Raw genomic sequence first — 217,127 nt, forward strand, 5'->3', positions numbered from 1 at the left:
GTCAAAATACATATCTAAGTGGTAAAGGGTTAAACATTATTTGAGTCGTATCAAGGCAGTCAGTAACACCATGTTTTTTTTTCCCACTTTTTGGGAAGATAGCCCATGGCTTTGGAATTGGGAATTTTATCGGCATTTTCATGAAATTGTGAAAATAAATTCATAAGCCTTTTTTATTCCAAACGAAAAGTCCACTGATTAGGGAAATACTAAATTTGATATAACTCTTTATAATCATTCAAATTAAAAGAACAAAATCATATAATACTTTGTTAGATGTAATTGAATTAAAATTAAGATAAAATATCATAGACACTCCTTTGTTAAAAAAAAAAATTGTTTTTTTTTTGTTTTGTGACATTGGGAATTTTTTTGCCACATTTTGGGAAAAAAAGTATACTTTTTGGGATTGGGAACATAGCCGAATTTCGGCTATAAAATCAGGCCAAAAAAAAACCTGAACTCTACTTGCACTTCTCAAGGGTAAGCTGGTTCACCAGTACTAGAACTGACCACCGCCAGACTTGAAACACACATAGGGGTAGAATGGCACTTAAAATAATATCTTATAATAATCGTAACACTGAACTAGTTATGTGTCCAGGCTGGGAATGGAGTCGACAATCCACAGGAATGTAGCCCAGTATTCTACGAATTGAGCCATATTACCCAGTTAATGATATTGACCTTTATATTAATTGAGCTGTGTTTTATGAAAATTTGCCTAATGCCAAAGGCAGCCAGCTTAGCTCCACAAAATTTTATAGCAAGACTATATAGCGGACAGGGTAGCATCTGACAAGACTGCTTGTTGTGGATTTGGCATGAAGTCGCCGCAAAAAGTCTTGTGCAGTGTACATCAATACTATATTTGTAGTTTGGTTGTTATAGTAAATAGAAGAGCATTCCAGGTTTGACCTTTTACTTAGGTTTAAAATGTAATTATGTTTAAATGACAATAATAAACAACATTAATAATAATGACATCAACTGCACGCAACTTTTTGCAGGGATGTCACATGAATCCAGGCAAAATTCTTAATACTGCTCTATTTTTGTGGATCTATGGTAGCCGCATATGGCATAATACCCATTTTTGCATGACGTGGATCACATTAAATGTTCCCTGTTAAATAAGTGGAAATGTACGATTTCTGGTCTGCACTTATTTAGCTCCAGAGTGCTGATAATTTGCTAGGAATGTGTAAATGATTTTCAAATGTCTCATTATAACAACACACAAATATACTTTTAAAATACATATACATTCATGACCATAAATGATTTTTAAGTAATAATCTCATATGCAAATCTACTCTCAAAAGCTGTTGTGATTTTGATTGTATTTTCAAAACCTGCTGTGTAATGTATTGTTAGAAAACGTATAAAAAATTTGCATGCATCGAGTCATACTTCATTATTGCTTTATCACATACCTTTCAATTTCTGCTGTATTCATCATTCAAACACAAGAGACCTTAATTGCGAATAGCACTGTCTGTTTCCATGCCATTACTGTAACCTGGCTACTTGTTTATGTCAATACAAACACTCCAGCTTTGGAACTTGATTCGATAAAAAAAGTTAATATGACAGAAACCAGTTTGTGATTAGTGATATGAAAAAAAGAATAATGTGTTAGAAAAGTAAATAATATATGGGGAAAAAACATGTGTTAATGAAAAAATGAATCAGCTTAATTGGCTTTGTAAATAAGTATTGCACAAGAGGTGCCTAGGACTAAACACAACAAACTCTACAGATACCAGTTCTTAGAACACTATACTATCATATTTAAGATGTGAACAACATTATGCCAAAATGGGCCTTATGCCATATGCATGGCAAGATGTGGCTCTTTTAATCTCATGGATAATGTGACATCAAATTGCTTAATTTGGAGAAAAGAAAAAACAACAACAAATCCATGCTATAACAACAAGGTATGGTCAAATTTTATTAAATTTCTCTATAAACTATCAATGAGCAATGCAATGATAACATACTACCATGCAATAAATTACAGATAGTAAAATTCCCATTAAACATGTCCGCCTACTGGTATTGTGTATTTTAGTATACCAAAGCATATACAGTTCATGAAAATGGTTTTCAACTCTTTCAGAATATTCTTGAACCCTGCTGCAAACAAGGAAGTAAAAAATACCTCGACAACAAACATGATCAATAACTGTTGCAAGGGATAACATAGAATATATAAATAAATACAGTTAATGAAAAATCTTAGCTTCTTCTGTCAAAATAATATGTATCACTCAGGGCTTTTCACTCTTATATAACAAGGGCCGAAATTCGGCCCCTTAATTTTGGCCCCTTCCCAATCGAAAATTAGGTCATTTTTTCCCAAAATTAATGAGGAATTTCCCCCCCCCCCCCCCAAAAAAAAAGGAAGACATTTTGGGCATCTCCAAAATTGAAAGCAATGAGCTCTAATATGATTAAGAAAGCACCACAATGTGTCTTTTAATACTTCTGCACAATGAAAAAGACCCTGTTTCAAAAACTTTTAAAAACACGGTCTTCCCAAAATGAGCAGTTATCGCGCATGAAATTCCCAATTTGAAAGGCCTCTTCCCAATTTCCTGATGAAAAGCCCTGATATTCACTTTTATCTTTTCAAAGCAAATACTCTATTTAGCTTGTGAAGCCATATTGTAGCATATTGAGACAGTTCATGATGGGAGAATGGATTTAACTTTTTTGGCAAGAAAAGAAAAGGATTTATCATTTTTACCTATTAAAGTAAATACATGTACTCTATGTCGCTTGTAAAGTGAAGCAAAATGGCAGTTGGTAGTTTTAAGTAGGGGTACTTTATCTTAAAAAAACCATCTACCCATCTGACATAAACTTAAATACATTAAATGAATGACAGTCACAACATCATCTAATTGAAATATGAACACATTAATCCCATGGACCAGCCATATTGCAAGACAATAACTTGTGTTCAAATTTTAACAAAAATCTGAAATTTTACCATATTCATTAAATTTTAAATTACTAGTGACCATTACAACCATTTTTCTGCAAAATCTTTCCCAATTCTAAATAAGTATCAGACAATGAATAATTTTGAATATTATGTGTTGTACATGTTATACATGTTTATTTATTGTGTAGTTATTTTTGTGTGTAGTAATTTGTGTGCGAAGTTAAAAATCTCTTCACAAAGTGTCACAACTTTTCACAAACTCATAAAGTACATTTTTGTATTAAAGCACATTTCTTGATCAAACAGATAAAGAGAGAAAAATAACATACATGTGGCAAATTTACACTTGCAAAAATGCTACTCCATTTTAGCTTATAAAGAAAAACAGTAATAGATAAATTGTTAAAAAACTATATGAAATCATCAGTAATTTACATTGAACTTTAAAGGGGCCTTTTCACAGATTTTGGCATTTTTTAACTTATTCATTAAATGCTTTATATTGATAAATGTAAACATTGGATCGTAAAAGCTCCAGTAAAAAATCAAGAATAAAATTAAAAAAAGGAAAAGAACATTGCCCGGAGCAGGTTTCGAACCAGTAACCCCTGGAGTCCTGCCAGAGTCCTGAAGTAAAAACGCTTTAGCCTACTGAGCTATTCCGCCGAGTACACATATGCCACGTATTTTATACCTTATATAAGCAATCTTCGTAGTTATACAAAATTTAACGACAAAAACAGAACTCTCCAAATTATTCAATCGTTTCGCGTTGCAACGCTTTATAATTTTTAGGTTTTATAATCGTCAAAAGATGCATATAATGGCTATATTAAAGCATGGTAAATGTTCAGTATTACTGTTTCCTCACAAATATCATAACTAACACGAAAATTTGCGAATCTGAAACAACTTTTTTCAATTTTGTCAATTTACCAAAGCGTGAAAAGATCCCTTTAAAATGTACATAAATGTTATCTGAAAAGAATACAATGTGACCATGTAATCTGCAACTGTTCACGTTGAATCACAATGTATATATTTATGCACCTTACAAGTAAAGAAAATTACCAACAGTTAAGAAGAACACAATCACGCGCATGAAAAAATAACAACTTGTCAAGACATTTGTTAACAGTTTATCACAGGAACGAACAAGATATGTGTTCGTCAGAAAAACAACGGCCCCTATTGCGCCACTTTGAAATAATTAATTTTTTTGGACCTTTGACCTTGAAGGATGACCTTGACCTTGAACTTCCACCACTCAAAATGTGCAGCTTCATGAGAATGCCGCTTTGATTTTTTTTTTGACCTATGACATTGAAGGATGACCTTGACCTTGAACTTCTACCACTCAAAATGTGCAGCTTCATGAGATACACATGCATGCCAAATATCAAGTTGCTATCTTCAATATTGCAAAAGTTATGGCCAATGCTAAAGTTTTCGGACGGACAGACGCCATATATTTGACATTTGACCTTGAAGGATTACCTTGACCTTCACCTTTCACCACTCAAAATGTTCAGCTCCTAAGATGCACATGCATGCCAAATATCAAGTTGCTATTTTCAATAGTGAAAAAGTTATGGCCGATGTTAAAGTTTTTGGACAGATACAGGAATATGACCTTGAAGGATGACCTTGACCTTCACCTTTCACCACTCAAAATGTGCAGCTCCGTGAGATGCACATGCATGCCAAATATCAAGTTTCTATCTTCAATAATGCAAAAGTTATGGTCAACGTTAAAGTTTTTTTCCGGACAGACGGACAGACTGACATACACACATACTGACGGACAGTTCAACTGCTATATGCCACCCTACCGGGGGCATAAAAATTAGCTTGAAGTATCTTGAAACTTAGCAGTAAGGACCATGTTATTTTCTTTGAGTTTAGCCGTCAATTTTTTCCGATATTTCTCTCGAACTGGTCCGAATTCCATGACATCTTTTGGTTTCTCTGACAACCAGAATGCGTCAAACTCACTGAATGCATAACCTGTTGAAGGAACACATCAATTTGTTTGTCATCCATGTAATGGGTACGTTTGTTTCTTTGGTTTTGAATTTACACAGTGTTTATCAGTAAGCCAGTCATACAATGGAGGTCGTAAGACCTAATTTACCAGGGTAAGATAAGCAGATTTAAGCCAAAGAGCAGTGTGAAGTTCACATACCAGTAACAGATAACGGACCTACTTTAATAAATGAAAGGGAGGAAAGGCCATGAAAATATTTGAAGCCCTGGCTGCACAGAAGTTTTATTTATGAATGAATTGTTAAAAATGACCCTTTTTAATGAGGTCTACCAACAGAGGTAGCCGGACAGACTCAAGCTTAAAATATCCAGATGAAAAGAAACAAGAGGGCCATGGGCCCTAAGGGCGCTCGCTTGAGACCCAAAAGAAACTAGACTTCTCTGAAAAATGCGAGCTGATGTATGAAGATTGGACCAAAAAAGTAACTTCTAGAGTATTTTTATTATTTTTATTTGACCAAGTGATCAAGTTTTTGAGCTCACATGACCCAGTTTCAATCTAAGCAGAGATTTCATTGGGACAAACGTTCTGACTAAAGTTTCACAAAGATTGGCAAATAAATGTGACTTAAATAGCGTCATCAAGTTTTCACTATAGACATATAAGCAAAACTGCCCCCTCCCCAGCAGCCATGTTTTTCAACAAACCAGAAGAATTTTCTAACATTTGAACAAATGTTCAGACAAAGTTTAATTTAGATTGCACAAACAATGTGACTTCTAGAGTGTTAAAAAGATTTAACTATAGCCATATTGGGAAAAAGGTCCCGCCACCTTGCGGCCATGTGTTTCGACGAACCATAACCATTTTCAAACTCAGACAAGCTATCATTACAATATATACTATGAAAATTCATGAAGATTGGAATAGAAATGGGACTTCTAGAGTGTTCACAAGGTTTTACTATAACCATAAAAGGAAAACTGCCTAGACCCCAAGGGGCCATGGTTTTCAACAAACTGGAACCATTTTCAAACTCAGCCCAGATATCATTAGAAAGAATGTTCTGACCAAGTTTCATGAGGGTTTGACTTAACATGTGAACTCATTCAAGATATCATTGGGGCACATGTTCTGATCAAGTTTCATAAAGATTGGACTAAAATGTGACTTCTCAAGTGTTAACAAGGTTTTACTATAGCCATTGAAGTAAAAATGCCCCTCCCCCTGGCGGCTATGTTTTTTATTAGACCAGAACCGTTTTCAAACTCATCCAAGATATCATTAAAACTAATGTTCTGTCTAAGTTTCATGAAGATTGGACAATAAATATGAGTTCTAGACTGTTGACAAGGTTTTACTATAGCCATATAAGGAAAAATGCCAGGCCCCCTGGCAGCCATGTTTTTCAACCAACCAGAACCCTTTTAAAACTCCTCCAAGATATCATTTGGACACCTGTTCTGACCAAGTTTCATGAAGATTGGACAATAAATGTGGCCTTTTGTATGTTTACAATGTAAATGTTGACGACGTAAGACAGACGTAAGGGGATCACAAAAGCTCACAATGAGCATGTTGTGCTTAGGTGAGCTAAAACAACTACCATTCAATCATTTGAGCCGTTTTCTGAGAAAACTGGGCATAATGCAGGTGAGTAAAGTGCCGTCCCAGATTAGCCTGTGCAGTCCGCACAGGCTAATCAGGGATGACACTTTCCGCCTAAACTTGATTTTTGGTAAGGAGGGACTTCCTTGAAACTAAAAATACCATAAAAGCGGAAAGTGTCGTCCCTGATTAGCCTGTGCGGACTGCACAGGCTAATCTGGGACGACACTTTACGCACATGCATTAAGCCCAGTTTTCTCAGAACGCAACACATTTGTATCACTCTTACAATAGACTTCATGATAGTCCTGCAGGCTGGGTGGTGACTGAGTGCCATTGTAGAAGTGGGTTCTTAGATGGCCCTTTTTCAGTAGTGTGTACACCAGCTCAGTCATGTTGATGCCCACTATGGCAAAGGAACACCTGGCACATAGATAACCAATGGATTACCTTTAGATCATCATTTACTCTTTCAGTGCTGGAACCGAATTTTGAAGAACTTTGCAAACAGTTAAGATCCAGATGTGACGCCACAGAACGTGGTGTCTTATCAGGTCTCCAAACTGTTTGCTATTCTGATAGTATTCTTTGAAAAAAATCGAAAAAATTGCTAATTTTAGAAATTCAGCAGACAACATTTTAGCAGACAACAAATTTCCCAGCATGCAAAGGGTTAATTAGGCATATCTTATAATACGAGACCTTTAATTTTGTAGTGTTGTAACCTATAGCATGCATATTTTTGAAGTATAAGACATTTGCAAGCCTTTGTTTATTGCATAAAGATTAATTTGTTTGAGAAACACATTGAGTGTAACAATAGAGTATAAATAGTCATTGAATATAACTTTTTCACAAAAGATTAACATCAAACTTTGGAGAGATTTCAGTGGATTTGAAAAGTCCATTGATACCTGGCTTGCAAATTTTAGGGGTGTAAAAAACCCAATGTTCAAAACACTTAAGTACACAGAATTTTGTTTCTAAGTTGCCTTTTTGGAAAATACACATCAATTTGTGTGTAGGCAAATTTTTTAAGTTAAAAAAAAATTCAACAGAGCACACAAAAACAAGCAAATTCTTTGAATTGATAATACTTCTGGACACAAAAGTTTTCTGGACTGATCGACAAAGCCAACGTGCATCATCCTCTTATCCATATATATAGTCATACCAAGTTTCAATGAACTCCGTCAAAGCACTTCAAAGATATGGCTCCGGGCACACAAAAAAGCATTTTTTCAAGATACAAAGGGCCATAACTCCGTTATTATCCGATGGTGTACAATGCCATTTAGCGTGCATCATCCTCTTATCCATATATATACTCATACCAAGTTTCAATGAAATCTGCCAGAGCACTTTCAAGATATGGCTCCGGACACAAAAGTGCCGGACGGACGGACAGACGGAAGGACGGAAAGACGGATGGACAACGCCAAAACAATATCCCTCCGCCAATGGCGGGGGATAATAATGTGTCCTTTTTATTAATACACAGAAAGTTGTTCCTTTTTACCCTGTGGTTGGATGATGAGATCTTGACAATATAGATTTAGCCTCCTTTGGGTAATGGCTACTAAAATAGCTGAAATGCACAAGTAAAATGTACAGGTCATGTTTGTCAAAGAAACATTTTTCATGACTTATTGAGCCACTTTATTGTCATTATCGTAAAAAAACTATTGCGCACCAGTAAGCTAAAACTGTGTGACCCCCGATTTGTTAAAATCAATGTTTTACAATAAAGATTTTGTCAGTATTAGTTTAAGTCTGCTACATTCACAATAGACAGCCCATGTAATATACCAAAGTAATAAAATGCTTTTTCTAACAAAATAACTAACAACAATACAAAATATTTTGCTATTATTACAAATAAAAACAAGATATGTGTTTGTCAGAAACACTATGTCCCCTTTTGCGCCGCTTTGAAGCTATATATTTGACCTTTGACCTTGAAGGATGACCTTGACCTTTCACCACTCAAAATGTGCAGCTCCATGAATTACACATGCATGCCAAATATCAAGTTGCTATCTTCAATATTGCAAAAGTTATTGCAAATGTTAAAGTTGGCGCAAACAAACACACAAACAAACCAACAGACAGGGCAAAAACAATATGTCCCCCACACTGAAAATTCGAAGCAATAATCCACAGGGGCCAGTCAAAAAAAATAAAATCAGTATATGTACATATATTGATTTATTTTTAATTTTTTTGGACTGGCCCCTGTGATTATCAATGAAACAAATGAGCTAATGTCAACAAAATTGGTGCCTGAGACTTACATCAACTGCTCCAGCCCCAGGATACCCATACCCCGGAAGTCTGTCATAGGGTCATCCCCTTGGAAGCCAAGTGTCTTCCACTGAGAGCTCACACGGGAGGTCAACTTCTCTTCCTCTAACAAGCCCCATAACTGCAATGAAAGTACGGGGTTAGGACTACAATGGCCTATCTGACAATGTGAACAATAAGCAGGTAGATGCTTGTAATACTAAGGCAGTGATTTATACAAAAGGTAAATTGAGACTATAGCTTCCCCCCTTCTCCACATACCCTAGAACCTGCATTGTAACAAGAGCTTTCTTTACAGATAAAACATTATTCCCCTACCTTATTAATGATTTCAAAGTAAGAACAGGATCTCCAAAGGTATCATATATTAGCTCAAGTACTTTTTAGTTATAAAAGGAAGCAGATATCAGTTTTCCATTAGTTGTTTCTATAGAAACCACAATTTTTGTCTGACAAAAAACTCAGCAATAACATACATATTCCCCATAAAGTCCTCTTTTTACATATCAAGTTTCGTCAACCTCCAAGTAACCATGTATCTTTTGCTTGTTGAATTATCACAGGATCCAGATTATGGTTTTCAATAATTTCTGTAACCATAGCAACCACTATTTTTGAATGACAGAAAACTTGCCCTTTATCCACATACCAGAATTCAGCAACCTAGTTTGATATTTTTTTGACCTATCAAGTGATCCAGATTTTAGTTGTCAATGATTTATGTGATGTTTAGCAACTACAATTTTTTTGGACATACAAACTGAAATAATGTGCATTTACCCCACATAGCCATCAATCCCCATTGAAATTTCGTCAATCTTGCTAAAATACTTTTTTGAGTTATCACACTATCCAGATTTGAATGGCCAAACAAAGCCACATATCACATGGTCAAACCAAGGTCATTCTTTAGTAAAAAAAAATAAGCATCTGTTATTGAAATTCTAATAAACACCATGCTGTAAGAGTGGCATAACTTGAATGATTCTTAACATAGGATAATAAAGATTGCTCCTAAGTTTGAAGGTTTAAAGTTGACAAGTATTTAAGTACTTTGCTGGACAAGTTCATGTAAACTGACATATGGACTGATGTCTATAGTGAATCTGCTATACTCCACTTTACTTTGATGCAGATTGTATAACTCGTAGTTGAATCACAAGTTGATAGGTGCCTATTAGAGCTTACAAAAACTGACCTGGCATTGATCAAGAGTATTAACACAATTACTATTAGATTTTTAAAATACATTTATATTTTATTTGTGAGCAAGTTTATTTATTTTAAAGTCAGGTTATTGAAAATCAAAGCTTTAAACAAGAAAAAAATCTTTTTTACAAAGTGTTATATGTTTAATTTTTTCCCTCTATTTTTGACCTAAAATAAACGCACACATATAAAAAATGTTTTAACAAAATCCTCTCAACACTGAAAGTATTTCTTACTGAAGTTTGAGCAGATTTATACCTTCATAAGTTTTTTTTCATGGTCTGCATTTTCACTTGAATATTTCACCAGTCTCAATTCTTCAACAGTTTGTTGCAGTTTAATATACCCATTTATTTGGACTAAACTTTGTCTGAATATTGACTCAAATCTGAAATTACAAAATCAAAACATCTTACTCAACATCAGGTAAGGTTGAGATGAATTAATCTTGACTCACGCCTCATCCTGTGCCACAGAATTTAATCAAATAACACCAAACATGCAACCCCTCACGAGTTTTTGTAAAGTTGCAGCACAAATGGTAGACACAAGACTCATACAAGGGCTACAAATTAAGGTATTTTAAATATGTCTCTGCATAGTGTTCGAAATCAGTGACTGCAGCCAAACAAAGTCTAGTGGGTTCTCTGCACTCAACAAATCATTCTATCTGAATCAATTAATGAACTACCCATGTTTAAACAATAGTGCCAATGTCAGTAGTAAAAATTGAGCGTAAATCATTAAGCCCTGCTTAAAGGTAAATTTGTAAACTTCCTTTTAAATACACAGTTTTATACTAGTGAGCTTGTTACATTTTTCATGTTCTCAAATATACAGGTGTGTCAATCGTCCCAAATTTGAAATCCTGAAAATTAAGCAGAGAGTCTGAGGCCTTAGGATTAAGGGAATAGAGGGCAGAGCCGCCCCCACTCCACCCATAGGAGCATTTATTGGTGCCTTAATACAGCCAGGGACCCACACACATAGGTGCATTTATACATGTAGGTGCATTAAAACAGCAAGGGACCAACCCACATAGGAGCATTTATACATGTAGGTGCATTAAAACAGCCAAGGACCCACCCACATAGGAGCACTTATAGGTGCATTAAAACAGCCAGGGAAAGACCCACATAGGAGCATTAATAGGTGCATTAAAACAGCCAGGGACCAACCCACATAGGAGCATTTATAGGTGCATTAAAACAGCCAGGGACCCACCCACATAGGAGCATTTATAGGTGCATTCAAACAGCCAGGGACCCACCCACATAGTAAGATTTAGAGATGCCTTAAAACAGCCAAGGACCCACCCATATAGGGGCATTTATAGGTGCCTTAAAACAGCCAGGGACCCACCCACATAGGAACATTTCTAGGTTCATTAAAACATCCAGGGACCCAAACACATAGGAGCATTTATAGGTGCATGAAAAGTGCATTAAAACAGCCAGGGACCAACCACATAGGAGCATTTATAGGTTCATTTAAACAGCCAGGTACCCACCCATATAGGAGCATTTAAAGGTGCATTAAAACAGCCAGGGACACACCCACATAGGAAGATTTAGAGATGCCTTAAAACAGCCAGGGACCCACCCATATAGGGGCATTTATAGGTGCCTTAAAACAGCCAGGGACCCACCCACATAGGAACATTTCTAGGTTCATTAAAACATCCAGGGACCCAAACACATAGGAGCATTTATAGGTGCATGAAAACACCCAGGGACCCACCCACATGTGGGCATGTATAGGTTCATTAAAATAGCATGGGACCCACCCACATAGGGCATTTATAGGTGCATTAAAAAGTGTCTTATTAATTTCATTAACCTGGAATGAACCTCTGGGTAAATATATTTGGTCTTCATAACTATAACCACTGCTGCATCAATGTTTGTGTCTGCTTCTTTCACTAAACGGTTAAGCTGGCCATTTTTGGAATGCTTCAAACTATATTCTGAAATTGAAACGTTTAATTTATTACTGCATGCACTATTAAATAACTATTTTCAATTAACTTGTGGCAAATAATATTGTTTAACACTTGAAAATTGACAACAGTTGTACATAATTAAAGATCCATAAACGCTAAAAATCAAAGAATGCTCAATAAAAAAGTTATACCATAACAAAATCAGTGTAAGTAAAACAAATAGCCAAGATTTGAACTCTCAATGTGGTCTGGTAACATTGATATAACGAGATACAAAATGCTTGTTTTTTATTTTTTGTGGGAAAATATTTTTTAACATTTACAAGCAAACACTAGATTGGCTTCGGAAAGCGTCGAAAGCATTACATAGTTCTAAAGAATAATCATTATTATTTATCAGCATAGCTCAAGGGAGTATGTGCTTGTTATAGCCATTCATCAAGAAAAAAAGACAAAGTGAGCATGCAAAAAGTGTATGTGGGGAAATACATAACTGAATTGAACTGTGTCAAGGAAAGAATGGGGTTTTCCCATGATTGTGAAGTTGCCTGTCATATATAATAATAGTACAATAGCATTGGGAAGGGTTTATGGATCTTTAAGTGAATTAATACTTGGTAACATTTAGAACCTGACCAATCAAATAACACAAACATGATGATCAACAGTTCACAGCAGATGTGCACAATTAAAAAAACTGTTCAAGGAAGTCAAATGTAATTTTGAGCTAAAGTGAAATCAATTCACTTGGTTTAAATAAATATACAGAGCTTGCATAAGGAGGGTTTGTGAGAAATTTCATCCACAATTTTTGCCAAAATTGCTTCTATCGAAGTTGATGAAATGGCAATTTAGAATTAATAATGAATTAAACTAGTACATATATATGATTTCAATATCAACATTTTATTCTCAAAATCTCTAATAAAGATATGAATTTGAACAAGCAAGCCCTATACAAAAAATACCAATGCTCTTGGTCCTTAATGCCCCTGGTGAATGTTGGTATGACAGGCGTAGCAACTCGCACTTCCCAGTGGCCCATCTCAATGCCCATTTAAACATTGGTCTCAGATTGGAGTATAAACAGGCTAAAAGCCCCGTCCATAGTTCACCTAACATTTGACGTCTTGAGCGGAAACTGAAAGCAGTTATCATAACATTAAGATCAGTTTGAGTTTTAACAACAAGAGTATAGAAGGGATACAATTAGCTAAAAGCAGATAACAACATAATTTAAAGACAAGACTATTGTCAAGCAATATGGTCCCCTACTGATGAAACTCCACCAGCAATATTTATAGTATATTTGTTGCCATAGCAACCAGAATTATTGATGAAGGAACAAAATGAAATGACGTGCATAATCTCCATATTGCCATCTATCCATGTTTCAAGTTTCATGAAAAAATATGAAGAACTTTTAATTAATAGTTATCGCAGGATCCACCATTTTCAGCAATATTTCTAGTCTATTTTTTGCCAAAGCAACTAGAATTCTTGATTTCTGCTAAGAAGGGACATTCTTTAAACAAAATATATCACAAAAGCGGAAAGTTTTTTCCCTGATTAGCACCATTTCCAAATGAAAATAGTACATATTTTCCCGAATGGGACCTCAAAATTCCCAATAGAAGATTGCCAAGATTTTTTTATTTTTTTTTTAAGATTTCAACATATGTTAATCTCCCATCCAGCCATATCAATTCAACCTTATTAAAAATAATACCAAAAAATGATTATATTCTCAATTAACACATTTTTTAGTAAAACAGCGACAACATTAATTAGTCAAAACACCGAGAATTTTCCCAATTTAAAGGGAAATGGCCACATTCCCAAAATGGTGAAAAAAACAGTGCATGATACTGATAACTACAGGCAGGGGTGGCGAAATCTCAAAAAACTATACTTGTCCACGGACAACCATTTAGGAAATTTAACTTGCCCGTTGCTGAACTACACTTGTCCGTTAATGTTTATATAAATTATAAACGCATTTATTGATTGATTTTAAATAATGTGGAATATATCAAAAAGAGTATGATTTGCTTGTTTTGTTTATAATTGTATTTCAATGGTACATTCATTATAGCAGTTTATGATAAACAATATAAAGACTTTCTCAAACTTTAAAACTTGCGAAGCTAGTATTATTAAAACATGTGCTAAACATAAGTACATTGTAATCTTAACAAATTAAACTAGTCCAATATGTGGACCTCATCAGACTGAGGCTCCGCTACTGGTAGTAATTTGATTATATAAACTGGTAACCATTGAAAATCTGTTAGCCAAGTTTCTTGAAAAGTTCTGGTGCGTTTACTTAGATCATATTTTTAATCATAATCTTTCTTAGTTTTTTGGGAGTTGGGCTGCTCAAAGCTTCGGGTTTCTGCTCCGTTGTTGAAGATTGAAAAAAAAGTTTCATCTTTACCATTAAAGTCGTCTTAAATAACAAGGTAGACCGTGTTTTGATTATCTTAGATTGATACTTTTTATTTCCGTCTGATTGAAAAAATAAAGAAACCAGTCTGTACACTGTCTAACAGTCGGGCCGAATGTTGAAAATGCGGCATGCTCCCGGTCTCTTATAGAATAAGGGAGATCACTGCGCAGGAAAGTGCACGTATTTTAGCTTGATTGCTCAGCAAATAGCACTGACAATGTAATCGCGTGTCAACATCCGGTTTTGTAAAACTTAATTACGGCTTTAATACAATGTTTTTTTGTATACCTGGACGAGACTTTTAAAAAATTTGTTGTCCACGGACAACTAAATTGAAGAAAGTCAGTTGCCCAGACAAGCAAATGTACGACTCGGGCAACTCGGACATTTGATTTCGCCACCCCTGACAGGGAGCTTAGTCTAGCCAATATTTTGTCAAAACATTGCTGATATTAATGCAGTTTTTTTGTTATGTCCAAGTGTATACATTTAACAATAGGTGTTTCAGTGTTTCGTCTACACATGTACACCATTTTAATTTTATAACGTGTCATCTGGTTGGTTGTTTTAATAGCCAGCATTGTATTGGCCAATGATACAACCGAGCATTTGGTCGACAAAAAATGGCATCAAAACACAGAATGTAGCGAAAAAGTCGAAGTTAATTGAATATTAAAGTTATTAGCCAAACAGGAGATCGATAAGTTGAGTAATCACTCTGCTTTTAACGAATCCAGTTGCATTAGTTCGACAACTGCATGGAGACATGTGTGTTCTCAATTAAAACAGTCATGTCCCGTGTTCCACAATCTTTCAGCAATAGGCATATAGTGCGCTTCATACCATGTGTATATGGGGGGTGGGGGGTAGGGTCCAGGGGGGTAGGGTCCGTGGGGGGGGGCAATTTATGATACTGCTGCCTGTGTGTCTAAATTGGTAAAGGGCGGCTTTGTTATCTTGTAAAAGCCGAGCCCGATATATATAATTTATGTTTGATATCTTTTACACTAAGCAAGCTCATTATCTTTCATAGATGTTACTTACATTGAGTTAAAAAAGATCGTAAATCAAAACAAAAGTAGACAGCTTTGAGCTCACATCGCATCATCTGCTATAATTACAACATATAAATATTTCATGACTTACCTGTTTCAGTAACCCATACATGGCGATTTCTGATTGGTTAGATTTCCCAAACTCCTCACTGCAGTTACTTCCCTTGGGCATTCGCCCGGTCATTAACTAGTATAAGGGAGACCACTGCGTAGGAGATTGTAGATTTCCTTGACAACGACTTATTTAGACGTGTAATCGAAAGTTATAAATTGTGTGTATGTTTGAAAAATTCTAGTAGTGATAGAAATAATAGGCATACAATTTTAATACATTAAACAGTAAAGTGTGCAACATTACCAAAAATATTTAAAATAATACGTTCTTAGGTAAAATAAAATAAAAGCTTACAAACATAAGCCAATCAAAATTGTCGTTATAGCTTAGCTTTCATCAAGCGTTAGTTTCGCATATATATTTTTAATAACTACCTGTCAACATAATTATTAAAACGTGCTTGAATGTTAACAATTTAGTATGTGGCTTACCTTTAAATATTTTTAATTTATAATTAAATGTATATTTTCTATTATTGTAGAAATTTTGTTTTAGTGTTTGTGTAAATACAATACAACACAGCATGGCGCGGATTAGAAAAGAAATGTCAAAATATTTTACTGTTTTATTCATACTGTTTCAAACTGTGTGCCAAATATGTCACACTTTAGAAACAGTTGAGAGTTACAACCAAGGTGAGAATATATTTTTGTATATTATTTTATAAGGCTATCTTAGCTTTTTTCATTCTAGGTGATGGTGTTTTGATACGCAAAGTAGGTCAACATTTAATTTTATTTCGTTGCATGACTACACCAGAATCAGCTAATGAGCTACGGATTTCTTTAATGCTAGTGACAGATTGATGTGTGAATTTATGTTTTGTTTGAAAATGTGTTAAATTGTCGACTTTATTAAATGCATACACACAATCTAGGTTAATTTGTATGCTATTATTAACACTTCTTATTTAAATTGATTTCATCATCAGGTCATGATAATATCATACTTCCATGTAAACAATCCAAGTTGATTGTGACTTATATCATTATTCACTTAAACAGTTTATATGTTGTTCAGTTTGGTATGATTCCAAGAAAAGAATTTTGTTAGAGACAACTTTTGGCAGAATCTTGGCGCTTTGTGTGTTTTCCACTATAGACGAGTTAATTGTTATTGTTTACATTCGGTATTTTCCGCGCATGCGCACTGACTGGTTGGCAAAAACACTGGTTACAGTCACGTAAAACATGTATAAAGGGCTTTTGTTAAGTCAATTAAACGATAAAAAATCCGAAATAAACATTACAACTCTTAAACAATAGTGCAAATATATCATATTTAGAACCAATAAATGTATATTCATATATATAATTTCCTCTTTATAAAAATACAAATTAGTTATTAGCCTCAGAGTAAACATGGTCGGAAGACTAAATACTGACAATACCACACAACAAAACAATAAATTAGCCGTATTCTTTTTTTATAGTAAGACTTTAAAAAATGATATTTCAAAACTTATAAAACTTACATTTATTTTATTATAACTATAACGGTGTTGATATTGTTAATGTTCATCTGCGATCGAAAGTGTATTATAAGAGGCGCATTAAATCAATTATAAAACAAAGCCATAAAAAACGGAATACATAACAATCGTTAAATGTTGTGGTAATTTTCTTTTCCATATAATGAATTTTCGTTTCGTTTCCATTGAATTACAATATTTAAAAAATATTATACAAATGGAAATAAAACCTGCATATTGTGCAAATTGAACTGTCTTTGCATACATGTATATTGAAATCTCTTAACAAGTAGTAAGGAGTGATAAATGTAACAATCTAGCATTTTATGATAAATATATATATTTATTTGATTTATTTTACGCAAATATTGTTTATCCATTGTGATTGCTTGGTTTCATGATGGAGTTACGTGCACTGCGAGAACGTACAATCTTCACACTAAATTGCCGAGTTTACATTTGCCGGTACCCGCGTTAAATACATCAATTGTTAGCAGTAATATTGCACAAATTTTAATTTAAAGTTATAAAGCACTCTATTATTATGATTAAACTGGCTAACATATAAATACACATGTTCCTGTTAATCCGTTTCGGACAAATATCTTCTTTTTTTAATATGTTTAATTATTCATTAAAGCAAATGTTACGTATTTTGGCTTTAATTTTTGGCTTGCTCAATATTACCGGTATATATGACTGCTCAATATGCCAAGAGATGATTTGGGGTATCATAAAGTCTGCCACATGTGGTCTATGCAGGGACCCTATTAAAGTATAGGTCCCTATGTTTATGACACTGGCATGTTTTCTGTGTAATTGTCTGGGCATTCTCCGATCATAACGAGATAATATGCTTGTGACGAACAACGGTGCAATTAAACTCCAGGTTAGAAATGCTGAAACAAAAGTGTCAAAATTGGTGTGCACAATTAAATAAAACAATTAGATTTATGAATTTATTTGTTGTGTAACAAGGTAAGTTTGTACAGATATATTAAGGTTAAAATCAGTTACTATATGTTGCGAACAAAAAGCGATCTATTTGTTGTTTGTTTTCATCGATATTTGTGTTCTTTCATTAAATTTAATTTATTCTAAAATAATTTCCATCTCTGACATTTTGTATCTAAAATGGACGTGAAGATGCGTTTAGTAGAGATGTTTGTGGTTACCACACACAGAGCTCGTAGATAGTGTTCCACTCCAGAGCTCGTTTTTAGTAAAAACAAATAATAACAACAATATAATCGTTTCAAAAATGAATTTCCACGCATGCTTATGTTTTATTCAGACATAAATAGTAAAATTATATTTGATACAGTTCATGATTATCAATAAAAACGATGATTACGTCAACCTTCTCTATATGCGCTTATATGAATTCCTACTCTTTTTGCCAACCAGTGGGCGGAGTCTAAACTTTGCAGGTGCGTGTGACGTCACGCGTTAACTCGTCTATATTATCTTTTTCTGACAAAAATTCCTGTTTCATGTCAGTTGGAATCATACCAAACTTTACGACATATTAACTGTGTTAGTGAATGATGATAAAGTGGGAATATTCCCATTTTTTAACACCTTAAAATGCTGACCAAGTCTTGTGCAAACTTTTCACAGTTTTATGACCTTAATATGTAGGTGATCATAAAGAAAAGGAATTAAGACTGCAACAAATGTTTCCTAAATAATGGCTCTTTGTTTTTTAGTATATTGCAGAAAGTATAGCGGATTTTATTTGTTTAAACATGCCTTTTGGTAGCAAATAGCACTTTGTTGTTTAGTATATTGTAGAATGTTTAGTGATTTGTCCAAACATGCATTGCGGTTGTTGTTTAGTATATTTTAGAATGTTTAGTGATTTGTCCAAACATGCATTGCTGTAGCATCAGTTGACATAATAGATTTTAATGCCACTATTATTGTTTATTATGTGTGTGACTGTTTCGGTCAGCAAATAATTATATTCGCATTGGATTCCCATGCATTGAAACAAATGAAATAAAAATATTTTTTTACACTTTTCATCAATACTTTGCTTAGACCTGTAATACTTTTAACTAACATAGGGTTTACAATAATTAATATATGTTATGAAGTTCTAAAGCAGGGTGGAGCAATTGATTTTGTTTGCAAAAGTCAATTAAGGCAAACAGTTTGTTTTTTCTTGATATTATTTGTTTAGACATTAGACATTTAGACACATTCTAACCACAAATTACAACTGCAAACTTTACTTACAGCAAAAATGGAGCAAATTTTACAAATAGCTAAAATCGCTGCAAATACATGTATATGTTTATGTATTGCCATGTTGTCAATTTAGGTTCAAGCCACATAGCTGCATGGGGAAATTAATAATGCATTTTGTTTACCAAAAAAAATAATTTGGAAACCTTCAAATGGGATTTGTTAGGATGGCTTTAATTGTGAAATTTGTAGTTTTTCCCTCAGTGATTTTTGTTTGCTTGATATTTTACAGCCTGTGCCTTTTTTATTGTGAAATAAGCGCGCTAGACCATGACATTGGGAAAAAATAAACATTATCAATATGATTATAAATAGGAATATACCAATTGTTTGTAAATTGCATGTTAAACTGCTTTCTAAAATTTATATTATTGAGTGCTAGGGAATTTAATTGCTGTACAGAATAGTAAACTCAATAAACCAATTTTTGAGTTTATTGGAAAAGTTTGACATATTTTTGGAATTGTTGGTCAGATTTTTTGGAAAAGTGTTATTTTTTGCCATTAGGAAAATAATAAAAGTAATTATTAAACGATTCAGGTAATACAGTACAGGGTTCTCAATAACTTTTGAGCCAACAGGCCAAAATGTCAAACCAACAGGCCTTCTAGGGGGGTCTGGAGGCATGCTCCCCCTTAAAATTTTGAAATTGAGCACTTGGTTTTCTGCATTTTGGGCCATTTTATGGCTATTTTAATGGTCAACCAGGCACTTAAATTTGAGCATTTTTTGTGCATATTATAAATTTTAGCTTTTTAAACTAACAAAAGTTAGTTTCCAACAAAGGTTTGCCCCAAGTCATTTAAAATACGATTTTTCACAAATAAAGTGTATCATAATTCGGATAAATACGACTTTCGGATACGTAATTGCACTCGAATTCTAGGTTCAATTTTTACGAGTTTGATGTTTTTTTGTGTGCACAATTAGGTTTTAATTGGGACATTTTATTTTGATTACGAAAAAACTTTGATTTTGGATTTGGGAATGGGGCCTAAATTCGACCCTACAGAAATGGGCGGAAATTGCCTGATCGTCCGTCTACCATGCACATTTTGCGTGACACTTCTAGTTTGAAACGTAACTGAATTAAAACAAACTTTCACAACAACAAAAAATTAACAAAAAAAACGCAAGCAATCAGGAACAAAAACTCATCATGTGATGAAAAGAACGTCAAAATATTTTACTGCTTTTTGACCGATTGCAATTTGCGCTGTTGTTGTTGTTGTAATGCGTTAAGGGAGATAATCAAGCGACATCTTTGCTTAAGCAAAAAGGAGCAAAATGACTGAAAAGACACGCAAATTTCGAAGTCAATTGCTGATTTTCCGAATCTGAGCGCTTTTCAACCGGCCAAAATCTCATTTCAAATGGCTGATTTTGCCGGCAGCCTGCTCTTATTGAGAACCCTGACAGTATGAGTTTTTACACCATACATCTGTCAAGTTCCAGTTTTTCTCATCCAAAACAGTATAGTGAATGAAAAAAATAAAATCTTATTACATCATTTGGAGTAAATATGAATAACTGCTAGTGCTTATAAATGTGCTACAGTGATGAGACTTAGGCTAGTATGAAACTGTTTAATGTTTCTCTAAGCTGATGTGAAATTACAGGTCTATACAATTATTGGAATTGTCAATCATGTTTTTTCCACTCGTCTGCCTTTATGCCATGTATCATATTTCTTCCATTTTGTTTCAGCTTTCATACAGACAGACAAACACTTAACCTATATTATTGGTGATGTACTTTCTGGAATTCCAATTGAAGTGAGTATTGCTCATTTATAACCTTAACTCTGCAAATAATATCAGTGGTTTAATGTTGAACACTAATATTTCTCTTCACATGAATAGCCACATTTGATGCATATGATATAATTAAAGCCACACACCTTATTTGGCATAGTAAATTTAAGTATAAATAAGAAACATATTTTATCTATGCCAATTAGAATACATCTAGTGGTTACAATGTAGAAATCCATCTCTTTGCAATTAATGCAGCGCTTCAAAACTTAAAAATAATCACGTTTGTCGAAGTGAATGAACGTATACGTCTAGAAATCCTACATTCAGTTTTAAAAGCGATATCGTTTGAAAAATAATAAATTACTAACTAGGCTATAGATTTAATGACAATTTTGCACACTTTCATTGAATTTCATTTCAAAGTCAGCAGCAAGTTGTGTGGCTTTAAGTATTTATAATAAAATATTAAATAAAAAATGCTTCTTTGATAATGTTATATGTATTGGAATACAACCGAACAACTACTGTTTATTGAAACTTGTTATGTTAAGTCAATAACTTTAACAATAATTATATAATTTTTATATATTTTTCTAATGGTTGGTATGCTTAAATCTACCAATTAAATAAAAAAAAATTTTTTAATTTGTCCGAATTAGTGATGGAAAGATACCAGTAGTTATGTTTACTGGTCTTCTAATGAATCTGTTTTTGTTATAAAAGGTATATCCTCAAATATATTTATAATATATGGAAGGCTATGAAAAATATTAGCGACTTAAAGGGATCTTTTCATGGTTTGGTAAATTGACAAAATTGAAAAAAGTTGTTTCAGATTCGCAAATTTTCGTTTTAGTTATGATATTTGTGAGGAACCAGTATTACTTAACATTTACCATAGTCCAATATAGCCATTATATGTAACTTTTGACGAGTTGAAAATCTTAAAACTATAAAGCGTTGCAACGCGAAACGATTGAATAATTTGGAGAGTTCTGTTGTCGTTTAAATTTACGAAACTACGAAGATTGCTTATATAAGGTATAAAATACTTAATCTGTGAATACCCGGCGGAATAGCCGAGAGGGCTAATGCGTTTTTACTTCAGACTAACTCCAGGACTCAGGGGGTAACTGGTTCGAGCCCTGGTACTGGCTACTTTTTTTTTCCTTTTTTTAATTTTATTCTTGATTTTTTACTGGAGTTTTTAAGATCCAATGTTTACATTTATCAATATAAAGCATTTAATGACAAACTTCAAAATATGCCAAAATCTGTGAAAAGGCCCCTTTAAGTGTAAAGACAATATTCTAGAAAAAGCAAAATCTAATATTGTCATATGGTTTGATTAAGATTAATTATTAAGTTAAAGTATCATTATCAAGTATCGGTTAGTCTAAATTTTATTATATCACTTTGACATGTGGGCAGTGCTTAAGGCCATTTAAATTGATAATTTTTAGTTTGTGTCGTTAACATATTTGAAGGTCAGTATCTATCATATTGCACTGTCAAGCTGTTAAAATATATTTCTTAGAAACTTATTTGCATGTTAAGTACTCTCTATTATGTGGTGTATTACATACTACATTTTTTAAATTACATTTGCTTATGTAAATTGTTTATTATGAGATTAGCTTTATTGATTTTTAAAGAGATCTTTTTTGCAATGTATAATAAGCAATATAAAATTTTCACAATGTTTAATGTTATTTTTTCTGATATAGTTGCCAAAGTTAAAAATTATTTATTTATTGTTGAACATCAGCATTATCCAGAATACTTATTAAATAAGAAACACAGCAGAAAGTTGTAGTTTACAACTTGCTAACAATCAAGGGAAAAGGATATCCTGTGTATATGATTTATCTGTCATTATTATCTTCAAACAGAAGTGAAGCCTTCAATCAAATATAGCTGATATGTTAAATTCGTATAATTTATCTTTGGTTGATAATCAACCTATCAGCCTGCATTGCACATTGTGGTGATAAGTCATGTTGGCTTCTGATGGATAGATTATGCGTTGGCATTAAGTTGCATGGCTGTATTTAATAGAAGTGGAAATAACTCATATTTCTTTTCATTTTTATGTCCCCCAGTATTTACTGGGGGACATATTGTACTGGGGGACATGTTTTGTTTTTGCCCTGTCTGTTGGTTGGTTTGTTTGTTTGTTTCTTTGCGTCAAACTTTAACATTGCCATAACTTTTGCAATATTGAAGATAGCAACTTGATATTTGGCATGCATGTGTATCTCATGGAGCTGCACATTTCAAGTGGTGAAAGGTCAAGGTCATCCTTCAAGGTCAAATTTAAAATATATGGGTCACAATCACTAAACGTAAACATTTGCCATATCTTTTGCAATATTGAACATAGAAACTTCATGTTTGACCTGCATGTGTATCTCATGCAGTGCTCCAGCTAGGATTTGAAAAGGGCAGGGGGGCTTTTTTGTCAAAAGGGCACTTTGGACGCGCAGTATTTTGTGAAAAGGGCACTTTTGATGTGCAGTATTTTGTGAAAAGGGCACATTCGAGCGCGCGGGTGTTTCTGGAATGCTTTCTATTGCATGTTAATTTATATGTTATAAATAATTGTATTATTCCCATTATTAATAAACCATTCAAATATAATGTCTACAATGAGGATTAAACTAATTACAATGTAATAAGAGATTTATGAATTATCATAATGTAAAAAAAAAATTTTTTTTTTTTTTTTAAGGGGGGGGGGCAGGGCGGAGGTTCGGGAGGGCAGGGCGCGGAGCCCTTCGATTTAGGCCTAGCTGGAGCACTGTCATGGAACTGCACATTTTGAGTGGTGAAAGGTCAAGGTCATCCTTCAAGGTCAAAGGTCAAATATATGGGTCAAAACCGCTCATTTACTATACACTATAACTTCGTAACAACTTCTCAAATGCATATGGAGCTACACATTTTAATTTTTACAATGTTAAGCTCAAGGTCATCATTAAAGGTCATTTGCAAAGGTTAATTTTCATTTTAAATATGCCAAAACGTCAGTACCACTTTATACAGATACTTTATATTTTACATGAATGTGTTATTCATACAGCTGAACGTATTAATCGGTGACGTGTCAAGGTCATCCTTCAAGGTCATATACTTAAAAATGCCTATACCTTTTTAACTATTGTGCATAGCATGTCAAACATTTGCCATAACTTTTGCAATATTGAACATATCAACTTCATATTTGGCATGTGTATCTTGAGGAGCTGCACATTTTGAGTGGTGAAAGGTGAAGGTCATCCTTCAAGGTCAAGGTCATCCTTCAAGGTCAAATATATGGAACAAAATCGCTCATTTAATATACACTACATAGCAACTTCATATTTGGCATGCAGGGGGACATAGTGTTTCTCAAACACATCATGTTTTTATTTGTATCAAATTATATATGCAACTTTTTAGAAAAGCATTAATATATATTTTTTAATAAATATATAAATATAATGTCCATTCATACTCGAATCAACACATATGGACACCCTCAACTGTATGTTTTAATGGATGCTAATGGATTGTTTATTTTAGATTAATGATATGACCTGACTTGATATATTTCTCTTTAAGTGCTCTGGCTTTGCATGAAATACTTTATTGAGATAGGGAGTTCTCTTCAAATAAAATGGTTGCATGATTTTAAAAGATGTAAAAAATATTGTTGCTGGTACTAAACATTACTTGAATGATTACTAAACAGTGTTTTTTTTTCATTCAAAATCGACTCCGAAATCGAACCCATTCCCAATGGAAAAAAAAAATTTTTTTCCCAAATGGGAGCTTAAAATTTCCAATGGAAGGTTTCCAAAAAAAAAATATATATATTTTTTTTTTTTTAAGACCTCAATGTTTTTTTTCATCTCTCATTCATATAAGTTCAACCTTAGTAAATATATTCCTGAAAACACTGGTATTCTCAATTTTGGGAATTTAGGAAAAAAACAACAACACTAATTTCCAAATTTTAGTCAAAATGATGCAAATATTCCCAATCCAAATGGACCCATTCCCAAAATGGTGAAAAAACACTGCTATATCATTTTCTGTTCCAAGGACAACAATCGTTAGCTGCTATGAAAATTTGAACACTTCAATAATTGTTCTTTGTTAAGCATAGTTATTTTGAAACTTAAGTTATGAAAAAAAGGTATGTTTTACTTTTAACAACACAAATATTGCTTTAGTTTTCTTGAAATCAATTTCAACAATATTTTCAAGTGATACTGTTTCCTAAGGTAATAGTTCATGCTGTGTTTGTTTTCTGTTTTCAGGTAAAACCTGGTCAAATTTACAATGATATTCAGTAAGTATGCATTCAGCACAACTTTTTATATTCACCTTAATGCATTCATGTAGATATATACATGAATGCAACTCAGGTAATCAATATACCCCACTCATTGGTTTCAAATAAAATACTTAAGTACATAAATTGTTCAAAATCCAATACAGTTATGTTATTATTAGTGTTGCAAAATAATTAATATGAATTCATGGTTTAAATTTATTTGCTTAATTGTTATTTCATCTTTACTACAATTGTCAGATTTTTTAAAAACAATCATGCAATGGTAGAAATCAATTACAACAGTAATGTCAAAGTAATATCTTAATAAAACATGTCCTAGTTCTCTTATAAACAGTATGTGTTGGTTACATTTAAACCAAATGTTCAAAATAGGTACAATGTTTTGGGTCACATGTCACCTAGTTGTGCTTCAATTGCCCGTGTTTAACAATACAATAATGTGGCCATTTGTGAGCGTGGTAACCCAATTCGGAATTCGTTCAAGCTGAAAATTGAATAGAAAATACCAAGGTTAAAATCTTTGTTGTTTGTTAAGTCAGCAAAATGTGTGCAACAAATGGTTGCTTATGTATAGAGCTTGTTACAGAGTTCACTTAGGTACTAACAATACAGTTTGTTCCATACAATATTGCAAATAGTACATGTATGCTCAGGCAATTTTAATTGTCAAGTTTTAATATTGTTTAAATCTATTAAAACTATTGTGCATATTCAGGGATTTGAATGCCGCTTGTCTAGACGGCAAGTTATTTTAAACATCTGCTTGCCCTCAATAAAGCTCAATTGGTCATTGTAGGCCAGGGTACTACTTAAATGTACCCCGGGTACTCTTTTAATATACTTAACTGTACCCCGGTTACAGAATATATCTGCAATAGAAGCAAAGTGAAAATGGCTTTGTGCAAACAGCATAAAACCAGAGCAGCCTGGGAGTAACTCGCAGTCTGTTCAGGTTTTATGATGTTTGCTGCTCAACAGTATCTAAGGTTTGGAAATAAAGCCTCAAAAACTTCAATCTAGTAAGAAAGGTCTTGAATTAAAAATAACTTTCAACATTGATATTATCTCATAGAAGATGATTAATTGTAATTGATACCAGAGAAATATGGCTATGAAAATTGACTTGCCCAAGTGGCTACCTACAATGGAAAATCACTTGCCCACCAGCATTTTAACGACATGTGGCATGGGCAAGTGGGCTTCTGATAATGTAAACCCCTGATATTATTAGTCCCCTACTGGTTTCACCGGAGGGGACTTATGGTTTTAGCTCTGTGTGTCTGTCAGTCTGTCACACTTTTCTGGATCCTGCAATAACTTTAAAAGTTCTTAATATTTTTTTCATGAAACTTGGAACATGGATAGATGTCAATATGGACATTATGCACGTCATATCATTTCGTTCCTACGTCAAAAATTCTGGTTGCTATGGCAACAAATAGACTAGAAATACTTCTGTAAATGGTGGTTTTCTGGATCCTGCGATAACTTTTTAAGTTCTTTATATTTTTTCATGAAACTTGAAACATGGATAGATGGCAATATGGACATTATGCATGTCATTTCATTTTGTTCCTATGTCAAAAATTCTGGTTGCTATGGCAACAAATAAAAAAACAAACAAACTGAAAATGGTGGAATTTCTGACAATGGTGGAGCCGGTAGGGGACTTATATTGCTTGACAATAGTCTTGTTTATATTATGTCAGTTGCTTTCCTCGTAAAAAGGTTGTGTGAATATTGAATGCTTTCATCATCCAAAGTATTGAATTTCTAACACTAGTATGAGGCTTGGCAAGAACTATAAATGACAGACCAACTGTGAAGACAGATTAGTAGACTGATACCATATTTTTTCCCAGGTCTTTCATCACACCACGGCATTATTGATTCAAAGCAATGAGTTGTTAAACATTTAGCATTACCCTTCTGTTCATTGTGAGCGGAAGAGTTTTATTGATTCTGTGGGAATATGGAAACAGAGCAGTGATTTGGTTATGGTCAGGGAATCTGAACTGATGTTAAGACGACTATTATTAGGTGAAATTTCAGCTATAGGATGCCATGCTTGTTAGCGCGCTAACAACTCAAGTATTGGCTTCATTGCATGACTCTCACAGTTCTAAATGGTTTGGCTGTGGCTGTATTATGTGACAGTTGTGACCTTGTTAATTCTCAATGTCGCCCACCATTTTGCATTCTTTGTTTTCATCTTTGCTTTAAAGTCTTTTTGCTGGAGTTTCTACCAAAATGCACAAAGCACTGATATTTTCAGATTATTAAATAACTTATTTTGCAAAGATAGTCCTTCGGAAAATTTGACCAAGACAGCCTGAAAGCTAATTTGACCAGGGGCGCTAAGGTTCCTGAATTTTTCTGAACATAACCTGTCTGTTAAATCAAAGCATACCCACTAAAAATGGTATCCTTGCACTAGGCTTGTGGATTTGTTGTACGTTTTACTTTTAGTTTTCATTTTAAAATCAAGCAAACTTAAGGCCACACCTTCTCTAATAGTGTTTAGATTGTTAAGAAAAACTTGCTTAAAACATTTGATTAAGTCGTACTATTTTAAAATTGATTTTGTTGTTCAGAATTGTACTAACATTGTTTATTTTGCAAAGAATTGCCATTTAAAGCTTATACAATTAATACAGATAAATGTTTGTTCACATTAAATTTGCAAATATGAGACATACTTTTTCACCTGTAACTTTTTTAGCTCACCTGATTGCTCAGGTGAGCTTTTGTGACCGGTCTTTGTCCGTCCTAGGTCCGTCAGTCTGTCCATTTACATTTGCTCGTAAACACTCTAGAGGCCACATTTCTTGTCCCATCTTCATGAAACTTGGTCAGAAGCTTTGTCCCAATGAAATCTCGGCCCAGTTCGAAACTGGGTTGTGCCGGGTCAAAAACTAGGTCACTAGGTAAGAAAAACCTTGTAAACACTGTAGAAGTCTCATTTCATGCCCAATCTTTGTGTAACTTTTTCAAAATGTTTGTCTTAATGATATCTTGGTTGAGTTTAAAAGTGGTTCCGATCCGTTGAAAAACATGGCCGCCAGTGGGCGGGGCAGTTTTCCTAATTTGGCTATAAAGAAACCTTGTAAACACTCTAGAAGTCACAATTTTTGCCCAATCATCATGAAAGTTGGTCAAAACGTTGGTTAATTGATGTCTCAGACGAGTTCGAAAATGGTCGAGATCGGTGAAAAAACATGGCCACTAGTGGGCGGGGCTTTTTTGTCTATATGTATATAGTGGCAGTTTTCCCTTTTTGGCTATAGAGAAACCTTGTAAACACTCTAGAAGTCACAATTTTTGCCCAATCATCATGAAAGTTGGTCAAAACATTGGTTTGAAAATGGTCGGGATCGGTGAAAAAACATGGCCGCCAGTGGGCGGGGCATTTTTCTCTATATGTAAATAGTGAAAACATGTGAACACAGTAGAAAGTACATTTTTGGCCCAATTTTCATGAAATTTGCTCAGAACATTTGTTTCCTTGTTACAAGAGTTGGGTTCAAAAATGGTTCCAGTCAGTTGAATAACATGGCTGCTGGGAGGGGGGCAGTTTTCTCATTATGCCCCCCCCCCCCCCCCTTCGAAGAAGAGGGGGTATATTGTTTTGCTCATGTTTGTCCGTCCGTCCACCAGATGGTTTCCTGATGATAACTCAAGAGCGCTTATGCCAAGGATCATGAAACTTCATAGGTACATTGATCATGTCTCGCAGATGACCCCTATTGATTTTCAGGTCACAAGGTCAAAGGTCAAGGTCACAATGACCCGAAATAGTAAAATGGTTTCCGGATGATAACTCAAGAACACTTATGCCTAGGATCATGAAACTTCATAGATACATTGATCATGACTCGCAGATGACCCCTATTGATTTTCAGGTCACTAGGTCAAAGGTCAAGGTCACAGTGACCCGAAGCAGTAAAATGGTTTCCGGATGATAACTCAAGAACGCTTATGCCTAGGATCATGAAACTTCATAGGTACATTGATCTTGACTCGCAGATAACCCCTACTGATTTTCAGGTCACTAGGTCAAAGGTCAAGGTCACGATGACCCGAAAAAGTAAAATGATTTCCAGATGATAACTCAAGAACCCTTAGGCCTAGGATCATGAAATTTCATAGGTACATTGATCATAACTTGTAGATGACCCCTATTAATTTTGAGGTCACTAGGTCAAAGGTCAAGGTCACGACCCGAAATAGTAAAATGGTTTCCGGATGATAACTGAAGAACGCTTAGGCCTAGGATCATGAAACTTCATAGGTACATTGATCATGACTTGCAGATGACCCCTATTGATTTTCAGGTCACTAGGTCAAAGGTCAAGGTCACGGTGACCCAAAATAGTAAAATGGTTTCCAGATGATAACTCAAGAATGCTTATGCCTAGGATCATGAAACTTCATAGGTACATTGATCATGACTCGAAGATGACCCCTATTGATTTTCAGGTCACCAGGTCAAAGGTCAAGGTCACGGTGACCTGAAATAGTAAAATGGTTTCTGGATGATAACTCAAGAACGCTTATGCCTAGGATCATGAAACTTCATAGGTACAATGATCATGACTCGCAGATGACCCCTATTGGTTTTCAGGTCACTAGGTCAAAGGTCAAGGTCATGGTGACCTGAAATAGTAAAATGGTTTCTGGATGATAACTCAAGAACGCTTATGCCTAGGTTCATGAAACTTCATAGGTATATTGATCATGACTCGCAGATGACCCATATTGATTATCAGGTCACTAGGTCAAAGGTCAAGGTCACAGTGCCAAAAAACGTATTCACACAATGGCTGTCAAGGTCACGGTGACTCAACTTAGAAAAATGGTGTCCGGATGATAACTCAAGAATGCTTACGCATAGGATCATGAAACTTCATAGGTACATTGATCATGACTCGCAGATGAAATAATGATGAAACTTGACCAGAATGTTTGTCTGGACAATATCTAGGTCAAGTTTGACATTTGGTAAAGATTGAATGAACCGAATCCTCTCAGATGAGCGAACTAGGGCCATCTTGGCCCTCTTGTTTATATTTTACACTGTCTTATTCATTGATGTACGCAAAATATCCAGTTTTTTCCATCTTTAAATGTAATAATATTTTGGCACCCATTTTTATTCACACCCATCTACCTACGTGTTTGTAAAAAAAGATGCCGCCCCATCATACCATTTGGGCATTATTATATAATTGTGAACTCAATATATTTTATACTGTTTTACATGTTTGCAACACAAAAACAATGAATTATGTTATTGCAATTTTGTGTTTTGTATGATTTACTTTTTTGATTTTGTTTACCTGGTAATAAAATAAAATATACTTCATAACTATAAAATTAGATCTGGTGTCAAAAAAAAAAGCTGTATGTAGACCACCTTGTTATAATTTTGTCTGCACATTGCTTCATGGTGTTCAAAAAACAACTGGCTTCATTGAATTAAATAGTGACTATAGTTTGTTTAACATTCGTCAACAGCTTATTGGCATTTATTTATTTAATGGTGTTGACTATAAAATTATAAGCCACAATAAGTCTTTAAGGGGTTAAAATTCTATCAGAAAGAATATTTCAAAGTTGTATAAAACATACTTTCACCATAAACAATGCTTAAATGTTAGTGCAGTCTAAACAGGCCTCATAATGCAATTTTCACAACGAATGTTTTTTTATTGTTGGTAAACAAAACACGTGTAATAGACATATTTTTGGGTTGTTTTTATGGAAAACTTTTATTGTTTTTGGATGTCGGTTTGTAGGTGCCTGTTATACACGCTGGTGTCTTATATTCTAGAAATTATGTTATTATTTGAAATCGAACAAACATCTAAAGAAGGTGATCTTAACACTATCCTGTAAAATCAGATTTCAGAATAGTCTTGAAATCAAGCCTGGTTGAATCAAGGCCAGTATTTCCTTAAAAAGAACACAAACAAGAAAACTATAATATGTATTGCTTGAAAAAAGTGGTTTTCATAATCTGGTATAGTTTTTGGTACTTTAATTTCTTGTATTCCTATAAGATAATTCTTTTTTTTTTTCAGAAGAGATGAAATATTATTACCAAATGCCATTCATTTGGACCCAGCCATGTTGGATTTTCACGAACAGTGAGTATTCTTGTATATAACCACAACAACCTTCACGGGTAACATTTGCTAGCACAAAATTACATGTAACATGCTGATCATTATAGCTGTTTTTATTTCTTAATTGACATTCCTGAAGTTATGTCCAATTTCCACTTATGAGACAAACTCATAGAAATATTTTTTTGGTGTTCCCCTGCTTACCATATAAATTGCTTTAGGTCGCAGACTTAAAGTGGCCTTTTCACAGATTTTGGCATATTTTGAAGTTTGTCATTAAATGCTTTATATTGATAAATGTAAACATTGGATCTTAAAAGCTCCAGTAAAAAATCAAGAATAAAATTTAAAAAAGGAAAAAAAAGTGGCCGGTACCAGGGCTCGAACCAGTGACCCCCGGAGTCCTGGAGTTAGTCTGAAGTAAAAACGCATTAGCCCTCTCGGCTATTCAGCCGATTATACACAGCTAAAGTATTTTATAAGCAATCTTTGTAGTTTCGAAAATTTAAAGACAACAACAGAACTCTCCAAATTATTCAATCGTTTCGCGTTGCAACGCTTTATAATTTTTAGGTTTTCAAATCGTCAAAAGATACATATAATGGCTATATTGGACTATGGTAAATGTTCAATAATACTGTTTCCTCATAGAAGTCACAAGTTTTGGTTCAGTTACTCGCATATAATTTGAACATCACTTGGACATGGGTGACATAAAGTCAGTCACAAAATGTTGAGTATAATTGTTGTCATCGATTACTATAGGCTTTGCCAGGAGTCAAAATCATTACTCTAGGATATGGCTATAAACCAGTGTGCGATGAAATGTTCTCACTTGAAAAGTATAGAAAAATATTGAATAATTGATAACATGGTCTCAGTTGAATTTCATAGAAAAAAATGTTGAATAATTGATGTTTTGGAAATATTCTGTTATCTACATTTATTGAACATGTAGATTACCTTTAGCAAAATTGATTTATGTAAATAAAAACAAAATACAATTCTGAGAAAACTTCATATATTATCTATAAAAACAACTATTGACAGAAGATGCTGTGTTCAGTAAACGCAGATGCCCTAGAAGCCTTTAAATATCAATTCATTGGCACATTTGAAAAAGGCTTAGTAAAAAATTAGGACAAATAATGCAGAGGTCAAAATGAGGAATTGAGTAACCCATACAATGTAAATATAAAATTAATGTATGTCTGCGTCGTGCACTAATATATAAAAAATGTATGCCCCCTTTCGAAGAAAAGGGGGTATATAGTTTTCGCACTGTCCGTCAGTCTGTCACTCTTTTCTTGTCCACTCTCTAATTATACCCCCATTACCATTGGTAATGGGGTTATATAGAAGTCACTTTGTCTGTTGGTCTGTCGGTCTGTCCCGAAATTTCATCCGATCCTCACCAAACTTGGTCAAGTTGTATCTTGATGATGCAGTGCTCACGCTGCTGCCAGACATTGTCGCCAATGGCGATATTTTATCCAACTGGCTATTATTTCATAAAATTGTCTAGAGAAAATGGCAATTATTTTATCTGCCTACATCAAACAAAAATTGCCTCTAAAAGTTGTTCTGCGATTGCAAAACGCCTGTAAATCGGGCCATCAAGCAGGAAAAATCGTTAACGAGATGACCTAGCTGTGTACACACTCGACCCTGTGTATTTTCATAAACGCGTCAATAACTTCTGCGACATCGTGGCCTAGGGCGTTTTTCTCAGTGTCCGACAGCAGTGATATATTTCGTAAAAAGCGGCTTTAATCTCCCCGTGCTTGAATAATTATCGGTAGCTGTTAGATCTATTAATTTTTCGCCAATTATAATTTGTCATTATTGAAAGTCGCCGCGAATATTTTCGGCTGATTTTGTTTTTCACGCCATTGAAAATTGCTTGATGAAATAATTATTAAATCGCAATCAATGAATTATCCCCGTAATTACCGCTGTTTGTCGTCTGCTTTAACATTTCTTGATGTGTGATAAATTGATAATGATTTCAATTTTTAGCCAGGTTATCTGGTTAAAAATAATACTGAAAAACACTTCTTTTCTCCATTTGAAGCATTTTTAGCAAAACAGCAACAACACAAATCCCCCAATTTTAGTCAAAACGCTGCGATTTTTTCCCAATTCAAAGGGACCCGGCATATGCCATGGCCAGCTTATTTTAACGAAACACGTGTTAGAAATTACACTGAGGCAGGGACCTATACAAACAAACTTTGTTTAGGTCCCTGACTGAGGTGGTGTATTTTAATTCACGCTCTGTGACGTTATTTAATGTAAACATGATTGGCATTGCGAAAGTGTTATTGTTGGAATAAATCATTTACATTTGATAATGGCCTCTGCCTACCTTATAGCGGCTGATGGCAAACGTCGTAATAAGACATAAAGCAATCGAACGATATGCACCTTTTATTTAATCATTAATGTGAAAAACGTGTACAATTTTTCGGATTGCCGTTTTCGGATACTGTATTTTTGTCGTCGATTATGATTTATTTTGAAGTTCATAATAGAAAAAATAGAATACAAACGAATACACATACCGTGATACGGAAGGTGTTGTTTATAATATTTCGAATTGTATTCACCAGAAATTGCAATTGGAAAAACTGTAATAAAAAGTATAATTAGTAAGGGCTCTGGGTGGGGTGGGGGCTCTGCCCTTTATTCTCATGTGTATGTAACTGTAGCTGATATCTGGTTTGTTCAGTGACACCCACAACCTTGATTGTATTCTTTATTGTAAAGCCATGATAATATTTTATAAAAAAATGACACACTGATATTATGCTTGTTTGTATATTATATATTATAACTTAAATTCAATAGATATACATTTAATGAAACATAGAAAAAATAAGATAGATTGTTTTTTTTTGTTTGCCTTCAGTACCGATTTGCTGAAAAGTCCGCGTCTGTTTTGGCTATTATTTTTTTAAGGAAAAAAATTATGGCTATTATTTTCTGAAGGCCAGTGTGAGCACTGATGATGTATTGGTCAAGTTTGAATATGGCTCATGCTGGGTCAAAAACTAGGTCACGGGGTCACTTAGTGTGTTTTAAACCGAAAGTTTGTCCAGACCATAACTATGTCATTTATCATTAGATTTTAAAATAACTTGGTACATTTGTTCACCATCATGGGACGGTGTGTTGCGTGAAAAAAGTACGTCGATATCTCCAAGGTCAAGGTCACACTTGGAGTTCAAGGGTCAAATGCTTGTCTGGGCCATAACTTAATCATTTATTGTCAGATTTTAAAATCATTTGGCAAATTTATTCACCTTCATGGGACGGTGTGTCGCGCGAAAGAATTACGTCAATATCTCGAAGGTCAAGGTCACACTTTTGAGGTCAAAGATTAAAAATGGCCATAAATGAGCTTGTCTGGGCAATAACTATGTCGTTCATTGTGAGATTTTAAAATCATTTGGCACATTTGTTCACAATCATTGGATGGTGTGTCGCGCAATTGAATTACCTCCTTATCTCCAAGGTCAAGGTCACACTTTGAGTTCAAAGGTCAAAAATGGCCATAAATGAGCTTGTCCGGGCCATAACTATGTTGTTCATTGTGAGATTTTAAAATCATTTGGCTCATTTGTTCACCATTATTGGACGGTGTGTCGCGCGAAAGAATTACGTCAATATCTGCAACGTCAAGGTCACACTGTGAGTTCAAAGGTCAAAAATGGCCATAAATGATATTGTCCGGGCCATAACTATGTCATTTATTGTGAGATTTTTAAAATACCTGGTACATTTTTTCACAATCATTTGACGATGTGTCATGCGAAAAAATTATGTCGATAACTCCAAGGTCTAGGTCACACTTGGAGTTCAAAAGTAAAAAAATGGCCATAAATTTGGATGGCACGTCATGCGAAAGAATTCAAGAGTTCAAAGGTCGAAATGGCCATAAATGATAATGGCATTATAATTCTTAAAAATCGCCATAAATTTGATTCTCTTGTTTTGTGAAGACAGCATGCAAAATAGTCTGTGTCAATGCGGCATGTTGGGGTATACGTCACGTCTGTGACAAAGCTCTAGTTCAAATAGTTTTCATCTGATCTTTACCAAACTTGGTCAGAAGTTGTATCTAGACAATATTTAGGTTAAGTTCGAATATGGGTCATGCCAGGTCAAAAACTAGGTCACGGGGTCACTAAGTGCATTTCAAGGATTTAGCATGGTGTCCGCTCTCTAATTGAAGTAGTTTTCATCTGATCTTTACCAAACTTGGTCAGAAGTTGTATAAAGACGATATCTAGGTAAAGTTTGAATATGGGTCATGCCAGGTCAAAAACTAGGTCATGGGGTCACTTAGTGCATTTCAAGGATTTAGCATGGTGTCCGCTCTCTTATTGAAGTAGTTTTTATCTGATCTTAACCAAACTTTGTCAGAAGTTGTTTCAAGACAATATCTAGGTCAAGTTCGAATATGGGTCATGCTGGGTCAAAAACTAGGTCACGGGGTCACTTAGAGCATTTCAATAACTTCTATCAAAGTGTTTATTGGGGGCATATGTCATCCTATGGAGACATCTCTTGTTTTAATGGGTAGTTGTAGGGGATTAAAATAGCATGAAGTACACTCTCAATATTTTTCATCCTTTTAGCTTCTTCTATCTTTAATAATTTGGTGCCATTTTTTATGGGAAAAGAAAGAGAATTTGCAGTTCCTGGAACTTTTCAGTGGGTTCTTGCCTTGAAATATGTAAATAACCTTATAATAATAAAACACCTGAACATTGTATTCTAAGTAGGGCTTAATTTTATGATGTTGCTAAAAGGATTACACACATTTTGTACGGTCTGCATGGCACTGCTTTCATGTTAAATGTACAAGGCATTACACTAGATTGCCGATCTCATTAATAGATTTCACAGTGGACAAGGAATCGCATTCCATTTACACCACAGTTTTCCTCAATCAATATTTTGAAACACACAATAAAGTACCTTGTCAATATTGTGGGATCAATGGTGCTAAGAGACGTGGCTTATAGTACGACTAATTCTCGGGAATTCATGGTTGGACAGCAAAGGCCACTGACACCTTTGGGAGAGTATTCAAAGGTCTAGCAGGTGCTTTAAGGAAAAGGTGTGGAGAAATTTGACAAGAGCATATTATTAACTATGATTTTTTAATTAAATTACTACACCACGTCAGTATTAACATGTTCTGTTTATAAACTTGTCAAGGCGAGCCTTAAGCATTCAGTTGTGCAATTTATAACTAAGATACTCGATCATGAGCACTTCAATGCATAAAAAAAAGTGGTGTATATATTTTCAGTAATCAAAACCATCCCCAGCCACTTTGCTCTACACGGTAAAATTTAAATTGCATTAGCACCGATAAACAGATTTGTGTGGGCGGGCTTATACACTGTATATCAATGTCAGTTTATTGCTCTCATGTATTGATATGGTAATTTAGGTTTGCTTCGGCGAATTTCTGATTTAGATATTTATTAAAGGGACAAACAAACACTTGATTTATGCCCAGAAAGATCAAAAAAGTGAAGTCACAGAACTTTGTTTTTTTCCTTAGCTAATAATGCTCGTTTTTACAGTAATACAGTACAGCCAACGCGGAACAAACATATTTCGCGATCCGCGGCGCCAAGGCGCAACAAGTCGATGCCGAGTCGGCTGTTGAAGCCGCGTCAGTATGCGGCGGCAAGTCGCATTTCGCCAGAAAGCTTCGCATCTGTCCGATGAGGCAAGCCACGATCCGCGACTTGACACTGAGTCGATGCGCATCTTCAAATCAAAATCTTTTTAAAATGATTAGTTAGTCAAAGAAATTTAAAAGAACAATTATAATAATATTTAAAATCATAATTAATTTTATGTGCGCAGATTCAAAATAGATAAACTAGTTAATAAAAAAGCATGCTGTTGTTTTGTTTTTAGTGATTGCATTCCCGTTTCTAAAGAAATTGCTGTCATCCGGATAGAAATAATTATTTTAAAAGAATACAAATAAAAAAATCCAATTTATAAAAACAAAATACAATTATCACGGGCATGTATTAATAAAATTCCAATAATCATTTGCCATTGTCATTTTTAGAATCGGCTTAAGTACTTTAAGTTACTTTGTGTGCGTTTATTGCGCCGTATGATTATTGTCTTTATATTAAACGATCAACAAACATATTTGTTTTGGGTTTAATTTTTATGACAACATGTTTTAGCATATAAACAATGTCACATAATTATGTTTTGGCACATTCAAGTGGTCAAGACTCCAGCAGGTGGTGGATTTATAATTTGCTTGTTGTTTTTGCTATTATATTTTAGCTGAGACAATTAGCAGTTTGAAGCCACATCAATAACCAACACTTAACCCTTTCCCTCTCAGAAGCAAAGTGAAAATGGCTCTGTGCAAACAGCATAAAACTAGAACAGTTTGCGAGTAACTGGCAGTTTGTTCAGGTTTTATGCTGTTTGCTGCTCATCAGTATCTAAAGGTTGAAATTGAAGCCTTTAAAACTTGAATCTAGTAAGAAAGGTCTTTAATTAAATGTAACTTTCTAAGGGACTACTAATGTGTAAAAATACATATCTAAGTGGTAAAGGGTTAATTGTTGTTTTGTTCATTATCAGCTTATTATAACTATTGCTTGACTATGCGTATATAAAGTAGTTTCATTTCGTTTATATTATACAGTTGATATCGCTAATCATTACCCGATAATCCCATATATTCCAATTTATAGCAAATTCCGGTTAACATTTATGATAAAAGTGCTCAAGACACACACACACATTCGCAATTATTCTTACATGTAAGTCAGGGGTGGCGAAATCAAATGTCCGAGTTGCCCGAGTCGTGCATTTGCTTGTCTGGGCAACTGATTTTTTTCAATTAAGTTGTCCGTGGACAACCAGATTTTTAAAAGTCGGGTCGAGGAATACAAAAAATACATTGTATTTAAGCTGTAATTAAGTTTCACAAAACAAGATGTTGACACACAATTACATTGTCAGTGCTATTTGTGGAGCAATCAAGCTAAAATACGGGCACTCTCCGGCGCAGTGATCTCCCTTATTCTTTAAGAGACCGGCAGCATGCCACATTTTCAGCATTCGGCCTGACTGTTAGACAGTGTACAGACTGGTTTCTTTATTTTTACAATCAGACGGAAATAAAAATATCAAACTAAGATATCCAAAACACTGTCTACCTTGTTTTTTCAGACAATTTTTAATGGTAAAGATGAACGTTTTTAAAAAAAACTTCAACAATGGAGCAGAAACCCGAAGCTTTGAGCAGTACACCCCCTAAAAAAAACAAGAAAGATTATGATATAAAATATGATCTAAATAAACGCACCAGAACTGTTCAAGAAACTTGGCTAAAAGATTTTCCATGGTTACGAGTTGATGATAATCAAATTGCTGCATCTAAAATATGTTAACAGTTCCCCATTTTGCCAGATAAGTGTGGACTTTACACTGGAATGACTGTAAATCGTAAGGACACCTTGTCTGCTCATGAAAAAAGTGCTTAACACACTAAAAAGTGATCGAGTAAAGTTTGATAAAGTCTTAATATTGTTTATAATATACTGCTATAATGAATGTACCATGAAAATACAAGTGTAACTAAAACAAGCAAATTATACTCATTTTGATTTATTCCACATTGTTTTACATTACCAGGTAATCAATAAATCCGTTTATAATTAATAAATATAAACATTAACGGACAAGTGTAGTTCAGCAACAGACAAGTTCAATTTCCTAAATGGTTGTCCGTGGACAAGTATAGTTTTTTTAGCTCATCTATTTTTTGAAAAAAAATTATGAGCTATTGTCATCACCTTGGCGTCGGCGTTGGCGTTGGCGTTGGCGTTGGCGTTGGCGTCGGCGTCCGGTTAAGTTTTGCGTTTAGGTCCACTTTTCTCAGAAAGTATCAATGCTATTGCATTCAAACTTGGTACACTTACTTACTATCATGAGGGGACTAGGCAGGCAAAGTTAGATAACTCTGGCGTGCATTTTGACAGAATTATGTGCCCTTTTTATACTTAAAAAATTGCAAATTTTGGTTAAGTTTTGCGTTTAGTTCCACTTTTCTCAGTAAGTATCAATGCTATTGCATTCAAACTTGGTACACTTACTTACTATCATGAAGGGACTGGGCAGGCAAAGTTAGATAACTCTGGCATGCATTTTGACAGAATTATGTGCCCTTTTTATACTTAGAAAATTGACAATTTTGGTTAAGTTTTGTGTTTAGGTCCATTTTATTCCTTAAGCATCAAAGCTATTGCTTTCATACTTGCAACACTTACTAACTATCATAAGGGGACTGTGCAGGCAAAGTAATGTAACTCTGACTGGCATTTTGACAGAATTATGTGCCCTTTTTATACTTAGAAAATTGAAAATTTGATTAAGTTTTGTGTTTAGGTCCACTTTATTCCTACAGTATCAAAGCTATTGCTTTCATACTTGCAAGATTTATGAACTATCATAAGGGGACGGTGCAGGCAAAGTTATGTAACTCTGACTGGCATTTGGACGGAATTATGGGCCCTTTATACTTAGAAAATTGAAAATTTGGTTAAGATTTATGTTTTGGTCACTTTACCCCTAAAGTATCATAGATATTGCTTTCATACTTGGAACACTCACAAACTATCATAAGGGTACAGTAAAAGGACAAGTTGCATAACTCTGGTTGTCATTGTTACGGAATTATGGCCCTTTTTTGACTTAGTAACTTTTAATATATGGTTAAATTTTGTGTTTCGATCCACTCGAAGTATCAAGGCTATTGCTTTCAAACTTCAAATACTTACATGCTATCATGAGGTTACTGTACCTGGCAACTTGAATTTTACTTTGACCTTTGAATGACCTTGACTCTCAAGGTCAAATTATTAAATTTTGCTAAAATTGCCATAACTTCTTTATTTATGATTAGATTTGATTGATACTTTGATGAAACTACTCTTACCTGACATACCACAATAGACTTCACCCAAACCATCCCCCGTGCCCTCCCCCCCCTCCCCCCCCCTCCCCCCCCCCCCTAATTTTTTTTTTTTTTTTTTTTTTTTTTTATAAGATCATCTCACAAATGACCACCACACCCTCACACTATACCCCCACCCCACCCCCCCCACCCCCCCCCCCCCCAAATTTTTTTTTGATTTTTTTTTTTTTTTTTTTTTTTTTTTTTAAGATCATCTCACAAATTATCACCACACCCTCACACTATACCCCCCCCCCCCGATTTTTTTATTTTTTTATTTTTTTTTCGCTTTTTTGGAAGATAATGTAATAAATGTCCACAACCCCACACTATACACCCCTCTTCACTCCACTCCTCCCTCCTTTGTGATTGAAAATGAGAGTCCCTTCACCTTTAAAAAGAAAATAGATGAGCGGTCTGCACCCGCAAGGCGGTGCTCTTGTTAGATTTCGCCACCCCTGTAAGTATGAAATACATTTTGGCATTTGTTACTATTTAAAAATGTGATGAAATAACGTCCAATCAGGGCGTGTTTTTTTCCACTGAACATGCATAAATCGCCTGACGTGATATACATATTTTTATACAACACAAAATACACCCAAACTTTCCATGCGATGTTGTACATGTCTGCATAATTTTTGCGCGTTTTTTATGCAGACAAAGGATATTTTAGCACTGTTTATTTGACGGTAGAATTTGTTAATGTCGCATTGGCATTAAAATTCGGAAGCGTGTTTCGGATTACAAATTTAATAAAGCTTAATTCAGAATCGATTATTCAGCAGTATATTTACCTTTATCTTGACCTACATGTAATAACAATCTTTCAACCCATTGATTTGTGACAATTTTGTTGAATTTTACAGTTAATAAAATTGTTGCTTATGGCCGTTACCTATCAACTAATTTTACCTTGACTTTGGCCTTCTCTTGCAAACATTTATAAAGAATCTGTCAGATGCAAATGTGTTTGTCAAACACAGATTGTGTTTGTCAAACACAGATTCTTGTTCTGCAGGATTTTATTATTTGGATTTTGTCTAAAAAAAGAAATGTTTAGGTAACAAATGAACTGATTTTGATACACACTTTGTGCATATCCAAAATATTAAGTAAACTTTTTTTTTTGAAAGGTGATTTTGTAAGTAAGATTCTTTTAATGTATTAAATTAGAATCATTAACTGTTTATCTTGCTGGCAAAGTTAATATCATTTAACTTAAAATGAATGCATTTCTTTATATACAATGAGTCATAATATTAAGTACATCTCACAAAGTTAAACGAGGTCATCAACCTCAAAGATGTTTGTCTTTGTCAATATTTTGCTATATGAAAACTTATTCAGTTCATCATGATAGCAAGCCTGAAAGTGTCAAACCTGTTACCAGACCTCTCACTGGTTGAAGCATATGTAGAACAGTCATTACCTTGGCCTTCACATTTGTAGTGTTAACATGGTGATAATGCTATGTTCTAGTAGCAATATCAATTTACTGCATAATTATATTATTTGTTGCATTTTGTTCTTTATATTAAAGGCTCTATAAAGGTCACAAATACAATTATGAAGCATATCAATTGGTCTAATTTTTACCGGATTTCAGTTACTCTTGCATAAAAACTGCTAATAGCACAGCTTAGGTACAACGTTGTCAAGAATTATGGAAGATAAACCCGCTTCATATTTGGAAGATATGTTTACATTTTTGCAACTAACGTGATGTGTAGCCTCAGACCGTTGACATATGCTAAAAATAGCCGAAAGAAAATTCAATTTTAATTCTATTTTAACAACTTTTTACCAGCAGAAAGTAACTTATTAAATCACTACAAACGTTTTAACCATTTAGAAGAGACCTACTTTGTGAGTGATACCGGAAAACGTTAAATGTCATCATTATATTTTTGGTTACCTGAGTCACTTTCACTTTCTCTTTCGCGAGTAAACAGCGATGTAAATAAACTGATTGTTTGTAAACACAATTGACTTGAAGAACACTTTATTTTGAGCTCAAAACAAGTTGTATTGCTAATAATTATTATTATGTCCAATAGCATAATTATTATATATATTGTTTTTTGATTACCTTTATAAATAAAATATGAAAAAAATATTTAAAAATCTGTGAATAATTACGTATCTTCACCTTTATAGAGCCTTTAACTTAAGTACCATACAAAATGGTCATTTTTGCGTATTTCATCCACAAATGATCAAGCATCACTTGTTAGCTACCAATCTGTCTGCAAAAACTGAACATTTTTAGCTCACCTGAGTACAAAGTGATGGGAGTTTTTGTGGTAAATCTCATGATCAGAATGATTATCCAGGCAATATTAAGGCTGAGTTTAAATCTGGGCTACTGCACTTTAAAACATATTATAAGTCAAATGTTAGAAAAACATTTTACCAGGCTAGAGGCCACAGTGGTTTTTTACAGCCATTTTGAGAAAAGGAGTCTGGTCAAATTGGGATTTTTTAATCGCTAAAAGTGGCAAATTCTGAAATTTTTTATCAACAAAAAGGACCAAATTGGGATTTTTTTATCAACACATATTGACACAACAGGTCTTTTCCTGGCCATTTTGGATAAAAATCATATAAATTATGGTTATATAGTTTGTAGGTTGTTTAAACAAAATAATTGAGCTATAGAAACTAATAATCATAAGTCATAAGACACTTCTTTTTTTCTTTTTTTTTTGGAAATTGGGATTTTTTATAATTTCAGTTTGGGATTGGGTCTGTTTGCTTTGGGATGTTCATTTTACGGCCTTTTTTTTACAGTCATAATTTTGACGGGTGTGAGTTTATCAACTCACACTTTTCCTGGGCTAGCTGGTTAACCAGTATCAGGTGCTCATATTTATGCCAGTAACTGACAACTGCAATACTTGAATCAGAGGAAGGAGGTGAATGGCATAAGAAAGGATTTTATGACCAATACCCATATAATATAATGGGGCCAGGGTGGGGGATAGAACCCGCAGTGGTGGGATTTGTAGCCCAGCGCTTTACAGACAGTGCTAGCCAGCCCAACTAATGACACTTGGTTAGATTATTTATCTAGGCCAACCTCAAATCTAGGTCAAGTCTTTTACAATTGGTGTAGCTTGGATTCAGGTGAGCACTTCAGGACTATCATGGCACTCTTGTTATTCATAAACTCTTGCGGTTTCCTCTATTTAGACTATTGATTTTCCCCATTATTATAATTAGTAAAGTTTCAAGTGACAGAAATTAATAATGGCCAATGATTGATAGTTTAAACATAAAAGGACTGTTAAATAATCAATTGTTGATTCTGGTTGCCTAGTTGGCAGCATAGCATACATGCCATGGATTAATACCTAGACAGGTTGCGGTTGCAGCTTCAGATATGCTGATCAGTAGGATATTAAATTTCACTCGCTATCTTTATCCCTTGCAAATCTGCATGTTTAGATGCATCATACAGGGATGAAGTTATATGTGTCTGGGTGATAACTATTATGTTATATGATCAAAATACAAAATGACAATCTCATATCAGATACTTTAAATTTATTCAGTTTAATAAAATGGTATTGAAAACAGTTTAAAATAAATTGTTAAGCTAAATTGAAAATTATGTTTTAGTGAAGTCAATACATATCTTTAATGTTGGTCTCTGTTAAAAATGAAAAAATCTTGAGCTAAGACCTTTTCCATGCCAGCTTATTTTTCCATTATTTTTTAACTTCAACTACATTAGATTTAATTATTTTTTACTGTATAAAGGTAAAAAGTTATCAAATATAATCAGGCAATATGTGCTACCTCCTATTAATAAAGAAGCCTTCAATAATTCATAGAAACAGCTGATGATCAGGGTCACTATTTTATTTGATAGTTGTACAACAATTTTGTTTTCTTGTTGTGGGGAAGAATAGGGATTTTCATGTTAGAATATTTTATTATGTGTGTGTGAATGGTTCTATATGCATTCTTCTAAAACTTTGCATAATGCATGTGAGTAAAGCGTCTTCTCAGATAAGACTGTGCAGTCTTCACATGCTAATAGGGGACAACACTCTCTGTATATATTGGATTTTCGGTTTTGAAGAGACTTTTAAAATGAAGAATTCCATAAATGTTTAACATTTTGTCCCTGATAAGCTTGTGCGGACTGCTCTGTCTAATCTTGGTCGACACTTTACGCACACGCATTAAGCCCAGTTTTCCCACAAAAGGGCTTGTTTTATCATAATTGTTTAAATGTATTTTGTTTATGTATTTTCAGGCCTGTTGGTATGCCACGAATGGAGCAAGTGACAGTGTTGAATACAGATGGAAAAAATAATTTGCATTTACTCTCAATATCTGGGAGTACTGCACATTTTCACTGCTCGTTTTTTCAAGATAAAGTAAGTATTTGGCACGGGTCTAGTTCTTGCAACAACTGTCTCTCTTACTGCAGGGCTTCCTCCTGCTAGGAGTGTTTTTAACTACTCAAATTTACCATAGTCATGTGACATCATAATACTACTTAGTTTTCCTGTTTTGGGGAGAGGGGACAGGGAAAGGATGTTTATTTAATAAACATGTAAGTTGAATTATAAGAAAATAAAGCAAAAACACTCAGATTAAATGATTTCAAATGATCTAACCTGCAGACAAAATTAATGATTTTGATTCCTATTTACTACTGAAATTCTCATTAACACTGATGAAATCAGTTTGCCGGTGGTACACAAAAAACATATGACTTAGGACTACATATTGAACTTTCTAAGCGAAGTTATTATACTTGCAGGTTAATGAAATTTTGCAAGAGATTGAACACATGTTTGGAAAGAGTTTGGACAAGTTGTCTAATGTAGTATTGTACATTAGTGGACATAGTGATAGTTTATGGTAAATGCATCTTCTGCCTTAGACAGGTCAAATTCTTACCAGATTCATGTAGATTTTGGCCATTGTCAAGATTCATGTAGTTGGTTTAAATTTGGAAGACTACTGGTGAAAGTAGTAATATATTTACAGTCCTTGTACATGTAGTTACCAGTAGTGTGGGGTACCTTGGTGATAATCTCTTTCAGACAAGCTTATGATATTCTTTAAAAAACAAACAAACAAAGGGTTCATTTTGTTGTTGCTCTGTGCAACACAAACACATTTGACTATATTTTAAAGGGGCCTTTTCACAGATTTTGGCATATTTTGAAGTTTGTCATTAAATGCTTTATATTGATAAATGTAAACATTGGATCTTAAAAGGTCCAGTAAAAAATCAGAATAAAATTAAAAAAAGGGAAAAAAAGTAGCCGGTACCAGGGCTTGAACCAGTGACCCCCGGAGTCCTGGAGTAAGTCTGAAGTAAAAACGCATTAGCCCTCTTGGCTATATCGCCGGGTATACACTGTTTAAGTATTTTATACCTTATATAAGCAATCTTCGTAGTTTCGTAAATATAAACGACAACAACAGAACTCTCCAAATTATTCAATCGTTTCGCGTTGTAACGCTTTATAATTTTTATACGCCCGTATAAAATACGGGACGTATTATGTGAAACCCCTTGGCGGCGGGCGGCTGGCGGAAGGCATCACTTTGTCCGGACTCTAATTCAAATTGTATTCATCCGATCTTCACCAAACTTGGTCAGCAGTTGCATCTAGTTGATATCTAGGCCAAGTTCGAATATGGGTCATGCCGGGTCAAAAACTAGGTCATAGGGTCAATAAGTGCATTTTCAAAGGGGCCACTTTGTCCGGACTCTATTTCAAATTGTATTCATCCGATCTTCACCAAACTTGGTCAGCAGTTGCATCTAGTTGATATATAGGCCAAGTTCGAATATGGGTCATGCCGGGTCAAAAACTAGGTCATAGGGTCAATAAGTGCATTTTCAACGGCGCCACTTTGTCCGGACTCTAATTCAAATTGTATTCATCCGATCTTCACCAAACTTGGTCAGCAGTTGCATCTAGTTGATATCTAGGCCAAGTTCGAATATGGGTCATGCCGGGTCAAAAACTAGGTCATAGGGTCAATAAGTGCATTTTCAAAGGGGCCACTTTGTCCGGACTCTATTTCAAATTGTATTCATCCGATCTTCACCAAACTTGGTCAGCAGTTGCATCTAGTTGATATCTAGGCCAAGTTCGAATATGGGTCATGCCGGGTCAAAAACTAGGTCATAGGGTCAATTAGTGCATTTTCAACGGCGCCACTTTGTCCGGACTCTAATTCAAATTGTATTCATCCGATCTTCACCAAACTTGGTCAGTAGTTGCATCTAGTTGATATCTAGGTCAAGTCCGAATATGGGTCATGCTGGGTCAAAAACTAGGTCAAAGGGTCAATTAGTGCATTTTACTTTGTCCGGACTCTAATTCAAATTGTATTCATCCGATCTTCACCAAACTTGGTCAGCAGTTGCATCTAGTTGATATCTAGGCCAAGTTCGAATATGGGTTATGCCGGGTCAAAAACTAGGTCACAGGGTCACTTAGTGCATTTCAAGCATTAAGCATGGTGTCCGCTCTCTAATTGAATTAGTTTTTTTCCAATCTTCACCAAACTTGGTCAGAAGTTGTATCTGGACAATGTCTAGGTCAAGTTCGAATATGGGTCATGCCGGGTTAAAAAACTAGGTAACGGGGTCACTTAGTGCATTTCAAGCATTTAGCATGGTGTCGGCTCTCTAATTGAAGTAGTTTTCATCCGATCTTCACCACATTTGGTCAGAAGTTGTGTCTAGACAATATCTAGGTCAAGTTCAAATATGGGTCATGTCGGGTCAAAAACTAGATCACGAGGTCACTTAGTGCATTTCAAGCATTAAGCATGGTGTCCGCTCTCTAATTGAAGTAGTTTTCATCTGATCTTCACCAAATTTGGTCAGAAGTTGTGTCTAGATGATATGTAGGTCAAGTTCAAATATGGGTCATGGTAAAGTTATCAAGTTGTCCAAAACCTTCAAACGGGCGTATCTTGTGACAGTTTGGCACTCTTGTTAGGTTTTCAAATCGTCAAAAGATACATATAATGGCTATATTGGACTATGGTAAATGTTCAGTAATACTGTTTCCGCACAAATATCATAACTAAAACGAAAATTTGCGAATCTGAAACAACTTTTTTCAATATTGTCAATTTACCAAACCGTGAAAAGATCCCTTTAAGCTTTGTGATACCAGTGTTGAATGAAAATAGGTGAACCAATTTAATGCTACTTAATTTAATCTCTGTATGTCTTGAGTTCAATTACCTGAAGAAAAAACTACTTAATTTATGTAGAGGTTTTTTACCACTCAGAAACAGCAAAACTGAGTGGATTAAGTGTTTTATTATTCACATCTTGTTTTTGTGGCGTAAAAGATAAAATAAAAGTGGAATTTTTTGCAAAAGACATCTGAATTTGAAACATACGTTTACGGGTTGATATTCTATTTGAATTTTAGAAAATCAAATTTATAGGAATATGTCTTACATCAACTATAGCATAATGTTAAAAAGCCTTATTATATACCATAGCAATATGTACAGAAACATGTTTCGTGTACATGCATACTTTATTGTATGTAAAACAATCTTGTCAGTTGACATTTTCTTGAAAGACCCTACTATTCAGACCCTACTATTTAAGGTGCCCATAAACCAGAACATAGCAGTTTTTGTTCATTGACAGATTAAAGCTAGTGACCCCTGTTGTATGCATGACAGTGTGTGTTATGTTGTTTTTGTGATGTGCGCTAAGGTTTTTGACAATGAGTCTCCTGCCATGAAAAAAACAACAGTTTTCAGCTTCTATCAAAATTTGAGTTTCATTGTGTTCATATTTTTATTGCAGTTTGTCCTTCACGCCAAGTTACCATGGTATTTTCCTGTTCAGGCCTAACTATTATGAAATTGCAGTTTTTAATAAATAAAGTGATATTATGAATCGGTTAATGGTGCGTACTGATAAATAATTTGGCAATAAAGGGTAGGGCTCATGTGAATGTCTGTATAAGATGCGATCAGTTAAACTTCACATTATCTTCTAAACTTACAAATGTATGCGATAAGTGACACTTTACATGTTCTTCTAAATTTAAACACAATTTTTGGTATTTAAGTGACATTGGGTAAGATTTAAATAAATTGCAGTTAGTTTCATATAGATGCTACTTACGTATCAAGGTCATTTTTGTGCACTTGAAATAAGAATACTGGTAGATGGATCTGCTTGGCTTATTTTGTCCTGGAGACTTAATGTTATATTTTTATACCCCCATTACCATTGGTAATGGGCGCTGTATAGGAGTCACTTTGTCAGTCTGTTGGTCAGTCTGTCCCGAAATTTCATCCGATTTCACCAAACTTAGTCACAAGTTGTATCTTGATGATGTTTAGGTCAAGTTTGAATATGGGTCATGCCGGATCAAAAACTAGGTCACTTGGTCACTTAGTGTGTTTTAAGCATAAAGTTTGTCCGGACCAAGACTATGTCATTTATCGATGATTTTAAAATAACTTGGTACATTTGTTCACCATCATGGGATGGTGTGTCATGTGAAAAAAGTATGTCGATATCTCCAAGGTCAAGGTCACACTTGGAGTTCAAGGGTCAAATGCTTGTCCAGGCCATTACTTTATCATTTATCGTAAGATTTTAAAATCATTTTGCAAATTTGTTCACCATCATGGGACGGTGTGTCGCGCGAAAGAATTACCTCCTTATCTCCAAGGTCACACTTTGAGTTCAAAGATCAAAAATGGCCATAATTAAATGAGCTTGTCTGGGCAATAACTATGTCGTTCATTGTGAGATTTTAAAATCATTTGACACATTTGTTCACCATCATTTGACGGTGTGTCGCGTGAAAGAATTACGTTGAGATCTCCGAGGTGAAGGTCACACTTTAAGTTCAAAGGTCAAAAATGGCCATAAATGAGCTTGTCCGGGCCATAATTATGTTTTTTATTGTGAGATTTTAAAATCATTTTGCACATTTGTTCACCATCATTGGCGGGTGTGTCACATGAAAGAATTACGTCCTTATCTCCAAGGTAAAGGTCACACTTTGAGTTCAAAGGTCAAAAATGGCCATAAATGAGCTTGTCCTGGCCTCCGGGCCATAACTATGTCATTCATTGTGAGATTTTAAAACCATATGTCACATTTGTTCACCATCATTGGATGGTGTATCCAGCAAAAGAATTGCGTCGTTATTGTCAAGGTCACGCTGTGAGTTCAAAGGTCAAAAATGGCCATAAATGATCTTGTCCGGGCCATATCAATGTCATCCATTGTGAGATTACTTGGTACATTTGTTCACAATCATTGGACAATGTGTCATTCGAAAGAATTACGTCGATATCTCCAAGGCCATAAATGAGCTTGTCATGGCAATAATTTATGTCGTTCATTGTGAGATTTTAAAATCATTTGACACATTTGTTCACCATCATTGGACGGTGTGTCACGTGAAAGAATTACGTTGAGATCTCCAAGGTCAAGGTCACACTTGGAGTTCAAAAGTGAAAAATGGCCATAAATGAGCTTGTCCGGGCCATAACTATGTCATTCATTGTGAGATTTTAAAATGTCTGTACACTAATTTTGTTCACAGTAATTGGGCAGCCTGTCATGCGAAAGAAATCAAGAGTTCAAAGGTCAAGATGGCCATAAATAATGATGGCATAATAATTCTTAAAATCGCCATATATTAGATTCTCTTGTTTTGTGAAGACAGCATGCAAAATAGTCTGTGTCAATGCGGCACATGGGGGTATACGTCACGTCTGTGACAAAGCTCTAGTTTATTTCAGTAATAAGTATTACTACCAAAATGTTTATTTTCACAGATAACTTGATCAGTTGTTTACAAATGATATATAAAACTGATAATCAAGTGACTTTATTTTGTTTATTTTCTATTTCAGATAGTCCCGCCTGGGGGGAATACAACTTTTGATGTTGTTTTCCTCGCTAGACAAGAAGGGAACGTAGAAAATACCTTATATATTCACACCTCCTTAGGGTCATTTAAATATCAGGTAAAAAGGGTTTTATATGCAGTTTTGAATAGGATATCAAAAGGAACACAGACATCAAATGAATAGTGCCCTTTGAGTGTGCTATTTAAGAAATAATATTTTTCTATCATGATTTGTTGTCGAATAACCCACAGTAAGGAGTATAGATGCGTAGGAATTAAATCACAAGTGCGAAGCACGAGTGATTTGAAAACACGCATCCATACAACTTACTGTGGGTTATTCAACAACAAACCATAATAGAAAAATATTATTTCGATTCTAACACGATTCTGATTGATTTGGTTCAAGCTTTAGGACATGAACTATATTTTTCAATACTCTGCCCTTCTTAGTACAAAGTTCACTATTAAGTGACATCATTGAATTGTACAAACATATGACGTCGTTTTCAGTCATAAATATTTTGCAAATGACGTCACTTTCATTGAAAACAACAATCGTAGAAACTTAATGACGTCACGTTTATTGATGCTACTGAAAAGCTGACATACTATAAATGTTTTCAGAATTAGGTTTCCTAACAAATGACATTCTTTGAAGGCCTGGTTATGCCACTTCTCACCAAATATACAATTTGTTGTTTCATTACATTTATGCATGCTACATTTATTACATTTCTTTAGAGCGGGTTTTAGCACGTGCATTTTACTGCAATATTTTCTTTGTTTATTCGGAACTATTTTCGAAGCATTAAGCTCCGCCCATAAGTTATTGCAGAATAACCCACACTTGATTTCCTTCTTTGTTTATAGAAAACAAGTTGCGTGCCGTGTTAGAATTAAGGTCAATTTTTCACAAAATTACCAAATCATTTAGAATATGAATCAATTTTTGATTCTGAATCAGTTTATTAGGATTTTTAGGTTTCTTAAAAAAAAACAACACAATCATGCTGTTTATTGTATTATTGTGAGGTGAAAATTGAATTCATTTGACCTTTTATTCTCTGCATTTTGTCATTAAATTTGATCTTCACAAACACTGATCTATTATTTCTTTAAAGTAAAAATTGTATTTTTATCCAAGTAATTGTGGTATTTACTGGATGTGAGTGTTTTTCTTATCTTGTATTGTCTTCATTTTAATGATTGCGGATCTTAGTGCAAGGCACTTAAGATGATAATGTGTGATGATAGAAACCTTTCATTTTTAAGGAAGTAAACACATTTTTCTTCTTTTTTCAATCGAAGTGTTCCATTTGAAATGATGCAAGACAGATCTTGACTTTAAGGTAGTGCACCTCTAATGGGCACATATCCAAATATAATCTAATTAATTATTTTCTTAATCAGCATCATTTCACTGAACTACATGCAAATTTGTAGGTAGGCTTTCCATGCTTTTTAAAAAAATATACCAATTTTTTCAAAACCACCCCCACGCTCGGCTTTTGTCCAGTTTATTTTCACCCCTGGGGTATATAAAAGTTCCATAATTCATTCAAATTTCCAAATATGGGCATGCAGTTGGTGTGTACAGATGCTGTAAAGGTGTTTAAAGTTTAAACAAGATGAAATAAGTATTCTTAACAGACATTTATTTTTTACAAATTTTTATCTATGGAAGAGCACCATGAAATGTAAGTGATTTCAGCCAAGTAAAAATTGGGTCGGTTAAAAACAAAGTGTCATAAAATTCAAAATAGTATCATTTAAGTCATATTTTAAACTTAGTTTTTATATAAACACTATATACAGCAAAAATACCAAGAACTAGACAGATTTACCGTTTACTTTTTGAAATAAAAATTAAAATGCAACATGCATGGTTCGTATTTTCAACAGTAAATCACCCAATTTCGCCATAACGTTGTTTTAATTTTAATAATTGAAAAATGTGCATAAAAATTGCAACATATTTAACAATAAATATAGCTTATATGCCATATTAAATCAAATTACGTTAGAAAATAAATAAAACGCGTCGCAAAAAAGTATACGTCGTCGGCAGGATTCGAACCTGCGCGGGAATATCCCAAAAGATTTCTAGTCTATCGCCTTAACCACTAGGCTACGGCACCTAATAGTAGGCTCTTCAACCTTGGAAGAAATCGCGGGAAATCATTAGAGGTGCACTACCTTAAATGGTTTTTTAGTGTATATGGTATTGTTGGCAAAATGGTCAGGATCTCACGAAGTTGAAAGGGAAACGGATAAGACTGAGGTTATGTAGAGAGCGTTTAGCTTCAAACTGCTGTAACTGATGAATATTTCAATATCAGATGCCATGGATTGGAACTTTTGCTTGATTAGGCAGTTACAATTTCTGATTGTTAAATGTAAGGACGCAATCTGGCCCTGTACAATATAGTCTGCACTGAATAAACATGTGCTTTTAGTTATTGTGTGTTTTTCAATACCTTTGTCAATAATGCATTACAAACAGTGTAATTAATGTTTGTTTGGGTAACAATTCAAAATGAAGCAATAGGCAATAATAGATCAAAAAGAAGCAATAGGCAATAATAGATCAAATTTAAAAATTAAGAGGTTTAAAGGTGTCATCTGGCTTGTTTTGACCAGCTAGTGAAGTGCTTGGATTTTCTAAAAATTGATTTTGTTTGTAACATTTTGTTATGTTTCCCTTGACAATTGATACTTCATTCTGTTTGACATACATGTTGCTTTAGGCAATAGTGTTCTTGGTATTTTTATAAATGACAAATTGATAAATTGATGCTCTTTTGAAAGATAGATATGAAGCTTTAATATTAATAAAATTAAATCCATTAATTGATGAACCTGATATTAGTTAAATGAATTCAGTGGGGAAAACTAGGTGTATTTAAGCTCACCTGTCACGAAGTGACATGGTGAGCTTATGTGACCGTGTGATGTCCGGCGTCCGTATGTGCTTGCGTGCGTGTGTGCATCCATCAACAATTAGCTTGTGTAGACAGTAGAGGTCACAGTTTTCATCCAATCTTTATGAAATTTGGTAAGAATGTTTATCTTGATAAAATCTTGGTTGGGATTGTATTTGGGTCATCTGGGGTCAAAAACTAGGTCAATAGGTAAAAAACTAGGTTAAATAATTGAAAAACCTTGTGTAGACTATAGAGGTTGCAGTTTTCATCCAATCTTTATCAAATTTGGTCAGAATGTTTATCTTGATGAAATCTGGGTTGGGATTGTATTTGGGTCATCTGAGGTCAAACACTAGATCACTAGGTCAAAAACTAGGGCAAATAATAGAAAAACTTTATGTAGACAATAGAGCTCGCAGTTTTCATCCAATCTTTATGAAATTTGGTCAGAATGTTTATCTTGATGGAATCTGGGTTGGGATTGTATTTGGGTCATCTTGGGTCAAAAACAAGGTCACTAGGTCAAAAACTAGGTCAAATAATAGAAAAACATTGTATAGACAATAGAGGTCGCAGTTTTCATCCAATCTTTATGAAATTTGGTCAGAATCTTTATCTTGATGAAATCTGGGTTGGGATTGTATTTGGGTCATCTGGGGTCAAAAACTAGGTCAAATAATAGAAAAAACATTGTGTAGACAATAGAGGTCGCAGTTTTCATCCAATCTTTATGAAATTTGGTCAGAATGTTTATCTTGATGAAATCATGGTTGGGATTGTATTTGGGTCATCTAAGTCAAAAACTAGGTCACTAGGTCAAATAATAGAAAAACCGTAAACAATTTGTTTGTGAAGACAGTAGAGGTCACAGATTTCATCCAATCTTTATGAAATTAGGTCAGAATGTTTATCTTGATAAAAACTGGGTTTGGATTGTATTTGGGTCATCTGGGGTCAAAAACTAGGTCACTAGGTAAAAAACTAGGTCACTAGGTCAAATAATAGAAATCTTTGTAAAGACAATAGAGGTCGCAGTTTTCAACCAATCTTTATGCAATTTGGTCAGAATGTTTATCTTGATGAAATCTGGGTCTGGATTGTATTTGGGTCATCTTGGGTCAAGAACTAGGTCACTAGTTCAAATAATAGAAAAACCTTGTGTAGACAATAGAGGTCATAGTTTTCATCCAATCTTCATGAAATTTGGTCAGAATGTTTGTCTTGATAAAATCTGGAATGGGATTGTATTTGGGTCATCAGGGGTCAAAAACTAGGTCACTAGGGAAAATATTAGAAAAACCTTGTGTAGACAATAGAGGTCACAGAATGTTTATCTTGATGAAATCTGGGTTGGGATTGTATTTTGGTTAGTCAGGTGAGCAATTCAGGGCCATCATGGCCCTCTTGTTTTAGTCCTGGTATGTTAGTTTTTCCAGTTGCCAAAATCATAAATGATTTTAAAGTTGTTGTTTTTTAGCTCATCTATTTTTTGAAAAAAAATTATGAGCTATTGTCATCACCTTGGCGTCGGCGTCGGCGTCCGGTTAAGTTTTGCGTTTAGGTCCACTTTTCTCAGAAAGTATCAATGCTATTGCATTCAAACTTGGTACACTTACTTACTATCATGAGGGGACTGGGCAGGCAAAGTTAGATAACTCTGGCGTGCATTTTGACTGAATTATGTGCCCTTTTTATACTTAGAAAATTGAAAATTTTGGTTAAGTTTTGCGTTTAGGTCCACTTTTTTCAGAAAGTATCAATGCTATTGCATTCAAACTTGGTACACTTACTTACTATCATGAGGGGACTGGACACGCAAAGTTAGATAACTCTGGCGTGCATTTTGACAGAATTATGTGCCCTTTTTATACTTAGAAAATTGAAAATTTTGGTTAAGTTTTGTGTTAAGGTCCATTTTATTCCTTAAGTATCAAAGCTATTGCTTTCATACTTGCAACACTTACTAACTACCGTAAGGGGACTGTGCAGGCCAAGTTATGTAACTCTGACTGGCATTTGGACGGAATTATGGGCCCTTTATACTTAGAAAATTGAAAGTTTGGTTAAGTTTTGTGTTTTGGTCCACATTACCCCTAAAGTATCATAGATATTGCTATCATACTTGGAACACTCGCAAACTATCATAAGGGTACAGTAAAAGGACAAGTTGCATAACTCTGGATGTCATTTTTACGGAATTATGGCCCTTTTTTGACTTAGTAACTTTGAATATATGGTTAAATTTTGTGTTTCGATCCACTTTACTTCTTAAGTATCAAGGCTATTGCTTTCAAACTTCAAATACTTTCATGCTATCATGAGGTTACTGTACCTGGCAAGTTGAATTTTACCTTGACCTTTGAATGACCTTGACTCTCAAGGTCAAATTATTAAATTTCTCTAAAATTGCCATAACTTCTTTATTTATGATTAGATTTGATTGATACTTTGACAAAACTACTCTTACCTGACATACCACAATAAACTCCACCCAAACCATCGCCCGTGCCCCCCCCCCCCAACCCCCCCCCCCTATTTTTTTTTTTTTTTTTTTTTTTTTTTTTTTTTAAGATCATCTCACAAATGACCACCACACCCTCACACTATACCCCCCCCCCCACCCCACCCCCTCCCCAATTTTTTTTAAACGGTTAAAAAACAAAACTTTTTATTTTGATTATTTTATGTTTGAAATACCGTCCAACCATCGCACCCAAGAATCCCCCCCCCACCCCCCCTCCCCCCACCCGAATCCCCCCCCCCCCCCCCCCCCTATTTTTTTTTTTTTTTTTTTTTAAGATCATCTCACAAATTACCACCACACCCTCACACTATACCCCCCCCCCCCCCCACCTCACCCCCCCCCCATTTTTTTTTATGAAACGGTTAAAAAACACAAATATTTATTTTTATTATTTTATGTTTGAAATACCGTCCAACCATCGCACCCAAGAATCCCCCCCCACCCCCCCCCCCCCCCCACCCTCCCCCCCCACCCCCGATTTTTTTTTCCTTTTTTTTCGCATTTTTGGAAGAAAATGTAATAAATGTCCACACCCCCACACAATGCACCGCTCTTCACTCCACCCCTCCCTCCTTTGTGATTGAAAATAAGAGTCCCTTCACCTTTAAAAAGAAAATAGATGAGCGGTCTGCACCCGCAAGGCGGTGCTCTTGTTTTAAATAGGGCGTAACTTATTGCTTTGCATGTATAGCACAATACACTGTGGTTATTTTCAAAACTTACAAAAATCAATTCCTACCATTGTGTCACATTGCATATTGAAGCTGAGTTTCATGTGTCTTTCATTGATTGGACAACAGTGAGCATGAACCGTGTACTCAAACTTCATCCAGTATTTTATTGATGACTTATTAACAGATGATTTCCTTAAATTTAAACTTTTATCCAGGTTTTTGGGGTAGGCACCTCCAATCCATATCGATTGCGCCCCTATCTTGGAGCCAGGGTACCAGTGAACCGAAGTTTTGCCCCTTTAATAAATATGCATAACCCGCATAGCACCACACTGCAGGTAATTAACCCATTCATGCCCAGTGGACCCTCCCATCCTTCTAAATTGGATCAATTTATTTCCAAAATTAGGGATGTCTAGTATATTTATTTCTTACAGAAATTCTTTAAAGCAAACAGCTCAGACCCTGATGAGACGCAGCATCATGCGGCGTCTCATCTGGGTTTACGCTGTTTGCCAAGTCCTTTTTTCTAGACGCTAGGCATTAATGGGTAAAAGTTAGCTTTATTTTGTTGAAACAGCAGCAACTATGGTTGTGTAGGTTAGGGCAATAGAAAGGAGAAAGGCTTTGTTTGCCTTCTTTGCAGAGGCTTAATATTGGCCCTGCTTCAAAGAAAAAGTCCCTTTCCTAAAAGAGATTTTCTTTAAAATGACATCAATCTGCAATTTTCATCTTTCATGAGAAATTGTTTGCCCTTTCTTAGTTTTGTTAATACTTTCCTCCAAAAATGGAAGATGGCCGTTTCCTCAAATCAAGAAAAAAGCCTTTAAAGCAGTTTAAAAAGTCACTTTATTGCATTACCATTTAGTTATTTAAGCTAGTGATAAAAATAATATTTGTTGTTTTTAATGTAACTTCCATGCATGATTTAAAAATTGTAGACAAAATAATGAAATTAAATGTTGTTTGTAAATTACAGTCAATCTGTAATAAAAACATTAATGCAGTTTTATTGTATACATGAATTAATTTCAATATCATAAAAAAGCTTAATAGTTAAATTTCTTAATGACAATATATTGTTAGACAAGAGGTCCAAAATACAAATTAAAAGACAATAGTGTTTGAAAGTTGTTATTTGGACAGTACAATGTATTTAGTTTGAAAAAAGTATCAGGAACATTTTTTTATCATGTCAGACTTGCATAAAAATGTGGCGTTTTTGCAGTATATAGTTGAAATTCTTATATAGATTTTATGAAAAGTAAAGACTGTTATACTATTCCTTGCAGGTGTTAGAAATTTTTTCCAGTGAAGGGGATCTACACTTAGAGCTGCCCACTGGAGAGAAAGAGGCACCGAAGTCTTTATGGGTAAACACTTGTCCAGTGTGACAGGGCATTAATTGAAGCCAACTTATTCTTACCCCTTTGCATGCTGGGAAATTTGTTGTCTGCTAAAATGTTGTCTTCTGAATTTCTAAAATTAGCATTTTCTTCGATTTTTTTCAAAGAATACTATCAGAATAGCAAACAGTTTGGATCCTGATGAGACGCCAGGTTCTGTGACGTCTCATCTGGATACAAACTGTTTGCAAAGGCCTTCGAAATTCGGTTCCAGCACTGAAAGAGTTACACTTACAACATCTATGTCACAGAATGGGAATGGTCAAAAATAAAAAAAATTTGTTTCAGATACATGAAATAAGATATTTTTAAATAGGACAACCTGAAATAACATTGGTGACACATAAACAAAGTTCTGAATTGCCAGGTTTGGTAATTTTAATGTGTTATTTTAAATCAACATCTTGGCGTCTGAAGAGGCTTTTAAGATATTTATAACACTTCGGTTTTGGTTTTGAAAGTACTAAACTCTGGTAAAAGTAACCAATTAAATACACTTTTGCGGTCCACTTGCCTACAACAATAAGTGCGCAATGACGAAGTTTGAGTATAAATGGCTGTAGCATAGTAATTATAGAATCCATCTCTCATGTAGAGGATCTGGGCTCAATCCCCGTATGGGTTCATCTGGTTGTCAAATACCTGTATGTATTTTTAATCTATTTCAAGTTATGGAGAAAAAACAATAAACAAGAACAAGTGAAATCATTAAAAATAATAAACCCTTGTTTTTAAACAATAGGAATTAAATTTGGCATAAGGTGCTTTAAATACTTGCCTATTTTACAAACAGCTCTCCTTAAAAAGTGATTTAGTCCTACATTCTTTGTATAATTATTATAATTGTAAGTGATGCTTGATTGATTGCATTTTATGCGAATTGTGAGCTTTTTGTGATCGCCTTTTGCCCGTTGTCCGTTGTGCGTTGTCTGTTGTGCGACATCAACATTTGCCTTGTTCACTCTCTAGAGGCCACATTTCTTGTCCAATCTTCATGAAATTTGGTCAGAAGATTGGTTTCAATGATATCTTGGATGAGTTCAAAAATGGTTACGTTTGCTTGAAAAACATGGCTGCCTAGGGGAGGGGCATTTTTCCTTTTATGGCTATATATGGCTATCGCAAAATCTTGTTAGCACTCTAGAGGCCACATTTATTGTCCGATCCTAATGAAACTTGGTCAGAAGATTCATCCCAATGATATCTTGGACGAGTTTGAAAATGATGTCGTTTGTTTGAAAAACATTGCCGCCAGGGGGCGGGGCATTTATCCTTATATGGCTATAGTAAAACCTTGTTAACACTCTAGAGGCCACATTTATTTTCCGATCATCATGAAACTTGCTCAGAAGATTTGTCCCAATGATATCTTGGATGAGTTCAGAAATGGTAACCTTTGCTTGAAAAACATGGCTGCCAAGGGGCGGGGCATTTTGCCTTATATGGCTATACATGTATATGGCTATAGTAAAATCTTGTTAACACTCTAGAGGCCACATTTATTTTCCAATCTTGATGAAATGTGGTCAGAAGTTTTGTCTTGATGATATTTTGGATGAGTTAGAAAATGGTTACGTTTGCTTGAATAACATGGCCGCCAAGGGGCGGGGCATTTTTCCTTATATGGCTTTATAAGGCTATAGAAAAATCTTGTTAACACTCTAGAGGCCACATTTATAGTCCGATTTTCATGAAACTCGATCAGAAGATTCATCCCAATAATATCTTGGACGAGTTAAAAAATGATGCCGGTTGGTTGAAAAACATGGCCACCACAGGTATTTTCCTAATATGGCTATAGTAAAACCTTGTTAACACTCTAGAGGTCACATTTATTTTCCAATCATCATGAAACTTGGTCAGAAGATTTGTCCCAATGATATCTTGGATGAGTTTGAAAATGGTTTTGGTTGCTTTAAAAACATGGCCACCAGGGGCGGGGCATTTTTCCTTATATGGCTATAGTAAAACCTTGTTAACACTCTAGAGGCCACATTTATTGTCCAATCTTCATGAAATTTGGTAAGAAGATTGGTCTCAATGATATCTTGGATGAGTTCGAAAATAGTTATGTTTGCTTGAAAAAATGGCTTACAAGGGGCATGGCATTTTTTCTTATATGGCTATAGTAAAATCTTGTTAACACTCTAGAGGCCACATTTACTGTCTGATCTTCATGAAACTTGGTCAGAAGATTCATCCCGATAATATCTTGGATGAGTTCAAAAATGATGCCGGTTGGTTGAAAAACATGGCTGCCAGGGGGCGGGGCATTTTTCCTTATATGGCTATAGTAAAACCTTGTTAACACTCTAGAGGCCACATTTATTTTCCGATCTTCGTGAAACTTGGTCAGAAGATTTGTCCTTATAATATCTTGTTATCTCAGGTGAGCGACTTCGGGCCTTTCAGGGCCTCTTGTAAAGATTGCATAGAGCATATTTGTTGAATCCAGTGGATTTTATTAAAATCGATAATCCACCGAACCCAACAAATTTTATATACATTGTTCAAGAGTTTAACTACAGAATTTTGCTGGGATAATGACGTCATTTCGTCAAAAAAATGACGTCATTTCACAGTAAACAATGAAAATTATCGATAATTCTCACTGATAATTTTCACTGTTTGAAACAGTGAAATTATCAGTTTTAATTCACTGATATTTCTCTATAAACCACCGGAAAGCATTAAATAAAAACAAGTTTTTTGCCTTCATATATATTTGTTTTGCCATCTGTGATGTAGCAGTTTTAAGACTTAAAATCAAAAATATTATTAAGACTGTTACGTTCTACACTTCTTCATTGTTAAACTCGACTAGCCATTCTCTGATAGCATCTGTATATATTTAGGACAATATGTTGGCAATATAAACACCTTTGTTAGCCTTTATACATGCATTTAAAATCTACTGTATGTTTGTTTCCTATAAAATTTAGCCCAAGAGTGGGTTGGTGGACTTGATGTTACATCACCAAATAATATTGTGTTTGTTTGACATACAATTAATCAGGTGTGAACAACATAGAGCCTCCCTTTTCGTCCAAGTTAGTTTGACCAAGGATTGAAGTTAATCAGTCTGATTATTTAATGAGGGCTGTTGTTACCCTCTGAATACACACAGTTCTGTTGGTTTTGTTTGATAATTGATTTTAATTCGAAAATTAATATTTTATTGGTTTATAGAATTTTTCTATTATCTCTTATAAATAAAAATCAATAAACCAACAAAGCCCAACACATTTTCTATGTATTTAATGCCTTTTCCACTGTTAATTGACATTTAATAACGCTTAGTGGAGTCACGATGTAAAATAATGTCATTTCACAGTAAAACTGAAAATCCACTTTTGTAAACAGTGAAATAGTGTTCTTAAATCTGATGTTGCTCTACAAACCACATAAAGCTTTGAATACTATTAAAAGATTATGTTATTGCATTGTTTTCAAATTAAGTCTTACAGTAACCCTATAATGACATACTTTGAAATCTATGCTTTTTTATGTCTGTAAAATCAGTTGTATAGACAGAAGAGACATCTGTATTGTGGAAATATATTTGTTTGTTATGCATTATATTATTGATAATAAATGACAGAAATCCACTGTAAAAATGGATACAGTTTTTCACATTAATTGAAATTGACTGGGACAAAGTCCAATAACAAAATTCTTGTAATTTTAACAGAACAGGCGTTGAACAGAATATACCAGTGAACTTATTTGCAAAAGTGCGTTCAATCATTTTTATTGATTTCAGGAGATTCCTCCCTATGAAACAAAAACAATCATGAAGGCTAATTTTGTGGGGAGGACAGAGAATAACCATACTGCCTTCATACGAATAAAAACCAACAGCAGACTCGATAGACAGCTGCTGGTTTTACCCATGGAAGTTGAAGTGACCTCATGTATGTAACGGGTGTACTTTGTATACAATTATTGAATATGACCTCATACTGACAGTAGGTGCAGTCAAGGTCAATATGTTGTGTTTTATAAATATCAGATGACGTTCAATAGGGATCAAGCCAACAGATGTTTCATTAAGGTCATTCTTTGAATAATTCTCTGCCTTGAAATGGTTCTTTAGGCGCCCATATGAATAAAGCACTTGTTTGAATGACACACGTTCTGTAATTATGTTGTTACTATTGATATCGACACCATTGAATTTGTCCCCGGCTGCAAATGTTATTCATTTGAAGAATGTGATAGGGTTATAAGTTGATTTAGTAGAAGTTTATTTGAATTTTTCCTCATTATGTTATTAATTTGAAGATAATGATAGGGCTATACCTTCATTGCATTAAGTAGGAGATAATTTGTGTTGCCATCCATGCTTTGGATCACCAGGAAGCCGTTTAGTTTTATGTTGAACCTGGTCAGCTCAGTCAGATAAGTGCTGGGCTGTAAACCTGGCAATCATGAGTTTGTATCCTTACCCTGCCACAAAACTGGCGTGGACATTGGTCATGAAATAAACTCTTCCACTCTTGTCTCCTCACCTTAAGCAGGGCAGTGTTCACAGTTTTCAGGCAGGTGCACATAGTACTTGTTAATCACTTAGTCTGCTAAGGAAATGTTAGAGAAAGTAAACCTGGGAGTTTTCAGGTGGCTACGGCATCTATTGACTAGAATGTGCTCAGACCTCTGGCTTGGTTGTTTTGTTACAGGACTATTTGTGCATTTGTGTTATTCAGCTCCTGGGATTTACCTTTCATCCGAGTTGATAGATTTCGGAATAGTTCGGACTTTTGACGAGCCAAAAAACTGTTCCGGTGAATTTAATCAACACAGGAGATTCGGTGGTGCACATATCTGTAAGTTGGCAGTTTGACACAGTCTCCTTTATGTTATTAAATGTAGGAAATTAAAGCTTTAAAGGTTGCTTATGTGATGACATATTCAAATCTGCGTTAAAAAGAACCCAAATAATATATACATTACCTCTTATGTTAGTCTATTTTAAGTGAATATGTAAATTTCGAAGGAACAATTGTTGCATGACAATTATTTAAGCTTTATTGGCTTCAAGCATTTATTCATTATAGTTAGCATCCTTTTAATGTGTTTTACAGAAACACTTGACTCCACACTTATGCATTGTTTTACAAATTGTTTATATCTTCCTTGACGACAAATTGTGGTCTATTTTTAGCAGATTAAATAATAATTCAGCCGTTATTATAAAACAACATCTTATTTGATTCTCAGAGTGTAACAGTCCATCCCCCAAATGAAGCAATAACAGTTGACTTTCGTCCTATAAAATTGCATCCAGAGCTGCTTAGACAGACTACAGTTGCTCATGTCACATTTAGAGGTGAGTTGGAAACATTTTGGCAAGTGATTAAATGAGCCTCGCCCTGGGAAAATGTGGCTTAATGTATGTCCACACAGGCTGTATGTCCACACAGGCTGTATGTCCACACAGGCTGTATGTCCACACAGGCTGTATGTCCACACAGGCTGATTGTCCACACAGGCTGTATGTCCACACAGGTTGTATGTCCACACAGGCTGTATGTCCACACAGGCTGTATGTCCACACAGGCTGTATGTCCACACAGGCTGTATGTCTACACAGGCTGTATGTCCACACAGGCTGTATGTCCACACAGGCTAATCAGGGACGAAACTTTCTACTTTTATTGTACTCTGTTAAATAAAACCCCCGTTTAAGCGGAAAGTGTTGTCTCTGATAAGCCTGTGCAGGATGCAGAGGCAAATCTGGGACAACACTACATGTGCATTAAGCCTAGTTTTCCCAAAATGCGACTCAAATAATAAAACTTGAATGAAATCTTTATTGGGGCTTAATTTATGGCCTGCATTAAATATTTAGTTTTTCTTACAGATCATGTAATTATAATGCTATTATTTTTTTGCAGGGTTTTAAATATTAAAAATAATTATTTAAACACACAAATTGTTCAATCTGCGTTCATTTGGACGCACAAATTGCTAAAACTATCATGCTTAAAAACCTCACAAAGCTATAAAAAAATTATTTGGCAGTTAAAAACGTTGCTTTTTATGCCCCGAGAAGGTTGGCATATAGCAGTTGAACTGTCAGTCCGTCTGTCTGTCAGTCTGTGCGTCCGTCCAAAAACTTTAACATTGACCATAACTTTTGCAAAATTGAAGATAGCAACTTGATATTTTGCATGCATGTGTGTCTCATGGAGCTAAAGATTTTGAGTGATGAAAGGTCAAGGTCATTATTCAAGGTCAAAGGTCGAAAAACAAAATCCAAGGGAAGTAACAAGCTTTAAAGGGAGATAATTTCTATTTTATATCATTTGGCAGGAAGAGATCATTTTCACAAGGGAAGTAATATTTTTTAAAGGGATATAATAGTTATTGTTTTTAATTCAAAGCAGCACAGTAGGGGGCATTGTGTTCTGACAAACACATCTCTTGTTCCCAATCTAATAGTAGATTCACAACAGACCCATGTAATATACAATCCATGCATGCATCTGCAATTAGCCATGCATATTTATTACATGATCGATTATTACAGCTGGCAAAGCTTTCAGTTCAAATATTCAATTTTACATACATTATTGTTGGGTCTGGACAGTATTGCAGACTGTTTTTTATCTGACTCTTACCACTATTTTATAGTTAATAATATGTACATGTAAAATGACCTATACATTTAATAGTAAGATGCTTTGGAGATTTATGAACTGTTAGGTAACCCTGGATGTGTTTTGTGCTGTAGTCATAAAGCTATGCTAAGAAATATTTAAAAAGTCTACAGTTATGAAATGGTCAAAAGAGAAAAAAATCAAAATCTACTGTTTCAAATTAATAGATCATAGGACCTTTTTTCATTTGAGCTTAACAGAAAAATGGACATTGTATAGTTTTAAAAATGAAACAGGGTTTTAATTTGGTTGTTCTTATCATATTTTGATATATAGGTTTTTGCTATAAAAATGATGTGATAGTTTTCTTTGCAAGCAAAGGCTCCAATGTGTAGATTCTTCCATTTCCACATTGTTTTAAATTTAGGTCTCAAAACAACAATGATTATAAATGCCTTAAGTGAAATCAATTGTTTATGTATTGTATTGTATATGTTTGATGTAAATGTTTCAAGAGCTCTGTTGCATTGTTTTCATATTAATAGTGTGAATCCATTTAAATTGTCAAGTGTTCTTCCTTGTTCTCGACAGCTGGCTTGTTTATTTTCATATACTGCATGAGTCACCTTTAACTTGGAGAATTGTTAGCCCTCAAGCAAGTCTTCATTTTGTCATTGAAGTTTTTAATACATCTAATGGCCATCTTTTAATTATTTCATCGCAATGATAGTTTAATAATTATGAATGAAAACAGAAACTGAGGGTATTTAATGCACTTGAAATTACATGACATTATTATTTCCTTGTGTTTTCTTGGAAAGCTTTCTACATAATATGAAGACAAAATGGTTTCTTTCTAGATTCAACTTTCAAAGGCTTCATTTATAACCCTGCGATACTGATGAGCAGCAAATAGCATAAAACCTAAACAGACTGCGAGTTACTCGCAGGCTGTTCTGGTTTTATGCTGGTTGCACATAGCCATTTCTACTTTGCTTCTGAGTGGGAAAGGATTATCTGTTTTATTAATATTGGATGACAAGTGTTTGCAAAAGGGAACGGTGCTGTACAAAAACTTGAGAATTATTTAACAGGCAAAGAAATTGAAAACAAAGAGTAAAATAAATCTTAACAAAATGGTCTTTGTTATATATGAGTTGCGCTCTGAGAAAACTGAGCATAATGCAGTCTGCACAGGCTAACCAGGGAAGACACTTTCCGCTTTTATGGTATTTATCTTTTAAAGGAAGTCCCTTCTTACCGAAAATCTTGTTTTGGCGGAAAGTGTCGTCTCTGATTAGCCTGTGCAGACTGCACAGGCTAATCTGGGACGACACTTTACGCACATGCATTTTGCCAAATTTTCACAGAATAAGACACATATATAAGGATGTTTATTATGTTTTCAGCTTCAAAAGCCATACAGCCGAAGTACTGGTCTGGAAAAATCATCATCCGTTCTAAAAATAATGTCCATAAAATATCCATACCTTATGAGGCAAAGGTGTTACATGGGTATGTATGTTAACTTGGTTGTATGCCTTTTCAGGTCCACGTCTATATATATACTGGGCTGTAGGAAAACCAGGCTTATTGCATGGTATCTACCAAGTTTAGCCAGTGCAGTCCCGAGTGGCTAATAAGGGACGGCACTTTTCGGCATTTGGAAATTTTGTTGAAAGGAATTAGTCTCTTCTAAATGAAATTCCAGTCTAGTGGAAAATGTCCTCCCTGATAAGCCTATTCAAACTGATCCAGGGCAATAATGAAAGCACATGCTTTAAGCCTAATTTTCTCAGAGCAGGTACCTGTATATATTACTTTGCTCTGCTTTCAGAAAACATTAGTACTTCTTGTCATACAAATATTATCAAATAAAAGCATACAAAAAACACGCCTTCGTAATTGCAAATCACTTAAAATATGCATATTAACTGTAGTAATAAAAGTAACTATTGTAGTGAAACATAATTTTAAACAAGAAACTATATCCTTGGTATCATGCCTTGCTCATTTTTTGCCTTTATTGACTTTGTGTATAAACCTTGTTGTGCTGTTTACTTGCTTAAAATGAAATTCTAATATTATTTTTTTATTTTAGAAACAGACCTAGCAAACACATTGTGTATGTGATAACACTGATAACGCATTATTTCATGTTGACCACTAATCTTTCAGTTCTCTCACCTACCACAAGAACAGCACATACTTTTTTGCCCACAACCGTCCGGCCAACCTCAGTCGAGCGATGACGTTCACAAATACCTTCAACTTCTCCCTGGTTCTTTATAACGTCACCCTGCCTAGCGAGCTCAAAAACATCTTCACTGTAAGTGATTCCCTTCCAAATCTTACTTCAGTTTTGACAGGTTTTTGACAATGCTTTTATTAAGTCTTCCTCAGCTTTTGGTTATTATAGTATTAACTTCCTTGAAACTCACAAATATTACTTAATTGTCTTTAAAATATCACAAAAAGTATGTACATGTTCAATTGTATCAACAAACTTTAACACTATGCATGTAGTTGTGTATAAGAGTGATAATTGAGTAATCTTGCAGATGAATTAAAATATTTTCAAACTTTTTGGAAGCATCTTAACAAATAGACCACAGCTGTGAACATGTGGATATGAGGCCTATACAAGTGGACTTCTTTGGCGTTGAAATTAGTCTAAAGCTGCATAAAAATTATCTATAAGGTGTCAATATATGCATATGTAATTAATTTAAATTACCTTTCATTAAATATCTGTAATTTGTACCAAAGCAAAGTTTACTTTTGGTATTTAAATGTAGTGTTATGCCTTCTTTAATGTTTTATATCAAAATGACTAGCAATTCAGACCATACATATTAAAAATGAATGCGTAAGTCTTGCAAAGATTGTTATTTCAGGGATTGATCCCCTCCCCCCCTCCCCCAACCAATGGTGTTACAATAACTTTGAATTCAATCATATATGAAAAATGTGGCTCGTTTGTTCAAACACTGTATATCTGAATAAAATAGTAAGTAATTGAATTGAAGTGAGCAAATAAAGAATACATTATTATATTAATGTGTATGCCCCTCAGCAATCAAGTAAATGGGATGTAGTGATATATCAAAGATGTCTGTTCGTAGACACAAACTTGAATGATACAGTTCTACACTTTTCAACTAATATTAGGACAAATGATATGTTTGATAAGTACTGTATATATCTGCATTATTTAATGATTGTTATTTTGCTCTGTTTCAGATACTCAATTTTTCTAAGCCTGTAATACTTCCACCCCAGAGGCAGATCACCCCATTTCTGCTTAAGTTCCATCCAAATGCAGACTCCATACATTTTACCACAACCCTTCAGCTTCACACCAACGCCTCCGTGTTTGATATTGAGCTTGTAATCTATAATGGACAAATAAAAGTGAGTCCAGCTACTATGGATGGATATGCTTTTATGCCCCCGGATCAAATGATCAGGGGTATATTGTTTTTGGCCTGTCTGTCTGTCATTGTATGTGTCAGTCTGTCATTGTATGTGTCTGTCACAAACTTTAACCTTGGTTAAACTTTCGCATTAACTTTTGCACTATTAAAGATAGCAACTTGATATTTGGCATGCATATGTATCTCGTGGAGCTGCACATTTTGAGTGGTGAAAGATCAATGTCATCCTTCAAGGTCAAAGGTCAAATATATGGCTTCAAAGCGGCACATTAGGGGGCATTGTGTTTCCCAAACACAGCTCTTGTTTGATTTGTACGATTAATAATCACTAGAATGATACTTATTTGACTTCAGAACATGAATCTTGCAATGTTTATTCAATGTTTCTCTTGTATTGTTTATTGTTGAATCATATTTATGTCATCTTATTCCAGATTATACCCCATACTCCGCAAAAGCTAGAAGGCCAATTGGATTTTGGAACATTGGGAGTTAAAGAAAATAAAAGTGTTTTATTCACAATTGTTAATGATAATCCTATTGAAGTGAGTATATTCTTGTAGAATTTTACACCAAAATGAAATGATTCTGGTCAAAGTTGGTTGTTTTACTGTTTGTATTAAATAAGATTTTACAACACAATTTTTTCATTAAAAGGGTACCTATAACATATTGTTTTCTTGCAAAGAATAATACACCGAAGTATTTAGAGTCGAAAAATTATCCAAAAATCGTCCACTAGTGTAATATGTGTCTTTTTCTGAGAAAATTGGGCTTAATTCATGTGCGTAAAATGTCCCAGATTAGCCTGTGCAGTCCGCACAGGCTAATCAGGGACGACACTTTCCGCTTTTATGACATTTTTTTGTTTAAATGAAGTCTCTTTTTAGCAAAAAATCTAGTTAAGGCGGGAAGTGTCGTCCCGGATTAGCCTGTGCGGACTGCACAGGCTAATCTGGGACGACACTTTACGCACATGCATTAAGCCTAGATTTCACAGAACAAGACACATATTTCCAATCATTCCTAAGGTTCATTTGATACATAATTCATAATTAATATTTGCACATGTCAACTGCTAAACTGTATTGCTGAAATGTAGTTCATAATCAATAATAAATTTATGAAATCTTAACGTAACCTTTACTCTTGACCCTCGACTGTCAACTGGTATATTAAGGAATTCTACTAAGTCACATATCCTTGTTGCAGTTATACCTGTATGAGTTTAGTACAGACATGAAAGGTGCGACAGTACAAGTTCTTGGTATAGAGAAGGGCAATGGCACCCTGTTGACGCGGGAGCACAACATGTCAGCCATCAATACCGACCCTACCAGGATAACCTACGTGAGCAGACTTCTTTGTGTACCTTGGTTTCTAAATGAATTATTGTCTTGAATCTAATGTGACAGTTCAATGCAATGATTAAAAGCAGTGTTATAATGTTTTAAATCGCTTTTTAATTGAAAGCTCACAGAGAAATATCTTACCCGCAAAGTAACCATAAAACATTTTTGTCTTGTTTCTTAACATGCTTAAATGCAGCATATCTTTGAGTTTTCATTATGCACTTATCGACCAGATTCTTGTTCATGCTTGGTGGAACACGTGTTTTCATTTGAATAGTATTTAGTTATATAACATTTTTTGTTCGCTCCATTGTATGTTCAACTATATGTACAATATTATATGGTATTGACTTGCAGGTATTAATCCCTGCCTACCATTTTGCGGTGTTGAGTTTAAACCTGGTGGCCCCAGAGGAAGAAGGGCAGTACCAGGCGGAGGTTATATTGTCCACAATGTATCAGGTATCACTGTTTGAATTCTTCAACATAGTGGGTCAAAAATAAACAAAAGAAAATGTCTGAATGACTAAATGAAAATGAACAATATGACATCACTGCTGTTTGTGTGTTTAATGTATGTTGAAATACACGGATCATTTCTCAGATAGTGTGTTATTTACTTAATGAGAGCTTGAAGATGGGATAAAACAAAGTGTACTCCCAAATGAGATGGGAGTGTGTGTGTGTGGGGGGGGGGGGGGGTCATACAGTTAACACATTGCCTGTCCTTTTGAGTTATAATTTTTACCTTGCACTGGTTTGAAACAAGTTTTCTATAAAATAGTTTTTATGCCCCGGTAAGGTGGCATATGGCAGTTGAACTGTCCGTCAGTATGTCAGTCTGTCCGTCTTTCCGAAAAAAAACTAACGTTGGCCATAACTTTTGCAATATTGAAGATAGCAACTTGATATTTGGCATGCATGTGTATCTCATGAAGCTGCACATTTTGAGTGGTGGAAGTTCGGGGTCAAGGTTATCCTTCAAGGTCAAAGGTCCAAAAAAAAAAGATAATAATTTTATTTCAAAGCGTCGTTCTCATGAAGCTGCATGTTTTGAGTGGTGGAAGTTCAAGGTCAAGGTCATCCTTCAAGGTCAAAGGTCAAAAATAAAATAAAAATTATCTTAAAGCGGCGCAATAGGGGGCATTGTGTTTCTGACAAACACATCTCTTGTTTTATACATCAATTTTTTCTGGTACGAGATTCGAACATATACTGTCAAATCTTGTTGAAATTGTGCATGAGGTAAAGTCATTGCAGTGGCTCTGTAAATTTCAAATTGTCTGTTTTTTGCCCAGTTACCTGAGCAGAGCATGTACTTACAAACCTTTTTCGAAATCTGCTACTAAATATGTGCAGAATAGTAGCCTATACTCATTGTCAACAATAAACATATATGCCAATCATTATTTTGCATGGTCATAAAATACAGAAAAGATCATGTATTTAAACTTTCACATTTTTAATTTAAGTACATTATTGATGTGTTATTGATCCGTCTGTCCGTCCGTCCGTCTGTTAATGTCGTACGCTACGTCAAATATCCTTTGACAGATTTTCTTCAAATTTTAACACAATCTTAATATTGATAAACCCTGATCCCCTTTCGTTTTTGACGGAATTCTGAATTGTCGTTCCAGAGTTATGGGACTTTGTTCGTCAAAATTTCGTGATTTCATTGAATGTCCTACTGTAGCTCAAATATCCTTCGATGGATTTTTTTCAAATTTCAACACAATCTTAATATTGATAAACCCTGATCCCCTTTCGTTTTTGACGGAATTCTGAATTGTCGTTCCAGAGTTATGGGACTTTGTTCGTCAAAATTTCGTGATTTCATTGAATGTCCTACCGTAGCTCAAATATCCTTCGATGGATTTTTTTCAAATTTCAACACAATCTTAATATTGATAAACCCTGATCCCCTTTCTTTTTTGACGGAATTCTGAATTGTTGTTCCAGAGTTATGGGACTTTGTTCGTCAAAATTTCGTGATTTCATTGAATGTCCTACCGTAGCTCAAATATCCTTCGATGGATTTTTTTCAAATTTTAACACAATCTTAATATTCATAAACCCTGATCCCCTTTCATTTTTGACGGAATTCTGAATTGTCGTTCCAGAGTTATGCGACTTTGTTCGTCAAAATTTCGTGATTTCATTGACTGTCCTACCGTATCGGATTTACCATGTTACAATGTTAAATTATCAAGTATTCACATATTCAACTGGATGAGATTTGACTGGAACATTGGAATTCCATACACACATACTCAAATGGGTGAGTTGAACATATTTTTTTGACAAATATTCCAGCTGTCTTCTGCCAACTGAAGTAAAAAAATGATTCAAAGGGTTATTTATTACCTTACTACTTCATTGGCGAACGACGGGCGTATCATGCGCTCATGGCGCAGCTCCTCATTGTAAATTTTGATTTTCAATCAACCTGTCTTATTTTTCAGGACACATTTATCCCTGTAACTGTAAGGACATCTGAAGGAAGTTTACACGCTATACCAGAAAGAGTGGTGTTTGATAAAGTATTCCCTGTAAGTTCCTCTTTTAAAATAACTAGTTTAAATTAAATGTACATTGTTTTTTTATTATTTATTTATTTGTAGAGTTTCTTGTGTGTATTATTGTCATTGTATTTTTCTCAAAATATTCAAATGTTTGAAGTCTATTGTTCTAAATGGTTGTTGTTGTTTTTAGCTCACCTGTCACAAAGTGACATGGTGAGCTTATGTGACCGTGTGATGTCCGGCGTCCGTATGTGCGTTCGTGCGTGCGTGCGTGTGTCCGTCAACAATTTGTGTAGACAGTATAGAGGTCACAGTTTTCATCCAATCTTTATGAAATTTGGTCAAAATGTTTATCTTGATAAAATCTGGGTTGGGATTGTATTTGGGTCATCTGGGGTCAAAAACTAGGTCACTAGGTCAAAAACTAGGTCACATAATGGGTCAAATAATAGAAAAACCTTGTGTAGACAATAGAGGTTTCAGTTTTCATCTAATCTTTATGAAATGTGGTCAGAATGTTTATCTTGATGAAATCTGGGTTGGGATTGTATTTGGGTCATCTGGGGTTAAAAACTAGGTCACTAGGTCAAAAACTTGGTCAAATAATAGAAAAACCTTGTGTAGACAGTAGAGGTCACAGTTTTCATCCAATCTTTATGAAATTTGGGTTGGGAATGTATTTGGGTCATCTGGGGTCAAAAACTAGGTCACTAGGTCAAAAACTAGGTCAAATAGTAGAAAAACAATGTGCAGACAGTAGAGGTCACAGTTTTCATCCAATCTTTATGAAATTTGGTCATAATGTTTATCTTGATAAAATCTGGGTTGGGATTGTATTTGGGTCATCTGGGGGTCAAATACTAGGTCACTAGGTCAAAAACTAGGTGAAGTAATAGAAAAACCTTATGTAGACAATAGAGGTCGCAGTTTTCATCCAATCTTTATGTTTATCTTGATGAAATCTGGGTTGGGATTGAATTTGGGTCATCTGGGGTCAAAAACTAGGTCACTAGGTCAAAAACTAGGTCACTAGGTCAAATAATAGAAAAACCTTGTATAGATAATAGAGGTCACAGTTTTCATCCAATCTTTATGAAATTTGGTCGGAATGTTTATCTTGATGAAATCTGGATGGGATTGTATTTGGGTCATCTGGGGTCAAAAACTAGGTCACAAGGTCAAATAATAGAAAAACCTTGTGTAGACAATAGAGGTAACAGTTTTCATCCAATCTTTATAAAATTTGATCAGAATGTTTATCTTGATGAAATCTGGGTTGGGATTGTATTTGGGTCACCTGGGGGCAAAAACTAGGTCACTAGGTTAAATAATAGAAAAACCTTGTGTAGACAATAGAGGTCACAGTTTTCATCCAATCTTTATGAAATTTGGTCAGAATGTTTATCTTGATAAAATCTGGGTTGGGATTGTATTTGGGTCATCTGGGGGTCAAAAACTAGGTCACTAGGTCAAAAACTAGGTGAAATAATAGAAAAACCTTATGTAGACAATAGAGGTCGCAGTTTTCATCCAATCTTTATGTTTATCTTGATGAAATCTGGGTTGGGATTGAATTTGGGTCATCTGGGGTCAAAAACTAGGTCACTAGGTCAAAAACTAGATCACTAGGTCAAATAATAGAAAAACCTTGTATAGATAATAGAGGTCACAGTTTTCATCCAATCTTTATGAAATTTGGTCGGAATGTTTATCTTGATGAAATCTGGATGGGATTGTATTTGGGTCATCTGGGGTCAAAAACTAGGTCACAAGGTCAAATAATAGAAAAACCTTGTGTAGACAATAGAGGTAACAGTTTTCATCCAATCTTTATAAAATTTGATCAGAATGTTTATCTTGATGAAATCTGGGTTGGGATTGTATTTGGGTCACCTGGGGGCAAAAACTAGGTCACTAGGTTAAATAATAGAAAAACCTTGTGTAGACAATAGAGGTCACAGTTTTCATCTAATCTTTATGAAATTTGGTCAGAATGTTTATCTTGATGAAATCTGGGTTGGGATTGTATTTGGTTAGTCAGGTGAGCAATTCAGGGCCATCATGGCCCTCTTGTTACTTTAGAGGGTCCGGGGTCTTTTATAGTGATAACTAATCTAGTAAAATGTAGTGTAAAAACACCACCAATACTGGTTATGCATGAAATAAACATTTTTGTATTTCAAATAGGATTCAGTGCCAAGCTCAAATAAACTGGTTTGAATTGACTTTTTCAGTGCTGGAACCAAATTTTGAACGTGGCGTCTCATCAGGATCCAAACTGTTTGCTATTCTAATAGTATTCTTTGAAAAAAAAATTCGAAGAAAATGCTAATTTTAGAAATTCAGCAGACCACATTTGAGCAGACGACAAATTTCCCAGCATGCAAAGGGTTAAATAGGCTTAATGTACAAAACTTGTGGAGTGCTTCAACACTGGTTCTCTATCTTTTGCAGGGGAAAATACCTATGAAAGTGCTACAGGTCCACAGCACATTTCATGAGTACATGGGTCTGAAATCCGTGATGTTTCAGCCGCCAGACCCCAGGTTCTACTTTGTCAGCTCCAAGGAAAACATGCAGAATATCAATAGTGAACAACTGCTTGTACTGGAGCCGCAGACTAATAATACTGTAAGTTCGAAAATTACTAGATAGGACTACTTGTGTTATTTAACATTTGCAGTAGGGACTACATGCTTTATTTAAGCTTTGAAGTAATGTGTCATTGATCCTGACTGCAAGAAAGAAAACTATCAAATAAGGTAACTTTAGTGGTTTGTAATGATAAGATTGGAAATGCTGTATTTGAGCAGACTTTTAAGAATTGTTAGTCATGAGTCTATATATTCATATGCTGAAATAACATTAATGTTTCTAAAAAATGTATAGAGGCAGCTGTATTCATAAACTCTGATATAAAACTATCACTGGCTATTTATTGTATGGTTTCCAGTGGTTTATGGAGAATTATCAGTGAATTAAACTGATAATTCACCGTTTTAAACATTGAAAATTAATAGTGAAAATTATCAATAATTTTCATTGTTTTCATTGATTTCTCGTGAATAAAAATTGATTTTCCACCAAATACAACAGATATCCTCTATTTAATATATATTGAAATGGTTTTTATGTCCCCCACTATAGTAGTGAGGGACATATTGTTTTTGCCCTGTCTGTTGGTTGGTTGGTCTGTTGGTTGGTTGGTTGGTCTGTTGGTTTGCGCCAACTTAAACATTTTGCAATAACTTTTGCTATATTGAAGATAGCAACTTCATATTTGGCATGCATGTGTATCTCATGAAGCTGCCTATTTTGAGTGGTGAAAGGTCAAGGTCATGGTCATCCTTCAAGGTCAGAGGTCAAATATATGTGGCCAAAATCGCTCATTTTATGAATACTTTTGCAATATTGAAGATAGCAACTTCATATTTAACATGCATGTGTATCTCATGGAGCTGCACATTTTGAGTGGTGAAAGGTCAAGGTCATCCTTCAAGGTCAGAGGTCAAATATATGTGGCCCAAATCACTTATTTTATGCATACTTTTGCAATATTGAAGATAGCAACTTGATATTTGGCATGCATGTGTATCTCATGGAGCTGCACATTTTGAGTGGTGATAGGTCAAGGTCATCCTTCAAGGTCAGAGGTCAAATATATGTGGCCCAAATCGCTTATTATGTCCCCCACTATAGTAGTGGGGGACATATTGTTTTTGCCCTGTCTGTCTGTTGGTCTGTCTGTCTGTTTGCGCCAACTTTAACATTTTGCAATAACTTTTGCTATATTGAAGATAGCAACTTCATATTTGGCATGCATGTGTATCTCATGAAGCTGCACATTTTGAGTGGTGAAAGGTCAAGGTCATCCTTCAAGGTCAGAGGTCAAATATATGTGGCCAAAATCGCTCATTTTATGAATACTTTTGCAATATTGAAGATAGCAACTTGATATTTGGCATGCATGTGTATCTCATGGAGCTGCACATTTTGAGTGGTGAAAGGTCAAGGTCATTCTTCAAGGTCAGAGGTCAATTATATGTGGCCAAAATCGCTCATTTTATGAATACTTTTGCAATATTGAAGATAGCAACTTGATATTTGGCATGCATGTGCATCTCATGTTTTATGAATACTTTTTCAATATTGAAGATAGCAACTTGATATTTGGCATGCATGTGTATCTCATGGAGCTGCACATTTTGAGTGGTTAAAGGTCAAGGTCATCCTTCAAGGTCAAATATATGGGTCAAAATTGCTCATGTAATGTCACTTCTGCAATATTGAAGCTAGCAATTTTATATTTAAAATGCGTGTGTATCTCAAGGAGCTGCACATTTTGAGTGGTGAAGGGTCAAGGTCAAGGCATACTTCAAGGTCAAACGTCATATAGGGGGACATTGTGTTTAACAAACACATCTTGTTTTAACTGATCTTTATTTGATAAACAAATATTTAGAAAATAATGTTTATAATGTACTGTAGTGAAATTATAAATTTTACTGCAAAAAATGTTTCAATCAGTTCTAATTTTTGTGTCCCTGTTTTTAATGCAACAATAGTATTGGTCATCAATATTAAAAATTTTATTGTTAATTGTTTATTTCAGATTGGAAAAATATATTATGACTCGAAGCTTGAGTGTAAAGAAGAATGCTATGTGGGATTGGCAACACATACACCAGCGGGACGAAGGTGGGCTAAGGGTCTGGAATTAGATATAGAGACCCCAGAAACTGATGAATACCTGTACAGGCATATGAGGGAGCGATGGCAAGCCATACAGGAGCAGGGGAAAGACAGGTATTTAGACAGCCAGCAGGTAGCGGATTCTATAATATTCTTTAGTCTCTATATAGGATTAGCTAAAGCACACTTTTTTTAATTGCAAGAAAGAGTCATTCAGAAGATTGAAAATATATTGCAACCTTTACATACAAATTATTGGTTAAAAAATACACAAAACTGTTGTATGCAACTCAATCCACTTTAAAACAGTAAAACAGCTTCATGAAGTAAACTGTAAGCCACTAAAGCCAATTTATCTTTAAAGCTACTAAAAAGAGTATCTGAGAAATTTGGTCCATGAACTTTTAATTTTTAATATTTTAACAGTAAATTAAATTAACCATGATGAACATTTGGTGACAAGTATCTCCTTTAATGGCATAAACTCCACTATGACATGTTAAATTTGTAAAACTAGACAATACTTTGAACTTATTTTTAACAGTGTAATTACATTTACCAAGTATTATCAAATCAATGTGACGTTAAACTAATGTTTAAAGTTCTTAAACAACTAGGCAAAGATTATTAATTATTGTTCAAGAAGATAGTGGGTATAATTATTGAAAAGTGTTCTTTGGCGACCCACTTTCATGTCTGCTCTCATCAAAGTCGCACAGTTTTGATTGGTTCTGCAGCCAATTCCAATAGTGTTTGTGAGCATTACATCTTAACAAAGTATGATTATCAGCCAGATATCCACAGCAATTGTTAAGTTGTAGCCCTTGAATTATTATGCTTTTTTTTAAGCAAAAGGCCAGGGCTCAACTTTAACCTAAAAACCAGTACTTAGAAAATCTACTTGCCCTGAACGTATAGTCTCTTGCCCTAACATGAAATATCATATTAACTGCAAACCTCATATTTTGTTAATGAAGATCAGAATGATACACCACAAAACCTTTTTTATTTTTGCACATTTAACAAAATGATTACAGCAATTATAGTCTAATAAAAGTCTAAATTTAATGCTCTTTGTTCTTTTTTGCACTTGCCTGAGTGGACACCTAGATTATAAAATAACTTGCCCGGACCCAACTTTTACTTGCCAGGGGCAATAGGACAACTGTTAATGTTGAGCCATGCAATAGGCTATCTCAGATAGCTAATCAATCATCAATAAATCCAGAAATAATTTAGTTCCTGTCTACGACCTTCTACTTCTTATAAAGTTTGGCAGTTGGAAGAAACTGGCATAATTTCTTGCACTTAGTTCTGGTAACCATCTTATATATGCTATGATATTACATAAATTGTTAGCTCATCTATTTTTATTTTTTTAAATATGAGCTATTGTCATCATCTTGGCGTCAGCAACCGGTTAAGTTTTGCGTTTAGGTACACTTTTCTCATAAAGTATCAATGCTATTGCATTCAAACTTAGTACACTTAATAACTATCATGGAAGACTGGGCAGGCAAAGTAAGATAATTCTGGCTTGCATTTTGACAGAATTATGTGCCCATTTTATACTTAGAAAATTGAAAATTTTGGTTAAGTTTTGTGTTTAGGTCCAAAATTTTGGTTAAGTTTTGTGTTTAGGTCCATTTTATTCCTGAAGTATCAAAGCTATTGCTTTCATACTTGCAACTCTTACTAACTATCATAAGGGGACTGTGCAGGCAAAGTTATGTAACTCTGACTGGCATTTTGACAGAATTATGTGCCCTTTTTATACTTAGAAAATTGAAAATTTGGTTAAGTTTTGTGTTTAGGTCCACTTTTTATACGCCCGTCTATGACGGGACGTATTATGGTATACCCCGCGTCCGTCTGTCCGTCCGTCCGTCTGTCCGTCCGTATGTCTGTTAATGTCGTACGCTACGTCAAATATCCTTCGATGGATTTTTTTCAAATTTCAACACAATCTTAATATTGATAAACCCTGATCCCCTTTCGTTTTTGACGGAATTCTGAATTGTCGTTCCAGAGTTATGGGACTTTGTTCGTCAAAATTTCGTTATTTCATTGAATGTCCTACTGTAGCTATATAAAAATGTTAAAGTTGTTATAACTTTGGTATGCTTGGACCTAGAGTCTTGAAACTTGACATGAAGGTTGGCCAGAACTAGTAAGTAACCCCTGGACATTTCAAGGTCATTCATTTGAAGGTCAAGGTCACTGTGACCTTGAATGTAAAAATGTTAAAGTTCTTATTTCATGTTATAACTTTGGTATGCTTGTACCTAGAGTCTTCAAACTTGAAATAAAGATTGGCCAGTACTAGAAGATGACCACTGGTCATTTCAATGTCATTCATTTGAAGGTCAAGGTCACTGTGACCTTAAATGTTAAAATTGTTATAACTTTGGTATGCTTGGACATAGAGTCTTCAAACTTGACATGAAGGTTTGCAAGCACACTTAGATGACCACTGGTCATTTCAAGGTCATTCATTCTAAGGTCAAGGTCACACAAGGTCACTGTGACCTTAAATGTTAAAATGTTAAAATTGTTATAACTTTGGTATGCTTGGACATAGAGTCTTAAAACTTGACATGAAGGTTTGCAAGCACACTTAGATGACCACTGGTCATTTCAAGGTCATTCATTCTAAGGTCAAGGTCACTGTGACCTTAAATGTTATTGTTGTTCATGTATCCTACCGTAGCTCAAATATCCCCCGATGGATTTTTTATACGCCCGTCTATGACGGGACGTATTATGGTATACCCCACGTCCGTCTCTCCGTCCGTCCGTCCGTCCGTCTGTTAATGTCGTACGCTACGTCAAATATCCTTTGACAGATTTTCTTCAAATTTTAACACAATCTTAATATTGATAAACCCTGATCCCCTTTCGTTTTTGACGGAATTCTGAATTGTCGTTCCAGAGTTATGGGACTTTGTTCGTCAAAATTTCGTGATTTCATTGAATGTCCTACTGTAGCTCAAATATCCTTCGATGGATTTTTTTCAAATTTCAACACAATCTTAATATTGATAAACCCTGATCCCCTTTCGTTTTTGACGGAATTCTGAATTGTAGTTCCAGAGTTATGGGACCTTGTTCTTCAAAATTTCGTGATTTCCATGCTCATGTACTTATAAAATAAACCATGTATTCAAATACAAATAAACTGAAGTAAAAAAATGATTCAAAGGGTTATTTATTACCTTACTACTTCATTGGCGAACGACGGGCGTATCATGCGCTCATGGCGCAGCTTTTATTTCCTAAAGTATCAAAGCCATTGCTTTCATACTTGCAACACTTACTGACGTAAGGGGACTGTGCTGGCAAAGTAATGTAACTCTGACTGGCATTTTGACGGAATTATGTGCCCTTTTTATACTTAGAAAATTGAAAATTTGGTTAAGTTTTGTGTTTTGGTCCACTTTACCCCTAAAGTATCATAAATATTGCTTTCATACTTGGAACACTCGCAAACTATCATAAGGGTACAATAAAAGGACAAGTTGCATAACTCTGGTTGTCATTTTTACGGAATTATGGCCCTTTTTTGACTTAGTAACTTTGAATATATGGTTAAATTTTGTGTTTCGATCCACTTTACCACTAAAGTATCAAGGCTATTGCTTTCAAACTTCAGATACTTTCATGCTATCATGAGGTTACTGTACCTGGCAAGTTGAATTTTACCTTGACCTTTGAATGACCTTGACTCTCAAGGTCAAATTATTAAATTTTGCTAAAATTGCCATAACTTCTTTATTTAAATTGTCATAACTTCTTTATTTATGATTAGATTTGATTGATACTTTGACAAAACTACTCTTACCTGACATACCACAATAGCCACAATAGACTCCACCCAAACCATCCCCGGTGCGTTTATTTTTATTATTTTATTTTTGAAATACCGTCCAACCATCGCACCCAAGAATTCCCCCCCCACCCCCCCCCCCCCCACCGCACCCCCTATTTTTTTTTTTTTTTTTTTTTTTGCATTGTTTTTCCCCCATTTTTGGAAGACAATGTAATAAATGTCCACACCCCCACACTATACACCCCTCTTCACTCCACCCCTCCCTCCTTTGTGATTGAAATTGAGAGTCCCTTCACCTTTAAAAAGAAGAAAGATGAGCGGTCTGCACCTGCAGGGTGGTGCTCTTGTTTTTGCATTGTTTTTGCATTTTTGGAAGATAATGTAATAAATGACCACACCCCCACACTATACACCCCTCTCCACTCCACCCCTCCCTCCTTTGTGATTGAAATTGAGATAGGTCCCTACACGTTTAAAAAGAAAAATAGATGAGCGGTCTGCACCCGCAAGGCGGTGCTCTTGTTTAATAATATGTTTTGAGCCTTTCAAATGCACATACAGTCCAACCCCTCTTAAGCAGCCAGTCAAGGGAAACAGCCAAATTGGCTGCTTAAGCGGGGTGGCCTCTTAAGAGGGGGTTGGGTCATAATGAGTCTGGAGTTGATGAGTGCATGGCCAACTGTTCAATTTTTGTATTAAAAAAATGGTAAATATGTGAACATGTACTAAACAATGTATAGACTTAAAATAATTTTATTTCTTCCTTTCTAAAACCAGCTATAAGACAACATTTTCATTCAAAAAAATATTCTATTCATCTTTCTTATCATCAATATCATCATCATCAAAATAAAGTCAATAAAAAAGAATCATTCTCATAATTCATTGTTTACACAATGCGCGTTGTATGGCCCCAATGCACTTAAGATGGGAACAGTTGTGAATCAGTTATGCGTGAATAACTCCCGTGTCACTATAAATCCACAGTTTAATCGGTTTATTGCAGTTTTATGGCTTTGAATACCTACCGCACGAATTGGTCCCGACAGTGATCTCCTTCACGATAAAATCATGGCCAGTTACTTAAGAGACTGATAATAGCAACCGGGTGTAATCCTCCTGGTAATCGTGCTTTTCATGCATAATCTTAAAAAAAAATGTTTTTTCGCCGCGTAAAGGGTTTTATCAAAATTAATATTGAAATCATTGTTAATATAAAACAAATATAGATGTTTTGTTTTATTCCCAAATGAGAATAATAATTTGTAATCCGAAACACACTCCCGATTGTTTAATGTTAACGAGACGTTTACAAATTCTAGCATCGTGTATTTCCTTTGTCCCGACAAAAGCGCGCGAAAATTATGCACCAATGTACAATGTCACGCCATACCCATGGTTTGAAAGCATGCGTGTATTGATTTTTAACCAGGTTTTCCGAAGGAAAAAACTGGTTAGTAGATTGGCGAATGCGGGCGGGCTGGCTGGCGGGCGGGCGGGCGGAACAAGCTTGTCCGGGCCATAACTATGTCGTTCATTGTCAGATTTTAAAATCATTTGGCACATTTGTTCACCATCATTGGACGGTGTGTCGCGCGAAATAATTACGTCAATATCTCCAAGGTCAAGGTCACACTTTGAGTTCAAAGGTCAAAAATGGCCATAAATGAGCTTGTCTGGGCCATAACTATGTCATTTATTGTGAGATTTTAAAATCATTTGGCACATTTGTTCACCATCATGGGACGGTGCGTCGCATGAAAGAATCACGTCAATATCTCCAATGTCAAGGTTGCCACGACTAAAAATAGATTAATTTTCAAACAAACTTACAAAGGGGGTTAATTTTGTTTGTTCATTTCAAAAGTTCAGTTTGAGTTGTCTCCCTTTATCAGATTTTTTTTCACAATGAAAACCTGGTTTTGTGACAATTTTGTCCCTTGTTGGATAAAAACTTTGTAGCACAGAGAACATTTAGATCAGTTGATTTCGGTTAAAATTTTGTTGTTCTTTTTAACTTTTAATTAGTCGATAATTGTCATAAATGTGTGCTTGAAATAGTATGAGCTACAAATAATAAATTATAAATTAAGAATCTCATTTCCAGTAATAATAGGTGATATTCGCATGTGCGGAAATAAAAAGATCAAACGGTCGCATATTGCTTTTAACCCGCAAACCCGATAATCCGCCGCTAATTAATTGCAATTTGCAAACTGGCTGTCAAAATGTTTATCACACATCACGCTTCAGTACTACAGAGTCTAAACCGCAGACTGGAAGTACGTATCGATTTTTCCGCCGTTGCGTCTGTGTAATTTTGCTAATGTACATGACTGACTTACTTGCGCATGACCACTCATATAGGGGGAATTTAACATTTGGGATGCAAATTGCTGGCCGCTGGCCGGAGAAACGGGGTTACCGCTTAAGAGGGGTGCATTATATAGTGTTTATCGACGGTCGCGGCACAGACCGGCCGCCTACACGGGTTTGACCGGCGATGAGGGGTGACCGGAAGTAGGGGTTGGACTGTATTTACAATACAAAAATCTTGTAAATTAAAATGTAATCTAGTTCCATTGTATTTGTTTTGCCATTTCAGGGTGAATGTTACTATAGAAATTGATACCAGTACAGTTCAGGGATTTTTATTTTCTGCTCACGTTCAACACCATTGGCCGGACGTCATACGCAAATGCTTCTCCAGATTTAAATTTCCTCTCACTCAGATCGGAAATATGTCTGTACGTATAATTTGTGTCAGTGAATTAATAAACTAATGAGATATTCAAGTTGCTAAAGATATTTATGGAATATTTAGAGAAGCATCGAATTTTGTATTACTAAATTGTAAAAATACTAAATTTTTTTATTGATTTCAAACCTGTTCATCAGTTCAGATCCTTCCTTTTAATTTTGGCTGCAGAATATAAATTGTATGGATCTAAATAAAATTATTTAAATATGGCCCCACCTGCTCAATCGATTGTGCGATGGAGTGTCCTCAATGGATAGTCAGTTTGAATCCCAGGCTGGCAGCATCATTCTGCTGCCACTTCCACTCTCTAACTCTGATTCAAGTAGGTGAGATGTCAGTTACTGGCATAAGTAGTGCACTGCTTAACTGCTCATGTCTTGACCAGGTAAAGCCTGGGTTTGTTTAGTTTAAACCTATTTATTTTAGCTCGATTGCATAGAAATCCTAAGGCTTATTTTAAATGCTCTCGAGTACGTTCCTGGGACTAGAACCAGTATTTGGTGTTTATGGGAGAAATCTTAAGAACGCTCCCATAGTGGTGATTGAACCTTTGACTTCACGATCTCTAGGTGTACAAAATTATCTAAAAAATCAAACAAAGGGTAAAAAACAAACAACTTGATATGTTCATACTGCTAATTGTTTATGGATGAGAACATAAATTGTCCTGTTTTTGTTCACATGTTGTGTCTTCTCATGTAATTTCACTGTTTTCTTGCAGACCCTTGATATCATGATAGAAAATCCTGGTGACACTCCTATTGTGATACAAGTAGTTCCACTTCATCTCTATCCCAGTCCTCAAGTTATTGTTGATCTTATTAGAAATAAGTAAGTAAAATAAGAGTTTGCTATGATTTCTCTAAACAAAAGATTGACCTGTTTGCTGATCATATTTCTTGTGTCCTTCAATACATCATGTGAATTAATTGTTTTAACTTTTTACTAGTTTTATATCTTTCTAAAGAAACTTAAATATTTAATATCCAATTAAGATACATTTCAGACAAAAAATCCGTACTGTAATGATTTGCTAGTAACGTAATGAAAAGTCAACTTTATTTGAACAATAATTATTTTTCATGTTTTTGATGCATCTGTGCTTTGATATTTTTGAAAGGCAATTGTAAAAATAACACCGTTTCAAACTGTTGATTAAATGATCAACCTGGATATGTTTAATTTTATCTGCTAATACCTGCAGCAAAGACAGTTCTTTGAAAGAGGTATAAGAGTAGAATTATTGCTGTTTGGGTGTCCATGAACTTTGCATGCTCATATTTCATTTCAGTTTACCGCCCCATTTTTCTGAGTATGTAGAAACAGATGATCCTGACATATTTACCCTACCAGAGTTATCTGCCCTAAATGTGAGTATTTTTCGATGAAGGCAGTGAATTTTCCATTAAACCAGTGTTCTGTCCATACAATAGCTACGTAAAATGGCAAAAAAATACTTTCATAGTTTAAACAAAGTGATCTCTTTAACTGAATTGTAAAGTTGTATGAAAGTAAAAACATGAACACAAAACAATTAACAAAAGATTTATTTAACCATGTTGCCATAGTTACAATGACAAGCTGAAGACTAGATTTGTTAAACAGTAAAGACATACGTTTAATGGAACACATTTCATGGTAGCAAATAGATGTGTGAGATATTCATAATGTGCATTAACTACGCTTGAAATAAACTTGTGATTGTGTTGTTTATTTATTCCTTACATGAACCAACTGAACTTTTCCACCATTTTCAGAATGGGGCAGAGTCCCTTTGAATTGTGAAATATTGCTTTCTTTTGACTAAATTTGGGAAATTAATGCTGATTTTATGCTTACAAACACTTTAAAATTGATCATAAAAGTGATTGCAATATGATATTTACTAAGGTTGTGATTGCAATATGATATTTACTAAGGTTGTGATTGCAATATGATATTTACTAAGGTTGTGATTTCAATATGATATTCACTAAGGTTGTGATTGCAATATGATATTGACTAAGGTTGTGATTTCAATATGATATTCACTAAGGTTGTGATTGCAATATGATATTGACTAAGGTTCAACTTTTAGAGCTGGACTTGGAGATAATTTACATGTTTAGACTTCTGGAAATCTTCAATTTGGAATTTTTAGGTCCCATTTGGGAATTATATATACTTTTTTCCATTGGGAATTGGTCCCCCCTTTGGGACCCAAATTTGAACGAAAAAAACACTGGCACTCTTGTAAAGTTGCTTGAGCAACGGGTAATAAATTCAATTTTGTTTCCCATACTGTAAGCTATAATTGTTCTGGATATGCTGTTTCAGGCCAGGGCGGACAGCCAATATAACAAATTTCGCAAACACGTAGACGATACACTGAGTGTGCAATCACATCGAGGCACTTTATCGACATTTCTTGCTAAAAATGCGAAAGTCAAAGTCCAGGTCGGGTTTAGACCAAAGGATGATAATATTAAAACATCGCTTATTATCGTAAGGTAAGAATTTGAGTAATTCTTTAAGATGTGTCTGTTGAAAATATTATGTAAGTGACTATGCAATGTTTATCATATTTGTATGATGATGGTCATTGGTGAAGTAGATTGTATATCTTGAATAGCCAGAATGTTTCCAAAGTCTGCATTGCTTTGTTTAGCTCAAACATTAATTTTTTAACACCATTATGAAATAAGTTTTAAAAAAAATGGTTGAATGATAATAGAAAAAACACCAGTATAATACCTAATTTAACGGTCACATCACCAGTATTAGTAAAGCGTTACTTAAAACTCATCTTCATGCAGATATTATTTAAATTCCTTCCCCATCTGATAATCATGGTGTTTTTAATACTGTTTAGATACAACTTACACACACAGTATACATGTAGTGATGCCATATTGTACATGACTATAAGCTTTCTAGGGCATGTTTCAGCCATTTTCTTTCCTTCACTTTTGACATAAAGACAGGAAAATGAAAAGTTGATGGGATAGATATAATAAAATGCAAGTTTTAAATACAGATAAGTTTATTTGCTTGAAATGAAACTCAAACCACTCTCCAAGGCTTATGGTTTATATTTTCTAATCCTTGTTAGATAAACTTTTCTATATTCAACACAAACCCGGTTTTCTCTACAACTTCTGTTATTAATTGTAACAAGATATAATTTCACTACACCAAATAGCCAATATGATGGAAACACACTGAATGCTCAAGACTGATCTCTTTATAGCATGCCTATAAACTAAACTGAAACATGAACACAGATTGAAACAATTTTAGGTAACGTACTGGTACATTATTTACCAATAAATATTTCAATCTGAGGCTGAAACATATCAATTGCATATTTTTCTATTTTTATTGCCCAATAGTTCACACTTATTTTCTCATTCTAACCTGTCATTCAACACCCATTAAGCATAATTGCATTTACCTCAACAGATGTTTTTCACACATCACACTTCTGTGAAAAATCCGCTCTTGCAACAAAGGTTCAGTTCACAGTTGTTCAATATCCCTTTAGAGCACTGATCAGTTTTCTTTTGTTTGCAGAAACAATTTAACAATCATAGATGCCATAGTATTGGAAGGGCAGGGTGGCAGGGGTGAACTTAAACTCAACAACAAGAGACCTGGTCTGGCCTCATTGCAGTTTGATATCGCAGAGAAACATTTGAAACACTGTGATAGTAAGTAAAATTTAGTAACAATAATTCATAAATATTTTTTTCTCAATGAATGTATATGTGCTGGTGCACATTCAAGAAGTTCTTATAAGAACATAATATATAGACGAATTAACATTTTTAGGAAACAATTTATTTAAGAAGATATGTACACACACAAATAGTGTATCTTATTTGAAGTATTTTTTTTACTAATACATGTTATGTTTTGTGGAGTTGCTCATATGACGTATGTAGGCATTCTTGACAATTGAGATCCAGATTTAACTCAAGTAGAGTAAATGTTTACATGCCTTCCTGACTTCACATTGAAACACTCATAACTTGTGAATTGTGTCAATTGAGATAGTAATTTAGACTGAAAATGCATGTGACCTTGTTGTTTTACATGTGTTAGCATCACATTTACTCAAACCTTTTTTGTTTTCAGGAAAAAAGTTTTCTAAGAATACCATCCCTAACTTTACTGTGAAGAGGTCATTCACTTTGCTAAATACTGGAGAGCTCCCATTTTACGTCCATGGTTACAGCATAAACAACTCACCATGCGAAGGCTATGGGTTTAGAATTCTTATGTGCGAGGGATATGAAATGAAACCAAACACAAGCAGAAAAATTGATATTGCGTAAGTGTTATATTTTTCTTGGACATGTATATATGTGATTATGTGTGGACATGTTTTATACAGTTTTAATTATAACAACTCCCAATGTAGCAGTGATTTTTGTTCCCTGCGAGTCCTGCGTCCTGTACTCACAAAAACCTCAGGGGATGCAAAGTTTGAATAAGGTGAGTCCCAAAAATGCATTAAAATTTCTCAAAAATTAATATCATTTAATATTTGGACTCATTCTTTCAATTTGGGGACTCATAGATTTGCAAGTTACAGAGTCCCAGGACTCGGATGAGAAAATTTGTAAAAATATCACTGATGTTGCACGATTTACAACATATAAGAATACATCTCCCCCTACTGACGTATCCTATGACAACAAACATTATTGAGTCCAATTTCAGACGTTTACTCATTTTTTTGCTCAATTTCTTCTTGAGGTGATTCAGGAACTAATAAGATGTTTATGAAAAAAGCAAACCTCTCATTCAAACTTACAATTTAAGATTGAGTCTCAAAATTTTGCGACAGCTTTATAGCTGACTAAGCTAATTTGACGCTTAAAAATGACAGACATTGCTTTGCTATGGATAAATTGCATGGCAACAGTGATAAAAAAGTAACTTTTTACAAAAAAAACACTTAGTACTTGTGACATTAAGAACTGTGTTCTATGAATTAGCCAATTTGAATCAAGCATATTAAATGCTTAAACTTAAGAGATACTTTGTACTACTTGATCCACATTGTTTTTGTGACAATTGATGGATAAGTATTGTTAAACAGATATGTGGACAGTACACATATGTTTAACCCTTTCCCACTCAGAAGCAAAGTGGAAATAGATTTGTGCAAACAGCATAAAACCAGAACAGCCTGCAAGTAACTCGCAGTCTGTTCAGGTTTTATGCTGTTTACTGCTCATCAGTATCTTAGGGTTGGAAATGAAGCCTTAAAAACTTGAATCTAGTAAGAAAGGTCTTTCATTTAATTGAATCTAAGGGACTACACATTGGTAAAAATACGTAACGGTATCTAAGTGGTGAAGGGTTAATTAAAATCTTTAACTGAAAATTCCATACAGCACTGTAGCTTGAACAACAAAGGTTTTTGAACAAATGTCATCACACATGTTAAATGGCGTCATTGATGATGGCCATTTTGTCTTAAGAACTCACACAGGCATTACATGTATTAAGTTTTAATGAATTGCTTTGCCTATGCATTGAATGTTTTACAATAAAGAACACATTAATATTAAACAAAATCTTAAATGGTTTTATTGTAAAAATATCAATAAAATAACTAAAATGAACTGCATGAAGTTCAGTTAGATGACACATTATGGTTGTACATGCATGTCTTAAATTAAAGTTGATTTTAAAGCTATGCTCATTATTGTTATGTAATGAAGAATGTCTCTGCTCATTTCTTGGAAAAGCTATTTGTGTTTGAAATACAAGAGCATGTAAACATAGGTCTCAAACACAAAAGTATATCTGCATGTTTGTGAGTGAATGACCTTAAAGGTGATGTTATTATTGGTAATAACAATTTATAAGATATGGTAATATTAATGTTATTTAGTAGAGACTTAAGTTAAATGTAAGCATTCAATTTTTGTATGGAATAAATCAGTTATGAAGTATCAATATGAATAGCTACATTCATAAAGAATACAAATATACGCAGTGAAAAAAATTAATAATGCTTTTGTCATCTATAATTTTACTATTTGAGTCTCAAAGTTGAAATAACTGATATGAAAATTGTGAAGTTGTGTAGCCTATGTTTAGGACTTAAACTTAGCTGAATGAAAATTGAAGTTTGAGACACAAAAATGAGTTTGATTTTAGGTCTGATATTCTTTATCTGTATTGTCACGGGACTATAACTAATAACTTAGGAAAAAATGTAATTAGTGTGATCTGAAGCAGAAATATCACAATACGAAAGGTAGAGTCTCATAGGTGCAAGTATAGTACTTTCATATTGCAGAACATAAACTTAGCTTTCTATGCAATTTGGTGCTTTAACATGTGAAACTTTAATTCTTATGCAACTCACTATGAATAAAAGATTTCAGAAAATTTATGAAACATTGCAAATTCAAATCTGCACGCCACGTTTTTACAACATATTTTGGGGACAAAAGTTTATGCATTATGCATATTGTTTTATGGTATACACATTTATCTTTGCAGGTTTACTCCAGATTTTACAATGTCCAGAATCCAACGTACACTGACTATCTTCACAAGTCTGGGACAGGCCTTCAACTTTACTCTACAAGCCACGGTTCCACCCCACACACTGGCAAAGTGCGCCATGTCTTTGCCCAGGCCCAACTGGGAGCATGTGCTTTATTACTCTATCGTCTGCTTCATGGGATTTTTACTCTTCTGTATTCTTGTTGCGTCATATTTTGAAGCAGATAGGATTTTTATCGCAGATATACTCAAACGTAAAGTGAAAATGTGTGTTAATGGAATACCAACGTTTCAGAAGGATAAAATATTTGATCTCAAAGCGCTAGCTTCTAATTCTCACACTAATGGGGTAGTTATCACTCAAGCTCCTGCACAAAAGATGTCCCTCCCTGTAAACCTGCTTAACAAAGTGCCCCACGCTAATATGGACATCCCTAATGGCCACACAGAAATCAAGTCTCCACAAGATTCGCTATGGACTATGACATTAAGCATTTTAAAGGGCTTGTTCTCCCGAAAGCCAGCATTGAAGAAAAAGACCTTGAATAACAATACGGATAAGCACCCAGACTCGCAAAAATCTGCCGATACTTTACTGTCGTCATTGCAGAACTCAAGTACACTGTTGAAAGAGAAATCCAAGGTTCAAGAGATGATAATACCTGAAAAATCCTCTGCCACCCACTCCGTACATCATGCCCCACAGAAGTTAACGTTACGAAAAGTAAAGCAAGCAAAGCGTTCATATGCTGCCGATAGTACATCCACAGCGGACACCCAATCTGCTGTGCATTTTAACAGGAAGTTAAATGGCAAGACCAATGCCGCAGTTAAAGAGAAGAAAGTCACAGATACAGTGACCCCCATTGAAGATACAAACACGACTACGACTGTACTGGACTCTAGCAGTTCAGCCTCCATCGAAGATGTCAGATCAGTTGACAGTAGGTTTAACCTAGCATTTATTTTGTACATAATTTATTTAATACCATTAATTTGTTGTTGTTGTTTTTTTTGCCAGAGACCTGTAAAAGAACCCATTCCCAAATATCTGTTGTTTTTTTCCCCAAATTTTAAAGAACAATTAAAATGGAAGAAAATGTTTATTGGCAAATTAAAATTGAGCGATGTTTTAATGTGTAATTTTGTAATTTCAAAATCTGTTGATCATCACTGAATGATTACATTATATTTACTTGTGTAGTGGTTTATAAGAACAGCATAATGCGAAAATGGGTCTTGTGCAATATGGGCCCAGGATAGTCCCAAACCAGCCTGTGTATTGCGCAGTCTGGTCAAAAGTTACCCTTACAGCTAATAAAAACATTAAGCCTTTTGTGGCATTATAATGGACAGGATTGCTGTTGACTAGACTGCGCAGACTGGTCTGGAGCTACGCTGTCTGCATATGGCATAAGACCTATTTTCGCATGATGTGGCCTATATTTACTTGTATAGTGGTATATAAGAGCAGCGTCATGCAAAAATGGGTCTTGTGCCATACACAAGCATCATAGTTCAGGCCAGTCTCATACATGTATTTGCTTGTGTAGTGGAGTATATAATTGTGATGCACAATGTATCTAACGTCCTCCAGACAAGAAAAGAGGCAAAAAGAAGCTGCAGAGCAAACCTGAACATGACACATTAGGGAAGGAGCTATTCACTGCTCAGTTGGTTGATGACAAAGATGAGAGTTCATCAACCACCACAGAATCTTCCTCAGGAGACGTGGAAGACAAGGTGATTTATTGATTGTTTTTTCTTTGGAAAGTTTTAACTTTTCACCAGCATCTTTTATCCACTAAAGAAGTTTTTTCTTAATTACTTTATGATGATTTCCAAAGTTATGTAAATAAGTTTTTATGCCCCCCTTTAAGAAGAGGGGGTATATTGTTTTGCAAATGTCCGTCAGTAGGTAGGTCCGTCCACCAGATGGTTTCCGGATGATAACTCAAGAACGCTTATGCCTAGGATCATGAAACTTCATAGGTACATTGATCATGACTCGCAGATGACCCCTATTGATTTTCAGGTCACTAGGTCAAAGGTCAAGGTCACGGTCACTTGTACCAGTAAAATGGTTTCCGGATGATAACTCAAGAACGCTTACGCCTAGGATCATGAAACTTCATAGGTACATTGATCATGACTTGCAGATGACCCCTATTGATTTTCAGGTCACTAGGTCAAAGGTCAAGGTCACGGTGACTCGAACCAGTTAAATGCTTTCCAGATGATAAAGTTTGATCACTTTTGCAATATTGAAGATAGCAACTTCATATTTTTCATGCATGTGTATCTCATGGAGCTGCACATTTTGAGTATTGAAAAGTCATGATCAAGGTCATCCTTCAAGGTCAAAGGTCAAATATCACTGTATTTTTCTGTCCCAAAACTTAACCCTTTGTTAAAGTTTGGTCATAACTTTTTGAATATTGAAGATAGCAACTTGATATTGGCATGCATGTGTATCTCATGAAGCTGCACATTTTGAGTGGTGAAAGTTCAAAGTCATCCTTCAAGGTCAAAAGTAAAAAAATGCAATCCAAGGGAAGTAATAAGCTTTAAAAGGGAGATAATTTCTAAACCTGCGAAAATTTTATTTGATATATTAAAATTTTATTTCAAAGCGGCGCAATAGGGGGCATTGTGTTTCTGACAAACACATCTCTTGTTTCATTAAAGCAAATGTGTGCTTTCAAATGTTAGAAACACAACAAGGAATAAAATAAATCCCCAATTACAGTGAGCAATAATTCACACCTGTTAATTTATAATTTTCTCTCAATATTAATGCCGACAGACCTCAGCTCCAAGAAATGACAGCCCGGAAACGATTCCGCAGCCCCCAAAGACCCGCAGGAAGAATCGCACCCGCAACCTGGAGCCCCTCATTATACCACCACCTGACGATGACAGTGAGGAGTTTGAGTTGACCTCCAAGTCTCGAGCCTACAAGAAAATCAAGGGTCAATATGGGGGAGAAATACCAGCCAGTGGAAGGTAAGGAAATTGAGTTTAGACTTTTTAGTAAATGTCATAAAAAAGTTTTGTTTGAATTTAGTCTTATGAATATGAGAATGAATAAATGATAAATTTTTTTTGCTTAACCCACGACCAAGAGGAGCAGGAAATTATTGTAATGTTGGAAAAATGGTAGGGTATAAAATTAACAAATTTTGATCAAAATTACTGTCTGGTAATTAGTTGAATAAAAAAATAAACAATGGACGACAACTCAAAATGTAGTTTTGATAAAACTGTTGTGCAATTATGTCTTTCAAAGTGTAACAAAGTGCATGTTAGTTAATCATTTGGCTCAATTTGGTGTGCCAGAACAAATGAAAATCATCTAGAATACAGGTTGCTAGTATTTGTTGATATCTTGACTTGATATATCCTGGTGTTATACCTGCTGACAAATGTGGCTTATTAGTCCTATCAGTGACACTCTAGTTGTTTTTTTGGGTTTAACAGTGCCTCCCTTGACATTGACCTACCCTACAACATTGAGAAGACAATGAAAAAGAAGTTGCCACGTCCAATCAAGGAGGTTGGAAAAACGACCACCACCAAGGGTAAAGGTAGGCTTGAAGAAATTCTTATGACCTAATTTCTGTTGTGGCTAACTTTTATTTATATTTACAAATTGTGATGTGTTGTTTTGTTAAAAATGTGCACCTTGTACTGTCTTTTGTGTGTTTATATTTTGATTTTAAATGTTTTCAAATTCATAGTGGTTTTAGCTCACCTGAGCGCAAAGTGCTTGTGGTGAGATATTGTTGCTGGTGGCTCTCCGATGGCAGTATTTGTCACCTGATCGTCATTAACAATTTATTTTAAAGGACGTCTTGTCTAAAATGTCTGTGCACATCTTCTGTACACAGCAAAGGAGTAATCCTTGGGCGACCATCCTTTTCAGATGCTCAAATCAATCTGGTCTATTGCATGTGTAGATAACTGGAGCTTCAAGTAATTTGTAATTCCAAGGGACAGGAGTTGTTGTTTTTTGCAACATTGTATCATGGTCTCGTATTTAGTTTGTTCAAATAATGCACATGGGATCAAAACTAGCCACTCCCCCTGAGTCACGTGATTTATAAAGACTTATCCTGTAAATTACTTGTTACTTATTTTTCTCATATTTATATAGGGATTTTTATCCTGTAAATTACTTGTTACTTATTTTTCTCATATTTATATAGGGACATTTTAAAAATCATCTGTGATCTGAGGTTTGGTATTTGGCATGTAACACCTCGGTGGTCACATGATTAACATGACAGTTATATACATTTAGTGAATAACATCAAAAATCTTTTTCTATGAAACCTCAAGTCCAAGAGCTTTAATATTTGGTATTTAAACATCAGATAGAGATCCTTAACAAAGTTTGTTGAGACTATGCCCCTTGGTTCATATCTGCTCATCCCTCGAGAATAACATGATTAATATTGACTTATGTAGTAAACAACTTCTGTGAAAGCGCAATGCACAAAGGGTTAATATTTTTTAAAGCATCGTGTTGTGATCCCCAAGAAAGTGTATTCAAAATCAATTCTGTAGATATCAAGTATTTCCCTCCTTTATACAGACTAATATTTCAAATATCTGTATTTTTAGCTCACCTGAGCACAACATGCTCATGGTGAGCTTTTGGGATCGCCTTTTGTCAGTTGTCCGTCCGTCATCAACATTTTGAGGCCACATTTCTTGTCCGATATTCATGAAACTTGGTCAGAATATTTGTCCCAATGATACCTCGACTGAGTTCGAAACTGGGTCATGCTGGGTCAAAAACTAGGTCACTAGGTAAAAAAAAGAAAACCTTGTGAACACTCTAGAAGTCACATTTTATGCCCAATCTTCATGAAACTTTGTCAAAATGTTTGTCTTAATGATATGTTGGTTTAGTTCAAAAATGGTTACGGTCCGTTGAAAAACATGGCCGCCAGGGGGGGGGGGGGAGTCATTTTCCTTATATGGCTATAGAGAAACCATGTGAACACTCTAAAAGTCACAATTTTTTCCCAATCTTCATGAAACTTGGACAAAATATTGGTTTCAATGATATCTCGGAAGAGTTCGAAAATTGTCCAGATCGGTGAAAAAACATGGCCGCCAGGGGGCGGGGCAGTTTTCTCTATATGTATATAGTGAAAACATGTGAACACTAGAAGTCACATTTTTGGTCCAATCTTCATGAAATTTGTTCAGAACATTCTTTTCCTGGATACGACGGTAGAGTTCGAAAATGGTTCGGATCGGTAAAAAAACATGGCCCCCAGAAGGGGTCATTTTCCTTATAGTTATGTAGTAAAAAAGCTTGTGAACACTCTAGAAATCACATTTTTTGCCTAATCATCTTGAGATTTTTACTAAATATCGATTTTATAGATTTTTCGGACAAGTTCGATAATGGTCATGATTGGTGGAAAAACATGGCCGCCAGGGGGTGGGGCAGTTTTCTCTATATGTATATAGTGAAAACATGTGAACAGTCTAGAAGACACCTTTTTTGCCCAATCTTCATGAAATTTAGTCAGAACATTTGTTTCCTGGATACAACGGTTGAGTTTGAAAATGGTTCGGATAGGTAAAAAAACATGGCCACCAGGGGGTGGGGGTCTTTTTCCTTATATTTATATAGTAATAAAGCTTGTGAACACACTAGAAGTCACATTTTTAGCTAGTTCCTTCGATCTCAGGTGAGCGCCTAAGGGCCCATGGCCCTCTTGTTTTACATTACACAGGTAAGCGATCTAGGGCAATCTTGGCCATTTTATTTTTTTGGTCAGGCACGCTTCTCGTATCAACTGCTAAAAAAAGGATTTCATCAAACAAAACTTTTACTTAACCATAATTGTATAACAATTCTAACATGTGTTGTTAGTTTTAGGCTTTGAATGTTTGTATGAACATGTTACTTGTAGAAAACCAATCAGTGTGTGAAGTTTGCACGTTTTTTATTCAATATAACAGTCGCAAAACCCGTTTTTGTTATCTATTTGCAACTAACCAGTAATTTGTAGTAGAGAGCAGTTGGCGGTGCTTAACTGTAATATCTGTCACCTAGGTAACTATCACGACCTTGACATGTTGGATGAAATCTACCTGGATACGCATTTGTCCGAGAGTGATTCCCCAGCGCCGTCCTGGGATGAGCCCAACCTGGCTTCCCCGGCTGGTTAGCCCTTGTTCTGATAACCTCACCACCTCACTACGTATTTACTCTGCTTACCCCCATCAATTTCTCTCCCTTAGTTTTGCTTCTTCCACTAATTTTAAGTTTTTTACCAGCACAAAATATACTAATAAAGAGCCGTAGACAACAATTTTAGGTTTTTCTTTGGATATAATTAGTTTGTTTTTATGATGCCCCCCTTCGAAGAAGAGGGGGTATATTGTTTTGCACATGTCCATCGGTCAGTCCGTCGGTTGGTCTGTCCACGAGATGGTTTCCGGATGATAACTCAAGAACGCTTAGGCCTAGGATCATGAAACTTCATAGGTACATTGATCATGACTGGCAGATGACCCCTATTGAATTTCAGGTCACTAGGTCAAAGGTCACAGTGACTCAAAATAGTAAAATGGTTTCCCGATGATAACTCAAGATTGCTTAGGCCTAGGATCATGAAACTACATAGGAACATTGATCATGACTGACAGATGACCCCTATTGATTTTCAGGTCACTAGGTCAAAGGTGACTCAAAATAGTAAAATGCTTACGGATGATAACTCAAGAATTCTTTTGCCTAGGATCATGAAACTTCATAAGTACATTGATCATGACTGGCAGATGACCCCTATTAATTTTCAGGTCACTAGGACAAAGGTCAAGGTCACAGTGACTTGAAACAGTAAAATGGTTTCTTGATGATAACTCAATAACAATTAGGCCTAGGATCATGAAACTTCATAGGTACATTGATCAGGACTGGCAAATGACCCCTATTGATTTTCAGGTCTCTAGGTCAAAGGTCAAGGTCATAGTGACAAAAAACGTATTCACACAATGGTTGCCACTACAACTGACAGCCCATATGGGGGGCATGCATGTTTTACAAACAGCCCTTGTTCATGATTTATCTTTGTTGTTGTAAAAAATATGGGATTTTTTTATATTAATATTACATGATTGTGTATTTATTTAAGTCTTTTATTTCAAAATGTAATTAATGGAGTATACATGTATATGTTTGTTAATTATTCATGTGTAAGTATCGCTAATTTAGTGAAATATGCACAAAGGCCTTAATGTGTTTTCCTTTTTAAGCATATTAATCCTTCTCAAAAGAAAGATTCATTCGATTATGGCATTTGCTGTGCTAATTGCTTTCTTACTTAAGTAGTCTCACAGATATACTGGAAATAAGTCCTTAACTTTGTTCTGCAATGTTCAAAAGAGGTTACTTTGGGCTAGCGTTCATGGCAATAGTTTACATGTTTATTCTGTGCTTCTTACTTTAACCTCACAGCGAGTCACACCTGCCCAAAACCCCTCTTAATTGGTGCTTTGGATTATCTAGCTAGATAGCCATCACTCCTGCAAGATAGTTTGATTTTTACATAGATTGGGCACTGATGTAGTTCACCCTTCCATATTTCTGTATTCTTAACTTATAGATACCATGTTCAGCACCACCTTGCACTCTTAATGACGATTGATCTTGTGTGTGTTATAATTTACATGCTCTTGCGCACACGCATTACCTTAATGGTCTATGATAACATTGAAACAAGTAATTTTGATGAGTGAACAAAATAAACGTGAAAGGCTCAATGTCTAGGTTCAATAGTGGTGTAAATAAACCATAAAGGCAACTATAAACTCTAAAACTACTGTCTTCAGTTGGAATGAAGCAAAATCATCTCTATGATGAATGAAGCAAAATTGTCTGTAAAATGAATGAAACAAAATCTTCTGTAAAATACAGTACTGAAAATCATCTGTTTACTGGAAAAAAATATCATCTATAAAGTGAAAGAAATCAAAATCATCTGTTACATAAATTTAATAACATCATGTTCACAATTAATGACAGTAAATCCAATGTAAAATATTTTCCCATAAAACATAATTCCCGCCAATTCTATGTTGCAGACGACTTTGCTGAGCTCTCTATCCAGACCGACCAGTTTGCGCAACATCAGACGAAAAGTGCTGACTTGATTACCCGACCCGCTAACATCTCGCCAGACGGGCTGACCAGTTCCAGCCGGTCCTCGAGCTACTCCAGCATCGTGAGCAGCAGCAGTGCCGAGAGCAAGGCCAAGGGAGACAAACGCTTTGGGTCGGTGAGCGAAACGGGGCTCGTCGTCCCCATGACAACCAAGACTCCGCCCCTGGTGACCAGCAAGAGGAGTGCGTGGGGAACAGGGTCTAGCACCACACCATCCACTCCTGAGATACTGTAAGTACATTGGCAGTTATTAGGTTAAGTGTGAAATTATTGCTTCTCATTGCTGAACTCGAGCATTTATGGTTCACATTCAACCCTTCAGATTGTCCTTAAATTCTTTTGTAACCTTGCAGCTCATATTAGTTTCTATTATTTTGAAGTGTGATGCATGCATCAGTTTGAAGCAAAAAAAAAGAAGATTGCACACAAGAAAACAAATTCTCTATTGCCCTTAACAAAGCATTTCACCAATAATTTGATCTTAATGTTGAAAGAATCATATGTAGTAACATTCCCTTTGTATTACAAATTAACCTAACTTCTGAAACGGCATTTTCATTTATCACATTTTGTTTTTCATCTGCAGTGGCAGCGGTCTGTCCACTATTCAGGAGAACAGTCGTGCTGGTAACACACTGACCGACACACAGGCCGGGGCTTTGACAACATCAACCTCTGCTTTCTCCTTCGGACTTAATGGTACCTTAGCTCTTCAGATACAAGTTTGCATAAAAAGAATCGAGTGTAAAAAGAAAAAACAATTCCTTTTAAATGGGATCAAATTGTACTGCATTGATTCATTTAAATGTACTATATCAACCCTCATCTCAGTTGTTTATGTTACAATTTTAAAACTAAATCTTTTTCCAAAAACCTCTAAAATAAAGCTAGCATTTATGTATATTTTCTTCAATAAATGCTACTTAACCCTTTTCCACTCACAAGCAAAATTAAAATGGCTAAATGCAAAACACATAACACCAGAACAGCCTGTGAGTAACTGATATTTATGCTGTTTGCTGTTTATCAGTTTTTTATGTCCCTCACCCACTATAGTGGGGGACATATTGTTTTTGCCCTGTCTGTATGTTGGTCTGTTTGCTCCAACTTTAACATTTGCAATAACTTTTTTAATATTCAAGATAGCAACTAGATATTTGGTATGCATGTGTATCTCATGGAGCTGCACATTTTGAGTGGTGAAAGGAAAAGGTCAAGGTCATCCATCAAGGTCAGAGGTCAAATATATGTGGCCAAAATCGCTCATTTTATGAATACTTTTGCAATATCCAAGACGGCATCTTGATATTTGGCATGCATGTGTATCTCATGAAGCCGCACATTTTGAGTGGTGAAAGGTCAAGGTAAAAAAAAAAATCAAAGCAGCGCAGAAGGGGACAGTGTTTCTGACAAACACATGCCACACATTTTGAGTGGTGAAAGCTCAAGGTCAAGGTCATCCTTCAAGGTCAAAGGTCAACAAAAATATAAAATTTCAAAGCAGCGCAGAAGGGGACATAGTGTTTCTGACAAACACATTTCTGGTAAAGAGCTAGAAATGAAGCCTTTCAAACTTGAATCTTGTTAGAAGGGTCTTTCATTTAATTTGATTTTCTAAAGGACTAAAAAAGGGTCAAATGGGTATCTGAAGGGTAAAGGGTAAATACAAAGAAATTGTCCTTTTATTTCAGTTCCTAGCACGAGCAGCAAACAGGGCTTTGCCTTCAGCACGCTGACCAACAGTGGGGGCGGGGATGCCTACCTGCCAAGCCAAGGCCTGAGCCAAGGACTAGACCCACTTGGGGGCCAGCAAGACCTGACAATGATGCAGAAGCTGCAGCAGGACCGCCGACGGCGCCTCATGGAGTACCAGAACCGGTTGCGCCCGGGCGAGGACTGGCCAGGCTTTGACACCCCGCTCATGAGGAACACACATGAGAGCCTGTGGGACTCTGAGTACAGCACAGAGTACAACCCGATGGAGACAAACAACTCGTGGCCTACTGGAGCTGGCCTCGCAGCCACAACCAGCGTATGTACATCGTAAAGTTGTATTTAACATAATCTTGATCAGAGCCAATATTCACCCTCCTTCTAATGAAAATAATTATTTTTGTTAAAAGTTTAGATTGAGATTTCTCTGTGGATTGTAGTGTATCAAAGGATTACATTTGATCACTTGATTAACATTTACCATTAACAACATTTTAATGTTAAATATTCTCGCAAAAAAAAGCCAGCAATTTCAGGAGTTGGAGGATTTAAAAAAAAAAAAAATTCTTGAAGAACCTAGCGAAAACTGACCCAGTAGAACGATGGGAACAGGTCATTGTCCATACATGTTGAAAGATTTAAAAATAAAAATAAAGTGATGAATACTGACAACTTCCATTTGTTTGGCTCTGCTTATAATGCTATGTGTAATTTGACAGAGCATTGTCCTCATTTTCAATTACCATCTTGTGTTTACGAATGTTGCATTGACTATGTAGTGTTGTTATTTTTAATGATGCACACTTTTGTTATGTTTTTTTTATTTGTAAAAACGTCTTAGAAGAGTCTCAGCCACATTCAATTATATGCTAAAAACAACATTTGGGTTTAGTTTTAGTTAGTTTTAGAGTCTCATATAATCATCAATATTCAAAATTCACCCAAAATTCAATGTAACTGAGCCTCGTTTTTTGAAAACTGGGCTTTATGATTTTGCCCAAAGTGTCATCCCGGATATGCCTGTGCAGTCTGCACGGGCTTACCAGGGACGCCACTTTCTTTTTTTATGGAATTTGTATCCACTACCACATGTACACCTGTTTGCACCTCTTTGTCTCACTTGCAGCAGACGGGCATATGGAGCACGCTGACAAACAGCGCAAACAGCAGCTGGAACTCCCTTATGGGCATCTGGGGCGGGAGCGGCACCCCTGCAGTCTCCTCCATCACCAACTACTCTGGCTACACGGCGCCCAGCAGCACTGCCACCAGCCAGGAGCCGGCCACCGACGGGCTGTTTGACCCGTTCAATTCGCCGATCTGGAGCCCGTCTGCTGGTCTCTCCTCCAGCGGCTGGAGTAACTCCAGCAACATGCCTTCTCCATCCGGGCATAATAACCCCATGGGAAATGGGCTGTAAGGCTTTGGAAACACTGTGGAAATAGGACTGACAAATAATTGTGAAAAATATGAAGAGTTAATTATTAGTTATTATGCTTGTTGACTATGTAAACTGTAAGGAAAATCAGCTGGCCTTGTCTTGCCTGTCAGTCATTTACCATGATGTGTTTAATTTAATCAGGGTTTCTTTCCACAGAGATGCAGTATGTTAAATTCTAAAAATTTAAGAAGTGACAAGAATTCCTTTTGTTTTAGGCCTATCTTTACACGTTCTATATGCCCTTGAAGGAGGACATAATTGTAGTAGTCATCATGAAGTTTTTATTTCCCTGACAAGCATATTGTTTTGAGACTTATTTGACATCCTTTTACAAGCATTGTTTGAAGCAAAGGTTGGTTAAATATATCCGTGTTTGTAATTAATTATACTTTTCTACAGTTATCTTTAATCAAGTTTAGATTTGTTTTCCATTTAAGTTTTTAGTTGCAGGTTCAATTTATTTATATCTCAAATGAAATGAGACAATCTGGTATCTGACTGTTGTGGCAAGACATTTTAATATATAATATATAAAACAGTAGTTTAAACTTGTGTAAATGTTATGTATATTGAATGTTGCTTTTTAATCAAATGGTTTGTTTTAGTGTGTTTCTACTTTTGTATTTAATGACAACTTGTCACTTCTAGAAATACTAACTAAGTATTTCTGTTACGAGTTGCGACAATTGCATAATTTATATCCATTGTTCACTGTCATATTTACAAGTCTAATAAATTAAACTTAGTCTGAATTTGAATTTATGGTTAAACATAAAACTTTGTTTGAATCCTTTTTCTTTTTTGTAACCTTAAAACTTTGGGACAGAATTTGTAATAATAACAAGTGACACAGAATAGAATCCTAATATGGTTGACAGATGGTTATGGTATATAAATGCTTAAAAAATCAAAACAATTGTTCTTTGTGATTCATATTGCCTTATTTATTTTTGTCCTAAACATAGCCTTTACTTTACTTCATTTGTTCTTTTCGAACTTGTATTCTACAAAAACATTCATATCCTTGTATGGTCAGGTAATAAACACTTTTCATTTTATCCCTAAATTATTGTATGGTTGTATTGAATCTGATGGACATATATAATTTGGTGACAATTCATGCTTTTTTGTTTGTACTTATATATGTATGGTTAAAAAGGTCTGTTAAAAAGGCATGGTTTGTTTGTTTCCCCACTTTGTCATGGTTTGAATTGTTTTATAGTTTGTTTCACTTGAGATCCCAAAAGGTATTTCTTGTACACTACAAGCCAAATATTCTTAACAAATATATATACTAAAAAGCTGAGACAAAAGTGTATTTATTTATTGCAGTGATGCATTAATTTGTAAACCTAGAACATTTATATTGGCTTTTGAATAGAGACATGTATTAATGACTATTTAGTGATGGCTAAAATAAAAATACTTGATGTAACATGTGTACACGTTTTCTTGTGTGATATGTATTTCTTACATTTTTATCCTGTAGAAGTGCTTTGTATTTTACTGTTTGTTGATGCATATTTGATCTGTAGTTCTTAATATTATTGGCCAGCTGATTTTCTTGTGTTAACGAGCAAAATACGGCTATTGTATTTGAGAAAACAAATTTGAAGTGGATTTGAAACATTAACACAGCTAGGGTTCATGAACATTTAAAGAGACTTGTTCACAGATTTGTGCATGTTTTGAAGTTTGTAATGAAATGCTTTAAATTGATAAATGTTATCATGAGAACTAAAAGGTTTCAGTTTAAAACAAGATATGAAGAATGACATTAAATAAAGAAACAAAAAAGTTCACTCACCATGTCTCTAACCACTGTATATTAAAAGGCTAGCGCCTTGACCACTCAGCCATCTATGCTGCTAAAGAGCTTTGCATACTTGATACTTTACAAAAGCAATCCAAGTAATTTTACAAAATATAATGAAAATGACAGAATGCTCCAAATTAACGCTTTATAATTTAATCAATTTTTTAAGATGATTATTCATAAAGAAATTGTATTTTCAGTGTGATTGTATGGCATTGGTGTTATTTTGCTCCCTGATGTACATGGTTCCTTTAGTTTTGAATCTGACAAAAAGTTGGAAAATTGTCATTTTGACAAACTGTGAACAAGTCCCTTTAATATTGATTTTTTTTGTATGGCCATGGGTGAGTCTTGTTTTAACAAGCATAATCAAAATCATAAACTGTTTTACTTTCAGATAGTAACGAAAACAAGCTTTTTAAAATCTCATTTATGAAATAAAATGTCAATTTTTATAGATCTCAGCAGGAAGTGTTGATGTGTCTAGTCCCTTTTTATTCCACGATGGTTTCCTGTCATTGACATGTGACAATATTCATGGAGTACTAGTTTCCAAAGAATGATTATTGTATCTTTTAGCCACATGTTCTGTGTATGGGTATCTTTCATCTTTTTGCTGATTATGCCTGATTTGGGGTGGATATTATATTGGGAATAGGGATATAAATGAATAAGGAAATATGTGGTTGGAAATACTTTAACGTTTGCATGGAGATTGAAACCATATGATAATATGATGTAACAATATAAATGGTTTTTATTGATACAGAAAATGTGAAAAAAAGGTTTCTCCCAATGGGGTTATGGTATTTAGAGTTGCGAAATACCATTAAGGGACTAATTATACCCAATTAAGTACAAATAGTGTGGTTAGAGTAGCTTACTGGCAGTCGGAAGATAAGGAGTAAGTTATTCACCACATATAATCCTGGATGTGACAAACAAGCCAAGAATTTGATGATTTCTACAAGCTGCTTTTAATTTCATGTATAATGCTTGAAGATTTATCAGGTTTGATGTGAAGATAAATCAGTCTTGATGTGAAGATTAATCAGTCATGGCACGAAGATTAATCAGTCTTGATGTAGAATCACACAATTTTGATGGTAAAGCATAAAACAGTTACATCTGCACGAGATACAATGGTTTTGTGCGTTATTTTCAATATACTGGCTTTCCTGACTTGTAACCGTTAAACAATGGTTGGTGTTTTGTGCATAGCCATGTTACCAGAGCTCTAATGTAGGACATGTCCTGCTAAACAACTCTGCTGACTGCCTATTGGGTGGACCTAGCCTTTGCTTGCCTTTAGGCAGTTGACACAGTCATTTACTCAGAGTGATATCTTGAGAAATTCCTAAGTGGATACAGTGACGTGAAATAAAGATAAATTGAAGTTACATTCATTAATTAAGAGTGAACTTGACAATAAATTGATTGATTTTATGATTAGCTGTGATTTTTTTATCTTTTTTAATGGAATTTACAGGCAGTTATTTGTTGGTTTAATTTTTGTTTCATTGGTTAATTTTACAAAGACAGTCTTCTAGTCTGATATCAACAAAATATGGTTTTTTTTTGTATTTATTAAAATCTTTTCTTATTTTTGGCAACAACAATTTTCTAATTTTCTGAAAATGTTACTTTGGAGTTTTCTGTTTATTTATTTTGACTTCTTTGTTCTAACAAGTAAGTTTCTTGGCAAAGTTATGCACACTAATGTATCAATTATTATTATGTTTGCGTTCATGTAAAGCAATACATTTTAGTACTATGCCTAGTAATTGGTAATACACCTGTGTTATCTTTGAGTTCTTTTGAATATAAACGTGTTTGTGTTGATTAATATTCATGTATACACCTATATGTGTATATATGTGTGTGTATTGGTCTAAAATTACTTCCTGTTATATGCTGTACTGAGTTATTTTAACACATTTGTATGTATTACACTCTGTAATCATATGTACAATGTTAACAAAGGGCGGATAATCCTGTTGTGGTAAAGCACTGTACAGAGATTACTTTCTGCTGCATACTCAAAACTCACCTAAAGGATTGGCTTAAAACAATGTGTCTTGTAGGACCTACAAGCCATTGAAAGTGAATAAATCAATTTCTGCAATATTTTATGGTTGTTGTGGTTTTTGTCCTTTCTTAGTGAGGCTTCAATCGCAAACCTGGGATTGCCACACCTGCAATCTACAAACAGAGTTAGCTGGCAGAACCGTATACTTTGTGAAAACAAGGAAATAACAGTAATCCAACTGACCAATCTATATGTTTTTAGTAGTCTTAACTTATTATACTAACAAGAAAAATTCGAACTTAGAACCTGGTGAAGCAAAACCTAATGCGCTTCTAACTTCTTCCTTCAGGCTTTTGTATATAACAGCAAAATATAAAAGCTATATGTGTCTTGTTCTGTGAAAATTTGGCAAAATGCATGTGCGTAAAGTGTCGTCCCAAATTAGCCTGTGCAGTCCGCTTTCCGCTTTAATGGTATTTTACGTTTAAAGGAAGTCCCTTTTTACCAAAAATCTAGAAAAAGCGGAAAGTGTCGTCCCTGATTAGCCTGTGCTAACTGCACAGGCTAATCTTCCCTGATTAGCCTGTGATTAGCCTGTGCTGACTGCACAGGCTAATCTGGGACAACACTACGCACATGCACTATGCCCAGTTTTATCAGAACAAGACACATATTAGTGTTCAACTTGTTTTCAAATTATTGTGGAAAATCATTACGAAAGCTTCATTATTTTACAATACAAATGATGATTATCCATTCATGAAAAAATTCTTTGACAGGAGTTTTATTTAATTTGTTAACTGTGAACAAGACGCAATGAATATTAGTGACAGCGAGTATTAGATATTTTTGAAGTGACACGTACATGTATATTCTCAAACAGTTGATGAAAAATGCTATAAAGCAACACCATCTACTTATTGACTTCAGCATTACTTTTCCATTTGCTGTAGCCTTAATCATGAATGCAATGCTGTATAATTATAATATTAGAGCAGAAATCAATTATGACATGTGCAGTACTTGTTGCAGTAAACTACATTTTCAAGCAAACAATAAAGGGTATTCATAAATACTGGTACATTAAGAAATTGATATAGTTCAGTGTAAGTTATTTATTTAATACATGATGACACATTTAGGTAATAAATTAAGCATAAGTGATTTGTGTACAATACACTATTACCATTTGATATTTTTCAGCTTCAGTCCTTATAGTAAATAAATCATAATACATTGGTTGGTGAACTTCAGCAAATGTCATTAATTTAATTAAAAAACAAATAGATGTACTTCAGCATAAGTAAGTAAACATCCCCCCTGCCATTGCCATTCTGCTTAAGCTCAAGTCATATTTATGTAAATCAGAATTAAGTCATGAATGTAATAAAATACATTGTAGATCTACTTGTAACATTTCAATATCAGCATAAGTCATTAATACAAGACGTTATATAACATTTTATAACTATCATAAGGATTTGAAGTATTAGAAATTGTACATCATCACACATTAATGTATTTCAGCATGTCATAAAATTAATGTAATACATTCTAATGCATTGAAATCTTTCAGAATAAGTCATGGATATAATACAAAGCATCATAATACATTGAGGCTATTCAGAGTAAGTAATTAATTTAAAACATTTAATCATAACAGATTTATATATGTGAGTGTAAATCACTAACAAAACGTTATACCACATGATGTATTTCATCATGGGTCAGTAAAGTATTGATCGCCAAATTTGAAGAAGCTAAGACAGTCCTACTGGGCCTACATAGACAACTACATAGTAACTCCAGAAGAATCAGACACCGGAAACCGCTCTACCAGCAAACGACTTTGGACATTTATCAAACATAAGAAAAAAGACAAATCCTCTATCACAGGACTTCGTGAAAAGGGCCAACTCTACTCCGAAGCAAAACAAAAAGCCAACATCCTCAACAAGCAGTTCCAATCAGTATTCACCAACATATCCGCTAAAGAATTCAAGATCAACAAATACATGACCAGCATGAAATCTCCACCTGCTCCTGAAATCACTATATCCACCGTCGGAATAGAAAAAAACTTCTCAACTCACTCAACCCCTTCAAAGCTGTAGGCCCAGACAACATCAACCCACGAGTCTTGAAAGAACTAGCAAAAGAAATATTATCTTTCCTTGCGAGCATATTCCAACTCTATACACACCAGCACCATCCCAGACGATTGGCGAAAGGCAAACGTAACTCCAGTTTACAAAAAAGAAAGCAAAAATGACACAGCTAACTACAGGCCAATATCTCTAACTAGCATCTGCTGCAAACTCCTTGAAAATATCGTTACCAGCAACATCATGAAAAATGCAGAAGCAAACAACTTACTCTACCCACTACAACACGGTTTTCGAAAGGGCAGATCTTGCGAGACCCAGCTCCTTGAGTTCACCGACGGCGTGACCCAAAACATGGAGAATGGCCACCAAACCGATATCCTCGTAATGGACTTGTCGAAAGCCTTCGATAAGGTACACCACGGCCTCCTCCTTCACAAGCTCGAACACTACGGCATACAAGGAAAGACCTTAGCATGGATCCAAGCATTCCTCACAAACAGAACACAGAAAGTCGTGCTAGATGGAGAATGCTCAGACACAGTTTAAGTCGACTCTGGGGTCCCCCAGGGATCTGTCCTCGGCCCCTCCTTGTTCCTCTACTACATAAATGACATCCCAGACGGCCTAAAATATACGGTTCGACTTTTCGCAGATGACACCATTAAATACCTCACCATATCAGGAGACGCAGACTGCATAAATTACAAGAAGACCTAAACAAATTAGCGTCGTGGGAAAATAAAGGGAAAATGAAATTTTACCCTGAAAAATGTCAAGTCATTTCAATAACCCGCAAGCGCAAAACCATCACCCATCAATATAAACTCCATAACCACATTTTAGAACACGTCTAATCAACAAAATACCTTGGATGTACACTGAATTAAAAGCTATATTGGGGCAGCACATTAATAACATCAGCAGTAAAGCCAGCAGAAACCTAAGCTTCAACCGAAGAAACCTGAACATTGCGTCCACAGCCATCAAGGAACAAGCATATATGTCACTCGTCCGCCCATCATTGGAATAGGCCTGCACCATCTGGATCCCATGCGAAAGGGAGACTTGGATAGACTGGAAATGATCAAACGCAGAGGAGCTAGATACTTCAAAAACAGATAACATATCGCTCAAGCGTTGCAGATATGCTAAAAGACCCTCAGTGGAAATCCCTCCAAGATCGACGAAAAGAAGCACGACTAACAATGTTTTATAAAATTGTTAACAACCGAGTACACATACCAACTGAAAATCGACTCCAGCCAAATCTAAACAAGTCGGAACCAACAAATAATATATTTTACTTCCACATCCCATACTGCAGAACCCTATATCGCCAACAATTCCGATAACCATCAGGGAATGGAACAACCTTCCACCGGACATCATGTCAGCTGGCTCAGGTGAAACCTTCAGATTTCAACTAGCCAAACACTTTATCTAACTTCCCCTTCGTCTTTTATCTCACACTGTATATACTTCACACTTTTACTCTCACTTTTTCTTTTAACTCTTATGCGCACCATGGCAATAATCTTCAGTCAGTTGAAGGTGGCCATTACATGGAAGTGGATGGAAGAAGAAGACATATACTTGTGGACTCCTCAATAACACGTTTGGATGGTATCCTACATTCTCAATACCGGTAAGTTATATTTGTGCACGTGTTTAATGAGAATAAATGACAACATACCAGTAAGATAGTGGAATACTCGTGTATCTGTTTCGCCTGATTCTTGAATACAAACTGATATATTAGTCATATCAGTATTTTAAAATATTCATGCCTTAAGGTCAAAGTAAGGTTAATAATAGTGAGCTATATTACACCAAAATGATTTACGTGCAATAATGTGCGATAAGTTGTATCTAATTAATGCTAAAAATGTCGTTGATATCATTCAGTATAAGTCATACATGTAGTTACCCGGTAAGCGTGATTTTTTTTATTGGAGAACACTAACCTCACCGCTACAAAACTTTAAAAGAAATTGGTGCACTGCAGCCTGGTTGAGTGCTGTAGTAGAACTTTTCTTACTGTTGCATTGATGCAAAGACCTATAGATTGTTATCTATAGGTCTTTGATTGGTGCGAACAGTATTAAAGTTATGCTGGCCCTTTTCACTATTGTAATTTGCCAAAAAACTTCAACCAAATTAAATCTGATAAATATATAAATAAATAAGACATTAACCAATTATTTTTTGCGTTTCAAGAACAATTAAGACTTATGCTACGTTCACAGCAAATTATTTTTCTCTATACGCGATTGTGTTGCCGGGCAGTAGCGGTCACGGCCACAAGCTATCCGGCCGATACCGAAGTCCTACAACAACAACTACGCAACTTCCTCTTTTATCCTCCATATTTACTTGCAGGTTTGTTATTAAAACGTATGAACAAAAATCAGCGTTAATCCTGCATTTCGTCGTAAAAAATGCGCAATTTAGTATGTAATTAAACGGAGGAACATCGGTTGTTTGTTTATAAATCATGATTTTGAGCGCGTCATTCACGTCTAATGGTAAAACTGGTCTAAGAAAACCGTATTATTTACAACTTTCATCTTATGAAATGTTTTCATCAGTTATTCAGTAACATTTATTAAAGTATAAAACTTGACAATATAATTTAATAATAGTGTTAAAGAGACGAGCAAAGATTCTTTAAAACTAGACCAAGGAGTTGAGATTATATGATAACAATTTGACATCATTTTTGGGATCCGATCGTCGCAAATATGCACTGGCATGTCGATAGGAACTTCAGCGAACAAGCTTTTGAGTTTTGGCAAGACAGTAGACATGTTCGCTGAAGCTATGGACCTTGTTTTTTGTAGGTCTCTGCTAAAGCTAACACTGTATCAAAAACAGTGGTGTCATGTGATGTATAAATAAAATGTACGTTATTTAGGACATCCATCATACGAAACAGATGCTAATAATATTTCCCATTTTGATGTCATTGTGTGCCGTGATTTGCAAATTGAAATAATTAAATGCATCTAATAATACCGGAATATGTCTAAACAAAAAAATCATGATGTTAAATTAGTCTGCAGGGTTTTCCAAAGGCCATTTAACGATCCCTCGCCGGGGCGCTTGCATTTCGAAATCAGAGTCCCCGGGGCGCTTGAAATTTTCCGATCAGTGTATTTTTCAGTAAAAGAAAGTGGAGATTGTAAAAAAAAATCAAGGTTTATCTATCAGTGTATCAATATTCCCTGTTTTAAAATAGCACTCGGTACCTTCTTTCACAAGTAATCGCCATAATCACCACATGGGGTAATGGATAATCCACTGATTAGACGCACGTATCGATTATTCTAGCCACATTACAGTCATTTAAATGCTGACAAGGATATATCAAGTAACTTTCCAGTTGTCAAACTGTGCTGTTCATCGTCCAATAGGTTACGCGAATGCTTATGATGGCGGGGTTAACTATCGACCATTATTTTTGATAGACTTTGGGCACGAAAGAGTTAATCGCAGCTTGATTACCACTTCCGTTATATAAAACCAATAACTAGTACAGTACTTTAAAGACAGTTTTGGGCATCATCACACCTTTTTACTGTAAACAAGTGTTACCTATGAGTCTGACTCGTAATTAATACGAGAAATTAATTGCATGTATATTCCATCATGTCCATTTATAGAACTGATTCACCTCATTTTTCTGACATTTATTCGACATGTTATGCGCTTTAACAAATTTTCGTTGAATTAATTATGCACACTTTTAAATGTTTCGTCCAATAATCGATACTTAGAAGACTGATGATGGCAACCGGCCGTAATCCTCGTGGACAACGTGAATTTCATGCATAATTCCGTCAAAACATTTATTCGACTCGTAAAGTGTTTAAACAAATTATCGTTTAATTCATAACGCAACTGCTAATATTTGTTGAAATCTAAAATGGTAATAATTGAATGTGTAATCCGAAACCCATTCCCGTAAGTCGATGTTAACGCGTTTTTAATCCGAAACATACTTCCAAATGTAAATGTTACCGCAACGTTAAAATATTCTTGCTTCAAATTAGCAGTGCAAATTTATTTTGTGTCAATTCTTTTGCTCAATTAAAATGAGCGCGAAAATTATGCAGCATGTACAACGGTGCGTCATTTCAGGGACCTACACAAACATATAGGTCCCTGGTCATTTGCATAGAAAGCGTGCGTATATTGAGCGTTTTAACAAGCACATAACACGCCAGGGCATTGACGCATGTTCAGAGGCAATATTTCATCAAATCTATAAATAGCCACTTAAAATTTATTTGATACTGTAGGGAAAATGGCAAGTTTTGTGTTAAAGAAATAATTTAGAGCTTTTATCGTAAATATTTACCAGAAAGTGATTTATATAAATGGGATTATCGGGTAATAAATAGAAACTTGAAAAATGGTAAGTATACAGTAATATAGTTGGGTTGAAACGGATGTATTGGGGAATTGTTCGAGTCGGGATTTTACTATCTGTGCGGGAAAGTTTTAAAACAAACAATATAAAAATTATATATATTTTTAAATGACTGGGGGATTTTCTTGAAGAGTCATAGCGCACCAAATGACGTCTTTTGACGCTGTTTTTCTTTGAGTTATAACGCACCACAGACTGTGAATTGACACGTTAAATAATAAAAAAAATCAACGTCGGGAGGGGACACCCCTCCCCAACCACCCCTATCAGCCCCAGGGCACCTGACAAAAATCATGTGGAAAGCACTGGTCTGCTGTTGTGAAAGTGTGGTAAATACACGTTTGAAAGTGTTAGTGAAAGTTTCAAGCACTGAATATCCATTGTCACAAAATAAACTTTTATTAGCAAGTGGCGCGGCCACATTAATTTTCACGTTAAGGCACAGTTTTTTCTGCGCTAAAACCGTCTATGAAAGGCCAGCTTATTGAACGATCATTATGTATTATGATAAACAATGTAGCTATTAAGTTGTTTTTTCCAGCATACAATGGCTCCTCGTAAGGGAGGCAAGGAAGGTGGGAAGCAGAAACCCAAGAACGCCATCAACGAGGTGATCACCAAGGAATGCACCATTAACCTTCACAAACGTATCTTCGGCAGGTAAGATATGCAACTCTCGCTTTCAATGTGTTGTAGTTAATTATACTTTTATTTAAATTTATTTAAATGAAGTAATAGAACGTTGTTTTTTTATCTTCAATATAGACTTATTTTACAACTTCTTATCAAGGAACAGTGCACTGAAACTGAATTACATGTAGTTATATTTAGCATTATTTAGAGCATTGGAGAAGCAGTTTTGATACTTGCTGAAAAGTTCCTCTTTTAACAAAATTTGCATTTTCACCGCTGATTTATGGTACAGTAAATAGAAATGGAGTTTCTACATAGGTTTTGGCATTTTATCAGAAACGAGTATTAATCTAGACATGAAAGTACCGGTAAAATATTGTGGGCTCCACTATGTGAAAGTCATTAAACAATTGCTTTGATAGTTAGGCTGTCCAAACTACCAGTATCAATTTTAAAATATAGTGGCAGCAACTTTTTGAGCCAGTGAAACCACAAACAGTTGGAAGGTTTGACAAAGTAAGTTTTGTTTTGAAGAGATCACTTATGATAGCGGTCTTGCAGTTATTCAGGTGTTCAGTTTTTCTTTAATTCATTTCAGGAGTTTCAAAAAAAGGGCACCGCGTGCAATCAAGGAAATTCGCCATTTTGCCGAAAAGATGATGGGAACTCCAGATGTGCGTGTGGATTCTCGTCTTAACAAACACATCTGGTCCAAAGGAGTCAGGTAGGGTAGTAGCACTCATGCATGTTTTGTATTAAAATATCTTAAAATATTTGATGTGTGTATGTTAATGGTTTTTATGTGTGTATGTTCAATGTGTATCCCTTTGGCTGAGGGATATATACTTGGCGTTGTGTGTCTGTCACAAAACTTTTATGGTTAGATCTCAGAAACTCTATTAGATATCAACATGAAACTTCATGGGTGTATAGATATAATCAATGAGGAGAAGTGCCATGCACATGAACCATAACCTTCACTTTCTTAAATAAGAGTTGTTGCCCTTTGTTTTTTGTATGCAACTTTTCAGGCTATATGTCAGACACCATACAAGACTTAAACACGAAACTTCATAAGCATATTGATATCAATAAGTAGAAGTGCCATGTACAAGAACCATAACCCTACACTTTCTAAAATAAGAGTTATTGCCCTTTGTAGTTTTTGTATTGTTTAACTTTCTAGGGCTATATCTCAATTTGCTACAAGATTTCAAAATGTACTGCATGGGTGTATAGATATCAATGAGGAGCATTTCAATCAATAACAAAAAAAACTACACTTAAACATTCTTAGGACCACCGTATACCATATATCAAGCAACTTGATAAACAAACTTTATTCGGCAGGGGATATCAATTCAACGAATTTGCTGGTTACTTTATCAATTATGGTCAAAGGCGGACATTTAGACAAAATTTATATTAAATGTAAATAGTATTATAAATAAATTGTTATATACAACAAAAATAAAAACAATTTTACTCTAGATTGCAACCTTTTTTCCCCAGCTCGGTTGCAGAATGAATGATAAATTTTGTCTGTCAATCACATAAGAACATTTGCATAGGATAGTAGGGATTTTTCAACAGACAGTGTGTATGTCTTTGATACAAATGTCTTTGTGTATATTTATACAGAACAAATGGGAAAATGCCATTTCTTCACAAAACTCTTATCAATGTACTAGTACTGTTTCTTCAAAACTGCCATTCTAGTTTATCATTCATATTTTTTGACAAAATTAGAGCCTGTATAGCCATTTAAAGTCTTAAACGGACATCCTTTGAGTAATAATTCAGAAAACTGTTACTTTGTTGGTCAGTTTCTGTTAAAGGATCTGATTGATCCCCTTCCAAAAGGAATAAATAATGCAACTTGGCCTCTGACTCTACGACTGGAAGTGATGATTAAGAAAAAGGACCTAGTTTAGACAATATTTCAATACTACGAATCTTTTGACCTGTTTCAGGAGTGTTCCCTACCGAGTGCGAGTGCGTCTGGCCAGGAAGCGTAACGAAGATGAGGACTCCGTTCACAGGCTGTACACCTTAGTCACATACGTTCCATGTACATCTTTCAAAGGTACATGGGTTCATAGTGTATTAGCAATGTGTCTTACACTGGTCGCATACGTGCCTTGCACATTTTTCTAAGCTTTGTGTTGCCATTGGAAAATCTGCTGCAGAAATCCAATGTTTTCTAGATTAGAACGTCATACATTTCCACTTAGTGTGCCGGTGTATTCAATTATTGGTTGAAAATTGCATAAAGAATCGGCATTTGTTCTCAGTGAGGTAAATTTATTATCAGGCTTATTTCTGGCGCCACACTTGAAATTAGATACTGGTTTGCTGGATAATTTTTAATTATTTTAAATAATATTATTCTTTAGATCTTATATGTATTGACTTTGTTAACTTGCTCTGACTATTAAATTACAGTTTTGTTAGAATGTTTAGTAGGATTTGAGGTCGCATTATAATTGTTGTTTTTTCTCATTTCAGGAACACACACCCTCAATGTGGACAATGAATAATGTGTACAGCTAATTTAATAAAACAAGAAAAACTAAATATTTTGTCATCTTTCTAAAATGATGCAAACTGAAGTAAAATGAGGTCTTTATGAACATGTAAGAAAAAAGTTGCTTGCAGAAAATCACATTTGAAGCAATAAGCAAAGAAGTATTTTTATTATGCCCCCGTAGGGTGGCATATAGCAGTTGAACTGTCTGTCCGTCCAAAAACTTTAATATTGGCCATAACTTTTGCAATATTGAAGATAGCAACTTGATATTTGGCATGAATGTGTATCTGATGGACCTGCACATTTTGAGTGGTGAAAGGTCAAGGTCATCCTTCAAGGCCAAAGGAAAAAAAAAGTCCAAGGGAAGTAACAAGCTTTAAAGGGAGATAATTTATATTTATCATTTGGCACGTACAAATCATTTTTACAAGGGAAGTAATATTTTTTAAAGGGATATTATCAAAAACAATTTTTTTAAATCTAGGCGGCGCAGTAGGGGGCATTGTGTTTCTGACAAACACATCACTTGTTTATTTATCTTTTAATTAAATATGGAACTCTTAAGATAAACTTATAAAGTTAATGTCTTGTAAGTGATATGTATTTCAATACCCAAAAACATAAGAACTACCGAGTTGTTTATTGGGAGATATTTTTATGTCCCCACTGGTAGCCATGAAGCATTGCAAGTGTCCATATGTTGTAAGCTGCAGATTATGCTGAAGTTAATTATGATGGTGAAGATATGGCGATCAGGGTTCCGAATGCCATTCGTAATTGTCGCCAAATGCGAAAGTCTTTGAAAAGTGGCGATACAATCTTTCTATTTGCGAAAACAAATGGCGATTAATCAATTAGGTATGGCTGGTCAATAGAGCTCTGCCATTAGTTTCCCCATTTACAGGTCTTGCAAGGTTGACCAATCAAATGGACAGCCAGGAGCATTTAGACTTCTTGGAATTGTTCTTGATTAGTTGCCATTTAACAATGCTTGTGCAAAATTCGATGGTCCATTAAAACAACTCTTGTTTACTAATATATCTTAATAATTGAAATGCAGCCTATTGAAATCAAACACCCATTTCAGACTCTTATAGAAATTATGTCAACAGTAATGGGGCTTAACAGTTATTATCCCCCGCCAGAGGCGGAGGGATATTGTTTTTGCGTTGTCCGGCCGGCCGTCCGGCACTTTTGTGTCCGGAGCCATATCTTGGAAGTTCTTTGGTGGATTTCATTTAAACTTGGTATGAGTATATATATGCATAAGAGGAGGATGCACGCCAAATGGCATTGTACACCATCTGTTAAAAACAGACTTATGGCCCTTTGTATCTTGAAAAAAATGCTTTTTAGTGTCCGGAGCCATATCTTGGAAGTTCTTTGGCGGATTTCATTGAAACTTGGTATGAGTATATATATGCATAAGAGGATGATGCACGCCAAATGGCATTGTACACCATCTGTTAAAAACAGACCTATGGCCCTTTGTATCTTGAAAAAATTCTTTTTACTATAGGCACTTCTGTGTCCGGAGCCATATCTTGGAAGTGCTTCGGCGGATTTCATTGAAACTTTGTATGAGTATATATATGCATAAGAGGATGATGCACGCCAAATGGCATTGTACACCATCTGTTAAAAACAGACTTATGGCCCTTTGTATCTTGAAAAAATGCTTTTTACTATAGGCATTTTTGTGTCCGGAGCCATATCTTGGAAGCGCTTTGGCGGATTTCTTTAAAGTGAATACATGTGACTAATCATGTTTCCAAAATGACACCTATGATTCCCGTACCCAATGATGAATGATTAACCATCAAAACATTTCCAGGTACGTCATGGCAGATGTTGTTTTCACTCTGCAACACTCTGAAAATTGACCGTATGTAAACGTTGAATGTTTTTGTGGAAAACGCACGACTTATTAATTCACCTAAATAAATTGTGAAGGCTTAAGAACCTTCCTTTGTCTTAGTTTTGTGTTATTGTCCTCCGTCCGTCCATCTATCATGTTCATCCGTCCAATTTGCCCCCATCCTCAAACAAAGCATATGTTGCGGGGGATACCTTGGGCCTTTCAGGCCCTCTTGTTACATGTACATTCATAGCAAGTAAGGGTCAATTGTATGAATTAAACTCGCTTAAATACATCAATAACACAACATTTATTACGCCCCCTTCGAAGAATAGGGGGTATATTGTTTTGCACATGTCGGTCCGTCCGTCCACCAGATGGTTTCCGGATGATAACTGAAGAACGCTTACGCCTAGTTTTAAAGTGTGTTTGTTTCCATGGGTTTACGTTTCCCACTTACATTCAACTATGATTTGTTTCTGATCATGATGAGCATGGGGTAGTGAGGGGTTCTAAAAAGTGAAGAGTTGATCAAACACTGAACCGAAACCACTTCTCTAAGCTGCCTCACTGCACCCTTATTCCATTGGGATTATTTGAGATAATAACACATAAGATACATGCATTCTATTGCATTCAAGACTATGTTTTAGGAAGAGTTACAATATGGCTCATATTTCTTTTTTAAGTGGCGAAAAAATAATTGAAGTGACGAATACAATTTTAACCCAGCGAGAGCCCTTCTGGTGAATTATATGATGATGATTATTTGGAATTATGACAACAGCGATGATGGTGGCAAGGATTATGATGATGATAATGGAACTACATTCACTATGGTGTTGACCAAAAAAAACTCTTTGGTTTTAAAGACTGAATTGTATACATCAAAGTGTGGTACTGCACTGACTTATGTTATGTATGTATATGCTATGCGACTATGGGCATTTCAGGCCCACTTGTTTCTAATAACATCTCAGCAGAGTTAAAAAATATTTTTGGTAAAATGCGAGATCATAAGCCACATTTACTGAACACGAGTCACAAGAGTTGCATATAACAGCTCAGTTCCTTCTAATTTCGGGTGAGAGACTTTGGGACTTCGGTCCGCTTGTATTCTTATTGGTTAATAAATAACCTTACGTGTTGACATTATTAACTTTATCACTACGTTGAGGTATTGGTATATATGAAATCGCTTGTCGAAGCAAAGTTATTTAAAAAAGCATTTGAACCCTTTGTTAATTACAATAATTATGAAAATGATAAAGCGATCGAATCATGTCCCAAGGTTCAACATATCCCTACGTTTAGTCTCAAAAGTAGTTTGTAGAAATGTAGAATGAAGTGATAGATAAAAATCTTGTTTCAAGGAGAAATAAAACAAGTTTGAAGATCGCGTTTATATAAAACCTTTCGTGAATCAAGTATATTATCAAGTATAATTAAGTATATTTTGGTTGCACACAAATAGATTGATTAGTTGGAAATTACCTAACTAAGGTATTGAATTTCATTTTCGCATAAAGTAATCTGTAGCGTTAAACAAATTTAAAGATTTATTTCGATTGCCGGGTAGATGTTTGAAGCGTTGAAGCAAGTGCGTCAATATTTACTTTTGTTACCGAGTAAGTACCGGTATATCTATCTGTCTGTGCCTAGCGACCTTAAGCCGTTTTTTCAACAAAGGACTTTCAAACGTTCTATGATCGGTAAGCTGCACTGTATATAATGTACTTGGATGCTTATTTTCATCATTACCGCCATCATATTGATTATATCTGGTGTAATTATTTGAAAGATACCATTATTACTTTATTTTGCAAATAATAACTAATAAAGTTTTTAAACGACTTTATGGTTATACAATGTATTTACGTCGTCTTGGCCATTTGGTTCAATTTAAACGTTTCATAATCCTACATTTAAAATGTTATTAATTCTACTGAAAGGTGTTAATGATAATCCGCGGATTAATTAAGAACTAGGTAACCATGTCACAATCAAACAGTGCCAATTTATAACGGATACCGTGTTCATAAGCAGGTAAAGTGATTCTTACATTTTGTTCTTGAAGTGCATATAGTTGAAAATTATAAGAATACAACTTGTAAAAGAGATAACTACACACATTTAACTAGAATTTTCGTAAGTATTAATTAAATCTATTCTCTTCATAAGAGTTTTAAATTGTATCTTCCGACTAATTAATTGACATGTTTTGTAGCTAAAAGGATATTTAAGTACAACAAATCGATCAGAATGTACCGGTATTCAATCATAGGGAATATTTATTGGTTATAAGATTTTACGCATCATGCGAAAATGGGTTTTATGTGACAAGTGAAGCTCAAGGCCATACTGCGGAAACGTTAGCGGCCACGTCAGCCCTCAGCCCCGGACTTGTCTGCGCTGATGATCCGACTTGTCTGAAACTATGCTGAGCATAGATGGCACAATGACCATTTTCGCAGGATGCATCCTATGTGTCCGAACATGTAAGGCATTGCGAATCCCGACATATTTTGATCGCTCAATGCTGCCAATGTCCAAGCAGAGTTGTCGTTCCTTGTTTTCACATACAATCTCTGCCATCACAAGAAAATCCCACCAGATTTGGTACACAAGAAAATCCTACCAGATGTGGTAGGATTTTTTCGGTTTAAGTATTATATTAATTAAAGTACTACCATTTCTTTTACATTTTGAAAGCAGTGTATAAGTTAAGCTTCATAATAAAAAAATTAATAACCTTAATTAAAAAAGTAAACATAACCGTAAAATTATTGTACCACGTAGCTAGGCTATCATCACGTGGTTGGTTATGAAGGCAGGGATTTGATCCAGATATGTTGCTTCCAGTAAAATCTCTGCGCGGAGGTTGCAATACCGACTGTACGGCTGATCTCTGCGCGGAGGTTGCAATACCGCCTGTACGGCTGATCTCTGCGCGGAGGTTGCAATACCGCCTGTACGGCTGATCTCCAGATGAATGATACATATTCTCTAATTTCGTCGAATCGAATTAATCAAATATCAAGAAACATTCAAAGCACAATTTTATTTCTCCTATGTTCCTTTAGAGCGGCATTCTATAGTTACCGGTATCTATACTTAGTTTTATTAAATTATTTGTGTGAAGCAATTAATTGGGTGTTTTTAATTAAAATGCATGGGTATTTTTAAGTAAAATGCATAAAATCTTGAAGATGCACAACAGCCGAGCTGTTTAAAACATAAATTATTTTAAGTGAGCCATATACATTATTGTTACAATTAATATAAAACAAATAACTAATGCCACCATTCGCACGTTTATAATTCTGTTACAGATAAGAAATTGAATCCGGACACAGATAATACTCTATGCCAAACTGTGTCTTTTCTGTACTTTAGACTCGGTTGTGAATAAAGGAAAACACATTTCAACTTAATTAAAGATGCTCTTTTGATATTTGCATTTGTATTTTTCATCAAAATGCATCAAACTTTGAAGAATTTGGCAGACTTATTCCACCATTTGTACATTTAAATTATCATCCTTTTTTGAGTAACACAAATATCTATTTAACATTTTGGTGATATATTATACAATTTTAAAACATATAAGATCAATATATATCACATTAACAGTAAAATAGTTGAGAATATCACCGACGCCGTATATATGAATACTCCGGACAATTGATTTGTGTTCTTGACAAATTGCTGAAATAGGCTATTCAAACAAACGGACTATACTTTATGTTTATCTCCTCTGAAACTTCAAAGCCCGCAAGTTTGGTATTTGGTATTGTTTTGTACCTAGGTTGTTCAAATCATGTCACCACCCCCGGAAACCCGATATGCTGTGAGAAGTTGGATGTGCTAGGAGAAGTTGCCGATAGATTTCGATGAATTTCGGTAGGGTAAGTAAATCCAGTTCTATAATGATTTAAAGGCATTTTTGAATTAAACTATATTTTGGTGTATGCAAAGGAGGTATTACCATGTATGTTAGAAAAATCCTGGTTATTAATATTCATGATTTATTGAAATATGGCTATTTAAAGTCGACGATGCAGGGATTTGTCCCACATTATGCACTTTATTTACACATTTCTTTAAAGGTATGCCAGTGAAAAGTTTTTGCACCGACAATTATATTAAACAATGTCCCCGAGTAACATATCCGCCAGGGTTTCTCACAAAAATTCGTATTGGTGGAAAAATTCGACTTAACATTCAACATGTTGATGAAAAAATGATATGACACGGTGCTGTACAAAGATGTCGAGATATGACACGAGTGCAGTTCATTTATTAACTTAAAAGCTCACTATTACAGCTAATTTATGCCCACTCTGATGCATTGTAGATCATTTTCATTGAACTTTGAGGTTTTATAATTATATCCGTTATGAAGCTAAGTTAATTTCCAGCTTGTTTGTATATTTTTTTATTGTTTGATCATTGTAAATGTAAAGCAATTGATTCATACAGGTAAAAATATACGTCCGGTAGGCAATCTAAACATTTATAATAATATTTTGTGCCTATAGTTGCAATTACGGGTAGATTTTCATAATAGCACGCGAAATCTGCTAAGCATATTTCACCAGCACCCTTTCCATTCGAGTTTTTTGTTGTTTTTAGTCTTCTTTCGGTAACTAATTTATCGTCTATGATTACAATTGCATGTGCGGATGGAGTAACCCATTCATATGTTCGAGTCCGATAACCGAATAATCCGGTAGCACTATCAAGTACCATCTGCTTGTAACGTATTGTGTCGTTTTTGTGACAAATGTTGATGTATTTGACAGTTTCTTTCTTTCAGTTGATTTCAATTTTTTCTTTCAATGATATCAACTTCTTGGGACAGTAAAAGCAAGTGCAGGCAAACATGTTGACCTGAAACAAAAATATTGAGATATAGGTTATGATTTAACAGTAAATAGTGGGCAAATAGGAGAGTACGGAATACCGTTAGGGCCATCGTGGTTACACATTAAAATCCAGAGGGCGACAATCCGACAATGCGATATTACGATGACGACAGTGCGACAATACGATGACGACAATGCGATAGTACGATTACGACAGTGCGACAATACGATGGCGACAATGTGACAACGCGATAGTACGATGGCGGCAATGCGATTGTACGATGTCATAATTTGCTGAAATCTGGCTAAATATATTCCTTCAAGGCTTGGGGCTTCATCAGATGAAAAATGCGTGTTATCTATGCAAATACACATAAGAAGGAGGCGCGGATTGGGTTTTAAAAATAAATGTTTACATTTTGCATATATCATTACCAAAAAGAACGAAAAGAAACAACATTTACACGCGTGCATTGTCGGAGATGTTTGCAAATTAAGCTGTTAACTTGAAGTTATGTATAATAGATCCAAATTTAGTTTACATTTATGAAAGTCTACCCATAATTGGAACTTTAGGCAGACAATATTATTATAAATGTTTAGATTGCCAACCGGACGTATATTTTTACCTGTATGAAACATTTGCTTTACATTTACAATGATTTTCAAACAATAAAAAAAGATACAAATAAGCTGGAAATTAACTTAGCTTCATAACGGATATAATTATAAAACCTCAAAGTTCAATGAAAATGATCTACAATGAATCAGAGTGTGCATAAATCAGCTGTAATAGTGTGCTTTTAAGTTAATAAATGAACTGCACTCATGTCATATCTCGACATCTTTGTACAGCACCATGTCATATAATCTTTTCGTCAACATATTGAATGTAAAGTCGAATTTTTCCACCAATACAATTTTTTTTAAGAAACCCCGGCGGATATGTTACTCGGGGACATTATTTAATATAATTGTCGGTGCAAAAACATTTTCACTGGCATACCTTTAAAGAAATTTGTAAATAAAGTGCTAAATATGGGACAAATCCCTGCATCGTCGACTTTAAATAGCCATATTTCAATTAATCCTGAATATTAATAACCAGGATTTTTCTAAAATACATTGTAATACCTCCTTTGCATACACCAAAATATATTTTAATTCAAAAATGCCTTTAAACAATTACAGAACTGGATTTACCTACCTTACCGAAATTCATCGAAATCTATCGGCAACTTCTCCTAGCACATCCAACTTCTCACAGCATATCGGGTTTCCGGGGGTGGTCCCCGGGTTCACAAAATCCACAATTTGTTATACTTTCACATAGTGCGAATGGTAGGCTTATATGATATGGTGTTAAATTTCAAGGTATAAATAGCAGGGTGATTTATCCGCGTCCCGTTCATCCCGTTCATCCGTATCCTGGGTCCTAACGAAACCACTGATGAGTACGAGTACATGGTATTTATTGTGAAATAAGCAATTTAAATTTGCATTTTTGCCAAGATGCCTCTTCTGTCTTGAGACGACCGTACGAACAACTTGTGTCGATGGTACGTAAACATTGTGTTGTTTGTGCTGTAGAAAAAAAACGCTATTCGCATGGTCATCGTAAATTCACCATAATATCATTTAACGTAAATCGCACGATTCACAAACACAAAGATGCGTTCTGTTCTTACAGGGACTTACTTGCGAAGACCCATATCGACGGTAAATGCCCTTACAAACTAAACACATTTTTTATTTACGAAACGTACGGGGTTTTCTCGTGTGGTTTTAAAATCATGCTTGAAGGGAGACAACACCATTACAGTCAGGCACATTCAATCGGCGAGTTAATCGGCCCAATAATTAACTATGTGCGTGTAGCTGTAAAAAAGTCAATGCAATATTACCCGTATTAAAAATCTGGACCCAGTTGCTCAAAACATTAACTTCAAGTTAGGCTAACAACATGTAAAATGCATACTTGAAAATTAAGTGCGCATACTTAATTTGGAGTAAGCATAGATCGCATAATTTAAATACATGTATTTAATTTAAATTTATAATCTGATAAAATGTTATCGGTGGTGAATTTCATAGTTTCGAGCAATTCAGAGAGACAATTAACCCTTTGCATCCTGGGAAATTTGTCGTCTGCTTAAATGTCGTATGCTGAATTTCTAAAATCAGCATTTACTTTCGATTTTTTTTCAAAGAATACTATCCGAATAGCAAACAGTTTGGATCCTGATGAGACGCCAGCTCAGCTGGATCCAAACTGTTTGCAAAGGCCTTCAAAATTCGGTTCCAGCACTGAAAAGGTTTAACGCAGCCTTACATTAGATTCCGAATTGGCGTCGGGATGCGTTTGTAAGCAAGAACGATTAACGTGCGACTGTTCTTAGACGTACACAAATAGGCAGTATCGGACCAAATATGGCTCTTCTAGTATGTACTGTCAATATCCCTTGGTACACATGGTTTTTATTATGATATTAATACACATACTATTCAGAATTATTACGGTTATTGCAAATTTTAAATTAATGTTAACACCAAAAGTTGCGTCCCATTGTTAGCTAAAATTATTGAAGGCTCTTTAAATAACCAACATATTCCGTACATATACAAAGTAAACCAATACTTGGACCCCTCCCAACCCTACCTTTATAGGCCTATTACTAAAAACGTACTGTTATATGGTTTATTTGTCAAATTACACGAATTTAAAGTTAAGTCAAGCAAGTTCAAGTTGATACAATCAGGAAGAAATAAGACATCAAAAAATCAAAAGCGGTCATATATAGATTATGGAGATACATGCAATAAAGTTAGATATAACAAATCAACAAATCTAAAAGCAATATTTGCCTGACAATCGAATACCAGATATATTTGAGGGCTAGTGAGACACTTCAACATGCTATCAGGGCGTCATGTTCGTACTGCGAGTTGAAGTGACATCGATTATGCTTAAAGGGACATCATCTGTTAATCTTCAACAATAAAAAAAAACTAAATTTAAAGTTCTTTTGACGCTATGATACTGTTTTTTCTCAAATGCCAATCGTTTGCATGTTAATAAATTACTCGTCAATGTTATTAATCACTATACTCAATTGTAATGCATATGCAAATGAATCCACAATTGTATTCATGCACTGCACGCAAATTGCATGCGTATGCAATTTGATCTCAAAGTTAATCTAATAAACGTCTCAAATACCCATTGCATGCAAATTAACCCACACTTTTATCCATTCTCCCGCACTCAAATCCAAGGAGAATTGTGGGAAAAACACAATTAGAATAGAAATCAAGCACGGAATCTACTTTTAAATGCCTGTTTAGAATTTAAACAACATATTTTATAACGTTCACATTGTTTCTATTGTATTTTGTGATATAACCCCAACTGTATTTATGCAGACTTTAATGTTTAATAATCACTTAATTACTACGTAATTTATCATAGATAAAGTCTGTTCATGTTAGAATACGTTTCAGTTTACTGGTAGATTAACCTCGTTTATCCTAACATACACGTTATGGATCAAAGTTGTCACTTATTCGATGATAAATATGGTGACAAAGTCGCGGGGAATGCATAACTCCGTGTCTTGTCAAATTAACTTTTCAATAGATCGCTACATGTACCCATCGAATCCCGCAAACAGAGCGAACCTAGTACTTATATTGCCATAATTGCCTTCAAAACTGTGTACGGCTAGTTTTAAATAACAATTGTAGAAATATCTGCAATTGTCAAAATAATGCCAAAGTGACATACACGTATAACATTAATAAAACCATTGCAATTATGCGTTGTGATTTTAATATGGTATAACCTCATGCCACAAAAATGTCTATATTTTAATATGTTTACAACATTTAGCGATATCATACTAGTTTGATTAGATATACGACTCACCGTGTCACATAATAACATGAACAAAACAATCCTGCATACATTGAAGTATATGATCTTTCGAATCTGGTATTAATATACAGAAATGTTAAGTGTTTGTTTTCTTGTCACAACTCACACATGTAACCAAGATATGTTTAACCCTTTCAGTGCGGGAACCGAATTTTGAAGGCCGTTGCAAACAGTTTGGATCCAGATGAGACGCCATAGAACGTGGCGTCTCATCAGGATCCAAACTGTTTGCTATTCTGATAATATTCTTTGAAAAAAATCGAAGAAAATGCTCATTTTAGAAATTCAGCAGACGGCATTTTAGGCAGACGACAAATTTCCCAGCATGCAAAGATTAAATCACTATTGCCATATGAGCCTCGTATTGGGGAAAACTGGGCTTAATGCATACATGTGCGTGAAGTGTCAGTGCGCACAGGCTAATTTGGGACTTAGTATGTCCCTTGATATTACGTGTGGTTTTGAATACAAGGTATTAATTTGAGAGAGTGTGAATTTTGTATGTCGTTGTAATCACGAGTGGTTTTGAAAACAAGGTATTAATTTAAAAGAGTGTGACTTTTGTATGTCACTTGTAATCACGCGTGGTTTTGAATACACGGGTATTAATTTGAGAGAGTGTGAATTTTGTATGTCACGTGTTACCACGAGTGGTTTTCAATACAATGTATTATTTGAGCGAGTGTGAGTTGTGTATGTCACTTGTTATTACATGTGGTTTCGAATACAATGTATTAATTTGAGCGAGTGTGACAATTGTATGTAACTTGTTATTACATGTGATTTTTGAATGCAAGGTATTAATTTGTGAGAGTTTGACTTCTGAAACAGATCCTACGCGCAGAGCTAACGGGGACAGGTCTGGAGATGGGAACATCGTACAAGGCGCTCAGAAAAATCAAGTTAGGAAAGCTGAACGGCAATGAAGGTAAGTAACATGATATATTTTTCGATACTTCTGTGTTTGTTTACTGATAATGCGTTTGTTACATATAAGTATAATTTTTTTTTCTATAATAAGTATACAGTATTAATTTATGAATTCTTATATATGTACAGTTATACTGTACTCGTGACAATATATGAACTTTTACATGATGCTTATCGGGTTTTGCAGCTCTGTACATCGAATAGTGGACTCCTCGCCTTGTACATTGGGCTGTCGGATATTTAATTGCGCTGTCGATTTTTAAAACTTATTATTTATTACCGGAAATATATACGTACACAAGTTATAAAAACTTAGTTTTTTTATTATACGCGTAAAATAAAAAAGCTAATTTACTTTTGCTATGCAAAGTCTTACAATTTTATTCGACAAATTATCCTACAAAGGGACACAGCTATCAATTTCAATATATCAATATATGTCCCTCACTTATAACGAGTTATTGCACTTTGTAATACTATCCCTAGGCCTGATTGTGAACACGTTAATTGAATTTCTTTTTAAAGTAAAGCCAGTGATCAAACTTTAATTATTAGTTTTCAATTGATATTGCTCTTTCAACCTCCCGTATTCTATACAGACGATGCTATTAACAAGTTTTCAACCCCACAATAGTATTATATGAACTCTGATTTTTGATGGGTTATTGAATTTGTATTATGTTATGGCTGTTATAGTTTTATCTATTCAATATTTTAATTGACTTACAAAATGTATTTGCAAACTGTTTACAACCCAACCATTATTTGAGAAGATGGTCTTTAAAGCATTTTCTCAAGATAAAGTTGATCTTTAAAATAGGATTCTGTAAGAAACTGTGAAATGAGCTTCAGAACATTTTCTTTTGAATGGAAGCCTTAGACTGTAAGTGAATTTGCTGTTATTGTCTTTTAATTTGAAATCCGCATTATAAGTAACAAACCACTGTTCAACGCTCACTGTTGAGTTGCATATCAGCGTCGAAATTTACATTTACTAGTCTATCGAATGCTTTTTAATATGTTCATGTGCTTTAAATGCATCTATATTCTACAAAAGGACGTGACGTTTCAATGATTTCTCGAAAATTATTTATCATAGTTCGATGCTATTCATTACTATAATATAACACATTAATGATGTCAAATATCGGATATCTACAATTTTCCATTATACAAAATGTAATACGCTTGTTTCCTTGTTAATGTGTCTTTCTGTAAGCCTGAATTTAAGACGTAATACGATACCGAGCAATACAATCCACATGAAGTCTAACAATACATACATACATAAGAATTTAAAACTCTTAATGTTATTCAAACGTTTTTCAAAAGAAAAGTATATGTATATATGACAATAAGAAATTCCCCGTAATTGATTATTCCCTATGTGCTTTAACAATTCCTTTTGAAAAACTACCAAAATCGCTTAAATGTAATCAATTGATAACGGAACAAGAAAGAATAAAAGTGCATGAAGAGGTAGGCACGCATCTACATAAAATGTGACCCCAGCGCAATGTGGCTTGAATAATTGATAATTTCAATTGTTGTTCGGAGAAATACCATTGGCAACGGTAATTAAGTTTTCTGTTTTTACAGCATTGCATTGTACAAGTATACTGGCGGTGTATATACGTAGAGTAACTTTGGACCAAAGTTTGGTGATTGATACACTTCTAGTATGATTATACACCTGATGTTTATGTATTATAAAGAAATCGGATCGGAGACACTATTTAAACATTCGACGAGTTTCTTATTGGATTACCAAAAAAACCGGATGGATGCAATAATACTACTACCGGTAACTGAAGATGCGCTATGCAATATTGACCATTTTAGACGATTTCGAGACTAACAAACTTTTTACTTTATCCATCAAATGAGCCGCGTTCTGATAAAACTGGGCTTAATGCATGAGCGTAAGTGTCGTCCCAGATTAGCATGAGCAGTCCGCACAGGCTAATCAGGGGCGACACTTTCCGCTTTTATGACATTTTTAGTGTAAAGGAAGTCCCTCCTTACCGAAAATCAAATTTAGGCGGAAAGTGTCGTCCCTGATTAGCCTGTGCGGACTGCACAGGCTAATCTGGGATGACACTTTGCGCACATGCATTAAGCCCAGCTTTCTCAGAACAAGGCTCAAATAGTTAGTTGTTAGGCAAGCATATAAAGTGTACTTTTATGAAAATTTTAAAAACACTAATTTAAACGTCTGAATTAGTTGAATCTGGATTGTCCCAGTACATACAGCCATTTGACCGTATGGCCGACTGTCAATCCACCGTAAAGATTTAATGACAACTATTACACAATTAAAGATCGTTGGACTTTTCATTAAGTCTATGCCTTGTTTGGTCAATTCAATACTTTGTGACAAAAGGCAAAGTTTAAATACACAAAATCAATTCTGTCCAAAACAAGTGATGTCATTAATGGATTACGGGATTATTCTTTCAATCATTATTGTCACAAGGGATTGTTAAAACCTCTTGCAAATATTATTGCAAATTTGTTTTAAAGATATAATGACTTTAATCTCGGTGTGTATATTTATTGTCGCAAAACAAGTTATTTAATGAATTTAAGGATAAGTATTTAAAATTCCCATAAACGGTTTTGACGACTCATAAGTATGGAAGCGCCAAGATGCCATAGTAATGTTTGTTTTCAATAATAAAAAAACAATGCTATATTTCACCGATAAGATCGCTAGATAGATAGTCCTGCTTTTGAATACTAAATTATAACTACGAGATGCAATGAACACATTTCAATAAATTCCATTTTCGCCTGACATGGTAGTTACACCTTATTAGAATTTATGTACCTCAAATTTATGGCACAGTATCTCGAAATTGGCATATGCTCAATGCCAATTAGTATTAATTATCTTGAAATTTGGATATATTTGTCTTGATAGGGACAGTGTGTATATTCCGATGGTAAGGTAACCTAGTATACCATTACCGTTAACATAGACGGTGGCACTTAGACTCTTCCATACGTCCGCTTTGTACATTTCTTTTAGAAATGCCAAATTCTACGACTAATTACCTTTCGTCTCATTCATCAAATAAGCAAACACTCTTGTCGTAAAATACAGCCAGTCTTTAATCACTCGAGTGTCTTATAAATTAATCTCGGCGCTGATTAAGTATCTTGGGCAAACACAGGATTAAAAGGCCGAGGTTAAAGGCTGTGACACCGTCTCTCCCTTGTTTCACCAGACGACAATTGGAACACACACTCGGGTAGATGCAGACGACAAGTTATGTAGTCTGCATTTCCTAGTTTTCGTTTTTTTGAAAACAGTAAATTGGATTAAAATATGTAAATTTATTACGTTTGGACGTATCTACTTGAAAGAGAATACGATACATTTAATGGATTAAGTGATTTGTACATTTAAATTGTTACATCGTATACTGAAAGATAAAACGGATTTTCTAATTAATGATACAAATAATGAGAATATGTAAAGGGATAAAATCCTGCAATATTTCAAGTCGTTATTTAAATGTGCAGGATTTACATCTATTGCGGTGGATATTTTCTATCAGACTGAATTGCATGCAATAATAAAATACATTTTAATGACTGCGTATCTATAAACGCCTATAAAAATGAAAGAAACGTTTAAGTCATTTGAGGACAAAATCAAGTGAAAGTTTACGAAAATATATAAATTACTTTTCCCTTTTTCATTTAACTGGTTTTGGTGTGAAGACGTACACTATTGGAAAGCGAATAGTTTACAAACATGGCTGTGATTTATACAGTTTAATTGCATTTTTATAATCTCTATTCAACTGTACCACAGCAAATCGAATCGATTTGAATGCTTTCATTCTCACATTGTGTTTGATTACTGATCTATATGGATTCAAAATAGGAGAGCTCGTTGATTTTACTAAAGCAAATTTATCAACTTGTAATATCGGCATCAGCATTCGTCGTCGCAGTGGGGTGTTGACAGGGAAACACGGACGCTGAGCGGGAGTTACACGAAATGAAAATGCTCTTCCCGGGTAATTTTATGGGGAAGGGAGCGATTCCTCGGGAAGGCGTAGTGAGTGTTAAAGGATTTAACCCGAGTCCGGAAATTTACACAAATGGAGAGATTCGAACCGGGCGCGAAAATACGACAGCGGATGAGGAGGTTGTGAAATGGCGCCCGTTTTGGCAGCGAGGACAAACGACGCTTCAAGAGTTGAACGAAATCATGAAGGAGCGCGAAAAACGTAACGCTAAACACTATGGTAATTCTGGATTTATAAAGAAAACCAAACTCTATCATAGTAACGTTGATCTGACTAGTTCAGTAAAAGTAAACAAGCGCGTGAAAATATCGAAGTATGCGTCGACCCAGGGTCTGCATCATACGAAAGGCGCCAAGAAGTCTAGTAGGAGGGCTCGGGGTGGCGACGGTTTTGTTACCGCACGCCTGTCCACAACAACAAGTTCGCTCAACCTCCCAATCATTGACCCGGAAGAAGGTATCATTTCCGCTGCACAGTCCCGAAATGGGAGTGCCGCCTCGTCCGTTCAGGCAGGCAAAACAAACATAAACGGCCTAACGTCCGCTCAGAATGGGAACACCGCCGTTATGGACACCGATGAGAGCGACACGGACGCGGACGACGACGTATACATGTCGGACGACGATCCGGAAGTGTCGAGGCGGAACCTCGACAAGGCCGGCGACTACATCGTGGAACACGACTGGATACTAAAGGAAAACCTCGCGAAAGAGGCGCGTCGCGTGTCCGTTTTGCATAACCGTGTTAAAATTGTGCTTCCAGACGACGACCCCCTGGAGACAATCAAAACCCGGATGGAGGAGATTAACATGATGGTTAAGCCGCGGGCGGAGCTCGGTAACTTCCTCAACACCATAGACCCTGCCCAGAGGAACAGAATCATGGTGAGTGGGACTAGTATATATACTTAATGACGGCACACGAATAGTTAACTACTTGTCGCTTTATATCAGCTAGATGCAAATTCCACCGATACACGCTGTTTAATCTACAAGTTTATAAATAAAACACATCACACTATCAGTATTCAGCAGTAAACGATTATTTAAAAGAAACCTATACAATAAATTGGACACGCAATACCTGTCAATAAATTGGACAAGCAATACACGTATATTAAATTCCTTCATTGCGTATCTACGTTTTTTGGTCTAAAGTTCAAGTTCAAATGATTCGACAAACACTTTAATTCCCCAAAATGCACAAACCAATAACTGTACTGCAACGAACTCCGTTTCACCCAGCTTACAACCATATAAAATAATCGTCATTGGATATTCACAGATTAAAACAAAATCAATGGACCACCATTTTGTATTTAAATGACACTTGCATAAAAAGCATAATCCGATTACACGTATATGAACTGTGGTGATTAAATACAACTTGATTAGTTTTCAACCGAAATTCCCCCATAGAGGTCAATCATCTGTGTGTAACGGGCGTCTCCAATTAAAATTGAATTCTAAAAGAAATACCTGCGTCATAGTATTTATGTGCTAATAGCAGTGCTTTGCGCATCTCATGATCCGACCACCGCATAGAAACTATCACCTAAGTACGTATGATGCCTTCAAGAATATTGTCATGACTACCATATACAACTGTCAGTTAAGCACATATGATGACTTCAAGAATATTGTCATGAATACTACATGAAACTGTAAGCTTTGATAATATGATGGCTTCAAGAATATTGTCATGAATACCATATACAACTGTCAGTTAAGCACATATGATGACTTCAAGAATATTGTCATGAATACCACATGAAACTGTAAGCTATGCAACTATGATGGCTTCAAGAATATTGTCATGAATACCACATGAAACTGTAAGCTATGCAAATATGATGGCTTCAAGAATATTGTCATGAATACCATATACAACTGTCAGCTAAGCACATATTATGACTTCGAGAATATTTTTATGACTACCGCATTAAACTTTCACTGTAATCACATGGTGACTGCAAATATATTGTCATCACTACTTTAAACATCTTTTACGTAGGCTCATGGTAATGCACATGCATTTTCATGACTTCCACCAAAGTTGTGAAGTTAGTTCATATTTGACTGCAAATATATTTTCTTTACAACCACATACAATTGACACATGTATAAGCTCATGGTGGTTGAAATACATGTATATTGCCATGGCTTCCACACACAACTGTCATTAAGTTAACGGTAACTGCAAATAGATTGCCATGACCAAATCATACAATTGCTATTGATAAAATCGCGGTAACTGGATATATATTGTATATCTGTCTCATTCAACTCTCTCACGTACAATCGTGGTAACTGCACATATATTTCCATGACTACCACCAGCAACTGTCACACGGAAGTGCATGTGAATGCATATTTATTATCATGATTACCATGGTTAAGTGTCACTTGAACGTGCATGGAACTATAAATATATTGACATGACTATCTCAAATAACTGTCACACATTAGATCCACCACATCACTTCAAATTAATTGGCACTACTACCATGTTCGTGAAAAAGGAAAATACATAAAATTAAAAACATAACCATATGCTTATTAGATAGCAAACACTGAAACAAAAGCGAGACACACTTGTTCAGTTGGTCAAGGTCGTAAATACATGTTTAGTACATTAGTTTAGTACTTATTGTACCAAACTGCACAGTGTACGTTATTATCCGACTTACAAAGGAAACAAACACACAAGTTAATGTTTGCATACAATAACAAATAAAAGTGAGTGTCTGTCCATGTGGGTATATTTGCTTATACTTGAGATCTATTTCCGGTCGTCTGCCGGCAAAAAATAATCAATATTGTATTGTTTTATTTATAGATTGCATATAATATTTTCCATATTTGAGAATTATTTATCAGCAATTATATGACTTAAATGCATATTTTGGTATTCGTCTTGAAGGGTTGCTTTGGTTTTATATCAAGTTCTTAAGCTGAAGTGTTTTACAAACTAAGGTGTTTCCTGGTACAACACGTTTTGGTCAGTCATATATGCCTGTACAGGTTTCTTAAAATATAACAAATTCACAATTATCTTTAAGTATGTTCTTTAAATTCTAACCTGAAAACAGTGATGATAACTGCACGTTTTCTTTGCGGATGTAGTAACTTTAGTGGGGTTACCTCGTCGCAGACAAAACACATAAAATGTCGGATATTTTTGTACAACAGAGATACACTTAATTATTCTAAAACCGCCGGATATTACCAGTTTACGACCGAAATATCAGAGCATACAAGAATGTTTAATAGCTGTGAAAAGAATTTTATGGGAATTTGATTGGTCGGTTTATGCCAACTCATTTAAATAGTTAATTACAGCTATGCAATATCTGTTTGTTTTAGGCGTTCTACATGGTATTGTTCGGTTAAGTCTTTTCTTGATGTTTTAAATCAATACAGCTGATTGAAATGAGATTTCATTGAGATCTTCGCACACATGAAGTTAATAAATAAAATGTTATCCTGAACGTTTGCAGCAATTTGTTCGAAAGTATTATCATTAAAGTTTACAAGTGCATGTATTTAAACTTCTATAGACGTGTTATGCATGAACTGTTCTAAATAACACCTATATATTTATATATCTTCGAGTGAAATTAAACAAAAGAACGTCGGTTCATTGCATGTGCATGCACTTACTTCGGGCAATTTTGTCTCATTTTGACTAAGGCATATTAAGTCCTATTAATATTTTAATATTTGCAAAGCAGCAGACGATGTTCTAAATTGTTTGAAATGTGTCCTTAATCAAACATGGGCTGTCTGACGAAAATACTCTCACGGACAAAAATCGAATATTATCGACATAGCAGCTGATTTTTTTAGATGATTATTATTTCAACTATTTGGCAAATATTTGCCAACCATAGGTTCAGTTGACGGCTTTACCAGACCAGGACTGGTTAGGTATGCCATCATATTGCGATTCTCATGCACTTCGCCATTCTATTAAAAGCTCAAATGGGAAGATTGTTTGTAAAACATTTTCATTAAGTTCCATTTGAAGAGCTTTTGATCTGCCTAAATTTTCGAGCACACGTATTAAAGTCTCTTTATACGATTTAATCAATTATAGGTTGTTTACTCAAATTTCTGTGAATATATAGTTTGAGACTTAGTCCATTGAATCTATACTAATTGTTAAATTATAAGAAAATACAATTTAAAAAATAGAAACATGTTTCATTTACGTTTAATCGAAAAAAGAATACACGCTCTATAGAGCGTGATTTTAATTTCAATCTAGCTGAACTATCTATTTATCGACAGTACAATTAAACGTTTAGAATCTCTTTAAATTGTACAATACTTATAAATGAGTTTGATTTAATATAGAAAACATATAAGCTTGTTGACGGTGAACGTTATCGACCTATTTCACATATTTTATATTATTTATATTTTATTAATGCGAAACACATGGTATTGTTCCTCTTTGCTTCAATGCTTTAAACGAATTGCAGTTACGTAAGCGACATCACTAGTTATCAACATATAAAACGGGGAAAAAATTAATGTTATTGATTACTGATTGTGTTTTCTGGTGATCAGAACATATAAAGATGTCTTCATGTTTTCTGCAAGTTTTCTTTTAAAAAATATTTCTGAATGTTTGCCTCAATGGTTTCTTGTGCAGTTTTGAGTACACGACAGCAATACTTGCGGTTGAATGTTGTGTTTACCGCATGCCATGGAATCTAGTTCCCGCCAATGAAAATGGTGTATGACAATGTTTGCACATTAAAGATTCAAACAAGTCAATATTCCATCCAAACACATGGTTGTAAGCTAAAGGTTAAATGTGACAACGATATTATCGCCTATTTACCTTTTTACTCACCAGGGCCTTCTATAAACACCATTATCTCGACGTGGCGATTTATAATTAATTAAATAAATTATTAATTATAAATTAATTAATTAAACGCCCAATTGTCTCAAATAATATCGACATGCTTTCAACGTTTATGTCATGGGATTTTCGTGCGATTGATGCATGTTAAATCGGCAATAAAGTTGATGCCATATTTAATTGAATTTTAAATCTGATATTTAATATTCGTAATAGATTTTCCATCAATATCGTTTGCAATTATCATCGGCTTTTGTATTACTTGTAATTTTATAATATTCGCATATGTATTCATTCAGGCAGATTATATTTTACGGTATTTACTTACCGTCTATCTGCATTCACTTCTTGTAATATTATTTCAAATATTATCTTCTATATGGATAATCTAGATTACAAGTTTTACACAACACTTGTGAATGTTCCCTTGTTGTTGCAGAAATACAAACATGTTGATGCTAACGACATAAAGACGAAGAAACGAAAAAACTGGAAAGTAAGAAAGCGTTCACACAAATTGCGTCCCTTGTAAGGCTTCGTAATGCTTACATGTAAAAAAATTCAATACTGAAACATTGGATGATATATGTATACCACATTCAGTATTCGTAAACCTTCTAAAGGAAAGCGTGTTAAATTAATACAAGAGTGCCAAGATGGCCCTAGTTCGCTCACCTTTTTTACAAGGCCTTGTTCGTTGCTTAGTTGAAAATTCAGTACTCCAGAGCATATTAGATTGGTTCTCTTCCGTTTACTTTTGCAGTGTGAGCATATGATTAATTCTGATAGAGAACTGTCTATTTGCATTGTTTTTTTGCATGCAAACATTTGCAAGTAATGCTAATTCCACATGTGTTTATAAGGTTTTTGGACCTCCTGTCAGGACCAAGATTTTGACCCCACATGACCCAATGTCAAACTTTGCATAGATATCATCAAGAAAAACATCCTGGTCAAGTATCATCATTATTGGACCAAAACTATGGCCTTTAGTGTGTTAACATTGGGACAAGTCTTCTGACCAAGTTTCATGAAGATTAGACAAGAAATGTGCCCTATTGAGTATTTACAAGATTTCTCCAAAGCCAAATAAGGAAAACTGCCCCGTCCAATGGCGACCATGTTTTTCAACGGACAGGAACCACTTTTGAACTCAACCAAGATATCATTAAGACAACAATGTTGACAAAGTAACATGAAGATAGGGCGTGAAATGTGACTTCTACAGTGTTTACAAGGTGTTTCTTTTTTTTGACCAAGTGACCTAATTTTCGACCCAGCATGGCCCAGTTTTGAACTCGATCGAGGTATCATTGGGACAAAATCTCTGACTAAGTTTTATGAAGATCGGAAATAAATGTGGCCTCTAGAGTGCTTACAAGGTTTCTCAATAGCCAAATAAAGAACTGCCCCGCCCACTGGCGGCCATGTTTTTCCACGGACCGGAACCACTTTTAAACTCAACCAAAATATCATTAGTACAAACATTTTGACAAAAGTTACCTGAAGATTGGGCATGAAATGTGACTTCTACAGTGTTTACAAGGTTTTTCTTTTTTTTTAACTAGTGACCTAGTTTTTAACCCGGCATGACCCAGTTTCCAACTCGACTGAGCTATCATTGGAACAAAGCTTCTGACCAAGTTTCATGAAGATCGGACAAGAAATGTGTCCTCTAGAGTGTTTACAAGGTTTCTCAATAGCCAAATAAAGAAAACTGCCCCGCCCACTGGCGGCCATGTTTTTCAACGAACCGGAACCACTTTTAAACTCAACCAAAATATCATTAAGACAAACATTTTGACAAAGTAACATGAAGATTGGACATGACATGCTACTTATACAGTGTTTACAAGGTTTTTCTCTTTTTTTTACCTAGAGACCTAGTTTTTGACCCGGCATGAACCAGTTTCGAACTCGACCGAGATTTTATTGGGACAAAGCTTCTGACCAAGTTTCATGAAGATCGGACAAGAAATGTGGCCTCTAGAGTGTTTACAAACAAATTTGAACGGACGGACGGACAGACGACGGACAAAGACCGATCACAAAAGCTCACCTGAGCAATCAGGTGAACTAAAAATCCCAACAGTTTCTGATCTTTTCGTGAATTGACGTACGCACATTTAGATGCTGCAACATAGTTAAGATTATTATTATTATTCATGTGTTTGTATTTAACCATTGTGATAACAGAAATTATAGTCTGTGGCAAAGGCAATTTAAGCCTTAGACTTATGTGTAATCTAAGATTTCATCAATATTTGCTGTTATTTGTCCATTCTAGGCGCGCGACAGGTTTATAGACGCCGTTCACAAGGTGATCCTCATGTACTGGCCATGTGAACAACGAAAGAGGTACACTTTATATAGTTCATACTTAAAAATGTCACTGTTTAACAATTTTCATTCACATTTAGCCCATATTTTATTAATAATTAAGCATACGTTACTTATGCAAACAAAACTAGAAAGTACATATATCTTTTCTGCAAATGTTTGCCATTGTATTGTGTATTTGAATTTATACTGTGTACATATTCAAATTTTCCGTAATATGACTCAAAAGTCACGAGTGCCTATCTAAATCAACCCCAAAACAAACATCATTGTGACATTACGACTGACATAATCTTTTGTGCCTTGTCGATTGGATCTTTGGCCATATACAAGAGAACTGTCAAAGAGAGCGTCCTTAGCATCATACAATACATATAGATTGAGATAGATGACCGTCAAATACATAAAATCAAAGCGCTGAAGGCACTGAAGTTGTTCGGTGTTGTCGTCCTTGATTAGCTTATGCGCATTGCACAGGCTAATCAGTGTGCACAGGCTATTCTTATTTGACATGCATAAAGCCCCGCTTTCCATGAAAGCAGCCCATATGTACATATTTCAAAGATAAACACTAGACTGGCCAATGTCGCCTTACAAGCTGGTAAATACACACTGTAGTAGTAGAGCAGACGCTCCTAAGCATTCGTCGTCTGCAGTGAAGACAGGCAGCGGTAATCGTTCCTAGTATAGTGAGTTACAGTCCTTAGCGTAGCTAAGCAAGCTAAGCATATACTGATTTGCAAAACATGCTCTGTAAATTTAGTCGGCCGATAACACGACCAACTAATAATAAGCAACATGTTGAAATCGAAAAGAAACAGATTAAGTAAACCTGCAAACAGTTTCTCCATTTAATGTTAAAGAAATCAAACTTTTGTTTCGGATAAGCCGACAAGCTAAAACAATGACATATTTTAGACCGGCAGCGGGTGTAGGGGGTTAGGGAAGGCATACGTATACGGGCGCTTACTGCCTTTCGAGTGAGGTATGTTGTTACTATGGCGTGGTTGTCGGGATTATTGTTACAAGAGTACGAATATTTTCACCATGTGAGTTACTTTACATACATATCTTTTCACATGAATACAATAACTCGGCGGTACGGTGTTCATGCTTCCTTCGGTGTTTTTGTAATATCTTTCTCTCATAGTACATGTACAATGTTTTTGTTCATGCGTACCGTAAAACCTGAAGAAAATCATACTATTTTTATTTCCTGAGGTTATTTGATATACTAGAATAAATTAAATTGCGAACAATATTGATTTTACTAACGTTTTTGTTATTGACGGTTTAAAAGCACATTATGTACTTTTATTTACTTTTAAAGTATGCATCGTGCTTAACTTTCAAATGACAAACACATCTGATACCGATGTGAAAGTGCTTCACACATTGTTACTTCTTTTTCTTAAGTCTTATATGAAAACATGTATTTCAATTGTCATAAAATAATGTATGATGTATATTATTGAAGTCATTTATGCGAAATGGTATGTGTCTAAATTGTAAATATGTACAAATATAAACGCAAGTTAACTTCAGATTTCAAAGGTTCTCTTTTAATAATTTTTTTATCCTGTCGTCTGCAATCTTTAAAAAAAGACATAAAAAAGAACGACTAGAGTAGAGAGAATGGGCGTATGCATTAAAAAGAAATTTACGCAAAAGTGGCTAACAAGGTGAACATATCCGTAAAAAAAATCACAAAACACGCCATTAGATCAATCAGTTTTAACAATCCTTACTTCAACACAGGAAGCGCCGTTTACAGTATTGCCTGCTTCAACAATTGATCGATTAAGACATTGCGCGCACAACGTTTCTAGATTATTGTTTACCATGTAAAAATAAGAATAACAAAATAATGCAATTTCTCACTAGATAAGCTATTATAGGGACCTTTTACCTCAACTTATCACATTTTAGGTATAGATTATTCGATTTATTTTCAATATACCGTATTTTATACAGTCAACGCTCATAATTGCCCCCCCCCCCCCCCCCCCCCTGGTTTTCCAGATACCTTCATAACGGCAAGCCGGACACCAGTCCAGAAGGCATCAAACAGATCAGACAGAACAACCGACAAAGCGACCCGAAGGAACTGCTCAAGAAATCTAGCGTGAGTAGATCCAGTTTGAGTGATTATCAACCAAACACAACTTCACAGGCTAATCTGGGAGGACACTTTACGCACATCCATTAAGCCCATTTTCCATCCATATTTTCCCGCGGCTGATATGTTAAAAAAAATAAATAAGTATACCTATATAGAGTTAAGGTCAACACACTAATGTATAAGACATTTTAACAATACCCTTACCATTTTGATCGGTTTTATCTATTTTAATATATACACATTTAAGCATATGTTTACTTACTTTCAACTGTTTAATTCAATATGCTTCAATTTGATTTCAGCTTGGGTATGAGATGCGGCTGGCGCTTGTGACACAAGCAGGGTACCGATCCGCGGACGATATAAAGAAGGTGAGACGCTCTTGGTGGTCAGTCTCGAGACTTTGTCACTTTACTTTAGTGCACTGTTGGTGATCTTGAATAAAGTAATGATTCAAACCCTTTTATACCTTTTACCTCAGCTTGAATGTGAGTTACATAGTAGTTTTGTATCGCTAGTTTTGTACACCTTTTAAATGGTTATTATAGAACAACAAATACTTGCAAATGTTCTACACGTCCTAGCCGATCAATGTTATTTATATGTTTTTATAAGTTCACTGAGAACAATGTACTTAATGTGGATTTTTTGTCCGTCGTTCGTCTTGAGTCAACATTTGCCTGTGTAAACACTTTAATTGTCCAATCGTCATGAAACTTGGTCCGAACATTTGTTCCAATGATATCTTGACCGAGTTCGAGCAAGACTCGGGTCCGTTAGAAAACATGACCGAGTTCAAAAATGGTTTCGTTAACAAAAACATGGCCGCCAGGGGAGGGGCAATTAATCCTTATATGGCTTTAGTAAAAATGTTTTTACATTGTAGAGGCCACATATTGCAAAAGCTTCATGAAAATTGCTCAAGTTAAACAACATCAAAAAAAAGGATAAAGTTTGTGAGCAATCTATGATTCACCGTTATTGTCTTATTTTTATTAAACATGGTAAGACGATTTTTTCTAATAATGCTCTCAATACATTAAAAAATGAGTCAATAGGTATGAATAAATTCGGTTATGATTGCAAAAAAAATAATAAAACAATTGAACACTCAAGAATACATATTTATTGCCAACTGTTAATGAAACTTGCTCGATCTCTCCGAAACTTTGTCAGAATGTTTGTGTTAATGGTACTTTGAACGAGTTCTAAATTGTGTCACGTACAGTAAAATAGCGGGTTTCCGGTTCTAATTTAAGACAAAGTATGTGAACACTTTAATTACCATATTGATTGCTAAGTATTTTGTTCTAATAACCCGTTTGCCGATTGATACATGCTTCCTTCCCATGGAAAACATGGTGATCAAGAACAGGGGCAGTTGTCTTATCTGGCTATAGTAAAATAATTTGGACACATTACATTTGTAACCCACTTCTCATGAAATGTAATAAAAATAGCACCATAAAGTGTGATTATATCTGGACTGATTAAAACATGATGAAAAACATTGCCACCCGTAATTGGGACTGTAAATTGTGGAACCTACTAAACAACACCTGCTAGGAACAGTTAAGTTACTTGTGCTATCAGGTGAGCGCATTTGGGCCTTTGGTCAACTTGTTCTACAAATTGCTTTGTGACTGCTACTTCTTTATTACAAATTTGAAGGATTTCATTAAAGCTGCATAGCGAGTGCAACCTTTGTATGCAACCTTGTGGGTGTCATATATAAAGCAGACTCCTTAAACATTTAGAAAAAAAACTCTATGAAAATGTATTTGCCCATGAAGCAATTAATTTGTTGAAAACACAAAAGTGCACTAGATTAAACTAATTTATGTGGCTGTTCTTTTCGGACCAGGCCACACAGATACTGCGAGCCACAAAGGCGTTTAAGCACCTTTTTCCGGAACAGCTGGAGCAGCAGTTAGCCCGAAAGGTTGCCTACGAACGCTACGATGGCGACCGCATAGTTGCACAGCAGGGCAGAGACCCGGAGAGATTTTATTTCATTCTCACTGGAAAATGTAAGTTATTATCTCATAAGTGTGTTAGTGATATGTATGTTTTTTTTTCTTCTGGAAAACGTAAGGTAATATTTAAAATATCACTAGAAGAAAGTGTAAGTTGCATGTGTGCTCTTACTCGAAAACTCCCTGGAAAATGATTATTTAAAGTGAAAATGTTGGTTAATATTGATATGTTTACACAATAATACGTGACAAAAGTTTTCTTACTGGAAAATGCGAATAAACGATTATGTTTTAAATCGAAATTAATTTAACATTGTTCTGAAAATGCCTTTTAACATAAACGTTCAGACTTGGATGCGTTACACACATTTTTTTACCGGAAATGCAAGTTAATTTTTGTTTTCTCTGGAAAATGTAAGTTAACATTTATTTTTCACCGGAAAATGTATACGTGGCACATACACAATTAACATGTGAGTTAACATTTATGTTCTGAGGGCTTATTCTCGGTAAAGATTAACATTTCGTGTTCATACATTTTTCGTTTGACAATGGAAGTTAACATTTATATTTGTCTTTTAAAATAAAAGTTACATTTGCATTTTAGTTGGCGGGTAAACTATCACATTGCTATTAACTTTTTCATTCTTAATATAACACGTAAACTAGGATATATTTTATGAATGATTAATCTGAAATGATTATGAATGTGCTTGCCAATTTATTTCACTATATTCGAACTACCCATGATTTTATTAAATAATTCATTTAAAGTTTGATCTTAATCATTGCCAACTGCGTCACAGTAACACACAACCTGCTATTGTGTAATTTAGGTCGTCTATTAATCGATCACAATTTATGTTATTTGATTACATGTTAAAATTATATTCATTTGGCTGCTTGTACGAGTATTTATGTTAACGACATTTTACTTTTGGTATTATATACATAAATGACTTTAGTTTGTTATCGTGTTGTTAAGTAAACAGATATACGCTCAGACGATGTTATTTCATTGATTGATTTTAAACACATTTTATTCTATTTGCTTGAAACTCTAAGAATGTAAAGAAACAAATGTTAATGGTAAGCATAGAAGTTGGACTTTTTTTACACACAACAATATAAAAAGGCATTAAAAGAAAACTTGGAAATGAACACAAACTGTCTTCATAACGACATACATGGTTATCATTGATAAAATAAGATAAACTTTTTGATAGGGAGAAAACTTTGAGGATTTGCAAAATGTGTGTGTATGGGTGTTGTTGTTGTTGTAGTTAAGGATCGAGCAATCAGACACCAACAATATTTGTGCATTAAATCAATTGCACAGGATGTTAGATATAAATGTTGTGTCTGGTTTTATGGCAAACGGGATTAGAAAAAAACATAAATATCGGTAACGGTTATATGCAGTAATCGGACTAATTTGTACAGGATTAAAGGTTGCAGACGGCATTATCCCGAAGGTCAAAGACCAGAACTAGAACTTGAAACCATAAGTTGATTTGATGTGACATCTACGTGAATATTTCATCTATGTGAATGTGCAAACACCTGTTACTTACAGTATTGAAGGTCCGCGAGTATCGGCTGTTATCGGGAGTAGTGACACGAGAAGAGGGCGCTATTGAGAAAGGCTGCACGACAGATGTAAGCAATCTCGTACTTTAATAGTCACCCTTCATTTTGAAGGCAATATTGCCATATGCAAAGCATGCTGTTTACGCGAAATTATTACATGCGAACCTTAAAAGAATTGGACAAGTATATTTTGTTTCCAACTCTTTACACCATAATGTCGAATATTATATAATAAAAAATAGTAACATAATAAAACCCATTACAGATCCAACCGTAAGCATCGTCTTTATTTTATTGATTTTATAACTTGTCAATGTATGTTTTTTCTTTGATGCTTAAACGTATATTTGATTATAAAAACACTGTTTAAAGCAACAAACAACAGATGATAACAAGGAAACGGTAAACTGGTCCAGAATCATCAGCAACAAAACAAATAAAACACATACAAAAACCCCACAAATACCAACAACATGACAAACACACGAACAAACAACAATTAAACAAAAAAAGCAAGCAATATTATAAAAACCAAACACACCGAAAATTGCAACACAACAACACATAAAAACGAAATCAGTTTTTGGTATTTGGTAAATCTTTAAATGGCGAATATTAAGTGAAAAACACCAAGTATCACCATAACAACACATGGATATATTACAAAATAGCATAACGGCCGATTTGGGAACTGTCCAAAGGTAAATGGGCACGATTATTTCCAGCCTCAAGAGATGGCACAGAACTGGCCTCGTGAACACCACCTAGTAACCAAGGGTAACACGGAGTTATTAGTGTTGGACAAAAATGTGCGTATAAGAGATATTGTGTCGTAATTGTAGTTACTTATGGGAACTGTTTTCTTATGCCTGATTGACGTAACTAAAAAGTTAACCGTTCAACTTTCACATGAGGCGAAGTTTTAATTTAAGCTTAGCTTAGCACAAGGTGTTAATGTTGAGATATTGTGGTCAATCTTTGTCCAGTGACCGTCGCCGTACTTAATTCATCGTGCGTCGTCTTGCTTCAACTTATAACTTGTTCACATGCAAGAAGACACATTTTGGCATCATTTGTTTTGAAACTCAGAATGATGGCCTTGACAATATCAAGGCCGTGTTTGAATGTTGATTATTTGTGTGTAAACACTAAGTCATCAGGTCAAATCCTAGAAAACCCTTGTTACCACCTTAAGGGCCACATTTGTTACTCAATCTTTATTTAAGTTAGCCAGAATATTAATCTTGACAATATTTAGAGTTTTACTTTAGGTAACGTGACTTTATAAACAAGGTCACCCGATAAAGTTTAAAAAATACATTGTTACCACTCTAGAGGCCGCATTAATACATCTATCTTAATAAACTTGGTCTGAATATATATTATGACAACTGTATAGGTAAAGTTTGCATCTGTAGTCAGGTACGCGAATTGTTTGAAAACTGTTGTTCCAAATAGATGAAGTATATTGATTATCAGGACGCGTGCTATTGCTTAACATAAGTACACTGCTACCACAGAAACTGCATTAATTATTTTAGTAAATTTATAGATAAAATGTTCATGATTCTCATAAGTTATATGCAAATTTGCATTGCTTGCAGGATTTTCTTGATTTGCTTCACACGTGTAAAGGACCACCGATAGACTTTTTACGGTAAATTTTTTCGTTATCAGCAAGTGTTTTCACAACTTATAAATTGCATATTATTGAAAACTATACGAAACGCGTCATACATATGCCTAAGACTTCAGGAATATTGAAACCTCATAGACGTCAACAGCATAGCAAGGGCCGTAGAGACAATAGAAAAATCGTACAGTCAATAACACAACACAATACATTAGGAATGTTTTAATTTTAAACGTGTATGAAACCTTTTATATTCGCGGTCCCCATTCCCTCAGTTTTGTAATGACGCGATTTTAACAAAGTCTGAATGGGCTTTTCCATGTTTGTCTTTTTCTTTTTAGCGGTATAGAACTTTTCGACGAATTTCCATGTGAAATGTTTCTCGACAACCAAGATGCGATAGATTTTAAATATTACGGGTAAGTTAAATAACATAAAATAACATGAATGACCGCCATGATTTATATTGCCATTAGTAACATTCAATTATATCAATTATATCGTTGCTTGAAATATGTTATCTATGTAATATTCGTTGATCAGATATTTTAGTTTTAAGCTAAAACAATAATTTATGCTGTAGTAATTTGACAATGTTCATCAATGTGGTAAAACAGGCAAACTTTATAAAAATTAGTATGCCCTCCTTCGAAGAAGCGGGGACATTTTTCTTTGCATCTGTTTGTTGGTAAAAGATCAAGGTCAGATGTGGCAAATGTTTGCACATAATATCAAGAGGCATTTTATGATAAAATAAATTAGTATGCTGATACGTTTTGACAAAGGATGAACAATTAACATTTTCAAATGAGGACATTCAAGACAAACTCATTGGGACGACTTTGCTACCGATCGGGGACATACGTTCTTCAAAACAAAATCTATGGTGTTTATTAAAAACGTTGGTCACATTGTGTGAGTATTGTTATAAGTAGCCATATGCATGAGCATGTAAGGAAAACTTGGCATTTAATTGGTCCTCTCAACTATAAATCGCAATCTAGGTTTCGTCACAATCCAACATTTATTATTTGCTATATTAAGATTCATGTGTTGGTTTTGTTTTTATGATTATACACATTTCTATATCATTTTAGCAAAGAAAATATTATTGTTAAAGACAGCAATAGAACTCCTTGGCTCTACGTTGTAAAAACCGTAAGTATTCTGATAGTTCCTACTTCTGGAGCATCAAACAAATATTGCAGCATTATTCAGTCAGGAACTAAATTGTATAAGAAATAAATAATAACGCGTAGTCGTTTCAACTTGGAGTAGATGTTAAGTTATGTTTATGGATTTACGATAAAACCAATATTGTTCGAAAGAAATGTTCAAGATTTTATACTGTATTTTAATTTACACAAATGCAGGTTCATATACAAAAAATGTATGATTATATTACTAATTTGAAAATGCATGCGCTTACAATCATAATCATAATAATAAATATAATATATATATATATAGATTGAAATGAACGTGTTCATATGTAGGGGCGTGTGAAGGTCGTTCGCATGCAGACGATCATAGATGTCCAGAACGAGGACAGTTTCTCCGCACAGTCAACAGAAGGGCTCGGTTGCGCGCGACCCTTCAGTCATGCCAGTGGTACTAGGCCATTATAAAATTATAATACCATAACATGTAATGTATTCATATAAATATCGTATTCCAAACCGGAAATAATTCACTTTTATGTTCTTTATTTATGACAAAAGACCCGTTTCTGGACGAGTTTAATCAAATGAGGTCTGAGATTACAACAGGTGTCCGATTTCTTTTATAACATGCTTTATAACAACTGTGAATCGTTTAAATAAATAAATACTAATTATTTTACAGTGGCTTGACGTCATTTCTTGTTCATGACTTCATTTGACAAGAACAAGTGTATGTGTTTTGCATTACCCATTGCAAGGCGCAGACTTAAGTTTAATTCAAGTTGGTTTGTTTGTTGTTCAAGTGTGTGTAATAACTAGAATATTTTGTTTTGTATCTCAATATTTCGCAAATGTTTTTTTACCATAAATGAAGTACGTCATAATAAAAAAAGATTTCTCTTCAGCTGGTGCAGCTGAAGTTTCACTTTGTATATATGTGATGGGTCAATAAAAATATACAGAAATTGAAAAGTTCTCAAAACCATGTATTACATATGCCGTAGATCAATATGTTCTTAATGTCTTCATTATACAGCCAATAAAATATAAATTGTGATTTGTTAAAAAATATGTTGCGATAGTGGTTTCTTTTTATTAACGGTTTTCTATTACAGCAATGTTGGGGACCCTAGCAAAGCAACGGAAAATGAAAGCACTACTTGGAACAGTTTCATTTCCAGAGGTATCTCTAGAAAATTATGTATTTATCGTTTTGTTAAAGTTATTCAGAATGTACGCCAACACAAATATAAAGTATACGTGCTTGCGTTCTTAGTGTACACAATAACTTACCCTAAAATATAAATAGTGTAGTCATTGAATAAGTGTATCACAAAACCATAATGTTCAAAGCAAAATATACAATCATAGTTTTTAAATTCGTCTTCCTGCTAGGATGATGACAACGATTACGAGGTACCATCACGTATGATATTTTGTTTCCGAGATTGTGTGTTGTATGAAATTTGTATGGTTAGTTGGGCATGCCATTTCATTAATAATGTTTCAAAATGTCAATTTTACACACACAAAAAAACAACAATTAAGTTGAATAGATATAGCCAATATAGCTGCATGACCAAAAAAAACAAAAACAAAAGTTATAATACTAAAAAACTTAATATTCCTATTGTCTGTTTGTGCTTTATGTATTAGTCAATGTACATTAAAATACATCGCATTGGAATCAATTTTATCATAGTATTACCAACTATGATTGCGTTTATTTGTACTTCAATTTAGAAATCTAATCGCAGCTAGAATTTAAACCCAGCATGTTATTGTAAAGATTGGTCAAAATCTCCTGACTGATCTAAGTAAAATTTACTACAGGCAGAATAATCATAAACAATTTCAATCCGTGTATTTTATGATGTACATGAATTGCTGCCATCTGCATTATTTTCATTCTTTCCATGTGTTTATATCGCATATTGAGTATGTTGCGCAAACTGTATTATCAAGAACCATGTAGAAGCCTTGAATTTTAGATTATCAGTACATGTATGTAAAGTATAAGTGTTTCGTAGGCATATCATTCATATAAATATATTGGTCTGCAATACAATCCGGTCAACAAACTTGGGCTTCACGTGTTGAGCGGTTAAACTTGCAAACACAATGTGAACCTTAACCTGCACCAGCATGAGAAAGTCCGTTTCATACAATGCGGTTCGTGTGTCAATGAACTAGTTGCCAAACAACAAGTACACAACACATGTAATAAACAAGACACACTTACACAATACATTCTTAAAAATGAACACAATTTGGAATGGTCAGTTAAAGCATATAGGGTTCAATCGGTTTTAATGAGCTCCATACCTAACACTTGATCAACACGTTTTCATAACACATTAAAGTGAAAATCAAATTAATATCACAACATCAATATTCAAATTAGATATCAATTTAAGAGAAAACATATCAATTTAATTACCATTCAGCTTCTTGGTTGTTATGTACAAACCCTAGAACCAGAACCGTAACTTTCTGAACCACGATAAAATGGAACCAAAACGAGTATCAACTACACATATATCTTTATTAAAAAGTTGTAGAGGCGTACATTATATAGTTTACCTTTCAGATCAGCCTAATCCAATTTAGGAAGAATCTACAATATGAGTTAATATGTCTATCTTTAGTCACATAAAATAATACAAATAAATTAAATACAAACAAACGTGTTAATGCTTGTGGTTTTATATAAATGGATATTGTTCTTCTAAAAATGTCTTAGGAGGAGTTTTAAGCGTTTTGTGACAAAATCCGTACCTCTCTTTTCAGTGATTATTATTCGCATAAAAATCATATATATCAACTCATAAGTATTACGGAAGTATAATATATTTGTGTAGCATGACTTCAAACGACCAAAATTAGCCCGATCTAAAACCGAATACAACTGGTCTGAATACTTGCGGGCACGCAGTGCTGGTGCCAGAAATGAACCATTCGAGAACCCTGTAAGCCATTGTTGTGCCCACCTTACAATCGCCCTGTGTGTTTGCCTAACAAATCTGTCCTGTTTGGTGCTTCAACTGTGTTCGTTTGCGTGGTTTTGACGAGCATAATGATGTTTGTGCGAATGCTGTTTTTTATAAATATTTTATGAAATAATCTCAACCCCAACGTTTGCATTATTAATTAAAAAACTCCTTCTTAATTGCACGTACCGGACATTTGAGCACATACAAGATGTTAACATCGCTGGGTTTGTTTGACGTCAGTTAAAATGATTCTGTATGTTTTATTAAGCTCCCCCAAATTTTTTAGGGGGAGCATATAGTCGCCGCTTTGTCTGTCCGTGCGTGTGTCCGTCCGTCCGTGCACAATTTTTGTCCGGGCTATTACTCAGCAATGAATGACCGGAATTTAATTAAACTTTATGGGAAGCTTCACTACCAAGAGGAGATGTGCATGTTATTAGCCGGTTCTGGTCGGATGATTTTTCACAGAGTTATGGTCCTTTTAAATGTTCCATTAACTGTACATATAGTGCAATTATTGTCTCCCCAACTACTAGACGTTTCATTTTATCTGAGTATATAGTGCAATATTGTGACAAAAAACCTTTGGGGAGCATCACCCGTCTCCGACGGTTTCTTGTTTTGTTTAATATTGAAAGCTGGGACGTTTTGAAAGGAATGATACATTTCTATTGTTTTTCCCTCTTTAATATGGATATTTTAATAATGTTTTAAATCATGGCAACTTGTTGAGGGTTGCAGGTTTTCATGGTTAAAACAATGAAGTTTCTATTTAATTAATTGTAATCATTTCATCGTTATTAATACATGTACACATGTCTGAAAACGTTTAAATGATTTTTAAGTGTCAAAAACTATGCTTTTCAAATGTCATCAGTTAAAACTATTATATCGAACAAACAAGTAACTCAATATATCATGTCCATTATTATAAAATAAAACATTGCATCCGAGGGTAATGCTTATATCTGTCAGAAGTTTTAATAAGTAATCACTTAAGTGAACTCTTCTGCAGTCATCGAGTTTGTCATATCTGTAATTCTAATTTTATATTATTTTCAGTTGTTAAGGCTCCACCGGCCCTCAGTTGTTAATTTTTCAGCCTCTAAAGAGAGTTCCGTGCAATCGACACCAAGAGTGGTTGCCCCTAAAGAGCCAACGCAAAAAACAGGTTCGAGTAATGAAATTTTTGTGTTTTTTCCCCATTTGAGGACGTTGGTAGACATGTTAAATCAAGTTTGAATAAAGAAGGTAGACACGACAAGTATCTTCATAAGCTTTACTTTCTTTGATCCCTTATTAAATATTAATGTTGGCAAGTTTAATGATATAGCATGATTACATATCTTGTCAATTCATGATTCAAATATATCTGTTATCGTTTTTCACATTTTTTCACATATAAGAGCGGTGTATATCATAAATCTAGGTAATACATTTATTGATGAGTTAATTAATGATTAGAACGATGTTAACTTTCTCAGTCGTTTTCAAATAAAAAAGTTAGAACTCCATTTTTGCTAAATTATATTTATTTGAATAAATAATCGCATAGTATTGTTTCAGAAGCGGAAATAATGGTAGACTTTAGGAATACTTCGTCAGGAAAGCTTGCGAAGATCAAAGAAGACTCCGAACACAGCGATATAATAAGTCAGACACAACAGAGTGTCAGACCATTAAGTGTAAGACGACTATATCATAAGTCAATTATGTAATATGTCTTTCAAGGAAATGTAACTTGTATTCAACATTTCAAGATCCTTGATTATTTTGCATTCCTAGTTATAGATGCGTTAAGAACTAAATAATCATAATCACTAACACGCACAAACATATTATCGTAAAAATATGTTCAGTATGATTCGAAATACAAGTGTAATTTGACGTTATCTGATACGAACTGCTGTCTGGTTATTGCCATTTCTTTATATTCAAACACACAATTTATTTACAAATGTATCAAAAATATTTATGTTCAAGTAAAATACCCAATCTGTCCAGAACAGGATTTGTTTTCCAGAATAAGACACCAAAGCTTGTGATAACGTCACCCAAATTGACAACAAGCTCATCAAAACAGAGGAAACTATCCGATACTGAACACAGGCCCTCGTTTTCGTTTCTCCCTCCCATTTCTGGCAGCAGACGAGAGAGCGAAATTATTCCACACGGCACTTATTTAACAAGGTTGGACTAGATACATTTAGATTATATTTTATTTTCTTTTTTTTAAATGTTGCATCAACTTTGAAGGGATCACAAAAATCAATTATCATGCTTTCAAAATGGTTTGCTTAAACTTTAAATTAAAGACTCAATGCAGTTAGAAATTCCGTTACGTAACGTGGATGGCATAAGTTTAGTTTAACAGACTATCCCTCGTTTTTCCAACCAGTTTTATTATATGACATTCTAAAGGGAGCAGACCGATTTTGATCCTGTTTACAAAGGGAAATCCAAGAAGGACGCTGCTCTACGCGAAACATATCTTCAGCTTGATGTCCTTAAGGCAGGGGATATATTTGTAAGTGTTTAGCTAACATAAGGTCGGAACTCTTGTGTGCTAACAAGAAGTTTGGCCTTAGATTCGCATATAACTGCGTGATGTTCATATGAGTTTGATGTGTGTTTTGTGTGTGTGTGTGTGCTGCATAAACAATACAACGGCATTTGTAAAAATCATTAACAAGTCTGTGCTTCGCCTCAACGTACACATGTAAACTAAGTCAATATGTTATTGATCGCAAAACAGGTATTACCGGTAATGTAAATTGCCTATTTTTGTATTTACAAGTACACACAAACATGCATGAAATATGTGTGTATTTTATAATCAAATTATAATGTTTTCAAATAAGATTTGTCAGTCGTTCCATCGGGATAAGGTAATATTTTATTCAAAGCACGGTCAAAAATTAGAAAGCACTTTTAGCGTTTATATATTTTATCTAATATAAATTATATGTTTTACGTTATGTTTGAAATTAATACATTGGAAATAATAAACAAACATATAATTCATGCTACGATAATAGTCGATACTAAAAGTAACATGCTCCATATATTAACGTATTTGAACTTGTTTTGCACATTCGGACCAATAACACAATAAAATATTAATTGTGTAACACAACTATAAAAAATCAACTGTATAGCAAACTAGTTAATAAATAAATCCTAATGATGAAGCTTGCACATCCCCTGTATAGCACTAAACCATACAGTATCTACTAACCTCATTATGTATAAAGGGCCTGCGAAGCGTGTCGGAGCTATTCCGCCATATGTTTCCAATCCGGAATAGGGAAGGAGTAAGTGTGTCATATGGTCGTAAAATATAAACGTTTCCGTGTTGTAGTTGTTGTTGCCGAATACAGCAACAGTTGCATATCCAATGTATAAATATTTAATCATTCTGTCGTTTCATATATTTTTCTGGTCTATGTTTTATTTAACTTGTTCGATATTTAAATAATTTTAGACGTTGTATTAAATTGTGTTTTAGCATATTGCATGAAAAGTTCCACCTTATCTTTCTGAATATGGTTCAAAATGATTCAATATTTCTGTACGTAAAAATGAGCGTGCACTATTCATGATGATAATGAATGATAATATTGTTCTTCTTACATTCTTTATGTATATTGAGTTTGTTCATCTACTTAACTTTAATTTTTTTTTGTTTATAATGCATGATCAAATTTTTACCATATTTTTCTCTATTTTGTTTAACCATAATTCACTTGACATTTCTTTTTAGACTATAATTTTCTTACCTTCTTTTTTTAACCATAATTCGGATGATATTGTCATCAATTTACATCAATGTATAACTTAAATGTTTGCAATAAATGTTGATTAGCTGTAAGAGTCGTTAATTGATAGTTTGCCAGGACGTACAGTTGTGGTTGATATGTTAAATGTTGTACATATTTTTAAGATATCTAACTTATAAAGTATAGACACACTACATGGTTAATTATTCTTGAAATATATACTTATTTTCATTCATAACTTTTGAAATAGTAATACAGTGTGACCTAGTTTCATTTTATGAGCTAAATTATTTGTTTAATGTTCAACGTAGATTTACTATAATATACCATATTTACTATACAATACTTATTATAATAAATTATATCTTTTGTTGTATAAAATAAGAACAATTTAAAAGAAAGACGTTTTCAGAAAAACGCTTTTTTGTATCAGTGACCGAAATTATATTATTATTCTACTCTGAAAGTTTGTTCTGCATCACGTTAGGCATAAGGCATTTGTGAATTATCACGAAATTTCGATTTGCATCCTTAAATATAGATTCTACAGAATCTATCTTATAATACATTACATTATTTAAGTCGGATATGTGTGAATACGCAATTAATTTTAACACAAAATGGATTCTAAAATAATTTTTAAGATCATCACACCATATTATGCACCGAAAGAAATATATACATGAACTATGTTTGAAGCTAGTCAAAAGACTGCTTTCAATTAAGTAAAGAAAATTACTACTTTTACCATTGATACCACTGCCTAAAAATTAAAATATTCAGTGTACGCAAAATACATGTCCAGACGTGTTTTTTTTTATATTTCTGACGTTTTCATGTTATTTTCGTATTGACATTAAAACTTTTTGTGGATTGAGCAATCCGTCTTAATGCTTTAGGGTCTCGAACACCTGGAGCCGCAGGCGTTGGCATCAGAGGCACCGGGTGTAACACTGGTGAGTTTACGGTTATATTTGCTTAATTTCATTTGGATCGTACAATTAACTGCAAGTGACTAACAGTTACTATTTAGAAGCCATAATCCATTTCGCAATAACCCCACGTATTTCGTCTTCTAAATAGCATGATTATTACAACAAGAATAGTTTAACATAAAATAAACAACTCTTGATTAAGTTTGAACATGGTAAAGCGCCTTGTGAACTTCCACACTTACAGCGTTTATACGTCCAGTCCTATTTTTATAAAACGTGTTTAACTTATCAATACAAAGATCAAGTTATACATTTATTATATTTCAAAAGCAAAAACGTGTTCGTGTATGAATCATGTCTACTATGATTTCAGATAAGTGATGGTGCAGAGATTATAAAAATCAGCAAAAGATTTTTCATTCAGCATGCCAAAAACAACACCATGCTCAAAGTCGAGACGATGGTAGGTTTTATTTCTATCAAACACAGTAGCCATTAAATGTTTGATACTATCGAAATGAGAATCAAAGCTAGCAATCACAAAGCTCCTATGAACATTTCACATAATCAACTAGTTTCTGGGAGAGAAGATAATGTCTAAGTAAAATCCAAAAAATATAGGTACAATACGCAATTAAACATCGAATGAATATAAGGTAGTTTAAAACATATAAATATCGAATATAAAGAGATTTAATTAATTAAATAAATAAATTTATATATACATGTGTTTCTAATAAGACACTGATCACGTATTTGCCCTATACAGATTTAATTTAGTTATTGAAAATTAAAACTTTGATGCAAATGATGAAAGTTAACACAAGTGTGTGCATATTATAGAATTATTTGTTTCATTTACATAAATATGAAGATGTGTAATCACAAGCAAATGTTTTTGTTTTGAGGTGTCATTAGAAACCGGAAGGCGAATGTTTTATTTAAAATACTTGGATTGAGCATTTATTTCTGGAAAATGACACACTTGTATCGAATGCGTGCATTATGCGCTATAATCACTTCTGACATAAAACTTTTACAACTCCTTAACACTTACAGCAACGTGAATACATGAGTGCAGAAGAGGCAAAAGAAGTTATGTACAACAAAGAAACTTGGCAAAAGTACAAGACAGTGCTACTGAGCCGAACAATAAGCAACCTTTCACGGAGCCAGATTGACAAAGTTCACTAAAGGCATACGAAGATCACTGAAAACCAGTGTTTACTTTAATAAGTTGAATTAGAAATGGTATGCTGTTTAATTATTAACATATCATGAAAAAGATATTTGCAAATGGACGCAATCATATCTTACCAGTGCTATGTTGTTGCAGTCTGATTGCGATTTTCATTGTTATTTTGTTGTAGATGATTATATAAGCCCAGTATTAACAAGGAAAGCAAATCACACATTTATGCAACTTTTTATGTATTTGTATGTATGTTAATGCTATATTACCTTATCAAATGGTTGTTAAACGGTTGCTTTTGTGTTTGTTTATTGTCTCTGTGCAATATAAAGCCATCAAACGTAGCATAGTTAATGAACTAAAACAATATTAAATTTATCAACTAATACTTATGTAAAATAATGACTCAATTACATGCATTGTGGTTATCAATACATTTACGTATGTGTTTAATAATAATATCCTGTATTTTATTGAAGTACAATCAAGCATGTAGTGGCTCTGTTGCCAAAAGTACGATGTTCACTTATTGTTCAATACACATGTGAAACACAATCCTTTTTTTGCATCACTTTTCTTAAAAGGCGAGTTCGGTAGTATTCTCGCAAATACATAAATAAGTTATTAAATTCTTGTTAAAAGAATGTATACTGCTATTCTGGGTTTTGTTTTAGCTCTTATGAGTACATGGCCTATCGGCGGCCTTCGTCATCCATCGTGTTTCGTCAGTAATAACGCAATAGTTGTAAGCAATTTAAACGACGGAAAATCTTCTCTCTAAGAGTTTGTTCAAAACGTTCCTGTTTGCTACATGTAGGCTACCAGTGCTGAAAATACATTTTAAATTTTAATTAAAAAAACTCCCCGGAATCCACTAGGCTCATATGTTTAATGTTGGGTGTTTTACGTCGTCTAATATTCCAATCTTGACCCTTGGCTCAAGTATACACACGTGGAACCATCACCTGCAGAATAAAATCTTGTCAAGCTATGCGGTCCTTTATTTATGGCAAGGAACCAAATGCCAAACAACGAGGCATACATATATGTTGAAAGTAAGACTCGTTCTTACGCAACAATCAAATGTAAGTGAACAAAACCTGGGCCAGCGCCTTCAATTGTCAAATTAAAACATTAGGTGGCTTCAACCGGCTTTAAGGTGTTCTAAAATATCTAAGTATAAGAACAAAGTAATCTCAAAACCTTATGGTTTAAATTAAATAGCAATCAGAGAAAACAATTTCAACTTAAATACCATGTAACTAACCAAGTTTGTTTTCATACAAAAACAAAATTGAATCGTAACTTTCTGAGTAAAGTTTTAAAGAAAACAAAACGAAAATCAACGTCTCGTATTTATCGTTTAACATTCGGATCAGGCAATTCAGGGAGAAGACCCTATACGTTCGTAAAATACAACAGTACAAAGCTTGGTTGTGCATGTTTATCCTCAGCCATATAACATATCATAAGTAAAATTGTTTCAAATAGACAACATTAAAATTAAAAATCCCTTTTGAAACCGCAACTCTCAGAGGTGTTTAATGTGTAAATGCTTATAGTACTCATCTACACAGTTTTTTAAATCATGTAACTGGTGTCAAAACAGACCAGGCCCCAGGGGTCAAATGATTTTGGATTGTTTTGTGAATAAAATCATCTTATCTGAAATCGCAAGGGTTTAAGATTTTGTGTATAACATCGTCTTTTGGCCCTCACGTAGTTAAAGGCCCTATTAAGGTTACAAATCCAATTATTGTGCATATAAACTGGTCTAATTTTTACCGGATTTCAGTTACTCTTGCATAAAAATGCTAATAACACAGCTTAGGTGCAACGTTATCAAGAATTATGGAAGATATACCCGTTTCATAATTGGAAGAAATGTCTACAACTTTGCAACTAACGTGGTGTGTAGCCTGAAAGCGGTGACGTATGCTAAAATTAGCCGAAAGAAAATTCAATTTTAATTCTATTTTAAACAACTTTTTATCAGCAGACAGTAACTGATTAGATCACTAAAAATCAACGATATATTTTTGGTGACCTGAGTCACTTTCACTTTCCCGAGTACACAGTGATGTAAATAAACTGATTGTTTGTAAACAGAATTGACTTGGAGGACACTGTATTTTGAGCTCAAAACAAGTTGTATTGCTCATTTTTTATAGTAATGCCCTATAGCATATATATATTGTTTTTTGATAACCTTTATAAATTAAATACGAAAAAAACATTTAAAAATCGGTAAATAATTACGGATGTTCACATTTATAGGGCCTTTAAGTTCAAATCATGTAACATGGGACAATACTTGTTTTGCCAAATGAACCACTTGTTTTTCTTAAATGAATAGAGAAATCTTCAAAAAAGTCTTAAACTCTGATATCGAAATTCCCGGGGTTAGGTATTTGGCATATAACATTGAACGGTTGTGTTATATTAAAGAAATGCCTTATTGGTCAAAACTGATTTCTCCCTACTTTTTCCTGGTAAGTATATAGTGAAAACTCCACAACTATCGTGTACTCTGAACCACAAGGTCCAGCGGTGTAGTGTTTGGCGCCTAGCATCGTATGGTGCTTCCTTACAAAGTGTATTAAAAGCATATTAATGAATTCAAGATTGGCCTAACCAAGGGGTTACTTGTTTTTCAAATATAGTAAAAACTTAAAACGAAACCGGACCGTAGGTTTGGCATTGGTATTCAACATCTAAAAAAATCTGTGAAAAAGTTATTAGATTTACACAACGTCGTAAACAATACACCAAACCACTTCGTTCAGATTTTCTTAGAATCGCTACATTAAAGTATTTGTATTTAAAACTAACCTAGTATTTTTTATAAATATACAGATTTTAAACCTAATGCTAATTATATAATCAATATATATTTCGCAGTGCTACATAACATTTTATATTATTTTAGTTATAATTTTAAAATAAGGCATATTTAACATATTAAAAGACTCTTAGTCTTTTATGTATACGTATGAATACAAGATTTATAGCCTGCTACTAAGTTACATTTGAGGCAATCGACATAATTATATATATATATAGCAACACATTCAGTACCCGACATACTGCATGAGTGATACTTCAGCTACTGTCATTATATATATGAATTAAGATCTCTTTCCTTCTGTTTCAATTGATACAAAACACGCACTTGTGTCTGCTAAGTCTATATTGGCTTGTTTCGATCCTTACCAAATATGTATGTATCCACTGTTCTCTACTTCTTCATATTTATATATGACACAGACGACCATAAACAATTTACGGTTCAGAAGCAGTGACTTACAAAATGCAAGTTGATGAATGTTACATAGTCAATCAATATTACCAAAGTCACATGGAGAAATGCGAGATTGACCAGATTCATACAATATTTCCATATTTTATTTTGTTAATGTATATTAATATGTTCAGATGTTTTATACATATAAACACAAGTAATCCATCTCAATAAAACAATTGGAGTACCCTGATACGTAACACAGTATTTGACTTACATGACATGCTGTTTTAGAGTGGTGTGAAACATAACATTTGTATGACAAACTCAAATATAAGTATCATTGTGTTATTTTTTTATCTTTACGTTTTTTATCCAGTATTTGCTTACAATTGTATGCGATGTTATGTAAAAAAAAATGGTCGTTACAAAATATTGAAGTGATGTTCTCAAAGGCTGATATTGGCAACACCATGATTAAATCCAATCGTTTTATGTTGAAATAGAGATATAAACTGTCTGATATCTTATTAATAAGGGCGTACCCTTTGTCAAATTATCCGGAATCATGGCGCCATCAGACAATTTAATATCCATGGATCGAGGCACATTTCCATAAGGGATTGTGCAAATAAATCCTATCAAAATGTTAACTGGCTTTCTCCTGTAAATGAAGATGAATGGCATGTTCAAGTACAAAAGTGGCATACAAGCTTGCTTCGTTGTAAGTTTCACGTAGTTTATGCTCTTGTAATTTAGCCTAACTTATATAATAAATAATTTGTTATTAAAAAATATAATTGGGAAATATGAACGATCGAATGTTTGTACACGTAATAATATTGTTGAATCCCGTTCATGCCGCCCATTAGATACGTAAATCGTTTCTAAACGCGTTAAGAACGTCTCCTTATTCTACATAAAAAAAATTCCTTCTTCAATCTAGAAACAACCTATTTTACGGAACGCCAAACAATGTGTAGCCATATAAAATGGCGAACTGGTTAATAGATGGATTTTTCGGCGCGTTCCCTCGAAATTGACATCCAATGTCGTTAGCAAGATGCTAAGCTGTCCAACAAGTATTAACCTGATCATTTAAGAATGGATAGATATTGGCATATCTCATTTATTGCCTCTGATGAATTGTCGAAAGTGTCTTAAGAGACATTTCTCCATTCTGGGAAAGAATCGTTCTTGGAAGCAAATAAAAACATCGCCAGATGAATGTATCAACTGTTGAATAAATTGTAATATAGGATAATTTCAGCGTTCTTCTTTCATACTGTATCACTATTTATTTCGGGGACTACAGACCCAATAAATGGTGTATTGTGTATTTTATCGAAACACGGTGAGTGATAAAGCATTGGAATAATAATGCGCTTGCGAAACTATGCTTCTCCCTCTTTGATTATATAAAGTATTCACTCGTTTTTTAACTGTTAATGGAACAGATAAACACTATTTATTTTTCTTGTAAAATATGCAATCGAAGTTAAATTCATAAAATGACAAGTATTTTGGTATTAAAGATTATCTTTCAAACTTTAATTTTACATTTTTCAGCATGTTTATTCTTAAAACCTTTTGAAAGGAAATATGTACAATATTTTTCTTATTATTTATTATTACAATATTTATATACAAATCATTACGTTGTGAAAAAAAGTCGTCTGCCGTTCAGTCCGTAAGGTACGTGCACCAATAGAGAATGTTAAAGAGAAGGAACACAATTGGAAAGATTATGCGCGATAATTTATCAATTTTGCTGACGCTATTGAGTCCCAAAACGTTTGTAAACATCCTATTGTGTCGCACATTTCGAGTTCCGAAAAAGCAATTCCAGCACTTGAATAGCATAGATTCTCTCTGTATGTTTGGAACAACAACTTTTGTTCGATTTAGGCTGTTTTCTCCCACGGTGTCTGTGGACTTTGCATCTTCCTGTCAATCAAATGAGGTAAAAATATAATAATAATAATCACTTACGAACTACACTCTATGTTATAAATGATGCTTTTCCAAAATGTAGACTTTGATATTGTCTTCACACGATGTCCAGTTGTCTTTCACGGCTCTGTATATGATGTTTGTTATTACAACTAAAGATTAATGATAAAAAGAACGTGAATCACAAACTGCACAAACGATACATCATTTGCCGAATTAAAAGTGACCAATACTTAAAACCAAAATGAAATAAAATGTCAAAAATACATCACTGATGTATTTCATAGTTAAAATTAAAAAGTTTTAATAACAAGAGTCCTTATACAAAGGAATATATAATGGTGCAAGTACCTCTCTCTGATACGACGTTATAAAGTAATGAAACATGTCATACAAGTTTTCAATATGTCCCTACCTGGTCCTCCTTTATTTGTTCAAGTTCGACCTGCTTTGAGATACACATGACTAGCTGCGGTCCCTCCCCGCAGCCGAACTTTGTGTAATAGTGGACGGAGGCGAACTGAATGATGGTGGCTAATACGAAAAAGAAACAGAAAGCGACGTAAACGTCTAGCGCCGTCGAATAAGACACGCGCGGCAAGTCATTTCGGTTATCAAGGCCGATGAACGTCATTGTCAACACCACCATGGTTCCTGTAAAATTTAAAACATTAAGGTCTTTTTAAAAAGTGGTTGGTTATTTATGATGGCACACTCACAAAATGGCTGTACGTTAGCTTTAAGAGGTCATGTTTTTATCGAAACTTTGCCGGAGATTAATATATTTATATTATAATAATATGTGTTGTTCTTTCATTTATAGTAGTTTATAGGTAAATATTATAACCCGCCTGCTGTGTTTATCTTTGAGCAGTTCTGTTTATTTCCACTGTTGTTTTTTTCCAACGAATTTATAAATTATATTTTTATATGTTCAACAATATTTTTCGACATGAGGAAGTGCTGAATGTATGAATAAGTGTCATACCAAGCGCTATCCTATCCGAGGTGGCCTCCCTGTTTATCCAGAAGGAGACCCAGGAGAGTACCACGAGGAGGCAGCAAGGAACATACACGTTGATGAGGAAGAAGCCCATGTGCCGGCGCAGGTAGAATTGGACCGTCAAAACGGAGTGGGAAGCTGAACAAAAACATACTGTTAATGATTCAAACAAAGGCGCGCGATTAACTATTTTTTATCAACAAGAAGTCACTTTATGGACAGACATAAACATGGATGGTAAGCGTTATTAAAACAAGTCCACAAATACGATTGTGAAGAGTTTAAATTGATGGCGACAGCGTTTTATATGTTTGTTTGATGAAAAAGTTATCTTTATAACGTCCCGTGTAAAAATGTGAATTTTCAGGGCCGGTCAAATTGAATTCGGCACATGATCATTGCACATATTTAAGATGTATGACTAACAATAAAACGCACATTTTCAGTTTGCATGTATAAATTTAAATTAATCATCATATGGTTCTTCCTAGACAATTAAACGAAACCAAGGTTAGAAACCCACAGATTTAACACCATAAAGAAGAACAGAAAAGAAGGACATTTGAAGTGGGCCGTTATCTCTTATAGTTTTATTTCTATTGGTAGTTTTAATACTCCTTCATTCATACACAACTTTGATATATTGTTTTGGACTATACATAATGATTCTTACCTCCCCGCAACGGCATCGTCGTGTTGAAACATGGCGTCTGTAGTATATCAAATTGGGACAAAGTCATGTCGGCTGCTATCTCGACAGAGTTCTTGCGCCCAAACCTCCATTCATAGATAACATCTTCCACCGAGTAAGCAACTTAAATGTATTCGACAATACATAGGCAGAGGCTACCATATCAACCGATATAGCAGATCTACTTACATGATTCAAAAAGGCACATTCATTGAAACTGTGCAAGTACAAATTATGTTATATTTGTTTTCATCCGTCTGCTTATATGTGTGTAATAATTTATAAAATAAAATAATTGTGCATCTATTGACTTGAAATAAAAATATTTATCTTCATCAAATAAATAAAGCACTATATATTACATATATACATTGACTCACAACTCGCAACGTAGAGGTGACACGTCTGCGAATCCAAGGGATATTTCTCGAGACGCATTATGCAAGAGGCTCGAATTGTCAAGCTGAATTGATATATTTTAAGAATAAAAATAGTTTATATATCGCAATAAAATATTTATATGTAAGTAAAATATGGCAACTTGAATTATCACTTATCAAATCACTTATGCACATAAAAAGTAATATGTAAATCCTACCGATACATACTTTTTAAGATTGCATGCTTGACATGGCGTTTACCAAATCATTCATAGAATTAATTAAATGAAACAGAAATCACATGTGTGTCTTATAAACAGAAAATTAATAGAATAGAACAATGACGAATGACGCAGATGGCATATCTTATTACCGTTGCGAATACAGAACAGTTCCGTCTTTGTGGATCCGGAAGAACTTGTTGGGCATTGGTACCATGTGCACGTACGATTTCCCGCCGTTCAGGAAAACCGTGTCTGGGTACCAGAGACGCTCTAGCATCTTGATATTCAGCGATATGTTTGCCATTGAAACGTTGAGTGCCAGACGCTTGTCGACCCACAGTTGACGGAAGTAACAGTCCATGGAGTAATCCTTGATATTAGATGTATTCAGTAATCAGCTTTATATTTAATTCATTTTCATCTTGACACCTTTTTACCAATTGCTATTTGCAGTTGTATCGTACGATTGATTTAAACTTAATGCTACGTGTGTTGCGATGTAGCCTCTATTATATGTCAATTTTACTTAAAGTATATAATTTAATATATATCTTTTCAATGCATTATTATAAAACCGCTTGAAATTTTATTTATTATCGACATGTATTTCATACTACTCTTATTTTTCAATTTAATCAACTATATTTGTCGGCGGTTAAAAACTTTGTGGTATGAATGTCCATACTGTTTTGTACAAATAACACGAATTACTCTCCTGTGTGTGTTTCTGGAAGTTTTACTTAGTCAAGTGTCCTTCACATGCATATATTTTGATAGAAGTTAAACTGTGAAAAACAAAACCTAAGCGAAATGAAAAAAGTCATATGTTCGACAGTGCAATGATCATGCATGGACAAATGAAAACATGAATAAGTATTCTATTTTATGTATTTCCGATTGTGTGTACACTTGGAGACTTTTCTAACGCAACACTTAATCATATCAATATAGCTCCCTTATTTTTGAACGGCTTGTGTTCAAATTTGGACCAAGAATAATTCAACACGTATCTGATAATTCCTGAAAATGTAATTGAAATTGAAAAACAACAAAATATAAAAACATAACAAATTAAAAACGTCGCTTCAAAAGTCAAGTTTGCAAAGTCATACAACGTTTAATAAAAACAATGTGAAAAGTAAAACGCATAAACTTACACGTCTTAATAACTGACCGGCTTGCAACATGCCGATTGAGCCGTTTCGCTCCCTAATATTCATACGAGCCATATTGTTTTTCTTTAATAAATGTTATGTGTAAAAACTTACTTAGAATTATGAAATTGAAATTAAATTGGAATAACATGTATATCGCCTTTTACTACACTTAGTGTTTTTTCTAACCCAACACTTTTAAAACTTACATATATCAGTAATAAGTAAATATTTTTTTATTTAAAATTGCACGTGTGATCATTTGACTACAATATGTGCAAGCTAACGATCAAATCATTCATCCGTGACGATCGGACGCTTAAGCAAGTGGGAAAGGTAGCCTGTAAAATGCAAAGTGCGCAATTGCGCTCCTGAATATTTATACGAGCTTTATTGTTTTGTAAATTAATTTTATGTTTTCCTTGTGTAAGAACCCACTTAAAATAATTAAATTGAAATAAAACTAGAATTAAATCGCGTTTCACCATTTCCACGTCCAAAATATGGAAGCACACCTACCCCACGTGCTAAAGCGTCCAATCGTCACGGATGAATGATTTTATCGTGAGCTTGCATACAATAAAGTCAAATGATCGTATATAAAAAAATTAATCAATATCTTTACTCATAACTGAGATATTCAAGTTTGAAAAGTGATGCGTTAGAAAAGTCCCCAAGTGTATATGCGCAAAATAGTCGATTTCTGTACGCGTGATCATAATTCGACACTGAACATTATAGACATTATAAAGACAGACATTTATCAGGAGAGGAATTCATGCTTACAGCTATGTTTGTATTCAAGGGAAGTGGCCAATATTCTATGCATTATAGAACAAAACATTGAACCAAACATTAAACATAAAAATAATTAAAGTTGGGGTTGACCAGTTTTGAAATACATCATACATATTTAAAAGTAAACACTAAGTTTTTCAGCGTAACGCATAACATTTCATCGAAAATCTTCTGGCGATGCATGATTGGTTACTTCTTAAGGACGTGGAATTCTAGTTCAGAACACAATACACTTGGCGGAACGCCAAGTCAAATTAAGAGGTTTTATAAAGGAAATAAATACTTTTCTGTAATGATAATATATGTTCTCGTATTTTAGTCTGCATGTCAACAAACAGAGCTCCAAGTCCTTATATGATACTACTTTCCATTTGACATATACTGTTATGTACTGTTTTTTTTCAATGTACTTTTAATCTTACAAAGATTGTTTTCTTCACTTTATTGACATTTAATGCAAATTTATTTTATTTTTTTAGAATTCGTACATGTAAGCTCATAAAAGTATTCAGAACACTGCCATACAATATTCTATATTTTATTAAGTAAATTTTGTTGGTAAATGTTGAATACTGAATCAACAATGAAACACGAAGGAACCTCACACTTATTGCGTGCAGTTAAGTATTAAATGTCATCTCATCCGAAAATGTATGCACGTAATATTATTGAAAATAGCTACAATTGTTTTACATAACAACGCTACAAGCACTATTCATCGACAGTCAGTAATAAAGATTTATCAATGCTTTAACTGGAAAGAAAAGCATGACTTGAAATTCCAATGAAAAGGCTTTGTCTTTAATTTACTTCAGTCATTTGGGATAAAATATATTTAGAAAGAATAACGATATTCAGGAGAAAACAGACATCAGACATTTGATTAGATTGACGATATTCGTAATGCTTCTGGTTCGATCACTAAAGAAAACGTCTAGATGATTAAGATTTACAAAGCCATTTTCTACCTTTTTCGCCTTGTTGATGCTACATTATTTCGATCATTTTCTGCAGCCATGTGAAGACATATACAACAAAGATATTTAGCATTCCTGTTAGCATGTGAAAGATTATTACACTAGTTGGTTTGGAAAATAAAACCAACAAAGTAACACATCTAGCTGTAATGTAACTAGCGTTTGGAAATAGACAGAAAAGATTACATAAACAGCAACATATCTTCTGCACATTATTGCACATGAAACAGGTTTTGGAGGACATACCGCTACTTCGTTATGTTTTTTAATATAGATACATGTTTCTTACCATGTTTTTCTCGCTTACAGGTCCCATTGAACGAACCAATATGTCAGTCTGGACAACCAAAGGTTTTTCTGAAAAGTTAATACCAGGAAGCAGTATATGTGAACTAACATGAACTAACTTACAAAAAACGGTATTTTCATTGTTAAGGGTGTGAATTTTTTAAGCATCGCTTTTAGCTATTTGTGTATGATGCAATATAACTTAGATTCGTCGACCCATCCTTATGTATCAAAGACCAAAGAACGCTGAACAATCTCCATCAATATGAGAAGTATCAATATGTACTCTTGAGAATAGTATCTAATTTCATTATATGCCAGCATGACCATATAAGCTGAATAAAACCATGCCATCAGATATCTTTATCGGAGCTTGCAAAACGCCAATTCATTTAATATCTGCTGTATGTTCAAACAAAAAACAAAAAAAAGTTATATTTATGGCAAATGAATTAAAATCTACATGATTGAACTCAAATTTTGAAGCCAACATGCCTCTCTTTTCTTGAATGAGCCATATATTTGAATTCAAATAGAATTGAATCTCTGAAAATATTCATAACCACGTAAGACAGAACATTTTACAACACATAGAAACTAAAAAGACAAGCAAATTGGTTGAATTAATATCACCCCGACGTTAATATATACACACGCATAAAGATTCACGTTGATATCTTATAAAGTATCTAGAATATATAGCCATTTTTGTGAAAATGTGTGACTGACGGTCGGACGGACTGACGGACGGACTGATGGACGGACGGACAAAGCAAATTCTAAACCCCTCGGCGTTTGGCGGGAGAAATTAAACAAGTGGAAATCAATGGTCAACTTCTTATTAAAATTCTAAGTAAATAAGAGGAAATGCTTGCATATACAATATATATCAAGAGTGTTTATATACATCAATATCAATTACGATTGGATGCAACTACATATAAACTTAGACAAAAGCAATTATTGCTGCACAAAAATTATGTTATTATTATAGTTTGATATTGTATATGCACATACAGCATAAATGAAGGATGGTGTTAATTTTACATTACTTATATAATGTGGACATTAGTAAATTACTTATATAATTTAAGTAAAAAAAACACCAATTAAGTTTGTGTATTGTACATTTGCGCACAATGGACAAGATCACAGCACTAATAAAAAAGGACAGTTAACACAATATTTTGCCGTGTTATTTGAAACAATACATTTGATTTATGGACACATAAAATAAGTCTACATATTACCTCCATATCCAGGTCGAAGGCGTTTATCGTATCCAAGCAACAGTTTATCTAGCTGAAGACTCATGTCTTCGTGCTTAGAAAACGTCCCGTGTACGCTTGAGACATTACTAAAAAAGGTAATATTATAAACTACTCTTAAATACGTATTAAATGTAATTTAACTATAATTAAAAATATCAAATTGATTTGAAGGATTATTTGTAAATAATGTTAATTGTTAATTTTATTAACTAAAAAATACGCAAATACAAAAATAAATAAATAAATAAGTAAATAAATAAATATCAATTGCTAAATATTTGTAAAAATAACACGAACTTAATACCGTACCCTAGAAATAAAACCGTTATCCACAAAACTGGCTGACGATACATTTTGGTACAAGGTGACTACAAAAGAGAAACCTTTGTTGATTTCCAATGCCAGTCTAGCAGACTCATCGAACGGATACATCAACATGACATACAAGTATGAATCAATTTCTCCTCTGAAATTGGTGATATAAACATATAGTCGACAGCTAATCGCATAAAGTAATAAATGATTCCCTCAAGAAAACGTTCAAGTGTTTAGCTTATGTTAAATAAAGTATATTTTTTTCTGATATAATAGCTTATAAACATTGCATTTTCAGTTAAACGAATAACATAAACATTTCCGAACTAATGTTCAACGCGGAACATTTTCTGATTTACATAAAATGTAGAGCTTCGATACAAAGCTCATCTGCAACTGTCACACTTTGAGGCAGATTTTAGTACTAAGATGTTCTTTAAAAAATGCGCAACTTAAAAGGCCTTTAATGTTGAAGAAAATAACTATGTATAACATACTTAAGCAAGGGCTAAAACGGGTACAAAAATATTCGGTTTGGGTCGGCGGTTTCAAGGTAATATACCCTTGCAATTTCGTGTCGGTTCGGTCATGATTTAAATCAGTCAAATGAGTTTATACAAAAAAATAAAAGTGCATTTAATAATACGGTTTTTGTAGCTTTTTAATATGAAAGAAATACAGATGGTTAATCTATTATAGAAATATTATATTTAATCAAATATTGACTAAAATACTGAAATATGCTACTATTTATTATGAATACACCATATTGCTGAAATTAAATATTAGTTATCATAGTAATAATGTCATTATCAAACATAATTTACTCGCTAGAACGATAAACAGCTGAGAGAAAATATCTACATATTTTAACCTAAAATAAAGCTTCTCTTACAAAATGTGAAGATAAAGTAAGAATTATTATTGTTCGATTTAAATGTCGTTTTACGTTTGAAATCGATATAGATTATAAACACAAGTTCTGATACAGACATTCGCAATGTATTTGTACAATGTATGTTAATATTTTCAGAGTACCCTACGTCGATTTACTTGCATTTGGTGGTCGTTTTGTCTTAATTTGGAATGAAATCAATGCTAAAAATTATTGAGAAGAAAATCTGATTCTAATAATTAAATATATGTACAAATAACCATGCATTTTTCCTTTCATGAATAAGCGACCTGACCGGTATCGTTAGTAAAGTTTTGTCCCGGATCCACGGGTAAATTTTCGACCCGCGAATCCAATTCATTTTTGGGAACTAGTTTGAGCCAGTTTCAATAACCGTTTTATTGCTTTGACAATACATAGTTGATGACTTGATGTTGTATCTTATTTTACGCAGGTACGTAATCCGTCCTGAATATCCAACATCAATAGTGTTAGAATATATTTAGCAAACACATAGATAATAATCTCCAGTTTGCTTATTAAACAAACAAAGTTTATATGTTAATTAGAAACCATGTGTGCTCATGCGTAATGAGTTGCATAATGATATGAACTTATCAACCAGTTTCATACATCAATATTAATCAACAGTAACGCCACTGCAAATCAACACAAAGTGATTTGTTTCCCTTTCATTATTAGTGTTTTTTCGAAATCAAAAGTGGTATAAAATTGTGCATATTTCAGCATTGCTGGAATAAATTGGTAGCACACAGTATATAATATTTTGATGTTAGTCGTGTTTTGTTTTTGTTTCTTTGTTTCAATGACATTTTCTCTCATAAATTTAAATAAATATAAAATAGTCGAGATAAGATGAGTTTAAAATAATACCAGATACGTGTTCTCACACTAGTAATACACATTTATTAACTCGGCGCCTGACTGGTAGTTAATGTTTGTATTTGTATATAACTATTAATGTACATCATCTATGTGTCGATATATCATCTATGTGTCGACAGCACATTAAATCAAACACAATTGAAAAATAAAGTGTAATCACACTTTTGATACCAAGTGAGGTTGCATGTTTGGTCGTTGGTATTTACAATCTAAGCACAGAGATAAGTGCTCGCTGCTCATTGAGTGTCCGGATAAAACGGGCACTAGTTTGATCAGATGTTCTTACACATTAAGCATCACAATTATTGTTTTGCGCGATTTTTAATGTTGGTAACATAGCAATGTAATCGTTACACCTACATTTTACCTAGCACCTAATTGCAAACTTGTTACGTTGTCTGTTTACTTACTAACGAAGTGGATTGGTTACCAACGTGGAAGAGATTAAAATATCTATACATGATGTTTTTTCTTCATAGTAGACTGGTGATGAAATAATCTCGTTCTGTCAGTGTTAATTCTTTGACGTTATTTACTCTTACTGCTGGGTAACCAAATTTTGGTTTTAGTTATGATTATTAACATCGCATCATAGCCATGTTTGCCATCACTCTACAATGACATGTGTTATAACTCCAAGCTGTTTCAAAGCACGCACTAAACGACTATATATTCAGTCTGGGTGATCTGTGTGAAGCATAATTATTCTCAACGTTAAAATGTCGCTGTACAAAACTGTTGGAATTGGTATTTTACTGTGTACTTGTGTAATTGCATGGGGTCAGCCTTCTTCATCTTTCAAAATGAAAGAACAGCTTGAGGGAATCGAAGAAATCACAGGAAAGCCAGATGCCGCTTTGCTTTTGAATTTGATGTAAGCTCGGTTAGCTGATTTAGAAATGAAGGTTTCCGATCTAGAACACTGTCGCGATAGGATTTCTTTTCTGGAAGATGAAATTGTTCGGCAATCTGAACAATTTAAAACAATGTGTACAAAACAGAGCGAACCCAAGAATCTCCAGCAGAAGACGCTGTTTTCATTTGTAAGCGAAACAGAAGTAGCAACTGAACATGAAAGTAATACCACTGGTAAACAACACAACAGAACCAAAGCTTTGAGCGACAGCATTATTTTGAATGAACTTACAAAGCTGTATGAAACAAAGTCAAAACGAAACAAACGGTCGATTGCTGGTGAAATTGCATTCTCAGCGTACTTAAGTAACCCTATTCCACGTTTGGCAGAAGGCCATGTGATCAAGTGTGATAAAACAATTCTGAATGACGGTGGAGCATACAATGTTTACACCGGCATTTTTAACGCTTCAGTGGATGGTGTCTACATGTTTTCCTTTTCAATAAACAGCTACACCGAGACGCACGTGAAGCTTGTGGTAGACGGGGCGAACACGGCCGACGTCGTTTCCGACCCTTATCAGACGAGGATAACATATGAAATAATGGCCTCCAACACAATTCTTGTCAGATTGTCCAAAGGACAAAGTGTGTGGATGGAAGAGTATAAAAATGCTGACTGGATGCTTGCATCTTATGATGACGTTCGATTTGTTACGTTTGCTGGTCTATTGGTGTATTGATCGATTTGTTTCTAATTTATTAATGTATTATTTGTTATGTGGAAACAAACGAATTGCCGAAAAAAACAAAAAAAGATAAAATGGTAAATGCTTAATGTAACATGGGATAGTAAGGTATTGTCTAAAAACGTTTTATTTGGGTTACACTATTAACATGTAATTTCGTTTTAAATAAACATCACAAGTTTCTTTATATTGTTCGTTCGAATTATATCATTTTACATTTGTTCTTGAGCCGATTGCGAACCTTATCATATATGTAATCGTCTTGAAATATTCTGTCATTTTGATCGATAGTTTCATTTGATATAATGACTGAATATTTCATGAAAATGTACCGATGGTTCCCTGATATCGTTTTAAATTTGATCTTGCACAACTAGGCTTTTTAAAATGTGCAAATTCGACTCATTAACCCGAAAAAACTCGTGATTGCTTGACCAGTTGCGAAGAAAGTATATACATTCAGGTATTGATGTAAGTGCAAAGTGAGTTAAACAGATGGAACACCATCACAACTAATTGCGAGGGAATACACTACCGAACGATGTTCAATTAAGGCCAATTAATGTTTCTTTTTGTTAACACATCTACATTATACTGCTTTAATGTCTGATGCATATAGTATGGTGTTTCGTAGTTCCACTTATTGTTCCGTATTGTCGATCTCTGGATTACAAGGGCGAGAACGCAATATCATGATACCAAAAAGCGAAACCACGATGCGTGAACACAAAGTCACGATTGAAGAAAGCGAGATCACGCTGCGAGGTCACAATAGTAATATCGCAATTTCGCAATGTTAATTCGTGCTGTCGCATCATGAGCTCGTGGTGTCATCATTGTTTTTAATAGGTCGAAAACGCGATAACATATTGCGATTACGCGATCTTGCATAGTGTTCTCACAACATGGCATCGTAATATCACTATTATCTTCCATCGTATTCACGTTCGTTTCGTTATCAAGTAACTTCTTGTTGTCATTGCGTACTATCGACATTTGAATTGCAAGGGCGAGAACGCTAGAACATTGCGCGAATACGATGAAAGATTGCGAAACAAAGATGCAATATAACTATATTGACATCTTCATCAAGTATCGTCCTCATGCTAGATATAACATCAGTTTTAACAATACTTCATTCAGAAACTAATTTTAAACGTGGTTTTGAACTATATTTTACACGAAAAAACGACGACTGTAGCATATCTAATAGGTAAAATATCATGTCTGCTGCTATCTCGACGGAATTTCTGCGCCCAAACTTCCATTCATATATAAATTCTTCTCCAAAGTAAGCAACTTGAAATGTACGCTACACTACACAGGCACAGCATCCGATCAAGGAAATCTTCTTGATGCTTTAATTCATAAGCAAATAAGATGAAACTGTCCATTGACCAAAATGTGTTATTCATATATATATAATACACTTAAAAGAAAACGAATCCATGTATTTCGTCTATTTAGCACTGAACATTTATCAATATAACTGTTTATGTTTCTTAAGTATAAAAATCGAACAATGCAATAATATTAATCTGAATCGAATACACTTGATCGTACTTATATGTAGTCAAAATTTGAACCTGGCTCATTAGGGTTTGAAAACTAGGTCAACACGTCAAATCTTTGAAACCACTCTATAAGCCATATTTATGCCTAATATTGATTAAATGTTCTTAGAATTGTTGCCGGCCTCGAAATTTTATCAGGAGATGTCATTCGTTTAATAATTGGCTGCATGAGGTCCAACCTAAAGATTCCATTCTTGTTCGTTGTTGGATAATTTAATTAAGTTTTCAGCATGTGCGTAAATCTTAAACGTAAACAAGATTTTCTGACCGATTTGAAATATTTTCTAACCTAGTAACGTAATCGTTATGTCAACAAAACTTACTCAGTAAATGGCTTAATTGCTTTAAAAAGATATAGTTTATAATCGTTTACTTTACAGTAAACTGGTCACGGAATGATATGTATTTGAAAACTGTATGCGATTGAGTTATGTAGCTGGTATAACAAAGTGTACACCTATTAACGACTATATATTCAGACTGTGTGATCTGAGTAAACAATAGTTCGGTTTGTCGTCACAATGTCGTTCTACAAAAAAAAAACTTTAGATGCAGAAAGAACTCAAGTATTTTTTCCAGATTCTTTTACATTTTAAAGCCCGCTTTCACGAATATCTCCGGGAATCTTTTCTTCATAAATAGTCAAGTTCAATGTATATCTATCTACAAGTATGCGTTTATTTGACAAACGGCGCTATTATTGAATATATTGCTGAAACAATCGTAATTTTAATGCTATTTTACTTTACACGTGCGTCAATTCTGTGTATTATATGAGAACATCTTATTTGTACATGCAATTTATCGAACATCACGTAAGTAGACAATACGTGAACGATTTCTCTTCAATAACTTTTTTATCCCGACGTCTACGATCTTGAAACAAAAAAAACGAGGGAAACGCAAACACTGTAGAGCCGTAAAAGAAGTATAAATACGAAGTGGTTTACCGGGTAAAATAGATCAGTTACTCGAAATAATCACTCTACGTGTTACTCGAAATAATCACTCTACGTTCAAGTGCCGCTTGATAGATACAGTTATATAAATCACAATGCGTTTGATAGCAAACATTGCGCTAATCACACATGCTTATGTCTTGTAATTGCGCGTTCGTTCCTCAGATAGACATGCGTCTAGCTTAAAAGCGAACATTATGCTAAAGGAAATCATAGAACACCGAGATGTAATAACTTCTGACATCACATTGCAAACACACCCAGCTGGATTGCGAAATAATTCTGGCTTTAAAAATGAAACTTGACTAAAACACAACAACACAAGAAACACAAGGCAGACAGAATTCTTCTCTGGCAGTCATGACATAAAATGTAACCTTTATCAAAAAATGATATTACAGTTTATGTACGTACTACACACCTTCAGCGTGTCTACCTTAGCAACATTAATATATTTTTTTTTTAATTTAATACTTATTACACAACATTTCACCGAGACCTATTACTGGTTTACGCTACCTATTTAACCGGTTAATAATCCCACCACTTTAGGCTGACAGTTCTAATGCGGCGATGTCCGTTTTAAAGATTGTTTGATGTAAGTCCATCTGGAGTTGATTTCGTTTTCTATTTGATATGTTTTTGTTTGCTTCAATAAATAATTAAAAAATATCTAAATGTATTGCGAGTATACAATGTACGTGAAAAATGGTGTACCAGACAATATAAGTATCAGTATTTTTCGTTGAAGACACAAAGAGATTAAAAATACGTTCGTCGAATACTATAAAATGCGAGGAAAATAATTTGATAATTGTATCTTGATAAATTGTAACATTTATAATAAAAGTTACAATCGTAAGGATTTTAAACATCGGTAAAACTAACACATGTTTTTCAAAGATAAACTAATATTCATTGAAAGTCAGATACGACGTGTTCACCTGTCCAGAGGCCATTGACAACGGAATGTTTATCCGCATTATCAAAAGCCATAAAATAAACTGCGCACGTTTTATTTTTACTCTTAATTGATGTTCGCCCCTGTTTTGGCTGCAAAACTATGTTAAGCATTTGAAAGGTGGTTTTGAAACATGAAACGTTATAAACAAAGTTTGGTGATGTTGGTTTTTATGGCAATTAGTGTTGTTGCAGGGACTTTTGCACAAAAGGAAAACGACTGTGAAGATAGTTTGTTCTTCTTGAAAACGGTGTACATAGAAATGATTTTGGACGGAAGAAAGGAACTGAAACAAGTGACGGAGTTATACCATTTACAAGAATCAAGAATAAAACACTTAGAAAAAAAGTCGCAAAGCTGGTGGTAGAATTATTATATGAGTATAAACACAATAACAAGGATAGATGAATGATCAATAATGAAAAGAATTGTTAACATATACTGACTAAGAATGCGTAAGGAAAATCTGTTTTATTATTGCCATTTGAAATAATTTAGTAATTTTATTCGATACAAAGAAACAGAAACAAGGTTAATAATAATGCTATATCCAAGAATCGAGAATAAAACAAAAAACAGTCGCAAAACTTAAATAATGTCTAAAGAAATTAGCATGGGAAACGGATGAATATATGGATATACATATAAGAACATATTTTGCAATATAATACTGATATATCATCTTTCATAAAACTGCATTACAGGGATCGTTTCACAGATTTTGGCATGTTTTGAAGTTTGTCATTAAATGCTTTATATTGATAAATTTAAACATTGTATATAAAAAGCTCCCGCAAAAAATCAAAAATAAAATTTAAAAAAAGAAAAAAAAAGTAACCCGCAGCAGGGCTCGAACCACTGAACCCTGGAGTAAAAGTTCAGTTGAAGATTTAGACCACTCGGCAATCCGTCCTCACACAATGAACGATGTTGTTATACTTTTACATAAGCAATCCTCGTAGTTTTACAAAATATAACGACAACAACAGAACTCTCCAAATTATTCAATCGTTTCCCGTTGCAACTCTTTAAAACTTTCAGGTTTTTAAAGATGCACATATAATGGCTATTTTAGAGCATGGTTTATGCTCAGTATTACGGTTTCCTCACAAATATCATAACTAAAATGAAAATATCGAATCTGAAACAACTGTTTTCAATTTTGTCAATTTACCAAAACGTGAAAAGGCCCCTTTTACAGAAGGGGTAATCACGTGATGATCTAAAGGAAGTCAATATGGCGACGTACGTGCCGAAACATGTGTTTTTCTCAGTTTTATACCCTATAATACTGTTATTTAATTATTTGTTGCCGCTCACTTTCCAGCCATATCAGCAAGTAAGTGATAAGCGTTTATTTCGTAGTAATATTCGCTCGATATTTCGACTTGACCCTCCGCAAAATTTCTTAGCGGGAGCCCTTTGCTATATAATTTGTGATATTTGCTGGGTTTCACTTATTAAATTACTCTCCTGTATACAAACACAGACATATTTGTATTTAAAATCCATATACGAGTATATTAATGTTTCTTTCTGTGTTTTGTAAACAATAGATGTGTTCGAATAGTTTTTTAAGTAGTGAGAACTTAAAAGGTTTTACGATCTAAATGAGTCCCGCTTTTGAGATGATCACAAAGGTATCCCGATTTCAGCCGAAAAATACGTTAGCTCGTTAAATGCTTTTCTGGTGTAAAATTAAACGTATGTAAGTATGTTTACTAGATACATGTTAACTAGGACGAAACTAGAAGTTCTTATCAACCAAAACCAAACATAACTTTTTTATTGCCGCCCCCATTCATTTCAAAATCACGCATGCCTTTCAGCTTTTTTTATCCTTTTTACAGAAAAACGTATGGCCGATCAAATTGCTTCCACAAAAATCATGACTGCATGTGATGTAAGTATGAATTAGTAACAATTTTTCTTGTCTGTAATTTATTAAGCACCATTACAAATACACGCTTTATTTTACACAAATACAATTTATTATATGCATGCATTATATTTTTATATAAATTTTATTATTCGATGCACGGCGTTACCTTACAAACATTTTACTTAATTAATCACCAGAAACCTTTACAAAATTCCAATTAATGAGGCCTAAATAACTGATACTATTTATTGAGTTCTTCAGAATGTCATTTAAAGACTGAACATTTAAAAGGTAATACGTTCATGATGAACAGTCTTAGTCTAGAACGTTTTGGAAAAGCAGTTGGTACGAATAGATTTTACACGGAGCAGTATTTTTACAAGCGCGTATACTGCAGTGACTTCATTTGGAAGAGTATACATTGCAACAAAACGATCTGTGGTTAGTTTATTCAAATTAAAGCATCACATGGACATTTATAATATCTTTGGCCTCATACGTTTTTTCCCGATGAATTTTGGCATCTTTGTTTTCAAACTATTTTACAAAATCAGTTACTAATAAGAGTACAATTTAATATTGTGTATCGATGGCAAATTTATGATATTAAAATAACTGCAATCGTGTTGCTGGACCGGTAAAATTACTTATTGTTGTGAAACAATAATGCAATTAAATGTACGAGTTTATTGCGACAAAACGAATCTGTGTTACACAAATACCATCAACATGTCCCTGTACGAGATGAAGGAGTAGTTGTTTAACGGATTGAAGATCAACATTTTATTTATTTCAGACGATGGCAAAGAAGAATGGTCATGTTCAATGGTCATGTTCAAAAGTATAGGTTCCGACATCAAGACCAAGCCAGGCCGGATTCATCATCAACTGCGAGGATGCCTGGAGAACGATTACGGTAAAGTTCTCCGATGGTAGCAAAACACACTATCGTATATCATCATGAACACTTATCTACCAAATCTCCTTCGAAAATGAAATTCAAATCTGAAAGAACTTTGTTTTCACCGAAATAGAAAGAAATACAAGATTATACGACAAAATAAAAGTAACAGGTAACGAGTATAAAGACTTATCCATAGAATGCCATCAAATACTTAATTTACCGACAGATTATCCAGAAACGAAGGCGATGTTGGAACCTTTAGAAACACAGCTTCTATGTGTTACAGAAGACCGCATGTCGAATGAAGAAAATAATGGTACTAAATAAAGAATACTAAATCTAAAATTAAAGGTAATGAAAACGTTCTATTACACATTTTTGAACTTGTTGAAATCGTTAATATATACATGTATGTACAATAAATCATCTTGCTATCAGCCTGTGTAAGTTATATTTTTAGAAAAAAGTCATTATGTTTTGTTACTTTAATTCGTTTTTTTATTCACAACGTATTATCAAATGTTTAAAACAACAAGCTATATCATGGGTTGTATTTCAGATACATTTAATACTGATCAGAAAAAATATCCATTAAATACTGACAAGAAGTTTTAAAAACATTCGACACGACCTCAAACAATATTTGAGTATTGTTGAATGTCAATTTTATAATATAACAGTAAATCACAGTTTTAAATCACCTAAATCAATATATGAATGAGATTAACTTTAAATCCCAGTTTCAAATCACATAAATCAATGTATAATAGATCACAAATACTCACAATTTTCAATAACATAAAACAATATGTAAGAGCTTCTTAATTAAGAAGCAGTCAACATAAATAAAGACAGAGGCAAGTACATAGTTTTGACAGTATCGGCACATATGTTTAGTGCTTTATTGTTGTTGTTTTTGCCTATTTAGATGTGGGTAGATGTGTAGATGCTTTTCCACATTGGCAGGCGCTGCACGACACTCGAACTCACTATCCGTGTCATCCTGGAGGCATTGTTTCGACGTATACTTTAAGCAACACGTGTCGCACATACAGTTTCATGTTTCGAATTGTGCACGACAGCCACGTGTTATGTTACCTGTTGGCGTGTCGCAAACAGTTTCCCACACTGGAAACATGCCTAGCGGACCGCCTCTCCGTGAATATGATTTCTAAAAAAAAAGAATGTAAGATGTAACGAGTTAGCAGCTGTCAGATTTTCAACTACTCAAGCTTATTTATCTTGTGCGCTAGCTGTGTACATTTGTGAGAACGTATGCCTATGAACCACCCACTGTTCTGAAATATGAATATAAAGCTCACATGGTTATAGACTTTAAACAACGAAAAAAAATTCATCATACAATATATCCACAAGTAATACTAGTAATAGAGTTGGTAGCAACTTGTCTAATGTATAACAAGGTAACAAGGCACCAACACATCGATATCTTTTTCTCCACACTCAGTCCAAACACGCTTCGTGTTTGAGTTCGATTCCAAATTCGCATGGAAAGTTCGGTTTCATATTTGAAACATACTTTGTTCATTATTTACAGCATTTACGTGTTTACATTTTAACATTACCTGAAATATGTGTAGCACAACCTAGCAAAATAAATCAACAACTAAGGGTGATATTTCAATTTGCCATACTATACGTATTAAATTAATGCCTAAATACCAACCAATTTTCACACACAAGCATATATATTTGCAACCTGTGAATACAGTGACTCACATAAGCTCAACAAAGATAAATATCAAATTTGAAATTTAGTTCAAATAAACGGGACCCCTTTTTGATCATTTCAAGTCTGACACCCATTTAGATCATGTACAATTCTGGTTCATGAAACTTTATATAACAGGTTTTAGACGTCTTCTCCAAATCAGACCGCTATATAAACATAAAAAGAATACTCGTATACGGATTTTAAATATAAATATTAATCTTTTTACATGCAGGAGAGTAATACAATAAGTAAAACCCAGCAAAGATCACATATTACAGGGCAAAAGGCTCCCGATAAGAAATTTTACGGAGGGTAAACATGGTAAAGTCGAGATAAAGAGCGAATATAACTACGAAATAAACGCTAATAACTTTCTGGCTGTTATGGCTGGAAAGTGAGCGGCATTAAATAATTCTATAAAAGTAATAAAGAGTATAAAACGGCGAAAATTACCTGTTTCGGCACGGACGACGCCATCTTGACTTCCTTTAGATCATCACGTGATTACCACCCTCTGTTTGATAAGGGGAATTTAGTTGTTGCAATACACTGACTAAACTAGTGTCTATGTTGTCATGTATTCTTAGTTATAAAATTGAAATCTAAAGCTCGCATAAGCCGACTGCTGAGCTTAATCGATATGTCATATACAACAATATATATCTGCATCACAGTGATGACCAAAGTCTAAGTAAATAACGTGCGTTAACATGATTTTCAAACTAAGCATTGTGTTCATGAAATAGAGAACACAAAATTTATTTAAGCCAGTAGTGTACCCGTTGATGATCGGTAAAAGGGCATTTCAATTTTTATAGTTGACATTATTTCATTACGTATCAGTTATAAAACCAAGTTATACGACTGTAGATTGAATCTGTAAAAAGTAGGTCTTGCTGAGAGTTCAATGCTCCAAAAAAGCAACACATTCACCATTAAAAAGCATATCGTCGTATTACATACAATAAAGTAGGGCGTCGTACCATGGAGTCTTTCTAATTTGTAACGACTTCAAAGTGCTGATCAACATTGATTAAATGTATAAACAAAACGCTTACGAACACATTTAGTTGTACTGATGACGTCATGTAAACACAGCATCATGTGGTTGGTTATTCGAAGACTGTTTAGCCCATTACGCTTAAATATATATTAAAACTGACATGTGCGAGTGAAAAATATTGTAATAATTGTATAACGCGGAAACGAGATATTAGTATAGCGAGGGATAAATAAAACATATTTAAATTGGGGAGAAAATGTTTAACTGTATATTCACAGCGAAGATACGGTTTTATTCTATATCCAATAAATTATTCCAATGGGCATTCCTCATATGTATCACGTGTACGTCCAATATATTCCGGTATTGGATCCAAAAAGTCGGTATTTTTTCCATATTGGAAAATTGAGTGTAAGTGCACTAAGCAATTGTTTTATAACGATAAAAGCCGTTACCGAGAAAAAAGTATCCGAATGTACAATAATCGATCCACACGGGCGCTTGTCTTCAAAATTGCATAGATGTAATTAAAATTAAAATCAAACAAAGAGCTTAAGAAAGGGATATATAATAAAAAGCTTATGATACATTTAAACTGTACACTACGCGATATATTTGGACTCGCACACAGTTTGAAGTCATATTGGACGAGCCGTTGACTTCAAACTGTGTGCTCGTCCAAATATATCTCCGTATTGTACAGTGAAACGTCTCATAACTTAAAAATATTAGTATCAGCAAGGCAATCATTAGCCGCGCACCGATGCATCTTGACTTTCATGGGCTCGATAAGTTCCCTCTGTTCTACAACGGGTGCTTAATAGATTACATTGTTCTTCATGCATATCTTTCGATTTGGCAGTTTGAAGTATATTCACGAAATACCATACACACCATTTACCGTTTTCGGAATAGGATGCTTGTAAAACGAAATTGCTCAGACATTCTAAAGAGAGCTGCACCATTACGCAAATCTTAATCAACAAGTATTTTCAGTATATTATTCTTTGTTCGAAAGGCATTTTATTTCAGTTACTCTATAATCAAGGTCTGACACTGCGTCTAAGTCGGCGGATTCCTGCAAATTGGAATGACCCTACTGATCGTTGGTACGTCCGATGTGACGAAAATTGGTCAATACTACAACGACTTCAATGACCCGCTGGATTGTAGGTTATATATTGTGCACAACAAAGTCGATCAAAACAAATTGTAAAATGAATTTCTTAATTCGTATAAAACGAAATATTGCATCTGTGGTGTTTTTGTATACCTTTGATGAAAAATGCGCTTGTCTTGTGGCATGATAAAACAATAAGTAACGCGGAGACCAACAAAACGCTTATGAACCACTGTCTGGTTTCTTTTATAGGCAGTACAAACAGTATTAATACGTTGCTTAATTAATTTAAGAATCGTGAACATTATATAATTATATTCTTATCATGCATATTATTATTTAAATTGCCAGGTAAGAAAACATAAGCTACAAACATAAACGATTAGACCACGAAACTGGTTTGATCATGGATCGTATTCTTGTCCAGTAAACCCATTTACTTGTTGTAATCCTTGTTACAGAACTATGGGTGGATAACCTAAAATAACTCACAAATTAATACTAAAGGCATATTAAAAAATGTTAAACTAGGATAAACGTGGATTCTTTTATTCCAGCAATGAAACTAATTGAGGATTGAAACCATTGGCTCACCTATTTTTTTTATACTGTACCTCCACTTTGTAAATGACCGTAATAATTCTAAGTTTCAAGACACCCCCTTTTTAGAAAAAAAAATAAATATTATTTTTCTCGACTCTTAATTTTCGGATATACGGGTTTCCGTCCATCATTTATGGCTCTTAATTTTCGGACAGTTTAATTTACCGCGGTATTCTTCAGACTTCGACCCTGTTTCGCTTATGTCGTGACACTTCGGTCATGGATTTTTACAACCGGATTAAGGTCATAATACCTGGCAGATGCATGCATGAGGGCAATGGACCGTTAAATTCGCGTAATTGGGTAAAACACCATTTATACCGGTAGAAAATAATGGATTCACCCATCAGCATTCAAGCAAGAGTTAGTAAAGCTGTGAAGTTGTATTTGTTTTGTTAAGCAGAACAAGAAGAGTTAATAACAAGAAAATTATTGTACGTTGATGTATTGCTTTTATTTCTATTTTATTTTTATTTTCAGACACATTAATTTTGAATATTTTTCGTATATTAAAACTTAGAGAAATTACGGTAAGTGGTTTATTTTATACCGTCAACAAAAAAGATCACTTCCTAGTTTAAAGAAGCGCTAGGATGTTCATGGTTTATTATGGAATTTTAAAATGTTACTTGCGACGCATAGAAAAACATTGTAGATGTCAAATACGAAATAGTTTAGTAACTATAACTGGAATATTAGCATTTTCCTTTCACTGTGGAGACAAGGATAACAACGAATTATGTATCGCTACTTCCTGATGTCTTGCGAGACAAAGCTTTATATAAAACGAAAAAGCGAACGTGTGAACTAATTTCGGTCTCAACCATGCCGCTGTACACACAATTGGTATGTCTAATAATTGTGTGCACTTGTGTATATGCATCGGATAAGCGTACGTCGAACGTAAATATTGACAGTGTACCCCTCAAAGAAATCCGAAAACACGAAGATGTCTTATCGCTTCTGACTTCTATGCAAGCACGCCTTGAGGCTTTGGAAAGACAAGGCCAACACGATCGCGAGAGAATATCGTCTTTAGAAAAAGAAATAACCAAATTGTACGAGCATTGTTTGACGGTCAACGACGAAGAATCACATACAGATGAACGAACACACATAATGTCGTCCCTGCTATCTAAAGCAAAACCTCGTATGGCAAAACGGTTGGATGGAAACAATTTTAAAAACAATACCGGAAACGTGATTGACACACATGTTTTGCAAGATCAAATGCAAACACAGAAAGTTAGACGTATCCGAAGCAAACGATCCACAGCCGGACAAGTTGCCTTTTCAGCGTACTTAAGTCACCCAATAGACCCTTTACCAAGTGGCCAGGTGATTAAATGTGATCAAACACTTCTGAACGACGGGGCTGGTTATAACCGTTTCACCGGAATTTTTACTGCTCCAGTCAGTGGTGTCTACTTGTTGTCATTTTCAATAAACAGCTACAGGGAGACGCATGTGAAACTTCTGGTAGACGGAGCTAACACGGCGGATGTCGTTTCCGATCCTTATCAAACTATGACAGAATTTGAAATTATGACCTCCAACACAATTCTTGTCAAGTTGTCGAGCGGGCAAAGTGTCTGGATGGAAGAATATCACAATGGCAACGGAATGGTTACTGCCTTCGATGAATACCGATTGGTGACATTTGCTGGTGTGCTGTTGTATTGAAAAATAATATGTGTTATCATGATTAATAGATTTATCATAAACCTTGTGTACTTAATCGAATTAAGTGTTTGACTTATTCGTTGATATTATATACCGTTGGTTCTTTTGCTACGTTGTATTCATGTGACTTTAAAATAAGATCGCCATAGTTACTGTGATGTTTAGTTTTTTTCCCCAAATTATTTATCTCTGACATAGACATCACACGCATATCCGTAAAATAATGTAAACACTTAGTTCATCATGTTACTTTGCCGCGAGCGCTATATGGGGCACAATAATGATTCAACCAGTCACTAATTTCATTGATTAAGTAAATAATAAATATATCAATACACAGAGAGATACTAACCGACCTTTAAAAAGGCAATCGCATAAATACACGAGTTTCTGTCCAATTCGAATATTTTCCTTGAAGCAACAAACAATTGCGATTTAAGTATTTAATTTATGGTAATTTAAAGCGCTCTTCAATTAAATTTGCATATTTCTGTCTTTAAAGTGACCTTTTAACGTTTTGATAAATTGACAAATTGGAAACAAAAGGTTTCGGATTTGCAAATTTTCGTTGTCCTTATGTTTTTTGCAAGGAAACAGTAATACTGAATATATACTATGGTCTAGAATATCCATTATATTCATCTTTTGACATCAATATATATAACTATATCTAGCAACACACGTGTGCGTGTGCGTGCGTGCGTGCGTGCGTATGTGTGTGTGTGTGTGTGTGTGTGTGTGTGTGTGTGTGTGTGTGTGTGTGTGTGTGTGTGTGTGTGTGTGTGTGTGTGTGTGTGTGTGTGTGTGTGTGTGTGTGTGTGTGTGTGTGTGTGTGTGTGTGTGTGTGTGTGTGTGTGTGTGTGTGTGTGTGTGTGTGTGTGTGTGTGTGTGTGTGTGTGTGTGTGTGTGTGTGTGTGTGTGTGTGTGTGTGTGTGTGTGTGTGTGTGTGTGTGTGTGTGTGTGTGTGCTAGATGCAGTTATATCAATCACAATGCGCTTGACGGCAAATGCTGCGCTGTAAACACAGGTTGTTTGTTTTGTTATTGCGCTTTCGTGCGTCGTACAGACATGCGTCTAACGTAAAAGCGAACAGTATGCTAAGGGAGGAAATCATAGAACATCGAGACGTAATTACTTCTGACTTTACATCGCACACACAATTCAAAAGGATTGCGAAATAAATCTGGCTTAAAAAATAAAACTTGACTATCTGTACAACGCATTCAGGCCGACAAAAAACAACAACGACGCAAGAACCACAAATCAGTCAGAATTTTTCGCTGACAGTCATGACATAAAAATGATATAACAGTTGATGAAGTACTAAACACCTTCTACAGCGTGTGTACCTTAGTAACATTGTTTTCTTTCTTAACGCTATCCATTTAACGGTTTACAACTCCCACCGCTTTAGTTTGACAGTTCTAATGCGGCGATCTCAGTTTAAATGATTGTTCTGTGTAAGTTTATCTGGATTTGATTTTGTTTTCTTTTTGATATGTAACTGTTTGCTTTTATAAGTAATTGAAAACAAATATAAATTTACTGCGAGTATACGTGAACAATGGTGTACCCTACAATATTAGATTTTTCGTTGGCGACACAAAACGATGAAGATAAAAATACGTTCGTCGAATACTATAAAATGCATGGACAAATAAATTAATAATTGTATCTAGTATAAATTGTAACTTGTTTAATATAAGTTACCATCGTAAGGATTAAAAACATCGGTAAAACTAACTCATGTTCTTCAAAGATAAACTAATATCCATTCAAAGTCTGATACGACGTGTTCACCTGTCCAGAGGCCAGTGACAATGGAATGTTTATCCACATTATCAAAAGCCTTAAAATAAACTGCGAACGTTTTATTATTACTCTTAATTGATGTTTGTCCGTTCTGACTGCAAAAGTATGTCAAACTATTGAAATGTGGTTTAGAAACATGAACGTTTATAAGCATAGTGGTGTGATGTTGGTTTTTATGGCAGTGAGTGTTGTGGTAGCTTTTGCGCAAGAGCTAAACGACTGTGAAGAAAGTTTGTTCTTCTTGAAAACGGTGTTCATGGAAATGATTTTGGACGAAAAAAAAGGGCTGAAGCAAGTGACGGACTTATACCATTTACAAGAATCAAGAATAAAACACTTAGAAAAAACAGTCGCAAAGCTGGTGGTAGAATTATTATATGTACAAAAACGCAAAACCAATGGATAGATGTATGAACGATTATTACATGAGTTGTTAACATATACTGACTTAGAATGTGTTATGCAATACTGTTTCATCATCTTTATTTAAAATTTAACGTCAGACAATACAAAGAAACCGAAACAAGTGACGCATTTATGCTTGTTCAAAGCACCTAGAATTAGACTTACGACACACAGTCGCAAAGCTTAATGTATGTCTATAGAAATAAGAATGGAAAACGGATAGATGTTTGAATATACTAATGAAAATAATACTTATGTATCATTTTTTTTTTATAAAACTGCATTGATGAGGGGAAGTTAGTTGTTGGAATAAACTGACTAAACAGTTTGTATGTTGTCATGTATTATTTAGTTCACATTGAAATCTAAAGCTAGCATTACACGATAAATAGATATGCCATATAGAACAATATATATCGGCATCACAGTGAAGGCCAAAGTCTTAGTAGATACCGTTTACATAGTTTGCAAACAAAGAATTGTGTCCCTGAACTAAACCAGACACGATGTTTTTCAGCCAGTAGTGAACGCGTTAATGATCGGTAGAATATATTTCATAGCTTAAACAATGTGAGTATTATCAAATGCGCCTGTTTATTGACGTCAAAATAAATCTTGCAAAACTGTTTAATTATTTGTTTTGTAAAGCACCAACACCAATTATTACAACACTTGGATACAGCTGTTTCCCATGACGATTTGAAAGCCCCCAAACCACCTTACATGATACGTAAACCTATTTTGTATTGTATCTCCCTATTGAATGCACTATTGTAATTGAATGACACCGATCTAAAAGCAAGACAACACATGTTGTTTCCCGGCTTTATAAATAAGAAACTAAATGAAAGTTAAATTAGCGCACTGGGTACATCTGTGGATGGCTATTTCGGTCTGTCATCATATATATGTGATAAACAATCAGTGGAAAAGGCACTGTAACGTTCATATTTGACAGTAATGTATTACGTATCAGATAAAAGACATAAAATTGAATCAATGAAAAGTGTATCTTGCTGAGAATCCAATGCTCCAAGAACAGCATCTTTGATGGCGGATTTCTGCAAATTGCAACGACCTGTCTGATCAATGGTACGTCCACTTTGACGACAAGTGGTCAATATTATAACGACTTCAATATCCCACAGGATTGTAGGTTAGACATGTGTACAACAAGGTCAATCAACACAAATTGTAAAATGAATTTCTGATTTCGTTTAAAACAAACTATTGCAACTGTGTTATTTTCTTGTTCCCTAAGTCACAAATTCGCTTGCCTTGTAGCGTGATTAGACACTCATAAGACACATATCGAACAACAAAACACTTAGAAAACACAGTCTCGTTTTTTCAATAGGCGGTACGACCAGTTCCTATTAATTTCTTTATTGATTTAAGATTCATGAAAATGAAAATGATATTCTCATAATACTTACGCACATGACAGTATTAAAACAACCAGGTTAGAAAACAAAAGCTGCGTTAATTTAACGATTACACTACGAAACTTGTTGTTTGATCATGGGTCATATTCATGTCCAGTAAACCCATGTACTTGTATAAATCCTCCTCACAGAAACTCTTTTATTTCAGCAATCAAACTATCTGAGGACGACAACCATTTGCTCAATAAATTAATTTCTATTGTTCCTCCGCTTTCAAAATTAACTGGTTTATTTAATATCGTCAACAAATAAGATAACTTCTTAGTTAAAACAATAGCCAAGATGTTCCTGGTTTATGATAAAATTTTAGACATGTTAGTTGTGACGCATAGTAGAATATTGTAAATATCAAATAGGAAATAGTTAAGTTACTATAACTACAATATTGCCATTTCTCTTTCACTGTCAAGATAGGAATAAATAGAGGATATTTGTTGGATTTGATGGAATATCGATTTTATTTCACGAGTGATCATTTAAAATAATATTTTCACGAGTGGCGCAACCACGAGTGAAAATATGTATTTTTATGATCACAAATGAATTAAAATCGATATTCCAACAAATCCAACAAATTTTCGTTTTATTTTATTGCTTTTTTCACCGTTAATTTTCATTGTAAAAGAGTTAACTGGATAAAGTCGCTGGATTTATGACGTCATTTTGTCGAAAAAAATGACGTCATTTCACAGCAAAATGTACGTCTGTAAAAAAAATCTTTTTAAGGAATGTACACACATACGTTTATGCAGTCACGAATAGATATGAACGTAAGACACATTTAATTTATATGCACAATAATGCATAAACTACAATAATACAAAAGATACAAAACCACAGTTAAAACCAGAAATCGAAATTTGAAGTTGTTTTATGATAAGATGTGTGTTTCTAGTATAATGGAATTCAGACAAATTAAAATAACAGTGTAGTTGTTTACCTTACAGCCGCACTCAGCGCAGACGTCGCATACATTTGCATTTTGCAGTGACGTTACTTGGTTACCTTAAGAAGAAATCATCGTGTACAATATATTTAAAAAAACACGTATGTATACTAGTAATGCAAATTACTACTAGTAATGCAAATTACTCTAGTTTGAACTTTATTTAAATAATTTGTTAAGCGTTTATTAGTTAATAAAGATCTATAACAAACTATTCCTGTCACACATCACCTATAATAATTGGATCGACATTTGTAATAAAGACTACTCTTTACTTTGTTGCACCATTGAATTCCTAGTGTTCCCGTATGTTTTCTATTATGCCTTCGAAAGAACACATTTTACACCACGTGTTTCACTATTGTTCAAATTTTGTCAGACCAGCCTGTTGATTACATCGCCGACTATGACTTCGATATATTTCTATATGTATATATCATAATATTACAGATATCCAATATTTTAATTGCTTACTCGGCTGATAAAAGTCGTATACAGGATCGCAGCTGGTTGCGACTTGGCCACCATTCCAGTTCGGATAATATCCAGCGTCAGACACAGGGGCGTAGGAGTAATCTGTGTATAACATTTATGCTAACCTTTACGGCAAATACACTAACAACATTGGTGCAAACTATTCAATAAGCATTACAAATAATATAAACGGAATTATCATATTGTCAGTAGTGTTTTCAGTTCTGAAAAATTGATTAAGCAATCGATTGGTCAATCACACATTTTAATGTAAGTCTTTTCTAATAGCATAACACTTGCAAAACAAGCATTTGAAACACATAACATGTCTTGCACCAAAGTAGCATTGTGCTAAAGTTGATCACCCAAAAAGCAAATTCAGTAAATAATACAGTACAGTACTTCAAACGACAATATTCTAACCTGGTTAAAGTACAACACCAGCTTCCTGTTCTTTGACTCCATACGCTTTATCTTCACTACGTTTTCAATGCTTTCAAGAACCGCTTCGAACACAGATGAAATGCCAACTCCGGGATTGCCATCCCACTAGCACCGGCCTTCGACCATCTGAAAGAAGGCGCTCATGTCTTAAAATGTGTACATGCATTTTCCATTGAAAATAAGCGGTGCGTTATAAAAAAATAACAGATCTATTGTTGAAAGCTAAAACAGGTTAAAGACAGTCAATGTCAACTAATCTTACAAATTATAGTGCATTCTTTAGCCATCTGCATTGGCAACAAACGGGTTTTAATTATATAAATATGAAGTTTTTCGTCCTTCTACCACTGATTAATACTTACTTAGCGCATGATTTCACTGACAGCATACCCATTGTTTCAGTTACTATGGTTGCATCGATCTGGAAGGAAGGCGTTTCGATTTCTTGTTCAACGTTGAACGAGAGTCCTACCTGAGCAAAGAGAACAAACACAGTAAAACTTACATACAAGTCAATATCAGAACATCTATGAATAGCTGTGCTTACTTGGTATATTATGATTTTTTCGGCGTAAGCTGTATTAAGCCAGCTTTTCACCCTGACTTGACCTTTGTAAGTGTCCAATAATACTCAAATAAAATTTCCCGCGGCTAGGTACGAATGAATACACTTCATTTATTCCATTGGCTGATTTGAGTATAACACCAGAACATTGGAAACATATCCGCGTCTTTGTAACACTGTTTTACTGCATGAAACAATTTTATCTCTAATGAAAAGGCTCAATAGATAGAACAGTTTTACAATCAATTTTCGACATAAATACAGTTTGTGCGTTCACCTTTTATTTTCAGAGAATTACCAGCGCAAAAGCGTTTATACTAAAGGCTATGTTGTCATATTTAGTACTTACTTGCATTGCATTTCAACTCGCGAGGTTTCGGGTCAATTCGCGGCCATTTGTGAAAGTCAGAGTTTATATACAGTTCATCACCGGAGTTCGCAGAAGGGGTTGCGATCATTGTGTTACACCGGTCTTACTGACAATAACGTAGTGACTGTAATGCATTGCATTCCAATCCGCAAGATATCAAGGTCAGTTTGCGGTCAGTTGCAGAAATCTTTATATAAACGCCGTCTCGTAAACTTTGTGCACTTGAAGTCCGTTTTGATCAGAAAGATACTAAATAAAGATATTCGGCGATATTATTGTGGTATGTCAATCATCGATTTTTAATATGGTTTCAACATTTGCATGATAAGGACCAATTTTGATAAAATTAATTAGAAATATTTATCCATTTAGACCAGTTTATTAAGCTTGAGCACAATAATTCACTATACTATAATTATGCAATTAAATAAGATTCGAGTATTGCCGGCTGACCTATATGCACTCGTTTATTTTCATGTTTCTTGTGTTTTTCTATTCTGTAAATATAGATATCTGAGTAATAATATCACATAAAGCAAAATAAGCCACGAAATCTGGCGCAACACCCCGTAATTAATTTGCTTATGATGTAGCTAAGAACTGCGCAGAAAAAAGGCATCCGCTACTTTTTATCTCATAGGGATAACTTTTGATCGTTCATAAACATCGACCACAATCAACGCCGTATATCTTTTTTAAAGATATTTCTTGTTTCCTATTACGATTATAAAAAATAACACATATTATCCTTCGGTGTTTCTCAATTACCGCTATTAACAATTACTATTCTGGTATTAACAACTATTAAATTCGTCAAACATAATACAATGATAGAGATTAAGAAATAATTTCACATGATTGTTTCTTTGTTGGTCTTATATTAAATTTAGCTGAAATTATAATGTGCATTGACTTAAAGCACTTTATACTCAAAGTGGTTGTCAAGTGAATTTCATTCCGTTTCTGAAACAATTTACTTTTAAATCTTTAAACCGATATAGACGCCCGTTCCGTATTGATAGAAATCATTTTACAAATAAAGTGAATATATGTGTTATCCCGAAAAAAAGTACGCCGATCCAAGTATCAAGTATTCCCTAAAATGTGGAGAAACTTGCGAATATATAACTTATATGTAGTTTATGCTAAACGATGTTGAAAACTTATTTTTTTTATATAGAAATACATTTGACTGCTCAGATTCTGATTTTGATATTTTTCTTTCTACCAAAGGATGCTAAAATTTTACAACTTAAAAGCTACTGCGATAGATGGTGACATTTTCATAGATGACACTTCCGAAGTCTTAAAGAATATGGCAAAAAGAAGGGCATATGAACATCTAGATTATATGCAGATTTTATGCAAATTATAAGCCCTATTGAAGTGCACGTACATAGCCATGCTTTCCGAAAATGTTCTGTATCTGTAACTCAACTCAATGCATAATCACATATTTTCCTACACTCGACAAATCGCATACACATGTAAAAAGGGCACTCTCTTTTACAAGATTTAAATCATAAGGAGTGACGGTATAGACCACAGATTGAAGGGGGTCATGGTACAATGAAGAAAATACTAAGTTTATTAATGATTTTATGTATTGCACTAAAGAAAACGATGTTGATTGCCTCTTACTTCAACTAGACTTCGAAAAAACAATTAACTCTGTTTCTTGGACGTTTGTACCTGGACCACTTATAAGTTTAACTTAGGAAAATGTATTCAAACTCGGTTTGTTGTTTTAAAACGATGCAAATCCGCTTAAATTCGAAATAGATATCTTTCAGATTTCCTTCACAATAAACGAGGTTGAACTCACGGCGATTCTTTTTTGTTGTGCTGCTGTATCGTTTTCCTATTTGCGAAACATATAGCATTGGAAATCAGGGAAAAATATCATAAGATTTTATATAAAAAACGTTGCATACAAACTAATTTCTGACGATACTACTGTAATTCTAGACGGCTAACACGAATCATTAAATGAAATTGTATACACATTATGAGCCGTGGCGATTGTATAAGAACAGACGATTAAAACAAAAGTCGTTTGGATTGGTCGAAAAGAAAACAATTCCGAAAGCATTAAAACAAGGTGGAAACTGAAACACCTATTTTGATACGTTAGAAATCCGTTGACATGGTGACTTCGATACTGTTATTAGATTTAGTTTTAATGAGAACATTGATTAATTGGGAAAATCCTTTAATAACTGGATACGTCGACTTTTACTGTTATACACACTTTAATAATTTCAACATATAACCATCCTTTTATCACGCTACCCAATCCACCACTAAATCTGAATATAAATAATCTCTGTTTTGTTTGGACATGGAAAAAAAGGAATTATCGTCAATAATTATATAACCAATAACCAATATAACAATGTCACATTATGCTACTTACTTCAACCCTGCTGTCCTTACGAACCCATGATACTATTTGAAGTATCAGTTCTTATTCATGTCAGGTTGCAGAAAGGTCAAATAGGCTAGATGGAAAAGTATTGAAATGCTAACAAAATAGTTATTGCCTACCGTAATGAAACATGTTCTGGTGTGTGAGTATATTGATAAATATGTTATTTGGATCTAAGATCATTAATAACCCGGATCGATCGTATAATGTTTAATGTTGTAATTCATTTATTTTTATGATAGCCAGAAAGTTGTTATTTTTTCTTTAAGTCATGAGAACTTTATATGTTTAGTAAGTTTCATATTACTTTAATCCTTAATCAAATGGTCGGCATGTTTTCCCATATAGGTTGTATCTATGACACGTAGATCTACAAAGAAAAACTAAAGAAGACTAAATCTCTCTATTGTATGCTTAAAGTTGGGTTCCCAATGCCGATCAGATCAACTCGATCAAGCCCGACCAAGCGGTCGGGTACTGGTCTGGTTCGGTCGGCATGAGTGGTCTGGGGTGGTCGGGTAGGTCGGCATTGGTCGGGCTTCCTACCCGATATTGTCAAAAAATATCGAGTAGCGATCGAGTAGGAAATGGATCGAAAAGCGCTCGGGAAGTGGTCGTGTATTAGTCGAGTAGAAGATCGAGTTGATTGTGAAGCAATCGTGTGGCGATCGGATTGACATCTTTTACACGATCTGTACCCGATCCGCTCGACTTCTACCCGAGTTATTTTATATCGCAACACCATCCAATCGACCTCTATTCGATTTGATTTACTAGACTGCTACCCGACGGCTACTCGACCGTACACGATCACTTCCCGATTGCTTTTCGACCATACACGAGCTCTGTTCCCGATCCGCTCGACATCTACCAGAGTTATTTTAGATCGCTTCGTACGACTGTAGTACGACCATTACGATCTGGTCGTGTGAAGATCTGGTGGCGATCGAGCTGAGGTCCACTTGGTCGAGCTGTGATCGTATAGGGCTCGCGTATAGGTCGAGATGATCGAGCGGAAATCGGAAGGATGGTTGAGTTGAGGTCGTGAATGAGTCGTGTGGGGGTCGTGTGTTGTCGACAAGAGGTCGAGAAGAAGTCGTGTATACCCTTTTTAGTCGAGCTTGGTTGGGTTTGGTCGGGAAATTTCGGTGATCGGGATGATCGAGTTGATCGGATCGGCAGTGGGAACCAACCTTAAGGTGGGTGTCTCCAAAAGAGTGCACAACACTTAACAGATGGCATTTACACATGAAACGTTATAAACCTAGGTTTGTATTTTGGTTTTGATTACAAAGTTGAGGTAGGTTTCAGTTTTGAGAAAAAGCTAAAAGACTTTCAAGACAGTTGGATCGTCTTAAAAAGTTGTTAATCGAGATAATTTTGGACAAAAGAAAAGAACTGAGGCATGCAACCATTTACAAAACTGACGAATTAAATACTGAAAACAAACAGTCGAAAATATGGTGCTAAAATTGATATAAGTACGAAAAAGTAATTACAATGTATCTATATGTTTTATCAATAAGCGAAATTTCTGTTTACATATACTATAATATGTAATGTAATATTGTTTCATCATTCTGAATCAAAAAATACATTTGTAATTTAACACAATAGGAAGAAGCCGTAGCAAGTAATTTTTTATATATTAAGAGAATCGGGAATTAAACTTAGAACAAAAAGTGAAATAATGATTCTTATATATATGTATAAAGAACAAAGAATTGGCAAATGTATGGATATATAAGTCAACACTTTGAAATGATACTTTAAAATCCCTAATATCACCTCTGTTAACACCTTAATGTTTGTTGAATTTTTCTAATAGGATGCATTATTGTCGTTGAATGACACATATATTGAAGAAACAAAACAAATATTTATTATCTGCTTTTAAGTAATACACTGAATAAAAACGGGGTCAGCCATTATTGCATAACTGTTAATGACACTTAAGTCTGTTAAAATACATTTTCAATTAACAATCAATGGTAAACCATGTGCATTTCCATACTAACATAATGGCATTGTGTATCAGCTATATGTAGGTTGAATCTATGGAGAGTCTTCCTTACTGAGAATCGATGCTCAAAGAAAGCAGCACAATCACAATTAAAAGCATATCGTGTATTTGTTGACATGCAATGAGTATTTGACTGGGCATGACTTATTTTAGAGCAAATTTTTTTTAACTATGATATTATACCTCTTGGCTGACTGGCAAAAACTGGCTGATTTTAACACTTACTTTCATTATTGATATAATATATATTTTACTGGAATTATTTTTATCGAGAAATTTTACCAACCATGTAAATCTTAAACTGTGTAGTTATCCTCCAGGAGCGTAGTGTGTAAATCACATTGACCACATAATTCAGAGCGGGAAGACGTGCTTGTCAGACATCTGTCATTAAATATATTCTTTAATTGTGTCTTCTTTCGTCAAAAGGTATGTCGTAGTATTTATCTACTAAATCGGCTCATTTGTCACAGTTTGCGCGTATTTCTTTGTTTACGTTTATTTCTCCTTTTCCTCGACCCAAATTGGAAGTGAACTTTGGTACAGTGGCTTTTTAAACATTTATCACTATTCTTTGTTTGCGATGTATCACAACTTACAGTTTTCACTGATGGACGAACGAGAGCTGTAAGAATCAGTGAAGAAGTAGTAGTCAGAACCACATTCTGTTAAGTGAGCTGTGTGATTTGTGAACGTTATTATGTAATGTTATGCTGTTCAGTGCAAATTCAATCTGTTTTATGTTTTTGTGCATTGTAATTTTATGGTGCATGATCTGTATTGTTTATATTTATAAAAGATGCATTTTACGAGAAACTGTATTTTTCTATTTCAGCGATATTACTGTAAATATAGCCACTAGATTGAACTAGCATTTATTTTTTATCTATGCGTGTATTATTCATTCTATAAAAAATGTATTGTCATTATTTCCAGATTGCGGGAATAACTTACTTTGAGCCTTACCACAGAATAGTGATCTTTATATGCAATGTGACGTTTATTATGATGACCTGAATAAAATATGTAAAATATTTATTAAAAAAGTTACTCTTCCCCCTTAGCTCTGGGGGTAAACAATATACCGTTGTATATTCAAACATTTCTTATTTTAGTATCTCTTTTTAAGTCATAACCATAGTTTATCTAAACACATACATCTGTCAAACGTGTATTTGCTGTAAACAAAATATATGTGAATATTTATGTGGTATCCTTGGGTATTCCTAGAATCTCTCAATCGCAATACCCATTCAAAACTACAAACTATTCAACACTTTATTAAAACGAACTGAGGTGAGTTTATTAAAACATGGTTTACTTATAATTGTGTACCGTCTTGGTAGACGCTTCCCTTATAATTGCACGATTTTCCTATAAATAAAAAGGAATATTCTATATTAGATTATCTCGAGCTATTTATTATTGCTGTCTAGATAACAACACAAACTTTTCAGGGCTTTATTTCAAATACGACATAAAATTCCAACATTCAACTTCATTTGTGTGTAAAAGTCAATTGGATGGAGTGTCTTGCATATAAACCATAACTCTACACGTTCTTAACTTAGAGTTATTTCTCTATTGTTTTTGCATTTTGATGATTTACATGGTTTTATATTATGAGACGAATTAATGCTTGTCGTACGTTTGTGTTTTTTCATCTACCATAGGGCTGATTACACTAAAAACGCACTTTTCCTGATATAGACGTGAGCGACATAACATATAACTCAAAATACACTAATTTGTATGGGGCTTTCGTTCGATTCGTTTTTGATATTCCTCAAAATGCAATGAATACAACTTTTCAGTTCATATCATTGAAGGACAATATGTTCACTTTAGCACTCCTCAAACTATGTTTTAAGTTCCACCCATGAAATGATATAAAGAGAGATTTCAAAATTAGTAAGCATATCCTGTTTGTGCAAGCAAACACATCGTTTAAAATAAAACCATACATGCGTAAGACAACACTGCACTGATAATTATACCAATTAAAATCACTACGGACCAATATTGCATTTTGGGCAACACTGCACTGATAATTCTACCATTTCAAAGCAATACTGATCTGTATTGCTAATGGGACAACACTGTACTGATAATTCTAACAGTCCAAATAAGCACTTACCTCTATTGCGTACGAACAACACAGAACTGATACCTCTAACAGTCCCCACAAAAACTGACCAGTATTGCATACGAGACAACACTGCACTGATAATTCTACTTGTCATAATCAATACTAAACTGACTTGCATAATGGACAACACCCTACTGATAACTCTTATAGTCCATATAAATCCTGACCTGTATTGCATTAGGGACAACACACTACTGATAAATAAATGCAAGTTCGTTCAATCAAATTATTTCTACCATTGAGTTTAATTTGATGTTTTATTCACACCAACTTAAAGCAAACTATGTGCTTGGTTTCCAAGAAGGTCGAACAAAAGGAAATCGTGACATCAGATTCAATTTCCTGATATTACCGTAGTGTAAGGCTGGAGTGTTTTGTTTAATAGGCAGGCATACTCATTTTCATACTGACCTGTGTTGCAAACGGGGCAGCACTTTCCTGGAATTGAGGTTGGGTGCTCGCAAGGGGGCGGGGCACAGTCCGCGATCGCACACACAACGTCGCCCATGTCACATCGACAGAACTTACACGGGTCATTGTCGGGGACAGACTCCCCTGGCATCATAATGCAACTGTGTACATAAGAATACACGCGGATGGTAAAACTGAATGAGGTCATTTGATTCCGCTTGAATTCACAGTTATTCAATAATCCACAAGTATTAATACATTCATTTAAATTGTGTATTAATTACCAATGATCATTTAAAACAAAATTCAAACAGGTGAAGTATTGAAGTAAAAGTGTTACTTTGTACTCACCGTCGTTGTATGTCGTGCCATTCACCACGCATTGCTCTGAAATGATTTGTATACAACAATTTCTTTTTGTTTGTTTCACAACATCTTATAGCAAAAACTTGGTAAGTCTTATACATATGCAAAATATAATCGTGTTACTTAACGGACTTAAGACCAATGAAGCTGAAATACGATAAATGTTTACTTCCTGTTTACTTGATATTAAACAGCAAACGGCCTACATGAAAACTGACTTTGTTTTACAGGCTGGACAGCACTGGCCGGGAAAGTTTTCGTAAATCTCACAGCGGAGCGGAGGGCATGATAAAACGGCGCAGAGGACCAGACCACCTTGGCAGGAACATCCAGCATCACATGGCAACTGGATGGCACTTGTTAACCTGCAAGAACAATTCAATACTGAGGACCGGGTGATACCCTATTATCTGCAAGAACAGTGCACTACTAAGAACTGGATGATATGTAACCTACAAGAATATTGCACTATTGAGAACTGGAAGATACCAGTCATCGGTAAGAACAAAGCACTACTGAGAACATGTACATGACAGTCACCTGCAAGAATAATGCACAACTAAGAACTCGAAGATATAAGTCTGCTACAATAATACTACACTACCGCGAAATGGAAGATACCAGTCAACAGTTAAAACAATGCACTACGAAGAACTGGAAAATACCAGTCACCTGTACGAACAATGTACTACAGAGAACTGGAAGATACCAGTCACCTGTACGAACAATTCACTTCTGAGAACTGGAAGATACCAGTCACTTGTACAAACAATTTACTACTGAAAACTGGAAGATACCAGTCAGCTGAAAGAACAATGCACTACTTAGAAATGAGAAATACCAGTAACCTGCACGTACAATGCACTAATGAGAACTGGAGTGGCTAGTCACTTACAAGAACAATACATTACCGAGAACAGGAAGATACCAGTAAGCTGCAAGAATAATGCACTACTGAGAACTGATATATACCCGTCACCTGTACGAACAAATAACTACTGAGAACTGCAAGATAACAGCCAGCTGCAAGGAAAATGCACTACTGAGAATAGGGAAATACCAGTCACCTGTACGGACAATGCACTTCTGAGAACTGGGAAATACCCGTCAGCTGCAAGAACAATTCACTACTGAGAAATGGGATATACCAATCACTTGTACAAACAAAGCATTACTGCAAACTGGACCGCAAACTGCAAACAGTCAACTGATGCACTAATGAAAAATGGAAGATACCAGTCAGCCGCAATAAAAATGCACTACTGAGAATTCGAAGAAACCACTCAGCTACAAGAACAATGTACTACTGAGAACTGGAAAATACCAGTCAGCTGCAAGAATACTGCACTACTGAGAACTGGAAGATACCACTCAGCTGCAAGAACAATGTACTACTGAAAATTTAGAAATACCAATAACCTGCACCAACAATTCATTACTGAGAATTGGGATATACCAGTCACCTGTACGAGCAATTCACTACTGAGCAATGGAAGATATAAGTCTGCTCAAATAATAATACACTACTGCGAAGTAGAAAATACCAGACAGCTGATATAACAATGCACTACTGAACACTGAAAAATAGCATTCAAATGTAAGTACAAAACACTACTGCAAATTGGAAGATACATGTCACCTGTACGAACCATGCACTACTGAAAACTGACAGATACCAGTCACCTTTACGAGAAATGTGCTACTGAGAACTTACAGATACCAGTCACCTTTACGAACAGTTCCCTACTGCGAACTGAAAGATACCAGTCATCTGTAAGAACAATGTACTACTGAGAACTGGAAGATACCAGTCATCTGTAAGAACAATGCACTACTGAGAACTGGAAGATACCAATCATCTGTAAGAACAATACACTACTGAGAACTGGAAGATACCAGTCAGCTGTACGAACGATGCACTAAAGCTCCAACAGTTCAGAAGATATGTATTTCCAAAAAAACATTAAGAATCAATGTTTAAACCACTAAAACAAATAAACAAAGTACAGTCAATCTTGTGGGTGCGACCACTTGTATTAAGCGACCTTTGTCTTATGCGACCATTTTGAAATTCCACGGAGCTTTTTCGCTATATAATGATATTGTATTAAGCGACTTTTGTCTTACGCGACCAGCGACTGCTGATTTTTGTGTATTTTGATGTCCGAATCTTGAATTAAGCGACCACTAGGAGGTAAAAATGGTTAATCTATTGATCTTTCAGGGTCTTAACAGGTGCAGAAACAATGCACTGTACGCGACAAACATTTCCTGAGAAGTGCGAAAAATAAACTATTAATCGGCAACATCAGTCGAAATCCGTACAAATTTGTAATTATGCTAATAAGTAGGTATTTGTTTGCCAATCACATTGTTATTTACTTAATAAATTTTCCAATCAGTTCTGTTTGTTTGTTTTCAATTGACGTGTTTTAATTTTTTCAGCTCATTATGTATCATAATCGAGTCAGATTTCCTGAAGCGTACATGCATAAATTTAAATGTCAAAACGAAAAGTGTTAACGTTGAACGAGGAAATTCGGGTTTTGGAATTGTGAAAGAGTAAAAGTGCACGTAAAATTGGAGATGAGTTTGGAGTCAGTAAAACTCAAATTCAGAACATTCTTAAGCGTAAAGCCGAGGTGCTTGAAGACATGGAAAATAATGTGTCAGGTGAAAAAAATGCGAAAAATATTTCCTTGTCTATGTTGTTTTTGCAAATAAATATGTACACACAATTCATTTATAATAAATGATAATTTATATTAAGTGAACAAATAAAACACATTATAAGTAAAATATTGTTTATGTATTGTGTTTATATTAATTTTATTATAAATGTTAAAATCATTGTTGACAAAAGAGATTATCCTTCATATAGATTAAAATTGAGGGTAAGCATACTTCCAGAATGGCCTTTTTTATTTAAAGACCATTTTATTAAGAAACCACTTTTGATTACTCCCTTGAGTGGTCTCTTAATACAAGATTGACTGTATACATATTTAACATTATTAAATGAAATTAGGAATAATATAATGTCGCCAGGGGTTGCTGAACCATATGACATATGGTTAAATCTGTCAAAAAAAAAAGTTACTTTAAAGGGGCCTTTTCACGTTTTGTTAAATTGACAACAATTTAAAAAAATGTTTCAGATTCGCAAATGCTCGATTCAGTTATGATATGTGTAAGGAAACAGTAATACTGAACATTAACAATGCTCTAATATAGCCATTATATGTATTTTTTGACGATTTAAAAACCTGAAAATTATAAAGCATTGCAACGCGAAACGATTGAATACTTTGGAGAGTTCTGTTGTTGTCGTTATATTTTGTCGAACAACGAGGATTGCTTATATATAGTATGAAATACATCATTCATTGTATGCGGATAGATGGTCGAGAGGTCTACGTGGGAGACTTTAAACGCCAGGACCCCAGGGGTCAGTGGTTCGAGTCCTGTTTAGGTTTACTTTTTTTATTTTTTTTATTTTATTCTTTATATTTTACTGGAGCTTTTTAGAGCAAATGTTCACATTTATCAATAGAAAGCATTTAATTACAAACTTCAAAACATGGCCAAATTTGTGAAAATGCCCATTTAAAGCAGAGTTCCAGAAGAACGGTTGCCACATATGGTCGGTCATTGACATCAGACTATATCTGAATGATATTCGTACGTGGTTTTAAACACACGAGCAGTCGTTTTTCTTTACTTAAATTGTATGTAAATATCAAGTGCACACGACTAACACATGGTTTACCTTCGCGGTATATCTGTCCGTTCTACTCGCAGCTCTTGCTCTCTGCTGTAATTAAAATTTTACCACGAATGTAGCGTGTTGTGCTAATACGATCTTAATGAAAACATTTGATTCATAATTGTGATAGAACATTGGATATTTTATGTACTTAATATAAGTTAATATTAGCAAATCGTACTTTAAACAGTTAGTTCAATATATACATTAAACTTTCTTAACAATGCGTCAATAGTTTGCCTATACAATGCCATTCGGTTGATATAATATGTACTGTCAAGTTTCGCTGAGACCCATTGGACGCCTTAACAGCAAAAAATCTAAAGCCTGGTTTGCCTGAATCTGAGTAATACCCTGATAAGTTACATCAAATAAAAAACAAAGGAAATTAACTCTTTTTTAAGAAAGTGTTGGGTTATTGTTCTTATGCATGGTACTTTTCTTCGTGAATATGCATACACCTAGCAATTTTCACAGAAATATCTTAAACAGTTTCTAAGATATAGCCTTAAACACGTTTGACATCCAGACGGACGGACATACTTATGCCAAAGTGTGTGTTTACAATAAACACTGTCAGACAATCAATTATTGGTGTGTTGATAATTAACTGTACTCATTTTTAGCAAATGTATTGCCTTTAGATTCCAGTAAAAGTGATAAGCCTTTGGTTGTTGTCAACGCACATGTAGTATTTGTATATTAGATCATATAAACGGGTTTAAACAAATGAAGAAACCATTTAACAAACAAATCCAGAATACGTGTTTCTATTCCTACCAACTGGATTCGAGCACGAGACATGACATCCGAAGCTACAACACTTCTTGTCGCCTGTACAGGAACTGTCACCTTGACACTCTACTAGACAGGTGGTAATTATTCCATCTGGTGCAACAGGACACTGACCTTGTTTCTGTTCTGTGAAAATATAATTCAGTCGAAAATGGTTGCGCATTACTGATCCAGTATTATAAGTTTGTAATTCAATTTACAATTTGAACAAATTACCAAAATACGAAGATGTGAAATTAACGCGATGAAATGCATCAATTGAATACAGCAGTGTCAAGTTTGTGCAAAGAAATACAATAGTATTCATTAGATTCTTAGAAGCTCAATATTTTCCGCTGCGTGCGTAGAAATACGGATGTCAATTTGTTGCGGAAAAAAAGAGACATGTCTATTCGGTTCCTATGAATACATTATTGACAATTTGTTGTCTAGACATAAAGAAATTTAAATTGGGTACGTATTCATACAACAACGCCAATAAAAAATGATATACTTATAAAGTACAATGCTATTTGGGTGCGTATAAAAACTACATAATTGTCAACAGAATGTGTCAAAATAATTACAATTGACTGCTAAATATTGCATGACCCTACTAGCAATTCCAGCTTAAAAAGAACCCAAAATAAATATGCCTACCGCAGTTGTCCTTCCTGAGTAACAAAGAACACAACAACAACAAGAGGTCATGACCCCACAGTTCAAATAGGTCAAACACATTGCGACCATATACTATTTCACCTTATTTTGCTCAAGCAATGCAGTTTCTAGATAATTGCAATAGGTTGGTATGTCGTTTAGGCAATTTAAGTGCGTTTTTTCTTAACAAATATTTTACGGCAGAGTTCTATGAAACAATTATTCATAAACAAATATTATGTTCCGATCAAGAATACCAAACAAATCCCATTACTATATTTGTTAAAATGACTTTATTGAAAAATGAGTATTTTTATACATTATTTAAAGAACAAATAATCGTTTTAAACGATAGCCGTTGTTAGAATTTATATTCATTTTATATCCTTAACAGTCTACATCCATCGGAAGATAAAGTATAAAAATGAGCGACGTTCTGGAATAAGCTTTCCTCTTTATGAATAATGCAAGAAATCAAAAGTAAAACGTGATTTTAATCAACTTTGAGTAAACAATACACATGGATGATTAACAACTGTCTAGCATGCGGTTTTTATATACATGATTTACTATCGGTATAGTGTATTAAATTTGTAAAGAAAAATAGAACAAGTAATTGGTTAAAGGTCATCTTTTGTTTCATTATAAATAGCAGTAAATGACGAAACATTTTGTCGGGTTGTTCAAATATATTTTCATGTGTATATTGAAATCTTGATAAAAACATACATACGTTACATATGCTTACGTATTGGTTTTCAATTACCCTTCAAACTATAAACATCAGCCAACCAAGTATCTTATGACAAAATAACATTAACTTTGTTTAATTTAAACCCCGCCTTTCTCAATATATATAATCAAACGTACTGTCTTCGCAAACCGGGCAGCATTTTCTTGGTGGGTTGAAGGGGTCATCGCATTGGGACGCAGCGCGTCGAACTAAGGCACAATGCACGGGAAGCACGCTTTTTTGTTTTTCATCCGCCGAAACAATACCAATTGCACAGCAAATAAATGCAAAATAATGAACGGTATCCATGGTCTGAAAATTCAAAAACACAACTTGAGTGAATATTAAAAAATGACAAAATATAAATTCTATGAATAACTCAAACGCATTTATCTTTACCGAGGATAGCTTACTTCACACGTAGCGGCTTAAATGTTGAACATACTGCGCAACAAGCTATTTATTCAAGAGTCACCTTACCGAGTTTCAACCTACCGATGCAAAAAATTTGTAAGCCTGTGTGGAAAGGAAATGGCGAAATTAACATAGCAAAAACACAAGTTGGATTTCTGATTGGTTATTCATCTAACTTATCATTATGAGTTTAAATGCGGAAAGAACGCCATATTCACCGACATTAAATTAGATTTATGGTTGAACACACAGAAACAAATTTAAACATACATGTTCATGCTAGTTTTGTCTGGTTGCAACACCAGCTATGTCGCATTATCTTCATGATTTGACAGTGTTTTTCTATATTTCGATTATTAAAATATTGTAAAAAAAAACGATATACGCAGAGTCATTTTTTCACATTTATTGACTATTGACTTAAAATTCACAGATCGATTGAAAGTAATAACAAGACAATTGTCAAGCAATATAAGTTCCCTACCGGCTCCACCATTGTCAGAAATTCCAGATTTTTTTAATACATTTTTTTGTTGCCATAAAAACCATTTTTTTATATTTAGGAACAAAATGAAATGACGTGCATAATGTCCATATTGCCATCTATCCATGTTTCAAATTTCATGAAAAAATATTAAGAACTTTAAAATTAAATGCAGGATCCAGAAAACCACCATTTTCAGCAGTATTTCTAGTTTATTTGTTGCCATAGCAACCATAATTTTTGACGTCGGAACGAAATGAAATGACGTGAATAATGTCCATATTGCCATCTATCCATGTTTCAAGTAACATGAACAAATATTAAGAACTTAAAAAGTTATCGCAGGATCCAGAAAACCACCATTTTCAGCAGTATGTCTAGTCTATTTATGGCCATAGCAACCATAATTTTTGACGTAGGAACGAAATGAAATGACGTGCATAATGTCCATATTGCCATCTATCCATGTTCCAAGTTTCATGAAAAAATCTTAAGAACTTTTAAAGTTATCGCAGGATCCAGAAAAGAGTGGCAGACGGACTGACGGACGGACGGACGGACGGAGACAAAACCATAAGTCCCCTCCGGTGAAACCGGTAGGGGACTAAAAATATATTAAAAACAACACCATGGATTTTCGAACGTACTAGTTACGTTTATCTCGCTTTAACGCTAATAGTTGCGTAAAGAATCTTAACTGACATTAATGGATAGCGAACCAAGTATTTGTAAGTGATAGATCGGGTTCATTATTATTATGCGCTCGTGTTACAATTTGAAAAATCAAATAATCTTAGGTCGATGTCACCGGATTTCGCTTAAGACCTATCGATGAATAAGCAAAAGTAGTCACCATATATTGTTTTAAGTGTAAGAATGGCTTGTCAATCAAAGAATGTGTTTGTGAATTCATTTGTTAATCATGAAACATACTGATACAATTAAAATGTATATTTAATCATAAGTTAAAAAAGGAGATACTCGCACCTATTCCTAGCAGATGCAGCTTTAAGTTTAAGTTACTTTTAGCGTGTGGTCATGCTTCTAAACGTTATTTTGTTTATTCTTGATTAGATAAAAAATGGTAGATTTTAAGAGGCCGACATTATACTTCCCTATACATTATATAAACGTGATTTCCAATTACATATACACATCAATTGATTTCATTAACCAGTGATATCTTAATTTATAAAAGAAAAACAAATACCAACAAGAAGCAAATATATATTACTTGAATGCAATGCTAAATTACGACAACCGACACCAGAAATCACTTTAACCATATACGATCTCATGTGAGGTGAGGAAGAATGTACAAACTATGGAATTAAATTTTTTACGTCAACATGTTTCCGCGATAAAGGCCAAGCACATTCCATATTAAAAAGTATCTTTTCTGAGGTGTTGTATTACCAGTCTGTGTTATAAATAATGTCATGTCTTGTTAGTAAGTGTCATATATGTAATGTGAGAAAGATCTAAACAGAACTCGCCGAAATGAGACCATGTTGGTTGATGCATCCTATAATACCGCGACATTTCGCAAAGGTCACACAATTTAGTTATCGTTCGTCATTATTTAATTTGAAATAATAATTAATAACCCATCACTATATCTTTCTTTGAGAATGTAATTTTCAACAAAATTAAACCAATTTTGAATAACTGCAATTAATTTTAAATCCTTTCAAAGACACAATTGCAGAAATGTCTTGCCTCAAACTCTTTGGAGTATAATTTTAGTGATATATGGTAAGGTACAAGTAGTTCGTTGAGTAGAGTTAAGTAAATATATTAATTAGCTCGGAACAAACTAAATTACGAAACTTTGCGAGTGGTTCCTGTTTTTTCGGGGCGATATAAGGTATTTTGTACTTGTAATTTGTTTATAGTATTATTTCATTGTTTTATTTGCCTTAAAGTGCACAAATAAAAAATGGCCCAAATGACGCCCTCAAAAATACATGTAAACAAAGTCAGCGTCACTATAATTCGCGAACTTGCTGTATTCAACAGACACGAAATTATTAGATGAATTATTATTTCGTAAAAGTTTTATGCTGGTTTGAAGATGCACTTTAATTATCCAGTAATATTACTTGCTTTATTACAATTTTAAACGTCACAGGAACTATAAAGTTGTGATGATTTCAGAATTAAAAAGCTTCGCGTGCAGAAACATTGTGCGGTCTTTGAAAACATAATCTCGCAAAAGAGCCGTATGTGTCGTCTCTGCAAACAATTAATTGTTCTTTCGGGGCAACCCTAGCTATGTGTTATATCGTGTATAAGTGTTTTGGAAAATCGATCAATTAGAACATGTGTCGTTAAAGTGACGTGCATTCTTAGTTTGAAATGAGCCATTTACCATTACGTTTCTTCAATTAATCCATCAATGTATAACTACTTATGTGTGTCGTGTATGCACATTATGACGTATTTATCACATTAAAACCAATATCATAAATAAGTTTCAGAGAAACAAGGCAACAGTAAACCCAAATATAATGGTAAAGTTTGGCACAAAGGAACCCCCCTCCGACTTCAAATTTATGTAGATCATTATGTACGGAAGTGATTAAAAACTAACACAGGTGTATGTAATTAAATTATAAAATTTAACTATTTGGCCGAGAAATTTGCTTTGGTAAAACACTTTTGATTCCAATGTCTCCGTTTATTGTTAACGGTTTCTGGTTTTAACCCTGTTATTTTTTATGTATTTAAAAACATTGTTCTCTGTGCTAAAATGTGACCTTTTTACAGATTGTGGCATGTATTGTAGTTTGTCATTAAATGCTTTATCTTGATAAATGTAAACATTGGATATAAAAAGCTCCGGTAAAAAACAAGAGTAAAATTGAAGAAAGAAAAAAAGTAACCCTCAACTGGGCTCGAACTACTGACCCATGGAGTAAAAGCATTACGCTTATACCACTCGACCATTCGTGCTGATACAATTAGTGATGTATTTTATACTTTATATAAGAAATCCTCGTAGTATCACAAAATATAGCCACGACAACAGAACGCTCCAAATTATTCAAGCGTCTCGTTGCAACGCTTTATAATTTTCAGAATTAACGAATATTTAGATCATGGTAAATGTACGGTGTTATTGTTTCCTCACAAATATCATAACTACAACGAAATTTGCGAATCTGAAACCATTGGTTATAATTTTCTCAATTTACCAAAACGTGAAAATTTCCGTCTAAGATATCAAGTTCAGTAATAAATAGTCAGATACTTTAAAAGCAAAGATCTGTTAACACGTACCTTGTAAAGCATACTTAAACACTTAAATATGCAGTTTTTAAACCGAATTTATTGTATAAACGTCTCAAGCAATGGTATTATACAAAGTATGAACGTAACTTGTGTATTGAGACACTAAAATATCTTTCCGCACCCATACATACACACATACGTCATGATAGGCGTAACATGTAATGTTTTTCATTTAAAGAAGGAATATTCATATAATCTGCATCCCAAGCGTGTACGTGCAAACATTTTTAAGTGTAAACTTGTTTAGAATGATTTGTTTGATAAAGGTAAGCTTATAGTCCATTTTGTTACAGTATTATAGCAAAACTGATTTTAAGTGTTAAACTTATCAATATATATAATCTATATTTATACTTTTCACGTCCTGGAAGGATACACTATTAGTCGACCGTCTTTGATTGCAACATATGCATACTAGTGTCTCTTTAATTGATATTGTTCTCGTTGCAGAAAAAAAAACAGGTATATGTCATTCGCCTGGCATTGAATATATCCCGAAAAATGCTTTTCATATGATGACTATCCCGATTTTAAGAAATGCTGTTCGACTGGCTGTAGTCACGTCTTCTCGACACCGACACGTACATGTTACAATTGACAGTGCCACTGCGTTTGACTTCGAGCAATACTCTTTTTGCTGTTTGGATACTTGGATTCATAAGTAAAGGCTTTAATAACAAATCACTATGACGAAGTCAACACTTCTTACGGATTAATTGTACATGATCGACATTGTCCCGTAAAAATACATAAGCGTGTTTTTCGCAAGTCAATTTGTAGAATTAGTAATTCACAGATAATCTACAATGGTTAGAACACTAATTTAGAATAAAAGTTAAACTAGAAACTATTTGGTTAGTGCTTATGGGGTTGCAATACTGGGGTTGCCGAATGGGGACTACTGTTTGTGTTAGCTGTTTAAAGGTCGCAAGATTTTCAAGTCCTTGTGTAAGGAATAGATGACTCGGGATGAATTCCATTCGTGTATTTAATCTTTTGTAACAGTTTTCTTATAGTTTTACAAGTTTGAATCATACAGAGTACACAAAGACATTGTGGGAACAACGGTAGTGGGAACACAAGATCTGGGCTCTGCGGAGTCGAGGAGCTGGAAGAAGGCGGATAATAGGACAAGGAGGGAGATGGTCCAGGCAGAGGTACGTCTGGCCGAAGAAAAAGATCGAGGCATAAGGGCAGTGGCAATGGGGTGCCAGGGTGCTTGGACAAAGTGGCAGACTACATGAAAGAAGATGACATGGGCGGATATCTGGCGTAGCGAACCCCTGCGCATCAGTTTCCTGCTAAGGTCAGTCAACGACCTGCTACCTTCACCAGCAAACCTGCACAGATGGGGAAAACGTGACGACCCAACCTGCCAACTTTGCGGAAAGATAGGTACGCTAGAACATACACTATCATCTTGCCAGACAGCCCTTACACAAGGAAGATACAGGTGGAGACACGACAAGGTCCTCCAAGAACTGGCAGACATAGTGGAGAGGGAGAGGCGAAAGAAGAGGACTGTGAAAGAGACCGGGAAGATGCAGTTTTTAAAGGAAGGGGAAACTATCAAGAAGAACCAGACGCAAGAAGCATCGATCCTAGATCGTGCGCAGTCATGGGAGATGGTTGTTGACCTGAAACGAAGGCTGGTTTTTCCAAGTGTAGTCCGACAACACAACGCCCCGACATGGTGATCTGGTTGGCAAAGGACAAGTGTCTGGTGATGGTTGAACTCACAGTTCCTTGGGAGTCGCGCTGTGATGAGGCGATGGAGAGGAAAACGGCAACATATGCTGATCTGCAGAGGGAATGCAAGGAGAAGGGGTGGCACACGTGGCTATTCCCAGTGGAGGTCGGCGTTCGAGGCTTTCCGTCAAAGTCTCTCTGGAGACTTTTACACTGCACTGGGCCTGACAGGAAGAGACAGAAAGCGAGCGGTCAACAGACTTGGGGATGCAGCGGAGAGAGCATCGAGATGGCTTTGGCTAAAGAGAGAAGAGAGGAGCTGGTAGCCGTCTACTGACACGTAGGGGAATGATCAACCCCTGCGGACCCACCACCAGGAAAATGTATCGAGATTAATGGGTCGAAACATTCAGTGATCGGTGGCTCTCGACTGAGGATGTCAGTAGTCCAGCAGTTTAACGACTGTTTACATCTCATTCCCCATCTGGTTTACCAGTGACTTCTAGGAAAGACTGGAAGACAACGGAGAATAGAACGGTGACGCTGGAAAGACAGATGACCACCAGGAAAGCCTGGGAAGGTCACGACGGGTTGGCAGCCCGGAATGCAGTTCCTGTGAAGGAACAACCACAACATCAGCTACAGACTCACACACAGAATACCCCCAGAGTCTTCCGAGAGGGGGGAAGGATGAGAGACTCACAAGGACAGATACACAGATGACGACTAGGCTTGTACAACGGACATTGACCGGAGAAGCAGCAGTATTGAAGTGTGGCAAATGTGACAAGATCTGCAAGAATCTAAGGGGACTGCGGATACATCAAGCCAGGACTGATTGTGGGAAATCAGACACCCAGACGCAACGCTCAGATGGTACACCTGGTGAGACGTTGGAGGATCTAAGTCGGGAAGAATCCCATAGAACTAGGAACCTCTACGCTTCTGAGAATCTGGTTTCAAACACCCAGGGCAGGCAGCAGGAAGAGGACGACCATGACCCTCTTCTTGATCTGCTTCCCCCACTGGACGATGACACTCCAGCACATGCAGAACAAGCACCACAAATACAAACAGCTCCGGGAGATGATGAGAAGAGGCGCCCGCGGATAGCATGGCCCAAGACGACAGACCGGCGAGCGTGGCAGGAGCTAGATCGAGACGTCTCCGCTATACTGGAAACAACCCTCCAGGGTCCAGCTGACCGAAAGATAAGAGCAATGACGGGCCTCATCTATACTGTAAGCAAACAGAGGTTTGGCTTGGCTGAGAAGAAAACAGAGAAGCCAGCCCAATCATCAGCAGAAGACAGAGGCTAATCAAACAGACCAGAAAGGAGCTTACAAGTGTAAAGAGGCAGTATAGAAAAGCCAAGGAAGAAGAGAAAGTAGGACTCCAACAGTTACGAAGCACTTTACGAGAGAAACTGAGCAGTCTTTACAAGGCTGATCAAACAAGACAGAGGAAAAAGGAAGAGGGAGAGACAGAGAGCTAGATTCATCCAAAATCCATACCAGTTCTCCAAAGACATCCTTGACAACGAACGATCAGGAACAGTAGAGAGCAGTATGGAGGACATAGAACAGCACTTACGCAATGTCCACAGTGATCCTTCACGGGAGGTTCCACTGGGTGACTGTTCAAGGCTAGAACCAGAAGACCCACCAGAAACTCCATTGGACACAAAGGAGCCATCATTGTCTGAGGTACAGCACGTGGTGAAGAAAGCGAGGACAGGCTCAGCCCCAGGCCCGAACGGCATTCCTTATCGTGTCTATAAGATGTGCCCAGGCATTCTTCGGAAACTATGGACCCTACTTAGAGTTATTAGGAGAAAAGGCAAAATCCCGGATTGCTGGAAGAGAGCGGAGGGAATATTCGCCCCCAAAGGAGAAGGACTCGAAGAATATTGGTCAGTTCCGGACCATTTCTCTGCTCAACGTAGAGGGGAAGATATTCTTTGCAGTCCTAGCCAAGCGACTGACAACGTTTCTTACTGACAACAACTACGTTGATACGTCAATTCAGAAGGGTGGAGTTCCCGGATTTTCAGGATGCGTCGAGCATACCAGTGTTCTCAGCCAAGTGATACGGGAAGCACGAGTTAACCATGATGACCTGACTGTTGTGTGGCTAGACCTTGACCACGCTTATGGATCAATACCCCACAAGTTGATTGAGAAGGCACTTGAGCAGTATCATGTACCAGAACACGTTTGTAACCTGGTAAAAGACTACTACAGAGGCATTAAGCTACGCTTTGCTGTGGGAGACAAGACAACAGCATGCATGGCAAAGCTTGGAGAAAGGCATTGTCACAGGATGCACAATCTCTGCGGTCCTGTTTGTGATGGGTATGAACCTCATCATCAATGCGGCAAAGAGAGAGACACGTGGTCCAAAAGCAGCAACAGGAATCTACCTACCTCCAGTTAAGGGATTCATGGATGACCTTACTCTGACAGCAAAGACCCACATTCAAGCAAGTCGGATGCTTTCGGCCCTAGAAGAAGCAGCAACTTGTCCAGAATGAGGTTCAAACCCAGAAAGTCCAGAGCACTTGTTATCAGGAAAGGCCAACCTACCAAGAAATTCAATCTGACAGTGCAAGGTGAGGACATAATATCGATAATGGACAGCCCCATTAAATGCCTTGGGAAGTGGTATGATGCTACACTCCAAGATGGGAACAACATCAAGCGCATCAAGAACCAGCTCACTGAAGCGCTGAAGCAAATTGACAGAAGCGGACTACCTGGCAAATTCAAGGCTTGATTATTCCAGAATGGACTTCTCCCACGACTGATGTGGCCACTGCTGCTTTATGAGGTGGCAACAACAGCAGTGGAAGGACTGGAGAGAACCATTAGTAGGCATTTGCGAAAGTGGCTTGGCGTACCACCCAGCTTCAGCAACATTGGTCTCTATGGACGATCAAATCAACTACAGCTCCCATTGAGTTCGTTGGTGGAGGAGTACAAGGTGGCAAAGGCCAGACTTGTCATGACGCTGAAGGATTCAAGGAATGACATGGTCCTAAGAGCAGGTGTTGAGACCAGGACGGGAAGAAAGTGGTCCGCTAGCAAGGCTGTAGCGCAAGCCGAGAGCCGCCTACGACACAAAGACATTGTGGGAACAACGGCAGTGGGAACACAAGGTCTGGGCTCTGCGGAGTCGAGTAGCTGGAAGAAGGCGGAAAGTAGGACAAGGAGGGAGATGGTCCAAGCAGAGGTACGTCTGGCCGAAGAAAACGATCGAGGCATAAGGGCAGTGGCAATGGGGTGCCAGGGTGCTTGGACAAAGTGGCAGACTACAGGAAAGAAGATGACATGGGCGGATATCTGGCGTAGCGAACCCCTGCGCATCATTTTCCTGCTCCGGTCAGTCTACGACCTGCTTTCTTCACCAGCAAACCTGCACAGATGAGGAAAACGTGACGACCCAACCTGCCAACTTTGCGGAAAGATAGGTACGCTAGAACATACACTAGCATCTTGCCAGACAGCCCTTACACAAGGAAGATACTGGAGGAGACACGCCAAAGTCCTCCAAGAACTGGCAGACATAGTGGAGAGGGAGAGGCGAAAGAAGAGGACTGTGAAAGAGACCGGAAAGATGCAGTTTGTAAAGGAAGGGGAAACCATCAAGCAGCAGCAGACGCAAGCAGCATCGATCCTAGATCGTGCGCAGTCATTGGAGATGGTTGTTGACCTGAAACGAAGGCTGGTTTTCCCAAGTCCAGACAACACAACGCCCCGACATGGTGATCTGGTCGGCAAAGGACAAGTGTCTGGTGATGGTTGAACTCACAGTTCCTTGGGAGTCGCGCTGTGATGAGGCGATGGAGAGGAAAACGGCAAAATATGCTGATCTGCAGAGGGAATGCAATGAGAAGGGGTGGCACACGTGGCTATTCCCAGTGGAGGTCGGCGTCCGAGGCTTTTCGTCAAAGTCTCTCTAGAGACTTTTCACTGCACTGGGCCTGACAGGAAGAGACAGAAAGCGAGCGGTCAACAGACTTGGGGATGCAGCGGAGAGCATCGAGATGGCTTTGGCTAAGGAGAGAAGAGAGGAGCTGGCAGCCGTCTACTGACACGTAGGGGAATGATCAACCCCTGCGGACCCACCACCAGGAGAATGTATCGAGATTAATGGGTCGAAACATTCAGTGATCGGTGGCTCTCGACTGAGGATGTCAGTAGTCCAGCAGTTTAACGACTGTTTACATCTCATTCTGTTCTCTTTATTTATTACTTTTAATATCATTAATTTGATTTGAAATATAGATTTAGCATTAATGTCTTGTCAATGTTGGTCAGAGTAAATCGTCTTCATTGATAGTACATGTACCTTTCCGAAACGCTAAGCAAACCCAAAAATCGATATCCTGTGTGAAAATGTTAAGATATCAAACATTTTTTTTATTAACTGTTTATGGCTATTTTGTTCTAATTGAACTTCGTTTTATTTTGCCAATTTATCGTTCCTCCTGCGAAAGTTATACATTTTAAAGTGTATACATTCATCTTGTTTACGTAAACGCATATTTGCGCTTTCATCGTTTGACTCATGTTCCTTATTTCTTCTAAAACAACAGGCACTGAACTTGCTTATGACTGATGGCCCTTGTTGTTGGTATAAGTAGTAGTACCGGTCGAAGTTCTTACAAATAACTGCTGAAATACACGTCATTTCATTTAATGAGAACCCAAAATGGAATAGGAATGTATAAAATAGTCTTGCTCAAAACATTTTAAAATGTAACTAATATTTGTCGAATTAAATAGCATTTAATTACAAGACCGTGTGTTCGTTTTCTTTATTTTGTCCTCTCGTAGCGATTAAATAACTATATAAGAGAGTTATTTACATATACATGAATAGTACTTTTTATAGATCAAAGAAAATTGGACACAATGTGTTTAATTGCTGTGTTTAATAGAAAGCGGACATTGTTATTTTGAATACAGTTAATTAAAGATTCACAAAATGAGATTTGCATATTAACTGTTGTGTTGCCTCTTTATAAACGATGTATTGTTTATGAAAGCTTTCAGAGATCACGTTTATTTATTTACTGAATAATAATAATAATTTAATAATGTAACCTAAATGTGGGGAAAAACACATACCGAGGATGTGTGTTGGTATCTGCAGATTATCTAATATTCTACTACTACTGCTGTTACTACTACTACTACTACTACTACTACTACTACTACTACTACTACTACTACTACTACTACTACTACTACTACTACTACTACTACTACTACTACTACTACTACTACTACTTCTACTACTATTACTACTTCTACTACTACTACTACTACTACTACTACTACTACTACTACTACTACTACTATTTGTAGTACTACTTTTTACGACCAGGTTGGTTAGATTACAACAACTTGCAAGTGAATGGCCACCCGCTGTTTCGGTCAGAGTACAGAATATTTAAGAATTATTAAGAAAGCGTTTGAAAAAAATCTATCTTAAAAAGAGATTATACAATTGTTTGATGAACGAGAGAAACAAAACAAATGCTAAACTTATTACATAAGAAGACGCCACAGCAATGTAATCTGCTTTTATCTTGCACTACATTAAACTTCCAAGACAAGCTATAAGTGTAAATTCTAACTTTGTTAGTTTGTTCCCGAAAGACATTACAAATAATAATCACATATACAACGACAACGTTTCAGCTGATATGTCGAAAGAAGAATTTATTAATTTGTATAAAGAAGCGTGATGTCGTTATCATGGATTTGTTGTTATAGATATTACGAATAAAATAGATAATGGTATGTATAGATCAGGATTTAACTACTTCATTTACCTCACAACAAATTCTTTACATTATATTGAAAGGTAATAGCTAAAAAATGTGCACGTCTTTAGGTCCAACAATTCTACTAGACGTAAAGAAAAAAAAAGCTTGGAGACCTACTATTCATTTCCAAATAAAGACTCTCTAAACAATAACTTTCACTATAGTCCTGACAACAGAGTGAATTGGGTTGATATAAATATGCCCGAAGGTTAATACGAAATTTATCTCATGAACGATTCCCGTTTTAGTCAGTGAGTTTTGTCTCAATTAACGCAACTGTCGATACATTTACATGTAAATAAACCAAACTAACTTCATTTTAAATCCGGTTTCCGACCAAAGGGATGAAAGAATAATGAAATTTATAAGAAAATCTTCTCCTATAGTTTACGCACAGTACATTATTTACCAGGAGAGAAATACATAGCTGCGTATATTTAACACTTAGAGAAAGAAACGTGTTGTAAGATCGTGGATCGTATTCTTATTCCGGAGCGCAAATATACTCGTTAAATTCTTTATTACAGAAACTCTTGGTGGATAACCTAAAAAATGTAAAACTTAATATTTAAGGCGTGGTAAAATAAGGTTTAACTAGGATTATCGAGGTTTATTTTATTCCAGCAATAAAACGTTCTGGTGTTGATAACTATTTGCTAAATTAATTAATTTGTATTTTATCTCTACTTTTCAATTAAACTGGGTTATCATATACCGTCAAGAAGACAGATCACTTCCTGGCTAAATATAAATTGCTAGTATGTTTATGGTTTATTATGAAATTTTAGAAGCTTATGGGCGTCGCATAGAAGAACAGTGTAAATTTCAAATAGGAATTAGTTCAGTAATTATAACTGGACTATTAGCATTTGTCTTTCACTGAAGAGACAAGGATTACAACGAATTATGTATCGCTGCTGCCCGATGTCTTGCGAGATAAAGCTTTATATATAACTAACAAGCGAACGTGTGCGCTCATTTCGGTCTCAACAATGCCGCTGTACACACAATTGGTATATCTTATTAGTGTGTGCACTTTCGTATGTGCATCGGATAAGCATTCGTCGAACGTAAATGTGGACAGTGTGCTCCTCAAAGAAATCCGAAAACACCAAGACGTCTTATCGCTTCTGACTTCTATGCAAGCACGCCTTGAGGATTTGGAAAATTCAAGGCCAACACGATCGCGACAGAATAGCGTCACTAGAGAAAGAAATAACCAAATTGTCCGAACATTTATTGAAGGTCAACAACAAAGAATCACTTACAGATGAGCGCGCACACTTAGTGTCGTCTCTGCTATCTAAAGCAAAACCTCGTACGGCAAAACGGTTGGCTGGAAACAATTTTAAAAACAATACCGGAGACCTGATTGACACAAATGTTTTGAAAGATCAACGGCAAACACAAACAGTTAAACGTATCCGACACAAACGATCCACATCAGGACAAGTTGCGTTTTCGGCGTACTTAACTCATCAAATAGACCCTTTACCAAGTGGTCAGGTGATCAAATGTGATCAAACACTTCTGAACGACGGGGCTGCTTATAACCGTTTCACCGGAATTTTTACTGCTCCCCAGGATGGTGTCTACTTGTTGTCATTTTCAGTAAACAGCTACAGAGAGACGCATGTGAAACTTGTGGTAGACGGAGCTAACACGGCGGATGTCGTTTCCGATCCTTTTCAAACTATGACAACATTCGAAATCATGAGCTCCAACACAATTCTTGTCAAGTTGTCGAGCGGACAAAGTGTCTGGATGGAAGAGTATCACAATGCCAACGGAATGATTCAATCGTACGATAACAGCCGATTGGTGACATTTGCTGGTGTGTTGCTGTATTGACAAATGATTTGTATTATTGTTTTTTTTATAGATAAATCAGGCACGTTGTTCTAATAGCTTCATTTAGTGCATATAATCATTTGTTAATACGATAGAACGTTGATATCGTTGTTACGTTGTATTTATCTGACATAAAATACGAGTGCAGGGGAAAAATAGGATGTTTGTTTATTCCGCGAATATGTATACGACAGCTTTCCAAACGACATGAACATCATATGCATACCAAACATGAGAACGAATATAAAATAGTTTTCAGCATATATGGTTCTTGTTCAATAATGCTCGGACAATTTATTCAGAACATTTTCTTCAATAACCTTACTGTATAAAACTTTATATTTAAAATGAATGGATACCATCTTTGACCACATATATACTGTAAAGCCTTTCGAAATTAATTTGAATTGTGTGTTGTTAATTTCATCAATTCATAAAAATAATAAGTTCAATATAAAAACAGGTTATATACATGTAAATTGTATTAATTATATTGTATATATTATATATCTAGCATAAATGTTTGCGTTCTAATCCATGAAAACAAAACATAACAAATGATACACATGCACTATAACTACCCATGCTTATCAATTTATGTGCACCTGTCGACCACATATTGTTTGAATGCAAACGGATATTGTATCGCGTGACTTTGGCGCTAGCGTTATATAGGGCACATTAATGATTCAATCAGTAATTGATTGCATAAACTAACTAAATAATTAATATCCCAATAAATTTAGACATCCATGTATACGGTATACGTGTAAACTTACAAAGGCATATTGTCCTAAAAGCAACGAAACA

At 34.8% G+C, this 217,127-nt stretch overlaps 6 protein-coding genes and 2 long non-coding RNA genes across 12 annotated transcripts; 4 read left to right on the plus strand and 4 right to left on the minus strand.

The window, feature by feature from the left end:
* Positions 1-1,926: 1,926 nt before the first annotated feature.
* LOC127878929 (ELMO domain-containing protein 2-like) lies at positions 1,927-15,946 on the minus strand. 2 transcript variants are annotated; one of them, XM_052425495.1, is made up of 8 exons: positions 15,602-15,946; positions 12,975-13,147; positions 11,904-12,030; positions 10,323-10,452; positions 8,846-8,976; positions 8,071-8,139; positions 6,841-6,974; positions 1,927-4,963 (listed from the first exon to the last, which is right to left on the minus strand). In XM_052425495.1, exons 2-8 carry the CDS (start codon positions 13,126-13,128, stop codon positions 4,803-4,805), a joined length of 906 nt encoding a protein of 301 aa, XP_052281455.1. In that variant the 5' UTR covers positions 13,129-13,147; positions 15,602-15,946; the 3' UTR covers positions 1,927-4,802. The 2 variants fall into 2 exon arrangements, with proteins under 2 accessions (XP_052281455.1, XP_052281456.1); XM_052425496.1 differs by lacking the exon at positions 15,602-15,946 and adding an exon at positions 15,500-15,586.
* A 160-nt stretch (positions 15,947-16,106) lies between these two features.
* LOC127878915 (transmembrane protein 131-like) lies at positions 16,107-105,018 on the plus strand. The gene is given in 37 exon segments (XM_052425464.1): positions 16,107-16,260; positions 21,054-21,121; positions 22,567-22,590; positions 25,408-25,439; positions 31,529-31,594; positions 44,863-44,986; positions 50,496-50,609; positions 56,832-56,954; positions 57,909-57,989; positions 61,786-61,936; positions 62,729-62,793; positions 62,795-62,848; positions 63,243-63,351; positions 66,034-66,139; positions 66,803-66,953; positions 67,868-68,038; positions 68,496-68,606; positions 69,274-69,411; positions 69,771-69,875; positions 71,879-71,965; positions 74,393-74,569; positions 76,551-76,744; positions 83,065-83,206; positions 83,942-84,051; positions 84,512-84,590; positions 85,537-85,709; positions 86,773-86,909; positions 87,337-87,532; positions 89,725-90,674; positions 91,328-91,473; positions 92,537-92,736; positions 93,211-93,317; positions 95,810-95,920; positions 97,843-98,152; positions 98,508-98,620; positions 99,613-99,953; positions 100,761-105,018. Coding segments are annotated over 37 exon segments (5,772 nt in total). The 5' UTR covers positions 16,107-16,148; the 3' UTR covers positions 101,055-105,018.
* On the plus strand, positions 46,107-47,361 carry LOC127878935 (uncharacterized). Its single transcript, XR_008048851.1, has 3 exons — positions 46,107-46,290; positions 46,447-46,602; positions 46,759-47,361. It is a non-coding gene; the product is annotated as an uncharacterized LOC127878935 (long non-coding RNA).
* On the minus strand, positions 97,738-109,077 carry LOC127878939 (uncharacterized). The gene is made up of 2 exons (XR_008048857.1): positions 108,956-109,077; positions 97,738-98,150 (listed from the first exon to the last, which is right to left on the minus strand). It is a non-coding gene; the product is annotated as an uncharacterized LOC127878939 (long non-coding RNA).
* A 207-nt stretch (positions 109,078-109,284) lies between these two features.
* Positions 109,285-114,670, plus strand: LOC127879395 (60S ribosomal protein L31-like). Of its 2 annotated transcripts, none has more exons than XM_052426178.1 (5): positions 109,285-109,407; positions 112,002-112,120; positions 112,692-112,817; positions 114,067-114,179; positions 114,602-114,670. In XM_052426178.1, exons 2-5 carry the CDS (start codon positions 112,008-112,010, stop codon positions 114,631-114,633), a joined length of 384 nt encoding a protein of 127 aa, XP_052282138.1. In that variant the 5' UTR covers positions 109,285-109,407; positions 112,002-112,007; the 3' UTR covers positions 114,634-114,670. The 2 variants fall into 2 exon arrangements, with proteins under 2 accessions (XP_052282138.1, XP_052282136.1); XM_052426176.1 differs by lacking the exon at positions 109,285-109,407 and adding an exon at positions 109,452-109,478.
* A 3,483-nt stretch (positions 114,671-118,153) lies between these two features.
* LOC127878895 (uncharacterized) lies at positions 118,154-155,409 on the plus strand. Of its 3 annotated transcripts, none has more exons than XM_052425427.1 (22): positions 118,154-118,193; positions 126,115-126,211; positions 131,019-131,140; positions 135,571-135,627; positions 137,419-137,489; positions 139,494-139,596; positions 139,896-139,964; positions 141,458-141,623; positions 143,146-143,228; positions 143,885-143,968; positions 144,764-144,816; positions 145,134-145,211; positions 145,890-145,950; positions 146,289-146,403; positions 147,071-147,138; positions 150,011-150,119; positions 150,515-150,633; positions 150,972-151,138; positions 151,370-151,475; positions 153,627-153,683; positions 154,036-154,125; positions 154,722-155,409. In XM_052425427.1, exons 2-22 carry the CDS (start codon positions 126,151-126,153, stop codon positions 154,854-154,856), a joined length of 1,974 nt encoding a protein of 657 aa, XP_052281387.1. In that variant the 5' UTR covers positions 118,154-118,193; positions 126,115-126,150; the 3' UTR covers positions 154,857-155,409. The 3 variants fall into 3 exon arrangements, with proteins under 3 accessions (XP_052281387.1, XP_052281388.1, XP_052281385.1); XM_052425428.1 differs by lacking the exon at positions 118,154-118,193 and adding an exon at positions 118,271-118,527; XM_052425425.1 differs by lacking the exons at positions 118,154-118,193; positions 126,115-126,211 and having other exon boundaries at positions 129,461-131,140.
* Positions 155,410-159,738: 4,329 nt separating this feature from the next.
* On the minus strand, positions 159,739-166,922 carry LOC127879315 (gamma-aminobutyric acid receptor alpha-like). Its single transcript, XM_052426084.1, has 8 exons — positions 166,814-166,922; positions 165,565-165,632; positions 162,496-162,716; positions 162,123-162,205; positions 161,725-161,865; positions 161,037-161,189; positions 160,464-160,702; positions 159,739-160,042 (listed from the first exon to the last, which is right to left on the minus strand). The coding sequence occupies exons 1-8, from the start codon at positions 166,875-166,877 to the stop codon at positions 159,779-159,781; spliced, it is 1,233 nt and encodes a 410-aa protein (XP_052282044.1). The 5' UTR covers positions 166,878-166,922; the 3' UTR covers positions 159,739-159,778.
* A 28,289-nt stretch (positions 166,923-195,211) lies between these two features.
* On the minus strand, positions 195,212-201,787 carry LOC127878443 (kielin/chordin-like protein). The gene is made up of 6 exons (XM_052424967.1): positions 201,363-201,787; positions 200,586-200,630; positions 197,035-197,181; positions 196,802-196,837; positions 196,451-196,611; positions 195,212-195,264 (listed from the first exon to the last, which is right to left on the minus strand). Exons 1-6 carry the CDS (start codon positions 201,389-201,391, stop codon positions 195,212-195,214), a joined length of 471 nt encoding a protein of 156 aa, XP_052280927.1. The 5' UTR covers positions 201,392-201,787.
* Between the last annotated feature and the right edge of the window lie 15,340 nt (positions 201,788-217,127).

Source organism: Dreissena polymorpha, chromosome 4 (genome assembly GCF_020536995.1).
Source record: "Dreissena polymorpha isolate Duluth1 chromosome 4, UMN_Dpol_1.0, whole genome shotgun sequence".
Taxonomy (NCBI): domain Eukaryota; kingdom Metazoa; phylum Mollusca; class Bivalvia; order Myida; family Dreissenidae; genus Dreissena; species Dreissena polymorpha.

What these genes read in the sequence shown, in the direction of transcription:
- LOC127878929 (XM_052425495.1), bottom strand. Translation starts at nt 13,128, where the DNA reads ATGTTAGGTGAACTATGGACGGGGCTTTTAGCCTGTTTATACTCCAAT. An exon ending in TCTCATCATCCAACCACAGG is followed by an intron (nt 6,975 to 8,070) that starts GTAAAAAGGAAC and finishes TCTATGTGCCAG; the next exon opens with GTGTTCCTTTGCCATAGTGG. An exon ending in GGACTATCATGAAGTCTATT is followed by an intron (nt 4,964 to 6,840) that starts GTAAGAGTGATA and finishes TTCCTTCAACAG; the next exon opens with GTTATGCATTCAGTGAGTTT.
- LOC127879395 (XM_052426176.1), top strand. An exon ending in ATCTGGTCCAAAGGAGTCAG is followed by an intron (nt 112,818 to 114,066) that starts GTAGGGTAGTAG and finishes GACCTGTTTCAG; the next exon opens with GAGTGTTCCCTACCGAGTGC. An exon ending in TCCATGTACATCTTTCAAAG is followed by an intron (nt 114,180 to 114,601) that starts GTACATGGGTTC and finishes TTCTCATTTCAG; the next exon opens with GAACACACACCCTCAATGTG.
- LOC127878895 (XM_052425425.1), top strand. Translation starts at nt 130,226, where the DNA reads ATGAAAATGCTCTTCCCGGGTAATTTTATGGGGAAGGGAGCGATTCCT. An exon ending in CCACCGATAGACTTTTTACG is followed by an intron (nt 144,817 to 145,133) that starts GTAAATTTTTTC and finishes TTTTCTTTTTAG; the next exon opens with CGGTATAGAACTTTTCGACG. An exon ending in TTAAGGCAGGGGATATATTT is followed by an intron (nt 151,476 to 153,626) that starts GTAAGTGTTTAG and finishes TTAATGCTTTAG; the next exon opens with GGTCTCGAACACCTGGAGCC.
- LOC127879315 (XM_052426084.1), bottom strand. Translation starts at nt 166,877, where the DNA reads ATGAGTCTTCAGCTAGATAAACTGTTGCTTGGATACGATAAACGCCTT. An exon ending in CCTTCGACCTGGATATGGAG is followed by an intron (nt 165,633 to 166,813) that starts GTAATATGTAGA and finishes TTAACTTTTCAG; the next exon opens with AAAAACCTTTGGTTGTCCAG. An exon ending in TCACCTCTACGTTGCGAGTT is followed by an intron (nt 161,866 to 162,122) that starts GTGAGTCAATGT and finishes AATACATTTAAG; the next exon opens with TTGCTTACTCGGTGGAAGAT.
- LOC127878443 (XM_052424967.1), bottom strand. Translation starts at nt 201,391, where the DNA reads ATGTCATGTCTCGTGCTCGAATCCAGTTG. An exon ending in CTCGTGCTCGAATCCAGTTG is followed by an intron (nt 200,631 to 201,362) that starts GTAGGAATAGAA and finishes TTTTAATTACAG; the next exon opens with CAGAGAGCAAGAGCTGCGAG. An exon ending in CGGACAGATATACCGCGAAG is followed by an intron (nt 197,182 to 200,585) that starts GTAAACCATGTG and finishes TTGTTCTTGCAG; the next exon opens with GTTAACAAGTGCCATCCAGT.